General features: G+C 40.4%; 3 protein-coding genes and 2 long non-coding RNA genes across 7 annotated transcripts; 2 read left to right on the forward strand and 3 right to left on the reverse strand.

Annotated features, from left to right (window-relative positions):
- Positions 1-37,968: 37,968 nt before the first annotated feature.
- Positions 37,969-38,813, reverse strand: LOC311271893. Its single transcript, XR_014624492.1, has 3 exons — positions 38,742-38,813; positions 38,595-38,667; positions 37,969-38,510 (listed from the first exon to the last, which is right to left on the reverse strand). It is a non-coding gene; the product is annotated as an uncharacterized lncRNA (long non-coding RNA).
- An 11,590-nt stretch (positions 38,814-50,403) lies between these two features.
- LOC311271727 lies at positions 50,404-51,417 on the reverse strand. The gene is made up of 3 exons (XR_014624469.1): positions 51,369-51,417; positions 51,165-51,208; positions 50,404-50,913 (listed from the first exon to the last, which is right to left on the reverse strand). It is a non-coding gene; the product is annotated as an uncharacterized lncRNA (long non-coding RNA).
- Positions 51,418-91,792: 40,375 nt separating this feature from the next.
- Positions 91,793-225,040, forward strand: LOC311271724 (heparan sulfate glucosamine 3-O-sulfotransferase 5). Its single transcript, XM_084377516.1, has 4 exons — positions 91,793-92,132; positions 162,492-162,567; positions 222,277-222,418; positions 223,203-225,040. Exons 3-4 carry the CDS (start codon positions 222,312-222,314, stop codon positions 224,131-224,133), a joined length of 1,038 nt encoding a protein of 345 aa, XP_084233642.1. The 5' UTR covers positions 91,793-92,132; positions 162,492-162,567; positions 222,277-222,311; the 3' UTR covers positions 224,134-225,040.
- Positions 225,041-228,316: 3,276 nt separating this feature from the next.
- On the forward strand, positions 228,317-251,699 carry LOC311272011 (histone deacetylase 2). Of its 3 annotated transcripts, XM_084378077.1 has the most exons (14): positions 228,317-228,476; positions 229,730-229,842; positions 229,998-230,115; positions 231,473-231,547; positions 232,722-232,860; positions 233,490-233,631; positions 234,793-234,885; positions 237,077-237,185; positions 239,847-239,987; positions 241,245-241,353; positions 246,184-246,314; positions 247,721-247,876; positions 249,157-249,214; positions 251,312-251,699. In XM_084378077.1, the coding sequence occupies exons 1-14, from the start codon at positions 228,422-228,424 to the stop codon at positions 251,340-251,342; spliced, it is 1,470 nt and encodes a 489-aa protein (XP_084234203.1). In that variant the 5' UTR covers positions 228,317-228,421; the 3' UTR covers positions 251,343-251,699. The 3 variants fall into 3 exon arrangements, with proteins under 3 accessions (XP_084234203.1, XP_084234204.1, XP_084234205.1); XM_084378078.1 differs by lacking the exon at positions 229,730-229,842; XM_084378079.1 differs by lacking the exon at positions 228,317-228,476 and having other exon boundaries at positions 229,824-229,909.
- Positions 251,700-256,210: 4,511 nt separating this feature from the next.
- marcksa (myristoylated alanine-rich protein kinase C substrate a) lies at positions 256,211-259,548 on the reverse strand. Its single transcript, XM_084378305.1, has 2 exons — positions 259,146-259,548; positions 256,211-258,053 (listed from the first exon to the last, which is right to left on the reverse strand). Exons 1-2 carry the CDS (start codon positions 259,239-259,241, stop codon positions 257,364-257,366), a joined length of 786 nt encoding a protein of 261 aa, XP_084234431.1. The 5' UTR covers positions 259,242-259,548; the 3' UTR covers positions 256,211-257,363.
- Between the last annotated feature and the right edge of the window lie 28,810 nt (positions 259,549-288,358).

Raw genomic sequence — 288,358 nt, forward strand, 5'->3', positions numbered from 1 at the left:
ATCAATATATAAAATGACTTTACATGATCAAATGAAAATATTAGATCCTAATTTTACTTGGATCTCATGATTGGACATAATAATACAACTTTCATTCTGTATGTCACATGTGCTCAAGTCTTGTTGAGGTGGTGTTCAATCTTCAGTATTGGACAGGGTTTTCCCTGCCTATCTAACTCAAAGGCAGGTTGCCTTTTTTAATTTTTTTTTTTTAACGCCAAAACTATTGTGCCACGCACATGTTACACATGGCACTCAAGTGAGGAGCTGGAGGCAATGGGGGAATGACATGATATACCATATTGTGGTCTAGTTATAAAACGTTTTGGTCCAGCCGGCAGCTGCAAAACAGGCTGAATCCACCAAAAAGTACATAGTAGGGTACAGCAGAATGATGGTTTCTTGTTAAATAAAAAGGATCTTACTCTTCAACACAAAGGTCTATCTCTGTGGGGATCCTTCTGTAATGCTGTCAGACACTTAAAATAATAATCTGAGCCTGTCAGTGGCAAAAACAAGCACTGAGTGGACGTAACTTACTCTGACGGGTGCAGTTGCCCAAAAGGACGTTGCAGCCATTGCAGCCTGTTCTGCGGCGACTGTCTGTGGTGAGTAACTGAACCAATTCCAAAACTGTTTGTATGTCAGTTCAAAACCAAAATATGTAAACATAGGGCTAAGGTCTAAATATACCAAAGTTTTCCATTTAGTAGATAGATGGCTAGCTAACGTTAAGTGGTTTGCTGCTCAAAAAAAAGTCAGTTACTCAGTTACTAGTGAAGAGTGCTAGCATTATGTAGCTACTGTATGGTACCCATCATGGTGGTGACAACAACAGACATTGGCCGCGTTTCCCAGATTCGTTAAGAAGCTCTTAAGTGCTAAGATCTTCTTAGGAGCGCTCTTAAGAACGCTGTGAAAGAAGGATGTGTTTCCCAGAGTCGCTCTTAGCTTAAGAAGATCTTTCACTAAGAAGGAAATGTAAGATCGAGCTGACCCACTCTTAACAGCCTTCTTAGCGACCAAATGCTCAGTGATCAAGCGCGTCAGGGAAATTTATATCCTCCACTTTTCGAAATAATAAAACAATGCTCAGTGTTGAAATGCGCTCATAGCTGCGGACCACTGGCGCAAGAAAAGAAAATAAGAAAATGGTAGATGAAAAAAAACCTTTTTATTGAATTACACGTTTAAGTTTTCCGCAACATCTGCATATATGAGTTTATAGTACTACGCATAAAAAAAACAACAACCCTGTGGCATTTCACAGATATCAAGGGAACAGATGTATTAAACTCAGCTGAACCTCATCCAGAGAGGCTTCACCTGCTACTCTGCGTTGCCAAAGTCCGCGCGTGTGATAAACCATGGCTGCAATACAGCACATTCTCCCTGCGAACCAACAGCGTCGCCGTGCGCGAAGCCAGACGGTTTACATAAATGCATACGTGCGTCAGCACTTCTCCCCACTGGACGTGCTGTCAGACCGGGCTGTCCAGGCAAAGTACCGGCTGCCCCGTGCGGAGATCCAACGGCCGTTGGATCTCTTTGCCTGGACAGCCCGGTCTGACAGCGCGCACACACACACACACACACACACACACACACACACACACACACACACTTATGCGCTGATAAAGAGGTGGGTGATCGATTTGCCTGGCATCGATTGATTCAGCACAGCAGCAGCGGGGTGGACAGCTCCCACTAAGAGCTTCTTAAGAAGCTTCTTTGGCTTGATCTTAAGGTTCTCCTAAGAAGGCAGTTAAGAACGCGTCTGGGAAACACCCGCATCTTAGCGCTCCTTCTTAGCCGAACCCTTCTTAAGAGCCTTCTTAAGTCCTTAAGAACGATCAAATCTGGGAAACGCGGCCATTGTCAGAAGTCACGTGACTGCAAGGCATCTATAGGTTACAGTGTGTCAGTAATAAAGGCTGCAGCTTCTCAAGACCAAGTAAAGTCTCAGGCCCTGGAAGAAAACAAACAAACTGAAAAATGTCCACCTAGATGTGCGCTGCAGGGTGGCTGTAGATGGACTACCCCAAGACACACTTGACTAGAAGGACCTTGTTAGACGTTTCAATCAGAAAAATAGAGTGAAATGTGCACAGGAAGATTTCACAGTCTGCAACTGAGTTTTTTGCGTTTTATGTTGATTCCTGTGGCAAAACCAGTTTCAGTTTTATTTATTTTCAAAGACAATGTAATATACACAATATCACTGTAAATGTGCCAGTGTTAGCCAAAAGGCTTAATTAAAATAAACATTTGTCACAACCTTTATTTTTCAGCTTTTTGTTCCATCATGGTATAACATTTATATCCCTATGGACACTTTCCCATTGGTCAAAGTGTGATTTTTCACTTAAGCGCATGGCACTCCTAAAGGTGCATGCACAAACTGTATACCGCACATGCCACACATGTTCTCAAGCCTTTGCCACCTTTGTCTCAAAAAAATCCAGGGAAAAGCCTGTAGGAGTTACTGTTTACAACACAATCACCAGAATAAATGTTGACAATGTACATTCCTGCAAACCAGAGATATGTTGAAACTTTACATTTTTTTCTGATGCAAATTTGCATTTCCTTAGGATAAGTTTACAATTGTATGTTGTGTCAACACTGTGTATATGGTCTGGTTAGGTTCAGGCACAATAAACACTTAGTAAAATACTGTACCATGATTCAGCTTAAAATAACTGTTTTGGTCATCACAAAAATGGCAGGATATGTCCTGTGGTCAAGGCAGATGTCCTTGCTTCTCATCAAAAATATCCATTTTTTGTTGCCAAAAACATGGCTGGAATTGATCCAGTGGTTTCATACTTACAAATGTTGAAATGCAATCTTGTACTGAGGTCACTGGCTAGGCAGCCTTGTCACTAACTCCACTCCAATATTTATGCAGTGTGAAACATTAACTGACAACTTTTATTCTGCCATTTGCTATAAAGGCTGGACAGATACCGTCTTTCAGGGGCATTGTTCACAATATATGAGCCTGGTTGAGCTGAGCTCCGTTGCCCGCGGACACTCACCTCATGATCAGAAGTCGCGGTCTGTGGCCACTATTAGTGCTACTTCATAAATCTGTGATTTAGTTTATTATTTTTCTTATTCATCATTATTTGGTTACATTCTAAATCTATGGCCCACTTCACTCCACTGATAGCTGAGCTAAAATTGCTGTCAGCAGCAAGTCACTATAGCCAAAGATAGCTACAGCAAAGAGTATAGTGGCCAGTAGTTAGAGGTTATGCTGCCTCTTATTGTTTTGGAGCTACCTTTGAATTCTATGTTTGAGAAATTTCTCTTTTAACCATTTAGCATGTTTAATTAAATGCACCAAATTGTGTAAGTCAAATCCAAGGGTAGAGACAGAAAATATAATATATTTTACAAGTCAAACTAATTAACACCAAGCATTTACAGTAAACCATGTGAAAAAAAACTGCTCAGAAGGAGAAGTTATTTCAAAGTCAACAAAATCTCACCAGCAAAGCTAATTTTGCCAATAACAGCCTTCTTTGTGTGTTTCATCGTCATTAATAAACTATATGCTGCATGCAGAGATGACAGACTCTTGATCAGTCTCTCACATCACACACATCTGGAGCTTCTTTCTCCCTGCTTGTTTTTGCACAATCCAATGGTATGGAGAGCAGAGGGCTGATAAACAGGTAGCAGAGTCAAGTGTAGAAGTCTGGCCAGGAGCGAAGCAGACAGATGGCAAAACGTCAGGAGAGGATATGATGAGGGAAGGAAGAAGGGGTAGAGAAAAGGAAAGAGGAAATCTCGCCTTGATGGTATCATGTTGTGAGACAGAGAAAGTGGCTGCCATAGCTTTCTTCTCCTCAACATCTTTTCTCTGAATAGGTGGCTCAGCAGAGTGGAAATTCAAGTGGCTCTCATTCTACTTTTACAAAAGCTATTGTGAACAGAGAGCCGTCTACACCCACAGTGGAGATACAAACAATGGTTGTTTCACATAGGAAAGAAACCAGAGTTCACTCTGTTACAGTCACCTAGAATCTGTAACAACACAGGCAATCTTGACAATATTTAAGCTGATGGTAAAGTATACAGTACACACAACACCATTCACCACAGTGTATCTATAGACTGTAGATAGACTAGCAACCTGCAGTGACGATGGCAGCTTTAGGAGGCTGTGAAACGAAAAGGATAATTCCAGTTTATAACAATTTGGGTCCTATTTTCATAAATCAGGCCATCATTTATATCAGTTATATTATGATGTCAAGCATGTACTAGGAAATTGATCTAAGTGTGATGCATGTTAAAAGTGGACAGTCTAGGTTATAATTTTACCATTCACCTTTTTTTCCTCTTCCAAATACACTTGGTTAACCTGGGGTTTTGTTCACAGTCGTACAGTGTTCTCAGACCTCAGCAATTAACTTGGTGACTGCAATGTTATTGTTACTCATAACAATGATGGTAAAACTATATAAATAAAACCCATGGTTCTATACACTTTAAAAATGAATGAATTGAGTTAACAAGAGTAAAAATAAAGTTTTGTATCACGCCATATAAAATTGAGTAGATATAATTCAAGTCAAGTCAGTGAATGAATGAATGAATTTGAAAGCATGCATGTGTGCACTTAGATAATAAAATAAGCGGGTGTGTTCTGCTGTGTCCAGCAGTGGGAGCAGCCTCTCTGCTGCACTGTAGACTTTAGATCTGAGCGTGTGGACTTTAGATCTGAGCGAGCACAGGACATATTTGAATGCGAGGGAAATTTTTGTGTGCAAGAAGAAGAAATGTGAGCACAAGCATGTGATTTTTGAGTTCAAGCACACATTTTGAAAGAAAGCAGCAGACATCTCAGTGCGAGCACAAAATGTGAGCATGAGGAGAATAAATCTGAGCACGAGAAGGAGCTGTGTCACTGAAAAGGAATGAAATCATGCTCTCAAACTGAAAATCTATGCTCTTGAAAAAGATAGGATTAAAGATAAAAAATAAAGATAGGGGGAGGGGGGTCATGGGGGGACAACTGCCAAGCAAGGCCCACGTCAATTTCCAACAATTCACGGCAGTTTTCGGTGTTGCCTGCAAATTGCCGTGTGCAGTCGTAAACCTGAACTTCCACGACAATCTACAGTGCCGCTTACTGACATAAATCCCACTTTTCATGCAGTGTATATATGCACTGTACTGGCCTCGGTGAACGGTGTTGGGACAGAACACAAACTCTGCGTCCAGTTTGACAACAGAGAATCCAGTTCCAAGTTTGTTAACAGAGTTTAGCTGCTTTTAGACAGTTACAGATTGCTTGTTTAGCCATGCAGCTAACATACAGTATATGGTTGATTTGACCATGAGGGGTTCTATAGCTCAAACCACCTTGATACTGTTCCCTGTTGTCCAACTGGCATCCATCGGCCTTGGCTGCTGTGTATGGGCCGCTCGAGCTTTGTTTATTGAGTCCGTTTTTGCTTAATCACCTGTGCTCACGTTGAGCTACTGGTTAGGCAGAGTCAGCTACTTTGACTTCTGGCTGCATGGAGAGAATAAACCCATGTCGTTTTCCCAGTAAAACAAAGGCAGTTATTGCAGTCTACTATCACCTCCCACAGCGGGAGTAAAGAAGACGTGGTATGTCAGTCGAAGAGATGAAAATTAATGGCTGTTTCTAAAGAATGTGAGTGGAGTGAGAGAGGAGGACATCTGGGCTATGATCTGACCGTGGCACCTAGCACTGTGAGTGCATTCCCTTGTCCAACACCTTGGATTACAGAACTCTGGGTCATTAGCAGAGCTACTGTGGGAGTGTTTGAATTGGAAATCTATTCATCTGCTTTTCTCATATTGATCTGTAGTGGCTGTCTACTCATCTTCTCTTTCAGCAGAAGAATAGTTACTGATCAGTAACAGTACAGGATGTAACCTGGCATGCCTCAACAGTGCTTTGTAAGCCCCTTTAACTCTCATAAACTGCCTTTATTTCTCCACTTGTGTGGCGACAAAACTTCACACAGGGAGTGAACAAAGCAATGTCATTCGTCTGCGTCAACACATCTCGGTGCTGGCAGTCGGCTGCTCCACCACGCTTCAGTGCACAGTGAGTGTACAGAGACTGGGAGCCATTTTCAGCCATCTCTGGGAGCGTAACTGAGACTCACTCTCAGTAATGAGACTATAAATGGGGCTGCCTTGCCTCTCTTCCCCACTGCATTCACCTCCTCTTAAACACAGTTCTTCTGTAATATCTAGGGATGATGATAGTAGCACTCTGCTGTCTACCAGCTGTACAGTATTAAAGGCTCTATCAGGGGCCGATGCAGTGAAAACACTGCTGCTTTTTGACCTGATGTGTTTACTGATAGGTAAGGTACCATCACATGACATTGTCTTACCCAACAATATTGGTTATTATTTATATCGCTTATAAAACTTAGATAGATTAACCCCTTCATCATACGAAATCCTCAGTAACTCTGTAGACTACAGGTTGGAAGCTATGCAAAGTTAGACAGTACATTTTTTGCTGGCAGCTCAATCACATAAAGCAGAAAACAGATTTACGGGCTGCTGAAGAGGTTGATGTGGATAATGGGGGAACTACAGCTAACAATCTGCTGTTTCAGCTCCTCCACTGGCTGTTTGTTTTACAAACCAACTGCAAGAAAATCAGAGACACAATCCATTATTCAGAATCAGAATCAGAATCAAAAAGAGTTTTATTGCCAAGTAGGTTTTCACATACAAGGAATTTGTTTTGGTCTCGATGGTGCGTGTGCCATACAGTAAACAATGAACAATAAACAATAAATAGACAACAAATAGAGACAGGTGAGACGGACAGAACCATAAATGACAACAACGTGAGAGAGATATGTAGTTCCATGTCTCTCATTAGTGCAACGTGACTGTATGGTGTAAGAGGTAGGAGTCATCTTTTTCAGTGTCAGTGTTCAGTGGGGGACCCGGGCATTGTTTGTGAGGCCAACTGCAGTCGGGAAGAAACTGAGTTTGTGCCTTGAGGTTTTGGTTCTGCCGGAGGGGAGTGGTTCGAAGAGCTTATATCCAGGGTGGGAGGGGTCGGCTACAATCCTACCTGCCCGCCCCAGGGCCCTGGAAGCATGCAGGTCGTGGAGGGATGGCAGACAGCAGCCAATCACCCTCTCAGCGGAGCGAATGATACGCTGCAGCCTGCTCTTGTCCTTGGCAGCAGTGTACCAGATGGTGATGGAGGAGGTGGGGATGGACTCAATGATGGAGGTGTAGAAGAGCACCATCATTGTTTTTTGGCAGGTTGAACTTCTTCAGCTGTCGCAAGAAGTACATCCTCTGCTGTGCCTTTTTGAGGAGGGCGCTGGTGTTCAGCTCCCACTTGAGGTCCTGGGTTATGATGATGCCCAGGAAGCGGAAGGACTCCACAGAGTCCACAGGTGAGCCACATAGGGTGATGACACCAGATAACCACTAAGGAAATAACACACTACATCACATACTTGTATCATTTGTGGTGTGATTAAACAATACATTCATTGGAGCCCACTGACCTTCCTCCCTTCCTCTGGTTGTCCATCAGACTTCCAGAGCACCCAGGAGGTGTGGACACAGGAGGAAAGCCAAGAACAGGAACACAGACATGGGCACAGGCCCCACCAGCCTCCCACCCTCTTGTCCAGTAGACTACCAGGGCTACGAAAATCTCCGTCAATGTTTTTTTTTTATTATAAGAATGTGCCTATCAGTTGAACTTCAATACTTTATTCGCCTTCTTCCATCTTGATGGATGTATTTAGTACAGAGAGTAGGGAAGGTCTTGCAAGAAAAGCAGTGGGATCCATAATAAAGCATAGTTGGTGGTGTGTAACCTCGTGTCATAAATGTTACATAGTGACATGAAGCATTATGCACTTCCTGTGGGAGATCAAACCCCCTCACCTGAGTTACAACTTACAAATGAACTGTGTTTACTGGCAACAGTTTTATGAAGTATTCCTGAGCCCTTGGAGTAATATACTTCATACAATCATGTGTTTGACAAGGTGGTGAACCTTCTTGCTTGTGAATGACAGAGCCTTTCAAGGATGCCCCTTTCATACCCAATCACAATACTAGCACCAGTTACCAATAAACCTGTTCACCAGTGGAAGGTTCCAAACAGGTGTTTTTGGATCATTCCACAACTTTCCCAGTCTCTTGTCACCCCTATCCTGACTTGTTTGAAAAAGTGTTGCTGCCATCAAATTCACAATAAGCATATATTTACAAAAAATGATGAAGTTGAATAAATACATTGGCTTTGTACTGTTTTCAATTCAGTAGTACGTCCAAAAGGATAAGCAAGTTATCACATTCTGTCCTATTAATGTTTCATGGAGTGTCACACCTTTTTTGGAACAAGGGTTGGAAAGACAGTATACGAGATTCAGTTCTTAAAGTAATCACAGAAAAGAGGTTATGAGATGTTTACAGATAAGATCAGAGAAGTGCTGATCACTATGTTCAGTGGAGCTGCATAATTTCTTTCCTTTCAATAATTTGTTTGTAGTTGTTTATTCTTGATTTACATGTTTAATTTTTGTATTAGACATTTGTTGCCATTATGGCTCATAACAAATGCTGCTGTTGTCATTATAGTGCTTTTAACCTCCCCTATCCCTGCCCATTATGATCAAACTGTTAATGATACATTATCATTCAGAGAGAAACTAATAGCAATGTTATGCTGCTGTATTTTGTTCTAATTGCTGCTCTTTGCTCCCTATTCCACTGACAAATAAAATTGGCCAGATATGATAATGTTCATGGTATATTTATTTGTGCAGCTAAAGGAAGTTTTGGGAGAATCAGGGGGTGAAATAATTACCAGCTGCATGGCAGTTGCCCCGCTGCTTCTGGCAGATGAAACTCAATTCAGCCTGAGTGTGATTCTGTGCAGAAGTCCTGTCGTGATGCGTCCTGCTGCTGATGATAATGGGACGTTGGGTCCTTATTGGCCTGTCAGCTGTTACAGATGTGCTGCTCTCTCCTGTAGGTCACCCCTAGGCTGCAGCAGCTGCCTCCGTCTGCACCTCACCCACCTTCCCCTGTCAGCCCACGATGGTGGCACTGAACGCCAGCCAAACAAGCTAGGCCCTCCCGGTCAGTTGCTCCCACATCCACCCCTTGCCTCGGGCAGGAGACACATGCTCATTTACAACAGTCACACATCATGGGGAAGCATCACCACTGCAAAGCGTTTGCTAATCAAAATCCCATTACTGTTTTTTGCCTTTGATTTCCCCAAAGTCTCTCTCAGGCTGGATGTTTTCAGTAGCCAAGACTGATAGGGTGTGGCAGGAGGCTGCTGGCAGCAGGTGATGAATCAAGGGGATGTACAGACCAGTGTGAGCTGTAATTTTATTAACTGCAGCCTGTGATGGATCATCCTCCCTTCACTATGCCCCCCAAAATAAATGTCTGCTGCATAAACAAATCTTTAAAAAAACACAGGAGCAAGGTGATTTGGTTGTTAACATTGTACTGAATTCCCCTCAGTGTAATGAGCAAACAACAGTGATGTGGTCCATTTCCACAAGCCCCGGCCTTGATTTCCAGGGGAATTATGGGCCTTGGTAGGACCCTGGGGAGAGTGTGAACTGAAACTAAAGCTTCAGCTTCCTCTGTATTCCACTCTCACTCTCCTCTAATGTACCTCTTCATACATTCTACCTGTCAGTGTATGCAGACCTGTCCACTCCTCTCTCCAAAATATAAAGCATTATTCCATCATCTAGAAGTGCATTGCAATATTACAGCCACAAGTATTCCATCAAGGTACAGCACTGATACAGTGACAGCAGGAAGCTTTCATCTGCCCTTTCTTTCTATATTTTACAAGATTTAACTTATTTTTCATGCATTTAACATTGTGGCACTGACAAAAAAGGATAGTTAGCACAGAAACAAAATGGAGGAGGAATTTATTTTGTGTGTTTGACCTCACCAACTCTTCATCCTACTGGGACTATGGTAAAAAATGTAAAACTTGACAGGGCTATCAGGTTAGAAAATGAATTTATATTCTGAGCTAGTCCGTAGACCCCTCATTAGCTGCTTTTTAGGAATACTTTACGTAATGCTAGGAACACACAGAACACAAACTGTAAACACTTGCACATTTGCAGTAGGTACATTTTTCAGAAGAGGAATGACCCATTTGTTTCATTTACCTGCAACAAGTAAACTGACTCTTTTGGTTCTTTTGGTCCAGCCATCTTTTGGGGCTAGAGAGTGTAGCTTGCAGAAACCTTAGTCAGATAAAGGATCATCAATGAGTCAGACTAGACTAACATATTCAACTAAACAGCCCCCTCTGTCCCTGCACTTTTTCTGCTACTAGATAATAGAGAAGAGAGTCAGAAGGGTTTTTTTATGCTAACTGCATGTTTGTCATCAAACAGACATTGGCATGATTTTGGTTTTCCACAGTGACCTGTTTGTCTATACTGTTTTGGTTCAATCTCACTGCTCTCATCACTCATGTTTCCAGTTGCAGCAGGCAGCTGTTGTTGTTGCAAATGCCCTGATAAACACACTGTACACTACCTGCCCAGCAACCAGCAGACAGTTAGAGACTCGCTGATGAACAATGTGGAGCATTTAGCTGCTAAAGACACATATATTTTTGGAGTTGGTGGAGAACAAAAGAGAGCTAGAAGGAGCCGGAACACGGCCTTAAATGAAGGCTAATTTTGCTCTGTGTCTGCTGGATGTGAAAACAATTGTTTGCTGACATGTTCACCATATTAAAGGAACAATTCAACCAAAAATTTAAATGCAGTCATCTGCTCAACCCCCATGGAAAATCAGATGAAGAAACGTTCTGTAGACCACAAAATATTTCTGGAGCTTCACAGCAAAACAATGTTGCAGCATTTTCTTAAACAACTGAAGTAAATGGGGACGTAACAATGGCTCCATACAGCTTGCCGGGTGTAATCCAAGTCTCTGGAAGCCCCAACATCCCAAATCGACATGAAAAAACATTATTTACACTCTCTATGCACGGTTGAGCTCTTGCACCAACTTCAGATGTGGGGCAAAGCTCTTACTTTTAGCTTAGCACCTACAGTAAGTATTTTGGCTTTAAAAAAGGGTTTAAATAACAGGATTTAAATCGGCATGAGGGTGAGCAGATAATGTAGTAGCAGTAGTAGTTTTATTTTTGGGTGTACTTATGTTTTAAGGTTCAGGAAAGATTGTAGTCTTGGCTAGATACTGATAAAGCTGACTTGAAAGACAAAATCTTTCAATATATATATATATATATATATATATATATATACACATTTTTTTTTTTCAAAATCAGTAATTATTATAGTATCAGTAGGGAAATATGCTTTCCTAGATTAAAAGAGCAAAGTCAGTCTCATGTCTGTATAGAAACTAGTTAGCCTAGCTAAGTGAAAGATAAAACACAGTAATATATACACAGATCCATCTAGTGTATATAGTATTTCTACTTTATCTATTTATTTGAGTATATTTTTATCTTGCACTGCTACTTTTTGGTATTGTTTGCACACTGTTCCTCTTTGGCTCTGTGCCAAATTGAATTTCTCCTGCAGGGGATCAATAAAAAGTACTTCTTACCTTTATTATCTTATCATAAAAGATACAAAGACCAGCACCTGTACAGCTCAACAATTAACATGTTCCATCCTTTTTGTTAATCCATACAAAACAGAAATGTTACAATAAAAATTGTGGATTTACAGATAGTTGCATTCTGAACTATTTCTTGATGACCATCACTACAGCATTTTCTCTTGAGGTATCACACTTGCTGGAAAAAAAATCCTTATCAGTGAAGATAATTGCAGCAGCAATTATGTCTCCTCCAAAATGTCTCAGGGGCTTTCCCAGTCATATCAAACCTCATATACCAGTAGGTATCTTATATGGTTGTATATTTCTTACATATCATATGCTACATGACATCATATATATACTGTATCATATAGCAGACTACAGTAAGTCCGCTCTTAAGTCCAGTTGCAGAGTATGTATGATGTGTTGGTCTGATTACTGGACACCGCAGCAGAGGAACAGATGATAAATGGCTTACTGGCCTCCCTGTGTTGATCAACATTTACAGTAAAGTTAATTTCCAAAACTGCTTCTGAATTAATGACAAATATTGACAGATATACATGCAGTATTACTACATGCACAGTAAATCCTCCAGTGCAACAGATTTGAGGGTATAAACCTGTCACGCATCCTGTAGTCTGACAAATGATACTAAATCATCATCTGAGCATGGGTAATTTTTCTGTTCCTTTAGTGTATCACCACTGTAGGAATCCATTTCATCAGCAGAACTTTATCTTTTATTATCTTTGCTGCAGGTCTACAGTATCTACTGCAATCAATAGAAAAGCTCTGTGTCTATTGTTTCTCTCTTTTTCATTCCACGTTGCATCCTGCACACCTCTCCAGCCCTGTGACTGATGCAGTTGGGATGGGGTGCAGAGGCTGTAGGGGAGTTGTTAAAAGCTTTCACCAGAGGTCGTTGAATTACGACTGCAGCCGAGAATGTGGCAGAGAAGAAGGAGAGCCATCACTTTATCTCTCCTGGGCCTGGGTCACAGGAGTCACGGGGCTATCATGCATGCCAGGAGCTCCAGCCTTTAATCACAGAGGAGACACTCTCCTACTTTTTCTTCAGCCGCCTCATCGCTTACCCCCAGATCAACCAGCCAATCTGCCAGCTTCCTGTCCAAGCAGCAGCTGAGTCAGCTAACAAATGGGTGTCTGAAGATTTGCCTGCTGGACCCTCTGTGATTACACAAGTGCCACTGCCAGGCCTGCTGCTGCACACTTGTGAGGTATCGGCCCAAATTTACAGTAGAAATGGTTGACAGAGATCAGTGAGAGGTTCATGGGGCTGAATTAGTCATCTTTGTGGTTTCTATGTGTTTAAAGTCTTAATGTATGGATAGTTAATTAACACCAGTTTATATGATCATTCTTAATCTTTAAAATGGTAGTTTGGCAAAAACTCAGAAAACTCCATCCACTGATGAAGGTCCCGAGATGTGGCTCAAGAGCTTAGAACAGCTGGCGACCAAAGCAGATAAGCAGGTTCCCTAAGATCCCCTAAAATTTCCCCAAGACAATGGCAACATAAAGAAAAGCAGAAGAAAAGAAGTTTCAACAAATCCGTGGGTTGCGCAAACATACATTGCCAGCATGTGTTCTGGTGACTGGGCTGTGGTTGACACTATGTGAGGAAATTATGCTCTTGACCAGGAAGAAGAGAAGTCGTTGGAGAGATGGTTGTTCTGAGTACACTATAATTTGTTATATACCGTGCCTATAAAAAGGAATCACCCCCTCAGATGTTTTCCCCTTTTATTGCTTTTATAAATGGAAATATGGTCAATATACAAAGAATATACAAAACAAATTTACCCCAAAAGTACAGTCTACAAAGTAATGTCAATTAACTAAAAATATATATAAATAACTGACTGCATAAGTATTCACCCCCTTCAAGTCAGTATTTCTGTGTGGATAGGTCTCAGTCAGGCTTGCTCATCTGGGCACTGCAATTTCACACAATTCATTGCAAAACTGCTCAAACTCTGTCAGGTTGCACGGGGATTGGGTGTGAACAGCCCTGTAGCACCCTATAATGTAATAATTTCCTGATAATGTAATAACGCCTGAAAATGTAATACAATTTGCACTTAACTCGATTGAAGATGTAATAAAACCCAATAATGTAATAACTTCACCAATAATGTAATAAAATAATCTGACTGATATTGTAATAACATTTTTACCGATAATGTAATACCTTATTACATTATTGGGAATTTATTACATTTTCAGGAGTTTTTTTTTTCTTCAACACTGATAATGTAATACTTGACAGATAATGTAATATATATGTTCATTTTTAGTCCAGAGTTCTACATTTTGTGTTTTGAGAATCTAAGAATGTTATATACACTGGATTAGAAACAACAGAATGACTACTGCTTCCCTAGATGTACCTCTTCACTTCCCAGATTTCCAACAAATCACTACCTCATGAAAACAACCACAAACCGACAAAACAACTTTCAGTAACACTTCATTTGAAGAGGGTATACATAAGCATTCATACTGTAACACCTGCATACACATTACATGACACCTGACATAAACATAGCCATACTTATCCACTTGTAAATGGTTATTAAATCACTTTCGATGTCAAATGGACATCTTACTCTATGTCAAGTGGCATAGTGGTCAGCTGACATACCGTTATACTGATAGTATATTATGAGATTTACCTATATAAATAAAGGTTAATTAAAATGTCAGCATCAAAATGACAAAACTTGATGACAACTGGCATCCTTTTGGGGGTTTATACAGGGTTTCTGAAGTTGTATGATGTTTCTATTATAGTACAATTCAAATTTGGTGAAAGTAATTGTCTAAAGGTATTACGTCCATTTAAATCCTGTTTTATTGAAGTGACGTCATTTATTTCCAAGGAGAGCATTAGAATTGCTTTTGCCTCTTGTAGCTCACAGCTGTATTTTACTTCATTGAAAGGATCAAAAGCCTCTATCTTCTAGACTTGATGTCTTCTCAATACAAAATTAAGTACAGTATTAGTGGTTGCTCCGATAATTTTAACAGAACTTGGGATCTTATTCTCTCCTTCAAGTGTGTACTGACCTCTGGCCTTTTTTTCTTGATTTCTCTCACGAACCTTTTAACTATAATATGCTTTCTGCATTACTGTGAAGAAATCTCTCCACAACATTCAAACAGGGAAACTGGCATGGCATCCTCTCCTTGCACTCTCCTCTTTTTGTTTAAAGATGTATGCAGGCAGAAGTAGCAGCCTGGCTTCCTTCCAGTTTGCTGCCTTCTGTGATATATTAATCATGTTTCATAAGACCCAAAAGCAGTTAAATAAAAGGGAAAATTAATAAAAGAAAGAATGCTCCAGGGTGAACTGGGAGCTCCACCTTCCCACTGTACAGATATCCATATCACTACGCTCTGAGTCTTGGCTGTAATTGTTTTCAGGTGTTGCTCTGCACGGCTCATTTATTTCCTGAATAAATCACACACACATTCTTGAAGTATTTTAATTGTACACCACAGTCTGGGGCCTACAGATTTGATGGATTTCTCTCATGCCAGGCAATGTGAACAATGAGACAGTGGTGCCTCTGAGGGAGGAGATAATGCCATCTCACTCTTTAAGGATGCTCATTAGGAGCATTTAAATGTACAATGCAGGACATTTGAAAACCGGAGGCGGCATTTAACGATGAGCTTCTCCTTGACCAGGCCTGATCCGACCATGCTTGCCTGCTGTTAAGACTAATCTCTATCATCAACCCCATCCAACCCATTACACCTCCGGGTCTCATTCAGCACCAAAATGCCAATTTATGCATTAGTCAAAGATGAGCACTCAGGGTAAAGGTGTTTAATTTCACATTATTGCATTAATTGTGTAAGACTGGTTCTCACAGAGCTGAAAGAGTGAAGGCTGATGTGAAGGACAAATTAAGAGGGATTTCTCTGCACTCTGTTGTTTTTGGACCAAGCTATGTCTTGATTTATTCATTGGAACATAGTGTAACAATGTGTGTGAGTCACTTTCCCAATGACTGGAGTGCTATTTCACTTACATTCACTCACACACACTTTCCTTCTCTGTTTCAGTCATCCTCTCTCTTCTTCAGTCTGCACTCCAGTGAGGATTACAGGTGCATTAAATCAACTACAAGGCCAAACAGCAAAAGGTGGAGGCAAGATGAAATCATGGCAAGCAAAGTGGCCCCTCTTAACTCAAATGAATAGGAATTAATCACGCACACAGTGGTGGTATCTGTTTGATCTCTTTGCAATGACTGCTCTGTGGTCATCTCTCTGCAATGACTGCTCTGTGGTCATAGTCTTGATAACTGTACAGAATGTATATACCGTTAAAGTTCAAATAATGTATGAACACAAGTAACCTTCTAATAAATGAAACAGATAATGCAGTTGTAACCATTATTTAAAGCTGCACTGATCAACATTTTTATATTAACATTTAGATATCATTTGTAAGAAATGGCCAAAATTCGAAGGTAGGCCAAAAACTATAGGAGACAGCATAGCCTCTCACTGCTGCTCAATATACTGTTTGCTGTTGCTGCCGTGAGCAAGTAGCTCAGTTAGCTATGGATCTTTGTGGCTCTATTAGCTGAGTCTGCCCACACCGCAATTTATGATGACAAGGGCAAAACGCATAAACCCACTGTACACTACAAGAGTTTTGGTATGCTGCAACAATCTTTTTGTTTTGGGAACAGTGATATATTAATGCTTTAAAGCAATTCTAACTATCTTTAGCCACTATTTTTGCCAACCAACCTATCAAATACTTCAAAGCCAGAGAGGAGAAATTAATACAGCTACCAATACGTTTGTCAATTTACACATGGTATTTGAGTGTTGTATTTCAATCAACTTAAAAATGTGAAACCTGTCCGTTAAACCCTGATGAAGGCCATTTGATGACATGCTTTGGTGAATAAACATAAAAACATGCACCCAATCATCTTTTTGTCACAGAGGTACCTAGTTGACAGGTGAGGAATCAGCAGTACACTCTTCTTTCAAAGGTTGAAAAGTTCTTTTTTTCAGCCTGTAAAAAGTAAGGAATGTGAGCGACTATAGAATAGAACAGAACGATAATGACATGGTCTGTTAAAGCCTCTGGGACAAATTGAAAAGTGAAGTCACGGAATGAAAACAGCATGTAAATCTCATCAGAGTGACAGCAGCAGCCACGGCGATGTTTTATTCTCATATTATCTGACAGCAGACGCAGCATTGAGCTAACTTTAGAACAAAAACATTTTCGACGCCTCAATCAGTAGCACGCTTGTGGTCTGTTTGAGTGGTACACAAGTGAGATAAGTCAGTTGTCTTGCTCTTATCTGGATTTCTCGATTTCTTTTAATATCTTTGCCACACCAAGATGTCTTTTCATGCAGATGAATTGGGACATATTTACTCATGGCGCTTAATCTGTTTTGGCAAGATTAGTTTCACAGCGCTCACATTTTCTAAGGTGGTTCTTACAGCGTTTGTCTTTTTTTTTTAGCTGCGGTATGAGTTTTAATATGGGAAACACACCACAGGATTTGCTGTCATTACTGCAGCCTCATTCTAAGATGTGGATTAGTGCTACATTGTCACCTCAAAGAGGGTGCAGATGTTCCGGCGCACATGAGGAATATCTGCTGTAGCTTAAAGGAGATAGCGTGCACGCCATTTTAGCACTCTGACCTAAATTAATCATTCAGTGCCTGTGCTTCAAAATGCACCTCTTGCACTTAAGCTATTGCTAGTGTGCGGCAATGGGCCGTTTAGAGGAAAGTACCTGCGCTTCAGATTGCATTGTCTGCACTGTAAAGGTCTGGGAAGCAGAGGCTGTTGGATCTCATTTCGGTGCTTGTGATGAAATGGCCATGCATGGCTTGCTGGGTGGTGAGGAGGAGGACCATGGTTCACTTATACCACATTTGGAGCCGCTGAGCACTGCAAATATTTGAAATGTCAATCCATTTGATAATGTCAGTAGGCCTAAGAAAGCAGACTCTGCACTACAGGAAAGTCACACCACTGAACATTAGCAGCTCTCCTCCCTCTTTCCCATCTCCTCTCTTTTCCCTGTTTACTAATCCCTCTCTGTAGCTGCTTCAGTCCAGATTAGCCGCAGAGCTCAGGGAGCAGACCAGGCAGGCATCAGATGGCTGCTCAGCCCGCTGTAGCCTACAGTGAGGCAGGTAATGGAGGTTTTAATAAGCCACAGCAGGACATTTACCTTAAAATACAATGATGATGTATTAACAGGTCCACGCAGAGAAGGTAATTGTTAGATTAAAGGAATCTCATTAAGATGGGTGCAAAGGTGTCACATGAGAAAATTCAATAATGTGTCCCACTGGTGGCCTCAGATGTCTGGATGCATGTAATGGTTAGTGTGTGTTATCATGCAGATGTGGACTGGTTTGTGGACTGTGGCTTCATGTGTATGCTTGTTTCCTTCTTCTGTCTATTAGTAGAAAATATTCCATTGAATATGACAATTTTAGCAAGTAAAGCTATCTTATTCTAATCCACATACACTATATGTGGATTAGAGTCGGGGATGTTAAGCTGGGGATGGTTGTCATTCTTAGGATGGGGAGGGGTGGTTGTGTTATTTTTGTTCATCTGCTTCCTTGACAAAACGGTACTGTATCTAACCATAAAAAGCGCATCTGTTTTAAAGTTCCAATATTCACGTTCTATTGTGTTGCTGAGAACAGCTCCATTTACACCTGGTCCAACCCCCAGACCTCTTTGTCTTTGTGTAATGTGTTGTTGCCATAGGCTTGTAGTATAATAATTGTTTGACTATAAAGTCGTTGTTTGTGGTTTCTTTATATTTTAGTTTGGTCACTGAACACATTCCGATTTTGCTAATGCTTTACAGAAATTATATTTCATTATTCCCCCAATTAATGTGTGTTAATAGACCCACTCTTACCTGATCAGGAAGAGGTTTCACTGTTTGTTCTGTTTCAAATAAGATATGATAAAAGCATTATTATTATTATTTTTTAAGTAATTCTTAACTGTTTTTTATATTACCTTGTGGTCACTTTATGAGTAACCGGGACTAGTCACAGATATGACCTGTGAGCTGGAACAGAACGTTGTAATGTGAACAGTAAGCAGGAAGTAGGTGAGCATGGCTCTAAAAGCTGTCACTATTGCAATTAAACAATCCACAGCACATCTGCATACATCTTGACCCTTCGGTAGCATCATTGTTATTTCTTGACTGTTTTCACGGCTAGCTAAGATCATTATTTCAGAGCAATATTACATTCTGTGAAGTTTGACAATTGAAATCTCCTACTTAAGTTACTACTGTCTAAAGTTCATAGAAAGACATAAATGATGAACAGACATGTTAAAATACGAGGCCATGTATTACATTTAGTTAATAAAAACATAGATTACAAACAATAACAGTAAAATAAGGGAATTGTATTCACATTTGAGTCAATATATTTACATTGTGGATAGCTGTCCATGTTATAAGCAAGCATAGTGAAGTATGCCTTTTGTATGTTTCAGTTTCAAACCATCAATAAACCTGTGGACGAAGCAACAGCGTCTTCAGAGTCTCTGATGTTAGGAAGGAGTTTATCTGGCTGTCAAGTTATATACAGCACATATACCGAGGACAGCACAGTGAAACCACGGCTTTCTAGCAGGCGAGATAACAGTGCAAGCTGGCAGATAATAATAATGTCATCACACGCAGCCAGTGGATGATAGTCCACAGCATATAAAGAGAGATACACCACCAGACTTTGCCATGGCAACAGAAGCATCCTCATTAAAGACACGCTCCTACACTTCAAGCTCTTCAGGACCATCAAGTGCATCTTCAGCTGGGTCAGCTGCAGCCAAGGCAAGGGCTAGAGCAGAAGTGGCAAAAGCATGACTTTCCTATGCTCAAGGGGAAACTCAGCTAATGCTAGAAAAAGCTAAGTTGGAAGTTCTATAATGTTAAAGGAATATGGTATATATTAAATATGGTTCTAGACAAATAAGTTATTTATTTATACTTTATTGATAATGACAATGAAAATAATAATATGGATGATGCGGTAAGTGTTGGACCAAACTTGGCGGGAAAAATTCATGATCCACCGGTGACATCTGAAGAAATGAATGACAATTATATAGAAAGGAACCTGAGATCTCTGTTTGCAGTGGATGAGAAAGAAATGATAGATATTGTTAACAAATGTAAAAACAAGACGTCCACTGACTTGAATGAAATAGACATGACAGTAATGAAAAGGCTTATTGATGGGATTTCAAAACCACTAACATACATCTGCAGCTTGTCACTCCAAACCGGTACATTTCCAAACAAAATGAAAATAGCTAAAGTCATACCACTGTACAAAACTGGGGAGACACCACTTCACAAATTACAGACCTGTTTCTTTACTTCCACATTTATCCAAAATTCTGGAAAATAGTTTTTAATGACAGACTGGACAAATTTATTGATAAACGCAAATTACTTACCGACAGTCAAAACGGATTCAGACCAAACAATTCAATATCATTGGCATTAATGGAATCAATTGAGGATATCAAAAACTCCATAGATCATAAAAAACATCCTATTGGGGTATTTCTGGATCTCAATAAAGCATTTGACACAATCAATCATGAAAGAATCTACAACAGTTATTAGAGGTGATCACTGCAGAAATGGAAACATTAAAAAAGTGGTTTGATAGAAATAAATTAATCATTAAATTTGATAAAAACAAAAATCATCTTTTTCAGTAATCATAAAGCAAATACTCAAGTACAGATACAAGTAGATGGTGTCAACATTGAAAGAGTTAATGAGTACAAACTCCTTGGGGTGACAATAGATGACAGAATCAGTTGGAAAGATCACGTAAATCATGTACAGTCCAAACTGTCAAGAAGCATTTCAGTACTGAGTAAAGCCAAGCATGTTCTGGATCACAAATCTCTCCATATTCTCTTCTGTTCACTGGTTTTACCGTATTGGGTTAGTATTAACGTATTACATTATTGTGTGGAGGTTTGTGGCAACACATATAAAAGCTCACTGGAATCGATCTCTATACTCCAGAAAAGAGCCATAATGTTAGTTCATAATGTTGGATATCGGGATCACACTAACTCATCATTCTTAAAGTCAAAAACATTACAATTCACTGATCTTGTAGAATTTCAAACAGCACAAATACTGTACAGGGCAAAAAAACAATCGACATCCGGTCCTGATGGCTCCTATTGGATCGATTTTCCGATCCAACCCTCGCTCACTCTCCTGCTCCTGCTCACGTCTGGTCCCGACCCACTTCCGCATTTGAAACTACAAGCGGACAAGAGGTTTTTTTTGCCCTGAGCAGTTCAGCGGCCTCTGCTTGCCCCACTGACAGAGTCAAAGAAAGAAAGTCTGTCACTGAAAAGACACAAAGCGAGATGTGAAATAAAAAAGGTCTCAAACCCGAATAAACATCGTCATTTGAACAGTGGAGAAAGGTCCGTGAAGATATGGACCCGATGCTGATACAGCGGCGTTTCTGTTGAGCAGGTAACCTTTCGTCCTTATTTCGGATTTATTTACAGATTTTTATTTTATTTGTCCGGATTTATTTCTCCATAACAACCTCTCGCCCGGTCACTACTCAACTGTTTTGCTAACCCTCCTCCAGGTCTTGTCCGTTTGTTTTCAACGAAGCCTTTGCTAAATCAATATGATGGATTATCATATAGGCGTTACGATGTGTGTATTTGTGTGTCTTATCTGTCATGAACAAGAGATTACGGTTTACGGGCACGTTTGTGTCGCGGTCTGGTGCTACTCAGACAACAGCTGGGACACACACAGCTGGTCCGAGACTCACACAGGTTTATTTTTCAGCCACAATGTGGAAGCAATCGTTGTGATGAAAGCTGGCGGCAGCATCTGTTAGTCTCTTGGCCCTCAATAACTTTTAGAAGTGGCTAACTGTTGATAAATAGTAACTTATTACGTAGCTGTAAGGTAACGTAGCTGTAGCATGCTAATGACGTTACGCTAGCTTGGCTGTGGAGCTTAGCTGTGGACATTGTAATGACTTACAAGATTTACGTGAGTTTCAACGTGCATTGTAATAACTTTACCTGTGAATCCGACATCGTTACTCCGCATTCAAAGCTGGCCTGTATTTGGTTTCTGCCGGCTTGTTGCTCTTGGTGCTTGTTGCGGGAGGGGGTGTGTCGCGGGAGGCTCCGAGGGGAGAGCGATACGAGCTCGGAGGGGAGGGATTAAGGAGCACAGAGGGGTGTGTGTGTGGGGGGGGGGGGATGCTTTTTTAAAACCTTTCTCAGATCGTAGACCAGAGCTTTAACCGAGGTACGAGGCAGGGCTGCCCCCTCTCTCCCCTATTTTATACCTCATCCAATCAATTCCACTCTCTCCAGCTCCTTCCTTCTTTAAATTTCTTAACAAAACGTTTACAAACTTAATTTGGAATAACAAACGTCCTAGACTCAGACTATCCTTGTTGTATTTACCATATGACAGAGGTGGGCTGCATTTTCCGAATCTCTTATGGTACTTCTGGGCGGCACAAATTAGGGAAGGTATGTTTTATTTTAAGAGTGACCACCCCCCCACTTGGGTTACAATGGAATCCCAGAATATTGCAGTGCCATTAAATCTTTACATATATTCAGCGGATATGAAAAAGCTACTTAAACATACCAAAAATCCCTTCTTGAAAAATATGATAATGATTTGTCATAATGCCACTGCTTATATGGGTGAGGCGAAACAATTGTCTCAATTATCGCCAATTTCTGGTAATGAAGATTTCACCCGGGCAGAGCAGACCCGGGCTTTAGAATTTAGTCCTCCAAACGTCTAGCTAAGGTGTCTGATATATACAATGAGAAGATATTTATGTCATTTGAAGATGTAAAAACCAAATATGGTATTCCTGCAAAACACTTTTTTAAATATCTTCAGATCAGAAGTTATGTTATGTCCAAACAGGGTATCAGCCTGGTGCTTCCCCCCTTGTCAGTTTTAGAAGACATCACTTTACAGTATCTGGGAGCTAAGGGACAGGTGTCCATTCTTTATAATTTGTTTGTTAGTGGATCCAAAGAGTCTTCAAATAATATTTTACGGGCATTGAATGGATCTGGAGGAAAATGTATCTGAGGAAGAATGGTCGGAGGCCTGCTCTGTGGTAAAAACCCAATCTGTAAATACACATTCCAAATTGTTACAATATAAATGGCTGAGTAGACCGTACATTACTCCAGTCAGGCTGCACCACTTTAACCCCAATACTCCCGATACATGCATTAAATGTAATCATCAAAGGGGGTCACTGTTTCATTGTATGTGGGACTGTCCGCTGGTTGTTCACTTCTGGAGGGAGGTACTGAACCTTATTGGCTGTATTTTTGGCAAGGTGGTGCCTCTGGATCCTAAGTTGTGTATCCTAAATATTTACCCTGTCAATTTTGCGCTCTCAAATGATAAAACATCTCTACTTAGTGTTTGCCTTTTGGAGGCTAAAAGGTGTATTGCTAGGTCATGGAAAAAGCTGGCGGTCTGTGGCGTTTCTGAATGGCTGGACGGAATGACCCATCTGGCACTGGAAAAGATAAGTTATTTCACAAAAAACAAGCTTGACAAGTTTTGGGTTATTTGAATTGATATGATTTCCTGGAAAAGGAAAACATATGAAGTGATGGATGGACTGATCAACTGATCTGATGAGTTATGTGGCTGTTTTTGTGTTTTTTGTCTTTTTGTTTTGTCATTATTATTTATCTTTTATTTTTCTTCTTTTATTTATTGATTTTTATTTTTTCTCTTCCCATTATTAACTTGCTTTACTGATTTGTCTATGTACAGGAGATAGTTTCATTGTGCTATTTGTTTTGTTGTTGTTGTATATGTGTATGCATAAGAACAATCTCTAATAAAAATATTGTTTAAAATGCAATGGGGGTTGAATAATTTTGATTGCAACTGTATCACTCTCTCTCTCTCTCTCTCTCTCTTTTTGAGCTATAATTATAATCTTACATACCTCAGTCTGAAAAGGCTACTCTGCACGGTAGTTACTTCTTACTGCTGTAGGTGTGTGCTAACTTGGTTAGCTGAACAAATATGTTGCTGCCATGGCAGCTCTGCTCTTTGGCTTTGTGGAAGACTCCAGTCATGCAGAATGAGTGCACAGGCAGAATGTGTGCCGGCAGGCAGGATTGTAGGTAGACAGACAGACAGGTAGCCTGTCCAACCTTTTCACAGGCCAAATGAAATGATTGGATGGGCTTATTAGAGGCTTGCAACAGCCACCAATACTGAATTTTATTTCTTTTACTTAATTTATTGATTGTTGATGGCATTTTAAGAGCTTTTCTACAAATATAACAAAGATGCTTTGATAATAACTTACCAACCCTAGGTGATTGCAACACTGCTTTAACTAAGAGCATAAAGAACATACCTATTGTCAGTGTTGGCTTTGTTCACTAAGACAACAGTGGTAGCCACTATGCTCACTTTTGCAAACACACCACCAGATATTACAGCCTTTCCTCCAGACCGAGTGTGAAAGACACCAGAATGTGATGGCGTGTGAGACCAACAGACTGCTGACTCCAGCAGCCTGTGGTGTGATTGCCTTTATGGAAATAACACTGTATGTTTTTAGAAACAGTACAAATGTTAATGTGTGCCACCTTGCATTCAAACAGCAGAGCAATCCATCACTGTGTCTGCCTGGCCCAAGACAAACTGGATTCAGAAAGTTGATTTTATCCCCCTGCTCCAGTATAAGCAGGAAGGAGTCAGAGACTGCATTAATCGCCCTAACCACTTTCTCCTGTGGTGTACACAGAAATAGACACAGTACTACATAATGATCAGGTTTCTTCATATTTGCAGCATAACATAAATCTATATGACATTTGGGTTGAAAAATGGTTCAGTAAGAAGTGTTTATGTTCTGGGAAAAATGCTTAGTGTGTGTGTGTGTGTGTGTATGTGCTGATGAGCCCCATTGCCTTTTAGCTGAACATTTTTTTACATGCAGCTACAGAGACAAATGGTATTTATTGTCATCTTTGCAAACGTCACTATCACTGCTTCGAATTCCCTGCTGTTAGCACGTCAGACTTGCGCTATTTGTTTTATCATCGTCTTGAGAAAAGAAAAAAAAAGAAAACTCAACCTAATGTGCAGAAAAAGATGAACCAGGCCACAACCAGCAATCCCATTCCCTCTAACACAGTTAATGATAATGATGACAGACATATTAGTCTCTCAATTGTTGGATGCAAATGCACCCGAGGCATCCACAGATCAAAGAGAAATATTGGGCTCAGTCCTCATTTGGTGCATCTCATCTAGTCTCTGACAGAGATATGAACAACTGAGGCCCAATAAGTTTCCCTCAGGCCTGTTTTCCCTTTTCATTCATCTCCTTAATAGAGGCAATAACAGCACATTCACAGTGACAACAAATACAGCAAGATTAAAAAGCCCAGCAATTGCTTTGTACAAATGTTAAACATGCCATACACAGACCTGGAGATAACACGCAAATAAACACACAGCAGCAGAATAAATGAGCAGATATCACTGTATTGTTTAGGATTATTATCTTTACGACTGACAGAATTTAAACCTATCCCCAAGAAATCAAAGATAATGCTCAGGAAATGAATACTATGTACCTTCTACTGTTGTTGCTTTTCTGTGTCAAGCATGAAGCATTCGAAGCAACCTCCCACATGATGGTATAGAAATTTTGATACAATGTGAGACAAACCCAGTGGGTTTCCTCCGGGTACTCTGGTCTCCCTCACCATGCCCCCACCAAAACATGTACATTACAGTTGTTTCTCCGGCCACTGTTGTGTGTTCCCTTGACCGAAGGCACTGGCTAAGATCTGGAGTTGGTCCCTGGGAGCGTACACACATACTCCCCTCGAGATAGGTTAAATGCAGAGTACCAGTTTCAATGTGTTGTACATTCTATGATAAATGATCAAATTAAGATTCTTCCATTCTTCTTCCAAAAGAAAAGAACAAACCAAAGGGCAGAGTACAAACCAGGAATATGCTTGGAATCAGGAACCAAATGCCAGAAACACACAACGGGAAGATGAGACACAGACACAGACACAGGAACAGAAGAAAAAGCAGAACAGAAGTACTGACAAAGAGAGAAGGGAAGACAAGGACTTAAATACATAAGGGGTGATTAACTAACACAGGTGAGGAGTGAAAAAGGAGGAAATGAAAAGCAAATGAGGAAAGAACTTCAAAATAAAACAGGAAATAACCAAACCAAAAACTCAAACTATGACAGGAGGTACCAGAAAAAGTAGGCTAATTCAACAGTCCCTCCTTTCATAGGACAAGCAAGGATATACACATAGAAAGTAGTCCTAGAGCAGGTTCAAGTTGAACCAGGAAGTTTGTCTATAAACAGTGATGACATTTACGATGGACAGTTTAAGTAATTATTTCCTGTTGTCTTCTGTTTTTTTCAATAACTTAGACAAACTTTTTTTAGTTTTAGTAGAAAGAAGTCAGCTTACCAGACCCCTGTAGACTGTGATCATCTCAGCTTGAGGTTATAGGATAGAGGCTACATTAGCCACTACTAGCATAACATGCCTGAATCTCTGACCAAACTGTTGGAAGTTGAGTTGCATTGAAGATAATGTGGGCAATTTTGTTTTGACAAGGAATAAGGATGGAAATAAAAGATAATATCTCTGGTGCTGCATTTATGGAAAATTGGTTAGGCTGGGGGTAGGTTAGCTATTTTTTAAGGCCTCAAACAAGTAAGTTTTTCATTTTATTTATAATTTTGATCCTTTTACTTTAACTGTCTACCGTGAGTCCGACAATGTTGTAGGTCAACTGGCAGAGCACTCTTGAAGAGCACCCACTGCAACTTGTTTTCACATGTCACAAAGAGAACACATACTTGAACAACAGTGACTGAGCTCATTCTGCTGTAGAGGTAGATATTATAAAATACAATTTAATATTGCTTATAATAAAAGGAACAGAATTAAAATCCTTGTAATGCTCAGAACCACATGCACCAACACTATGAGGTTTACCATGATGAGTGCAGTGTGTCACTTTGTGTCAGCTTTGGGAGGAGGCTGGCAGCAGAAGGCTGGGATGGATCCGCATTACATTCATGTGGACAGAGAAGCCAGCAGCAGTCAGTCTCCTGGGCAGCTGGTGTTTGCATGGAGCACACACAGACGGCTGCCGTGATTGGATTCAGATCAGGTGTCTCAGAGAGGCTGAGCTCCATGGCAATGAGGGCTTCCTCAGAGACTGCAGCCGTGTGGATCCATCTCTTCTTGCAGCCACTGAAGTTTACACAGCAGCAGGGCAGACAGAGCGGCTGTCTCTGTGGTGAGCCACTGACCCCAGAGGTTTATATCATGCCATCAGAGTCACCTCTTTGTTTAACGCTGACATTTTAAGAAGCTGCACAATATTACATCTATACATCAGACTTAAATAATAGTGATAATACACTAGCTGTATCTGAAAAGAGCAGAAGTTGAAATCTTCATATTCTTCTTGTTCTGAAGCACCCACTGTGGTGTTTCTGCACTCAACCTCCCAAGATTAGCCAGCAGTCAAACAGGGTTCATTGCTGGAACATCTTACTCCTTTGACTTATCTGTTGATGAAGTTTAAGAGTGTGTACGGGGTTTTCCTTGTCTGTCTAGCTAGCCACAGTCATATTGGTATAGCCAGTGATCTTACATGGTCTTAATAAAGAACTATTGCTGTTGGAAACATAAAAGATTTGCTATTAAAATTATGTGTTTATGTCTGTATAATTGTGGGTATTGCTCATCCCTTCAATCTGCATCTTTAGAAATTTCAAGTGTCCGGATCATGCAATTAGAGATGATCAAGAGATGACAAAGTGATGGTTGATCCACTAACATTAACACAGTACTAATATCAATCCAAACCATAATCTTTTCCAAACGGTGTCCACACAGGAGGCATAGCATTAGCGGAAGCAGAGCAGAGCAGCAGCTTCAGTGCCCTGTCTGTATCTGCACAGGATGCATTGAGGCACAGTATTTTAGCGTAGGTCACAGATGTTTTGTCAGCACTCAGAGCCATACTTACCAACACTAGGCTGTGAAAAAAAAAGATTTTCTGGGTTATTGGCCTACCCTCAATGCCCCGCATTTGGAATTGTATTTATTCTACTTGGGACATTTTTCATCAATTTTAAGAGGCAAACCAAGCAGAGCAGGGGGCTTGAGCAAGTGCAGTGATGAGTAACACACGTCAGGCTGGGTTGTTTGCATGTGCTCACTTCCACTTCTCAGTTAGGTTGCCAGGTAATATGACACATATCCCACAGAAACTTAGAAACGTATCACTATGAAACCAGGAGATTAACAGGATAAATTGCCAACCTGGAGCCCAGCAGGAGAAAGGGTTAAATGGGTAGACTCCTGGGAAAATTGTGTGTTGGCAGATATGCTCAGAGCCCAATACGCAGTCACTGACGTGGGTAAAATTGAAGAAAAATGTGCAGTATGTTGTGTATCTTTACACTACTGCACTGGAGGGGCGCTGTTGTTACCGGGGTCACAACAGCACCAAACTTGACCAGGCTTCTTTATTTGATGCATTCGAGAATGAAAACTGACTGTGATTTCACCTGTGCCTGGCTCTAGAAAGCCAAACCGTACATGTAAGGTGTGCACATTCTCACTGCACCTTCTGTCTCTACAAAAAAGTTTATGTGATGGCAAAGGCATATTCTTATTTTTCATGCAGATACATCCGACCAGAAGAATTCTGCTTCCATGTGTTATTGCTCTTTGCACAAGCACTGATACTTGGTGGTGTCTCAAACCCTGAAGACATTTGGCTTATTTGTCCCCGTTTCACTCTCTGCACCAGCTGTTTACCTGCACGCCCATGTTGTGAGTCCCACACTCAGCCATGATTCATCTGCGCTATCTGCCATTCAAACATATAACAGCATGCTCCTAATGGTTGCCATGTTGCTTGCCTACAGATGCTTGTAATTTGTATTGGTTAATTACATAAAAGTTGTGCTACATCAGCTGATAATACAGAACAGCATAAAAATGCTATATTTTTAAGAATGCAAAACCATAAAAACAATATTCACTTATCTTGAAAGCAAACACAAAGTCTTGCTTTGAATTACAAACTGCCATATAATTTACAGTAGTCACTGTCCTTCATTCTGTGTAAAAGCAAAGCTACGCACGGAAGGAACTGTAGGCTTTTATGTATCTGCCTGAAAGAGATTCCACCTTTCAAACTGATTTCAATGGGCACACACTGTGGAAGTATGACTTCAACTTTTCCCTTATTCATGAGTTCCAGCTAACTAAAAACTATCTAAAATTCATGAAACCTTTCCAAAAGTGTCTGTGTACTATTCTTGTTTTAATGTATTTCTGTAAAGGGACACAAACATTAGACTCAATACTCTGATCATTACCAATGTTGTTGTCCAATTAGAACAATCTTTAGGACCTGAATCTGGAAGTCTTCTCCTCTGCCCTTTAATTAATCCAGCCTGTGGTAGATTGGACTCAATTAACCTCTTCTGTTCCATCGTTATCATTGATTCTCATTTTCTAGCTAATCCATTCTTTCATTCTCTTGCATCCATTCATTCGTTGATAACTGTAATGCACTAAGTAAGGAAAGATACGGAGAATTGGTTTGCAGGTGGATGTGTGTTTCAAAGATGAAGACTTCAAACTGTGCTTTGTCTATATTTCTCTGTATTGGAGAGTTTTTTTATTTTGGGTCTGAATTTTCTGGAAGATAAATATATACATATGTATATGTATATATATATATATATATTTATATAAACCCTAACACCCATCCTCAGGTTTACTACAAATGGAGACTGACCTCTCCATAAGAACAACAGCATCAGTCGTTTCCCCTAAACACATATATCATAATACTTTGTCCTATTTCACGTACCTTTTGTTGTTTGTTTGGTGCCTTAACCAAACAACACATTTAGTATCACACTAATTAGTTTCAACATATCGTTTATTGTGGACTTCACACAGAACTTACGCATAGCTGGTGCAACAGGCAGCTAGAGTGAAGTATCTCAATTCTGGAGATATTCTTTTCTATTTCTATGGTCAAATAGAATAAAATAGAATAGAATTTAATCTTCTATGACTGAAATACATCATCCTAGATTAGAACATTCCATTCCAAACTAGAACATTCAAATGCAGAAAAATCCATTCTAGAATCTTGTATTTTTGAGGTTTAATCTAGATATTCTATTTCTATGTTCAACAATAAAATCATTGATAATCACTATAATTGTAACATTCCTTTCTATAATAGAACATTCCATTGCAAAACATTCTATTCTTTAATATTCTAGAATGGAACCACTAGAAAACAACATGCCTCAAGATTTGTCGCCTGTAGTAGGCAAAAATTAATTTCCCCAAAAAGATAATGTCTTACAAATCAAGTGTATTTTTAATTAATTAATTAATTAATTGTTTCTTTGCAGACACAGTCTATAGTGGTCTTAATCAGAATACTATATTCCTTTGTAAAATAGATCATTCTGTTCTAGAATTTAATATTTTGGAATAGTACCTGTGGGAGAAAAATATGATTGTCCCAGGTCATTCTGTCCTCATAGGATAGGAGGTCCGATGTATCCTGTACAGACGTTAAAGTCTGGATAAGGATAGTGAAGACTGCTCTATGAGTTTATATCTCATGGTCTCTGCAACCTGGTCAGTCAAAGCTACTGTGGATATGTCTACAGAACAGATGTCTGATGAACCAAGCCAAGGCAAAGCTGACCGTTTGCGTAAAACTCGTAAGAAGGCCTTCGATCTATCTATGTTAGCAGACTTAGTGTCTGTGACCCATTTACCTCCTACTCCTCTGGCTACAGGTGAGAACTCTGCATTCACCTCCCTTGCTATGTTGTTAAACAGATAACCATGTATGGGAGGGATGCTTCCTGAAGCTGTTTAATTTGAGCATTTGGGAAGACTTGTTAGGATTATCATGGCATCACTCTGTGCAGACAGACGTGCTGTTATTTTGCTCCTCCATGGCCATGTTTTATAAATTATCTCAACATACAGTAAGTAAAGTATTTCTGATTCTGATTCTGATTTACAACACTTTACAAATAGATCCTTCAATTTGAGGATTTAATTTTTGTATTTTGGAATAGGATCTACAGAATAAAGATAAACAGAATAATTTATCAGAAAGTAACACTCATTCTAGCACATTCTGATTTGAATCTATACAGTATTTATGTTCTATTGTATTTCTTGTTCTTGAATAGAATCTATTTGAAAATAAACCATTCTAGATTAGTCCTTATTATTCCTTTCTGAATTAGAAAAATCTATTGTTGAACATTTTTAAAATAGTGCAGAGACACTCTTTTATATTTCAATAATCTATAATAGAATGCTCTCATAGAAAATTACAGTCATTCTAGAATATGTTACTGCCATTCGGAAGTAGACCATTCCACTGCAGGACATTCTATTCTAGAATGTTGTGTTTTCGACATTCTATTATATTTCGAACTACTAGAACATTCTAATTTGAAAAATGATCTATTTTTATACTCTAGAATATAAACTGCTCTTAGAAATTACCATTCATTCCAAATTAGAACACTCCATTCAGAATTAGAAAAATCGATGGTGGAACATTGTATTCTCAAATGTTGATTCTAGATAGGTTATGTTTTGACCTGCAGAGGTATACTTCTTCTGCTGTATCCTACAACTTTAATCTGTCCTGTTTCATGGCTCCTTTAACTAGTAGACTAACTTGCTGCCTGCCCATGGATGTCTTGTCTAGCTTTGTGTTTTATTACATTGTCCAGTTTCATGGCTTACATATCTTGACAATGGCTGTTTTTGGAGGCAGTCAGGTTCTGGGGTGGGTAAGGACTTGGGGTCTCTCTATGCAGCAGACGTGGGCCTCTCAGGGGCTGTCCGGTGTGTCATACTCCAACACCATCTCTACTGGACTGCTGTTGCTTTCTGTCTTTTCTTGCACTGGGTTCTTAATCACTTGACCAGCAGTAACCCCCAAACCCAACCACCCTGACTCAGGTGCTCAAACCCAGCCTGTTTCACCTTGGCTGTCTCACACATCCTTTTCCTATACTTTGTGGTCTTTCTCTCCTCTTCATATCTCCTTTCATCACCTTGCCTCTCTCTTCTGCCCCTCTTTTCTCTGTCTTTCTCTCCTCTCTTAAATGATGATGGTGGGTCCATTGGTTTGAAGATTTTGACTGACTCCTCACTGAAACTGCTATGCCAAAGGGCTCTCTGGCTGAAGTCTTCAAAAACCTTTGACCTTAACACTTAACCCTCATTGCAACCCAAAGAAACTTCACATCAAACTGTCAAGACAATCTGACTGTATTTCATATCAGACTGATAAACCTGACAATTTTATATCAAACTGGTAAAGATGATCTGACTGTGTATAATGTCTGACCGTATTTTAGCAGAATAACATTCCTCAGATTCACTAAGCTAGCACACTGTCATAAGGTCTCTACGAAACCCACCACAAAAGTTCAATATGTTAAACGTACTCAAAGCAAATTCTGGAACAAAATATTATGGAGGGGTGTCCTTTTGCAGGAACATTGGATATCATGGAGATTCCCGTAGGAATGAATGGACTTACAGTTGCCTCGCCTCCCTACACATACGTATGTGGAAATGAGGCATAACCGTTTTCAAGAAAATAAAAATTAAAGGTTCCCTGATCACAACATGACATTATCTGGTTGGTAAAAAAGTTGACAATCTGCACTTTGGTTGATTGCCGGCAGCTCACACATATCCTCAGAGTCATAATATTTAGACCCAAGTTGGAGAACTCATCAGCATGTTTCTGGAGAGAGCGGTGCTTGTTAGGATTTATGGGCCATTTCATGCTCCCATTTCCTTTAGTAGGTAATATGTGTCACTTTTATAACACTGTGAAGTTGAAGTGTTGAGGTGAAATGTTAAGTGATGTTTCAGCGATATGCAAAAGGAAGAGATTGGCTTAGCCTTAAGTGGATATTCCAGCTCTCATCTAGCCATCGGATCACAGCCATTTTCTGACTGCGACATAACAAGGCCGAAGAGAGCGTTTGTGTCCTTGACAGCCCTCACAGTGCTTTACAGCCTGTGGGAGAAGGACATTCCACGGTACTGCCATGCAGTGCAGTATCATGTGAAGAGTTTGGGTCAAGATGTGACAATCCAGTGATCACTTTTGTTTGGTTTCTTTTTGTGAATATGCAGGCTATCACACATAAATAGTCCTTTTCTTGTTGTTTCACTTTGGCCATCATGTTTCTTGACACTTGTAACTACACTGTATAATTTCAGTTACCTGAATCAATTTTTTGACACATAAACATAGGAGACTGTTCAATACAGTCAGCATTGGTTTCTTTTAACACCATTGCAATCATTCATCTGCACTGATGATCACTGATAACCTCTCTAAATATCTCTACAATCACACAGTAAAACTGTTGTCATTATCCTCATCCAAGCTTTAAAGGTTTTTTTAAAAAAACAATTTTATGCTCATATTGAAAATTTGGTGGATGCAAATTCACCAATATGTTCTTCTTAAGATTGTGTGTTCAATCTTCTGTTTTTAGAAATTTCATTGATTTTGCTGATTCTGTTGACTGTGATACATCTACATGAATACTAATCACTCAACAGAAAAAAATATAAAAATAAATTCAAACTTTTATGAATTTAATTTCATAATTTCATTTTTTCTGTGTACATAATGCAAAAACAAACAAAACGAGGATAATTTTTACCCTAATAACACACCTCTCTGCTCAGTCCTGGTAAAGGTTTCTCCGGATGACAGCAGCTCAATGTGAGACCATTCAGACCCACACTTATTTTCACGCACGTTTCTTTTTTGTTTCATTTTGTTTTGTTTCTTTGCCATGTTTGCTCATTGGCTGTCACACATTGTCATAAGCTCTTAACTGAACTGACCTTTCAGCCCCATTAGTATTAAAGCCTGACATATCTCAGTGTATTTGCTAATTAGCATGCATATAAACTTATGAATTATGGAAATGGGTTAACTGGAAAAAACTTGAAAGAAATGTTGAGCAGATGCAGTGCTACTTGGAAAGTGACTGTTATGCTAATGTCGAAATAGTGTCTGCAGCACTGTTGGGTGGGTTTGGCTGTATAACCAATTTCTGAAAAATTTGATGTGTGTTTTTTTGTGCATGTGTGTCACTGTATAAATGTAGTTCAGAGTATTTTATTTCTATCAAAATTTGGAATTATTGGAACCATTAAAGGAAATAGGGTATTGGTATTTTTACCCCTGCCCCTTGATTTGGGTGCCTCCTTGTTCCTCAGAACAGACTTACAAGGGTGTCCCACTATGAAATGGTACAACCGTTCAAGACCCTCATACATCAGCTGTGGTGAATTCATTGGTGTTATAGTGGCATCCTGGTGTTATCACAATGCCATTTACCATTTATCTGATGGAAAAGCATGGATGCTCCCAATTCATTTCCAACTTCCCACTACCAATTAAGTCATCAAATAAAAAAGAACATTGCTTAATTATTTGGCCACTAGCAGTGTTTTATAGGCTAACATTAACAACCATGCTCCACACCCTTATGGCCTGCATAGCATAGCACTGAGGACTGTTACCAAGTGCAGCAACCTCACTGCTGGACTGAATATCCGATGTCATATGCCATCAAACACGTCACAAAGCAGGACTATTTTGAACAAATAAGCATTAACAATGTGATGTCAGCTAGTTAGCTACTGAGACATCATCAAACTAGTACTAACTGCTTGTTATAAAGAAAAGGACCATAACACATTGAAATAAAAGAGAGTCCTCACAACCCTCAATTTGAAGTGTGCCATGTAGCCCATACACTTCACCCTACCCCTCTATCCCAACAAGAATCAGGACATCCTACCCCTCGACGTTAATGTGCAAAAGAGAGACATCAAGTTAAGTGGTAGGGGCAAGGGGTGTATTCTAACATTATTGTCTATTATGACTATTGGTCAAGACAACATTTTGCTAAGCATTTGGAAAGATTTAGGAAACATTGGCTCTGGCCATAGACATTGGAAGTGGAGGTGCAGGGGGTGTGGTAGTCAGAACTTTGGGAAGGCCATTCCAAAACCTATATTCCTAAAAACCTAAACACTTTTGATGTGTGTTTGGGATCATTTTCCTGTTGGAACACCCAACACCCAATCCTGTGGCTGATGAGTTTAGGTTTTCCTGAAAAGTTTGGAGAGTATCCTCCTTCTTCATTATTCTTTTTTTGTTTTTTAATAATGTTTATTGATTTTTCATAGTAAAAATGTCAGCACTATTATGCAATACATTACACTGCAAATGTTTACTTTAACAACACAAACACACACTTATTCTCTCTCTCAACATCTTTCCGTATCAATCATTTCAATGGTACCTCTGATAAAGTAATAATATACATAGACAAAAAGTTACACCATTGCAACAAATTCCCAGTACATGCCTCCATCCCCTTATGGTGTCTACCGATAATCTTTAACCAATCTTTAATTGCTCTGTCCTGGGTTTTCCTCCTGTAGAAGCTCTCCTATATCACTACGTTTTATAAAATCATTGAATGGTTTGCAGATGTCCTCGTATACACCCAGTTTGTTTTTCAGGGTATAAGTTATTCTCTCCATTGACATACATTGCCCCACATTCTTCATCTAGGCACTAGTTGTAGGCGCGACAGTTTTATTCCAGTAAAAACACAATATTCATTTTGCCTGCAGTATAGCAAATTTTCTATTCTCCGGTTCTCAAATTGAGATCTGTTGGATATACAGTAGATGTAGCAATATCATCTTGGAGTCTAGTGGAATATTCATGGACAAAATTATGATTTAATTGATCACCTCCCTCCAGAATTTCTTAATTTTGTCACACTCCCAAATAAAATGTATAAATGCTCCTTGAGCCTCATTTCATTTAAAACAAGTGTCAGGTATATTGCTGTTATACTTAAATTTGATACGGGTTACAAAAGTCCGCATAAACCCATTATATTGAAGTAGCTTTAAACTAGTGTTGGCTGTTTGTGTCTGAGCCTCCTCACAGGCTGAGGTACAACCATTATTTGAAATGTCCTATTCCAAGTCTGGACTCCATGCCTCAGCTTTGGATAATGAGGTTTCATTAGAACCAGATGTAAGCACGTTGTATATTAATGAAATCAAACCAGTACTATTGCAATTCTTGGTAATTAATTACTCTAAGGATGAAAGTGCAGGAATTACCAATGACTGAGGCATAGATGAAATAAAACTCCTTAGTTGCAAGCATTTGCCCACAGCTTTCCTGGTTTGAACAAAACATGACCCCAGATTGGACTAAATTGTTACAAGGAGTTAGATATATTCATGTACTTCTTTACCGCATACCATGCATTAACCATATTAAGCACTATAGGGTGGGCTCTATATCCATCCATGATGGAGGATCCCCAGTAGAAAAATAGAACAGTAAATTTCTCAACTGTGCTGCCAAATGTACCAGGGAAAGTTTGGACAATTCATCCCCCTGTATCAAATGGAAGATATAACAGACAGTCGTACTCTATGTAACTTCTCATTCCATATAAAATTTGTCTTCAGGTGCCAAAGGGATATTTTGAAATACAATAAGTATATACATTTAGGCAATATGTTCATCTTTAATATGTTTATTCTCCCTATCAGAGAAATAGATAAAGGCATCCATCTTTCTATAGATTTAAATACCATGGCCATTATGTTGATGAAGTTTCTCATTCATCCAGGTCATGGTAAATCTAAGTGCTGTATCGTAGGCAACTGGACTTGAAAGAACATCCAGGAAGCATGCTGATTACAGGAACCACCTGTGCTTCAACTTCAGATGAAGGCAACACAGGATAATTCCTAAGAGCTTACGCCTGGGTTCCAGGGTGAAAGGACACAGGGCCACAAGGATCCTTCAGAGGATCCTCAAAACAAGCTACTCAATGAAAGAGTACAGATTAATTTCACCATTGATGCACTCACTACCAAGACTGACCAGACATTTGAGGAACTAACATCACTACTACCACCAAGCAAAAATGGAAAATGTCTCAAAATTTGTTGAGAAGGCACAAGCATCACAACACACAAGAGTAAGGGACAGCAGACACGAAAATTCCAACTTTACAGGGATTTCAAAGCAACTCGCATAGAACAGAAGCTCTCACTTGGAGAAATAAGGACACCAACAACACAGCACATCCGGACATACAAGAGAAGTGGGTGAAAAACCTGTCCAACAGAGAGCTCACCCAACCAGAGAAGGATGTCCTTGCCAAAGGACTGAACTTTGCAGTAGCTCCAGAACAGATACTGAAGTAGATCTCATCCCAGCAACAGTCTGCCAGCTTGTTTCTGATGGCTGACACAGAGGCAGAACAGCTACAGTTGAAGGTATCAGCCACTCTTGCTAATGCAAAAGCATCCCCCACCAACCTCACTACTGAGGAAAGGAAGGCCCTGGCATCACTCAAGAGACAGGAACATCACCATCTTGCCATCAGACAAAGGGAGATGCACTGTAGCGCTAAACACAGCAGACTACCACACCAAAGTCACTGATCTGCTTAGTGATACTAACACCTTTGAGATACTAACACCTATGACATCCTACCAGTATCCTCAAAAAGAAGGTTATAGAATATCTGCAAAAACTGGAAAAGGACAAAGCCATTGACAGGCCATTATATTACAGACTGTACCCCGGGAAAGCCATCCCATGTATCAATGGACACCTCAAGATATACAAGGAAGGAGCACTACTCAGACCCATCATCAGCAGCATTAACTCAGTTACCTATAACATATCCAATGACTTAGCCAGTATCCTAGCTCCTTTGGTCAGTAACACTCAACACCACATCAAAAACTTATAGGATTACGCCAACAAGGTGAGAGAAATGACACTGGACCCAGACGAAACAATGGTTTCTTATGATGTCACATCACTCTTTACATGTGTGGCGTGATATAGAGGGGAGCTACGGGGTTGTGACAACGCCACCTGGGGTAATTTCAACCCCCAGGAAATTCTACAGCTAAATTTTAATGAAGGTCACGGGTTCGATGATATCACCGGGCAAGAGACGGTTTTCAAATGAAAGGTAACACTTTATTTAACACATAAGTGACTCAGCGAAATTCATCAAAAGTACACACACACAAAAATTAGCACCCTGCAGGAGCAGAGATTAAAGGGCTGGGCCAGTGTTTACAAGGCGGCAGGGACAAATCAAAAGTAGGAAAGTCGGTAACTTAAAACACCTGTGACACTGCACACTTGTGAAGGGGACCACCACCTCCATGGATTAAACTGCCGCCTCGGGCCCACAGCACCTAACCCAAAACACAGAAAAACAAGTTAAAAACATGCCATAGGGTGCTACACAGAACGGGTGTGACAAAACAATGAAAACGAAATACAAAACACTAAATAACAAAATAGAAACTAATAATCCCCCAAACTGAAAACGCGCTGCAACGCCAGGCAGCTCAAGCCAAAAGCTGCTCGATCGACAATACGCCCAGACAAGACACGTTCATGAGGGAGCCACAACGGCGGAGTGTAATTGAACAGCGTCGTCACGGAGAGCCAAAGACATCCAATATTTAACGTGGAGCCAAAACAGCAGCGTGGATCCCGGGAAAGACTGCTAATACCGGCTGACCAGTTATCCCGGTCTCTACAAGAAAGGCACACAAACTATAATTTAGTGTACAACCAAATATTAAAACCAACATTTTTGGAAGTAGTAACTCATACATACCACTCTGCCAAGCTACAGTGAAGGCCAAGAGAGGCGGCGGAACAACGGCCTGCGCCACTGGTCAATCACCCAGCTACAGACACAAAGAAATAATCAGCTGGGAACTGAGTGACAGAGCCGCGGGACGGCAGACAATTTCGGACTTACTGAAAGGGACAGGCAAGCACATCCAGGAAGCGCTTCTGGCGGTGCGCTGCGTCTCCCCACAGCTGATTGTTCTACAAAGAGCGGAGATTGCATCACCAAAGTGCCCATGTTACGCACCCATGAACAATGGAAGACTAGCAGAGAGCATTACCTGAATGAAGAGGATTGTACCCTCGCAACGGCCACGCCGAACTACCGCGCCAGACCAGCCACAGCCACCGGAGAGGAGCGGAGGAAAAGGAAGAGACAGGTGTGTCCGCACCTCTATATGTAAAGGCGCATTGTGCCGCCCCTCAATCGGGGTGCCCAAATAGTTGGCACAGTGCCATATAGTGGCAGGGAGGGAGACGACCTGTCACACATGCATTCCCACTCAAGAAGCGGTTAAGATGGTGAAGATGCCTTGATTACCTTCACAGGAACTGCTCCTAGCCACTAGTCCAGCTAAATGGACGACACCTGGGTCAAAATCAGAGCAAGGGAAGTGGAAGCCTTCACAGAACATAAATGCTGTGGACAATAACATCAAGTTCACATGGCAAGATGTCAGAGGAGACAGTCTGCACTTCTTGGACTGTGTAGTACACATTGAAGAGGACAGAAGCCTCAACACAAACCTACACACAGATCAATACCTGCTGTTCGACTCTCATCACCCACTGGAGCACAAGCTAGTGGTCATCAGAACTCTAAACCATCAGACAAACCGTGCCCACAAAGAAAGAGGGGAAGGAGAAAGAACAGAAGCACATCAGGGGAGCACTTAAAACCTGTGGCTACCCAAACTGGACCTTTGTCAAAACAGCTAAAAGATCCAGAGCAGACAGAGAGGAGAAGACAAGAAACGTGACATCGTCACCCCTATGTCGCGGGAACATCTGAGAAACTCAGGAGGATCTTCAATAAACATATCCCGGTTCACTTTAAACCTACCAACACACTGAGGCAAATGAGGCATGTGATTGCTCCAAAACGTAGTCCTTGAATTCTGGCCTGTAAAGCAATAGATGAGCAACATGATTAGATATTTTTAAGGAACAGAGCTTGACTGTCCTCAGCATATCGTGAACATATAAACTTTCAGTGGTGAATACTTTAGACATTCCTGGACAAAACTACACAGATGTCCCAGTTTATATTACATTCTTTCCATTTTATTCATGTTACAGTGGGTTTTTTTCTTAGGACCCAAATGCAGAATATCAGAGACAGGAGGTCAGTGATTAATGGACTTTATTTCACAAACTGTGACTTCCGGAGGGTAATGGGAAGGAGAAGACCAGGCTTGCAGGCAGGCAGGAAGGAAGGCAGGCTTGGCTGGAGCCGGCATGGAGGAACACAGGAGGGCAAACTGGAAGCGGTGTAGAATGGCCCTGGAGATTTCTGCAGCCAAAGAACAAGTGCATTAGCGCAACGGCAAAAACACAAAACACTCTGAGTGTATGGAGAACACTAAATCACAGCACTACAGTCACCGTATGGGGTGTAATAATCTAGTGCCGAAGTGGTGCAGAGACCAGGTAGATAAAGCCAGAGGGTGATGAGATGATCTGGGACAGGTGTGCCACTCTGCTGCTGCTGCTGCTGCCACGCCCACAGAGACACACAGGGAAAGGAGCAGGTGAGGGAGAAAAGGAGGGGGGAAAAGCAGGTAGGCAGAACCGAGCACAGAAAAACAGAAAAACAACAGGACTGCCACAGTAGCACCGTGACAATCTATTCATGCTTTGACTTGAAGCACCAGCCCTTTATCTTTCTTTACATTTTTCTACTTACTGTGTTAATAATGCACCAAAACACAAATTCAAATTGTGAATTGTTTCTGATTAGGGCTCTTGTGTGTCTGAATAGTTGTAAGTTGTGTTTATCAGGGAAAAAAAGCACAAGTAATGTTCTACTTTAGATGCTGACCTGCTCATGTGCAATCCTTTGAGCTTGAAGATCTTCTACTCGACGTGCGTCATCTTTTCTGAGAACATCTGCTCCTTGACCTGTCGCCCTCCCACGTCCATGGCACAGGGCAACCAGCAGTGTCTGAGGAAGTGGAGGCACATCCACTTCGTGCTGATTCACTCTGGCATGTCCTCATCATTAGAGTCAACAATGTTCTCTTTGTGGAAGCTCTAACATGCAAAACTGCAAAAAAATTCACTGAGGGTAACAGAAAAAAAAGATTTAGCAGGCCCACCACTAATTTTGTTGATTTAGCTTTGCCATATCTAATGCTACCATAGCCAGCTGCTGCTAGCTAACCAGCAATAAGTTACAACATCAAAATACATTTTCAAAACAATGTCTGAATGCTAACAAAGCTAGCTTGACAGCTATCAGTACTAGCAATGGCTATGTTGGTTGTTTACGTTCAATATGATAATATGAGGTGTTTACTTACAGGCAAATGAGACGTGAGGTAGCTGCTTGTAGTTAGAATACTGACCGCCGCAATCATTTTGGCAAGTGGAACAGTCAGTCTGATTACTGTATACATATAAATACTGCTTTGCCACTCGTGTGTTATGCTGCACGCAGTGTCACTGTCCTCGCACTGCTAGAGGACTACATGAATGAGTGACAATATGTGCTTTGTTACCTCCACCTCACCAACAAACACTTTTCCAGGCATTAACATTCATTAGGCACTCTGCATTAGCCAGCTGGTTTAATAAGAACATAATAAACTGGACATGGACAAGCACGTTCATGCACTGAGCAGCAACATACTTCTTTTCATTTCCTCTCCCCACATATCACAAACAACAACTCTGGCCCTACGGCAACTCTGAGAGCCTTTTAAATCACAATGTTACGATAGTCAGGGATTAGTAGCCTGTCAGGACTGACAGGACTGTCAGCCATCAGACATGGTATTGGCCCAACCCTATTAGACATGATCACAGCTTCAATAGATAAAGATCCAACTGACTGTGCTAATTACAGACCACTCAGGTTGTCTAACTCAGACCTTAAGATATATGCAAAGGTGCTTGCCAGACGTATTCATAATCACGTCATCTTTAGTTAACTGAACAGGCTTTATAAAATCTAGGCTAGCTGCTGATAATGTTAGTTGCCTTCTCCCTATAATAGATGCCGCAGCAGACAAAAAAAGCACTATCTCTCAATGCTATGAAAGCCTTTGATGGAATGGTCCTTCTTATGGGCTGTGGTAAAAAACTTGATACACATGACCCATTTGAATTTATGATACCCACCATGATCTGGCATTATATATATATTTTATTATACTATTTTCATCCCACAAGGGGAAATTCTTTTTGTTATTTTATCGCTCACATGCACAGTGTACAGAGGAGAATGAGTGAAAGGGCTGCCACATGCAACGGTGCCCAACGAATCGGTGCCTTGCTCAAGGGCACTGGCAATGCCCAGGACTGAACCAGTATTCTCCATTACTAGTCCACATCATACTTTTTTGGTCCGAGGGGGGACTTGAACCGGCCATCTTGGAGTCCCCAAGCCAAGTCCCTACGGACTGAGCTATTGCCGCCCCAAATGCTGATGCTGATGACCTTGGTGTTAATGGAAGAGCCGTTGCAGTCCATACCTAGCTTAGTGTCCATATGTGAGGAATTTGGCAGTCTTTCTGGTTTTAGGATAAACTGGTCAAAGTCTGCTCTTTTACCTCTAAATGAAGCCACTAAAAGTTTGCATTTTCCGGTCAATATCCCAGTTGCCCAACACCTTTAAGTACAGAAGAATAGAAATCTTCCCATCCCTAAATCGCACTGTAACGCATAACTATATGGCAGCGGTGTAACAATTCAACGATATGAATCAGAAATTGTTTTAGTTAAAGATACGACTATACCGATATGCAGACTTCTGGATTGATATAAATGTCCTGTGAAGTGGTTGATGGCCTGATTTTAAAGGTATGAATCGGTTGAGTGTAGCTGCTATGCTGCTACTTCCTCACAGCATTTTCAAACACTTGTAAATGATGCATCGCAGTAATGTTAGAGTTGCCTGCCAGGTAAAAACAAAAGCAACATTTCCGACAATGCCAGTAAAACTTAAAATGCACCATCAAATCTAAAATCAAAAGTTTGGAAGATATTTTAATTTTATAAGGAGGGCGGTAAGTTGGACAAAAAGCAGGCCGTTGGTAAGCTCTGTAGAACGGCATTTATGTACAGTGGTAGCACAACAAATTAGCGTTCACCTGGTGAGACAGTATGGTGAAACCTGTGCAGACAACAAGGATGCTAGTAAAGCTAGCACTAGCAAGGACACACAAGTCCAAAACACCTAGATGAAACACTTTTTCCAGCAACAACTCAGCCACAATTCAGCCAGGTCTAATGTTGTCTTGGCATCTATAGCTGGTTTTATTGCTAAGAACTTACTACCTTTCTGCTTTGAATGTATTTCTATCATTGCTGTACTCTGTGACAGCTGGTCGTACTGCACACTGTTAACTGTCATTGTCTACTAAAATGATGTACTGAATTGAACCATACTGCACACTTTTTACTGTTTACTGACAGTTGCTGCACAGTTGTAAGTTAATCCAACTTCTGAGATTGTTATCAGTAGTAAACATTTGTCTGATCGTTAATCATAGGTGTGATTTTATACACTGATTATTTCTAGGAAGCAGAGGATACAAACAGTCAGGGACATCCACTCCACAGGCTCCAGTGCAGACAGATCCAGCTCAGAGAGACCCTGCTCATGGAGATCCAGACAACAGGATAGTTGTTCCTCAGATCCAGTATGAGACAACAGGTGTGTTTTTTATACACGGAGGTATAAGCAGTTTAAGATAAAGATATACATAATAGTAAGAAAAATACATAGGATTCCCTGGTTTTCCCTGGTCTTTTATGAAATATCTATTTGAAGGTAAGCAATGCCACTTATTCTAATAGAAAATGAGTGTCTACATGAAACAAAGAATTGTATCCGATTGTATCGTGTCGTATTGAAACCGGATCGAATCATACCGCATCAAAATCGAATCGTATGGAATCGTTCCATAAAATGCATCTTCCCCGAATCGTATCGTAGCCCGTGTATCTAGATACATATCGGATTGTCTTATAAGGGAGAGATGCACACCCTTACTATATGGGTATGTGGAACAAGATCAAGGCAGAACTGGACCAGTGGAGTGGTGTTCCTAATTCTCTTCAAGCCTGTATTTCTATAAATCAAAATAAATGTACTACCATGGATTAATTTCATAAGCTCCATGATCCCCCTCTCACTTCCTGTTGACTATTGGAACAAGACCCATTCAAATATCTCACAACTCAATTGGACAAGAAGCTCCATGTTAAAAGATGTCAACTATACAGAGGGAGAGAGGGGATGGTGGCCTTTGGGTCATTTGTGCTCCGCCCCCTGCTTGTGATGTGCGATCCCCATGCTTCTGTTTCCTGGTGTAATCTAGAAGAAAATATTGTAAGACCTTGGTAACTGCAAGATGTTCCTTTTTCTAATATATTCAATAAGCAATTAAAGCTTCGCTTTGGCCCGATTATATCTCACCTCATTCAGATGTGGCGTAAAGCTGAATTTTAAATTTAAGATCTCCTGTGTGTGGCACACACGTATACCAATACAGATGTGTTTCCTTTCATTTGACCTGTTTGCTGCTGCATTACCGCAGTGGATGCTTGGATCCTGATGATGACAGAAAAAATCCTGATGGTAGGCTTTTACTTGTGTAATGTGCTCAGCAATGGCAGAGTGGTGCTGTCCATAATTCAGCTGGTTGAGTCCACAGGAAGCGGATGTATGTAGTCTAACACAATGTTAATCGACTTCGGCTGATATTTAACTTTAACAGCTCTTCTGTGAAGGAAGTTAAATAAACTAAAGATGTGTAATGCTAGGTTCTCAGTCATCCACGTCATGGTAATTCTAAATGATATAACATAGGCAACTGGACTTGTTTCAGAAACTGAAACTAAAGTATCTGATATTAATTATACTTAAGTATCAAAAGTAAGTAATTTCCTGGTAATAAATATAATTAACAATAAAAAGCACAAGCAAAGTAAAGGATTTACATGTATGTATACACTGTATACTACAGTTCGACCAATTACCCTCCTGGCCAGTTATTGTTCTTTTTAATCTGACAGCTGATAAAAAAAAAATTAACAAAAAGAAATGCTCTGCTTTAGCTTTGATGCAGTATGTAATCTGCAAAGCAATTAGTAATTAAAGTAGATGTGGGTGGTGGGAGTTCACTCACTTTTGATGGTGATATGGTTTGTAGTTGCACATTTTTATTAGTGTGATGTTTTATTTGAAGTATGTTTTGGTTTATGTTATATTTTTCACAAGTAGATTACTCCCAGCACTCCATCAATGGCTGGTTAGCTATCCAGCTGTGGTATGACTGTCTTCTGACCTTTTTTTTCTTATTTTAGCTAATTGTTTAATAAACAGCCAGTTATGACAATGACCCACACTGACTGTTGAAGCCCCTGTGTCTTAAAGTGAAACTCTCGCCAAAATGCAACCTAGGCTGTTTTTGTGAAGGAACCCGAGTCAAACCTTCCTGTAAAAGCATAATTACGATGAAACAGCCACTTTTAAGATCGATTTTAAGCTCGTCGCCATCCTGCCAGTCGAGAAGTCGCACTCGGGGATCGACTCTTTGATTTAATAATCATTCCTATTGATAAAGAAATTCTAAATTTCACAATCAACCATTGCTTCGAGATGTTTGCATTATAATTTCACAGTGTGAATGGTTCCTATTTTTGAATACTTTAAATGAAAACCACTGTTTTTCTTAATTTCATTGGTGATTTTTTTTTTATATTGTAACTTTTACAGTTACAGTTTACAGTTACCTTCAGTATAACGGCCATTTGTGTATCCCTCAACTCTTAACTTTGTGCCTACGAGCAATATCGCCCATGTTGTCAGTTGTTGGCATGTAAACTAATTTCAAAGGTCAGACAGCCTATGAGTCATCCGTTATGAATCAGTGTGATGCTTCTTTGGACTGCTTCTCTGAATGGATGAGTATACATCACTTTGAGTGTTGGAGAGGCAGAGGGATGGACCACACAAGGCTCCTGTTGTCATTTTTCACAAGGTCATGACTGGGCCCAGGCGTTGGTGTGGCTGCTTGGTATACAAGGCCAGAGTAAAGGGAAATGGATCTTGATTGTCATGCTCTGTTGACCCACTACCAATTTCCTGAGTCGTATTTCTCTCTAATATTGTTAAACACCAATAACTCTTGAGTGGCGAGTGACAGCGCCTGCTGGTGTGGAACATGATGTACCAAACATGACAGCACACGATACTGAAGCAACTCATGCCTGTAATTAATTTCTACCCTTAATTTCTCTGTAGATAATTATCAGATTAATTACATACTTAGTATTGCAGTGAACAGTGACCAACAAATGGAGCAGCCTGCATTCAGTTATGCAGACTGTGTCCTGGGTTATCCTGTATTCATTGTGTTCTGTGTTCCCAAATTAATAGAAATGTGCAGATTTATACATTAATGCACATGCGCTTTTTCAGGAATGGGCAGTTTTGATTGTCCTGTAGACTTGAAGACCCAGACTTTTGATTTTCATGGCTTACTTTACAATATTGCTGACCATCTTCCAAAACCTGCCAAAAGTTTTAGATTCATTTCACACATTATCAGTTACAATAGCACACTAACAGATGCCAAAATGTACAATCTGGTGAACAAAACAACTTGGGCTCAATCCCATTTCCAAGTTTCCCCCTCCTCCCTCGTTTTCAAATGCCTCCTACCCCTCAGAATAAAGTTTAAAGGGGTAGTGTTTAAAATCTCCCACTATGAAATGGGACCAGCCTTCAAGACCCTTGTACATCAGAAGTCGTTGACGCAACAGGACATTTCCAATATGCTGTCTTCAGCTGTGGTGATTTCTCTTGCTTTACTGTGGCAATCCTGGTATTATCACAATGCCATTTGCCATTTATCTGATTGAGATTGAGAGGCATGGACGATTGCAATTTATTCACATCATCAAATCAAAGGAAAACTGCTTTATTTGCTGGCCACTAGCGGTGCTTAATAGGCTAATATTAGCAACCCATGCTCCTACCCTGCCGGTCTGCACTGATATTAAAGGAGCGATACCAACTTCACTACTGGACTAGTTTAACTTTGGGCGTCAATGGTGCACTTCTACCACTTCTACGAACTATGTGCACAGTGTTGTCAGAACATGAAATTCAAAACTGAACATCAATAAATGTAATGTTCCAACATATCTGTGGCCAAACATTTATTCTGACAACTGGGTTGTGTTTAACCACCTGTCTTATGTATGTTGACTTAGTATGTAATAATCCTAAATTTTGCTTTGTGTTAAGTCTGAACACAACTTAAAAGTGCCAGAAAACCAATGCATGCAACATCGATTCTACATTATTTCTACTTGTGTAAGACACACTGATCAGCTCAGAGCCATCTCTTTGCCCTCAGAGAAAAACTCATGCAGAAGAGTAGAAAAGGTATTAAAACATTTCAGTGATGTAATTTTAAATTGGCGGTCCCATCTGTATGCACTCTGTACGAGCTTTGATCTTTACAGAAGAACACTTAAACTCTATCAGAGGAATCCTCCTGTAGTCTCAGAATCTATCAAGTTAATTGTCCATCATGCTTACACACCACAGAAAGACGATGAGCTGGTATTAAGTCAGCCCACTTGAGAGATGACTTGTGACTTGCGCTTGCACATCATTTGGCCCTTTGAACGCTGATCCAGAGTAATGAAATCAAATGAAACCCCATCAATCCCTATGAATGTGTTTTAGCTCTATCAATCCATGTTATGACACCTTCGTCGAACACTAACACTGTCCAATATGCTATTAAATGAACATGACAGATATGTTTCTTTTAATCTAATTGATTTATTAAGGCCTTTCACGACATTCCAGTAAAAATGATACAAGTCAGCAAGTTGAAATGGCTTGCTGCTCCTCAAAGCTGCACTGTTTTCACTGCGTCTGTGTCAAGGTTCAAGTGTGCTCTGCCAGGTTAGCAGCTCACTATCCAGCAGCAAGTGAGCAGCACTGCACCATCAGACATGATGACCCATTGAACACTGTCCCTCTGCTCCTATTGGTCATACTGAGGTTATTGTGTGGTGACAGTCACAGGGGAAAATGTCAGCCCATTCATTAGAATTGTTATGGTTAGGTAGAAGGATGTCAGAGCACTTAAAGGAATAGTTCATCCAAACATGAAAATTCAGTCATTATCTACTCACCCCATGCTGATAGAGAGTTGGGTGAAATTTTGTAGTCCACAAAACATTTCTGGAGTTTCACAGCAAAACAGTGTTGCACCATTCTCCTAAACAACTGGAGTAGATAGGGAAAAAAAAACAATAAAAAAATATATATAAAGTCCCAAGATCCCAAATTGATTTAAATATATGTAGCCTAGGAATTCTGTTTTAAAATGTCAAACACCTAGACCTTTATATTTTGTTGAAATGTGTATTTACGTTATCCATAATGTTTCCAACAATGTTCAAACTCAGAAATCCACGAGTTTATTCAGGGTAATGGTGCATTTCATTTGGTTGCCTGTTGCTATTTATGGGACAGAGTTGTCGGTGAATGGGACCAAACTTAACACAAATAAAACTTTAAAACATTACCTTATCTGTGAACATTTGTGCCTGAGGCTGTGTCCCAATTCAGGAGCTACATCCTTCGAAGGACGCATTTGAAGGCCAATTACATCACAACGCCTCCCATACCCCAAGATCCTTTGCACGCCCAAAAAAGAAGAAAGATAAAGAAAATAGGCTTGTTCGAGATGAACTGCGCCTCGCCTGGAAGGTGGACGAGACCAGGCGGCAGCAGCAGGGGGCAGTGACAAAAAGCTGCAGTCAAGTCGGACAGTTTCCAGCCGCCGTCAAAGAATATACAGGAAGTCACAGAAATATTTACATCCTGTTAGAGCCGTCTGTAGGCTACCTGTAGTTTGCAGGACACGTTCGGACAGCTATGGCTGAAGAAATTGCGCATGCGTTCTTGATCACTGGTGAAATTGAAGCAGAAGAGATCCCCCTACTTTTCCACTTTGCACATGAATTACACTGTGTTAATCCTCTTAATGGGCAAATGGGATGTGGTGTGATTTTTACTATTTAATCTCACAAATGTAACAAATAGAAATACAAACGTACCAATGAATTGATCATACTTCTTAGGTTCACGGTTTTGAGGTCATACAAAGTGGATTTTTCTAAAATGATAACTACTTTTCACTGTGGTCTAAATTTGTCAATCATATCTTTTGTTTAACGATGACACTGTTATGATTGAAGTGAGAGTCAGAACGACTGGGCAGATTTCAGCCCTTGGAAGTCATTTATTGAATAAGAATTGCCTACAAAGTAGATTTATGTAAAGGCACTGTCATTTATGAATCATACAATCCCTAAATCCCCAGAAATTGAACTAGGCTACTGAATTAACAGTCCAAACGTTCTCACAGCTACATATATAGGCTACACATAGGGAGGACAAGCAGCAAAGGTTTCTTATGATCTTTATTTAATGATGTATTTATATTTGGAATTATATACAGTATATCAACCACACAAAATGTTTGTTAACAGATTAAACCTTCATTGCACATGAGATTCATATAATCTAGCATTAAATATAACCATTACACAGAAAATAAGGATTGTCGACAAAACGTAGTGTTTGTAGTCCTAACTAAGAGCCAATCAGCTCTTTGATCAGACGACAGCCAGGCGTTTCCCATCATGCCCTGAGGTCTTGCAGTCGGTGGAGAGCAACTGCGGCACCTGGCTCTAAAGACTGCGGCCGCCTTGATCTCGTGAGGTTATCGTTGCAGGCGCGTCCATGACGTCAGAGGAAGTCGGGATCAAGTCGAACACAAATCTAACCGGCATGCATTGTGCGGTGGTCGCCGCTGATCGATTCTGCGCAGGCCTGGCTCATCTCGAACAAGCCTAATGGCAACATCAAGTGGTGTAGATTGTCACTTTCGCGGGCCTGGGCAGCAGAAATTGTGATGCAAGGGTAAGGGGTGGGAACATCTGCCAACCAGGAAATGCGCCGAAGGCTAGACCGTCCCATTTAACAACGGTTGATGCGGCCTTCGAAGATCTCTCTGAAGGACTCGCCTTCAAAGGCCGCAAAAGCCGGGTCCTTCGAAGGATGCAGCCCCCGAATTGGGACACAATCAGTCACATCAGATTGATTTTTGTTAGCAATAATGGATGTTTAATGGTGTGTTCACAATCAGCGATGCAAATTTGACCGTGGGAATATTTGCGTTAATTCAGATTACTCACGCAGTGTTTATCTGCCCCATACAGCCACCTTGCTTTAATGTGCATTAGCTTTAAAGTGATGCCATTGAACAATGGTTCTATTCAGTTTCAATTTTCAGTGAATTCAGCACTTTTTTCCCCCCCTCTTCTTGCTGTAACATTACATACATCAAGTAAAGCACATTCCCTCTCCAGCTCAGGTCAACTTTACAGTACATAAACGCTCAACAATGGAGGTCCTCTTTGCAGATTGCTGCTACAGCAGGTTGATAAACAGGATGGATAATGTAATTTTTAATCCCAAAAATTCAAAAGTAATCTGAACTCTCCTCCCATTGATAAACGGCTCCAGATCAGATCAGTGCCTTTTAATGTAAAGAAAATTGCATTAAATGTAAATGTGGTCAAAGCTGTGAACACTCTTGAGTACGTGGGGTTAAAAATATTTTTGTCCCAACAAATGTCATTTACTATGGCAGGGCTATACAGACCCCCTTCTGCAAATGCCACATTTTATTATCAGCTCACTAAAATCCTGAAAGACTGCAATCACAAAAAAAGGGTTATATATAGAATTATCATGGATGACTTCAATTTTACTTGGGGAGAAAAGTTGAAGAGGAAAAAGACAAAAGTATAACAGACGCATATCATTTCGATCAGTTGATATAGGGCGCAACAAGGATTTCAAAAACCTCAAGTACACAATTGGACCCAATATTCACAAATAAAGTTAAGGTGGGGATTTGTTTGGACCCAAATGCAGAGATCGGAAACAGGCAAGCAGGGTTGGCTGGAGCCAGCATGGAGGAACACAGGAGAACAGGCAAGCAGGAAGCTGAGCAGAACGGCGCTGGAGATTTCTACAGGAGCCAAAGACAAGGGCATCAGCGCAAAGGCAAAAATACTGAAAATATGAAACTCTCTGTATAGAAAACACTAAATAGCAGCACTCTGAAGTCACCATATAGGATGAAATAAGCTAGCACCAAAGTGGTGGAGAGACCAGGTGTCACACCTCTGCCTCAGGTATGGTAGTGTACGGTCTCTGCCCCAGGTTGACATGAAATAGATGGCAAGACAGTGAAGCTGAAGTTTCACAAAGTTTATTCACCCAAGTGGTTTAAAGTGAAAAATGACAAAAGAGACCAACACATTCTGTAAAAAGAGAGAAAACTAAGTAATCACAATTAAACACATTGAATGTATTAATTGAAATAAGGAGTTAGAATTAACAAACTCAAATCAATTAACTCCGGCAAAAATAAGCGAATTAACTTTACAGTCATGACTTAATAAACAAACAAACAAACTTTACCTCCTCAGAGACAGTTGTAGGCCTACTCCTGAGCACCTCAACAGACCAGCAGCATAGAGAGGACCGAGCCTCAGCTCACCCCCTTTTAAACACTTGGCCCCTCCCACTAAATGGGCCAGATCACTGACAGGGGGGAAAAGGGAATTGCAAACAATCCCTGTCTTTAAATAATTGTTGTGCAAACACCATAACAACAGCATGACTTTAAATACACATAATATAACATATAAACTTCTCTTAATGTCTTGTGTAGTGTTTTCTTGACGTCTTTTGTACTTCCTTAACAAAAGTAAAAGTAGAGATGGTGGCATCCATTCAATCAGTCACAACCAGTCTCAGGTGTGTCTCCTTACCCCTGTGTGGTGACTGGGAAGCAGGTGGATTGATTTTAAGGACATCTTTGCGACCTTGATGTTGCTCATGTACTCCTCACAAATGTGCACCCTCGTCAGGAGTTATAGGTCAGAAAAAGCTGTCCTTTTAGTGACAGTAGGCTCGTTCGAGATGAGCCAGGCCTGCGCAGAATCGATCGACGACGACCACCGCACAATGCATGCCGGTTAGATTTGTGTCCGACTTGATCCCGACTTGCTCTGACGTCATTGACGCGCCTGCAACGATAACCTCGCGAGATCAAGGCGGCCGCAGTCTTTAGAGCCAGGCACCGCAGTTGCTCTCCACCGACTGCAAGACCTCAGGGCATGATGGGAAACGCCTGGCTGTCGCCTGATCAAAGAGCTGATTGGCTCAAGGTTAGGACGACAAATACTAGATTATATGAATCTCATGTGCAATGAAGGTTTAATCTGTTAACAGACATATTTTGTGTGGTTGATATACTGTATATAATTACAAATATAAATACATCAGTGAATAAAGATTATAAGAAACCTTTGCTGCTTGTCCTCCCCATGTGTAGCCTATATATGTACAGTAGCTGTGAGAACGTTTGGACTGTTAATTCAGCAGTTCAATTTCTTTAATTTAGGGATTGTATGATTTATAAATGACAGTGTCTTTATATAAATCTACTTTGTAGGCAATTCTTGTTCAATAAATTACTTCAAAGGGCTGAAATCTGCCCAGTCGTTCTGACTCTCACCTCAGTCATAACAGTGGCATCGTTAAACAAATAAAAAGTTTTGATTGACAAATTTAGACCACAGTGAAAAGTAGTTATCATTTTAGAAAAATCCACTTTGTATGACCTCAAAGTTTGTATTTCTATTTGTTACATTTGTGAGATTAAATATTAAAAATCACACCACATCCCATCTGCCCATTAAGAGGATTAACACAGTGTAATTTATGTGCAAAGTGGAAAAGTAGGGGGATCTCTTCTGCTTCAATTTCATCAGCGATCAAGAACGCATGCGCAGTTTCTTCAGCCATAGCTGTCCGAACGTGTCCTGCAAACTACAGGTAGCCTACAGATGGATCTGACAGGATGTAAATATTTCTGTGACTTCCTGTATATTCTTTGACGGCGGCTGGAAACTGTCTGACTTGACTGCAGCTTTTTGCCACTGCCCCCTGCTGCTGCCGCCTGGTCTCGTCAACCTTCCAGGCGAGGCGCAGTTCATCTCGAACGAGCCTAGTGGCTGTGGCTGTGTCTCAATTCAGGGGCTGCAGCCTTCAAGGACGCGGCCTTTGCGGCCCGCGAAGGCCGGGTCCTTCGGAGAGACCTTGAAGGCCTCGACCACCGTTGTTAAATGGGACGGTCTAGCCGTCGGAACATTTCCTGGTTGGCCACCAGATGTTCCTGCCCTTCCCCTTACGTCACGATTATGAATGAAGAGATGCATTAAACTCTATTTTGGTTCAAATCTATCAAACATGTACATCTATTTGTGTGTGTACAAAAATTACCGACAAAATCTAAACTGAATTATCAACATTACAAAATAAACATTAACCCATTGGTGAATAACAACTATATTTACCATAGCATTACCAGCATCACGTATTTTAACTGAAAGTTAAAACTTGGAGGTTTTATAGTCCCTTGAAGTTTAACATATCTGGCGTCGGATGTTCAAATGACTAAAAACCGAGTATAAACCCATTACTTAAATTTGAATGTCATGTCTGCGCCACTTGATGTCGCCATTTTCTCTTGCTTCCTCTTCTGTTTCGGGACTGAGCAGCGGTGCGCAAAGAATCTTGGGATATGGGAGGCCGCGAAGGATAGTTGCGGTGCGTTTTCCGAAAAGAGGGAAGGACAGGCTGCATTTGTGGGCTGCGTTTGAAGGAGACTTCGAATTGGGACAGCCTCCACGCGGCGTTGTGACGTAATTGGCCTTCAAATGCGCCCTTCGAAGGCTGCAGCCCCTGAATTGAGACACAGCCAGTGTCTCAATTCAAGGGCTGCAACCTACAAGGACATGGCCTTTGCGGCCCACGAAGGCCGGGTCCGTCGGACAAACCTTGAAGGCCGCCTCAACCGTCGTCAAATGGGACCGTCTAGCCGTAGGAGCATCTCCTGGTTGGCCACCAGATGCTCCTGCCCTTATATTACCCTTACGTCACAATTATGAATGAAGAGATGCATTAAAGTCTATTTTGGTTCAAATCTATCAAACATGTACATTTATTTGTGTGTGTACAAAAATAAACGACAAAATCTAAATTGAATTATCAACATTACAAAATAAACATTAAGCCATTGGTGAATAACAACTATATTTACCATAGCATTACCAGCTACAAGTTAAAATTTGGAGGTTTTATCATCCCTTGAAGTTTAACATATCTGGTGTTGGATATTTAAATGACTAAAAACCGAGTAGAACCACAAATGAAGACTGCATTTGTGGGCTGCATTTGAAGGAGCCTTCGCGCGGTATTGTGACGTTATTGGCCTTCAAATGCGCCCTTCGAAGGCTGCAGACCCTGAATTGGGACACAGCCAGTGGCAGTGTCTCAATTCAGGGGCTGCAGCCCACCGCGCGAAGGCTCCTTCAAATGCAGCCCACAAATGCAGTCTTCATTTCCCCTTTTTGGAGGACGCACCACTACTATCCTTCGCGGCCTCCCATACCCCAAGATCCTCTGCGCGCTGCTCAGTCCCGAAACAGAAGAGGGAAAGAAAGCGAAAATGGCGACATCAAGTGGCGCAAACATGACATTCAAATGTGAGTCTTGGGTTTATACTCGGTTTTTACTCATTTGAACATCCAACTCCAGATATGTTAAACTTCAAGGGACTATAAAACCTCCAAATTTTAGCTTTCAGTTAAAATATGTGACGCTGGTAATGCTGTGGTAAATATAGTTGTTATTCACCAAAGGGTTAATGTTTATTTTGTAATGTTGATAATTCAATTTAGATTTGACACATTGTACACACACAAATAAATGTACACGTTTGATAGATTTGAACCAAGCTTTAATGCATGACCACCTGGTGACGCAACCATGAAATACTCCGAAGGCTAGACCGTCCCATTTAACAACGGTGGACGAGGCCTTCAAGGTCTCCTCGAAGGACCTGGCCTCCGTGGGCCGCAAAGGCCGCGTCCTTGAAGGCTGCAGCCCCTGAATTGGGACACAGCCACTGTCATACCAGGGTAATAAAGCCAGAGGGTGATGAGTTGATCTGACACAGGTGCGCCACGCTGCTGCTGCTGCCGCCGCCACGCCCAGACACACACACACAGGGAAAGGAGCAGGTGAGGGAGAAAGGAGGGGGGGGGAGCAGATGGGGAGAACTGAACACAGAAAAACAACCAGACTGCCACAGTACACCACCACGAAGGCTGGGACCTTCTGGAGGCCGGCAATGAAGGCTGGGACCCTCTGGAGGCCGACAGCGAAGACGAAGTCCTGGGCAGCGGCGAGGAACAGCAGAACAGGGAGCCAGACCTCAGGGAGCCAGGACGTGGCCGGGAACTTTGCTTTCTTGGAGGGGTACCTTGTACGCCAGCTGGGTTCCCAAGAAAGGAGATACCTGGGGACTGGCAGCCCCTGTAGCTGACAGGAGGCTAGTAGGGGGTGGCTAGCAGGCATGTGATGAGCCACACAAGTGGGATTCGCCAACATGTCCTGAAACCAGTATATCATCTCCAGGCTGTTAACTGCTGGGTCCATATTTATGGCTAGATTATTCTGTTAAGGTGAGGTTTTTTGTTTGGACCCAAATGCAGAGATCGGAGACAGGAAGATAGTGAGTAAAGGATTTATTTGTACAACCTAGTTCTCCTTAAGGGAAACATAGACGAGAAGACCAGGCTTGCAGGAAGGCAGGCAGGCAAGCAGGGTTGGCTGGAGCGGGCATGGAGGAACAGAGCAAGCAAGCTGGAAGCCAAGCAGAACGGCACTGGAGATTTCTGCAGGAGCCAAAGACAAGGGCATCAGCGCAAAGGCAAAAATACTGAAAACACGAAACACTCTGAGTGTATAGAAAATACTAAATAGCAGCACTCTGAAGTCACTGTATGGGATACAATAATCTAGCACCGAAGTGGTGGAGAGACCAGGATAATAAAGCCAGAGGGTGATGAGTTGATCTGAGACAGGTGTGCCACTCTGCTGCTGCTGACACACACACACACACACACACACACACACACACACACACACACACACACAGGGGAAGGAGCAGGTGAGGGAGAAAGGAGAGGGGGAAGCAGGTAGGGAGAATAGAACACAGAAAAACAACCAGACTGCCACAGTAGCACCGTGACACCCTGGTTGCAAGGAAGATAACTAAAAATAGGTTCTATAATTCCAAAGAAACTAGTAAAAATGTTCTTTTATTGTATACATAAATACATGGTTAGTGCACAGCCCAGGACAGGGAGGCTCTACGGTGGGAGGTTAAAATCAAGGCATCAGGGATATCTGTGAGGTGAGGTATGTGCACAAAGCCCAATGAATAGTAAAAGACGACACCCACCCCAGCCTCAGTCTGTTCACCCTGCTGCCATCTGGCAAAAGATACAGAAGTATCTGCTGGCATACCACCAGACTACAGAGCAGCTTCTTTCCTCAGGCTGTGAGTCTCCTGAACTCCTCCTTAAGACTAGACTGTGAATAGTTTGAATATTTTTTCTGAAATGATTGTTAATTATTAATGACTTTGTATACTTTTTGTTTTGTTATGTGTGTGAGTTGCATTATGACAATTAAATAAAATCTTGGATCTGTCCTGGATCCTATTTCATCATCTTGCCTCACCTCTGCTTTTTCATTTATTCTGGTTACAGCTATATTTTTCTTTCTGTATTATCAGCCTATGTTACAGAATTCATCAAGGGGTTTGAGGTCAAAATCAAAAAACAAACTTTGTAAGAAAAGAACAATTTAATTAGCTGACAGCAACATAGAAGAATTCAGAAAATAGAGGGGCTGCTCTCAAGTGTTTTTAAATTCTGTAGAAAGTAGCTCAGCTCACTGAGGAGTGATGAGTTTCAGAGGCTGTGTTCCATATGTAATCACAGCCTCAGTTGCTTCGAGGTGTCTGAGGGCCTGGGAGGAAGACCCATCATCACTCTCAGTGCGAGCAGCTTCTGGTTCCCTCCTCAGCTCTGCCAACTCTCATACTATTGATCCAACGGACCAAATGTTAGAGGAAAGCTCCCATCATACATCAATGCTCCACCTCAGTACAGCTGATGAAAAACACTGGAGGTCCATCTCATCCTTCCTCCTCATCTCTGAAAACACAGAGCTCGAATTGCCCCATTGGCCAAGGACTTCAGCCTGTCCACCCTCTGGCCTCCATCCACTTGAGGTATGGCACAGAGTGTCCCCCAAATCAGCCAGCATTGGTGCTCATCTGTCTTCATTGGACTTGCCATAGAGATCCTCAGCACGCCAACATAAGAAAACGATTTCAGCCATCCATCGTGATCTCTCTCTCGAGATGACTTTGAGTGTCCTGCTGTAACAGCTGGTAACCAAGGACAGAGCTTCCTCTGTGGCCTTCATGCCTCTCAGAGCAAGGGTGAGGGATGACACCACTGGGTTCAGTTCAATCTCTTAGACCAGCCTTGATGTCCAGTCTCCGGACTCCAACTCGGCATTGAGGTTTACTACTTTAATATGTCTTGTGGCTCCTTTATGGAAGCTACGCCTTCTCAAACCACTATGAATATTTGATCTGCGAGTTGCTGTGCTGCTAAGAATGCAGGAAAAAAAATGTTATGACATGAGGGTGCACAAACTATATGACTGATCTGTACCTTGATATACTGATTACAAGATTCCACTTGGAGAAATCTTGAAAACTTGGAAAGACTGGATTGATTGAGCTCAATATTTCAAGAAAATATACATACAATGGTAGCTGTAGCCTGCAAATGTATTTATATTTTCCTTATTTGTAATAAGCAAGAAAGCTGCCCAGCCACTGACCACAGTTAAGTAAGACCCTAAAGAAGTGGGGTTTTTTGTGCCTAAACCTTGCCAGAGCATATGCACAACATTGCCACAACATCAGACTGAAAATTGAGCCTAAAGTAATGTAAAGCTGCAACATAAAGACATCTAAAGTTTCAACATATCTGTGAAGTACATTGCCATTTTTCTGGCGTTTGATTTGTATTGCAAACATTGCATATTGCAATTTGATACTTGTAGTGGTGTAATGCTGTGGTGTCTTTTGGCTATGTGTAGGCCTACCACTTTCTGGTAAAACCTGGTGATTGTGCTTAACTCACATGGCACCAGTAGCAGATGAAATGGTGAAAGGAATGAAACTTCAATTTGTTTGCCGCCAACAAATGCAGAGAATTAACAATGTACCACCAAACAGAAATAGCACTCAATAGTTGTTTTTTTTCTTTAAGAAGAAAATAGATTTTCCAGTTGCCAGCACCACAAGTGATGTGTGTGATATTGAAATAATGGCCAATAGATAGAGAGAATTTCATTTCCAAGTTCCTTTCATCCCAATGAAAGCCAAAGAGGGTCACAATTTTGGCACAAAAGCACCTTGCCAAATGATGCTCTCTTCCTATTAGAGGAGAAGACAGAGAGGGTAATTTCAAACTTGTTTATGCCCCACATTCCACGTCTCTTCCACATCAGACTAAATTGATTTCACTCCTCATATTGCAGCAATCCTCCAGTTTCCTCCACTCCATGCTGAAATTAATCATGGTAATGTCCCCTCTAAGTGAAGAGAAAATTAATTTTCTCTGCCATACTGATCTAACTAATAACTGGGTACAAGTAAGGAGAAAATGGGAAATCATTACTCAGCGAACATTATCTCTATTATTTGTACCCACTTCTGAGCAGAAATGAAGGGGCAGACGTGGAGGAAGTTAAGGCGGATACCTTGAAGTGTGTCTGACTTTCACCAAGATCCTGGAGAAAGCATTAAAAAGGCAATTGGCCATTGATTGCTTGCTAATAGCAGAAAAAGGAGAGGAAGAAAAAAATTGCTGCAACAATCTGGTATCTTTAAAGAAAAAAAGGCTATCTATTCATGCATGTTATTAAAGCCATTGAGCTGAATTCCCTCCCTCGAAAGACAAGGGATATGAAAGATGGGATCTTGGCAACCCGAACCCACCAAAGCTGTAACTTATTAACGTGTATTTGACATCCATAAATCAAAATGATACCCTGCTAAAATCCTTATTTGTGATCTAGAGCAAATATCCCTCTAGTCACAAGCTGTGCTTTTCCATTTCACTGAGGTTTCATTATGGCCAAAAGACCTTGTTTTCTTTTCTTGGTGATTGCCTTACAATCATTTTAGTCATTTCAGTGCTACACAGTTTTTGTTATTTCCATTTTATCCACATTAACAAATTCACAAGATAACAATAATAATCTTTTATAAGGACAGTGGGCTTTGCAGCACAACATTGTAGCAGAGCAACATAACTACAAAAGGCTGTTCAGACCTGCTATCAAAATCGCCAAAATATATTTATTGTCAATTTCTTAGGCTCTACATGTTTTGTAAATGCAATTTTATGAGTTATGGGATGATGTTATCCATCAATATGTGACCGTTTGAATGTTCGTAGATGGATCCAAAAGCAGACAACCATACTGGAGAAGGTTTAAAGGGGATTTATTTAACAAAGATGAGTCAAAGTGCAGTTCAGGGGTAGCTAGTTGAAGCAGGATGAAGAAGGCTCTGTGAGGAGAGGGGTTACTCGAGGTCAGGAAACTCCAGAGAATGCAGAGAAGCATAGTGGCAGGTTGGGTGGTGGTGGTGCAGGGTTACCAGTAGGTAGAGGTCCTGGAGTAGTTTCATCTCAGGGGGGTCATGGAAGGAGTGTGGCTGGTGGCAGAGGTGTGTAGGCAGGAGGCTGGTAGGTGGAGATGCTGGAGAGCGTGGAGATGCCAACACTGGGAAGGACAAGGATGATTAATTCAGGTCGAGAGACAAAATATCAGCTAGGCTGTTTTTGTCTGTATTTTCACGTCTCTACTGTACCTGCTATTCAAGTCCACCACAGAGGAATCGTATTTTTAAAAAAAAGAATAGCAAAACACCAGATTTGTAGTGTTACAAAAGCTCTTGCCCTTAGTGTGACAATGCACCTTGTGGGGGCTGGGAGATCTGTTGGACAAAAGTCCATTAAGTGAACAAAAAGGTCCACTGTAATGCTAATTAGGTATGTAATCACAGTAGCCCTGCTGGCCCAGCCCTGCTGCTGCTGTCTACTCCACACACACAGAATGTGAAGAAATAAAACATGTCATTTTATTTGACTGTGTCCCTGTCCTAGGAAATGGATCGAGGGGAAAACTTTCTCCCTACTTACTACATTTCACAAGCTCAAGGAATTCTTAGTTTTAGTCTTACTTGTGTATCATATCTTTGATTCTTATTCTATTTTTACATGTTGTGAATTATAAATTACCTTGAAATCTCGAAACAGTTCACATTGTAAGAAATGCTCTATTTAACTGGAGCAGAAGGAGCACTGCAGTGCGTCTGTGTGTGCATAATGTGGTGCGCAGATCTCAGTCCTCTGATTGGACAGGTCATAAGAACTGGAGTAGGGTATGGGTGGGTGAAATAATTTATGTTTGATGAGGAACATATCAAACCATATAGTATAACCATATAACCGTAGACTTGTTCTCAAATCTACAACCTGTCTCAGCCATCACTGCTCTACAACGTGTCTGCCTTTAAGTCCTTTCCCCTGCAGGGATGAACCTGCCCGATGGCCTTAACTTTGTGTCAGCTGACAAATTGATTTCAGATGGTTTGCTTGTACAGGCGCTTCTTCAGCAGGTGATGTTGCCAGGTGTATTGTCCTTGGGACAGACTCAGTATACATGCTGACTAAACACACAGGAAGAGTAACTGTCTACAGTGTAAAGGACAAGCAGTGTCCTTATCTGTTTGCTCAGTTTATGGAGATTGATACATACAGTCATCGCTGTAGCAAGCTGTGAGGTTACCAAGGTCCACACCTCGGTAATTATCTCCTAAAAATATAGGCCTATATTTATTTTCATACATAACATTAGAATTTAAAAAATCAGCGCTATACAACTGTATAATCAAGAGTTAAAGCGTCTCGTCAGTCCCTTGACTGTGTGGCAGCACTTTCATTAATCTATTATTTTATAAAATTTGCGCACATTAACTTAAGCGGCTGTTGCTCAGCTGATACCAGGTCTGCTGACACTCGACTACAGCCATATCTCCACATGACTGTTCAAAGCAGCATAATGGCCGAAGCTGCAGTAAGAGTTTGGCTTTCAAATTGCACTTACCGCTTATTTAAACAGTCAAATTACTAATGCACAGTGCAGTAGGCTGCAGCTGTGAAGTCACCAGAGCACAGGGCTGACAATGAGGAGTAAGTGTGTCTGTTGTGTTAAAACTTACAAGTTTAATATATACACACCATATATGCTTCAAAACAACTATTAATCCCTCATTCAGCCGTAATGTAGCTAAATATTCAAGCTAATGTGTGCATTTTAATTAGTCATGGTCATTGGTGTAGCCTGATGAAGAGAAAAGCACAGACCAAATTATGCACATGAATAAAGACAAACTACTGTAATTACCGTAATGATTCAACCACGGAAGATCTTCAGGTAAAAGTGAAGACATGAAGTGAAATGAGTCAACTGATATGAAACATTTTCAGAAAGATAATGATTTGGCCAAATCTCTAAACTTAATCTTAATGTGATATTGGAAAGAGCTGGATGTGGGGGAATCACACTGGGACTTGGGACATCTAAACTGGATTTATCAGATTTAAGGACACTGTAACATGCAACACTCTTTATATTTGTTTTTTTACACACAGTCTGAACTGTGAAATTTGAACTAGATTTTGGAATATCGCTGAAAATAAGCTCTGTGGCAAACACAGGCTTATGATACTTGTACATTTTGTTCAGCATGATCATTTTCATAGATGAACACCACTTTTGTGATTTTCGAAGTGTCAGTTAAGTTGCTGTAAGTAAATTGCTCTTGTTAGGCTATAAACATGACTACATTGCAGTCACGTAACTATATGTCACCATCACTAAGCGTCTCGCTACACAATTACTATATGCATTATCTGTAAATTGATCAATCCACAAGTTGTACAGTTTAAAGAGTTAGAAGAATTTGCAACTGAAGTCTGTGTACTTGACATAACGTTAGGAAATAGCACGCTAGTTAATTTGTGTCTCTTTAGTGGTATGATTAAACAGTAATTTATCAAGACCCAGGATTATGTCCCTCCCTCTGTTTGTACAGCCGAACTATAAGCACCCAGGGTACAAGGGAGGAAAGCCTAGATCAGGCACTCAGCTGATAGATGAAATCCAGCTGTAGTTTTTTGTCATAATGTTAAACTGAGATCGACATAAAGGCTAAAAATTACAGCAGTCTGTTTTTCTGCTGATTAGGCTGAAAATATTGCTTCTGTTTACAAATACCATGAAAACCAACTCACACTTTCACTCTCTTTTTTAGTCAATTTTTCTCAAAATGCACAGAATAGCATATGCTGACAGAGATTTTCATGGCCCTAGTCTACTGGTCAAGAGAGAGGGACGGTGGTGTGCTGGCCATCTGGCACACCGGGACAAATCCCAGTGGGCTGCTGCATTGTTGGGCCAGTCAGAGGCTTTCGCTTAGACTGGCCCTACTTTCCTCTCCACTAACCCTACCTTTCTTTTGATCATTATCTTCAATCAACTGGGTGAAAAGTTACAAATGTATCAACCTCTAGCAGATATGTCAAGCTAGCCACTATATATACCACTTTCCCTTATTGTACTGAATATATAATATTATATTATATAAATAATATTTTGCCTTAGGCCATGGGAATGTCTGAAAACTGTTTTTACTACAAATAAAAAAAATGATGGAGGCCTAGGCAATCCATCATTTATTTAATTTGGTTGTTTTCTTCGCAAAAGTAGAGAGGAAGGCTTGCTGGGAAATGTGTTTGACCAATGACCTTGCTTGCCCCCTGTTGCTTTAACAATCATCAACAACAGCGAGATCAGATAAAAATGTCAAAAAGTAAAGGAGAAGCTGAAGAGCTTGGAGATAGAAGGAAGCAGGCATTAGAGCCTTAGGTTTCCAAATACCAAAAAATCGACCAACAGTTTGGCCATCATGATCCTCAAGTGGCAGCGGTAAGACTGGCGTTTAATTAATTATAGGCTATGGCGGCTATGTGTTCGGTTAAAATTTGCCTCAGCTTACAAAATGACCCCACTGACAGACAAGTTGGTATTAACCTGGTATTTAAAGGTATAGTTGGTAATGTTGGAGAGCTAGCAAGATTTGAAAGTGGCACCTCGTCTAAGCTCCACCCCCTTCTCCCCCTCCCGTCAGTGCTCCGTCCAAAGCCCCGCCCCCACAAACTTGAACGCGCATCAGACAGTCCGTCAGTTACCTGTCCAACAGAAAGACAGCAACCTCTGCATCACTTCTGGAAGTGCTACTTTTGGCTGCATTTCCTCTGACATCGTTCTCTCCTGCTAACTGTGCTAACTCTTCTTCTTCTGCTGTTTTATGGCTGTTGGCAAACAACTGTTAGGTGTGCATTACCGCCACCTTCTGACCTGGAGTGGATCGCCTGCTAACTCCATATGCAGTGTGCTGAATATATCCGGCAACACGTGACACGTGATGAGTGCGCGCAGGGAGGAGGGGGGGACAGAGGGGGGTGCAGGCAGGACGAGACATGAAGGCATCTGATTGGTTCTTTCAACTCGGACCGAGAGGGAGGGATTGGTCAGAGTTTTTACAGGCCTGCAGCTGCCACAGAGGTCTGATTTATTTCCTTCCTTTTCCTGAACACATTATGTATGGACTACTCTCAGGGTGGAAAGACCATTTCACCCAGTATAACAACAAGTGTTTCTGAACAGGATTACCAACTATACCTTTAATGCATATTGATGCGTTTTACAAGTTTCCTTTTCAGTGCCTAATGAAATGTGTCCTGGAATACAGGTAGACTCTCCAAACTTTCCATTCCAAAACCCTGACTTGACATTCAGAATCACCTGTCATTATAAGACTAGCATCAGAGCCGGCCCAAGGCATAAGCGAACTAAGCGGCTGCCTTGGGCCCCCTGGCCACCAGGGGTTCGCTAATCACCGAAAGTGCGATCAACTGCTTAGTGTCATGGCAGTAATAAGCAAAAAGTTACATCACAGGAACAGAAGCAGGAGTGACTGCATTCAAGTTCTGAGCTCAATAATTACTCATCTGTATTAATTTAAAAAGTGACGTGTCCAAATTTTTCAGTCAGATGGGAGTATCTGTATCTAACAGTGTGTTAGGAGTTTCTGCTCTGACATTTTCAGTTACAAAATTATTCATGGTTGAAAATACATTATAACAAGAGTTACACTGCACACCAGCAGCTTTGAATGAACAAGTACCCTACTGCAGTCACGTTGTCTGTTATCGCCTACTCCAGAAGTGGCCCGAGCCAGGCTTCAGGCAAGGTTCATGGAAGATCACATCAGGGCAATAAATATGTTTGCATGTACATGTATATGTGACACAAGTTAGTCTATTCTGGGTCATTGTGCTGCTTAAGATTTTGTAATGACAAGATTTTCTAATTCCTTTTGCTCTCTGTGCTGCTCCTTCATGTACCAGAATCTCTGCAGACAGGAAATGAGGCACAGGCAGAGAGGTGTGTGTCCAGTGATTATTACCAAAATGTTACAGTGACCTCATTTTAACAATTCCATTGAATACTAATGAAAAATACATCTTCTTTATATTGTATTGCAAATAAAAATTACATTTATAGTATCTTCTCATTTTAAAGGGCATTTAATTTTTATCTACTTAATTTAAAGACATGTGTATTAGGCCTGTGTATCTTTTCAATTATTTTATACAACTTGGAATTTACAGAACAGAACAAGTAATTGTTTTTCAAAGAAATACCTCAAAATCAAACTAATGATAATTTTCTAAGCTGAAAAAAAAAATTCCAGCTCCTCTTTCTTCCCTGGACAACCACTAAATTTAACATGAATTAGGCTGTCAAAATTGTCCATCACTTGTCACTTATCTCCTGTTGAATTCTAGTTAAATGTGCTGGCAGTGACATTATTTCTTAAGTGCTTTTAACTCTCAAAACTCACAATAAATGCATCGATTTAATGCCCTAGCAGGGCTGGGACGCATGACATCAATATTTCTAAAATCCTGGCTACAGCCTTGCGTGTATTGCAAGCTGCATTTATTGTGAGTTTTGTGGACCACTGTGTCCTATTTATGTGCTACTTCTGAATACTGTAAAGTATTTATAATTGCTGTTTGCCTTTGTGCTCGTCACAACCTGATTTGAGGTTTGTCACTATGTGGATCCACAGTGTTAGTTTTGGCGCTTTGTAAGCGCACAATAAGCTATTTCTATGTAAAATAAAAGCTCTTTCCAATTGAAATGTCCGCAGAATGAAGTTATGATTGCAATATATTACCGTAAATTAGTCACGTCAAAATTAAATACATTAATGAGTAATAGATTTATATTAAAAGTTCATTTGCATTTATTTCCCATGCATTGAAACTTTATTTTAACATGAAATATATTTCATTAATGAGTAACAGTTTTTATATTAAAAGTTAAATTGTGTTTAATTCCTATCAAATTACATTTTAATTAAAAAGTAAATGTATTTAATTGATCACTATTGGTTTTCAATTATTATTTATGACATCCACCCCTCATAAAAACACAACGTCAACCCATTAAAGACACAGTCCCTGAACATTCAGTTTTGAAATAGCATGTTTGATAACTAATTCTTCTCTCTTTTGTTGTGTAATTAAACAGTAAAGTCAGAGAGAGGAGCAGCACAAGACCGGAGGAGAGGCTGAAGAGACCCGTGTGTTTACCCGCAAAACTACAGCTTAACCCGCTGAAAACAGACCTACTACTGATTACCAGATCTACTGTGTGTGAGTTAACAGTTAGAGTCAAGCATAGACAATGCAACCAACAAGGCTTACCAATCAAAGGCAGAGTTAGGCGGGTCTTGTAAGAAGATCAGTAGGATCCATAATAATGCATCAGTCTACATGTAAATCTCACAAGAATTCGGTGTGGGGTAACAGTGAAAAAATGGTATGGAGCTTCATTAATTTGGCCATTCTCTCAATACTCTCAATAGTATTTATTGCTAATAACCAAACCTGTCCTACCAGTGTACCTACAACTTGAATTCAAACACACAGACACACACACTCTTGGAGTGTACCGTTGCTCACTAGTTAACAGCTGTACTGTACAGCAACAATAGTATTCTGGCTGTTTAGGGATGCATAAACAATTGTATGAGTAACTGTTGTAATTTGAACCTTTTTGCTGTGTTTTTCTGTGTGGTTGGTGTTTCAGAGGTGCCGTGAGCGGCTGGGCGGGGCTACCTCTCCTCTGATGTGGCTGATGTCTAATCTCACCTGCAGCAAACTGACAATCAGCGTCTGCTGAAAAGCCCTGTTCACCTTGTGCTTGCTGCCAGATGATTTCGCCAGTTCTTGTGGCGCTTGGAGAAACTGTAGTTTAGAATTATTTTGTGTTACTTGTTGTTTTGCCTTATATTAATCCTGCCTTCTCCGCTCGTGTCCAGAGATCAAGATTAACGCTGATCGACCAACTCCGCCAGTCAACCTGCCTCCAACACCTCAGACACCTCCTCACACTCCATCTTGTACATATTTCAGTATTTATATTTTCATAATTTTTTTCTGATTATTGGAATCAGTGTTTTTTAATTTGAATATGCAATACTTTGGCTCTGATGCAGCATGCAATTTGAAAAATTGCTAGTAGGCCAACTGAAGTTATCAAATGAGGTGTTGTAAAAAGTACAATATTTACCTACAAAAATATTGAAATATTATATAAATATTCAAGTAAAGTACAGGTGCCTCAAAATTTAATTAAGCACACAACTTGAGAAAATTAATGTACTTGGTAACATTCCATGACTGGTTACATCTAAATAATTTTAACAATTTTGAATCTTAACCTTTAAGTCTTAATTCAACCTATTCAACAAGTTAAAAAGAAACAATAAATTGTCTCAGATAACTCCACTCCACTCCATCAAATATGTCACACAAAAATTCTAATTCAGATGTTTAAGGTATGACTAGCAATGTAGGTAACCATCTTGACATCATGCCAACACTCAGTCAGACCACAAGAATCTTTCTCAGTTTCTCCCATTCTGCCAGCATTGCATGAATGCAGCATTATATGCTGAATGACATACAGTATGTCTGTAATGAAAAAGACATGCCTGTTTAATATCATATTTTGACAATTAGACAATAGACTGTAGTGTAGACAACAACTGGATATTGCAAAGATAGATAAATAATAGAATTGTTGCTCAGTGTAACACCTTCTGCTTGGAAATAACAACACCTAGTGGGAAATCATGCTTTAACATTTGTTCCATAAAGAAAAAACAATTCTATCTAAGTGTCATGAAAGCTGATTGACCATGACAGCCATTTGAGTGATGTTTCTTCTCAGTGTCTCTGTTTGGAGGAATTCTCAGGGCAATTAACAGTCGGGTCCCAGGCAGCGTGAGAGGAATGGTTTGCAGAGGATAATGACAGATTTTTTCATCCTCTCAGCAAACAAGCCATGGCCCCTGGCTGCCTGGCCCTCCATCTCTGAGATCCACCTGTACATCAGCCAGGGTTCATGAAGCATGACCAGAACAAGGGCCAGAGGGGACAGAAGAGGAGCATCAACACGAACAAAGTGTCTCAGGCTCTACTGCATGCTGAATGCAAAAAGAAAACTACAGAAATGTGTGTCAGTAAACACAGGTTGTCTTCTATCAATGTATTGATTGTTCTGCTGAAAACACAATGAAACAGAGCATATAAAGGTCTTATGAAAGCAATTACATTGGCCTGGTGCCTTTCAGTTTGGATGGGTAATTATTACCTAAGAAAAGCAGCAGTGTGCACAGGAAATCAATAATCATAAGCACTGAAATGTAATCACATACAGTATAGACATAACAGTATAAGCTGTGTCTTATTAAAGTATATATCACTAAGATCTATATGCAAATGTGACTCATAGCAAACACTGAGGATCTGCTCCCCTAGCTATCAGGAGTGGAAATGTTCAGCAGTACCTTGAGGCTCTGTAAAAACAGACATGAAACAGCGACATCCATGTTGATCAGATTCCACGTTTTTCCCCCCAGGAACAGCATGTTGTCTTTCTATTCGCAGTACACGATTGAACAGATAATATAAACAGTGCATAACAAACTGGAATTAGAAATCAGAAGAGCTGGTTTCATTGCCTCAGGTTACCCTACATTGATATCAAGGATTATATAAAGGCAGGGCTCTGTAAAATGTGAGAAGCAGTCCAAATCGACCAATAAAACCACAGAAGGGAACTTTAATGTATTTAAAGGAAAACTATGGTTTATTATAGAACTTGGGTTTTGTTTTTTTCAGTTAATATTGTAGGGGAGACTGAGGATGGTTGTAACAGCCCTACTTTCACCAAGAAGGGATGACCTGAGAGTCATGTAATTAATTACATGCATGACCATGTGTGATTGAATGTTGAATGTTAGTGAATTGTAACATGACGTGAGAAATGAGACCTTCACCATCTGTCTCAGTTGCCTATACAAGCCTGTGGACAATTTGTTTAAGTTGTTTAATACTGCTTGACTGGATTTCTTTTGAAGATTTGTAAAGGACTTGCGTCAGATATTCCGCGACAGTGCCTCGTTTCAGTGCCTCTCTCCACTAACAGAGAGCAAGAGTAGCTAATGTTAGTTTAGAAATGAAGTCCACTCACATAAACTGAAGAGTAGCTTCCAGGACAATACATAAGTTTAACAGACCCTTTACATAGTTAGAATGATGTAATTTATATTAGCTTAGAGACTGGTCTCTTAAGTATCATGTGAGACATTTTATTGGTGCTAATTTCCAAACCACCATGCTGCTACACCTAGCTTAAAAATGGCTGACAAGGGTGGTTTCACATTATCTCTATCATATTCCTTTATTCAGTGGGTGAGAAAAACTGATAAAAGTGTGCATACACATACTAAAATCTGTATCTGATGAGGCAAGGCAAGGAAAGACAGTGGTCTCGTCACCAAAGAATACTCCGCTATGTGACACAGCAGGTCTGCAAGAAATTGCAAAACCTCAGAGAAGGATTAAGACAGCTGCTCTCTGTGGGCTATCACAGCCGTCAGATAGGCTAGTCTTCAATGTGCAGCAAGGGGATGTCTTGACTGGTTACTTGACTGTTGTAGCAGGCTTGCATTTTGGAGTCACTCAACATGATGTTCTATGCAGCATGCTGACTCGAAACTCAGAATTCCGGCTGAAAAAATTCAGAACTGTGACTTCCCTAGAGACTTTGAATCATGGGGGAGTTACTCCAGGCAACAGGGCTCAGCTCATCTGGGTTAAGCAGCCAGAGAGTGAACATGGCTGGACACCACAATGGGACTGAACACAGCCTCCAAGACCGCAGAGGATCAGTTTGAAGACAGGAGATAGGAGGCAGTTAAGGTCATCTTAGTTTGGTAAAAGGGAGAAACTTGAATTCAGACTGTGTGCGGTGGAATTGTTATTTTTAGTACGTGTAAAGGTTTTTCCTTTCTTGACTTTTTTTTGAGTTCATTTGTTCATTTACTACACCAAAATCTCAGAAAGCATGTGTCTTGCAGTACAAAGTGGTACTATTGCCGTTTTCCGTTACATCTGCCATCCCAGCTGTACTCTGTTTAACTCAGCACGGCAGGGATTTGCATTTCCACCACAACTGGGCAACCTGCTTCAAGATGTGACTTACAACAATGATGCACTTGTACTGTCCCCCACAGTACTATTGAAGAATCACCGCTAAGAAAGTGGCTCTGGGGGGCGCTAGTGAGCAGAAAATGGGGTAGGTTGTGTGTTGGGTGAGCTCTGCAAGAAACTTGATGTAACTTCTTATTTGCCGCCCTTCACCAACATTAATATACAGGAAAACCACCTACAATACCACTAGTCTTCAACCGCTTTCCGCTTTTTTTTCTCATGTAAATGGCGAGTAACCTACGTAAATTCTTACAAATACTTATAAATAAATACTAACCCTAACCCTTGCTCGCTCTTCGCGACCTCTGCACCACAAATTAAGCACACGGCTTTACCTTTGACTTCTGTAAATAAATATTTAGCAGTCCATGTCTTGTTAAAAATACGACATTCGGTATCAATCTTTCTTTTTTTGGCGTGAGCTGACACTTTGAGGGCTAGTTGCTAGCATCATCTATAGCTGTCCACGCTTGTGCGTACATGCGCATCCGCACATAAATAAAAAAACAAAGGCACCATTTTCAAAATAAAAGCAACACAGCTGTATTGCATGTAGGGGTGTGTAGAGCAGCCGATATTTGTATCTGTATTTGTATTTGTTGAGAGGGGGAAAGTATTTGTATTTGTATTCGAGTTAAATTCAAAATAGGCGTACATTTTTTTTTTTTTGAGTTACACTTCTAATTTTCGTTATAGTGTAAGTATTCTTTAATTATCCATTATAATAATTATGGATATGCAATATTGGTTGATGTTTTTCCATAAATCCAGCAATGAACATGTAACAAGGAATGTCATTGAAAAGAAAATAACATAACAGCCATTACCTCATCCATGGTTAAACCAACAACTAATAAAATATCATTGTGAACATTATGAACCCCACCACCACCCGTCCTTGTTGGAGGACGTTGAACAGACAGAATAAAAACAAATAATACTTAAAAGAACTGTTCTTTCTAATGCACAGAGCTCCAAGAACTAAACTTGATCTGTAAATAATATGACAGCCTATAGCTAACGGTCATTATGCTTCTGGCCTCTACCTGGTCTTTTTACTAAACTTAACCAACTCCTCTCTTCATTGCCTAAAACCCAACCAAAGCACAGAGCAAAGAATTTTTTTTCTCCCCCGGTCTGCTGTCAGCAGGGTCGCCGGCTGCAGCAGCCTCGCGCCCGTGAAGTGGGCTCAAGCCGCGTTCAGCCGCGCTCGAGCGGAGCGGGGGAGAGAAACAATGTGTATTTCTTTTACTCTGTGGAAGATCTCCCAACGGAGTGAGGGACAAAGCAAGTGGGACAGATCTGCCCAGTCCCTGAGCAGCGCGCGTTTCACAGACAAGCCACAACGCAGAGTGCAAACAACGTCACCTGGTTCAGCAGCACCATGGACAGCTGCGGGGGCGGGGGGGTCGGAACAGCGGTGTTTTGACGCCCCCACCCCCGACTCCTGAACGTCACTCACTCACTCATCTGGGCATGTACTGCGGTCTCATGAGGAAACGTAGCTTTTTGATGTGATGTTTTTCTTGTTCCCGAATACAAATATTTTTTTAAGTATTTGTTCGAAATAAGTATTCGTAAAAAACACGTTATTTGTGCCTTTCCGGATACCGTATTCGGGTTCGGCTCCACCCCTAATTACATGCATGGCGTAAATACTTCATTTATGTTCTGATTTACGATTGACCTCAAGGGACGGCCAAAAGTCATTTTTCTTTTTTTTTTCTCGATTGGACAAAAAAACTAAGTGGCTGCTCAGCGGCTGCTAAGCGAACTGCTGCTAAGCAAACTAAGCAGCCGCTAAGTTCGCTTATGCCTCGAGCCGGCTCTAATGGACATGAAGGCCAAGCTGCTGTCCTCACTCAAAACAGAAATAGCTGGTCTTTTCCAAAAAGACCTGAAGGATGCGTTGGCTGTGGAATTTGGTGTGATTAAGTCGGAACTGCAAGCGGTTAAAATGGAAATTGCAAGTAACACCGCTGTGCTAAGGTCCGACAAGGAAACAATTAAAACGACCATGTCTGACATGGAGCGCAGACTAACCGCCGGTTCAGACGATATAACATCTCTACAGAGCACCGTGCACAAGCTCAAGAAGAGTGTGGAGAACCTGCAGGAGAAGTGGCTGGACCTGGAAGGGGAGGGATCAAACATCCGTATACTGAATGTGGCAGAGGAGCCCGGCTCAAGCTCTCCAGTGTCTGTCTCAAAGCTGATCAGAGAGACTCTGAAGATGGATAAAGAAGTGCTGATTGACAGATCTCACCGAGGTCTCCAACCAAAGAGACCAGATGGGAAACCCCGAGCCATAATAGCAAAGCTGCACTACTACCAAGACTGCGTGGAGGTCCTCCGCCAGACCAGGGAGGCTGGTCCACTGCAGCACAACGGGTCCACCATCTCCATCTTCCCCGACTATCCACCAAGATTGGCGTTTAACGATGTCAGGAAACTGCTTCGAGGACGGGACGGCATCCGGTACGGGATACTTCATCCAGCCCGGCTCAGGATCACACACAACGGGACCGAGAGACAGTTTCACGACGCGGCTGAGGCTATGGCTTATGTGAAGGCAAACATCCTCTAAAGATTATATATCTGTCTCACTGTGTTATGGACCTCACACTCACAGCATGCATAGTGAACTGTTCTCCCCACCTTTTCCATTCATTTTCTCCATGACCTTCATTTGGTGAGTAACACATGAACACTGTTCAAGTGGAATAAAGTAAGGTATGGACTGTTCTGGGGAGGCTGGAATAACAGGATCACTGGTTATTGCTGATAACCACTAGGGCTGTCACTTTTTATACGAAATTTGAAAAAATGTGTTCGAAAGTGGAGGGAAAAGTTCTTATTCGAATGTAATGACCTGTTCGAAATCAAAATGTACAGTCTAGAAGCGCAACAGACCGTTTGAAGTTTGAAGCTCGCCTTGTGATCCAGCAGAGGGCGCTCTAAAACTTCACTATCAGCTTGACCTATTGCATGCCCTATTGACCATTGACCTATCAATTCAGCTAGTAATATTATGTTGTTTGCTACGAAAATGGAGGACACTAGCGAGCAAAGCCGTCCTGAGCGGACAGTCACGACACCAAAGCATCTGAGAAGTAGTGTATGGAAGTATTTTGGGGTCTACAACGTAGATGGAAAAGTAACTAACAAAGATAAAGCTGTCTGTCAACTTTGTACAAAGCAGCTGTCTTACTCTACAACGACAACAACAAATCTGCGGACTCACCTGCTAGCTTGAATTCATTCGAATAAATTGCATGTCATTTCAAATTCGTTCAAACTTGATTTTTTTTAAAAAGTGACAGCCCTAACAACCACAGTTTAGACTATAATCTGTTGTATTAGTCATTTACACAATCAGTCATCTCTGTTTTACAGTATATTTAAGAGCATTGAATGGCCAATAAATGTCTAGAGGTGTTGGCTTACTGTTTTAAGGGCGCCACCTTTTTATTTTCATTTTTCTATTTTCTTTACTCATTTAAATTACATTTAGATAAGAGCAGAGCAACCTGCGAGACTAGCGTTTCCTCTCACAAGCACGTAATGTGTGGATTTTTTTTAGGAGGGGTTTAGTAGTCACCACGTTCCCATTGGTGACTGGAGATGGGAGAACACTGCACCAAACTTTTTTTTGTTTTTTCCCTTTTTTGTCTTGTCTGTTAATGTCTTAGTAGAGGGGTTTATCTTTGTATATGTATAACTAATTAGATCCATCATATATTACTGTACATTTAAATGTATGTCCCCTATAACAGAATATGGTTAGACCACACGTGAATGTGAAGAAACCAGGTGGCTGTCAGGTCACCTTCGTGAGCTGGAATGTTAAATCTTTAAACCATCCAGTGAAGCGTAAAAAAGTGTTTTCACATTTAAATCAACTTAATGTAGCGATTGCTTTCCTTCAAGAAACCCACCTTAACACCTTTGACCATTTTAGACTAAGAGCAGGATGGGTGGGTCAATCCTATCATTCCAATTTCCACTCAAAATCTAGGGGAGCCGCAATTCTTATTAATAAAAATGTTCCATTCATCATGTCAAGGGTTGAGGCAGATCCCAGTGGTTGCTACATAATAGCTGTGGGTAGGTTAAACAACACCCCTGTCATCCTGGCAAATGTGTATGCACCAAATTGGGATGACAGTAAATTTTTTACTACGTTTTTCTCACGTCTACCCAATATGGACACACATCACCTCATACTAGGGGGAGATATGAATTGACACCCTCACTGGATCGTAGCTCACCCAAAACCACAGCCCCATCTAAAGCAGCACTGGCGATTCAACTGTTTCTTAATTCATATGGGATGGCTGATACTTGGCGCTTCCAGAACCCTAAAAGTAAAAGTTTTTCTTTCTACTCACCAGTCCATAAAACATATTTGCGTATAGATGATTTTTTAGACAGTCAATTACTTCCATTAATCAGAGAATGTGAATATCAGGCAATAGTACTATCGGATCATGCTCCATTATTGATATTACTCTCATAGTGGATTTGTCAAATTCATCTCAATTGAGATAACTGAGTATCTAGCATGTAATCAAACTCCAGGGATGTCCTCTTCAGTAATCTGGGAATCAATGAAAGCATATCTTAGAGGGCAAATTATATCGTATAATGCCCAAACAAAAAAAAACCCAAAATGAACACCTTAAAAAATTAACCAGAGATATACTACAACTTGATGTTACAAACTGGAATTAGACATTGGCCCATTCTCCATCACCTGATCTATTTAAGCAAAGATTAATTCTTCAAACTGAATTCAATCTCTTATCAACAAAACATGCTGAAAACCTTATACACAAATCAAGACATAAGACATACGAATATGGTGAAAAGACCGGGAAGATTTTGGCCCACCAGCTACGTCAAAGGAATGCAGACAAATCCATAGCTGCAATAAACAATGAGATGGGTATTAAACTTACAGACCCGTTAGAGATCAATCAGTGTTTCCATATGTTCTATTCAAAGCTTTATGCCTCAGAATGCAGTTATGATGAATCTTTATTTAATTATTTTTTTAGCACCCTTAAAATCCCTATAATCAATGAGGAAACAGCCACTGAATTAGATAGTCCCTTCTCGAAAGAAGAATTTAATGCAGCAACCAGGTCTATGCAAAACGGGAAATCCCCTGGACCGGATGGGTATCCGAGTGTATTCTTTAAAAAATTTGCCACTGAACTTGCTCCCATATTGCTTTCGGTCTGCGAAGAATCACTCATCTCCGGTTCACTACCCAAAACAATGAGACAAGCAGTCATCTCATTAACTCCTAAAAAAGATAAAAACCTGTTAGAATGCAGCTCATTTTGACCCACTTCCTTATTGAATGTTGATAGTAAATTACTAGCGAAAATATTAGCCCGTCGTTTAGAAACTGTTTTGCCCTCTATCATTGCTGATGATCTAACAGGATTTATCAAAAGTCATCATTCCTTTTCTAATATACGCAGACTAATGAATATCCTTTACAATCCCACGCCATCCGATATGCCTTAAATACTTTCATCACTCGATGCTGAGAAAGCATTTGATCAGGTGGAGTGGGATTATCTCTTCCAGACAAGGTTGCCCTTTGTCACCACTTTTATTTGCCTTGGCGAACGAACCACTAGCGATTGCACTACGTGGCGACATTGCAATTATTCTGAAGTAAAGTATCCCTTTATGCGGATGATATGGTCATGTACCTATTCGACCTGCTAAGCAGCGTGCCACGAACAGTTACCTTACTAGATACATTCGGGAGAATATCGGGTTATAAAAGTAAATACACAAAAAAGTGAAATGATGCCCATCAACCCTGCAGCCTTACATATTGTGTTTAGTTCACTGCCCTTTAAAGTAAGTAAAAATAAATAAATTTTGAATACCTTTATAAAACCAACTTCCTCCCACTTAAAGAGTCTCTGAAACAAGACTTTGAACATTGGAACTTATTATCACTATCATTAGGAGGTAGAATTAACACCATTAAAATGAATGTGCTACCTAGATTTTTATATCTATTCCAATGTCCCCCCCCCCCCCCTTTTTTTTATGGTGTGTTTGTTTCTTATGTTTTGTTTGTTGTTAATAATCTAAAAATTAATAAACATACCTTGAACAAAAAAAAGAAAGTGGCTCTGCAAAGTCAGTTACAAACACATTCAATTTCCTTTAACTTCTTCACAATAAAAGCACCCCATTATTTAGTCATTTGATAGCTTTTATTATGAAGCAGCATTACAGGAAGTTATATGTTTGAAAGTATAAACAAGATGAGAGAAACTAAAGAGATTCAGTAAGAAGCTATAAAAGTACTGAGAGCTAAACACACTGACTTTGTCTCTGCAAAAAACTTGAGAGAAAGACATTTTTAGAGTTCAGTGTCAATTTGCAACACACAATTGTTTGAGGGGTAGACGAGTGCTTGTTACAGGTTGGCCGCAGTTGCAAGACATAGCAGCAGCCCTACTCCAGAACAGGTCCATCACTGGTCCTGGTACACTTTGTCTAAGTGAAAGAAGCTGTGAAACTGCTGCTGGTAAGTCAGAAAGTAACTGTAGATCCAGTGTTTTGGCATTCTGTGAGGAGGGTTAGTTGACATATTTAATCTTGTCTAGATACCTTTTGTGTAAAATTCTTGTGAAACTGTTGATGCTGAGTGGTTATTAGCCAGTTTTGGCCAACTCAGCTGTGGTAGATAGATTTGATTGCTGGGCGGAGCTAACCCTGCATGAGGTAAATCTAGCGTCAGCTGCTGCGCCAGGACAGCCGAATGAAGACTGTCGAACAAAGACTTAAGGAGTCTCTCTTCTATGGGAGTCCATCAAGGGAGTCCAAGTCACTCACTGTCCACCACCCATCGCAACCATGAGTCCTACCGAATCCAAGTCAGGACATCAGACCAGAGAAGATTTCACCGGAGACCAATTACTCAAGGCTGTAACCCAGCTGATCTCTGTCATCCAACATTCTCCACTGGTACTGAACTTGAAGTACTAGCGGGGCTATGGAACTGCCAGTCTGCAGTCAAGAAGGCAGACACCATTTTTTGCCTATGACTCCCTGCAGACTCTCCACTTCCTGGCCCTTACGGAGACCTGGATCACCCCAGAAAACACTGCCACTCCAGCTGCCCTCTCAACTGCCTACTCATTCTCACACTCCCCAAGACTAACAGGTCGAGGAGGAGGAACTGGACTCCTCATCACACCCATGTGGTCCTACCAGGTCCTTTCCCTGGAGCACCTACCCAGATCTGCATTTGAATTTGACGCTGTCTCGGCCACCCTTCCTTTCAAGCTCAACATTGCGGTGATTTATTGCCCTCCCGGTCCTCTCCGGGACTTCTTTGATGAGATGGACGCCCTCCTAAGCTGCTCCGCTGATGATGGCACACCACTCATTGTCCTGGGTGACTTCAACATCCACCCAGAGAAGCTGCACTCCAGGCCGGGAACCAACTTGACCTGGTCTTCACAAGGTCCTGTAGTACCTCGGCACTCTGTGTTACCCCGCTCACTGTGTCCGACCACCACTTTGTGTCTTTCTCTCTCCCCTTGAAGTCCACCACCTCCCTCGCCCCTACACCTCACACAGTCACCACCCACCGCAACCTGAAATCCCTCTGTCCCTCCACTCCCTCCTCAACTGTTCTTTCCACACTACCATCCACAGAACAATTCTCTCTAATGTCCACTGAGGAAGCCTCCTCCACGCTGTTATCCTCCCTCTCCTCCTCTTTAGACGCTCTCTGTCTCCTCACCTCCCGACCAGCACGACCACCCCCCCTTCCTGGCTGTCTGAAACTCTGCGAACCAATAGATCAGTGCTACGAGCAGCAGAGAGAAAATGGAAAAAATCACGTCATGCTGATGACCTTGCTCACTACCACCGCCTCCTCTCTGACTTCACCTCAGCTGTATCAGCAGCCAAATCTGCCTTCTACCTGTCAAAGATCAAGTCCTCTGCCTCCAACCTCCATGTTCTCTTCCCTCCCCCTCCGTCTTCCCTCACTGCTGATGACTTTCCAACTTACTTTACTAAGAAAGTAAGACATCAGCTCCTCATTCACTCCTATGCCCATCCAGAAAACACCTCCCCCAACCCTCACCGCTGATGTTCACACACTAGTTACGTCTAACCATGCTACCACCTATCCCTTGACCCGATTCCCTCCTCCCTTCTCCAAGACATCTCACACAACATCTTGCCATTCCTCACCACCCTGATCAACTCCTCCCTCACTTCAGGCCTTATTCCAGCTCCTTTCAAGATAGCTACAGTAAAGCCACTCCTAAAGAAACCCACCCTAGGCTTAGCTGACATCCGAAACTACAGACCTGTGTCTCTTCTTTCATTCCTGTCTAAAACCCTGGAACGCGCCTCATATCTTTCACACAATGACCTCCTTGACCCCAGTCAGTCAGGCTTCCGGACTGCTCACTCCACTGAGATGGCCCTCCTCACAGTGACTGAGTCCCTCCATGCTGCCAGAGACTCGTCCTGCTCATCCGTCCTCATTCTCCTCAATCTATTTTCTGCGTTTGACACAGTCAACCACCAAATCCTCCTCTCCACTCTGGCTGAACTTGGCATTGCTGACTCTGCTCTAACCTGGTTCACATCATACCTGACAAATCGCACCTTTCAGGTCATATGGACTGGCTCCTTGTCCAAACCCTGCATTCTGGAAACTGGTGTCCCTCAAGGCTCAGTACTAGGAACACTTCTGTTTTCACTATACACTAGATCACTAGGCTCTGCAATCACATCACATGGATTCTCTTACCACTCTTATGCAGACGACACCCAACTGTTCCTCTCTTTTCCCCCATCCTCCGACACCCACATTGCAATGCGCATCTCAGAATGTCTGGCAGACATCTCTGCCTGGACAACTGCACACCACCTCAAGCTCAACCTTCATAAAACTGAACTCCTCTTCATCCCGGGAAAAGACTGCCCTTGCATGGACCTGTCAGTCACTGTCGAGATGCAGATTTGCCCTCTACAACATCCGCAGGATCCGGTCTTTCCTCACAAAGGATGCAATCTCCTCCTCCTTGGACTCCTGGTCCAAGCACTGATCACCATCACTGAGAGCAAACAAAGGTCGCTTACAACTCTTCTCTGTTCTGGCACCTCAGTGGTGGAATGAACTCCCGACCAATGTTAGGACAGCAGAGTCACTTGCCATCTTCCGCAAAAGACTCAAGACTCACTTGTTCAGACTTCACCCTCAACCCTGCATAGCATGACTGTAAAACTGGTGATGGAAAACAAATTGGCACGGCTTGGGTTCACTTGGTGCTGGTGGATAAGGCCATATGTGACAGGACGAGCAGGGGCTAGCTGGTTAGCATGCTAACTTCCGAAGATATCTCTGCAACACAGTACATAGATGTCTTTGACATAACATCAACAGTGTTGTTTCTTCAAATTCTGTTGATTACATTCACTTGTTTATGTTTTAAACAGAAATTCTGGCCATATCTGGGCAGGAAGGCTCTTTAGAAGGTTTTTGCATCATCAAATGTGCATATGAAGGGGGTGTAAGAGGCCAGGATGTAGGGGATGAGCAGCACGCTCCTGTCTCCTAGAGGAACGGACATCAAGCAGGTGGGAGATAGTGCACCTCTTCCCACATGATTGAGGTGAGGCAGGGCAGTCATTCGACGTGAATGTCATGTATGAAAGATCAATGGAGTGACAGGAGCCAGCAGAGAGGCATGGCACACTGACAGCTCCACCATGAATATTTACAGCCTCGTCTTTCTCTGGGTCTGCGGGAGCTCAGCCTACCCTCTCCTCTTCGAGTTTGACACATACAGCCTCCTATGTATGCAGGTGTCAGAACTCTGCTATCACAATTGATGTTGTCAGTCCACTTTGACAACATAATTAGATATGTTTACTTCACTGTGACATCACAATTGGATGTTTTTGTTCCAGTGTGACATCACAATTTGGTTATTGTACGTTCCAATGTGACATCACAATTGAATGTGTATATTAATATCTGACAACACAAAGATGTGCTTGTTTCACTGTGACATCACAATTGCATCTGTAGAACCCAGTGAGAAATTACAATTGGCTGTGTTTTGTTCCATTATGACACCACTGTTGGATGTTTTTGTTCTACTATATCACAATTTAATGTGTCCACACTGCAAAGGGTATTTAGTCATGTTAAAGTGTAACTCTCGCCAAAATGCAACCTAGGCTTTTTTTGTTTGAATTTTTTCAGCTTGCACTTTGGTGAGAGTTACACTTTAAGACAACCTTGTTAGGCACTTTTTGTGTTTTCTCCTCATCTTTTCTCCTCCCCCTCTCTCAGGTAGTCCTTATCAGGCAATTAGTCCATTTCCATATTTAAGAGAGGTTGGAGGAGAAGGAGCTCTCTTCCTCCACAGACCAAGCAGTCCTGATCATTGTTTCTGTCTCCTTCCTCGATTGGTGTTTTGTTTTCTCATGAGGATGGAAATCTGGTAATCCTTTTTTTGATGGCTTTGTTTGGTTTGGTTATGTTGTCTATTTAGTTTAGGGAGGTAAGAAGTTTGCGTTAATTTTGATATTGTTTGGTGAATAAAAATTATTGACATGTCTCCACCACAACATCTGGGATCAAGCTGTCTTAACCAATAGGCGGACCATGTTCAACAATGACAGAGCGCAGGAGTACAGCTGGACGAGGAGAGGTGGGGTCTGTTGGTACTCCCACACAGTCAAAGTGAATGGACAGTGTTTCCCTGATATCGAGCATTTAATGTGAAGATGCCGACCATATTATCAAATAATATTACCATGTACCTTGTATGTCTGTATGGTTTCAATGATTGCAGGGTGTTCTGAATGGAATAATTTTGTTGAGGGAAGTTCCCTTAAAGCTAGGTTCGGTAAGTTATTCTAGAAGAATTATTTGTTATATTTCCAAAAAATTGTTAGATTTATATGGTTAGCGATAACAATCTGCTGGGTTTACAGTACACAGTCGCTGAACTTTGTTGTTTAGCAGCTTTCTAACTAAGTAGCACAAAACACACAGCCCATGAACACAATAAAAGAGTCACTGTGGCAGCAACAATGCACTCTTTAAGCAGTTAATGTTAGCATAGAGCACACAACCCCTAGTGAAGAACAGAGCCACAGTGGCAGCAACACACTCCTTTAGTGGCTTATGTTGGCACAAAGCAAACACCTACAGCAGTAAGGAGCAGTAAGTTACTGTCAGAGTTGTTAATTTATATATTTGGAAAAAAAGCCAATAGAGCTTGTTTGAACACAGTTAGCTGCTAACACAACTCCCAGCTGGCCAGCCAGAGTTGCAGGGCAGTCTGTGTGGTAAGGTGGTGCGCGTTCATGTGTCTTAGAGGTATGGCTCTGGGGTGAGGCCTGAAGGGAAGCGTGGGATTTTTTTGGTTGGATACTTTTCTACAATTTCACCAACCCCAGCTTCAACTGACACTCTGTGAACAGGGATTAGGGAATGAAATTTACTATTTATCAATAGTCTATAGCAGCTATACGACAACAGCAATAGCCTGATTTCATGGGGGAAAAAAAGTAACCGAACAATCAAGCCGCACTAATAGTAACAATTTTTTATAACAATGGATCGAATGACCGTGTAATGTACATTCATAGTGTTGAACCCACAGATAATGTAATGTTTTGTTTTAATAAAGGTGGGGCTTTATGGAATGCACCAGAGCAGGGACATGGTTGGGGTAGATGGAGGCCGTAGAAAGCACAGAATATTGACACCAGAGACTATGTAATAACTGTCTCACACCTGTATGAAGACTTTGATGTCTAAAATTCCCCTGCTGTTCCCCTTTAAAGTGATAATATCTCAATGTTGTGTTTACAGCTTTTCCAAGTGTCTAGAAAATAAACTCATGATGTTTCAACATAAAATGTTTTTAACTTAATAAGTAAGCAAAATCTAAAGATTCATTGTAATGTTAATAAAACTTAGAAGGAGAAAATGTGGTATGTTTTATGGTATGATTTATTGTTTAAAATCAACTCATACTGTATGTGCACATATACATTTAGTCAGATGCACTTGCACAGACAGTTGTAGAAAAAACCTTATGCAATTACAGTGTTTTCAAATATTTCCAGATTTTTCACACAGGTTGTAGAGTACATAACTACCTTGCTCCCCTCTTGTGAAGAGGCCCTCAGCCCAAATTGGAGCACTCATTCGAAATGAGCCTCACGTCTAAGCAGGACAGGCCTCTCGACTAAAGACGCACTATTAACCCATTTCACATAAGAAGTGTCCTTTCTAATTTTGAGTGATTCTTAGTGGAGGAGGTGAGCTCAAGAGCTTCTCTGTAGAGCCACTCAGGCAGAGATCAAAGCGCCAACTCCCAACTGGATTAATGGGCCGCTCTCAGGGTGATTACAGCACACACACTCAAGTATACAAGCAGCACCCTCCATGTGAAGTGGATTTCCTCATCTTGTTTTGAAGGGATTAGCCCCCCCACCCACCCACAGTTTGACAGCAAACAAAAATAGGCACAAGACCACATCCATGTTGTTCAGTTCAGATTGTCTCAACCTTGAGACACTGGTTTGAGTCGGAAGGCAAATGAGGTAGGTATGAGGGGACAGTGAAATATGGAACATGTATCATCCCTAATGTGGTGATATATTATTCAGCAGTTTTTGGTAATGGCATGTATTCATAGTGTCAATGGCTCTGGGAAAGTGACAGGAGTTATCCTGCTAAATTATGGCTCTAATCATGATCCCTGCCATCGGTAAAGCTTCACTCTAATATCACTAATGGCTAGTATGGTAATTGTAGCACATTAAATGTCTAAGGACCCACATGATGTCTTTCAGAAAATTTATGACAATGTTTTGGTTTACAGCTTTTAACACGTTCTTGTCCAACTTTAGTCATTTCCATAATTGTGTTTGACACTCTCTGACTTAATGTGATGCATTAGAGAACGGCACAAACAGATACTGTGTCTATTAAAAAGCTTAACTGCTTGTTTCTAGATGTGCCAGCACCACTGTAAGCTCAGTATTCACACATAAAAGCTGAATCAAGTGAATAATTTATGATTCTTATCGCTCTCTCTGAAAGCATAACACACTCTGAGTATGATCTGAAAAAGGAAAAAAAAAGTCAAGCAGTAAATTGTGAGCCAGGCCTAAATTGTGCATTAGTGAAATTTGAATGTGGAGTTGCATAACCTGGTAGCGTCTCTGCAGTAGCAGCTCATCCACTGGTGTTCCCCAGCACAGGACAAGGCCAGCCAAGTTGTCTTATGCATGACAGCTTCAATCTGCTGTGGGATGGCTGAATAATTCAAAGTTCTTACGCAGGACCATCTGGCAGCCAAAAGCAGGCGCGCAAGACACCAGCCTTCCTCAAATAGCTTTTGTAAAGTGAGTGTGGGATGAAGCAGCAGGACCCCTGAACAGGCAGATTGAGCTGCTTACCAGCAAACTGAAATGTGCTGTGTCAGACTGATGGCTTATTTAGGAGGATATAGGCAATCAGAGAGGGAGCTAAAATATTGTGGATATGACATAAAGTCCATTTCACTCCACACTCAGGCTATATATCAGCTGGGATGCCAAATTTCACACACACACACACACACACACACACACACACACACACACACACACACACACACACACACACACACACACACAGGCAAACATCTGTTTGGTCAGGAGTTTGCAGACTTATTGTAACAAAAATGTCATATTAAGTCTTTGACTGTTAACATGATGTTCATGTACCGCCCAGTACGGAAAGGCTCTATAGCAGGTGATCAAAACCACCCAGTAGATGGGTGCAATCATTGGCACCCATCTACCAAACATCAGTGATATCGGTGAAGTCAAATGTTTGCACAGAGCCCAAAGGATACTTAAAGACAACATCCACCCCAGCCACAGTCTGTTCACCCTGTTGCCATCTGACAAAAGATGGAGGCCATACCAGCAGACTACAGAGCAGCTTCTTTCCTCAGGCTGTGAGACTCCTGAACTCCTCCTCCACACTCCAACTTTTTCTGATGTTGTTATTATTTCTTAATTGGACTGTATAGTTTTGGTGTGTATTTAGCGTAGGGAATTATGAAAACAAATGTCATTTTATAGTCTTGTAATGTAATGTATTGGTAATGACCAATAAATGTTGAATCTCAAAACAGTTCAGTCTTTCTTTATAGGTTAATTCTTAATTATTTTTTCCATCAAAGAGTATGGATATGGATATTAAATGGCAACAAAAAACATAAAAAAAATTAACATAAAAATAAGGGGAACCTGGTGAACACAGTAGAAAAGTTAGCATTTAACAAGAGCCAGACATATTTCTCAGGACTTGGTGAGGACCAAAACAGAGCTACACTGTAGTAAAAAAACAAATCGTAAAGAAGCGGTAATATTCCGGCAGCTAGGGTGCGAAAAAAAATTCAGTAAAATATATATACCACCCATAAAACATTTGCTTTACATTTTTAGAAATGTCAAAATACTGTTGTAAAACTGGTAATCGGGTTATAATTACAACAATATACTGTTAATTTAAGATCATATCCTGTGTAATATGAGTTTTTACATGTAAGATTACATAAAAATCTTGTATATTTAATACATATGTAATGTTAAAAACTTATTTAATTAACTTAACTTATAAACTTTAAAAAATGTCATAATACTGCTGTAATACAGATTACCACATTTATATTTACAATATTCTGCTGTTAATTTGAGACCATGTGTATAGTGTGTGGGGTTTGTGTGTAATTTTACTTAAAATCTTGCAAATTTAACAGATATGTAATCTCAAAAAGGATATACTGACCTATAACATTGAATATACCTAGTTTTATATACTTTCATACCAGGTAATTAATTTTAAAAAATCTACTGTTAATGTAAGACCTCACACACACACACACCATTTGAAAATGTCACTTATTTAAATCTAGAGAAAATATTTGGCCTCCGATCCGACGTTGTGGTTTTTTGACAAATTATACAATGATGAGATTTAGCTTACAATAACAGCTCTTAAACAATCAGGACACACTTACTTCACGTTCTCAACATTTACTCAATTCTGTTGACCAACAGACCAGAACAGAAAAACGTTGCGCCACGTTACTTTGCGCCAAATCGCTTTTAAGCAGTCATACAAACAAAACAAAAGAAACAAAAAAACATCTAGAAATTAAACCAAGGGTACCCTAAACCACACCGAACATGGCAAGGCCACCTGGTGCTGCAGACCTCCAACGATTGGCAGCTTGTGAAGAGATAAATTGTGTTTCAAACCAGGTACAGTTTACAGCAGGTGCCACTACGGTTCACAGTGAAATAGAAACAGATGCCCATCTTGAAAAACAAAAAACACCGCAGGTGTCAGTGGAGAATAAACTATTTGAATATACTATTCATTTCTGTCTGGCAAGCTGCTAGCTCACTGCGATCACTATGACCACAGGATCTGTAACCTGAGCTAGTGTCCATACATCCATAATACTACCAGTGAGAAGTGAAGTTCAAATATACCTAAAAAACTCAAATCACAGGTAACTGTAGCCAATTATTTTACTGCTGAAAAAGCTTTATTTAGAGTAACTCACGGTTCTCATGTCACTGTGAATCCTAACTGCAGCAACAATGGAAGCAAGCATTTATTAACTGCTCCTTGATTGACACATAATTTATCTGACCATAAGTGGTCAGTTTTTTGAGTTGTCTGCAGCACCAGGTTGACTTTTTAGTTATACTGCTTGATTTTTGATTTAGTTTTTTCAAGATGGGCAACTGTTTCTATTTCACTGTCAAAAATCATGCAATAAAACTAAAAAGTCCAATTAGTTCTGCAGACAACTCAAAAAACTGAATTATGTGTCAATCCAGGAGCAGTTATATCTCTGTCCACAGGATCTGTAGCCTGAGCTACTGTCCATACATTCATAACACTATCAGTCAATACCAGGAGCATTAACTTAACTTACTGAAGTAACTTTAGGTTCTAACTTTGTCCTGTAGTGTGAACCTACTATATACTTAAAGTAAAATGTGAAAATAGTATATAGTATGTGTATATAGTATGCATCTGGGTCACAGTGGTACTATCTGACAACATTTAACACACACTCAAACTCAAGAATACAGTGGGCAAGAGTACTGTTTAGGATAAGTCTATGTGAGACTGACATGAATTACTGTGCATCTGAAAGGAGGGAAATTGGACTCCAATGTTTTCTCTTCTGATAACTGTTCTTTTTACTCCCTCCATTTGTAGTCTGCAATTTTTGTTATTAGGGAAAGAACCTTTGGACTGACCGCCAGCTGCTTTCTGGAAGCATTCTTCTCCACTTTCGATCCCTTGTCTGGATTTATCTTGTAGAGGCATCTGTCGAATGAAATACAACAAACAACTTTATTAATAAAACGTGTACTCTACTTTAATATACTCTTTTCATTTATTAGCAATAAAAGTAGCAGAATAGTGGGAACTTGAATTTGAGAATGAGCAGGTTTGGGGCGGGAATGGGTTTTTAAAACTGGACCTGTGCAGGACTCCAACTCGAGCACCTGGAGGAAGCCTTTATGAACACAGCAAGAACATGTAACTTCCATGTAAAGCCCCAGTCTTTCAGTCATATTAAAATGTAGGTGGACAACATTAGAAATACCCTTGAATATAATGCAATCCAATTAAACACCAATACAAACTGCAGCCTTCAAATTTGCATACAACAGCTCTCTGACATAGTCTGATAGGTAGGTAGGGTTTATTGCAAGGCTGTTGTATTGGATTACATTAGATTATAGATGGGTTATTATTTTTCTGGTCATTCTATATCTGTTTTGATGTGTAAAATTGACTAATGCTTTCTTACCTTTGCAAGAACTCCAATGTTGCTCCTTGGGCTGCTGGGTAAGAGATGTTCAGGCAGTAGTAGGAGGCAAACAGCAACACAACAGCATCACTGAAGCCAGTGATGTGGCTGTTCACAATGGTCTAGTCCATAGATAACATGAAGTGCTCTGCTGCCAAAGGAGAACTTCCTGTTGTACATATACACAAGAGAGGGGGAGGGGAGTCCAAAGACCATAAACTACAGCAATTATTAAATATCATTTTACTTTACAAACTGAAACTGAACTGTATATTAAAAAAAAACTCATCGTCCATCACCCAACTGGTTATGTAAGCATTATAGTCCAATTAACCCTTCTAAGGAGTAGTTTGGATTTTCTGACATATGGTGGTATGAGATATTGTTAGTAATATCGATGTACAAACGAAGGGAGACAGTAGCTAGTCAGACAGACAGAAATGAGCAGCATATTAATCACATTGATCAAATTAACATTATAATTCTCTTACCAGCTTACATTTATTCAAACACATTTGCAATTAATAAATAGTCTGAATTCCATAATATTAAACTGAGAAAAGCTACAACCACCAATGACATCAAACCAGAAGTTCAACCAATCAATCAGACAACAGTCCAGCCCAGAAGTTCACTTTTTTAACTGGCCATACTGTGAAGAGGTGTTATTGTTCACCACAGAGCAGCAGCAAATGACCCTAGGCAAATTTAACCCACAACACTCTACTCAAAAGACAATTTTAATCAAATACCATTTCCAATGTTTGATTCTACCCTGACCTCTCTTTGCCATGAACTATTTTAATTGTTGAATAGCTTTATGATTCAGAGAGACTGAGAGTAAATTCAAGCATTGGTAATACACTAAAAAGATACTGCATTTTGTTTTACATAATTAAAACTGTTTTATGAGTTCTGTGTTGTGTTTTTAAATATTTGCCGCTGTCTGACAAGCTGCTGGCTCACTAAGATATCTGTATGACTGTAGCCTGAGCTAATGTCCATACATTCATTTTGCCACCAGTCAATAACCCATGCCATCATGTCAGTGCATAAGAACTACTCCTTTAAAGGCCAATAGTATACTATAATAATAGTATAATAACAGTAAAAAATACAGTCCAAATATTTATACAAATGTACCACACACAACAATGCATGGCGTACTTGGAAGTTCAGCACAGTCCACTTCAGAGGGCAGGGTTGTTTGATCCACAGTATGGAACATCAGGTCCTGTTCCTCGTTGAAAAAAATTGGTAGTAGTTGAAGAAACCTGGCAGCGTTGACATCTACAACATTCTTGCTTGATGTTTCGATTTCTCTGAAGATGGTCTCCATCTTCCCTGTCTTGTCATTAGCCTTGAGGTATGAAATTTGCTATGGCTGACTATGGCTGACTTTTGTTAGCTTTAGACAGCTAACTGGCGCTGTCTAAAGCTAACAAAAGTTCACAAATAGTTAGCTAACTAACTACATTAGGAATAACTGGCCCCTGGCGGTAACTAGCTACATATTGATCTCGGAGACTAAATTTAGATTGTATTTATTTTCAAATTGTGAAAATGTAAATAATCTCTGCTTTGTCTATTCAGTGTTTACTGTTTAAGTAAACTGCTCTATACTTTTATGATAAATATTGATTTAATAAGGCAAAGTGGAATTTACCTTACTTATCATTCACTGTGACACAGAGCAGTCAGGTGAGTAAAAGTAACAAGTTAATGCAGGTTTAAGTTTTAATGGTCTACAGTATGTGTGTTTGGGAAATCTTTAAAGGCTTACAGTTTAATATAATCATTATAACATCATATGTGCTTTTTTTCCGTCTTTTTTTTTTCCACAGCTCTACAGTGAATTCCATCCGATCACCAATCAAAATTTGCCAATGTCCTCCTTTGTTTCACCTGGCAAAAATACAACCCAGCCACTAAATATCTACAAAGAGAAGGAGGCTGGAAGTTTTGATGGCAGTTGAGGAACAGGTAAGGATGCTTTAATGCATCACATTGGTGTTTTATTTTCTCTCCATTTGTGACAAAAGTCAAAAACTACATCAGATTACAGAGGTACTGGAATATCACTAATCACTTGTAGTTTTTAGGTGTGGTAAGTCCCATCGAGTTGAAAGCGTTAATGCTATCCACTCTTGAAAAGGCAGTGTTTCTTGAGGATTTCTCATGTCTTCAGTGTCTATTTATTAATGGCAGTTATATTGTAGATCAAGTGCTCTCAGCCTTTTTGGATCTAGGGACCGGTAAGCAAGTGAAGAACATTTCACTTGCATGATGTAGTGGTGGTGAGGTGGAGTGGGAGTGGATACGTGATGTCTGTTCTTGTCAGATAACATCTTTGCAGCCAGTATAGACCGGTACCCAGTTGTTGAGGATCATGGTTGTGGATGGTAGACTGCACTCAACTGGTCACAGTCCAATCTGCACTGCACATTTGAAGAGTTTATGTCACTGTTATATACAATACCGCTCAAAAGTTTGGGGTCGGCTGCCACAAAAGCTTGATTCTGTCCAATCAGATGGCTGAGAGGATTACTCTGTCAAGAGGGCCTGGACTAACTTATCTCCAGCATTTGGTCACCATACCATTATTTAGGGAAACCTACTGACCACAGGATTGACTTTGGTTGACGTCACAATTTGTACCTTTTTGGAAGCAAAAGTGTGTGCGTGTGTGTGTGAGTGTGTGTGTGTGTGTGTGTGTGATTTTTTTCATCATTAGCTTCTAATAGCTTGATGTTTTGTACAATTACACTAACACACTGAATATGTATTACCTTCTCAGGATGATTTGGAGGCATGCCAGGAAGGTCCAGCAGCTTTGGTAGCAGTGGTCATTGAGAAGCAAGTAACTGCAGGAATGCCCTTTGAAACTCACCACTTGTCAATCATACTCACCCATCAAGTTTTAATGTCTCACAGATCTTGAACAGATGTACTGCTGATTTTGTTTAGCCTTATTTATGCTCACCATTTGAGCTACCCTAAGAAGCTAAGTGGTTTCTTTGAGTTCATCCAAATCTTTGAGGTTTTGTTGTGCAAAGTATTATTAGACAGGCTACCTGATAATGAACAGTAAACTTATGTAAAATAATAGAAAGCGTATTTTTTTAAATTTGTATGATGATTTAATTTAACAACTTTTAATCAGTTATGTACAGTATAAATCTGTATTTTAAGTGTTGCATAACTTTCTAAAAAAAGTATCTGTAAAATGACGTTAAATATTTGTATTTTCATATAACTAACACTTCTTTCACTAATTCTATCAAAGTTTAGAAATGTTTTTACAGTATTAAACTTGAATTTAACAGTTTCATCTATTAAATAAAAAATAAATATTTATAAAAATATGATAAGTTTGCCAATGTATTTTAACAGTTTTTTTTATGTGGAATTTTTATTTTCTGTTATTTTACATTATACATGTAAAATCACACGTGTATTTTTTTTTAACTTTACCAACATTTCAGTGTATTTTTAATTAAATACAGGGAAATTCTGTTAAATTACCGTTTTTTACAGTGTACAAGGAGAGAGTACTGGGTTTACTGAATGTTTGAACTGACAACTGTTGGCCATCATATTATATGTTGATGTTGTTTTTACAGGTCGATGTGCTGCCCTCATGTGGTCCAAAAAAGTATACAGCTTTAACAGCAACTGTTTATGCTGCTCTCCAGTTGTTTAATTTGTCAGATTGCAGTTGTTTAGACTTGCACTCCTGGGTGTGTCAGTTCCCTGTGACACTGTTCACTGTAGGGCATGGTTACAGTTGCAAAAGAGCAAAGTGAAACACAGCTTTGACATCTGAGAACTGGATACAGTGTATCCAGAAGCTGAGCCCTGTTTATTCCTATGAGAGCTGTTTATTTGTGCATGAAGCCATAAAAGTGTGACTTTCTGCTTATTAAATAAACCTGATCGTCCACACTGTGCGGCCCATAGACCATGTGCACTAGGTGCTACCGCCAGCCAAGCTGGCTAACTACTGGTTTAGCCCTCTGCTATGTGTGATTAAATTGTGCAGCTCTTCTAGACTTTCCAAATGTATGGAAGGGGCATTTTGTAGGGGTTTCGGTACTCTGAAAAATTTGTTCACAACATAAACTAATGGGGAAAAGTCTTCTCGGGTTCCTGAGAGAGTGGGAATCTCCTGCGCAAACCTGGGAGAGCTGACGAAGCCGAGCAGACTGGGCTTTTCGGGAGGGGGGCCTGAAAGAGACAGGAACTAAAATGAAGCAGGGTGAAAAGAGGTGCGGCAGCAATGGACATTATGAGAAAAATAATGTGTGTTTTGAAAATTAAAGCATCTACACATTTTCTAGTAGACACACAAAATGCACCCGAAAATGAGCATAATATGGCACCCTCAAATGTGTTTTTATGAATTCCAAACACAAGCTACAAAAGCAGCTTGTTATCCTCAAATATTTCTTTTCACAATTTAAAATCCAAAATGTTTATTTTTGACAAGCTTTCCTCTAATCATTGCCTTTTTATTCACTTCTGAATCACTGGATCATTTTAGCTCATCATGCTTTTAAAAATATTTCACAACAATACTAGAGTACAATTTTGACTTGTCTTACTTCTTTAATATAGCTAAGACCAGTCCCATGTCATACCAGCAAAGAAAGCCTGTCATTTCCTGCTGAATTATTCTTTTCAAGTTCATGTGTGAGTCCTCTTTAAACCAGGCTTTAAACTAAGACTCTCAGTTTGGAATTGACTTTAAGGAGTTCACCCAGAAATGAAAATTCAATCATCATCTCACCACCATGCAGATGGAAAGTCAGGTGAAGTTTCTGGAAACACCAAATTTTTCATTCGCATGCATATTTAAATTTTTGGGTGAACTAATACTTAAAGATGAAATTAATCAGCCCAAAGTGGTTGTATTTATGGGCTATCGATAATTAACTTGACTTGTCTTGAATGGAGGTATGCAGTCTGTTCCGTATGCAGCTCAACTCACTTTAAAATATGTCCCCATATATCGCAGGAAATCTGGAGACTGCTCTGTTATCCCTGACTCCTGAAACTTTTGAGCGCTCTCACGCAGAGCGCATCTTTGCGCATCCGCCCTTCCTCCCCCTCCTCCCCCTCCTCCTTCAGGAACACGCCCCAGCTCTCCCCGTGCTCCCTTCTCCTCCAGTCAGCAGTACAACAACGAGCTCCACGAGAGCCCACCGCCACACTGATCCGCGGGGTGCTGGACGGGGGCGGTCCGGTATAGGTGGACTTGAGAAAGGCTTCCTGAGAGAAAATGTAACGATGTCGTCGCGACAGGACGCCTATTGACTGATTCTTTCTGCATGTTCTTTGCGCACCTGGCTACCCAGGCGCGCACGCGGAGCGGATCATCCGAATCGGAGCCCTCTCCACCTCCACACCTGCCGCTACTAGTCCTGTTCATCCTGATCCCACACGGCTCCGAGGGAGAGGTGAAGCGGCTTTCTGACCTCGGCTGCATCCCGCCTCCTCCTGGAAAGGTAGCGCCGTGTCCCGAGGAGGATGCCGAACAGGTAAACAGAACACCCGCCAGCTCCCTATCACTTTTGCTTAGCCCAAGCCTCTGGGAAATTGTCTCTGCATGCAGAGGTCAGATGATTAGACATAAAGATAATCATATTCACATTCTGTCCCGGTTGTATAGTGACCTCACGGCACTTTATGGTCTGCTCTTTCACTGGAGAATATTCCTGCAGAGACTCGAAATTCTGCTGTGGTATCTCTTAGGCTTATCGTGGTGAATGTATAAAACTCTTACTCTTTCACATGAATGATCAAGTTGCAGCTACAATGAAACAAACTTGAGTTTCTACTTGCAGGATTGCTCGGGTGCATTGTATGTATTTTTCAATGACACAAGAATGTGCATTCCCAGAGCAGAGCGAACTGATAGACTGTTGACCTTGTCTCTTTACAATCAGTTTAATTTTGATTTCAGTCTTTTCCTGCTTGAACACTTTTCTGTGGCACAGTTCCTCTCAGATGGAGGACAGAATTAGCTCAGTCCACATATTCAGAGCCTCAGCATTCAACATTTCTGACTTTTTCCTTGCGTTTGTGTCAGTGCACCATCAGTCTTTTCTCAGGAGATTTATTATTGTCTTAGGCGACAGGTGCTATTTTCAGTGCCGCTGCATGTCATCATTACTCTGCATTAGCTCTCTAATAGGGCTTTTGTTATTAGTTAAGTGCCTGAAGCTCTGTGCAGCCTGTGAGAATGAGGTAGAAAAGACAGAGTACAGAAGTGCAGAGTAATGAGCAAAATTAGGTGTGTTGCATTTAACAGTGCTGTGGTTTGATACTAACAGCATGAGACTTATACTTATGTAAGCTCCACAAGATACGTTGGTTATCTCAGTTCTGCACCACATGTCCGCTTTGAACATGCCCTGTCTGCACCGCTGGACTCTACACTGCCAACAGCTGTGAGAGGGCTGTGAAGAAAAGGGGTCAACAACGAATAAAGGCTTAAGTAACAGCAGTTTTTGTGGTCACATGGAATCTTTTTCCTCACAGAAGTAGCAGATCAGAAAATTCCACGTTAATTAATTTATTTTTGTCAAGTCAATTTTATTCATATAGCCATCACAAATCACTTTGCCTCAGTAAGCTTTACGATCTGTACAGCACATGTTATCCTCTGTCCTTAGACCGTCGATTTGAGCAAGGAAAAACTCCTCAAATATAATCTTTTTAACAGGGAAAAACTGGAAGAAACCCCAGGAAGAGCCACAGAGGAGGGATCCTGTTACCAGGACAGATGTAGACTTTGTATACTTTTTTCAAACTGAAAAGAACCATTTAATCTGTCGAATTGTTAGGAAATTATGGCTCTGAAAAAATGTTACAGTTTGAAATCCTTTTATTTACAGACTGTTAACTATGTAGTCATTTGAAGAAATTGCTCAGAAATAAATCTATAACTATTTGAAATATAATGACAGGTTGTGGTAGTAGAATTACTAATTACTGTAGTACTGGGTAATTACAGAGTAAAATAAATGCAGAATAAAGAGTTTGGTCAGTAATTATGATAGGGATGAAGCTGACATAACACTTTGGTTGTTACTGAGTATTTAGCATTTGTATCCATTATTGTAGTGTTAAGAAAGTGTCATATTTTAACCATCACCAAAGCTAACTAGGGATGCACTGATATGGACATTCTGGCTAATAGTGTAGTGTAAAACAACAATTTTGTCAATAACGGATACCATTTTTAAAATGTTGTTGTGATTTATTCTCCCTTTATAAAGGAATGACTGAACTGTTTTTAAAGCCATTCAGCCCTTCATGACACTCAGCCCAACAAAAATATTTTGTTTTTGTGACAAATATAAATGTCATTAAAATGTAAATTTAAAATAAACATAATAAAATAAAAAAGAGACCATCAAGTTGCTGTGATGCCCTCATACTTGCCTCCAGAATATCCTCAAACAGGCAGGGTGGACTGTGCCCTGTCCCTTTATGCTTTGTGAGTGATTAGCTCTCTCTCTAGTGTGCGTTTCATCTCAGTCTCATCTCCAGCTCTGGCAGCAGGCCTGTCCCATCAGTTACGCATAAAGTGCTGCTGGTCTGCGTTGTTTTACATCCTCATCAAAGGAGCGGTCCCTATATCTGGGATTCAATGAGTTCAACAGGGCGGATGCAAATGCCATCTTATTTGCTGATAGGCCAATGTCAGTCAATGAGGCACATATTGGTCAAAACCGATGTTACACATGCCTGTAAAGTGTGGTGTGCATTGTTTCATTGAAACATATGAGTAGTTTAAACATAAATAAGAGCATGGTTATACCAACTTCAGCTGTAATTACTTTCTCATGGCCTGTAAAATGTAGCCTGTCTGGCAACCCATTTGGATGAAATATGTAAATATTTTCCAAAAACTAAACTGGACTAAACTGGAAGTTTAACTAACTGGAGAGGAGTTTGCAGGCTAAATGAAGACAAGCTGGTACTAAAAACTGTCACCGTGGTTACCTTTCCACTGCCTGTAAACTTTGATGGGAACATACAGGTCACTGCCATTTGATAGAGAACAACACAGTGACCTTTACATTAGATATACAGTATTACCTCGTCGTGGAAAAAGGTCTGCTGCATTTATTTTGTGCATGAAGAATGATGACATACTGACCCTTAAAATATGAGACCACACAGCTTGGTATATCATGGAAAGGTAACGCACACCAAGGGCTTTAATAAGGTGCTGATCACTGACTAGCCTAGAAAGTGAGAAATATGCAATTTTCAGAAAACTGCATATGGAGCCAGACTGAGCAACACTTTTTTCCCCTTTTTTTTAATACTTACTTTACTTTCTACCACACAGCTTGGTAAAAGCCTGTCTTTAAAATGAGATAAGACACAAATGCTAAACCTCAGTAACTACCAAAGTAAATCAAAGGGTCACCTTACCTTTTATTTCTATCAATGTGTGAAGACGTTTATTGAGGAGGCTGCATCCTCACAGACCAGTGCATCAACGCTCACTGTGCATGTTAATGCCCATCTACTGTGGTTCAATTTTCAGGGTGGACAACAGTAAATGCAACAAACAAACATGCTTATGGCATTCTCTTTTGATGAGGGAGCCACTTAATAGGAGTAAATATAATAGACCATATGGGGAGTAATGGTGCAGAAAAAACAGCATATTTATTAACTTTAAATAGTCCAAAAAACAACTGAAATATCCATGGAAGAAGGGACACAATGTGAGCAGGACTTGATCCACTACTGGCATCTGACAGGATGATGTATTTATGATAGTTAATAGTAACATAAATGTTACATCTGTCCGTGTGTTTGTGTGTTCTTGATATAGATAATAATGATTACATAAGAAGATGATTACAGCAGCAATTATTATTGAGTTTGAGACTAGTGGTGTAACCCAAAGCAAACTAAGTTTATCTGTGTCACCTTATATCCTAAAAATATTAGTATTTGTATCGGGATTCAGATTAGTGTTGTCAAAATATCAATTTATCAATACATATTGATTGTGAAAATGTGAAACTGTTTCAGTACTCATTTTCTGCAGTATTGATACAGCAGTATCAGCTGCACTTTCTCAGTCTCTCTTCTCTCGGACAGCGAGTTGACAGAAACATATATTATTTTTAATTGAATAGAAAAAAACTCAACTATTCATTTTCTCTGACCTAGAAGTAGTCAGATTTGAATATACTAAACCTACAGATGCATGGGTCAGTCTGATTATAGACTTCCTCTAGGTTGCTAAAACAGCTCAGTCATCAGAATCAAATGTCAGTGGTTAACATTACTGCAAACCACTTTTTATGACTATGTTCAACATTTTTAAGTGTGGCACAACTGGATATTTTTAGCGAGACGTCTCCAGCCGTGTTTGTGACAAAAAAAAACTAAGAAAACAGAGCCAAACCATGATCTTTTCCTACACCTTTAGTAAGGGCTGGACAAACCTTTTTCTTTGGAGGGTGAAACGGAACTTAATGGTGCACCTTTTTTGGTATTGTACTGCTAAGATGCAAAATTGTTCTAGATTCCCGTGTTTACCTTATTGTCTGACTTCCTGCAAAGTGTCACTCCATGATCAGATTATGCAAAATAGTTAATAAATAGGGATCTGACATATTAAAAAGAGCATAATTACCTATTTATTTATTTTAAGAGAAACACCTGGTGGGAAACACCTGGTGGGTGTTTAAATTGAAAATTGACCTTAAAGAAACGCAAAATTTCAGGACACATTTAAAAACTTTGAGTTGTTTGTTCCGAGCTTTTCCTTTTTTGCTAAAATAAACAACAAAGAACATTTATGTGGGTCAATTTGTTGCCAAAAGGAAGATATGTTCTGCCTGACCTGACTGCTGGGAGATCCACAAATAAAACTTAAAAATGACTGAAAAAAGTGGGAAGAACCTGTGAAGCAACCGGGACAAAAACGTGGAGCTAAACGGAATTAAGAAAATGCTGTGAAAATGAGTGCATTGCTGGAATGAATCATAACCTGGAGAAGATACTTGATTAAAAGATCAGAAGACTGTTTGTATCTTTGGACAAAAACTTTTGAGAGTAAATTTGAGAGCCTGCATGATTCACAAAAAAGAAAGTTAACAGCACTTTACCAGCCAACTTCTTATTTTCTATCTTAAAACAATCATCTTTACAAACAGTCTGCTTTAGGAAACAGGAAAATTTCGATCATTGCTACAGTATGTTTTGTTAATTGATGAAGTTGACGGTAAGCTGGAAACGACCACTATACAAGAAGAAATTATTTAATAACAAACCTTATTGGAATAAACAGCCAAAAGATTTATGGCAGTCTATGCACAAAGCTGAAAATACGTTCCTTAACTGTTCAAGTAATCATATGGAAAAGAAGACTCTCTTTGAGGCTTATAAGACCAGCCAGGGGGACAGGTGTTAAACTTGATAAAAATCCAAACACCAAATCCTGAAGATTTTAGTATGAAATTAATAAAGGTCCAAGATGAGTGTGTGAAGTACCAGTGGAGGTGTTGGGGACTGATGATGACCCTGTGACTGTGTTGTCTGACGTAGTTAATAGGTTGAAGAGAGAGGTCTGTTCTCTACTGACATCCCTGATTTTGAGTAAGGTATCATGAAGAAATATGTTTGAGAAAACCTGTAATAGAAAGCCAAATATTAAAAGGGGAATAATGTGTAAATGATGACCTAAATAAGGATCTAATTTATAGTGAAGTTCAAATGGCCATCAATAAAGTAAAACAATGGAAAGCAACTGGAATTGAAAGTATGACAATGAGATATTAGTTAGCCAAATAATTTCACATTTTGTTTGAATTATTTAAAACATGTTTTGAATCTGGTAAAATACCATATATGTGGTCTAAGTCTATTATAAACCCAATACTAAAAAAACACAATGAGGACCCAAGGATACCACTAAATTGTGGAGACATCAGCCTAATAAGCACAGTCTACAAAGTGCTCATATTGTATCTGGAGAAGGAAAGCCTCTTGGTTGAAGAGTAAAACGGGTCTCGTAAATCAGGAACATGTCTCGAGTATATCTTTGTACTGTTCAAACCAACGTACGCATGTTTTGTTGACTTTCAGAAAGCCTTTGATACGATCAATGGTGACCTTTTAGCCTACAGACTTCAATATGGGGTGAATGGAAGATTATCCATGGCTATACAGGCCCTCTACAATGATATCACAGCATATGTAAGAATAAATGAATATTACACACATTGTTTTTCAACATCATCATGGGTAGATTCATACAGATAGTTAGGTTTTTATTTTGATGAGCATATGAATTTGCGCTGGTGAGTGTGTTTCTGTCCTGGCTCTTGATAGCATTCGAAAAAAACTTTCACTCTTCTGGTTGCCGCTAGCCTGCAGAGGCATCTGATTTAATAGCTTCACAACCATTTTCTTGTATTTCTGATGATGACTGAAAACTTCGCCAGCCATATCAATTACACTTTTTTTTCATCTCAAGACCAGGGAATGGCTTGTTAGCTTTAGCAAGGATCCATTAAATTTGCAGTAATGCAGCTGTTGTGCTCCCTTGTGCCGATGTTCAGTAGGCGATATGAGGGGGGATGCCGTCCCCCTTGTTAGCAAAATTACCAAAAAGCATCCCCCTTGGTAACCTGCCATCACTCTCCATTACCTAGTAGCAGAAAGTGTGTTACAAATCACAAGCGGCCGCGATCGACGGCGCACAGTGGAGTCAAGCCGTGCACGGCTGCTTTGCGTTCCGGCTGCCTGGTCGATTTTTGACGGAAGCCGCAACAAGCTGCACAGAGCAGATCGCGCCGGCAGGAAGTCACAGGAACGGCATAGAGCATCCGGTCAATTTTCAAAATAAAACACCGTGTGCAGACTCCTGAGTGTATAAAAACGAAAAATGACCAGATCAACAAAATCTGAGCAAGTCAACAATATCGGGCAGGCCATAGGCTCCGCTTCTGAAACGTTCCCACTGGGTTCTCTTTATACATTCATGGTATGATGCCGTGCGGAGGGCGGAACAAAACCTGAAGCAAGCGCGACGTCATAGAGTAGCTTCCGGTGGATTCCCAGCACGTCTCTCATGTAGAGGAGGAGCACAACAAGTTTGCTTGTTCTAAAACTAAAATGTTACTTTTTGTAAGTGTTTTTAGTGTGCCTGTTCAGAACATGGTGGCTTATGTTATGTTGGTAATTGTCATTTTTGTGCTGGTTTATAGTTTAACCATTAGTAAGGTAGCTGTTACATTTCCTGACACCAGCTGTTTTATCCCCCGTTGAAGCGCACTCTGCTGGACAAACTATGTCATTACACCAATTTTAAATTAGCCCGAGGATGTTTTTTTGCATTACAGTTTTTAAATATAAGGTTTTCATATCAGTGCATATCGGACAACATATACACCGATACTGATATATCTGTGATAGGCTAATACCGGCCGATAAAATCGGCCTACCGATAAATCGGTAGGGCTCTACTATTTTGCACAATGTTCAATGTGTGTCTTGTAGTGTATTGTGAGAAACATGAGAAAACCCTGCCTGAATAAACTCAGTCCAATTTACAATTTAAAGGTGTATTTACTCATTACTTTAATACAGTTATAAAAAGACATTTGTAGGAGGGAGAGAAGGAAGACAACTGGATAAAATGGAATTGTAGAATTAGAAATGTCACAGTTATGGTTAAGGCATCAACAATGTCCTTTGGGAGGTGTACATAGGTGTGTCAGGGCAGGGTGGTGCTCCCATTGAGCCATCCCCCCTGTTAAAAATTAACAAATCACCTACTGCCGATGTTGATATTTTCATAGTAGAAATGAACTGCCTGTATGATGTTAGCATGCTTGTTATTTAGTGTTTATGCTGATCTGATTTTGTAGGGTAGCTGGCAGAAAACTGGCAGCTTACATAGTGTTGAACTGTCGCTTTAACTTTTCGGCTTTGCTGATAGCTACAGTCTGCATTCATATTAAGCTTGTCGGTTTAGCATTGGCATGGTCCAATAAAATAAAATGAAACTCATTAGTCCAGTCAGATTTGAACTGAACCTTGTGCGTCTTTGTGAAGGCCATGTTGTTCTTGATTTATTGATAATCTGTGACTTACTGATCATTCGCTCTGATGACAGGCGGCCGGCTAGCTGGTGAGAAGCATGTGTATTTGAGGCAGACTTAAGTCATGGACGTAGAGAGCGCCCAGCATACGCCGTGAGATGAGGTTAAAATAAAGCAAAGTCGCACACACTTTATTTCACGTTATGATAGTTGCATAGTTTCACCTGTTTGGTTCAGGAGGAGCTTTGGTAGGAATCATTTGTAAAAATAAATGTCTGAAGAATATGAGTTTTCCAACTACTCTGAACTTTTTCAAGCTTGTGTGTCTGGTGCTCGATTACTCTGCTGGGGTTCGAGGCCTTCGAAATATCCCTTTGTGTGAATGTAAGATACTTTTTGGATGAGCATAAATATGCACCAAAGTTAGCTGGAGTGGGGGACATGAGTTGGGAACCATGCAAGGCTCACTGAGAGATAGGGCTGCCACAAATGATTATTTTGATAGTCGACTAATCACCGACTATTTTTTCGATTAGTCGACTTATCGGATCATACGTAAATTGAATGTATAACATACAGTTTATTGCACCAGCATGCAGCTGCTCTTATATAACAATCATTAGCTTTCAGCTTGAAGTGTTACTTACTAAAAATGAAGACAATTAAGATGATAGTTCATTAAACCTTTAATAAAATATGCTTGTAGCAACAAACAATTGTAGCATAAAGTGGGGGGCTGGTGCTCACCATTAACAAATAATTACATTATAGTATCACGGAAAAGTCAATTTCCAGTAGTTCAACCCCAACCAAGTATTGAGTGCATATAGATGGACATAGTTTTCAGAAGGCCAACATTTCTATATTAACAATGCTTTAAAAAAAAAAGAAAAAAAAAAAAGTTCCTTTGTAATATTTACATTTTTGGGGATACTGAATTTTAGGTCTTCATTGAATGTTAGCCATAATTATTACTATTAAAATAAACTGAATAAAGACATGGGATGTTTCATTCTGTGTGTAATGGACATATATATATATATATATATATATATAATGTATTAGTTTCACTTTTTGAATTGACTTAGTGACATAGGCCTTAATAAACTCTCCCATGACATTCTAATGCACCTGTACATCAGAAACAATAGGAGTGATAGGTACAGTAGGATATGCAATAATTAACTACTGCATACATCTTGACAGCTCTACTTTACACTGTTGATTTGTATAATCCCAACAGACATGTCCAGTGATCTTCAGCTACATGTGTCTGTTTTGATGATACAAGTCAGCAGTCCTGAAATGTGTGTTTCTCTTCTATAAACCACATTCTACATCGCGGAGGCGGATGTGACATGCACGGGGGGAAAAACGGCGCCGCTTTGGGTTGTGAGCGCGCATGTCGCGCGTCTACATTGGAAGCTAATAGGAAGGCTATTATCAGTATAATCAGAGGCAAGCATGAATGAGTTCGCCTCAGTTTCACGTGATTGTTACTGTCAGCCTGTTAATTTTACTGACCCGAGCTGAGACGCACCCCCAAAACAAAAAGTCTTCGGATCTGAACGATTCACACAAGTCACCTAATTGGCCACGAAAAAAGCGAGTTGCGCTTTTCGCATCCCTGAATATAACAACAGTGCATTTTGTGCTCAGTGCTCACAACTGTATTCAACTTTCCTACACTCTGACTCTATATAATCCCAAACTGCACAAGGCTCTTGTTCCTAAGGCTAATGAATCAAATCGTCATGGCTAATGTTAACGTTTACAGCTATCAATATGAGTAAGTAGTAAGTTAGCTCTCTGTTTACGCTAATGTTAGCAGCTAACTAGCCAGTTAGCTTAACGAGACGACAGCCCCTCTTCATCGTCGTTGTCAGCCACAACGTGCTTCCTTTTCAGGAGCTCGTGCATCACACTTGTGCTGCCGTGAAAGGCAAGTTAAAATGCTCCCACACTTTTGAGCTCCGTTGCCGCTGGGTAGCCATGATACCAGAGAGCCCGTCTGGTATAACTTCAGGTGACACCACGGCTGGCCCAGATTACCACTACTGCGCATGTGTGTCAAGGACAGAAAGGCAGACGCGGCAGTGGAAGGTGCCGCAGCAGTTTTGAGAGAGAAAACAAAGTTTAAAAAAAAACAAACGACGCGTCGACTATTAAATTAGTTGTCAACTATCTTAATAGTCGACATAATCGTGACTAGTCGACTAATCGTGGCAGCCCTAGAGATATGTATGATCCAGTTGTAGAACAGGTTCCGTGATATGGACGAAAATAGGCTGACATGAAAGGTTTTCTCATGGGATAAACAATGACTGGACCTTGGTGTACGTATAAGGTAAAGTATTTCTTAATAATGAAAAGGTCAACATTTTTATGTTTGGTGAATCTGTGCTTACTCAGTGAAAAGAGCAATGGGCTGGTGTTATATAGACTAAACCAAAACTGCATACATATAGTGGTATTTTACACTCATGGTTTAAATTGGACAGTATGTCAATCTGGAAGAAGAAAGGCGGCTTTGTTCTATGTGCTGTTTGGCAGATACAGAAAACGAGTTTGAGCTGTGCAGAATTTTGTTTTATTTAGTAACATTAAAACAGATATTGCCTTTGTACATATGGATGATATGGAAGAAAAGAAAAAAGCTCTATCAACAAAAAATGTCACGTGTCAAATTTGGATGAGCCAGATATTGGCATGACACAGAAATAAAAAGACAACTAGCTAACTAAAAAAGTACAAAATTCACAGAGGGAAATTCAGAGGTTGTGTTCCCAGTGTAGTTGTACCTGGTTTTGTCATTTAGCTTTGAGGAACTGCACAATCCATATTTAGTCCCATTTCCTAACCCCTAAATTTCACCAGATCCGTGTTCGGTCTGTCTCCGCTCCGTCACAGCAGCGGAGCTGAAAGGTTTCACTCTAGTCTATGTTTACTTCCACTGGCTCCGCTGCCATGCGTATCTACTGCGTTGCAGCTCCAGCAGTCCGGATCCTTCCGTAGCAGATACGCAGGGCTTCTGTTTCTGCTGGATGCCAGAGCATGGCACATCAATTCAGCACAGAGCAGACAGGAAGTCACACACCGAAACAACAACATAGCATCCAGTTAATTTCCATAATAAAAGACTCCGTGTTGATGCCAACAACACTTGTTGTTGGGAACACTTGTTGTTGTGTTTATAACACAAACATAAAACTGTAGTCGCACATGATTTTGTAATTATCGCCGGAACGCTTCAGTCACACAACTCCAGCTGTCCAGCAGTGCTGTGCCGTGCTGCACTCAAAACAGAGTCATTGGGGGTTGACGAACGATGGTTTGACATTTCCTGTTTTATTTTGAAGTTCTGCCCTCATGTGTCATGTTTTGCTTTTCATTTCCTCTCTTTGTCCATGTTTCCTGCTTTTGTGACTGTCTGCCCCTCCCTGATGCATTTCACCTGTGTCCAAGTATCCCTACCGCCCATGTGCAGTGGTGGACAGTAACGAAGTAAATTTACTTGAGTACTGTACTTAAGTACAGTTTTTGAGTATCTGTACTTTACTTAAGTATTATTTTTTGGGGATACTTTTACTTTCACTCCACTACATTTGAAGGACAAATATTGTACTTTTTACTCCACTACATTTCTATTGATGCTCTCGTTACTCGCTACTTTTGAGCTTACGTCAGCTGATGATTTTTTTTTTTTTTTTGTGTGCAAAATTCAGAGAAAATAAACTGTTTCTGCTGATTTGCGTATGGTTTGTCTTAGTCGTATTTCCGTACCTGTACTACGTCATGCCATACGAAGAAATGGAGGAAGAAACTGGAGAAACACGGGGGAAACTCCCACCGAGCACCCGTGGCCTTATCTCAAACCCATGTTTGATTCGTTTCAGTTTAAATGTTTGTTGTGCTTATCGCGAACAAATTATATCACGGCCTACAAAAACTCATCTTCCAACCTGAAAAAGCACGTCGCGGTATGTAAAGTTGTTACTAACGTTAGCTAGCTTAATGTTGAACGTAATTGTATGTGTTTGTAGTATCATAGTTGCCATTTTTAAACGGTTTAAAAATATGGCAACTGTTGCAGTGCAGTTGAATGATTGAGTTGACTTTCTGTTCATGTTTTTTATACAATTCATATCAAAGAGTCCAAGGTAGGGGTTAGGTGTGTGTGTGTGTGTGTGTGAGAGAGAGAGAGAGAGAGAGAGTGCGTGTGTGTGTGTATGTGTGTGAGAGAGAGAGTGTGTGTGGGTGTGAGAGAGAGAGAGTGTGTGTGGGTGTGAGAGATAGAGAGAGTGTGTGTGTGTGTGTGTGTGTGTGTGAGAGAGAGAGAGAGAGTGTGTGTGGGTGTGAGAGAGAGAGAGTGAGTGTGAGAGAGAGAGAGAGAGAGTAGCATAGAGTGAGTATAGTATATATTTCACTTGTTGATGAATGCAGCTGAGTCTGTGTTCTGAGGCTTCTTGCCTTTATTTGCTTATTTTTGAGCTATAAACACGTCTGTAGCAGAATCGCATCAGTGTATTGTATAATGACATTAAGCTACTTTCCTTTCCTGTATTTCCTGAGATATTTTTTAAATACTTTTACTTAAGTAATTTTTAAGCAAATACTTTAGTACTTTTACTTAAGTAATATTTTGACTAAGCTACTTTTACTTGTATTGGAGTAATATTTGACAAGGAGTATCTGTACTTTTACTCAAGTAGTGAAGTTGTGTACTCTGTCCACCTCTGCCCATGTGTATATAGTCTCCTGCTCTCTTTGTCAGTTTGTCTGTTCATTTTCCCTGAGCATGTTCCTGTGTGTTGGTTTCCCATCTCCCTATGGTTTGTTTCTGGCTTATATTCCTCATGTTTTCCTGGTTTTACTTGAACTTTACTTTGGTTTGTACATTGTCCTGCTTTATTTCCTGGATTTCTCTGGTTTTGCTATTTGCCTTTGCCTGCCTTGTGTTGTTGCCTCTTTTTGGGTTTTGGGATTTCACAGACTTTGGAATTTTCAGCTTTATGTAATAAAGCTTGCTTTTAGTTCTTTACCCGCCTGCATGTGTGTCTTGTGTTTAGGTCCTTTTTTGTTTAACCCTGTGACACATTCATACAATATTATTACAGTATCAATATTGAGGTATTCAGTCAAAATAAAAACTATAACAGTTGTGAATGTTTTTAAGGACATTTCAAAATATCAAGATATAAATTGCGCTGTATTTCTAACAGCCTAAAAATTATTTTAAGGCCATATCGCCCAGCCCTACTGTCACTTCAAAGTAAAGGCAACTTCCACATTACCCCACAATGCATGACAGTATGGCGTATGTGTTGCTGAAGTTCTAATCTGAGGTGGTCATGATGGCATACAGATAGCAGTAGAGCCCGACCGATAAAGGATTTTTAAGGCCGCTCACTCTCGGCTTACACGTAACAGCAGCAAAACTGGACATGGTAGTCACAAATTTTGTCATGCTTGTTTGAGTTAAGAGAACTGATGGGGATGTTCTTTTAATTGTTATTCAAGCAATGTATTTCTCATGACAGTTGCCAACTTACCATGAACACACTTCACCGATGATCTCAGTCGTGGATAACTGGTTCGCTCTGCCCGACTCTGGCTGGATCAGCTGGTTGTAGGGTTTGTGGCGTTCTAAACACGAGTGTTGCCAACAGGGACATTGTAGAGTGTCCTCTGGTGGACAAACTGCAACGCCAACACTCATAACATGGTTGAAGGGTGTTTCATCCGTTTTTATTTTATTTTTTAAATATTCATTTATCGGCCATTATAAATGCCGATACCGATAGTTTGGAAAATGCCTAATATCGGCCAGCCGATATATCGGTTGGGCTCTAGTTAGCAGCAGCCAGTACAGCATTTGTTCTATTAGTCTTAGTGACTCCTGTGGGCAGACTGGCAGTGGACATTAAGGGCCTGAAAACGTTCTCTGATCACCAACTTTGAGTGACAAATGGAGTGCAGAAGAAACCACCAGGGGCAGCCCGGGAGGCTGTCAACTCCAGTAAAACTGTGAAAAGAAAAGAGAGCAGGAGAGTCTCAGTCTGATTTTGCTGCTGCCTTTATGATGTGTCAATCTGGCCGCTCCCTCACGCCTCAGCCGGTTATTACATTTCACTCACATTTACTTTTGCAGAAGCACTAATTGAATGCATCCAATATTCAGGCAAAGACCTACCTACTGTACCAACATAACCTTGGTTACCAGTTCCTGATAACTTTAGTGAGCAGTGAAAGTGAAGTTCTGTGGCATGCTGTGTCATCCCTCCAGATTTATGATGGTCAACCTGCTATGTCCAATTTACAAAGATGCGTTTGGGTAACTGCAACATGGATTAATTTCTGGCTTAGCAAGCAATTATAGAGGCAGACACAGAGAGGTGGAGGGTGGCTCTGTGGGACTGAAATCTGAGGGTGGTGCAAAAATTTGTCAGCCCTCCATGCTGACCCTTATCCAAGTCATCTTCTCTCAGGATGATGATATATGACTAAGGTGACCGTCGTCATTATTCACAGACTTGTCTTCTCTCTGCTGCCATGCCTCCCTCCTGGGTCTGATCAAGTGTGTTCTAATATCCCGCAGTAATGATTTGTGGAGGTCTGTGATGCTGTAACATCTGAAGGACGGTGTGTTGCGGAGCCTTCCAAAACAATATCATAATCCACATCCATTAGCCATATGGGTTCCATTCCCCAGATTTGCTTGATGCAATTTCCGTGTCCTCCCACAGCGGAGTCACAGTGCAAGCCTGGGATTCATTTAATTAGATGATTTTTGCTACTTCTGCTTTCCACACAAGAAGGCTTGTTTCAATTTAATGTTTATACTGTGGTTAAAATAACCACCTTTTTTTTTTTTAATCAATCATTTAGTCAATTAGATAAAATAGTTTTCTGATCAACAGTCCAAAAGTGGTACAGTTGTACAATAACATGGAACAGAGAAATATAACACACCTCCATATATCTTTATACTGTATAATCTCCAGTAAACCAATTTCTCTTGAACCTTTAAAAACTAGAGCAAAGTAAGCATCAAATTGTTGTTTGTAAATGTGTTACGGCCACCAGTATTGGTGATGTATGTAATTTTTGAGCCATTTTAAAGTCACAGGGGACAACACTGGGATGGAACATTGATTGCGTGTTGTGTTGTCTTATTTTTGCCTTCGTGCCAACAATGAAATGCAACAGCTCTCCCTCTGCATTGCTTACATTTTAGCGCCTTTGATTGAAGTTGTGCTGGTGTTTTGCATGGATCCATATTTATTACCCCTGCTGTGTTTGCTGTGTAATTGACTTCTAAACACATAAATGATGTCAGCTGCTAGCTGGATCTCTCATTGCCTGTCAATCCTCTCCTCCATGTCGCCTCCATCTCCTCTTGCAGCAGCCACAGCCCGACAAAGAACATTACATTTTTCCAGAGCTTTCAGTCACATCTCATGCTCTTCTCAACTGATGGGATTTGTTTCTTTTTATAGCTGAAAAATGTACTGGTTAAAACTTAAAACTGCACTGTGGGCAGTGGCGGGCCGTGTATTTTACACCTAGGCCTTCAGTGCTATCAATTAAGCAATTAAACCGACTTTGAATAACCTCACTATGACACTAAGGGCCGGATCTACTAAGATCCCAAATTGCTTGTACTAATCTGCGTGGGCAATCTAGAAATTTGCATGTGGGGTTGAACTGCGGTTTGCGGGCGATTTACTAAGAGTGATTGCGTTAATGACAACAGGTGCAAACGTGTTGGAGACACACCTATTTGAATGAGGGTTTAGCGTGTTTCATGGTTTTCAGCATGGCGAGTTTGAGAGCGAAAGCGCAAAGTGAAATTCGACCCTTTGGAATTAGAAGTGTTGGTAGATGAAGCGAATAAACATTTCAGTGAGCTGCAGCAAAGGAATCTGAGGGTCGCACAAAGGAACGCCGTGTGGGAGAAAATCTGTGAAAAAGTTAATGCTGTTGGAAAAAACAGCCGAACAGTGGATGAAGTGAAAAGGAGATACCAAGACATCAGAAGAAGAACAAAAGAAAAATTGGCGTATAATAATATAAATATAATAATAATAGTAAACTTGCAAGGAGTTTTGTTATTGCAGGTACTGCGTGACTCCTTCTCGTAGCTGGCTCCAAATCCGCTCTGAGTTCCTCCAACAGCTCCAAAATGGCAAGGCTGGATAGGCGATATGTTCTAATGATAGTTTCCTCATTCATCCCAAAAATGTTCACACAAGGGTGAAAAATGCGTTCTCGGCGTCTCCTTCCATTGTTTCGGCGTCTCCTTCTTGCAACAATAACGGCAGCCATGTGTGCGCAATTACGCATACAAAACGTTTGCACCTCCCTTTGAGACGTGGTAAATATAGAAGCAGTTTCTATGAGCAAAATTGCTTTCCGGTTTGATAAATCACTTTGCTTGTGCTAAATTAATATATTTACATTTTCTCCACCCACAACACGCACAATTGCGTGTAAACGCCCCATGTTGCATATTCATTGCTGCAAACGTACTAACTGAATGCAGACACGCTATTTTGCACCTTTGACAGACGCAACCCTTTTTGCGCACTGTTAGTAAATCAGTTTGTACATTTTTTTGTGTGTGCAAGGAGTTTTCACATGTTTTAATACACGCAAACCTTTAGTAGATCCGGCCCTAAGGCTTTTAGGCTTTTGTCATTTGATATAACCGCCCCATACTCACAGTGACAGCAAAGTATTGAATAGAATAAAGTGATTTATCACAAGGCTCAACACCTTACCACAGATTAAAACATATTCAATGACAGCACACCAAACAGATTAAAACATAATAATCACATAATCAAAGCAGTGTATTGACAACATTATTCATGTCTCTTACAAAGGAAATCCACCTAATTCGTCTTCAATCCAACTCACTGACTCCAACTCATGTACAAAAGCTTCTTGTCATGTCACTTGGAAAAATCAGAGCAGTTATTCACCCAACTCAAAAATGTTTCAAACATTTTTCTAATTATCTTCATATACTGAAAAGACCCAATTATTTAATAAAAAGTGCTCAAATAGTGGTCGAAAGACTATATGAAGTGATCGAGGCTTTAGCTGCATTTAATGAGGAACACACCCAAGCACCTGCCATATGCACTGTCGTCTGCCATTAAAATAAATGGGTTAATTTAGCTTTTTATGTGAATAACAAACAAGTATTTTGATAATATGGATTTGTGTAGCCTATTATAACCTATGGGTTGTATTGTGTGAATGATTCACAACAGCAGCAATGAAGAGCAAGCAATAATGATAACAAAATTAGTAAAGATATATAAATAGCTGTCAAATGACCAAAGCTGCTCCTCATTTGAAGACAAAGTCCATCCTCCTTTCTTTTTTTATAGAGTTCAAGAGACACAGCTGTGCAGTACATCGGTGCGAATAACAGACATTCCCAACAATATAATTTGCAATGTTCCTCTGATGCTGTAAGCCAGGTTTACCTTTTGTAGTTGCTCGATTGTAAGTGCTGCACAAATCCTTTCCCTGGCTGGGACAGGGGTCGGTGGAGCCGTCCTCACTTGCTCCTGCTTTTCTTGAAAGGTCCTTTTCCTAAAAGGCTTTGCCAGTATATCCACCATCAAAGCCATTTCTGCTCCTCCTTCAGCCATTGTGCATTAAAAAAACCAGGACTAGATAAAAATCTAAATAAAATTTTGAAATCTGCTACTTTACTGACTTTATGGTCCTCTGATAGCAGTGTTATAGCCCGATTTCAAATTTCACGCTAAAAAAATCCTGCTGAGGTAGGAGGCTAGGCCAGAAATCCTGAAGGCCTCTGGGTAGATTTTTTTTACCCAGAGACAGCACAGGTGGAAAATCGGATTGGATAAAAGCTCAAATGTATATGAGCTGCACTGGAAGCGGTGCAGCTGAGGGAGAGAGCAATGCAATGATGTAAATAGACTGATGTGAAGGAATTTTGGAAAATACATATAACATTAATGAAAATATAGGCTGTGTTAAATTATAAAAAAAAATATTATTTTCTGCTTTTGACAATCTGGGCCAGCAGAGAAGGCTTTGCTGGCCCTCATGGCCCACCTCTGTGCAACTTACACATGATCTGATACCGCTGTGACTGTGTTGTTCCTGGGACATCATTGCAATTGACCTATCATATTTTTGTAATGACATAGCTTTGCAACCCGGTCACAAGACCAGACAAATACGCACATGGGAGAAGTTATCCTCAAATCTGTGTTTAATGTCCTGTGCTGAACCGATTTCAGTCGCAACAGCTTGCTCTGAAGTGGAATTTGTGGCTTTTTCATAAGTTGCAATGATGGTCCCGTAATAACATTTATGTTGTTCTAGCAATAACACCGACACAGCGATATCAGACAAACAAGACTTTTGCATAGTAATGAACATGATCTGTTACGTTTAAGCCCTTGCCAGACAATTTGACACAATGCTGACTAAGCCTCTCTTTATTTCTTAGTAAACCAGAGTTTTTAACTCTGGATTTTGAGGCAATTTACCAGCACTGGTGCACCGGTAGTGATGCACTTAATGTCAACTGGACTGGTTTGCCAGAGCTGAAGGTGGGAGCAACGGCAGTGATCAAGCAGTAAGGTTGAGCGCCAGGCTTTAAAGCCAATTTGACATTAAAAAAAACAAAAAACAAAAAAAACATAAAGAATTAACAGAATAGCTCCATACAGCTCGTCATCAAAGTACCAATAGTCTTCTCTTCAATATTATCTCAATATTGATATTGAGGTTTTTGGTTAAAAATACTGTGATATTTGATTTGTTGCCCATGCCTAGCAGTCATGGCATGCGTTTGAGGAGATCGCAAAATATCACCATGTATATTGTGTATTGCAATATAGCCTTAACATATCATAACATTGTTTTAAGGCGTTAGTGCCCAACCCTACTCTTACTCTATCTCTACTGAGGCACTTGAAGCAGTACAGCATATGAACTTCATTGATGAAGTTGAGATATTTACATGATTCTTCACATTTTTTATGGAGAGCCTGATATTTTCTGATATTTTCTGCTGATATTTGCCTATCACAGATGTTTAGTTTTTGGCTTATATTGTCTAAAATGCGCTGATATGAAAACACTTTTTAATGCAGAAAAAGATGCTTGGTTAGATTAATGATTACTAAATTACCAGTGGTGTTTATGTACACTCATCTGGGGCTGAAGTATCTGATAACTACATTTTAGGGATCATTGCAAAAAATGTATCTATGTATATATAATGTATATATACAGCAAATAAAGAGAATCAGGTAACACATCAATAACATAATTTTTTACTCCCTCATATCAGTAATGCCATCGGGCCCAAAAATCGAGTGTTGGTCGTCCTCTGCACATGGTTTAATTCACATATTGTGAGTCACTTTGGATAAAAGTTTAAATGTAGCGTCATACAGCGTTATAATCAGTATGTAGTGACAGGTTTCATTCTGGATTTCTCCTCACTCTGTGCTCAGTGTTGCAACAAGTCCGGTGTATTCAAGTTGACATGTGTTAGCTTCATTGTATTCCGAAGTATTTCATCACTATAGGTCAGACTCACATTTCAACTCATTCAGTTCTGTTGGTGTTTCTGTCATGTCAGCTATAAGCCCAAAATAGATGTCTAATTTAAAAACAAGCACACAGAGAGGAAGCACAGACAAAAACTCAAACCGTGCACTCCTCTGTGTCTGTATGAGCTTTTAATCCCGCTCACTGTGTCGACAGAAAAGCTGATGTCGGTCTGCTCCAGCTGTCTACAGACAGTTCATTTTTTCCTCCCAACTTTGGCTTCTGTCGAATCATGGCTCAATACCTTCCCTCTCAGCAGGAGCCCTGCTGCTGCTGCTGCTGAAACCCAGCCATGAAAAGACTTAACACTCAAGCTTTATAGACATGCATAGACATAACCCTGTCAAACGCAATGCAAAAATCATTCATAATTATATTTTTAGAAGCGAGCTGATTTACTCATTAGTCTTTTCAACAGAGTAGTGGTCTCTGTAACTAAATGAGAGGCAGGTTGATGAAATTTTGCAGGTAGTGCATTCTTTTTGAGAATTTCAGAATTGGTGGAAAATGGGAAATTTATTTTTTCTGCCTGAAATGTTTTTTTTCTCTCCTTAAAAATACAAGAAAATGATGAAATAATTAGACATGATGTTTTCTGACATAAATGAAAAAAGTAATTTCAGCTCAGGAAATAATTTTTTTTTAGGAATGAACATGACTTCAAATGTGGTTACACCCTTACATCTGAAGCCTGGCCACACCTGGGCCTGTACATGTGTTTTGTCTGGCTGTCGGTGCCTTTGTCTGCATGAAGCACCAGTGATTTGGGCATGATGCTTAATTCTATGTAACTATCTGCTGTTATCAATTAGAGCTACTATAGGGAGGGGCTGTCAGAGTTACCATGGCAACAAATGTCTTTGGCAGTGCGTTGCATCCCCCGCAGGGCTGTGGATGGAGCGCTTGCAAGTACTACTACACAGTACATTTAAAAGATTCAAAATCTTGAGCGCCCAGGGACACAAACAATAAGCATGAAATACTTAGCAGTGTTGGCAGACTGGTGCTGTTTATGGACACAGCTTCTCCTCAGCTTCTTGGCTTTGTATGAGTTGCTGAGGCTGTTTTGAATGTTCACAGAGAGCTTCGACAATTTGAGGAAGTTGCAAAAGTGTCTAGCAGGCACAAGTAGTATTTTACTGGAGGCAAGCCCAGAGTTATACAGCATATACTTTGGAATTACCTGCTCACACACTTTTACAAGCTGCTTTGGGATTCTGTCAAATGAAAATGTCAGAGTTAACAACTTACTATTTTTCTATAACACACTTTATGACCTGTCATGAACGGATTTCTTAAATATTTGGATTTAGTGGTGAGTTTTACATGAGTGTTAAATTGAAATGTCAAGAGCCAGAACTGCCATTGAAATGCAGAGGTCATGTCCCCTGTGTTTGCTTTCAGAATTTAGAGTTTTACAATTAAAGCTTATACATGGTGGGTATTTGACATGATGGTTCCTTTATCTATGGACTCAATAAATCAGAATTTACCTAATTTACCTAGCAACAAATAAATCAAGGGTTCGGTATTTCCCACAAGAATTTTACTCCTCACAGTGAGAACAAGGCTTTGAAACATGTTGTTCTGTCAGAGTTTGTGACTCGCTGAAAATAATTGGAAAAATATGCATGTGGGAGAAGTTATCCTTTCAAACACATGTTTAATGTCGTCAAAGGGTCTATTTTAACCCATACCATAAAGTAAAAGACAAAAAATGGATTTAGTATCTCAGTGGGGAGGAGCTTTGGAACAGAATTTAGATTTTCATTTAGAGAGATGATAATAACAACAACAAAACAATATAAATATAAAATGTGCCCTTTTATGGTGGCTGGCTGCAGCTCTGTCAGGGATCAGCAAATAAAGAGTAGCCAACCTCAACCATCCTGTGAGAAAAAGGAAGCATTTAGTGTGTGGCTGCTGTCTGCGGAGAGTGACGCTGATGAGCAGTAATCTGAACCTTTCTTGGAGTGAGAAAAACACCAGCAGCCTCCTTCTGTCCCAACTGTGAGTTATGGCTCTCCTTTATCTGATGGAGCACTTAGTCTCCAGCCCATCCTTGTTTTCAAGTATTCTTTTCACTTACGCCCGATCGATCGCTGTTGCCGAGTGTTAATGATGAGTCATACTATTAAATGTGATGACCTGCAGCCGTATTCTATTACCTTGCTTTCTTGAACAGGCAGACCCCTGTAATTAAGGTTCAAGTAGATGCAGTAGGAGAAGCAGGTTGGATCAAAACTCAATTAAAAATAGCCTCGCACACACGCCATCGACGAAGAAATGTTGAGGAGCCTGAGCAGAGTAATGTTTTCTTTAAACTGATGCTGAGATAAAATACTGCAGTATAATCATTTACTGAAATTAACATCCAGCACCAGCATTTTACATTCATTCTGGTTTCCTTTTTCCTATGGAGTCTGTTGGGAATGTGTAGTGCAAGACGTAATGCAGAGGTCTCTGGTCAGACCGAGGGCTTTTTATGCTCATTAATAATGTAATGTGACAAAGCAGGATGTGACAGTGTTGTGTAATAAAAATGCTGCTCGCTGTGCTATTAGCAGCCTGTTGTTAAGCCGACAGACGTGTTAAAAAATGCGTAGAGTAGATGAGTGATCTTTTTCGACTTTTATCAGCTCGATGTCAGAGGTCAGTGAATCCCTTTAGATTGGCTGCCACGGGGGATAATGAAACCACAGGATGGAGCTGTTTCTGCTGCTCACATGTGGCTTGTCTCAGATGGTACCTGAGTGACTTTCATTTAATGCCAAGCTGAATAATTCACATGATAAAAAGGGATCAAACCCTTTCATTAGAATTAATAATGTCTGGTTGTTATCAGTATGTGTTCTCTTTTGATGTAAACAGTTAATAATCCCCCTGGAAAAACCCACATGTGTTTTAAGGATTGCTTTGATATGGTTTTTTTGTGTTACAGTGGGGACAGAGAGATTAGCAAGAGATCTGAAAGATTGAATAGTTTTAAGGTTACAGGTAGAATACAATACACTGTAATTATTTCAATGGAGCAGGTTTGGTTTCAAAAGTCTTAGGGTTCTTTAACCAGACAGACAACGACACAACTATGAGTGCTGTTTATTTTCATTCATTTGTATGTGTTTATATATGTCTTGCATATATATATATATATATATATGCAAGACATATATAAACACATGTCCTCCTTAAATATATATACATAAATGTTTATATATGTCTTATATGTAAATTCATAATATGCAAGAATTTTGCATTAAAATGTCAAAAAGTGACTAGACCTTTGTTATAATTTTTGTTGAGTTGTGTCCTTACATTAACCCAAATGTTTCCAACAATGATCAAACCCAGAGAAATCCACAAGAAAATCCACTTTTTAATCCCGGGTTAAAAAATCAATCTCTGAGATCTCCTCCCATCGGTAAAAGGCTTGAGATGAGAGCCGTATCTGATGTAAATTTGGGTGTTTATTCCTCCAGATGGTCTGGCTCTCTCCTTAAGAGCTTGCTGACTCTGAGCAGCTGAGCAGCAACCCTCCTCACTAAACACTCGGCAAACGTCTTTTGTTTGTTTTGATAGAGAAACTATGTCCGTATTGTCAATGCAATACATCTGTTTAGTTTCCTTGATTGAAACATGCTATGCTCACATCTTTAACTACAAACCACAATAGTATTTTGAAGTCCATCTGTGGTGGAAATGCAAGAACAAGAACCCTAGAGGAGAGGAAATCAATTCTAGAAGTAATAGACTTTGTTCAAGTTCTGTATTATTTACTAACACTATGTGCACTATGCATAAAAGTTCCTAGTGTGCTGTTTTTAAAAATAAACAATACAGGATGCCCACCTGCAGACACAGTGCAGTCAATTTGGAACACTAGTACCAATTTCAATTTTCAATTTCTTTTTACTAGTTACATTTTTTATGAGGTTTAATATCACTAAGCCTTAGCAGCGCCATCCACACCTCTTCTCCAACTGTTAGCAACTCCATTTGCATTGGACATTGCATCATGGGTCTGCCATATCCATTGAAAGCTTGGTCAAAAATGTGGTTATTTTTGTGGCTACATGCTGGCATTTTTAAGGTAACTTACTATATAGTAACTTTTCACCCTTGCAGTGTGAACATGCTTCAAAAAGTACGGCAACATGGTTAGATACAGTAAATTAAGTAGAATTGAACTGGGACACAGCGATCAGTGAACTATTCCTTCAAGTCTTTCTTGCATTGAGGTTTGAGGCTGTTGGTGTAGACAGGAGATCATCGTTTTCTTTCCTGTGAAAGTTTTTCATTTGAATCCTGCAGATGTTCAGCCATCTTTAGTATCAACTCAATCAACTATATTTTAGATGCCCTTGCTGCACAATTAGTGAAGAAAGGAGATATTTCATGTATTTCCTTGTGGATTCATTTCCAACCTTGGAGTCTTTTAAAAGGAGGCAGCAGTCCTCACAGGTTCATTGCAGTCTCAGGTTAGTACTCCATTTCTACATTCAGGTCAGCGCTTAAATGCTCAAAGGGATTTAATAAAGGATGTGTCAAAGGCCATAGAGGCTGGAAAACTGGAAATATTCTGCAGTGGAAATAGAAAAAATCATATTAATATTTAATGTGTTCCACTGTGACAAAGCTGGGTGGAGACAATTTTCTTTTTTGTCACTTAGCTGTGTCATCTGTAATGAGGATCCAGACCTACGGGTATCTGCTCTAGCAGGGAGACGTAGAGGCCACAAAACAAAGATTGGTCTTGGTTTTCAGAGATGTTAACTTCTGTTATCCAAATAAAGGACAGTGTTGCATCAGTGAGTTAATTGAATTTTGCTACATGTACAGTAATACAGCAAACTGCTGCCTTGCTGGATGAGGAAGTATAACCCTGATGTAGAACTCAGCAATAGCTTACATCTTGAGGACACTTCAAGGACTTGAAGTAATAGGTAAAATTAATTAAAATTAAAATGTCACTGACAACTGTAGCCAAACAATGTTAATTTGTTGGTCAAATAATGACATGACTTGAGACTGTCTTGTAGAAATAGACCGATTATTTGCGTGGCCAACTGTCAAGGCCGATATTCAGCATTTTTCTGATTAGTACAAGTATCTGTGTTTTTTGCGTCCAATTGCCGATAAAATAAATTAATTTAAAAATGTACATCTTGCTTTGTTGCACTATTCTCTGTCTTTCTATAGTCACTAGTCTGTTGTCTCACTTAATGTCTGATTATTAATGTCTGATTCGTTACTGAATAATCTGAATCTGCAAAGGATTCAGTATCAGCCCTGAAAAAAAATGTAAAAAATTGGTCAATCCATATTATCTTGTGTTGGGATCACACCAGCCAGTCAGCCACCCATGACTACACAGTAGTCATTAGTACACTACTACAAGAGACCACACCCATATTCAAACTCGACCTTCACTTTTTGATCAAACTAGGGATTGACCATTTATTATCAGGACCAATGCCAGTTATTTGTCATCAAGGAGTAAAGTACAATTGACTCAATTACTGCTTCTTTATGCTTCCATTACACTACATTTATTATTAGTTCTAGTTACTAGTTCATACTGATCATTGGATAACCAATAATTGGAAAAAGGCTGAACACTGACCCTGCTAATCAACCAGGCCGATAATTGGTCTATCCCTCCCTGCTCACTTGTTAAGTTTCTTTACTGCGACTTGCACGGTTGTAATGCTATTGGGTTTACCACAGACTGACTGATGGAGGGACATCAGACAGACAGACAGAAATAGAACCACCTGACAAAATACTTAAAACTACTTCTGAGGTAGTTCCACAGAGAAGATTCCTCTTTACTCCGACAGTAAGTCGGAGTCTTTACAGAAGTCTGAAGTATGATTCACGCAACTTTGATAAATATGAGCCCTGGCAGTGCATTTTAAAATTCAGTATTTCTTCTCTTCCTGAGTGTCCTTTGGAAAAAACACTCCTGAAATAATCCTCTCAAAACACAGCCAACTCTAGCTGTATTCCAGTTAACTGAAAAATCCAAAGCCAAATAAACACAGTAAAGTCTTCAGCTGTCAGTTTCCGCCACAAGCCATAAAACCATCAGAAGTGAAAAAAGATTCAACATTATGCAATCTGTTACAATTCACAGTAGAGAAACAGGTGGGAAATGTTCCTGTGTGCCCTCAGGACAAGACTTTCTCCTCCGAATCACATCCAGTACATCAAGAGTTTTTGTCACAGGAAAGAATGAGGTGAAAATGTGTTTCAAATCAGGGTACAGAACATCTACTGGGATGTAACCTAGATGTTTTATCTGCAGAGATTCTCTGCCATGCCTGCCATATCTCTGACTCAATATTGTTGCTCTGTTGACCTTGGGGGGAACAGAGGAAGATGGGATATATATCAGCCAGTAAAAAGAAATCTAGTAAGCTTGGAGCAGATTGTTCCAGGTTGTATTTGTTCACATGTGGGGGGAACATTTTCTACAACACCTGGAGATTGTCTGCCTGGACTATGCTCCTCTTGGGGAAGCTGTAGTTGTATGCTAGATATAATAAAAACTCTGAGGCTGCAGTTATAAGTGCTGAAGGAAACACAACAGGGCCAGAGTTCTCATTCTTCAATGCTGTTCTGCCGAGTCTCCGTTTTTACTTTCCTGTCACCTGCATAAAGTACAGCAATGAGTCTTGCCTTTGGGTTTGCTTCTTCAGCACACGTCACTTTGTTTAAATTTACCGATAAATATATCTGATATATACAGTTGCAATCAAAAATATTCAACCCCCACCACAAATTAGGTTTATTGGCAACAATAAACAAATCAAAAAAGAACAATTTAAATAGCTCAACACAACTAATATTACAAGTGGTTTCTCCAAATTCAACACAAAATGCCACTTTCAATGACTACTGCAGTCTCAAAATTATTCAACCCCTTCATGACAAGCATCTTTAGTACTTAGTAGAGCACCCTGTTGCTGTTATGACCTGCTGCAAACGTGATGCATAGCCAGACACCAGCTTCTGGCAGTGTTCCTGAGGAATCTTAGCCCATTCCTCATGGGCAAAGGCCTTCAGTCACTAATATTCTTGGGTTTGCGTGCTGCAACCGCCTTTTTCAAATCCCACTAGAGATTTTCAATGGGGTTCAAGTCAGGTGACTGTGATAGCCACTCTAGTATCTTCCAGGACTTCTTCTGAAACCAAACCTTGGTGGACCTTGAGGTATGCTTGGGATCATTATCCTGTTGGAAGGTCCAATGACGCCGAAGCTTCAGCTTCCTCACAGACGGCATGACATTTTCTCCCAGGATTTCCTGATACTTGATTGAATCCATCTTGCCCTCCACACGCTGCAGGTTTCCAGTGCCAGAGGAAGCGAAGCAGCCCCAGAGCATCACTGAGCCACCGCCATGCTTCACTGTAGGCAGGGTGTCCTCGCCTACAGAAGCGTATGCTTCATTCTTCCTCCTCCAGACATACTGCTGATCCATAGGCCCGAAAAGTTCCAGTTTTGTTTCATCGCTCCACAGAACAGAATCCCAAAACCTCTTTGGCTTATTTATATAGTTTTGAGCAAATTGGAGCTGACTTTTCTTGTGCTTTTGGGTCAGTAGTGGTGTACGTCTTGGAGTTCGGGCATGGAGCCCTTCAGCATTTAGTATGTGCCTTACTGTGGAAACTGAAACCTCAGTGCATGCTGCCACCAAGTCTTGCTGCAGGTCTTTTGCAGTCAGTCGAGGGTTTTTGACCATCTGCCTCCTCAGGACTCTGGTGGCAGCCGTTGATAGCTTCCTCTTTCTGCCACGTCCAGGTAGTGTAGCCACTGTTCCTTTAACTTTAAACTTGGAACTGTGCTTCCAACTGTATCTCTAGGAACATTCAGTGCCTTTGCTATCTTTTTGTATCCTTTTCCTTGTTTGTGCATGGCAGTGATATCTTCTCTGAATGATTTGGACAATTCTCTTGACTTAGCCATATTTCTAACATGCAATGAAACGTCACCGTCAACAGTCCAGGTATTTGAGGTGTTCTATCTCAAGCACACCTGATGCAACTAATGAAGCCCTTGATTGGTTGCATCAGGTGTGCTTTAGACCTTACCTGATTTGCAAATGTGTGCTCTTATGAGGAATTCTATTCAGGGGGATGAATATTTTTGAGACTGCAGTAGTCATTGAAAGTAGGATTTAGTGTTGAATTTGGATAAAATCCTTGTAATATTACTTTTATTTAACTATTTAAACTGTTCTTGTGTAATTTGTTTATTGCAAACACCTGAAAATTTTTAAATTGTGCCAATAAACCTAAAATGCAATGGGGTTGAATGCTTTTGATTGCAACTGTATATTGATATCCATGTACTAAATATGTATGATGTATGGCAGGAACAGATGGTCCCGAAGTGGATATGAGATGAGACAGAAGTTTAAGTCAATTTTTCATGGAACTGAGCTGTTTTCAACACAGCTGTTGATTTACTGTAGAAATTTGGTAGAATAATGACAACGTATGACAGAGTTTTCTGTGGTTAAGTACAAAATCCAAAATTTAACCAGTGGATCTACCGTGTGTAATGGGGGTTTAACAGTGACATCATCACTCCAGCCACAGACTGCAGATGGATCAGATGTTTATTTTTGTGTCAAGATTTTTTTATATAGGTTATGTCATGTAAATAAAGTAACTTTTGTTAATTATGTAACTTAAGTAATGAAAGTGACTGACTCGTGTAAAGTTGTTTTATCCCAGTTTTTTTGTGCGTAAGCATAACCAAGTAGATTTTATGCCTACATGTAACCAAACAGTTTCTGTGTGTAATTACAACCAAATTAATAACGTACATACAAAAGTAAAAATATATTATCACTAGGGCTGTCAAAGTTAATAACGCATTAAGCAAATTCCTCTTAACCTCTTTATTTTTTCGACGCACAATTAATGCACCTGCGTTATAATCCTCGGCCCACCCCATAGTTTGGAAAATCAGGAAGGGATGCAGCAGTAACGTCGTGGATGGCAGCAGAAACAAACCTCCTTGAGCAGAAATGGATAAAGAAAAGGGTCTTTTGAATGGCAAGTTCAGCTTCAAAGCCCTGCCAGATGGTTTTCTCCACAAGAACACAGTTATTCACATTCACTGTCGCTGTGGACTGAGTTACCACCGGAGTACGTCGAGTGTCAAATACCACTTGCTGGCCAAGCACACAGCTGATGCAGAGAGTCCTCCTCCCCCTCGTCAAAGGCAGACCACGGTAGATTGTTTGCAACGGAGACGCTTGAAAGTCTCACTGGACGTTGCATTATTGCTAACTTGAATGCGGAGCCTTTCAAGTGCAAAACTGATGCTAGAGGGGTAGGTAGAGTGTTGTAGTTTGAAGCTTAAGACAACTGAACAAGCAGCTGTGTTCGACAAGTTGGTAGGGAGAACACGTTGCTGTCAGCCTGGCTAGATAAATGAAGGACAAACCAAAAAAGAAGCATTTGGTGAATAAAGGAGAGTTAAAATATGTGGCCAAATTGGAAATTAGGAATGATTGGGTAGTCTATGGTGGGTGGATTTGGAGGTGAAAGCAGGCACAGACAAGGGCCAGCTCTTTTAAACAGTGTGTTTGAAGTGAACAAAGATATTCACAGGTCATGCATGTACCCTATTTCCACTGTTGCCTCCATCGAGCTGAGGACACAACAGCATTTTCAATGATTAGGCACAGCTTCTTCCTCACAAGCACGGTGGAGATGAGGGAGGTGGTGGGTGATGAAAGTGGGGAGGAGGATGTCGAGCAGGGATTGGATTGGAGATGAGTGCAGCAGGGCCATCATATATGAAATGCCAGCGAATGCCTGCATCAGTTCATCTAATATGTGGATGAAAGTTTTGACCTTCAGGGGTTATCTTTAATGGAGACCACTGATCCACACATTGCTCTCTTTGACTTGATATGCTTAAAGCTGTACTAGGCAAGATTTTTAAGTAAAAATCGAGCTGTTCTTCCAAGCTCAATCACAAAGTATGGCAGCAGTAGCGATGAATATCTAATTCCCGCAAGTAGGGCATTAAAACTTTTCCACCAACAAGAAGCGAGTTTGTCCAGAGAAAGCTGCATTCATAACCATTATCTGATATAAAACATTACTGATAGTGTGTTACATGATTTTGGGATAGTGAAGAGATTTTGATTTTATTTTCACTGTAATGAAACAGCATGCCTGACATGTATTCATGTGTCAACCTGTGTCAAGCATCTAGAGGAGCAGTACCACTTACATCAAACAATACAAAACTGTGGGACAGGATAAACATAGTGAAAATATTGCAATTTTAAGGTCAGTAAATGTAATAACGTACTGGTAGATTTTGAAAATTATTTTGTTCAAATGTTCTTGTTCTGGAGGCAGGGGATAAGACGGGTTTATCACCTGAGGACCATGAGTATCCATATAGGTTTTTATACACCTTGGTATGGATCAAGGTGCTCGCAGAAACAACATTTTGAGATTACAACTGAAGAAGGTAGGGACTTATGCCATACAGGTCGTCTGGCATAATCCAAGTCTCTGGAATTGATTCGAGAAAACAATTATTTTGTGTGGTCAGGTGCAGGTCTCAGCAATTAACTTAGTGAGCAAGAGTGTAGGTTCCAAGAGCAGGACAAAAAATGAAGTCAAAGGCTGTTCAGAAAAATTAAGAGAACAATAGAGATATTATTTTCAGCATTTATATGAATACATTTAACAAATAATGTATGGTGAGTTTGGTTATGGATGTAATGTACAAATAGAGATGGTTCATAAATCTCTTTACTGCCCTAATTTTAAATAGGTCATATTATGCTAATTTCAGGCTCATACTTTTATTTGGGGGTCCTAGTAGAATAGGTTTACATACTTTAATTTTCAAAAAAAACACAATTTTTCTCATATGGTGCATTGCTGCAGCATCCCTTTTCACACTGTGTCTTTAACACTCCGTTTTAGCGACAGAGTGAGACATCTTGCCTCTGTTCAATCTGGTGAGAGTTGCACATGTAACGGGCAGGATGTAGCCAATCAGAGGCAGAGTAGGGCTGGTCATGCCGAGCGAGGTAGTGTGATCTAAAATAATGCTGCCAAAGGAGTTGCAACTGTCTGCTGACTGACTGGAGTGCATATATTTTATAATAGATATATAAAAATCTATATTTATATAAAACCTGTTATATAGTGATGCACATAAGTTACGGCAGTAAAGGCTAGACTCCAAACCAGGCGTTTCAGGCAATGACTGAATTTCGTTCTAGAGTGAACTATTCCTTTAAATAAAAATGGAATTACTTTTTTTCATCCAAAAACATGCTGAAAAGGGCCACTTTTTTTTTTAGCCCTAAGTACTGCCTTTAGTCTTCCTCTCAGGATGCCCACAGTCCTAACAACCTTCAACAATAAAGTATTTAAAGTATGTAGTCTGATAGGCAGTTACTCTTTAACCTTTCTGCTGTGAGTGAACAATATTTTTTAAAATTGATTGAGCTATTTCATTTTGAATATGTAAAGCAAAAATAAAAGTAAAATAAAATCTTAAAAAATAAGTTCAGAAAATGAAAAATAAAAAACAGAAAATAAAATCAATAAAAAAATTCTCAAAAAGCAACATGGTTTAGATGTTCAAAAAGAGTAGGAAGAAGTATACACCTATTATCCTACCCTCTCTCCACTACCTTATTAATTACAAAATTATTTACCTCTCATTTATCTCATGATCTTATTTAGAGATATATGTACAAACATACATACATACATACATACATACACCTACACATACATATCCCAAGTACTCAGAATCTCTTATATACATATTTAAAGTAATTGAATGTGACTCAAATGAACATTATATTTTCATCATCTTCCTTGAATTAAACATCTCTCCTCTGATGGCTGTTGTAAAAGTAAGTATATTCTCAAATGCATACCGACCATGGTGCAATCAATGAAAAATGATGCAACACAGCGGCACATATTTCCCACCTACATATAAAGACTGAGACTGCATAAGTTAGCAAAGTCACAGGTGGGTTCATTATGTGGAGCGTTAAGGTGTCAGCCTCATTAAGCAGAAGTCAGAGCAGTGGAAAATGATCATACCACTGGGACTGTAGGCGTTCACTGTGAAATATATTTATCATAGTGCCAAAAGAAGAGAGATCTGGTTCAGCTTTAGAGAAAACTAAAATCTGAAATATGTGGAGGCTAGAGCTAGGAATATAAACAAGAATCAGTAGATGATCTATAAAGAGTGGTGAGCTGCCCTCCACAAGTTCCAGATTTACATACAACATTGTAATACAAGTAGAAACTCTCTTGTTATTGACTGTGATTGTTGTCTCAGTAAGACACATTATTAGACATGTGCAGTTTTGGAGAGTAACTAGTTACATGTAACAGTGTTACATAATTAATTAGTGCAAAACCAAATTGCTGCTCAGAAGAGCACATACGTACCTTGCCAGGCCCAACAGTTCAATCAAGCCTAATCCAATATCAAACTCAATAGCCCTGTGTCACTCCAAATGTTAAACCACCATAACCACTGTAACCTTAACCATAATTTACACTCACCAGATCCAGGATCTGCGTCAAACTGTACTCATTCAAAGATACCAGCCACCTCTTTACCCATTTAGTCATTAAATCCACATTAATGATTATTTACCAAAAATCTTATTGTGTTAATTTTTTATTAAAGTACCAATAGTCATACCTACAATATGGTCGCAATATTCATATTGAGGTATTTAGTAAATATATTGTGATATTTGATGTTGTCACTCAATTATAGTATTTATAAAGTGCTTTTCAAATTTCAAAATATCAAGATATATATTGTGTATCACAATATTATTTTAATACCATGTTGCCCAGCTACCTCCATTAATTGGGCAGTATTCCCTCAAATTTTCAGCGTTGTTTTTGATTAGCTCTCTTGTTAATATTTGCACCTCCTCCAGTGTGCCTATCAAAACAATGTACAACATCTGCCTGCGACCGGCGGACCATGGACAGGCGGTTGGCCATGCTGTTGGACACAAATACCCTTCAGAGCTAAAAGTCTTTCCAGAAAAGAGCTCCAACATCACTCTATACCCCCCAGGCTTTCTCTTAGCCAACATGTTCCCAAATCTTACCAAACAAATCTAGAGATGTTACACGATTGCTTAACAGCTGTGCTTGTGTTGAGCTACTGCTACCAACTTATCTCTCACACTCACACACACACACACACACGCCTTCATTTTCTCCTTTTTCAAACTCTTAACTCCATTTAGTGGCTAATGTTACTCTACATTCTCCCTCTCGAGTTACACTGAATGTCTCAATTTGTGCAAAATTATTCATACTCTATGAATCTTGATCTTGATGAGGCCAGCAGTCTTCTTTGCAGAGGAAGTTCCGGTCAAGCCAACAGCATTAAATACTCCTCTTCTTTGTTGGTTTTACCGGTGGACTGAAAACCACACCACCATCCGCTGTATCAGAGTATATTACATCATGCTATTCACTGACGGGTATGCTGTCTTTAGTGAGTGAGAAGGGATACACAGCTCCAAAAGTAGAAAATATGTTGCGGCCAATGTTGATATTGTGGCGGACTGCCACAAATAAATTATTGTATGGCTGAAGTTGGTTCTAAACTGTTTCTAAGTCCTGAAGGGGATGCAGAGCTGCAGAGGAAAATGGAGAAAAGTAGAAGAAGAATCTCGTTAAGCCATAGCTGCTGTCCATGGTGCTGAATCAGCCTCTTCCCCAGGATTATACACTGCCTACTTACACAACAATGAGAGGATAAGAGATGAGGGCAGCGTGCTCATCTGCTTTTTGTCACAATAATGGGTTTTACTGTTTAAGAAATTATTGTAATGATTCTTGGCTAATCTCTGTTTACAGAAAGGTATTTGTACATTGAGAGAAAAGTATTCTTAACAGTGTAGCTTAGCAACATGGCTTGCTGTCTGGGCCAGTAGTGGTTAGTGTGTTGAAAATGTTGTAGGCTGCAGCTTCATTGTTTTATTTGTTAAAGGCAGGTAATACACATGTTACTGATGTATGTTCTCTATGTAGTTGGTACAGATATGGGATTTGTAATGGGTGGGCCGGCTACAAACCCATTTACTGCACCCTTTCAGTTCTTGGCACTGAGCAACAGGAAGTTGTGAATAAATGTGTTGAGATGTGACATGGGCTGCACATGCAGCATGCGGCTATAATATTAATGTTTGTGTGGCACAAAGCAAATAGTGACGATCAAGGTCTGGGTTATGAGGCAGAGCTTATATGAGCTCTGTGATCACTGGAATGTATTTTTACACTCCTGTAAATAAAGTGGTGGCCATGGGCAGATGAGCGTATGTCAAATAGCAGAATACCACACATGTTTTTTTTGACAAAAGTGGACAAGTTTTATTAAGCCAACTTGAGTCATTATTGTGTTCACGGCCCTAGCTTAGCATTGGTATGGGTGCAACAGGGTTCCAATGCAATGTGTGTGGCACAGGCCTGTACAATAAAACAGAACATTATTTATTCACTTTTGATATTAATGAAAGGTTCACCGAAAAATAAAAACTCGGTCATTATCTTCTCATCCTCATGCCAATTAAAAGTCAAAGTCTCTGTTGAAGCTTCAGACATCTTTTGTGGACTACAAAACTTCCTCCCACTTTCCATTGGCTTGGGGGTGATTAAATAATGTCTGAATTTTCATTTTTGGGTGAAGTTTTTCTTAAAGATGAAAGGATATCAAACTAATGTCTGTGTTTTAAGGATGGAACTGTGTGTGGCTAGCTTGGCTTAGCATAAACACTGGAAGCAGAGGGAAACAGCTAGACTGGCTCCATCCAAAGTGTAAAGCACCTCTTAAAGCTCACCTATCCTGCTTGTTTTGTCTGTACACAAACAGAAATGTCAATTCCGGCGGAGCCACATGATGGAACTCTCTCTGGGTGTAGTAATGTGCACTGCTTCCCAGATTATTTTCGTCACATTGGATGTCAATGGAAAATTTATTTTACCTGGCAACCTACGCCACTGAGGTTCTGCAGTAATCAGTGCTGAAGCAACGTATGGGTTCCTCAAACAACAGTGGCCAAATCACTGTTTACTTGTTTCCAACCTTCGGCCACTCAGGTCACAGGTGTTTTCATACCTAAAAATAGTACATGTAACCTCAGCTCAATTTTGGCAACAGCTACTGTATATGCAATGAGGTGAACAATCCCCCTACAATACATTGCCAGCTACTGCCTTTGCCAGCTCTCATTCATATCGATAATAGTTTTAGTTTTGCCCGCACAATGAGCCCCATCTATTTCATAATGAGGTTAAAACCGGTAGAGCTAGTTGGATAGGGTTAGCAGTCACAGTGATGCCCTGCATTCACAGAGCCGCAACAGACTTGTTTAGCAGTTAACGTTAGCACAAAGCATACACCTGCAGCAGTTAGCAGGTAGTCTTTTCAGACTGAGGTACATTTGTAACGGCTATTTTGCTGGTGTTTATATGATTTGTGACATTTAACAGAGTTGTTTAATGTATGTATTTATTACAATCAAAAAGCTAAGAGATTTTGTTGAACATAGTGAACTCGGAGGTGGGGGCAGTTGGATATTTTAAAAATGTAGCTTGCTCTTGCTTGTTTATTCAATCATATCAACCCCAGCTTTAAGGCATTATATTTACATTCTGTGGAGTAAAGCTGTCTGCACTCCAACCAGCAGGAGGGTCGTGTGTTTTTCTCTGCTCATGATGCATGGCTGTACACAGCACACAGGCTGAGCTCTCTTCACTGAATTAACTCCCGATTCGACTTCACTGCCTTTATGTGCGGCTGCTCGTGTTGACGTGATTTACTCCAGGCCCCCAGCTGATGCTCTCCACATTATTTGTCAACACAGCAGAGCATTACTTATTAATGACTTCTTCATGCTTTATTAAACATACTGTCATAAAACCTCAGCGGGGACCATGGAGGGAGTTCACTCGTCCTCCTCCACAGGAGAAAAATAATCTAATCTTTTAAGCTGAAACCTAAAGTTGTTTATTTCTCATATTTACTCAATTTTGCTCTCAGGATGTGACACACCAGCATTCATAGAGCCTGGAGGAAGTTAGATCAAACTTTAAGGGATGGAGCTTCTTGCCAATAGCCTGCCTGATGTGAGCTGGCCATCTCAGAGGAGTTGTGTTACTTAAGAGGTGTGTTTGAATCCATCAGGCAGGCAGGACATTGGCTTTGGCCCGCTTACTTATAACCATTTATCTTTCCTGTTGATGTCCATTTACAGAGCTTCATGCCTGTTGATTTCAGCAATCTAAAGTTATCACCACCTCACCACCAAGTGCAGTTATGCCAAGTGGGCCTGGTTCCTGCCAACAGGAACACAGCTCCCCCTGCCACTTCTTATGCATAGGCACTGCCATCAACCCTGATCAGTTTGGTTATTTTGGGGCAGTCCTCTACTCCTGTGCCCTCTGCAGCAGCTCCTGCAGGGCTGCTGTCATCTTTATGGATGTCACTCACTGCAGGAGGACACAGCCATGCTCGACTCGGCCTGGAAGCCCTCTGGAGAGGGCATAGTGCCAGGGCCAAATTATCTGAACCCCCCTCCTAAAGATCCTGTTGTGGCTTCAAGCCAGCTCTGCAGTCATTGTGTCTCGTGAGACTTTTGTCATATACTCACTGTACTATTTAATCCACTTCAAAGCACAGTGGGTTGATAAAGATATCCTCGAAAAGCATGTTTGTTATTTTTACTGCTGGAATCTTCATCTGGCTCCATGTATCAGCTGGACTAACAATGACAGAACAGATGTGATCTGTTCTCTGTATCTGCTTCCACACGCAGACAAAGGAGATAATCTCATCATCACCTGAGTATGGCATGATGTTGCACCATCTCAGCTCGGATGATCAAAGACAAGAAAAACAAGCTAATTGGCACTCCCTGGAGACTCTGAGCTGGAGGAGAGATCCACACTGTCTCAAAACAGTAATAATATTCTCTTTGAAATTATGCAATGCTAAAGATTGCAGTGCTGTGCAGTGTGTCATTTAAACAGGCAATTTAAAAATGGAACGAGACAGAAGATTCCAAAATACTCCCTTAACTCCCTCTAAGTTTTCACTGAACTGGCAAAATATGCCAGCGTTACAGAATTAAAGTTGCACTCAGCAAGATTTCTCAACATACAACTACAGCTGTCTTGTTAGCTGGACACAAAGTGAGGCTGGGATAGAGAAGAATGTCCTGCCTCCCATTGCTTCTTCCTGTGTGCCCAAATAAAACTTCTGTGTCTGGTATAGACACTCATCAGCTTACAGGAACTGCTGGCTCAGAATTAGTTGGACCAGAGTGGTGCTAACTACATTCTTAACTTTACAGTCGTGCTGACTGTTTTTCAAACTTCCGTTGCACTTGTTTTCAGTCATTGCATCTATGACCCCACATATCAAAGTTGGTCTGTCCCAGTATCGGGCTAGACCAACAATCCACATTGCCTCAGAGAGACACACATCACACAAGACTCAGCCACACATTTTTAAGGTCAGACTCTAATGTTGTATTAGAGCATGATCTCCACAGGATATCCTGCTGTTTATATGATGTGCCACTATGAACTATCTCTATACTATTGGATAAAGGTCCTCAGTGTCAGTCATTGTAGTGTCAATGTAAAGTGGATGAGAAAAATAAACACTACAGTGTTTTTTATTTTAAAGTGAAAACAATGTAACTTTTAAAAAAGGTAATAAAAGCAATTCCATTTGAAATTTGATTGGATTGTTGTGGCTTTCAAATCATTCTAAAATAGTATGATGAACTTAGGAAAATGTTAAGCAATAACTCTCCTCATAACTGCCCCTTGCAGTTCATGCCATGGATTTTATCTAAAGAAAAAAAAATAATTTAATGACTAAAATAATTCATGGGACTTTGATAAATAAAAAATAACAGACACAATAGGTATCACACAAAAATCTTGATGTCACCACAGTACAAATACTGTACCACCTATGAAGTAAAACCACTGATATTACAGTCAGTGAAAAGTATAGAAAAAATTGCTATTTTCAAAACATTATAAAATGTAATATAACATCTCATGGTGGTGATCCTCAGACTGGAGTGTGTGTGTCTGCGCACGTGTGTTTGAGTGAGAGAGAGAGCCAGTGTACGCAGACAGAAGGGGTCGGGGCCATAGGCTGAATGGGAGTGAAAGACACTTTACGTCATTAAACGTTAGAGATATATCTCTATATAAAGAGATATATCTCTAAAGACATATATCTTAATATATATATATATATATAAGAGATATATCTAAAGAGATATATCTCTAACGTTTTATGACGTAAAGTGTCTTTCACTCCCATTCAGCCTATGGCCCCGACCCCTTCTGTCTGTGTACATGGGCTCTCTCACTCAAATAAAGATATATCTCTTTATATAGAGATATATCTCTTTATACAGAGGTGTATATATAGAGGGATATATAGATCTATCTCTCTCTATCTATCGATCTATCTATCTATCTATCCCTCTCTCTCTTATTCTATTTATAGCTTTATATTTCTCTATTTTAATCTTATTTTTATCTTATTTTTATTTTATTTTATTTTTTTATATTTTTTATATTTTTATTTTTTATTTTTTAAACTAGCTGACTGCTCTGTGTTGTGTTCTATAACTGCTTCACATGCCTTGCCTTGAATTGCCACCGGGGACAAATAAAGGTTTTTGAATTGAATTGAATACGATGGGGAGGCAGTGTAATTTGTGTCCCTCGGACTGGAGTGTGTGTGTGTGTGTGTGTGTGTGTGTGTGTGTGTGTGTGTGTGTGTTTGAGTGAGAGAGAGAGCCCATGTACGCAGACAGAAGGGGGCGGGGCCGTAGACTGAATGGGAGTGAAAGACACTTTACGTCATAAAACGTTAGAGATATATCTCTATATAAAGATATCTCTTTATATAGAGATATATCTCTATATAAAGCTATCTCTTTATATAGAGATATATATCTCTTCATATACAGATATCTCTTTATATAGAGATATATCTCTATATAGAGATATATATAGAGAGAGATACATAGATCTATGTCTCTCTATCTATCTATCTATCTATCTATCCATCCCTCCCTCCCTCCCTCTCTCACTCTCTTTCTCTCTATCTATCTATCTATCTATCTATCTATCTATCTATCTATCTATCTAAGTTTTTTTAATTGAATTGAATACGATGGGGAGGCAGCTTAATTTGTGATCCTCAGACTGGAGTGTGTGTATGTGTGTGTGCGAGAGAGCCCATGTACACAGACAGAAGGGGCGGGGCCGTAGACTGAATGGGAGTGAAAGACACTTTACGTTATAAAACATTAGAGATATATCTCTCTGTATACTCCGATCAGGCATAACATTATGACCACCTGCCTAATATTGTGAAGGTTCTCCTTGTGCAGCCAAAACAGCTCTGACCTGTCAAGACATGGACTTAAGACCTCTGAGGGTGTCCTGGTGGTACCAGGGTGTTTTATAGTGGATCCTCTGGGTCCTGTATGTTGAGGGGTGGGGCCTCCATGGATCAGACCTGCTCCAGCATGTCTTACAGATGCTCGATCAGATTGGGATCTGGGGAATTTGGAGGCCCGGTCAACACCTTGGGCTCTTTATTGTGTTCCTCGAGCTGTTCCTGAGCAGTGTTTGTGGTGTGTCAGGGCACATTGTCCTGCTGGGGGGCCACTGCCATCGGGTAGTGTTGTTGTGATGAGGGGGTGTGCTTGGTCCACAACAGTGTTTGGATGGGTGGTGCGTGTCAAGTGGCATTCACATGAATGCCAGCACCCAAGGTTTCCCAGCAGAACAAAGCATTGTGATGAGATGATCAATGTTATTCACGTCACCTGTCAGTGGTTTCAATGTTGTGGCTGATCGGTCTATATCTCTCTATATAGATAGATATCTCTAGAGATATCTATCTATATAGAGAGATATAGACCTATCTATCTATCTATCTATCTATCTATCTATCTATGGCTCCCTCTCTCTCTCTCTCTCTATCTATATATCTCCCTCTATATAGAGAGATATACAGTATATATATAGAGAGATACATGTATATATATACAGATATATACATGTAGATCTATCTCTCTCTATATATAAATGCATCTCTATCTATCTATCTATCTATCTATCTATCTATCTATCTATCTATCTATCTATCTATCTATCCATCTCAAAGTCTGAGTTTTTTTTAATTGTTTTTTGGTTGAATGCCTGAAAAAAGGTCTGTGGTTACTACAGGCCTCACATATTTACAAATGTTTTTCTACAACATAAAATACATCATTAAATTTCCTACAATTTCATCATAAAGCACATACGTACATGTATTAAAAAATGACGATTGCAAACAAGTGGCTAAATGAGACTATAGAAGTTGCCACGCACATTAAACATCATCACACCGAACACAGAGACTCGTCTACCTACTAGTCCATGTTTACAGGTGGACTTCAGTCACAAACTATTCCAAGTTGCAGATTTATCAGAAAACGTCTTTAGTAATTGTGTAGTAAGATGCTTAGTGGTGGTGACGTTTAAATCATGTGACCGCAATGTAGCGCGTTAATAGCCTAAGAATAGTTTTTTACTTATAGTAATTTAATTAACGCTGTGAAAATCTCAAAAGTGGTGTTCATCTGTGAAGATTATCTTACTGAACAAAATGTGCAAGTATCATAAACTTTGACAATATTGCAAAATCTGATTCAGAAATCTCATAGGCTTTTTGTCGATGCTAACTTCTGGGTCAGCCTAAAAAAATACATCATTGCAACACCACTCTATTGCAGGTAACAGGAGGAACCTGCTCTCTGCACGTTTCACAAGCAGACAGGACCGCCTCTTTATGGACTTCACTGTCCTGATTGGAGAAAGCTGACAGGGATACCAGAAAATGTCTGTGTTAGTGAATTTAAAGTCATTTGACACTTACTGTATAAGAAAATAATTAAATCTTAATAAGAAAACTAGAAAAATTGTATTTCCTGCGAAAATACAGTGTGAATGCTGATTGCTGAAGTGATTTCGCAAAATCTGCTGAATGTGCTGGAAAACACTTGCCTAATCCACAAAACATGCATAAAACTATGAGAATGAATAGTCAAGAATTTGCAGGAAAAGCTGATTTTTTTCAGAAGCTGAAAAGGCAGAAAGGCTGAAAAGTACAAGGTTGAAAAAGCTTAAAAAGCTGAACATTTTGATAGTTGAACGGTTTCTATAGCTGAACATGAAGCTGAATATTTGAGAGCTGAAAAAGTTGAAAAGCTGAAAAGTAATAGACTGAAAGAGCTTAAAAAGCTGAACATTTTGATAGTTGAACGGTTTCTCTAGCTGAACATGAAGCTGAACATTTTGATAGTTGAACGGTTTCTATAGCTGAACATGAAGCTGAATATTTGAGAGCTTAAAAAGTTGAAAAGCTGAAAAGTACAAGGTTGAAAGAGCTTAAAAAGCTTAAGATTTTGATAGTTGAATGGCTTCTATAGCTGAACATAAAGCTGAATATTTGAAAAAGCTGAAAAGGTTGAAAAGCTGAAAGTAATAGGCTGAAAGAGCTTAAAAAGCTGAACAGTCTGACAGCCAAACAGTTTCTGTAGCTGCACAGATGCTGGAGCAGTAGCAGAACCAAAGTTGAAAATGTCCCCATAAGAATGAATGGGAAAACACCTCCCAAACACCTGCAGGTTTAGAAAAAAGTGTAATGGTTATGGCCAAAATATGTATACAGTGAGTAACAGGAGACATTGCTGAACCATGTGATGTGTTTTTTATTTCTGTAGAGTGAAAAATGAGGGCACAAGAGCGAGAGACAAAACCGGTACCGTCTGCTCCACTCCAGAGATTTAGGCTCAAAGTTAACACTGCGGCTTATGGGGGAGTTGCTGGAGTGCTTGTCACTCTAGGGCTTCTACAGCCAAAAGTTTAAGTCGCACATCTGAAATAAGATGATCATATGAAAGCCAACAAGATTTCCTACATTTCTATGTATATATTGTCTATGTGAAGTAAAAGCTGTGGGACCCAAATCAAGCGGAAGAGAGTTTTTTCTAAAGTTTTTGCAGCTGCTCTCCACTCTAGCGATGATGTCACCCACTCTAGCTCACGCAATACACACCCATTATAAACCCAGAAGAGGAGCTAAAAATCCTTCAAACTAAAACTGTGATAATTTCAAAACCGTAAAAGATTTTCAAAAACTGAAAAACAAGTTCAATAGTTCAAGGTTTTGTGGATAGTTTAAAGTTGGAATGGTGTCTCTAGCTCAAAGTATGAGGGAGCAGAAGAGGTTGAAAGTGGATGAGTTTTGAGGAGGATTTGAAGATTTTCCCATTTGCTTCCATATTAAATTTTTTTTTGAAAAAGCTGAATATTTGAAAAAGTTGAAAAGCTAAAAAGCTGAAAATAAGAAGGCTGAAAGAGCATAAAAAGCTGAACATTTTGATAGTTGAACGGTTTCTATAGCTGAACGTATGCTGAAGTAGTAGCAGAATGAAATTTGAAAAAATCCCCATAAGGATAAATGGGAAAAAATTTTGGTTTTAGTTTTGAAAAAGCTGAATATTTGAAAAAGTTGAAAAGCTAAAAAGCTGAAAAGCACAAGGCTGAAAGAGCATAAATAGCTGAACATTTTGATAGTTGAACGGTTTCTATAGCTGAACGTATGCTGAAGATGTAGCAGAATGAAATTTGAGAAATTCCCCATAAGGATGAATGGGAAAAATTTGGCAGAAAAAGCTGAATATTTCCAAAAGTATGAAAGATAGAAAAATGAAAAATAGAGGCAGTAATGTCCTTAACGAGCTGAACATTTTGATGGTTGAATGGTTTCTGTAGCTCAAAATTTGAAAGAGTAGAAGAGAGCTGAAAAACGTACGGAAGCTGGAATAATAATAATAACTAGAAAAATTGTATTTCCTGCGAAAATACAGTGTGAATGCTGATTGCTGAAGTGATTTTGCAAAATCTGCTGAATGTGCTAGAAAACACTTGCCTAACGCAAGCTATAGCTGAACATGAAGCTGAATATTTTGATAGTTGAATGGTTTCTATAGCTGACATGAAGCTGAATGTTTTGATAGTTGAACAGTTTCTCTAGCTGAACATAAAGCTGAATGTTTTGATAGTTGAACGGTTTCTATAGCTGAACATAAAGCTGAATGTTTTGATAGTTGAATGGTTTCTATAGCTGAACATAAAGCTGAATGTTTTGATAGTTGAACGGTTTCTATAGCTGAACATAAAGCTGAATGTTTTGATAGTTGAACGGTTTCTATAGCTGAACATAAAGCTGAATGTTTTGATAGTTGAACAGTTTCTCTAGCTGAACATAAAGCTGAATGTTTTGATAGTTGAACGGTTTCTCTAGCTGAACATAAAGCTGAATGTTTTGATAGTTGAACGGTTTCTATAGCTGAACATAAAGCTGAATGTTTTGATAGTTGAACGGTTTCTATAGCTGAACATAAAGCTGAATGTTTTGATAGTTGAACGGTTTCTATAGCTGAACATAAAGCTGAATGTTTTGATAGTTGAACGGTTTCTATAGCTGAACATAAAGCTGAATGTTTTGATAGTTGAATGGTTTCTATAGCTGAACATAAATCTGAATATTTTGATAGTTGAATGGTTTCTATAGCTGAACATAAAGCTGAATATTTGAAAAAGCTGAAAAGGTTGAAAAGGCTGAAAAGGTTGAAAAGCTGAAAAGGGTGAAAAGCTGAAAGTAATAGTCTGAAAGAGCTTAAAAAGCTGAACAGTCTGACAGCCAAACAGTTTCTGTAGCTGCACATATGCTGGAGCAGTAGCAGAACCAAAGTTGAAAATGTCCCCATAAGAATGAATGGGAAAACACCTCCCGAACAGCTACAGGTTTAGGAAAAAGTGTAATGGTTATGGCCAAAATATGTATACAGTGAGTAACAGGAGACATTTCTGAACCATGTGATGTATTTTTTATTTCTGAAGAGTGAAAAATGAGGGCACAAGAGCGAGAGACAAAACCGGTACCGTCTGCTCCACTCCAGAAATTTAGGCTCAAAGTTAACATTGCGGCTTATGGGGGAGTTGCTGGAGTGCTTGTCGCTCGAGGGCTTCTACAGCCAAAAGTTTAAGTCGCACATCTGAAATAAGATGATCATATGAAAGCCAACAAGATTTCCTACATTTCTATGTATATATTGTCTATGTGAAGTAAAAGCTGTGGGACCCAAATCAAGCTGAAGAGAGTTTTTTCTAAAGTTTTTGCAGCTGCTCTCCACTCTAGCGATGATGTTCCGCACTCTAGCTCACGCAATACACACCCATTATAAACCCAGAAGATGAGCTAAAAATCCTTAAAACTAAAACTGTGATAATTTCAAAACCGTAAAAGATTTTCAAAAACTGAAAATCAAGTTCAATAGTTCAAGGTCTTGTGGATAGTTTAAAGTTGGAATGGTGTCTCTAGCTCAAAGTATGAGGGAGAAGAAGAGGTTGAAAGTGGATGAGTTTTGAGGAGGATTTGAGGATTTTCCCATTTGTTTCCATGTTAAATTTTTTTTTGAAAAAGCTGAATATTTGAAAAAGTTGAAAAGCTAAAAATCTGAAAAGAACAAGGCTGAAAGAGCTTAAAAAGCTGAACATTTTGATAGTTGAACGGTTTCTATAGCTGAACGTATGCTGAAGTAGTAGCAGAATGAAATTTGAAAAAATCCCCATAAGGATGAATGGGAAAAAATTTTGGTTTTAGTTTTGAAAAAGCTGAATATTTGAAAAAGTTGAAAAGCTGAAAAGCTTAAAAGCACAAGGCTGAAAGAGCATAAAGAGCTGAACATTTTGATAGTTGAACGGTTTCTATAGCTGAACGTATGCTGAAGTAGTAGCATAGCGAAATTTGAAAAAATCCCCATAAGGATGAATGGGGAAAATTTTGCAGAAAAAGCTGAATATTTCCAAAAGTATGAAAGATAGAAAAAAGAAAAATGGAAGCAAGAGTGTCCTTAAAAAGCTGAACATTTTGATAGTTGAATGGTTTCTATAGCTCAAAATTTGTAGGAGAAGATAGGTGCTGAAAAACGTACGGAAGAAGAATAATAATAATAACTTTAATAAATTCCGGAAGAACAATAGTGTGAATGCTTTGGAGCATTCACACTAATAATAACTTTAATAAATTCCGGAAGAACAATAGTGTGAATGCTTTGGAGCATTCACACTAATAATGCTTACAGCAGCTTTAACATTAGTAAAGTGATGATTCAATCAATTGCAGTTTGGGGGGAATCATCTAAACTTTTACGTGTTGAGAATGAATACCAAGCACTGCAGTAATATTAAAGGAAACAAGAATTAATTTCCACAGCACACATTTGTAGTCTGTAGCCCATAGGGCTAGGGAATCAACATAATTCCATGTTGGGTATTTCTGGGGCTAATCTGCTGTTATTGTTTTACAGCTGCTGTTTGTTTACATATGGAGCTCATTTTAGTCACACTGCAGATTTCTGACTGAAAATATTCAATACATTGTGTAAATGAGGAAAAATTGATGCGAACAAATAAAGGGTGAAAAGCATCACGTACGATAATTTTGCCTTCTGTACGATGTACAATCAATAATCCCAAAAAAGGCAAAATATACGATAATTTGACCATTCCGTGAATGTGTGGTTGTAATCAGCCTGCAGCAACCGTCTGCCAGAGTTTTTTTGTGAACCCTGAAGGCATCTGTTGCCATTGTGACAATTTTCCAGCCAGACGTCCATGCGTTTGCCTCAGAACAACGAGCATGATTGGTTGAATGGTCCGCTGCGCTCGCCCCACGAGATGCTCCAGTCGGGTCCGGTGCTGATGTGGTGCCGTGAATCCATTCCGTACTGACGCCACAAAGCCGTGAATGCCTGTTAGACGCTATTAAACACTAGAGTGACTATAGCGCATCACAGTGGCGAGCGGTGACCTTTTACTGTGGTCATGCTGAAGTGTCAATACCATGCGCGCCCGTAAGGGGGGTATTTATTTATTAATAAAAAATATAATATGTTTTTTAACTACTACAGTGGAAACCGCTTATAGTGATCACGTTGGTCCAGAGTACATTTGATCACTATAAGCGGTTGATTACTAAAACCGAATTGTTATTTAGGGTCCGGGCAGCTAAGCTGCCAGGACACTATTGTATTCCTAGGAATTCTTTCTTTCTTTCTTTCTTCTTCTTCTTTCTTCCGAGGAAGTCATACTTCCCATGGGCGAAAACTCACCAAACTTTACAGAAATGTCCGGCCCCATGCCAGATTTACTTAATTCCAAGGACATGTCAATATTCCTCCTGGGGGGGGCACAATAAGCGTTTAAATTTGAAAACTTTAAAAATACCTACAAAATCAACAGTACATGCTACAGTTTTGAAACTTTCACCAAACTGTAGCCCCAATACTGCCGAAACTTTAGTCTACTTAAACTCATTACAAATTATGAAGTCCATCACTCAGTTTTTTTCAAAACTTGTAAAACTTATAAAACCTATCTCCTCCCACAATTTTTACCCAATTGTCACCAAACTTGCTAGAGAGCATCTTCAGACCGTCCTCCACAAAACTTGTTTCTCGGATTTTTGATTTATCAAAAATTAAGCCTACAGTGCATCAAAATGTTTGACTGTAAACAGTACTGTAAACATATACTATCAAATTCTTGCTAAATACATTTTCAATCTTCCTGAAAAAAATTGAGAATATTTTGCAGTCATGGTTGATGGAGTTTGGCAAATATCAGAATTTTATCTCAAAAACTGAATTTTTGAGAACATTTTGAATTCTGCTCTCATGGGAACAGCTGGGGTCAATGGAAGAGTGGCATTTTTAAACATCAGATTTTCTCTTATGAAGCAAAACACTTTAAGTTAAAAACAAATCACCAACATTTCCATGCTGTCAAGATGCAATTTATGTATTATCAGATTTTTGTTCAGGTAACAGAATTTACAACTGCCCAGACAGTGACTCCCTGAGTCGACAAATGAAGCCACACAGCAGGTTTCACTTTCAGCCAATTAGCTCAGTGAGTTAGGAGCTGGTGCTTGGTGTCAGGGGTTGTGGGTTCAAGACCCAGCAAGGATGATGATGACAAATCAAAATATCAGATGTCCTCAACATGAAACACAAGACAATTGTCCTGATGGTGGCATCACAGCAAGCCTCTAAATTAAATAAAAACAAATAGCTTGGACTGGACCATGGATGAAAGCTAACCAAATTTTGCACAAAGGTCCAGTCTCATGCCAGATTACCTCAGCTGTAAACCCAAGCCAATAGTCCTGATTGTGGTGCTACAGCAAGCGTCTAAAGTTCAAAACTTTGAAAAATCATAACAAATCAACCATACTTGCTGCAGCTTCAGAACTTTCATCAAACTGTAGCCTCAATATTGAAGAAACTTTTGTACATTTAAACCTATTAAAAATTATGAAGTACATCACTCAGTTTTTTTTCAAAAACTGTAAAACTTCTTAAACCTATTTCCTCTCTCCTCCTTTGATTTATGAAAAATTGAGCCTCAAAAACTGAATTTTTCACAGCATTTTAAATTTTTCTTTCATGTGAACAATTGGAGCCAATGCAGTAATGACATAGCTAAACACCAGTTATTCACTTATGGAGCAAATCAATCATTTTTAAAAACAAATTACCAACATCTCCATGCTGTCTAGATGCAATAAGTGTATTTTCAGATTTTTTTCCCACTAACTGAATTTTTTATTACTTTGTGTTTGTTTTGTGGTGATGTAATTCCAGTCCAAACATAGGTGGCGGTAATGTGCTTTAATGCTGATTGACACCCTCCATTTAAACTGAAGAAGGAGAATCACTTAAAGTTGATCCAGCTGAGAGTAGGAGACAGGATCAGTGATCTAGTTCAGTGAGTGGGAAACATATATATAAAAAAATCACAGCAAAACAAAGATTAAATCAAGAGAGCAGTATTTCAAACCAATCTTTTTGGGGGCATTTTTGCCTATATGGATAATACAGTGAGAGACAGGAAATGTGGAGGCAGAGATTTATTTTTATTTTTACAGTGGTTACAAATATGCCTGCATGACAGTGTAAAGTTTACTCACTTTGTGAAGCCTCACATGATCTGTCACTAGCCAGTTAACTAAGTGAGATAGAAAATGGACTTAGGTGTCAAAGGTTGTAAGTTCAAGCCTCAACTAATGCAAAATGAACATTATGATGTCAACTGTCTGTCTTCCTGTTCTACACTTTGTTGCTCAGCCTCAGAGTTGCCTAAATTTGCCAAAAATAGCCCGGACCCGACCCATCGCTGCGCAGCAGCTATAATATTTCACTTGTTTTTTTATGCAGAACATCATCTAAATGCCAGTTGTATAGTTTTTCAATGAGAAAAATGTAAAGAAACGGTCGTCAGCGCGATCCTCTCGTCAGCTCCAAACTCACCCATCTGCACCTCAATCACAGACCACAGCTGGTTTTCCACACAGCATTTACAGTAACTCACGTGACACGTCTCAGATCAGTAGGCGCTGCCGCCGGTGTGTTTTTAAAATGAGCGAACTAGGCTAGTACCACTGCAGATTTCTCATTCCCCACCTTGTTTGACTGAGAGTGTTTCGAGATGGTTTTCATGAATGAACAGGCAATATGTCACTGTCAGACGGGATCGTTTGACGGGAGGGGGGGTCGGGCTGTATGAGTTTCACTCATTTTGACCAGGCTACACGATGAAATGAACCACTGACAGTTTCCCACTGAACAATTCAAACAAGCATGCGCGTTGGCAGATAAGCTGCTTCACTGACAGCTTTTTTGCCATTCAAAGTGCTCATCTACAGTAAACACAGCCTCTATCAGTAACTGTACTACTCGGTGTCACAGTGCGCATGCGCGAAACAAGCTGTCAGCTTTCCAGCTTTTCGCAAGCAAAACGGGACAGATTAGGCACGGATTTAAGACCAAAACAGTAGAACTAAGGTATTGTATAATTGAACACACTGCCAGATTAATATTTTCAATTATTTTTATTGAAGGGCTTGGGCATGCACTGCATTTATAGCTTATTATGACCGCTCGCCCATGGCGCATCAGCATATTTGACTATAGCGCATCAATAGACTTGTTATTTTGGTTATGACGGGTGTACGATAATTTCCCTCAAAATACAATAATTTTATGTCTCCGGTACGATAATCCTATATTTCCCACCTGGCAACACTGAAAAGCATAGTATGCTCAGTAGGCATGGGCCGGTATGAGATTCTGACAGTATGATAACCTTAGGCAAAAATATCAAAGTTTCACGGTATTATGATTACAGCTCTAAAATGTGTATTTTGAATGTCTGTATTTAAAAACAAAAAAAGGAAAAAACATTACACATGTGCTTCTCTTCTTCACTAATGTTAGAGAAAATACCTGGTGTTATCCATCTTAGCAATAAAGATTGATGAAAGAAAAAAAGTTATGGATAACTTTTTTTTTTTTACTGAGGCAGATATGGTAACTAGCATGCTGAGATGGATCTATCTTAGCATGCTAGTTAGCATATCTGCCTCAGTAAAAAAAAAAAAAAGTTGCTATCAGATATATAGAAAAGATAAGATATGGTAACTACCATCTGCCTCAGTAACAAGCTCATTTCACTAATGTCAGACGCTAATACGCTCGTTCATTTCAAGACAACATTAACTTTACCTTGAATTTAGCATACAGCGACAGGTGGTGCTCCCGTAGATGCGCTATCATATTCAATGTATTGCCTCCTCAGGCTGCCACTGTCCGCAAGCACGTTTTGCACGGGTGACCTTCTTCCTCCGAGCCGTGGCTGTCTGGCTTTTTACGGTAGCCGAAGTATTCCCATACAGCCGACTTGGTCCTTTTAGATGGGGGAAAAGTTCGGGGGGCTCGCCTCCTTCAGCCATCATGCTGTTTGTCACTCACAGCAACCGCAGGTGCTCGGGGGGGAGGGCATTTTACACTGCAGCTGCACGCGGCGTGAGGGACCTCTACTTTCTCTCTGATGAGACGTCACATTAAAAAAAAAAAAAAAAAAAAAAACGCTCATACCGCAGGAATGGTATGACGGAAAATTTTAGTGGTTTTGAAACCTTGACTTTTTCATACCGTGGTATACCTTGAAACCGGTAACCGGCGCATGCCTAATGCTCAGTATACTCATATGCTCAGTATCTCCAAAACACGTGTTTTCACTCTTTATGTTGCTAGGTGAGGCACCTTTACAAAATCTTTTTGTGGCTGTGTTTTTTGGCCAGGACTCATTAGGTTACCTGAGATGAGAAAGACTTTTTCACCATTTTGGCAGCAGACCCTCACCCCACAGAGTTATATAGAATTTAGTTCTTATATTGTTTTTTTATTGTTAATGTCATGTCTCTGAAAATATTGGTGTTGGTTAAGTCAAAACTTTGAATGACTTGATTACCAATGTTTAGCATCAATAAGGCCAGGAGAAAGAGACAAAAACAACAAAGTCCGTACACTGTCTGAATGACAGAAAGCAGACATCACATCTTGGCTGTAGCACTGCAGCCTATGAATTCAAAGTCTACATTTTTACAGGACAAAACTGTAGCTTAAACTATAGACGCCAAGTCATAAGTGACGCTATCTTTTACAGAACTAGAGCATCAACACACAGAAGCAAAGCTTCATCCAACAAAGAGGCAAAATACGGAAGCTTCAGTGCAGGCATTAAAATAAAGAAGTTGTCTAAAATATACAACAAAGACAATTCCATTTCTTGTGCTCAATATGCAGAATATCAGTATCGATCATGTAGGCCACACTGTAAGAAACCTACTGTGGAATTCACAGTAAGTAACTGGCAGCCATTGACAAGTAACTTACTGTAAAAAGTGTAGTGCTTCATGCAACATTAATAGGGAGTTTTGCGTTAAATTTGGCTGTCAATAATAATGAATAATTATCAGGGATAATCATTCATTATGATAAATAATAAGATCCAATTTATATTAGATCACCTCGGGACACCACCCTTGAAGAAGGGAAAAGATAGACAATTCACCAAATCAGTCTCAGAAAAAGGTACTAAACTGTCGATTTGTAACTCTTTTAAGTCTTATTATATATTTTTTATGATTTTTTTTTATTTTTTTAAATCCATGACATGAACTGGGAAAAGTTCTGAATTCTGGGTAAGTTTGCATGGAATTATCCTGATGTAAGTGTATGCAATGTGAAGTTAATGGGCTAAAGAAAGCAGATCCACAGATGTAGACAACATGCAAGAGAAAGATTGACTCACTAACTTCATACATAACTTCATTATGCTTTGATAATAATGTGACTCAATGAGCTTTGCATTGATAAAACCAAAGACAACAGTATGTGCGGAAGATCTTTGTCATTGTAGAGAGTAGTTCTACTTTCAGACTGGGATCTGGTGTCAATTATTTTACAGCGCCAGATTTTATTCATTCATGTCAGTGTCTGACACACTTTTTATGATAGAATGCGCTCTAAAAATTAAGCTGCCTTGTTTTGCATACATTAATTAAGTTACCTCTTACTGTCTGGTCAATTTGCCCATATGATAGTAAAATGTATTTATACATGCATATTCACTTATAGGCCAGGCACCTCTTAAGACTTGTTAAACCACATCTAAGCACAAGTTTAAAAAGGCACTTATAGTTGCCACTCATGTATCTTCTGTGTGAGCAAAACAGGTAAACACAAAAGGCCCTGCTGGCTTCTTAGTTCTAATGAGACTAAATGGGTCTAAATGTCAGGGAACAGGAGCACCTACTGTAGTCTGGCTGGCTGGTGTCATGCTGGTAATAGTTGGCTGGCACACACAATCTGCGACAGGTGCTGGACTATTGCGTGGGCAGACAAACTCCCTTATCTCTAATGAACACTTGCAGTCGCTTTAAAAGCTTTCACATCTGTCCTGGCGGGGGTGGGGTGGTGCTAGTCGTCTCTTACCATCATCAGAGAGTGTGGGCAAATAGTTGATTGTCACGATGAAAGGTGAAAAACAATGTTTGGTCGCCTAGCTGTTCTGTGAATCATGAGCTTTAAGTTGAAAACACTTGGGTTGTTTAACCCCACCCAACCATTCTCATCACAGCATCAAAAGTCCAATCTTTATTAGATCAACCTGTTTGAAAGATTAGCAGTTACCGATTTGGACAACAAAGCTGCTAACAGTAGCAGTAGCTAGCCAGCAAAAAGAGAGCTGCTGAAAGGCTTTTGCTGGTTCATCCCAGACCTTTAAATCCTGGTTTTAATATCTCATTGGTAGCTGTTTTTACCCACTTTGTGAAATTGACTTACCAGAGCTTTGAAGGTAGGAACATGATTTTCACACGTAGCTAGCACAAAAATGGAAACAAGTTTGGATGAGACAGTGAGACGACTGCTTCAGTGTTGTCTAAAAATAGCAGGATGGCGCTGATTCACTCTGGGTATCGGACTACACATTACAAAAATTAGAAAATATATTCTGTAACAGTAGACCTGTATTACAGAGCAACAAGTTTTCAACATACATATATTTTCAGACACTAATCACTAAGTTGTGATTGATGATAATTATAATAATAATAATAATAAAAATGCTAAAGGTAGAGTAGAGGGTTGTAGGTGATAATTATCTGTGAGTTTATTTCTAAGAGCATCAAGAGCATCACAGATACCGCTTGCTCCTCAGAAAAGGTAAAAGGGCTAGTGGTTGAAATCACCCCACAACCCTTAGAAACACTCACACCACAACACAACTCACACTTTGCCCAGCTGCTCCGTACCGTGCCGAAGCACAACTGTCCCTCCTCCCCAGTCCCCCGCTCGCCTGCACACATATTGCACAATACGGAGCGCTCACACTACTCAAACAAACTGGACTTTGGGGTTCAAACGTGCTTAGGCAGGCTATGGATTGCCTAGTGTGAGTGGCCCCTTAAAGACCCTCATCAATAGTCCTTGATGGTGTTTATGTAAACAGGCATGACCAGACAGTTCCAATGTGGCGTCTTCAGCTGTGGTGATTTCTCTAGTGTTACCATGGCAGTCGTGGTATTATCACAATGCTATTTGCCATGAACATATCTGATGGAGATAGAAAAATGCGGATGCTCGCAGCTCATTCACAACTTCATGCTATCAATCGAGTCATCAAATAAAAAAGAACACTGTTTCATTACTTGGCCACAAGCGGTGCTTTATAGGCTAACATTAGCAACCTGAGCTCCTACCCTGCCAGTCTGCACTGATATTAGAGGAGCTGTACTAAGTGCAGCAACTTCACTGCTGGACTTAAGTTAATTTCAGGTGTCATATGCCATCAAAGAGGGAAATGCAACATTGAAATATGTCAAAATGCAGGACTCAGCAATAATAATGTAACTTTAGCTAGCTAGCCTGTGAGTTATTTTAGTTAGACTTAAACAAACTGGTATCAGTTGTTTTATGCTTGTTATAAAGAGAAGGACCATAATACATTGAAACAACAGAGTAGTGTGGCTCTTGGAGGGCCATGTAGCCCTAACACTTCACCCTACACTTCTATCCCAACAAGATTCAGGACATCCTACCCCTTGGCATGAACATGCAAAATGAAGGGGTGGGGCTAAGTGGTAAGGGCAAGGGGTGTATCCGGATTGGGCCATAGTAATTTGACCCGTTGTTATAATGAAAATATCAATTGGTGCAGCTTTAAAATCTGTGCAAATAAAAATGAAACTATCTCTAAGACCAAACAACACAAGAAATAAGTGAGCAAATATGGACCTTTGTAATTTAGATGAACTGAAACTTGAAGAACAAGAACAAACCCGTAATTAAGACATTCACTGTATATTGAGGCTGCCAATCTTATCTGTTGCATGGTAGATGAGGTATTGATTTCTAACAAACCGTGTCTTTGCTCATTAATTCCTCCACTATATCCTGATTATGCTTGTCCTTGCATACACAGGCACTAACAATACCTCTCGCCCTTTTCACCTAGAAGCCTATCAGCGAACAAGACACTTGAGAATAGAGACTCAACAAACAAACAGAGGGAAAGTAGAAAACACATTTGCATAACTCAGGTTTGCTGGTCGCATCTATGTGCCTTACAAATTGCATCAGCTAAGATCATTAGCATGAATCAGTGTGGAAGCCTGACACAGCATTATGAAAGGATACAGAAAGGCTGAGGGAGGGTGATTATATGGAATCTCAGAGCAAGCCTATCTCTCGCAAACACACACCGCTGCTGCACACCGTGCTGTCACAAGACAAGCTGTTGCCAGTCAGCACAGGACCGTGTAGACCAGGATGAGACAGAGAACGGGTGGTGTTTATTCTCCATGAAGGCGGTGCAGTCCAACTGAAGGCTCGGGCTGCTTCTGGTGACAGGGCAGCGCAGCATGATTGACTGCACAGCCTGTGGAAATTATCACTGGGGGCTGAGGAATAAAGCAGAACAAGCCTGCTGATATCACATGTCAGCATCCCTGTGCGGAGGACTATGCATGTCACCCAAGTCTGACGGACTGTCTGGGCCAATGTAACAGTGCCGTCTGAGATAGCGAGGGATTACATTTTTCATTAAAGCTGCACAAGGCAGCCTGGACTGTTAGCAGCTCTGCACATCAGCAAGAGGTCACATCATGTAGTGTGATGTCAGTAAACTACACACAGCATGCTCACATTTACACAGCCAGCTGAACACCAAAGACACTGAAAGGACAAGGGAGTTTAAAGGTTTGTTTTTACAATGTTTAAGTTGTACACTTGCAGTGGAAGTGCAGTCTTACATGTCCTTAATATGTTACATATTTCTTTCCATTCATTCAAGAATTTATCAATTTATTTATAAAACTTTTTGTCTGAGGACTGTACATGAAGGCAGACTTCATGTTAGGACATCAGGCCTAACAGAATCTTCAGAACCTGACTAATATACACAATATTGAGTAAACATGCTGAATGACCAATGCCTTTTGACCCTCATTAAGAGTTCCCTTTGATATGAATGTTATGTGAATACATATATAAGATATTGCACCATTATATGGTACAGTGGCATTGTTCTTTAGCTCCAGCACATGGAAGTCCTGCCAAAGCAAGAGCCAGCTTGGTTAACAACTGCTCATATTTTCTGCTCCATGAATTAGATTGAAGGATACAAATTGGGTAATCCCTTGATGACACTGATCACTGGGGTCATATACCTGATAGGAACAGCTTGTAAAAAAGATGGCAACCCTTAGCCTCAGTTACAGGACACTTACAAACCTACAGATGATATTTGCTGATTGGACTTGCAGCTCTTTTACAGCATCAATGCCTCTCAGCTAATGGTGATATTAAGGGTTTATCATTCCAGGAGCCACCACCAGTGTCTGCGAATGTTGTTAAAAAATCCATTCAAATCAAAATCCAGGTAAAACAGAATAATCTTTGCCAGATCCAGATCATACAGATCTAGATAATACAGTGCGGTATGAGCTCAAAGTCCATGACTGTGAGCTAATAAGGGATCTGTAAAGCCAACAAAACCTTTCAGCAGGCACCACATAAAACAAATCAATCCTAAAGTTCAACCTTTTAAGTCTTTATGGAAGCTGCCGAGTAATTGGCTGCCCTCAGTTATGAGTCTTCTACAAGTCTACATGGAGACTGACCATCTTTTATTGGCCCAACTTTAAAGGGCCTTCACATGTGTCTGGGTCATGCTCCCATCTGAGAGGGCCAGTGGTGGGACAGACAGTGGGACATGCTGATAAAGTTGGAGATGGTTTCTTGATGAAGCCTTGGCTGATGATGGTGAGCTGAACTGAGCTCTGCTTGAAGGCTGTCACTTTTACAGCTGACCTTGAGTAGAGATCCTCTTCGAAATTTATGGCAAATAATGTTCTCAGTAGTCCCATTTCCAAGATTGACTGTCAGTTTGCACTCAGCCATCACTCTGTTTCAGAAGACAATCTGCACTCCTGACAGGACAGTCCCATTAAAAAAAAAATGTTCCCAGTCACCGTGGAGTTCCATCCAATTATGTGAAGAGGGAATTAATACTTTAAAAAGCTGCTAATTTATAACAGTTATAGCAATGTATGCTATCTGTTTCACATACACAGACTGACTTGAAGCAATACATTGCTTCTGTGTGGTACCATGTAATAGCTACTGTATATTCAAATGGTATCAGTCTGATTTAAGAAACTCCATTTTAATCCTCATCAGCTGAGCTTGGCTGTTAATTACTGTAGCTGATGTTTGGTAAAATACACCTTTCTGATCAGTTTCTGATCTTTTTTTTTCATCAATGAAGTAGGTGTTGTACCAGACTGCTGTGCTGAGATGAGCTCCTGATGAGCTTGGTGAGTGACCAAAAGAGTGAAATTGCGCACACAAACAACTAGAATTACTTTCATGTAGGTGTTGAACCAGACTATAGTGCTGAAGAGGGAACTGAGTCTGAAGTCAAAGCTCTTAATGTGATCTACGTTCTAATCTATGTCCTAATCTATGGGTGAAGCACCCATAGTCATAAACTTTGGGGAGTGACCAAAAGAATGATGCATCAGATACAAGCAATTGAAATTAGTTCCTTTGCAGGGGCGGGGCTCAAATTTATGTGCAACTCACATTGGCCAGAACATTTGATGATGGAAGAACATGCTGAATGCCATCATACAGCCCGGAGGTCAGGTAGAGTAGCCAGGATGTCCCGAGGAGGGTGTTTGATAAGGCTGCTGCCCTTCTGCAGAGTTTACAGGTTCTGATGACTCGAAATAGTACAGGGTACCCTAACAAGTCAAGACAACATGGGTGTGTAGGCATGCATAGAAATAATGGGTACAGGTGTTTATACATGCATTATATGTAGTTGGTATGCAGTCGGTGTGTTGCTCTTTAGAGGCTTTGGAGTATAACACCTGGACTTGCATTGAAGGAGTCACTTAAGGTTGTTTGGGCATGTCATAAGGGTGCTCCATGAACATCTCCTTTCAGATGTTTTGGCATTCAATGTTTTGGCAAGTTTACAGTGGGATAATGGCAACAGCAATGTGAAGAAAGTTTCATTAAAAGTTGCCCCAGCCACATTTAAGTCCACAGTCTGGACCCACTTCGGCTTTTACAACATCGATGGGACAAACAAAATCAATAAAGACTATGTGATATGCAAGAACTGTCTGGTGAGAGTAAAGTACATGGGCAACACCACGAACATGCAAAGTGGCAAATGGTAATGTTTTAAGTCAACCTGCAGTGGTGAATGCAATGTTTAAAGCAATTATTTGTTTATAATGCCTCTATATGTTCTATGCTGTTCCAGTAATTGCCTCTCAGAGGACATTAAAGTTTTCTAAATCTAAGCCTTCATTTTTTTAGGTTAGAATTTTAAAGCTCTCCTCATATCATAGCAATTAATGTCATAGTCACAGAACTCCATTGCTCTGTTCTCACCCAATCTTTTCTGTCCCTACACACTCACATTAAGGCTAAATGAGTTGTGATATAAACTAGCTTGCACTGACATGTATAGTCCTCCTGTCTGTCACAAAGAGATCAAGCCAGCACATAGTGCCACAAAGTTCAGGCTCTGATGAAACCAGCAAGTCTCACTCATTAATTATTACAATCCAGCACACAAGGACATCTGTTTCCTGGGGCTGTATCAGCTCATACACAGTAACCTGATGCAAGAGGGCTAAAAGTGGACTTGTGGTGACACTGCAGTTTTTCTCCCAAACAACATCTCTCTCTCTCTCTCTCTCTCTCTCTCTCTCTCTCTCTGAGCGGCTGTCTCGGCCTGATGTCAGGTCATGTTATAAATTAACGCATTAGGAGTTTTGGTTAGGCTCCCGTGGCCTGATAAAAAGAGATCCCCACAGCTGTAGAGGTGGGATAAGAGCTAGTGGACATGAAACCTATTTCTCATTGTTAATTATTTGACTGCCATAGCCCCACAAGAGACATCCAAACCAATTAACAAATGCAACTAGGAAAGCAGCAGGGGACATTGTGGACACTAGAGGTGTGGAAATTTCTCGATCATCAAATGCATCGCAACGCTACGGAGCCCCTAAAGGGACATGGGGAAAAAAAACAAAAACTCACAAGACACTCACAAGATACTTTTCTCGTGAGCACGAGAAAGTCACTATTTATTCATTGAAGTGTGGTTACGTTGAACTCAGACTGCATCATGATCAGGACTCACAATGAGGATATGGAGTGTAACGATTCTGTGAGAGCTGTCACTGACTTTATTTACAGGCTTTCATAAATCATACAATCCATTTCTGCAGGTGGTGAGGATGATCCAGGTGAGCTGACTGGAGAAGGCAGAGTGTGTGTGCGGAGACTGCACTGTCTCCAGTGCACGGTGTGCGCCTGACAGTACAGTCGTGTCCACTGCAGCGATTTCACACACAAACTACATGAAAACTAAAATCGTATTTGGTGAAACATGAACAGTAGGCTATTCATTCTTTAATGCTTTTTGATTTCATCTTGGATTTCTACCGTCGATTATGATTACTGGATCAGTTAGTTACCAAACAGTCCGGCCCTCTCCGCTGCGCTCCAGGACAGGGAATGTGATGATGGCGCAGTGCTCAATGGGGAAATATTGATTTAAGGTTTGTGTTGGCTGATATTTTTTACAACTGAAAGGTGTTTATGGAATAATTATTACACTTCACTATAAGCGCAAACGAGGCTATTACAAATACGAGGTTTATGAAAACCCTCACGAGAAAAGTTTCATGAACATTCAAATCAGCAGTGTTACTCGCGTCGTTGCACTTCCGTATTTGAGTTCAGGGTTAGGGTTAAATAGAAGAAGTTAAGTTAAATAGAGCTAAATGTTTTTAGTATTAAGTTTAATTATCCCAATGTGCACATTAGTCACATGTGACATGGCAAAGTATGGCACATTTATTCAGCTCTTTCACATTTTAAATGTGCTTTTTCTGTTTTTTGCAACATTCAAGATGAGCCAGGGTTAGTCTATCTATTCTACACACGCTCTAATCATTTTTAGATACTCATAAAATATTTGTTGGTTTTGTGGATTGCCAAAAGACACTTCTACTTAAAATTACCTGTGCTTTGATAAAGTACCCATTTGACAATTTGGCTCTACTTGAGCGCTTTTTTGTACCACAGAATATGCACAGGTTCCAGTGATACAAATAGTAGGAAATGCTGTGGGGATGCACTTTCAACAAGGAAATGACTGACTGTAACCTGTGAATGAATCCAATGAAGAAAAGGCAGAAATATGCACACACTTCTTTTGTGTTCCATTTAACTATCTAAAATTCTAAATGGTGGTAGTTAATCCAGAAGGTTTTTAGTGTGAAAAAAAGGAGTTTAGTAAACTGCATTCTCAGGATTGATGCTTGAATACTTAATATGATTACAGGTAATAAAACCTCTGTATTTTCACCAGACGGAGCCTCTTTTTATGACACAAGATCATAGATAGATTTAATGAAAGGACTCTCCTAAATGAAGTGCAATTGTCCAGCTGGGAAATATGTCTATAAAATTAATCTAGCTAATGCTACTTATAGCAATATAATTTTTTATATTTTTAATTATTAATCTTGTTTCACAAGCATTAGGGCGAAAGGAGGGGTCTTCTCTCTTCCTCTCTCTCTGTTTCTCACTTCCTCTTTCATCCAAGGTGCTTGTGTCAGTGATAATAAAATCCAACCATGGGAGAAAGATTCTAAGTCACACACATGATATCACTGCAGACTCAGATTATAAAACAAAAAGGGCACTTAAAGATAATTCCAGTTTACTCCAACATAAGTCATATTTTTGTAGTTTGGGCTGTCATTTTTATTAGCTATGATAACAGAACATATACAAAGTAATTCCGGGATAACAAATCCTCCAAACCAAACGATAAAATATATAATATATATAACAACATAGTAAAACATTTTTCATGAGCATCTGGCACCCATTTCACTGCAGACATTTTAGCTTGTCATTGAAGGAGAATCACAGGTGTTACTAATAACATTATCAGTGGCTTTGTTCCATTTAAGTGTCTCACTCAGAGATATTCCTTCTTTCTTATAGAACTTGGTATATGCACTGTAGCGATATTCTCTGTTGTCAGGCTTCTGCATAGTCTTCAGAACTGGAATCCTGAAATAAAAACAGTGATAGTGTATAACATGTTTTATTGTGATACATTCCCTATTTGATGGTGATTGACAGTAACAGAAACACTAAGTATATTTATAGGTTACAACAAAGGAAAGTACTATTACTAAAGAAATGATGGATACATAGACTCTGTTACAGCATGTTTTTCAGAACCTCTAACCCTGTCATAACCTGCACAGGTTGTAAAGCCACCTGAGACAAATTGTTTTGTGAATTCGGGCTCTATGAATAACATCTGATTAACTGACTGTTATAACTGACACCAGTTCAGGATTGTCTTTGTCTCAACAAACTTCGAGACCAATTCAGTACAGTTAGTTGAAAAGTGGTCTGTTGTATTACGCTGAAACATTAGCGCATCTATTCAGCTGAACGTGAGTTGTAATTGAAACTTGCGTCAATCAAAAGTGTGGCAACTCTATAATTAGGCTATAAAATGCCGCCTAACTAGTTCACTAAACGTTAGCGTTAGGATGCAGCAAATTCAGCTGTGCTGACACTGCTGAGGCTCACACTGCAAGCTAGATGAAACAGCCATTGATAAAGCTGACTAAGTTACTAAGTTAGCAAGCCAACGCCGACGTCTCATATGAATGTACAGTATCATGCAAGAAGTGATTAGTTCAGCATAATTAACCCTATGTTATATTGTGCTAGCCAACAAGCTAATAATAATAATGTTTGTCAATGGTAAAAAGTGTAACTTTACTTACCTCTTCTATCAACATGATACCGGTCAATCTTGTGTGGTGACGTTGCTGTTTTGGTCAGTGCTCGCTCATGCCCAAGGAGTGCAAGCACGACCGCAAGAGCGAGCAGCAGAATGCTGACTGCACGTCACTTAACTGCCGTTAGGATCGCTAAAGGGAACCATTTTTTGAATCCTATCTAATGTCCCTTTAACATTAATAAACAACTCATAGGATTTAACTGACCACAGGGATGTGACTCTTCCTGGACCAACTTCAGTTTAACCTTTTGTGTTTGTTTTCTTATATAGACTTTCAGTATACTGTCTTCATTAATATGTGTTTATGTGTCTGTGTATGCGCTATGTATGGGTATATGTGCATGTGGGTGTGTGTGCACATATGTGTACGTGTAGGAAGGTCTGCAAACCCCGACTAAACTGTGTTCTGGTGTGCAATCAGACGCTGGACATGGGCACGTTGTGTAGAACTCAGGTTTATTCCTGTTCGAATCTGTTTAAATCCAGAAAAAGCTAAATGTTTTCACATGGCTTCCATCTTCGCAGCAACACGCCTCTCGCAGTCAAGCTCAATGCAGACTGACATAATCTTGAGAATAACTCATAACATGTCAAAAAAAAGGAAAATAAAATTTCACCGAATTTCAAATATTGCTCTGTCTCTAATTACATGACATTCAATTACACTGAATATACATATACATATATACACAACCTGAAATTCAAAATGGCCCATTACAGTTTTTTTTGTCAATGACCGACAAGTCTACAAGCACCTGTGGTGGTCATGAGATCAGTAGAGGGCGCCATAAGACAACTAACATATAGCACCTCCCTGTGGGAATTACAGACCAATCTCCTTGCTAAACGTGGACTATAAAATATATACAACAATTATTTCAAAAAGATTGAACACTTTCATAACAGAAATTATAGAGGAAGACCAAACAGGATTTATAAGTGGACGGCAAACGCAGGATAGTATAAGAAGAACTTTGCATATCGTAGACGAAGCACAACAGAAAAAACAAAGCATTGTATTAGTAAGTATCGATGCGGAGAAAGCTTTTGACTGTGTAAATTGGAGATTTTTATATCAAGTGCTAGAACGATTTGGATTTAACACTAAATCAGTACAATGCATAAAGACTCTATACCAACAGCCCACCGCCAGAATTAAAATAAATGGAAGTCTGACTGATAAAATTAAATTGCAGAGGTCTACTAGACAGGGTTGTTGCCTATCACCCACTTTGTTCGCCCTTTTTGTAGAACCGCTAGCGCAAGCAGTTCGTCAGAATGAAGAACTGGAGGGAGTAATGGTGAACGGAACAGAACATAAAATAGGACTTTTCGCGGATGATGTCATAGCCTTCTTAAAACAACCAAACAAATCACTTCCAGTACTGATGGAACTTTTAGAAACGTACAGACACCTCTCAGGATATAAAATTAATATTTCGAAAACACAGATGCTACCACTCAGCTACACCCCATCAAAAGAGATTCAGGATTCATATCCTCTTAATTGGAACCTAAAGAAAATAAAATATCTGGGGGTCTCCATCACTAAAGAATTATCTGAATTATATAAAGAAAATTATGACAAAATAAGCCAAGAGATACAAAAAGACATTGGAAGATGGGCCACTCTGCCACTAGATTTTAACTCGAGAATAGAAATAATTAAAATGAATGTGCTACCTAGGCTCCTCTATTTATTTCATTCTCTACCAGTAGAGGTCCCTCAAACCCAGTTTGCGACTTGGAACAGAACAATATCAAGGTTTATTTGGGCAGGTAAAAAACCCAGAATTAGGTTTGAAACTCTCCAGCTGCCAAAAGACAGAGGGGGAATGGGTCTGCCAAAACTGAAACAATACTACTTTGCAGCCCAGCTGAGATACTTACTCTGCTGGTGTAAACCAGATTACACAGCAAAGTGGAAAGAAATGGAGAAAGAGTTCGGAGGATGCCCAATACAGAATGTGATTGGAGACAAAGAAACATATAATAAAATTAAAAATAAAATTGACTCAATTACACTGTTCACCCTGGAATTATGGTATAGAATCATTAAAAACTATGGGATAAAAAAGGACATTCATTTGTTAAAGTGGGTTGCATCTGACAGTAATTTCAAGCCTGCCAGGTATGACAAGGGATTCAAACACTGGGAAATTAAGGGAATCACAGCATGGTGTACTCTAGAGAAAGATGGGGGGCTGGAGAGTTTTCAGAACTTGAGAGACAAATATGATCTGGGTGAACACGAATTCTACAGGTACCTACAACTAAGAGATTATTACAGGAAAGAAATCAGGATGGATCCCTCCATAGAAGTGAATGGTGTGATACAAACAATAATTAGTATTTACAAAGACACCAAATTTAGCATAATATCAGCACTATACCAAAAATTGACAATAGATAAGAATACAACTAATTATATAAAAGAAAAGTGGGAGTCAGAGTTCAATATAAAAATTTCAGATAATGATTGGCTAAATATGTGGAAAATACATCATACATCCACCAACTCGCGGATATGGAGGGAGTTCTCTTGGAAAAATTTGATCAGATTCTTTATCACGCCCAAGGTCAAGAGTAAATATCTGAATGTGAATATATCATGTTGGAGAGAATGTGGAGCATTAAGCCCAGACCATGCACATGTATTTTGGAAATGTGATAAGGTGCAACCGTTTTGGAAGATGGTACATAAAACTCTGCAAGAGGTGTTGAGATATGAGATCCCTATGTGCTGTACTTGTGTAATCTCACAGAGTAAATTGTACATGCAGGGGATAGGTACCTGGTAAAAATATTGTTAATAGCTGGGAAAAAGGCTATCACAAGGAAATGGGGTAGAGTGGAACCTCCGACCGGGGAACAATGGATGGAGATAATAGAGGAAATCTATGCAATGGAAAAATTGACACATCGCTTAAGATTACAAGAAACACAGCTGGAGGACAAATGGCTAAAATGGACTTTTTTTAGGACCTTGAACAGCGACAAAGATCATTGAAAGAACATTAGATACAGAGGACGAACTGAGAAAATTAACGAATGAACAAGAAGGAATGCAACTCCCAACAGGACTACATTTTACTTTGTTTTTTTTTTTTTTTCTCTAATGTGGTTTTGTTTGGTTTTTGTATTGTATGTGGTGTCTATGTATGTCAGTGGATAAGATGTGAAAAATCAATAAAAACTAAGTGGAAAAAAAACATATAGCACTACAATATAGCACTTAGAATTCCAAACCCTGATCACGTCTGATCTGTTCGTAAGTTTATACACGTACTATATTAGTACCTTAAAAATGTGTCTTACTGGTACTAGTAACATCTTACCTGTATACATATTTAAGTTGAGTTGTCCTTATAGTTACGTGTTATGTTTTGTTTGTCTTTGGGTTTTTTTTGTTGTTTTCCTTTATTCTTAAGTATGTGTATTTTTACTTTTCCTCTTAAAATATTTTCTAATGCACAAATATAAACGCGATATTTTTAGTATCACAATTGCACAGTAATGTGAGCATCTCTTAATAAAAACAAATCTTTGCAACAAAAAAAATGTGAACAAAGGGCTGATGCTATTGCTTTGATTTCTCTGTGGATGCATCAACATTGCAGCTCTTTAATCACATAAAAGAACAGCTGTATTAGGTTATAGACAATCAGGCAGGCTGCAAACAAGCCAACAGTTTAGTCCAAGTATCTTTACCACATCATTTTGAGAAAAAATCAGAAGTGAGCTCAGTAAAAGTTGGGTCTTTAAACTGAAGTTTACATTGGACTATTTGGGTAATATTTTTAGTACTTTTCTTTTCAAAATTACTTTTACTAACCTCTGGGTTTTTTTACTTACTGCAATGTCTTGGCTATGCCACTGCGTTCCCCAGTCTCAGCATTGAATTTGGTGTCTACAGTGATATCACAACCAATTGAAATAAGTTATGACAACTTCCAGCTTGCCTGTGCACCAAGAGGAGTTGAATATGGAGAGAGACTGGCATTGTAAGCAAAAAAAAGAACCAGACAGGCAGAGAGAAAGAACGAGAGACCCAGAAATCAACACTGTATCAGAAAGTGTAAAAAAAAAGTGTTATCTCTTTGTGACTCACATTGTGTGCCAGCCACAGGGAATACTGCTCTCTCATTCTTCTCATGTGTTTCATCCAAGTACAATGTTGCTGTTAATAATTAGAGAAGAGGTGTAAGACGCTACTGATTCACCAGCATAACAATCTGTTGCACACAGAGCTCTCATTTTAATAATTAAAATGAATCTACTCTTGTGCATATTTGCATAAATTAAATGAATATTTGTTCTGCAAGGCTTGGCAAACACATTCCTATCACAGTAATGTGTAAGCATGGTCATGATTGGCAGAGTCTGTTGTCCTACAGGCACGGTAATCTCCACACTGGCAGTGATACCAGGGAACAGCACAGGTCCATTGCCTTATGTATGACCCCATCATGTGTGATATACTGGATTCCCCCACTGCAGTCAGTCTTTTACCTGATTAAAGTGCCCCACAGTCCTCCTGGGCACTACAGCTTGTGGGATTTGACCTTGTAGCCCCTGACCTCCTGGGTCAGCCTTGAGGACTGTAATCACAACACATCCCGGCTGCCATCTCCAGCTCTATCTGAACCAAGTGAACTGAACCACAATATAATTCTTTTAAATTGCTATGTGCTACAACTTTTGATATAATATTCTCATTATTTCGCATTACTGAACTAAATATCTGAAAGCCCGATTTATAGAGAAAATCCGAAAAAGTGGGCTGCAGATTATTGATTAGACCTTAAATTCTTTACTTCTTAATGCAAATGTGGTATAAAAGTCCCTCATCTACATAGATGGAGAACTAATAGCATTGTGACTGACTGATGCAAAGACAGGGGGACCTATCATGAAACAAAAAATATCAAACATAAATATGGTGTCTGATATTTCCTTAAAGGACAACACAATACATAAAGCATTTTCATTTCAGTAATACTCCTCTCGTGCTGCATGTTGCATTTCTTTCTTAAATATTGATGGTGTGCATGTATCGCCATGGTATGTGTTTGACAAGAGCTCTGTCCTTATTTTATATTTTATCAAGTTTTAAATCATAATTTTAAGTCTAAAAATAAGCTATGGCTGTGTGTGTGGACTGCAAACTTGCGTACTCACAGTTACAGTATGATATCAAAGTAGATGAGCTCAGGACAGTTACTGATAGATCCGATAGTCTCTGACTCTGCGACCACCCTGCCCTGGCAGGCCTTGATGCACGCAGTGACTCTACCGTTCCGCCTGGAGGAGCCAGCAGCTGAGGAGGAGAGTCACCTTCCTCATGAGCTCCCCCAATCTTCACAGAGCTCATCTGTTGTTAAAGCCTGACTCATAAGAGTGACTCTGGGACTCTCCCACACTCTTCCAGGCAGGCAATTTGTTTTTAGCCAAATTTTGTCCCAGTTTACATTACCAAGAGGCAACATGTTCTGCAAGTCCCCCTAATGATCAGTTAAACTGTTCCACTTGTGGTATTACCGCAAGTAATTAAGGCTTTTGTCATCAACAAACTCATATTTAAATTTAAACCTGACTGCCTGTCTAACCTGGTTAGATAGCGGTGGACCTGCTGAGACGTCCCGTCCACCTAACAGTTTTGAGCATTCAACAAGGCTTGGTAAAAGAGGTGGTGGGGCTGTCTCTATTGCTGTCAAGTCCTCCTCTTGTTCAATTTCCAAAGGACACAAGGACAACTCACACAAGGACAACTTAAACTGAGTTGTCCTTGTCCTTGACTCAATCACTTATTTTTCTTTTGGCTTTGTCAGTTGATTGGTCTGTTCAGTAAATCAGGTTTGAAACCTTTAAAGACAGAGAAACAAAAGTTAACATTTTAATTAAAAAATGTAATTAAACATTTTTAATGAATTTTAAATGAATTTAAACAATTAAACATTTTAAATGAATTTAAACATTTAATTAAACATTTTAAATGAATTAACCACTTAAGCCTTTTAAATGGAATAAAGAAAAATCTAATTTCATGAATTTTCCAAATTTTTAGTGAAGTTTTAACATTTAACAGAATTTTAACATTTTTAACTTTGTATTGTCCTTTTGTGTCATACTTTTAATTTTTCAAACTCAGAATGAAATATTATTTTAGCACAAACTCATTTAACACAATCAATGAAGCCAATGCTGCAATGTGTTCCTTAACCAATCTACACAGCAGTTAAACATAAACTTGAACATATTAAGCAGCATTCCAACCACCATGAAAGTAAATAAAACATTTCACCGACCATTGGTGTCTTTGGACTGAAACTATGAGTGAACTTGGAGCTTCTTCTCTCTGAAGTTTGTTTGTCTGAATGACTGAGATCCTCCATGTCTTCACAGGTGCTCCAAATTAGTGACAATGACTGATCAGGTAACAAGCAGCCAGTTTGCTGCTGCTGGTGCACTCTGGGAAGTGTAGTTATTTGAGACCCATTCCTGAGATTCAGCTCAACAATTGCTGACACCCTAAGCTGTAGAACCATTGCACCTAAATTCCAGATGTATATTTGAGAATTTTTAATCTGGCGTTCGCGCTCAACACAGCACTGAGACAGCTAGTAAAGGTTGCAAATGACCTGAGAATGAAGATGGATTATTATGATTAATGGATGTTTATTGCAGGACCCAAAAGCGGACAACCAGAATGGAATAGGTTTAAAGGCATTTATTGAACAATAGTAGTGCAGTGTAGAGGTGGCAGTTGCCATCTCAGGCTGTGGATCACAGATGGAGAGGAGAGGCTCACAGCTGAGATGGCAGCAGCTTGGTGGGAACATTTGAGGGGGAGACACAGGTTTAGATGTAGGCTGGGGGTCAGCTGGTGTGGTAGGAGGACTCACCACATCATCGGCTGTGGTAGGAGAGGAGACACTGGTGGAGTGAGACACTGAAGGTCCTTAGTGTAGTCGAGGCTGGTGACAGAGGTGCAGGAGGCTGGATGGCAGCGTGCCTTGTGGAGATGATGCTCAAAGGCAATCATGACTAGAGAGGTTGAGGAGAAACACGGTTAGGTCAGCCGGAGAAAAATGACAGAAGAAAGGACACGAGAGATTCAGCCATCTACCACTTTGTGGAGTCGAAAACAATCTGGCAATGAGAGTAGACCAGTGTATTTAGGCTGGAGCAGCTGATAAGAGAGAAACCCTCCAGAGAAACCATGCCCAGCCTCTGAAACACACCTCTGAAACACACAGGCAGAAGGAACCCCCACCAAGCACAGAAAAAACCCATACAGCAAATCCAAATCATGACATGGACTAAAATAAACTCTCAGTATTAGTACTTGTAGACTTAATATCAGCTTTTGATTCAATTAATCTCAACATCCTAATTGACAGATTTTATAAATGTGTTTGTCTCTTGCTTAGTTCTACAGTGGTTTAGAACGTATCTGTCTGGCAGAGACTTCTTTGTCTCCCTTGGTGACCACTCCTCGGCCAACAATAGCATAACATGCAAGTTCCCCAAGGCTCCATTCTGGGGCCTTTGTTGTTCAGTCTGTATATGCTGTCACAGGGAAATATCATCAGACAACATGGTGTTAATTTTCACAGCTATGCTGATGATACCCAACTGTACACCTCGTCACCTAACAGCATCAGTCCTATTGGTAAACTGGTTCAGTGTATTGATCACCCAGACAGATACTGAGAGACTTATGCATGCTTTTATCATGAGCAGCCATGATTACTGCAATGCCCTTCTCTTTGGGCCACCTAAGAAAGCACTACATAAGCTACAGATCATTCAAAATGCATCAGCACATATACTGACCTATACCAGGCTGAGAGCCCACATTCCACCTGTCCTAAAGTCCATTCATTGGTTACCAGTCCATTTTACAATAGATGTTGGGGTCCTTTTATTGGTGTTTAAATCACTGTGGACTAGTTTCTGAGTACTTATCAGACATGCTTTTCATTTATACTCCATCTAGATTTCTCACGTTCTATGACATCTGTGTCTGTCATAGAACTTACAATAAGCCTGTCCAATCATCTTATTCGGCCTGTATAAATAGATTGGACAGGCTTCCTTTCTGTGCACCCAAGTAGGTGTCTGCCTGCACACTCTCCCTGTGCACTCATCGTGCATGACTGGGGTCCTCCTCATGGCTAAATGGATGTATTGCCAAAGCTGTTAGCGAGCTAGTCGGACAGGATTGGAAGTGCAGCCAAAATTTCCCAATACTAATATGCTAGCTTAACAGCGGTGAGTACTAACTATAGCCATGTTTGTTGTTTACATTCATTGTAATGTTAGGGCATTCTTTTTTACATGCGAGATATGAGGTAGCGCTTGTTGGATAAGGTTAGCAATAACAACAACACACTGCTCACCCTCTGACTAAAAAAGCTAAGAGAGCTTTTGAACATAGAGAACTAGCCGTTAACACATCTCCCAGCTGGCCAGAGAGAGCTATGGGGCAGTCCGTGTTGGTGTAGTCATGCAGTGTGTCTTCTTGTGTTTTGGAGGAGTGGTTCTGGAGGGAAGCCTTAAAGGATAACTACCGTTTTTTACAACCTGGACCTTATTTCTAGCAAAATATATGATCATTTACTCACCCAGATAACTTTGGTGTCATTTGAAGTCGTTCGGACGAAATTAGATCCAGTGTAGCGCCGGTATATCCATATAATGCGAGTGACGGGGCACCGAAGCGCAGCCTCTATATAACGCATTATCTGCCACGAAACTAGTTCATTTCACCAATATTTTGTCATGATACGCTAGTGCTATTCCCCTCTGAGTCCGGGCTCGTCTGTTATCAACATCCGGGGTCAAACTAGCAGTAGCAGCTACAGGTAAACAAGCCGGGCTGTCGCGGGTGCGCGCGCAGCTCAGAGACGACATCTTCCAGGTCAGAGGTAGTAGGTCAGCCTACAGACCCCGGATGTTGACAACAGACGAGCCCGGACTCAGAGGGGAATAGCACTAGCCTATCGTAACAAAATATTGGTGAAATGAACTAGTTTCGTGGCAGATAATGCTCATAGAGGCTGCGCTTCGGTGCCCCGATCACTTGCATTATATGTATATACGCAGCGCTCCACTGGATCTAATTTCGTCCGAACGACGCCAAATGACACCAAAGTTATCTGGGTGAGTAGATGATAATATATTTTGCTAGAAATAAGGTCCAGGTTGTAAAAAACGGTAGTTATCCTTTAAGGGAGGTGGTGGGATTTCTTTCAAAAATATAGCTTGTTTAGCTGGTTCCTCTATTTTTACCGACCCCGGGTTAATGTGTGACACTTTACAAGGCAAAGATACATTTTAGTCTCTGGTGGACACATTATGTAATGGATTTCTACATAACCTCAAACATGTCTGTGTTTCTCTGCTGCAGTTTCTTGTTACTTACTGTCTGACTTGCATGTTGATTTAGTATTTCTATGATATTTCTATATAATCAGCCAAAAATATCGGCCGACGTATTCATTAGCAGGGATGCTGTTTCTGCCTCTATAGCATGTGTCTTTTGGTGTATTTTGCTTTGCTCCAAAGTACACAGTGTTTGCAGTATCATCAGGATGTACAATTTTAGCATCACTGACCCCAATGGGAACTGACCTCCTGATCTTTACACTGCTAGTGCTTTGCTTCTCCTATTGCAGCAAAATTAAGGCACACTCAGCTCTCAGAACACGAGAGTATCCAAACCCGGAAAGAAACGTTGTTCTGTCAGACAGTTACCTGAGAACAATGTTTTTCATGTGCAGTTTTTGCACAGCGATGGTCACTGTTTACATTACCAGTTTCTGGCTTTTAGAGTCCTAGAGTGTCCATGCACTCAGTGGGCTGGTTTTGATTAACTGGGCAGAGGTGAAATTTACACTGGTGAGTTGTGTTCTATATTCATCTGTGGGTATATTTTAACTTCAGTCTCCCAACTGGATGCCAGGCATGCAAACTAGAAACTAGATTAACCTTTCCTCAGGCTAGGAGCAGAGAATCACTCAGTGGGTCTGTTCAGACATTTCCATGATGTGATGGTTTGTAATTCAAAATGGGTGGAGGCAGGACATTTTTCATTTAACTTTACGTTCTTTGTACTCTTCACGGAAGCTCTTTAGTTCTTTGAAGATAAAATTTTAAAAATGCGATTGTCCATTTGCTTTAGTTTGACATTTAGTTTCTGTATTCTAGATACTGGACCCGTGTGTGTGCATGAAGAAGTATCCAGGTGCAAATCACCACTTCTGGCAGTCATGAGGAATAGAGGGTATGTACTGACATCTCTTATTTACACAATACCACACCCTTCACTCCTGATAAGCAGCTTAACAAACTAAATTTCTCTGATATTAAAGGTGCAATACAGAGAGTTACATAAACAAATATCTTGAAATAGTAGTAAATGCAGTCAAATATGCACACGTAAGTGGCACACATGACCACACATGTACACACACACACATACACAACCAAAAATGCATGCGTAAGTGCGCACTCACACACAAACACACACACACACACCAACATTTTACCTATATTTTACTATTATCTTTTCATTCAAGCCAGAAAATCCATTTAAATATGTATAATAATATAATAATAACTGCAACATCTCTTCATACTCCATCAGCTGCTTTTTGACACAAATTCAAGGACGCATTGCAGTTAGGCTCACAGCTTATATTTTATTTTAAATCCTTCATTCTCACCCAACTATTGGGAAGCTTCATTCTCTTCAGACGAGACTTCAGATAAATTAAAGCCACCAATTCAGTTTGGCCTTAGCTTTTCAACAAACCCTAAAAAAAAAAAACGTAAAATATTCAACATATCTCATATATTCTTGACATTATTCAAAGTTTTCACAGACAGCAATGTGCATTTGGCGTCAGCTTCTGAACAGGCAGCATTCACAACCGCAAGTTCTTCAGAACTTGCCTCCTCTAGTTCCATTAACTTTCTATAGAGCAGCAGATCCACTGGCAGCAAAACAGCCCCACAGCATAATACTACCACCACCATGCTTGACAGTTGGTATGGTGTTCTTGGGGTTAAAGGCCTCAACTTCTCTCCTCCAAACATATTGCTACTCATTTTGGTCAAACAACTCAATTTTTATTTCATCTGAGGTTTTCCATGTGATCAGCAGCAAACTTAAGTCATGCTTTAAGGTGCCATGTCTGGAGACACTTTCTTCCTGGTCGTGGCAGTGACACAGCTGTGCCATGCACTTCATACTTTAAACCAACTGTTTGTACAGTCGATCTTGGGACCTGTAACTGCTTTGAAATGGCTCCAAGTGACTTTCCTGTCTTGTTCAAATCAATAATGTGCTCTTTAGACTTTCCCATTGTAGTGTTTGTGGCTGAGTCTAATGACTGTATCAAACAAGCCCTGTTAAAATGGGCCCAGAAAAATCATCAGCTGTTATCAATTGTAATCACTCAGAAGAAGTTAAGGGGCCATGCTGCAAAGCACATTTGATTCATACAACTTCACCGAAATTGGTCATCGATTTGTTGTATGTATATTTTTGACCCAGCAGATTTGGTCACATTTTCACAAGACCTATAATAAATTCATTATTGAACCAAACTTCATCAATGTTTTTGTGACAAAGTTTGTGGTTTGTGTTCCACTCATTCCATCACAGAAAAATGAGAGTTGTAGAAATCATTGGAACTCAAGACTGCCATGGTACACATTTTCTTTAAAAGTGTATGTAAACTTTTGACTGCGACTGTAAATACCTGGTCCTATTTTAATGCAGAATTTGTCCGTCTGATCGAAGTAAGCAAAGACAGTATAACTTCTCTTTATGTTATTCTTCAGCAATTATAAAACAACTCACCTCACTAATACCACTGATGATCTGTAAATGGGTACCAATGATGTTCTGGGCAGTTTTAATCACCCGCTACAGAGCCTTCCTGTCCTGGGCCATGCATATCCTGTGCCAATTTCTAATTGTCAACAATCAGCTCCTTGAATGTACAGTGTAAACTGGAGGGGGCTGAGCACACAGCCCTGATGGGCTATGGTGTTGAGCACAACTGTAAAGGAGGTGTGACTGCCAATTAGAATTATGTGGTTTCTGCTTGTGAGGAAGTCAAAAATCTAGTACTTGAGTGTTAATTTTGCCAATGACTTTCTTTGGCGAGATTGTCTTGAATGCTGAGCTGAAATCAACTGACAGCATTCTTGATGTAGCTGTTTTTATTTGTGTGGTGTGTGAAGGTGTGTGAAGACTGAGTGGGAAAAGCAATGGACAAAACAATCGCTTTTCAAGGTCCATTATATGCTTTTTCTGGTGCTTTTAGCCATATCATGCCATATTCATCAGGTGATGGAAGTGGATATGTCCAAACTTTAGATTATTCTGAGCACTCTTCAGGATTTTTTGTCAATGTTGGCAAAAAGGGTCTTTGTCAACTGCTGTTTCCAAGGTCATGAATTAACTGTCAAGATTGCCTTTAGCTTTGTTTTCTTGCAGGATTCTCTGTGCATAAATTGGGAACAAATACAAATCTGTATAGAAGTTAAATATTTATACCTTGTGGACTATTGAAGAACAGTCCCACAAGCTCCATCATATTGAAGGTGGACAAATTAGAGTAATTTATGGGTCTAGTTTACTGGTACACAGTAGGTGACTGTACTTCACTAGCTGACCTTGGCTTTTTACTTTGCCCTGTTTACCTGTCCCGCTTAGATAGCTGATGAGACCTACTGCTGCCTCACCTGGCATGTGCTGTTAGTTTAGTACCAACCTCAGCTGGATGGGGGTTGAGTTGAGCATAGGTAGGCAGAGCAGTAAATCTGCACTATACATCCATCAATGTGCCCATTTGACTGCCCCCCCCCCCCCCCGCTCTCTCTCTGCCTCTTTGCCTCCAGCTAAGCTGAGCTACGTCCCTCCTTATACACGTTCTGTGGCCCATGATTAATCCTACCTCTCATATCTCTTCTCATGTGTCAGCACCTTCACTTCTTTATAGGCTTATACTGAAATGAAGTGACAATTCCGCTCTGAAATATCACCAAATTAAGACTGCTGGCATGTGTAAACAATGCAAATATCCCCCCAAAACCATAAATCAAATGGAGGGCGATGCCTAACTCTCCAATTAAAACTTTGTTGACCCTGTATTATTGAAAGGTTGTTTTGTGTGGTTGAACCTTTCAAGTTGATTCTACATTAGTCTTCTCTCAGCTTCTCTCAGATGACATTGTTGATGATATTTGTGATGTTCTTGAAAAATTGAATTCATAAATCACACATGGATTTATCAAATAAATGAAAATATACGAAATAAAAGATATTTACTTACTTGCCTGAAGTCAACTGAAATTTTAATTCTCTTCACTTTGTGTGTAAGAAAATATACAATGACTTGGATAAGCTTTAATGAGGATATTCTGTATACCCACCCAAGCCCAAATAAAAGAGAAAAAAAGAAGAAAGCCATATTTTGACATTGTTGTGAAAAACAGTGGTTTCAGTGGCTGACTGACATCTGAGAGGCTGCATATCAGGAGTGGCGGTTCACTTCTGGTGTGTTCTACTGACTACAAACATCATAGCACTATGTATGAGTATGGCCCACAAATGTTGCAAAACGGGGTTTTTACACCATTTCAACAAGTCAAGGTGTGCTTGGTTGACATTTGGAAGAAAACTTTTGCTTCAAATTTCCCCTGAAGTAGAAATCTGTTTAAGTGTTGAAACTCTGCACCATTATCTGCTCAGCTGCAGAAAGTTGCTGACACGTGGCTTTCAATCTATTATGTTACTGACTGACTTGACTTTGCATTAAGTAACTGTAGACGCTAGATGGCAACAGGGTGCTTAAATCCTGTTGATGACAGTAAAATCCTGATAACAGTATTTTTGCTTTATACCCCCTTTGACCACAATGTGATCAGCAATGGCAGTGCCGCTGTCTGTATTTCGGCTGATTGACTCCACAGGAAGCGGATGTATGTAGTCTAACGCTATGTTAATATGACTGCTTCGGCTGATATTTAATTGACTCTAAATGCGCATCTTTGTTAAATTGTTTGAGGGAACTATAGGTAACTGCATGCTTGTAGATGCACCCGTCACTAATGCTAATTCATCTCCTCGCGGATTTAAGCTGTTATTTTTCTAATTTTGACAATCGAACCCTCGACAACACATTAGTTAAAGTTGTAAGGACTATGGCTGTTGGTCGCTATTGTTGATTTTGTTCAAATTCGCCAAATTGTAATTTTATGGGTTCAGACGATGGGGCTACCTAACAAATATGTGCTAATGGCAGTTAATGGCCAAAGCAACAGTAACTTTCACATAATCTGAATACTGTAGAGTGCAGATTCAGGCTCCATGTCAATACAGATAAGATCCATTGTATTCAGCACAGTATGCAAGGCTCTTGCTCTCAGTGTGACAATGCACCTTGTGGGGGCTGGGAGACCTGTTGGACGATAGCCCATTAAGTGAACAAAAAGGCCCACTGTAATGCTAATTAGGTGTGTAGTCACAAGCCCTTTTCACACAGAGAGTCCACATTGTCGCCGCAACGAAGCCTCGCCTTTCTGCCGCCTCACCTTTCCGCCGCCTTTGTTTGTTCACACTGAACCAAGCAGCGCTGGATTAAAGCGGCTCCAGTGTGTTATTTCATACAGCACACTGGTGCTGCGGAACCAAAAGAGGTGTGATGGTACATGTCATGATGTTGACATACCTGTGTTGTTTTTAACATGTTTCCCCTGGTTTCCACCTGTTAATCTAAACATGTGTCCACGGACCGTTTCTAATCATATGGATGCTGTTATAATGTGTTGTGATTGAGATCCTGACCCACCGGGCATTGTGCAAAGTGACAAAGTTACGTTTTTTGCTCTAAATTACATAATTACATAATCGCCATTAGTAAACAGTGAACCCTGTCTGGCTCTCACTCACGGGGAGGGATGCTGTTTCCTGGAGGGAAGTTCACTGGAGTCTCGGTCAGGAGGGCTCATAGCGGTGATTTTGTGACAATAGTGGAAGGCGAAGTTTTTTTGCTCTAAATCATGTCACATAATAACCACCATTCAACTGCGGGAGCTGCCTGGCTCTGCCGCTGGGGGCAGACGCTGATTTTCGGGCAGAAATGTGACAAAGAGTCAGTAGGACAGACAAGATGACAGAAATCACAAGACAGAGTTTAACTTAATTGATTATTGAAATCTCCCAACTCCTGAGCTCCATCACTACTGGTTCCTGTCTAGAGTATCCTCTGTATGGTCCTGTGCATAACTACAGATTTAGTTTTGCTGCTTAAATGAGCCATGATGTTTGCTACAGTGACATTACTACCTGTATGGAAAGGAAACCTTTAAATGACTAAAGGCAGCCTCTCTAATCATTAAAGCACAGTGTACATGCCTTGTGAATCTGCCTATGAAGGTGCATCTTACAATATGAATGCTGAGCCCTCTGTTACGATGCGTTGGTTTAGTAGGACCCAGAAGCAGACAACAAGGCAGGGAGTCGAGTTGCAAGGAGATATATTGAGGCTTCACAGGGGTTATGCAGATGAGAGTAGTGAGAGGCTCTGGCTAGAGACTCCGTCGGAGAGGAGGGGGAGGAGGAGAAGAGGTAGCTCACGGTGGCACTGGTGGATAGCGTGGCGTGTGGAGCTCAGGAGAGCTCAGGACAAGGCTGGTGGCTGCAGAGGTGCTGTGGAGCTGGGTCACTGGAAACAGAGCCATTGGTAGTTGGAAACAAGGTGGACCACTGAAGGCAAAACAAAGCAAAGTTAGATCTCTTGGAGATATGCACAAAGAACAATGAGAGAAAACTCTTGAAGTGATCAGCACTAGCAGGAGCCATGTACCACGTAGTACTGATGAAATCATCTGGCATCAGGTAGTGTGAAGACCAGGGGTCCGTTTCACAAAGCAGGTTCAACAAACTCTGAGTCTAACCTTGAACTCTGAGTTGATCTACTCTGAGATAGGAAACTCTGAGTTTTCGGTTCCAGAACAGCTGATTTGAGTTAGTTTGATCAACTCGGAGTAATTTCACCTTGAGTTAAGCGTGTGCGCCACAAGTATAAAAAGACAGCGTCAATGGAGCCCCGATTCGACGAGTCACCATGGCAACGGGGAAGAGGAGGGCTACGTTTTTTTTTATTAATGCGCTCATACGGTGAGTTTGAGCACGTTTTTAGAAGGAAGTGTAAGCAGCTTAAGATGAAACATAAAAACATTGTTCAAACAGGTAAGACCTCAGCATAATCTCATGGGGGTACCTCATTTTGATCATGTTTTACATTGTAAAGTAAATATTAAGTGGCTGTTTGACTGTACAGTTGTTTTATCCCCAACATAATGCTGTTTTCACACACATAAATGTCTTCTCATCTATATCATGTTCTGTTAAATAATTAAGCCTATTTAAACTAACACAGACTTCTACTCAGCCAACAGAAAGAAAGCAGATGCCCGTAAAACGGGTGGTGGCCCAGCACCGCCACCTCTAACAGAGGCAGAGGAGCTGGCCCTAAGCCAGAATTTAGGAAGGCCAGTGGCTGAGCTCATCCTCTTAGCTCACCCCCCAAGACACAAGCGCTTTTATAAAATGTAATATGCCTAGACCTATCTATATATTTTAAGCCTATTCATAAAAATATTTATTTCCCTTTCATGACTTTTTTTTTTTACTTTTGTAAAGTGCTCTGCATCTCCGACGTTGTATAAAAAACTCCCATTTGCAAAAAAACGCAGCGCAACACACAATATCTGCTGGGATGTGAGAGCATGACTTCGGTTGTGTATGTAAATGATGGACTGTGACGTGAAACGGTACCGCTCAAAAAGAAAATTGTCTGGAAATGCAAGAACATCTATGCTCGGTCTGATAATCATCTCCCGACGAATATTTAATTCTCTGCGCAGTAATGCGGCACCTTCATCCACGGGATCGTTATCAAAAGGACATGCCATGGTAGTGAAAATAGTCGCCACCTAATATAACTTCTATTGTAGGCCTACTGACTGATTTTTGCAATGATTTTCTCAAAAAACAGACGGCAGAACTATATTACGCCAAAACTCGTCTGCTGACTGAATGAATGAGGAAATCAAATACCGTGTGTGGTTGAAAGAGGGCGGAGACAGAGAGAAACTCGAGGTTTGTTGAGAAAAACCTGGTCCCGACCAGGTTAGGTTCATAGAGTATGTTACCATGGTAACTGACCGAGAGCTTAAGTTACCTCTCTCTGTGAAACAGGCTAGAGTTACCCCGCTTTCTCTGGTTTGAGTTACCTCCCTTTGTGAAACGGAAAACTCAGAGTTTCCCTCATTTCAGGGTTAACAGACTCAGAGTTTTCACTAAACCTGCTTTGTGAAACGGACCCCAGGGCTTTTCAGCAGGCGCTAATTGCCGGTGTGCGTGTGTCAGCAGCTCCTGGTGAAGAGACCACCTCTGCAAGCACAACAACAAGCACAGAAAAGAAAACACCAAAAAACACAAATCCAACACAGAAACATTACTGACTGTGACATCCTCTATATAGCAGATAAACACTGTGCTGCTCCTCCTCCTGTTCAATAGAGCATTTAGCTCATATATAGTCAAAGGGAGTTGTTGTCATCATCTTTATTGTTTATTGATCAATATCTCAATATCACTATCGCTGTACTGATCAATGAGGAGAGGACAAAATCCATGTGCACAGATTGTGAATCCGAGAGCACGGATTTACTATACCATTCGCAGGAATTTCCACATTTTCCAGTTTTTTTTCTACCATGTGACCCTAGAGGGGCTCCATACATACGGACTAAATCAACGAGTCTGGTTCCAGAGGGAGGAGAGACAAAATTCATGGCCCTGATGTGTTCACTGTAGTCTGGACTGCTCACATGTGCCACTTGGTTGTTGTTGGTGTGCACTGCAGCTAATGCAAAATCAGCTGAATAAAATAAAGGTGCCCCCTCCTTTTCTGCCATGGCATGGCATCTTTAATGCCACTGCAATAGCGCCATCTGAAAGGAGAAACATCTGTAGCTACCTTGCTGACATTGGCAAGCAGATGTTGACACAAGTGACATGACGTTGTCAGAGACAGGGTTAACGTTATATTAAAAAGAGAAAATGATGGGGTCATTGTTTATGAATTTTCTAGTATCTCTTTCACTCACAAGCCAGTTAGCAACTCACCCTGAAGACACTGGCACTCTGCAACATGGGCTTCTGGCCTTGCTGAGTCTGAGAGTGTTAATAATGGAGTCGGAGTACACTCTACTTGAAAAAAGTACGTAATGACACTATTTCAAATAACTACAAGCATTGTTTTCTGCAATATATGGTCTGTAAAATAACGTTTTCATGTCAGCGCATATTGGAAAACAATTACGCCAATACTGATACAGTATGTCTGTGATAGGCCCATTTTAAGGGCCAATATAGGTCGGCTCTAAGCCATAACAAGCCTGTTTTTACAGCAAACACCTAACTGTGCTGAAGCAAATAACACTCCACTAGCCATTTAATGGGAACTTCAAGTTTGTACTACACTTGTGAAATTAAAGCTAGCAAGCCAGGCTAACTACTTTCCAGCTGAAAAGCTGGTGAGCTATATTAAGTAGCTCCCACTTTCCAAGTTGAAATTAGCACATATTCCCTCTTGGCATTCCTTTTTGTTCATGTTATTTCAGCGGATCCCATATTATACAAAGGAGTGCGGTCTAGCTAGCATTAACTGTCCCTCCTTTATGGATCCAACTTAGTCCATGGCAACTGCCCAAACTCACAGCAATGAATAGACCTGTACCCAGTAATAGAGAGGTGAAGTCATGCCCATTCCAATAGACCACCATTGGACATTATTTCAGAAAGAATATGGATGGTAGTAAATGGCAAGAGTCAAATATTTTTTTATCTTGTTTGAAATGTGCTTAATTACACATGATTTTTCTCAAATGTATTTTTCACATTGACAAAGTTAGTCAATTAATCAAGCTGAGACTGTGTACATACTGAGTACATACTGTTCTGAGTACATACATCCAAGTGACTTTCCTGTTGTTCCTCCTTGTTCAATAATGCACACTTTCAGATCAATGCTGAGCTCCTTAGACTTTCCCATTGTAGTGTTTGTGGCTGAGTGTAATGGCTGTATCAAACGAGCCCTGTAAAAATGGACCCAGAAAAATCATCAGCTGTTATCAATCATCATCACTCAGAAGAAGTTAATAGAACATGCTACAAAGCAAATTTGACTGACACAACTTTGAATAGTCACCAGAATTGATCATTCACGTTGCTGTATGTATATTTTTGATCCAGCAGATTTGGTCACATTTTCAGAAGACCTATAATAAATTCATTATTGAAACTTCATGAAAGTTTTTTGTGACAAAGTAGGGTGTGTTCCACTCATTCCATCGCAGAAAATCATGTAGAAAATCACTGGAACTCAAGATGTTATATAATGATGATATAAAAATGTATGTGTCTCTAGCCATTGAATATTGCATGTTTGTTTTGACTTAAATAAGGTCCAGTCAGGCACATCATAACACAATATAACTAACATACATAGTAATGCAAGGAGAGCTCTAACCACAGATATGCTAACAGCATCAAGCGCCAAGCTGTTTACTGTAAGTGTATGTTAAGCTGAAATGAAATGATAATTATTCTGCCGATCCAATTGCATTATTAACAGTCCATGTTAGTTCGGACCATTTGACCAAATAAATAGGGAAGTCAAAACAAATACGCAGGATATGCATACAGCCTACTTATTTCTTAGTAGAAATTAATTTAAATTTCAGTACACATCAATGCTCAACATCATTCATTTTATGTCAATGAAAAGTACTGCAACAACAACCTCTTAGTTTGAAGTGACAGAAAGTTTAGCATTTTTATAGAGGAAGTGAGACACGTGTGTGTGTGTGTGTGTGTGTGTGTGTGTGTGTGTGTGCGTGTGTGTGTGCGTGCGTGCGTGTGTGTGTGTGTGTGTGTGTGTGTGTGTTGGCTGCTGGGGAGCAGACAGCTGTAGAGCTCTCTGAAAACCCTTAACTGGCTCCTGGCTTCTGAGGCTGACTCGCCTGCATATGCATGAAATCAAACATTGTGAGTGGATGGAACTGATTGAAAGGAAAGGAGCTTCATCATTCAAGCATGAACATACATGCTCAAGAAAATGCATATGTACACACACATACACTCATATCTACTCAAATGTAAGGTGCAGCTCTGAAACCAGATGTTCCACTGTGTTTAAATTATCACCTGTCAGCACAAGTTTAGCCTGCTTCTAAAGGGGCTGGAATTTAAATTTTCAGATCTGCCATAGAAATCACCCACCACCCCTCTTTCTGCCATCCATCATAAAGTACAGGCAATGGAGGCCTAGCCATCAAGTTTCCTTACTTCCTTTTAAGATCACAGGGATTTAGTTAAGTATTACACAGGCAGCTCTGCACAGTGACTGAAGATGGAATTGGGAAAATTAAAACATTTTCTAGAAACATAAAGGTTCTACTAGCGAGCTGAATTCACATATTAAAAAATATGCTACCATCACACAGTACACCGCATTCTAAATTATTATGCAAATTATATTTTTCTCTGATTTCCCTAAATAGTCGATGCAAATGACAGTCAGCATAATTTTCATCAATTTTCATCTTTTCATCAACCGTTAGGGTATAATTTGAATTTTATTGAACAAACCTCCCAATGATTACAGTATTTTTTTCAAAAATAAAAAACTCAAAATGCACTGTTCCAAATTATTATGCACAACAGAGTTTCAAAACATTTTATAGGTTGTAAAGAACTGAAAATGGTCATTTGTTGAATTTGCAGCATTAGGAGGTCATATTTACTGAAATCAAAAGCTATTTCAATCAAAAACATCTTAACAGGCCAAGTTACATGTTAACATAGGACCCCTTCTTTGAAATCACCTTCACAATTCTTGCATCCATTGAACTTGTGAGTTTCTGCTTGAATTTCTTTGCAGGATGTCAGAATGTCCCAGAGCTGCTGTTTTGATGCAAAATGCCTCCCACCTTCATAGATCTTTTGCTTGAGGATGCTCCAAAGGTTCACAATAGGGTTGAGGTCAGGGGAGGATGGGGGCCACACCATGAGTTTCTCTCCTTTTATGCCCATAGCAGCCAATGACACAGAGGATTCTTTGCAGCATGAGATGGCGCATTGTCATGCATGAAGATGATTTTGCTACGGAAGGCACAGTTCTTTTTGTACCATGGAAGAAAGTGGTCTGTCAGAAACTCTATATACTTTGCAGAGGTCATTTTCACACCTTCAGGGACCCTAAAAGGGCCTACCAGCTCTCTCCCCATGATTCCGGCCCAAAACATGACTCCGCCACCTCCTTGCTGACGTTGCAGCCTTGTTGGGACATGGTGGCCATCCACCAACCATCCACTACTCCATCCATCTGGACCATCCAGGGTTGCACGGCACTCATCAGTAAACAAGACTGTTTGAAAATTAGTCTTCATGTATTTCTGGGCCCACTGCAACCGTTTCTGCTTGTTAGCATTGGTTAGGGGTGGGCGAATAGTAGGTTTATGCACAACTGCAAGCCTCTGGAGGATCCTACACCTTGAGGTTCGCGGGACTCCAGAGGTACCAGCAGCTTCAAATACCTGTTTGCTGCTTTGTAGTGGCATTTTAGCAGCTGCTTTCAAAATCCGATGAATTTGTCTGGCAGAAACCTTCCTCATTATGCCTTTATCTGCACAAACCTGTCTGTGCTCTGAATCAGCCACAAATCTCTTCACAGTATGATGACCACGCTTAAGTTTTCGTGAAATATCTAATGTTTTCATACCTTGTCCAAGGCATTGCACTATTTTATGCTTTTCGGCAGCAGAGAGATCCTTTTTCTTTCCCATATTGCTTGAAACCTGTGGCCTGCTTAATAATGTAGAACGTCCTTCTTAAGTAGTTTTCCTTTAATTGGGCTCACCTGGCAAACTAATTATCAGGTGTCTGAGATTGATTTCAGTGATCCAAAGAGTCCTGACACACAATACCACCCATGAGTTTAATTGAAAAACAAAAAAATTATATGTTTATGACACTTAAATCCAATCTGCATAATAATTTGGAACGTGATGTATATATCTTTTACATATATTTTACAGATAAATAATAACAATATTATCTCTTAATAAATCAAGATATTCTCTACTTTCGCAACATTTTCTAATGTTTTTCTAAACCAACCATAATGGTTTAGATTTTAGTACACCAAGCAAGTTTTGACTATTCATGTTTGACAGCCGTCAACTGTTTTTGACATGAAAAAAAAGGCCATAGTGGAAACTGACTGCTGAAGTAGCAGTACATACCGATTTGGCCAAAATATAGTATGTAGAATACAAATCTACAAATCAGGGTTGTGCAATAAAATGCAAGTGTACTCCCATGGTTTAGATTTTAGTACACCAAGCAAGTTTTGACTATTCATATTTGACAGCCGTCAACTGTTTTTGACATGAAAAAAAAGGCCATAGTGGAAACTGACTGCTGAAGTAGCAGTACATACCGATTTGGCCAAAATATAGTATGTAGAATACAAATCTACAAATCAGGGTTGTGCAATAAAATGCAAGTGTACTCCCTTTATGCTATAGAAGAAAAACTTTATTTTTTATGGCATGGAGTATTGAGGATGAGTTCAAGAGTCTCAGCCTGAGGGAAGAGGATGCTTTGTAGTCTGGTGGAACGGCAGTGGATACTTCTGTATCTTTTTGCCAGATGTCAGCAGGGTGAACAGACTGTGGCCAGAGTGGGTGTTGTCTCTCAGTAGCCCCATTCACACTGCCGTTTGCATGCGGGGATCCTGCGCCAATTCTCCGCATCCTGCTCTGTGTGAAAGTCTCAGATGCGGCGAGGGGTGAAATTTTGCTGCGCCTTTGATGCGCCTCGGGAGGTAGTATCAGAGGCGCAGTATTGGCGAACCGAAGCAGTGTGAATGGATAGAACAGCGGCACAGACCGAGGGCAAAATGCCGGAAAAATGGCGTCCGTCCCCGGCAAAAAACTTTAACTCACCAACTGTTTGTCGCGGTGTAAAAAATCACTGCGATGGTCAGCCCTCCCGACCGAGACTTCAGTGAACTTTCCCCCAGAAAACAGCCTCCCTCCCCACGATTGAAAGAGTCAGACAGCCTCCTGTTTACTGATGGTGATTAAGTAATTATGTAATTTAGAGTGAAAAATGTAACTTTGTCAGTGCTACCGTACCAGGTACAGGAGGTGTGTTACCCATGTGTCCACCTAAAACCAACTCTAATACCATGACACAATTTGATCCAATCAATGACAAAAACCTGCAAGAGATAATACAACATTTGAAATCTTCCTCCTGTTGCCTTGATATTTTACCAGCAGGGTTCTTCAAAAAAGTGTCAGACTGCATGACTCCAGATCTGCTACAGATTGTCAACATGTCTCTTCTCTCAGTTGTCTTCCCCCAAGCCATGAAAACTCCAGTTATTAAACCACTCCTAAAGAAGAACAATCTAGACACATCAGTAATGAATAATTATAGGCCCATATCAAATCTTCCAATTTAAAGTAAAACCATTGAAAAAGCTGTTTTTCATAAGCTGAACAATTACTTAATAATAAATGGCTGTTTAGATGTCTTCCAATCAGGATTTCAACCACATCACAGCACTGAGACCGCTCTTGTCCTCATTGACACTCATTTAAACACAGACAGTGGCAAAATTTCAGTCTTAGTATTACTGGATCTCAGTGCTGCATTTGACATGGTTGATCACAATATACTACTGGACCAACTGGAAAACTGGGTGGAACTACTACGACTACTTTGTGTCTATTGGTAATTACACATCTGAACAGATGAAAATGACAAGCGGAGTACCCCAGGGCTCCATTCTAGGGCCTCTACTGTTCAACATTTACATGCTTCCTCTAGCTCAGATAATGGAAAACAACAAAATATGTTACCATAGTAATGCAGATGTCACACAAATTTACATAACCATATCACCAGGGGACTATTTTATTTATTTATTTATTTATTTCGGCATGTTATTAGACAGTCATCATCACACATCATCTTAGTTAAAATCAGGTAGTACACATGGCCGAAAGGGAAAGCGGGAGAAGCAGATGCTTATCTAGTCCCGCCCCCGTTGCCCACAGAATACATTATTTCCACAAGTTATATTTCTTTTGTATTTTGACGTACATGTTACAGCAGCATGCAGTGAACAGAGCTGCAGTCCAGCTCTAGACAGTCAACAGACTACGTGTGTGTCTGCACAGTGTCTATATTGGTCCATCATGAGTGAACAACAGTCTCTACTTGTTGCCTGGAGTGTAACACAGTCATAAGGTGGTCCAATCGATATAGGTTAGTTTCAGTTATTTGGTTGTTAACTGGGATGGTGTGAGAGCCAGTATTGCCGTCTTTATTCATCCATCTCTTCTGTAGCTTTCGCCGCGCTTAGCTTCACCAAGACCTCTTGGTTAGAAGCCACGTCTGCTCGCATCTTTCCCATGTACTCGCACATTGTGGAGATGCCAGATCGCATCTCCACCACAGCACTCCGAGTTTTGGCGTTGTCAGCCCTCACACTGGTCTGCTCGGCAGCGATCTTTCTCAGCTTCCGAAGTAGCATGAACATTCCATATCCCAGGGAGAGCATTCCGATTGTCATGAACGTGAATATGTATACTATAATCCCATACTAATGCTGAGTAGATGTGTTGAACAAATCAATGATTGGATTTGTCAGAGTTTTCTTCAGTTAAACAAAGATAAGACTGAAATAATTGTTTTCGGAGCCAAGGAAGAATGACTAATAGTCTCTGCTCAGCTTCAATCTGTAATGTTGAAAATTACAAACCAAGGCAGAAACCTTGGTGTAATCATGGACTCAGACCTGAATTTCAGCAGCCACACTAAGACAATTACAAAGTCGGCCTACTATCACCTTAAGAATATATCCGTATAAAAGGTTTTATGTCTCGGTAGGATTTGGAAAAACTTATCCATGCATTTATCTTCAGCAGACTCGACTACTGTAACGGTGTCTTTACAGGACTCTCTAAAAAATTCATCAGGCAGCTGCAGCTGATTCAGAACGCTGCTGCTCGAGTCCTAACAAGAACCAAAAAAGTAGATCACATCACTCCAGTTCTCAGATCTTTACACTGGCTTCCTGTCAGTCAAAGAATAGATTTAAAAATCCTGCTGTTGGTTTATAAAGCACTGAATAGTTTCAGGCCAAAATACATTTCTGATCTGCTGCCACATTATGAACTATCCAGACCTCTGAGGTCATCAGGTACAGGTCTGCTTTCAGTCCCTAGACTCAAAACTAAACATGGAGAAGCAGCGTTCAGTTGTTATGCTCCACATATCTGGAACATACTCCCAGAAAACTGCAGGTCTGCTCCAACTCTCACCTCTTTTAAATCAAAGCTGAAGACCTTTCTGTTTGCCTCTGCTTTTCACTGAAGCAATTTTAAGGCTTTGAACTGCACTGTGACTTTTACTTTCTATTCTTGTCTCTTTTAAACCTATTCTATTTTAGCCTACTTTCCTATCTCTTAACTTGTTTTAATGTTTTGTTTCTTGATGTCTTCCTACTTGTTTTTAATATATTTTAAATGCAATTTTTTATTTCTTTTAATGTAATTTTTATGCCCCTAGAAAGCACTTTGAGTTGCTTTGTGTCTGAATTGTGCTATACAAATAAACTTGCCTTGCCTTGCCTTGGCTGCTCCAATATTGTGATACTCTGAATAACCATGTATTCCAATAGCTTTCGAATTTACAAACTGCTCACCTAGAGTGCAGCATAGCAGTAACAGTAGTGACTGTTCATGAACGCACCCAAAAATAACCATGGACAACATTACTCATTTAAAAAAAAAAGTTAAAATCCATATTTATAACTCTTTTTTGGAGGAGATGCTATACATCAGAGGTTTGCCGTTTGGCCTGATATTGTTTTCTTCTGCATATAGGAGCATTCGTTTGGTTTCCATCTGTCTTCCAGCAGCCCCAGAGTTGAAAGGAGATCAATAGCATCTCGGAGGAATCATCATTTTAATCCTGGTTGTGACTCTGACTCCTGCCTGTCCTCACTCAAGCCTCTGCCTCCTGTAGGCCAATGGCAATGAGCAAGTGGTAATGTCTATAATGACACAATTACCTCTAATTCAATGCAAATATTGCGCTGTGGCGAACCTTAGACCCACAGCACACTCCATCAGCCCCAGGACAACAAAGATGGCCATCCTGTTGTGGCTTAACTGTGCCAGAGTAACTGTATAAGGCTGAACACTTAGCTCTCACACACCTCCAGGTGTCCACCTATTTCACTCCAACACAATAAAAGATATTGTGTAGTCGGCTTATTTATGGATTGATGCTGTTTCCTTTTAGCTTGCAGGGCAGAGCTCTGCCATGGTCTAACGAGGCAGAAGACAGCCTGAAATCAATAGCTGCTTCCAGCGCAATGCAATGTGAACAGCCCTACCAGAGGACTCCAGTAATTAAACGTATTTCACCATGTATAACGGCTGGCTGGTTAAAGGTTGGAGAGAAGGACAGTCATTTTGCAGAGTTTGTCCGAATGTAGGTTAGGTCTATTTTTTTTTCTTCCCCCTACTTTTGCCAGCTCTGAGGTTATTTGTGTCTGCAGGGTTATGTGTGTTCTGGCCTTGTCAGTCTTAATGCATAGAGGCTTAGTGCATTCCCTGTAGCTGACTACTTTGGCCCACATCTAAATGCTTGATGTAGCCCAAATGACTGCAGCAGTGCCACTCACCAATATGAGGATAATGGTGCTGCAGAAAGGGAGATGTTCTGCTCTGTAAATTGACATTCAACAGATTTCTCCTGACAACCTCAATGGTGGTCAACTATGTGTTTCTAAATCTGAAATAGAGTCTCCCCTCAGAGTTGCCATAAGGCAGGGTTGCTTCCCACTGTCACTCTGATGGCAACCAATAACCTCCAGAAAAAAACCACGTCCTCTCTCATCACCAGCCAAGAAAGTCAGATCTGCCACCAATGTAACTGAGTGTCTTAGGTTCATCTAACTGGTCAGGTTTAAAAAGAAAATAATAAACGGGACATGGAGACATCATATTAGTGCATTGAGCAACAAAAAATGTCTTTTCATTTTCTCTCTTATGTCACAAACACTGGACGATGGCATCATCTGCCGGCCAAATCCTGCTGTCTGCTGCTGGAAATGTGTTTGATAAGAGTGGTGCTAGTGAAAAAAAGCAGTAAAGTTGTGGATGGTAAAACCAAAAGAATCGATTGAAAGAAGCTAAAATACTCTGTAGAGCACTGGCAAACAGCATAGCTGTTGTCTTTTCTCTGTTTGTTACCTTGAGCAACACTTTACATTGCACATCATATGATGCATTGTTGATATGTGATAGTGGTTACTGCAGCTTTAAATTCTTATACATAGACCTGCTGTTGAGTATATAACAAGAATCAGATATTTTCTCTTACAGTGAGTTGACACAAACACACATCAGGGTTTCCACCAGAGCATCTTGGAACTTTTTACAAAATGTATAATGTTTTTTAAACTAAAATACATAAAACATGTTAAAAATGTAGCAAACTAATTTCAGGAATGTCGTGTGAGTAATATTAGCGAGTGTGCAGTTGAGAGAGAGGGAGAAAGTACGAATGTAGCGGTGCAGTGTACAGTGTAGGATGTTTGATGTTGAATAAATGCTACACTTCTGAAGACTTAAGCTAAGCTGTGTCTAGCTGCTACTGATTAAAGTGAATGGGTTAGCCACAGAGTTAGTGACAACTTTGACCCAGGCTCACTAAAGGCAACTAACGCCCCACCCTACTTGGCTGGGCCTAACTGTTTTGGCAGAAAAACAACTGTTTAAAAAATATAAATATAAGTAAATAACTATAATATATATAATGGTACTACTGTGCTTTTGCTGTGTCAAATTTATCTGTGGTATCGAAAATGTATCGAGTATTGATTGATTTCTTTTAAGATATTGTATTGAAGTTAAAAATTACAGTATCATGACAACGCTACAGTATAAAGGTCCACCCCCATCAGCTAGTCCACTGAATTTCAGAGAGACAATCGCTTATACCCTTTTTATTTCATCTATTTTATAAACTTATAACTGATTATATATCAGATATCAGACCTAACACTGTCACCTGGTAAACTAATCTAATATTTACAAGCTGTTATTGGAGAGATGATTCACCTGCTGAAATAAATAGCAGAAATATGGTGATGGAAGCCACACAAAAGCAATATCCAGGGCTGTTACCTTAGGCTTTGTGGCTTTTTATTGTTGAATATCACCGCCAGGGAACTCAGACAAGCTGCTGGTATTGGACCATAATTGAAGTTGATATTAAAAGACAGGAGCAATGCGTAAGTCATGAGGGGAATGCAGCAGGGTCATCTCAGCCAAATGACACACCAGTGTAACTGCAGTCACCTTCCCTGTACACTTGATAAACTGCTGCCACCAGGCTACACAGGGAACAAAACAGATACATAAACCACTGCCCTTCACGCAAGCCCTTGACTCCAGCGCTGTGGCATAATGGCATTGTCACCATTTAAGATGTACTCATAGGACAATAACTTGAAGGAGAGAGTAAAATGTGAAATTACATCAGCCTCACCTCAAGCTGTTTGGACGCTATGTGAAGGGTAACTGCTGTATTACTTGAAGCACATGCCGGGCATGGGACACAATGTAGTGCCAGCCCATTATTTTTCAGCAAAAGTAACTTTTGTCCATGCTGATTTCAGCCTGTATAGTGCTGATGACAAGAGTCCTGCATAAAATAGAAAACAGTATAGTTAAGAAAAAGCTGGTGCTAAACAACAGGTGTGCAATTATACTAAGACATTCTAATGTCTTTGTACATAAAGTGCTGAGTCTAATCCCAATACTGAAGCTTTACAACAGTATGTCATTTTGCAGCACTTACTGTATCGCTGACTTTAAGTTCAGTGTGTCGTTGGTTTGACATAATTGTAAAACATGCTGATGCTGTGAGGGCCTTTTTATTCACTTCATCTGCAGTGAGAACCAGGCCTTTGACAAGAGTCCTGCTTGTTTTCACCATTTTAACTTGCTGTTGATCCTGTTTGCTTGAAAATTTCTCCCTCCTCCTCTTTATGAATTCAGTATAATCTGTATAATACAATAACGGAGCCATGTCATACTCAGTACTAATACCAATTGCTTCTGCACTGCTTCTACTTTTCCATTTTTTTTATCACTATTAGGCTACTGTCAGTGAAACTCAACACTTCCTGCACTGAGGTTTCACATTAAAAGCCTAACATTGACTTAAGGGGCATCATCCTTGCTGATCCTGGAATGATTTTATTTTGAAAAAGGCAAGAAAAATACTTGACTGTCTAAGATGCAGACATGAGTACAATTAAAAAAAACAGTAAATGTTTGTTTTTGGTAAAGTATGTGTGGTATTCTTTGTATTTTCATTCTGATTGCTTTGATATGCATGTAGGCAATATGTAGGTGTGTGAATGAATGGTTAACCTTTGTGCACAGTGTCATGGAAATTATTGGTAATAATAATAATAATTGGAAACATCTGCAAGTGTTGAGTTTCATTGATGGAAACTTTACAGTGCTAGAAAAAAAAGGTTCAAGCGTTTTGAATCAGTTAGTCCATTAAGACGGCAATTACATTAAAAGAGAAACTGACAGCAGCAGAGTTGTGAGGAATGACATAACTCAGTTATATCGTATTGATCAAATTAGTTCTGTAAAGGAGAATACCCTATGAGGTGTCCATTATCAGTAATTAATGGAGAACACAGAGTCCATTCATTTCTGATTATAGACACCTCGAAGGGGCACTATCCTACTAACTTAAAATCAAAAGGATTTTTTTTTCTTAAGAATAACTTTGTTTCCCTGGTAACACCTGCGAGTTTGACTGATGGCTGTAACCATCATTACAATGTGGAAGTAAAGGTGAGAAGGCTGCCAAGCCAGGGACCACAGTTCAAGACTGTGTTTCAACATTTACTGTATATCTTTCACAAGACCTGTGGACAATATGTAGTTGTGTCCGTGGAGACAGAAAGAAACCGATATTTTTGACAAGACGTTAGAACATTTTTCGGCTGTATTTGTGGCGACAAACCAGGTTTTTCAGCCAAAACATGATCTTTCCCTAATCCAAACCTAACCAGACCATAAGCAGAGCATTGTCACAACATAAAATTAAAAAAATGAACATAAAGAACCAAAAGTTTGCAACATATACCAAATGCAAACTTTCAACAACCATAATATGCAGAATGTAGCCATTTCAAAACAAAACATTTATTCTGGCAACTGGGTTGGATTTTCCTTTAGGGGTCAAGGAGGAGGTTTCATTCTATGAAGTAATTGAACTTTTTTGTGGTAAACCATATAAAACACATTTTATTTTTCCAACTAGTATTACCTGTGGACCTCTTGGAATTAGTAATAATCTCATGCGAATCCACCATGTCCATAATTAGTAAAGTAAAAATTCCAGCGCAAAATGTCCTACCATATTTGACCAAACACAGAGGTCCTGTGATAATATTAGTCCCGTGTGAATCGGCATGTCGGGGTTATAGTGTATTTCTTTTTAAACTGCTATTTTCTGCTGTCAGACGGCTTTACAATAATGAAATTTGATCGCAGCTCATATTATGTTAAACAGCATTCACTGCTGTCTGGTGTGATATGCTTTATTGATGTCTTAATAATGACAGAGAAGGTTAGGAGCATCCAAAGCTAAACCAAAGTTCTGCCAGCTGTCAGGCGAGTGTGCACGGGCCGTCTATAAAGTGCACTACCAAAAAGCAAAAGTGACACCAAATTCACTCTACGCATGGAAAATTCAATAAAATTTTAATCTGTAGTAAACAGTAACCAACGGGAGTCCACAGATGTGTGAAGTGATTTTGGCGACACTACACTGCATAAAAGTGAAGTCATTGAATATTTTCACTTGCACTTTGTAGATGGTTTCTGCACACTGGCCAGACAGCCAGCTGCATATAGAGAACAATGTAATTTGTCGAACTCGTTTGGATGAAAATTAGATTGTAGCTTGTTGTCTATTCTGAATGAATGAGACATTGTTTGTGTTTTGACAATGTTTCTCTGATGATTTACTGATTGTGTAAGTTAAAATCTGTGAATACCATTCCAACTTTACGGAAGTTGAAGGCATATCCAGGAGAAAATGTCAGTGAATATGAGTAAAATACAGACTTTGCATATCCCAAAGCGAATGTGCCACATGAAACACAAACACTAGGTGGTAATTTCTAAAACACATGAGGTCCCCCTATGATACTAATCCCATAGAAATAGGGCTAAAGTGTCTCATACATGTCTGGAGGGGGTTGCTATGTATCAGTTTTAAAATGAGAATTCATGGTCATAAATTTTAAAAAAGCAAACAAGTGGATCTTAACCATCTTCTCTTGACCAGGTGTAGCTAAGAGCAGCAAGTTCTTCTTTCAAATGTGCTTCATATAAACAGGAATTAATCAGATTTACTTAAATAGGTCTAAGCTATCTTACTGTTTAGTTTGCTTTGTGAACTACTACTTTGTATGTGCTATCATCTGTGTTTTTTGCAGTGTGATGTATCTGTCACTGTCTGCAACTTGTGTATTTGAAGTGATACTTCAAAAAAACAACCTGTATGTAGCTTAACCATGTTCTGTGAGTGCTGTATTCAGACACAAAATGATACAGCACATCATCATTCAACATCAACGTATCCCATCTATTATTCATGGTTCATGTGCTTACTGCAGTCTTCATAGGCTTTAACAAGGCTTTTCAATTCTGTCTCCCCCTGCTCTGACGGTGGTGCGCCCGCACACACGCACACACTCCACTCCTGCCATGTGAAATTGTGGATTTTGCCTAGTTAATGCAGTCAGATGAATTATTAATTGTAATAAGTGGAGCTTCCAGGCTCTGTGTTTTATTGCATCCTCCTTCACTGCTCTGTGACATTACAGAAATGGCACATGTGTCCGAGACAGACTGAGCCCATTAATAACTGAGCTGAGCTTTGTTTCCTCTGAACCTGAATAAGGTTCCCAGTGTCTGGCTGTGTGAGATCTGAAATATTTTAATGTATTCACCTCCAACCTCTGCATTATATTTTAATAAAGTTTTTATTTAAGGAAACTTAAGGGGAGACTACAAAGTTTATTTGCATCAAATAAAGTGGCAGTGTGTGCAGCTTCAGCCATGGCACATTTGTGAACCTCTTATGATCTTTAGATGTGACTGCATGTTGCCTCCACCACAGCTTTAAAGAAGAGTTCACCCAAAAATGAAAATTCATCTTCTCACCCCCATGCCGATGGAAAATCTGGTGAAGTTTCGTAGTTCACAAAAGATTTCTGCAAAACAGTGTTGTAGCATTCTCCTAACAAATAAAGGTAGCTGGGGACTTGTTTTCAAATGTCAAATAACAACGGAAAAAAACGTCTAGCATCACTTCTTAAAGCACCCTCTATAAAGAGTAAGAAAAGTCCACCCAAGGGCATGGTTGGGGTGATTAGATGTTTCATACACAGGACAAAGGTTTGTGTCCCAAGTGTGAACAAGATTTCAAATTGATTTATTTTGAAGTCATGTAAGTAAGTTCACATGTGTAAGTGATTTAACTTACATTGCGTAGGTGAGGTACTTATGTCACCTACTTAATGTTAATAACAGTCCAAAAGTCATAGTATGTCATTATGTGTGAACTGTTATCAAGCTATATTTTGAAAGTCTAACTGGACCTAGCATATTATTATTAGGTATTAGAATTGCTAACTTGACTGGTGAACCATGCATGTATAAAACTGGAACTACAGGGGTAGGTAAAGTGTCATAATTTGAAGCTAAGAGCAACAGGCCAAGCAGCTGTATTTTAAGAGTTGGGATTGGGAACATGTTGAAATGGCTCCATAGCTCATCCAGTGTAATCCAAGTCTCCAGAAGACCTGAGATCCCAAACTGATTTGGAAAGACATTATTTACACCCTTTTGAATCAGAAATCTTCACTGTAGCTGCTAAGCTAAAAGCATTAGTGTGCGAACCATCTAAAGGGGGTGAACAAGCTTGACTGTTCATCAAGGGTTTAAGTAAAGTCCTGGAGACTTGGATTACACCAGGTGAGCGTTATTTTGGTTGTTTTTTTTTTCATTTTAAAACAAGTGCCGTAATGCTCCAGAAATGTTTCGTGGACAATGAAACTTCACCAACTTTCCATCAGCATGAGAGTGATTTCATCATGCATGAACTTTTCCTTTTGTTTGCCCTTTAAATAAGTGTATTTTCATCTATGGGGTCTATCACTGATGATTAAGTGAGATTCTTTTTTAGATGGATTCTTCCCTTATTGTCAATTAGATACATGCTTTCTCATAAGAAATTATAATTAATAGAGGGATCTCCACCTCATGTCCCAGCTAATTAGGGATCAGGGCAGAACAAACTGTGATTTATTACCTTCTTCTACTAAATGAGCTTTCATATGTTCAGGTCTAATAAAGCTATTATAATCATTAGATAAAGAAAGTATAACCTATTTACAGAAACACAAAACACCACTCACATACTGTACATATGGATTCATACTAAATACAGCTAATTTCACAAAAACAACCAGGATAAATAAATATTTCATTGCATCATGAGTGGCATTCCAAGAACAACAAAGCATAGGTGTACCTATATTTGAGTGCATTATTAATACAGAATCCGTATTTGAAGCATTTGGAAAACTTTATGCTCCAGGATCGAGGCTTTTGTTGAATACAGAATGTAATTTTTAATTTGCTGTTCAAGAATTATGTAAGACTTGGTTTCCATCTCATGACACAGAACATTTTTTATAGTTTGGAAAAGGTTACGCAGGAGTAAACACCAATACTCCTTTAATGACATCACATACAAGACACACTGTTTCACTGTCAGGTGATCAGATCAATAAGATTTGTCATTTTGATTCTTACATAACCAGGGCAACTCCACATAGAGCTTAAAGCACAGACATGTCTGAGATATTACCACTGTATGGTTGTTTACAGACACCCCCCTAGCTAAGTTCTGCATTTCTCCTTAGACCCTGTTTGCACGGTGGGAAAACGCATATATTTTCATATGGTTTGGCCTTTCATTTACATGAAAACGGAGGTTTTATCACGGAAAACGATCATTTCTAAAAAACTCTGTGGAGATTTCTGAAAATGCAGTTTTTGTGTTTGCGTGTGTACTGGCTCAAAGCTATGTGTCAATGTGGTCTTAGTGTTGCTTTGCCTGTTCTCACACAGCATGCATGTGGTTTACATTGAGAATAGTGGCTGATTTAGCACTTAAAATGTGTTATAATTGTTTGTTGTATCAGCCCAGTCACTAGAATAAAATGTTGGTAGTTAACCTTTCTGCAAACCACTGATACGTTCACATTTATACGTGCCATACTTACCATATTGAAATTTCTACAATACAAGTCATGTTCACATAACATCATAATGACCTGACTTTTATATCAGGAGGTGGGGGGGATGTTGGTGGAGTTATGGGACAACTTCTAACTGTATTTGTGGTGAACAAAGTGTTTTTTGTGGCTAAACCTAACCAGACCATAAACACAGTGTTGTAACAACATGAAATTGACTAGAGGTCCACCTATTAATCGGTTTGGCTGATTAATCAGTGCTGAAAGGACATTTTACAAACTATTGTTATCAGCTGAACTTGACTCTGATAGTTGCCGATGGCTGCTCAGCCTCCACCGACTGCGGGGGAGTACGTCACCATTGTGCATGGAGGATACACTGAGTCAATCCTCATTATTTGAAGGCCACTTCTGCTGAAAAAATCTAAATCCTCTTAGTCTCCCTCTCCCTCTCAGTCTAAAGTAGACACGTTGATACAGACAGGTAACTAGTACGTTAATGTTAGATATGCAGCAGTCATACATGAGACTAAGAGAAACGTTACATCAGAGATATTTTTTTCATAAAGTAATTCTCCACTCCATGACATACCTTCCACGCATTACTCTGGCGACAGGGTTAGAAAATATGGGCTGATGTTAATCTTTGTGGTCCCGAGGTAACATTAAAAGCTGAAACAGCTGATTTTATTCAAGTCATATCTAGTCTCGCATAGCCAGACCTCTCTCATCTGACCCGTTTTACTTTATCTAGTCTTGAATATATAACGCAACACCATCACCTTTCCCCGATAGGGACAGGACACTGAAGGCAGCCAGCCAGGCAGGAACAGAAACCATTCTGTTAACGTTACGTTACTTAATTCTGTACTTAACAATGTGGCGTTCTCTCTTCCAAATAATCCAGCAACGTTACTATCCATCCATTCATGAAATGACATCACACACTTTAGGATCCTCCTTACCCCGGGAATATGCACAAGTAATCCTGGCCAGTTCAGCCACAGAACAGCTCCTCGTCCATTGTAAAGAGAGCAGATTCTAACAATGTAATCCACTAAATCACATGTTTCCAGATCTTGTGTCTGGATATCAAACAGACAGCTCCTGCTAGCTTTACTACTCAAATTAAAGACTCTAAAGTTACTCTAACTATTTTACTAATGTTTCACTGTAACTTTTCACTGAGAGGGTGGGAGGGACTAGGGGGACAGAGAGAGAGGGCCCTAATGTTCAGTTCAACACTTCTGATAAAGTTAATACCAAAGACTGTTCAATTTCGACAGTGTTACATTTAAAAAAAGAAATAAAAAAACATTTAAAATATGAATATAAATGACTATATTTTACCTGTCCAGCTTTCACCACCAAAAAATGACGCCATTATAATTATAGTGGTAGCAATCTTCTCTCTCTCTCTCTCTCTCTCTCTCCATATATATATATAATATTGTTATATCATCCTATAAAAATTGACCCATCCTAAATTAACATAAAGTTGCAACATGAAGCAATTAAGAGTTTAAACGTATCAGTGGTTTGCCGTGTACATTGGCAACATTTATTCCAGTGATTGAATTGATGATCAACTGCTTTCTCTGCTGACTGACTGAGAGGAACTGCAGTTTTAATACTTATTGTTTTCTGCACTGTGAGTAACACCTGCCACAGGACACAACCATCTATCATTCTTAAAAGAAATATTGTCGAGTACAACTTTAAACCTAACAAATATAACATTTTCTTCATTATTTAAAGCAACATAATGCAGAAATTGGCATTTCGTGTGATTTGGCGCACCCAACAATTTCTGAGTGCAACACCACTGACGTAAATACAAATCCCAGGCCTGTAAAAAAATTGTTAGACGTAATATAGGTGCTAACTACAGCAAAACTCATTACGTCATCACTGACTAACCCTCAGACTGTTATGTCTTAAACTCGTATGTTGAAGTAAACATGTATATAACGCTGTGATCCTACCCTCTCACTGAAGTTACACAGTGCAGAAACAAGTGATAAGGGGGTGGAGTTACTGTGACAGAGACACCATTCATTCAGACACCCTATTACAAGACACTGTACCATCAAAATGATTTTGAAGCTGTTATTTTAAGGTAAAAAAGTTGCTTAATGTTATTTTTAATCATTCTTCTTTTGACATATCTCTCACAAACTCTCATGCGCTGGTTTTTGGTGTTGCCTCTTCTCTCAACTGACATCTCTTCGGACATGTCAGTTCATACTTCAGTGATGCCAGGCTGTGGCTTTGGAAGGAGACACGGTGAAATGAACATGTGAAGAGGAATGTGCCTAACCAAGCAAAGCTCCCTGCCCTGACTGGCAACAGCTGACTGGCTCCCTGAGCAGATGATGGGCAGCTCATTGATGCTTTCTCCACTCTTACAGCACTGAAGTGAGATCCTGCAGAGTCTTTGAAAAAGCACTCTGGTTTTTTGACGACCTTTACATTTCACCTCCTACTTAAAGACTTTTCAGACATAAAGTGCACCAGAGTTACCTCAGGAAGGTCTTTAGCAGCTTTATACACAGATAAACTGCTTCTTCTGGGCAACGCAAAGCTGTTTTTGTCCCTTGGTGTTTTTGCTCATACTGTATTTCCTAACACCCTAGTGATGTATTTATGATCATCATATGATATTCATGTGCCACTCTCTGCATCAGTGAGTAGAAAATGTATCAGAGTGGGAACTAGCAGAGTGCGCACTCACACACACACACACACACACACACACACACACACACACACACACACACACACACACACACACACTAACTTTGAGTGTCTGTCCTTCGCCTGAAAAAGTCTGCATCCAGATGTGCTCCGCCCTGTGTGGGAAACTCACTGCCAGTTTTCCCAGGGGATGAAGAGGGGGATATAAGTGAAAAAGATGTTGATTCCTAAAGCAGCAGTGTCCACTCACATCCAGACAGGATCCTGAACACACAGCACTACAGCAGAACCTACTCACCTTTGAGCAACTGATCACTAACTCCCTTTATTATGGAGCATTTGAAAAGAACACTCTTAGGAAGCTAAGACTTCCTTCAAATTCTCATAATATTCTGAAAATCCAGTATGTATATATACTGTAAGCTGCCAAGCTGCTTTTTCCTGTGGTTTTGTGAGTCATTTAGTTATTATACACCATTTTTTATGCAGAGATGAATATGAGATTGACATACATTTAACAATTATTTTCTGGCTGGGTCAGCAGCAACTTTAAAAACTTTCGTGTATCAAAGGTTGGCATGGAATTCCTGGCAATCTCCTTAGTATTGCTAGTCTTAGTCTCTGATATTTTACATCTAAATTGGGAAATCAGGAAACGTTTTCTTACCCTATATCTTACTGAGAATCAGAAGAGAAGATCACAACCACTACTACCACTGTTACATCTTTGCATTAAATATTGTGGCTCAAGCATCAAGACAGGAAGCAGGGCGACCAGCTGGCCTTGTTCCTACCAACAAATCTAAATCTCAGGAATTAAACATGCTTGTATGTAACATGTAACACTAATTGATGAATGAGCATACAAAGAAAAGTAAACTAGTAGGAGTCAGGTTAAGGAGCTTGGCCACACATTCACCCTTCATGGATCAGATCGATGAAATGTTCTGATTTCGGTGGCATTTTTGCTAGCCCGAAGCATGGTATTATGTAGCATTTACACAACACAGCAACCCAGCAACCCAGCACTCAAAAATATAAATTTTGCAAGTTATTTTCACACAGGTGGTGCAGTCGGACCCATCACTGCACTGCAGAACACTCCTAGCAGTCAGGTACTATGTGACCTCATATTAATACTAGGGCTGTCAGGATATCAAAAACTCATCAATCATCACGCTATATAGTCCATGATATGATATTTAATGTGCTGTGTATAGCATGTATTAGTTGTATACAATTTGTTTTACTTTTTACTTGAGGTCCGTCTGCTTTGCTTCTGTAGTATAATAAAAGTAGTCGGCCATGACCTACACGTGTAAAAAAGTAGCCCTTGGACTATGTACAATTACAAAATAATACAGCAGCCAGTAGCAGTCCCTCTCTGCCTCTGGTTGTACAGCGGGACTACCCGATCATCAAGGTGGAGGGGACACGGGTGGACAGCCGAAAACAGGCACTTGGCCGTCGGCACAACCCATCACCTTCTCTTGTTGTCCAGTGGAGTATCACAGCCTCAAAAATCTCTGTCAGCGTAACTGACACGTTATTATTTCCTAACTGTATGTTCAGGGGTTGTCTGGTGTTTCTGGGTTGAGGTTGTGTTTCTCTCGCGATTGGCTTGTAAAAACAAACAGCCAGAGGCTGAGCTGATACAGCAGATTGTGAGCCGTGGTTTTCCCGTCTGTAAACACACCGTCTGGCTGTCGCAGCAGCAGTGCCTTTGGGCTCGTTAGGTGAAGCAGACAGGCCGGATGGGCCAGAGTAGCAGCATGGCAGCCCAGCGGTCGCGGACAGTCGGTCTGCCTGCTTCATCTAACAAGCCTAGAGTCACTCTTGCAGCGAAAAGTGGCCCACAGAATGAGTGAAGAGGTCGGAGTGTTACTACCACCGAAAACAGACATTACCAAAGCTTCTGTGAGTAAACAGTTTGAGTGAGGCATAGAGGATGAAATCAATGAAGCCAACCAATCAGAGGTGGAGTAGGGCTGTTCTTATGAGAACAAGTCTGCTGTTCAAACAGAGCAATATAATGACAAGGAGACAGGAAAATGCATTTGTACAGATTTTCCCTTTTTAGATCCATGAACTTTACGAGAAAAATAGCCACATGATAGCTTGGTAGACATTGTCACAGTCCCAGAACGGTCGTGCATCATTTTTCAGAGCAATATTGCGAAATTTGGTATGTATCGTTACATCCCTAATTAACAAGGATACAGGCAAACAACAGGAAGGTCACCGATTTGATTCCTGCAACAAACAAACAACACATTTATCTACAGCTGTGTGTGCTGTCACAGTGTCCTTGAGCAGGATGCTACGCTGCTTCCTGTTCACTTCCCTGTCTGTCTGGGAATCAGTCTCGGCTGATTGTAAATGTAATTCAAAGGAACGGTGATCAGCCCAGGCAATCTGTAAATGGTAATGGACTTGCATTTCTATAGCACTTTTCCAGTCTACTGACCACTCAAAGCACTTTAGAACACTTGTCACATTAACCCATTCACACACACATTCACACACTGATGGCAGCAGGGGTTCAATTTCGGGTTCAGTATCTTGCTCAAGGATACTTAGACGTGCTGCTGGGGAATCGAACCAGTGATCGATTACTAGACGACCCAATGGATGTAAAGTTAGTTGGTCAACATAGGGCGAGACTTCGTGTATATTCCTACTTCACCTAACCCTTTTTGCTATATTTGGAGAACATCTCGACACCAATCAATAAATCACTTCATTGGGATAGAAATTGTTTGCAGGTCTTGTTGCTGCATTCCTAAATCCCTGCAAATAACTTTGTAAGGGTAATGTTATTTAGGTTAGGTTGATGGACAAATCTCCAAAAGACTGGAATAAAATTATTTATTAAATTTTCACTATGGCACAGACCAAAAAGATGAACTGGTGTCATCACACAAGGTATGCAGACTATCTTTATAATCAATTAATCAGTCAATTATTTTTTTTTTTATGTATAGTCTATAATGGGAATGTCAACGATAAACCATTAACAGAATATTTTTGACTGGTTTTGCATGTTGGTCTATCAGAGGTGGGAATTGTGGAGTCATCAAGTCATTTCCATGCCATGTATTTGTTCTGCCGAGTCACTGAACCAGGTGCATTCACTAATTAGCTCACCTTCCTGGCTGAAGAGCTGTGCTGATTGGACTCAGCTGGTTTAGTGCATGAACAGAACAAATACATGGCATGGAGATGACAGACACACTGTCTGCTAACAGCTTCACTAGAAAAGTCTTAAGTAAAACGTGAAGGGTGCTAATGGAAGGTCAGTGTGGAAACATTTCTTCCAGAAAGGAAACAAAGTCAAATGTAAGTTAACATGTGTGATGCTACTCTTCAGTTTACCTTAGTGGTACTATAGCACTAAGTTGTACCACATTAAGAACAAACACCCTACTGCCATGTATGAGAATTCTCACAGCCAAAGATCATGTTGCTGCTAGCCAGGGGTGCGATGTGCTGGTCTGAGGAGATCTGCTGCAAATCAGAGAGGTAGAGGGCCAGGCATTCAAAGAGCTATTTTGGTACCTCGAGTCTGAGTTTGTTATGACATCAAGAGCTGCTGTGATTGAACACATGGAGAAGCACTTTGAGTAGAAGAAAGATGAGCTCAAAGTCAAGTTTACCAGGGCAGACAAGCTAACTTAGCTCTGACAGTCCCCTAAAATATTTAAAATATTTAAATTTAAAAATATTTAGAAAAAATGCTGTGTTTTTTGGTTTCTAAAATCCAAAGATATTCAACTCACTGTAATGGAAATTTAAGGACTTGGAACTATTGAGCATTTGTCATCTGTGCTTGAAAACATTATTTAGTCATTTTTGGTCAACTTGTTTTAGTCGAACATTACACCACAACAACCATTTGGCAATTACTGTATGTTGGATTGTTGAATACTTTTCATCTTCAGCTCTTCACTGTCAGATAATTCATCTCTGTCTGAGAACAAAACAGCATGCCAAGCCGCCAACTGAGGAAGTCTAACACACTCCCTGTGGTCAGTATATAAGATTGTTCCTAATGCATAATGATTCAGATGTGAGAAGAGATGGGACCCTAATTTTCATTTTCATGTGAAGCCAAGTCTTGATATTGATTTGTCTCCCAAGAAAGGATATCGAACCATCTGAACTATGTAACAAAAGCTTAATGAAACACAGATGACAGGTATGTCCTGCTATGCTACATTCCAACAGCCTAATGAAGAAATGATGGTGGGCAGTGATGGGCCTCTGCTTAGCGAGGTGGATAAAATTTTAAACACCTACACTAGCGTCTTAATGGAAAGCAGAGCAGAGGGCCTGTCAGAGGGAATCACAAGGTGTTGATTGGCTGGAAACAGTTAAAAGGTTTATAAGCACTGCGTGGCTAATTAGCTCCATGCATATGTTGACTCCTGCTGCAGGGCTGTCAGTACACTTATAGCCACCTCTGGCTCCGCTTCCTTCATCTTCAAAATCCCCAGGATGTTCACACAGACTGTCAAAACCCTGCTAACATCCTATCTGTGTCAGCGTCACTTACAGATGAGGTTGGCAGATAGACGTACCTCGGCTCTGATATGGTTTTCGAAGGGCGTACACATAAAATATCCATGGCTGAGTCTTTGATTGAAGCTACGCAGCAAGGATGGCCCAAGGTTGCTGCATTTCAAGTCAACAAAGAGGAGCAGATCAGAGGCTTGGCTGATGAACGAGGAGGTGAATGGCGTGAGCTGGTTGTTCAGCAGGGAGATATCTCAGCAATCCCTGCAGTGTTTTCATGACTCAGAGTCTCATCACTTACACATTACTCAGCTTTAACCTCTGCCTGCCACCTTCCTCCCTCTGCTCCCCTCATAGCCTAGTCAAGCTATGAAATGAGATGACAAGGTTTTACCTGTGTGGACGGGCTGTGCCTGCTTCAGCCTTAAATTGTAACTGCAACCTAGGCTTTTTTTGTGAATGTAACCTTCGTGTAAAAGCATAATTACGACGAAAAAGCCACTTTCAAGATTTACTGTAGTTTCATTTTTGGGTCAAAATCATTTTCAATTGCGTGCTAGGGGCAACTGTATGGTAACATACATTTGGTCCCGTCTGAAGTCTTGCCTCCCACAGAGTTGGGGGATGTCTTGTCTATTCCCAGGTCAGCCAACACCCCTTCTGGTCCTGGATTGGTCAATGCCTCTTCAGTCCCTGGGTTGGTCAGTGCCTCTCCAGACCCTGGTTCGGTCGACGCTTCTCCAGTCCTCCGTCCCCCCTTGGCTGTCCGGCCAACACCTGTACCTGGTTCCCAGTTGGTGGCCCGGCCAACACCTGTACCTTTTACCCCCTTGGCTGTCTGACTGACACCTGTCTCCCTGTTGGTGGTCAGGGAGAGCTCCTGGTTCTCTCGACCGCCCAGCTGACCTCCTGCCTCTGGTCCTCCAACAGCAGCCCAGCCAACTCCAGCCTCTGGTTCTCTGTCGGCAGTTCCCCAGACACCTACCTTTGGTACCCCATCAGCTGCCTGGCTCACTCCAGCCTCTGGTTCCCCATCGGCTGCTCAGCCAACACCTGGTTTCCCTGATCCCCCTGATCTCTAGCCGCTGTGACATCTGCTCAAAGCCCCTAGTTCCCCCTCCTCTGACGCTTTGTCCACCTTGCCTGCTTATGTTGGGCTTGACAGCAGAGTTGCTGCTGCAGTGTGGCTCCTGCATGCCGTATCATTTTACATGGAGTTTGCCTTTGATAATTATGAATAAATATGATGACATGATTTTTCTTACCCCTGTTGAAAGTGAGAGAACACGGGAGGGGAAAAGAGAGGGATGGAGGTAAAGAAAGAAAAAGAGAGTGCACCGGAAAAAAAAAACTGCTCTTCAACTATTGTGTGTATTATTTTCATGTCTGTGACATATTCTACAGATACAGACATTTAAACTGTAGTGAACCACAGGTATGATGTCTATCACTGTCTACAGGTCATTTTTCAGTTTTATTTTTTCAGAGACCCCTGCACATTTCGCAGTAAAAAAAATAAGTGCGACCTCCAAATATCTATGACGCGCCGCTTCAGCCTAGCTTGACACTCACATTAGGCGTGTCGCGCCGGCAGTGTGGCTGTTCTAATCTATTAACATAGATGCCAAAATGAAAAGCAAGATGTTCTGCCATGCACACATGCTGCTCACACAGCCAGTGTGTCCAGCCTGTGACTCTTGTGGTTCTGTTTTGTTTCCTCATTCCTGCAGAGCCCCTCCAGCCACCCAGCTTCTTTTAGACTTTCTCCCTGGTCTTTTTTTTGGTTTACTTATTTCCTGTTTAGTCTTGTAGTTTGTGTCCTCGTGTGTCATGTTTCACTTCCCACCTGCTCCCTTGTACACATGTTGTATTTACAAACTCACTCCCTTTGTATTTAAGCCTGTGTTTTCCCCTCACTCTTTGTTGGTTCATCTGTTCTGTTCTCCCACAATCCTCTGTGTCACTCTTACCACCTGGGCCAAGTCTTTCCGGTTCTCTGCAGTTCAGCTGGAATACCACAACGTGGCACAGTGGCCGAGAATACTCTCTATGGTGCTTCTGTAGAAGTTAACTATGAGCTGAGGGGAAAGTTTGGTCAGTTTCCTTAGGAAGAAAGGCCTTTGTTGAGCTTTCTTCACCAGGTGGGTGGTGCTAAGGGACCTTGAGAGATTTTTGGTTTATGCATTCCCAGGAATTTGATTTTGTTGACACTCTCCACCACCTCACCATTTATGTGTGGAGGGGGATGTCTGGTCCTCCTGAATCTCCTATAGTCCACAATGATCTCCTTTGTTTTTGTGGTGTTCAGGACCAGATTGTTGTCGGAACGCTACTCGACCAGATGTTGGACCTCCTCTCTGTAGTACGTCACCTCATTGTCAGATATAAGTCCCACTATAGTGGTGTCATCAGCAAACTTCACTATAGTGTTAGAGGAGTGGATGGGGGTGCAGTCATGGGTGAAGAGAGTGAAGAGGGCTGGACTAAGCACACAGCCCTGAGGTGCCCCTGTCTTCAGGGTGATGGTCAAGGATGTGCAATTGCCCATTCTGACATTTTGTGGTCTGTTAGTGAGGAAGTGTCATGATTTGGAGTTTTCGGGTGGATTTTCTGTGCTTGGTGTGTTTTTCATTTTGCCTGTGTGTTTCAGAGGTGCAGCAGAGGCTGGGCGTGTCTTTCCTGGAGGGCTGGAGCTTTCCATACACCTGCAGCGAGTCTCTCATCACTCCTGGTTAAATACCCTGGTCTACTCTTCATTCACTACCAGATTGTTTCCAACGCCACACCATGGTAGTTGATGTGAGATAGTAAAAGCTTCTCAAAACACTTCATAACAACTGGTGTTAGGACAACTGGGCGATAGTCGTTTAGGCTTTTAACCTGCTGCAGTCAGGTTGTTAAATGGGAGAGAAGATAAATCCACCTTTTATCCCAAAAGTTAAAAAGTAATCCACCTGTAAATGGCTCCAGATCAGAGCAGAATCTGATGTGACTCCAGGTGTTTATTCCTCCAGAAGGTATGACTCTGCACCCGACTTTCTCATCCAGAGCTGGCAGACTCTGAACAACTACGTAGCAGCTCTGCCCCCCTGCTTTATTCTAGCTAAGCATAAAGACTGGAGGCATTTGAAAATGGTTAATGCTAATGGCCGCGTTTCCCAGATTCGATCGTTCTTAAGGACTTAAGAAGGCTCTTAAGAAGGGTTCGGCTAAGAAGGAGCGCTAAGATACGGGTGTTTCCCGGATGCGTTCTTAACTGCCTTCTTAGGAGAACCTTAAGATCAAGCCAAAGAAGCTTCTTAAGAAGCTCTTAGTGGGAGCTGTCCACCGCGCTGCTGCTGTGCTGAATCAATCGATGCCAGGCAAATCGATCACCCACCTCTTTATCAGCGCATAAGTGTGTGTGTGTGTGTGTGTGTGCGCGCTGTCAGACCGGGCTGTCCAGGCAAAGAGATCCAACGGCCGTTGGATCTCCGCACGGGGCAGCCGGTACTTTGCCTGGACAGCCCGGTCTGACAGCACGTCCAGTGGGGAGAAGTGCTGACGCACGTATGCATTTATGTAAACCGTCTGGCTTCGCGCACGGCGACGCTGTTGGTTCGCAGGGAGAATGTGCTGTATTGCAGCCGTGGTTTATCACACGCACAGGTTGCGGAAAACTTAAACGTGTAATTCAATAAAAAGGTTTTTTTTCATCTACCATTTTCTTATTTTTTTTTCTTGCGCCAGTGGTCCGCAGCTATGAGCGCATTTCAACATTGAGCATTGTTTTATTATTTCGCAAAGTGGAGGATGTAAATTTCCCTGACGCGCTTGATCACTGAGCATTCGGTCGCTAAGAAGGCTGTTAAGAGTGGGTCAGCTCGATCTTACATTTCCTTCTTAGTGAAAGATCTTCTTAAGCTAAGAGCGACTCTGGGAAACGCATCCTTCTTTCACAGCGTTCTTAAGAGCGCTCCTAAGAAGATCTTAGCACTTAAGAGCTTCTTAACGAATCTGGGAAACGCGGCCAATGACTGTAGATTTGCAAAGCTTTCTCAAGGTTTGCACGTATCGTTTCTTTACTGTGCATGTTGTACAAACTAATTAGATTTTACAACGTGACCATACTGAGGTTAAGATCTGGGCCCTTTTTCAAAGAGCAGGTTTAGTAGACACTAAGACAGAACTATCGTTAAGACTTGTTGCTGGACACAAACTTTGTTAAATGTTAAACCATCCTCATACAATTGCTCATTGTCTCTTGATTTCTGGGTTTCTCTGCTGTTTCAGAGTCATGTCATTGATGCTTTGTCATGTTGCTCATCCAGAAGCTATCTTCTCCCATGTGTCGACAATAAGTACCAAGTTGAATTTGAGGTCAGTACCAGTCCAAACTGGGTTTTTCTTCTGGTTCCAACAGTTGAATGTTTGGATTTTACTGTGTCGCAATGATGGATGTGCAGAGTTTGACTCCATAAGCTGTTCTCATATTGACTGATTTTAAGAGATGGCCATACGAACATGATTTGTGAAATCACAAATAGATTGGCTGCCAATCCTGGTCCAGTATTCAGGATATACAGGTGTGATGTGGAAACTTGAAGCCTCCAGTGCACAAACACTTGATATAGACTTTACAGTGAAGTAGGGCACATCTTGAATTTAATGTGGTAATTCAGTTTTTTTTCCTGCAAAGACCATGTCAGGAAGTGGTCCAGGGGGTGACAGTTTGAGACCCCTGCTTAAATACATATAGAGGGGATCTTAGGAATCTCTTCAAAAACAATATCAGTGGCCAACAGTCATCTGATCTTGACAATGACTGATCAACTTGACATTTGGTTAAAAACAGGCAAATATAACTGACTGGAATGAAAGACAATCAGGACAAAGTTGATGATAAATTGTTGAAAATGTATAAATACATTTTACAGTATCCATAATAGAGCCTCTTTAAAATGAAGAGCTACTTTTGCAGGGAAGTCAAGCCTCCGTTAAATCACTTTGCTGTGAGTAGAAGACACAGTTATCTGTGTGGGTGGCAACATTTCCAGTTTGAGAACAATAGGTTTTTATTTTTATCAGCTGCATCCAAATCAAGCTGTCTCCCCCAGCTTTCCTCTTATACATTTACAAATACAAAATACTATTTATACTATGGCTTTGCTATTGTCCAGTATGCCCAGCATAACATCTTAAAGTAATTATTTAATCAGTAGTCAGTGTCAATTCATCGCCTTCCATCACTTATTTGTCCAGATATATAACTTCACAAGGTTTAGAGCATAGTGTCTAGATCAAGTTTAGGAAGTGTGATGACTGTTTCTGAACTTGTCATCTCAGTAAATCAGACCTCCTCCAGATATCTAGATATAGATATCTTCAGCTGACAAGCAGGTGTTTGGAAGGATGCCCGTCCTTGTAGCTTCTGCTGCCAGATATGGTGAGGAGAGGCAGCAGTGTCCAGTGTAGGGAACAGCACGTCAGGGTAATAGAAGAAAATCAGATGAAGTGAAGCTACAGAGGTAAGCAGGGAGCGATGGGAATTAAGTGCAGACATGACACGCTGTGCTTTGAGACCTGGCAACACCACTCAGTCAACCTGTAGGGCCAGAACCAAGCACCAACAGCTCCCTGCTTCACCCAGAGCTGCAGGAAACCGAAGAACAGGGAGCTGGTTGTTTTTAGGACAGGAGCGTCTCCACTGGGGGATGTGGGCTGTTGGCTCAGCAACTGCTCTTCAGACCTCTCGGCTAGAAGGTTTTTGTAGGTTCAGGATTCTCCCAGAGGTGGAGAGAGCTCAGAGCAAGGGCTGGGCGATATGGCCAAAACTGTTATCACGATATGTTTTTTTATATTGATCGATGTCGGTAATTATCATGATATACAACAATAATAATGTTGAATTGACAGTTTTTCAGTATTTTCCTTAGGACAGAACCCAAAACAAACCAGAAGGCTAATTATGGTTTATAAAACACAAATATTTATTGTCAGAAAGAATAGACAACAAACATTCAACAGAACCAACCAACCAAATGGCTTTATGTTAAACACTGAATAAATAAAATGATGAATATGTACAACAAATTGCTTGTTTCAAACGTGTCTCAAACATTTTAGAGGTAGTATACTGAACTGAACATTGATTAAAGACATTAAAATGAAAAGGTAAATGTTGAGGATGATTATGCTACTGTATTCTTTGACTATTGCACATTCTTGAGCTTGCAGGTAGTTGTTCAGTTCAGCTTTAATGCCTCCTGTTCTGTAAGACCTGATGTGGTTCAGACATGCTACCAGACCACACTGTGCTTATAGGCATCATATGTTTAGCGATACAGTACGTAACTGCGCTGGTTCTGTCTTTGTGTCACTTCGGTTTCTTCTCATGTGGGGTAATGGCTGAAAAAGCAGCTGCACCTGTTGGTTGAACTTAAGTTTGACTAGTAGAAGCAGTAGTGCTGGTCTATTGGCTACTTGAGGGTAGGCTGACGCTAACATGATAGTGCTAACTCATACTTTGGGAGTACTGTTTGGGACGGTACCTTTTGAGATGATGGAAGAGGTTGGTGGTGTTTCCAGTTCTGCTGAGGACTGGTCACCAACACATTTTGCACCTCATGCTGTCCTAGTCCTTTGTCAGACTTCAGGTAGCTGAACTATTTCCAAATAACCAAAGTGGTATGACCTTTCTTCGGTACAATTTCTTCATCTTTGTCAGTTTCCTCACACTCGGTTTCGCTAGTTGGACGCTAGTCGGACCGCACACAGGTGGTCACCGTCATTCTGAGTTGTTGTGAGTGGGAGGGGCCGGAAACATGTATCAACCACATGTATTTGTTTCTCTGCTGTGTGATTGGCTGTTGATGTAGTGTTTTCTAGGTAAAGGAAAACAGACTAAAAAATAACTATATCGAAAATAAATGTCATAAATTTATCATCGCTATAGTGGAAAATTTTATAATGAAAATTATCGAGATCGTTTTATTGCCCAGCCCAACTCAGAGCCCCTCCCACCACACACACACACACACACACACCTCCAGCGCCTCCCTTTTCACTGTAACAGATGCCGTCCACTTACAAATTCCATTAGTGCACTTAACTCAAAAGCCAAAAACAGGCCCTCTTACTTAATATTGTTAGTTTTCACCATGTTAGGCATAGACATGACATGAAGCGTTTCAGCCTCAAATAGACCATTACAAGCCTGCTGGAAATCACTATGAAGGGGTCAAATCTGACATCTAGTTTGGCTTGTGTGAAGTCCATAGGTTTATATTTCTATCAGCCACATCGGGCCAAACCAAACCAGTTTTCCTCTTATACATTTATAAATATAGAATACAGTTTATTCATCAAAGCTTACTCGTGTAAAGACAAGCCTGCTCCACACATGGCTCACCTGCTGTTGTGAAAACTGAATCGTGGGTGAAAAAAAAAAAGTTTTTTGGGCAACTTTAGAAAACATACTGCTGATGAAGAAAGTCAACAGAGCAGACACACAGAGAGAGGAGAGAAAAACAGAAAGGCCAAGCAAGCCAGTGAGTGGACAGTGAGGTGGACAATTAAAGCAAGGCTTTAACTCTAATTTATAACATTGAGAGACTGAATTTTTTTGTTTCATTCTAAGGTTTTCAAATATCGACACTTTGGTGGCTCAGGTCTGATAAAAGCACCACGCCATTGTAACTAATAATAATGATAATACTGCATACAACCATAATAACACTAGTCTTCATAGAGGTTGCTACTGGAATGCCCAAGTTTTGTTTGTGCAAACACATATAGCACACGTTCACAGACGACAGTTTTCTTTTTAGAGCTATATGAACACTGTTTCCCGCTGGTGCAGACGTAATAAATAGTTGTATTTCACTCTCACTTTTATTAGGCACAAAGTCACAGAATACAGCCATGGAAGCAGCTTAAAGTAAGTGGCAACAGACCAGGAGATGCACTGCAAGCTAGCACATCAACTGAACGTGATTTTTATTTGCAGACATCACTCTCGGAGAGGAGAGAATTTGGATATTGGTTGCACTAGTGTGCCTACCCTTTTTATTTAGGTGCACCAGCACATGATTTAGATGCACCTATTAATACATTTTCATCCAATTTAAACACCAGACCGGGTGTCATGTGGATGATGTGATTACATGATTTTTGTCTTATCCAGATTAAGATTTCCAGGCTTATGCTTATACCAGGTGTAAATGGGCTGAAAAGGTTCCTTTGCTTAATATACACTGGTTTTTATTTTGTTTTCTATGTCAAATGTTTCATGTACACCCATGATTAGGATGTATATTTTTTTTTAAATCAGAATATAAATGAAAAAGATTCTTAGTTTAATTTCAACACATGATGCTGTCAAGTGCGCTTTTGGTTTCTACTCAACTCTGGCCTATTTTGGGAATATTTTTTATGCCCTCATGGCATCTACTCAAAAACCGAAAGTAGAGAGAAGGTCATGATGACAGAATAATGTTTGAAGTGATATGTGCTAAGCTGTATGTTCTCACAGCGCTTAAAAGGACATATCTTGTCATTCATCTGAACCTCTCAAAGAGTTTCTTTCTGTTGTTCTTTGTGTATTGTGTGTGTGTGTGTGTGTGTGTGTGTGTGTGTGTGTGTGTGCGTATTTGTGTATAGGACTTGCTTGTTAAAATGGGAGTAAGTGGACATTACACACAGGGCCTTGAGATAACAAAAAAAAGCAAGAACCTTGTGGGGATATCTCCTCTTCTTTGTCTGCTGTCTCAAAGTGTATGATTGCTGTGTGATTTGGTGTTTGAAGGTCACGCAGCAGTCAGGGGCTGAGCAGATATTGTCCACAACATTGCTGTCTTGTGTTGTATTCCTCTGCTGTCATGTCAGAGCTGTGTGAGACAACTCAGAGGCTCATTCTTAGAGTTAGTAATCAGCCTCCTGTGTCCAGGGATGAAAACAAGGTTCATTCTGAGCCAGGGAGCTAATCATGTTGATATCTTTCTGTTGTGTCAGTCCTCAACATGCTGTGAGAGTTTATAAATCACACCAGGGACATGGACATGCAGTTTGATACACTTCAAACTGCCCGAAGCGTTGTGGCATGTAGTACTGGCAGGGTGCATTATGTTTTTTTTCCCCAAGAGTTTACCACCCTACTGTGCTTTCATTAGCCAGGAAAGCATTTCTACCAAAGAGGCTTTGGAAAGTCAAGCTCAAATATGAACTTAAATTGACTATAAACTTATTTTTTCTGAGAATTACATTGTATCAAATAACAATGTAGAATGGGTTACTAGCATTATCAGCTAAATCTGCAGCCTCTCGGCTTCATGGAGCTTTATAGTTTCAGCCTATTATTTGTGTCATTTTTCACACCTGGTATAAACATCAGAGAGTGAGCCAATCAGAAGTACAGATGTGAATGTGCCCACCAATGTGACCACATTCTTTTAGCAGTTCGTACGTATGTGCCCTTGCAACAAAAATACATGGTTAGGTTTAGGCAACAAAAATACCAGATCAGGTTTAGAAATAAAATGTTTACAATTTTCATAATCTGGTTGAATGTTAAAATGTTAAAGTAAGGAATTACTAAAACAATTTAGTTTCATGGCATGCTTTGAACAAAGGTTGGCATCTTCTCGTCAGCAAAGCCAAACAGCTTGCAATTAGGGATGCACCGATGCATCGGCTGAACATCGGTATCGGCCGATGTTTGCCTCATTAACTGCCATCGGCCATCAGCAAATAAAAATGACATTCGCCGATGGCCGTGGCCGATGTTTATATTTTGATTTAAAGCTCTGGTCTACGATCTGAGAAAGGTTTGAAAAAAGCATCCCCCCCACACACACACCCCTCCCCTCTGTGCTCCTTAACCCCTCCCCTCCGAGCTCGTATCGCTCTCCCCTCGGAGTCCCGCGACACACCCCCTCCCGCAACAAGCACCAAGAGCAACAAGCCGGCAGAAACCAAATACAGCCCAGCTTTGAATGCGGAGTAACGATGTCGGATTCACAGGTAAAGTTATTACAATGCACGTTGAAACTCAAGTAAATCTTGTAAGTCATTACAATGTCCACAGCTAAGCTCCACAGCCAAGCTAGCGTAGCATCATTAGCATGTTACAGCTACGTTACCTTACAGCTACGTAATAAGTTAGTATTTATCAACAGCTAAGTTAGCCACTTCTAAAAGTTATTGAGGGCCAAGAGACTAACAGATGCTGCCGTCAGCTTTCATCACAACGATCGCTTCCACATTGTGGCTGAAAAATAAACCTGTGTGAGTCTCGGACCAGCTGTGTCCCAGCTGTTGTCTGAGTAGCACCAGGCCGCGACACAAACGTGCCCGTAAACCGTAATCTCTTGTTCATGACAGATAAGACACATAAATACACACATCGTAACTCCGCTCATAATAACGCTTCGCGTTGGGGTGTCATTCATCCCTTCATTCATCTTACTTGCTGCTTCATTTAGCTGCCACGAGCAAATAAATAGGCTGATTTGGTGTAAACATGATGACAATGTCAGCTTGTTGTTAGCTTACAATGCTAGCATAGAGGCTAACATCTCCGTCAAACAAGTAAACAAGTGTTGACAACACTGCAGAGACAGACACGGTCTAATAACACAGAAACAAACTAACGGCAGCTTTCACAGTCATAAACCAGCATCGGCATGAAAGTTATCTGTGTCACAACATCCACAATAAAGACAAAGGTTACCTGCTCAACAGAAACGCCGCTGTATCAGCATCGCTGGACAGTGGTCTGGCTAGTTCTGGCTGCATGGCACACACGCTTCATATAGCAATCCATGACGGTGTTTTTTTTTGTTTCATAAATGGGTCTGATTGGATTTGTACTCATTCAAGGATAGTGTGATGAAGAGCTGAAAGACTTGTATGTTTCCGTGGCACAAAAAAAGGAATAAATAACAAAAAGAAAAAACATCGGCATCGGCCAAGTTGTTATGTTAAACATCGGTATCGGTATCGGCCCAGAATTTCACAATCGGTGCATCCCTACTTGCAATGCGCAACTTGTTACATCATGCAACATATAAGTCACAAGCTGGGCACATACAGTATTCTCCTGTCATTCACTCTGTGTGTGAGGGCCAAGGGGCTGAATTTCACCTGACCTACACATGCAAAACTAGTAGCCTAAGAGTTACAGCACAGGAACAAAAGCAGTAATTGCGTTTAGGACCTTAGCCAACAAACTATTAACCTACATTACTTTAAAATGTGACATGTCCAGGCTTTTGCACAGAGTCAGTTAGGAATTAGGTGACTTTTTACCTCATAATTATGTCTTACCATGGGAATATGTATATACGATATCAAATATATATCATAATATATTATTAAATCAAAATTATTGTAATGGTTGTAGTGTAGAAGAGGTGGGCCCAAAAGTTGACGCCAAACCGGTAGTGACTTTGAGAGGTGAATTTATTGATCACAAGAAGGTTTTGCTGGTAGGAAGAGATGGTGAGTCAGGGTTGTGAGGGGTGGCAGAGGTGCGGGAGGCTGGGTGGCAGGTGGTAGAAGAGCTTGTCCACAGGAATGGTCCGGTCACAATGGAAGAGGAGGAAGGCAGGATTGAAACACTGGCGAGTGAACAAAAGAAAACTTTTTTAACTCTAGAGTTACAGGGAGCGATCTTGTACCACTGGGGCTGGTGACAATAATCTGGCACCGTGCAGAGGTAAGGTCTGGTATAAGATCAGGTGCTGATTACAATCAATGCGCTGCAGGTGTGTGGACCGGCACAGCTCCGACCAGCAGCAAAGCCACGCCCAGCCTCACCAAGCACCTCTGAAACAAAAAACACAGAAAACAGACCACAAACATGCCACCACAAAGTCCAATCATAACAATTATAACTTTTTGTGATAAAAAAACGAAAGGCTAACATTAACTAGTAAGGATGAAGGCAGCAATATCCCTTTCATTTTTTGGAATCGCTAAAAAGGTAAAAGTTCACGGTGTTGTTGTTAAAAATGACGTTACGGTGTGCATGCTTGCCAGTGCACGTGCACATACAGGTACACTTTGAAGTAGGGATTAAGTTACTTAGATTCAGATATGGGCAGTTGGGTAGTGACAGGGCATAGAGGAGATACATGTTTAAATGCATACATGTGCCTGAGTGTATGTCTTGTAAATATACAGGTGCCATGGATAACAGAATGCCACAGTAGAGCTGGAGACAAAGGGATCTGCTGAGACGGGTAATAAATAATGGAGGTGTAATATCACAAAATGGGCGCCTGGTTTGGTGGAGTGGAGTGGAGGTCAGCAGAGGGCGGAGCTCTAAGCTGAACAGCAGAATCATTCCCTTGTGCATAAGCAAAGATCAATAACAATAATAAAGCACACAGTGGTGAATTATTCATCAGTGCTCTGCCCTCTCTCTGTCTCCTCTTCTCTCTTCACATGCCACAATGTCCCCAGCTGACTCAAATCCAACAGTAGGAGCTACAGTACACTGCTGCTGCTGTCTGTCTCCATCCAACTTTGGAGAATGTTTTTTTTACTTACAAAGAGCCAAATGCATATTATTAACTTTGTTCTTTTTTCCATGTAAATGATTTTGATGAGACTTTGGAGTGTGCACCAGTTCTGTCAGAGGATAAAATGTGTAAGACTGTGTGAAGCAGACTGTGGTGACTGCCATTTAAAGTCGCTGTCAGGCTCTCTCCACAAATAAAAGATGAGCCAGCTGAATGCACTGTCCCCAAACTATCAGGAATTCAAATACATAAAGGACAATTATCATATTTTTCCAACTTTGGACTTCTCTCATGGACTTCTTCTCATAAGTGTATCCCTTGTATCTATTGGTCCAGATTACACTTAAGTCACCACCTTTGTTGTAAAGATTTGGGAAAAGCAAACTCCAGTTCAAATGTGCAGTGAGAGCCTACTGTAGTTTTCAGTACAGAACAGAACACAACAGAAATTAACTCAAACATTTGTCTCCGAGTGTGACTGAAAGAAATCACATGAAGCAGTGGATTAACTACTGTAGCTCACTGTACATGTATCTATTAGAACAACATGTTCTCACTCCCATTTACCAAATACAGCAGCTTGGTCAGTGGCCTTAAAGCTGAGGTTAGTAAAATGGAAAAAACAGAACGCTCCGGCTAGATTTGAAAGTATCCAGCCAGTAAACCCGCTCCCGTGCTCAGGCCTCTCTCCAAAGCCACTCCCCCCAAACCATGAACACGCCCTGTCTGATTACTGCAGAATACCACCGACAGAGTCCCGAGTCCTCACGAGTGGTGGGAAGAAGAGTGTGCATCGTTTTCATCACAACATCTAACTACAAGCAGCTACCTCATGTCTCATCCACCTGTAAGTAAACGCCTCATATTATCATATTGAATGTAAACAACCAACAGAGCCATTGCTAGTACTGATAGCTGTCAAGCTAGCTTTGTTAGCATTCAGACATTGCTTTGAAAGTGTATTTTGATGTAACTTATTGCTGGTTAGCTAGCAGCAGCTGGCTATGGTAACGTTAGATATGGCAAAGCTAAAACATCAAGATTAGCGGTGGGCCTGCTACACTTTTCTTCTTACCCTCAGTGATTCACAGACGAACGTGAATATTGTATTGGACTCATGATGATACGATGTTTTTCATGTTAGAGCTTCTATGATGAGAGACACGCCAGAGCGAAGCACATCATCCCGTCAGAGGACGAGTCCGAGTGTGTCCGAGGAAGTGGAGGCAGAGGCTGTGGACGTGGGAGGGCGACAGGTCAAGGAGCAGATGTTCATAGGTTGAGTAGAAGATCTTCAAGCTCAAAGGATTGCACATGAGCAGGTCAGCATCTAAAGTAGAACATTACTGGTGCTTTTATCCTGATCAACACCACCTACATTTGGAGCAATCACATCAAGTGCTGCAACTCTGTCGTTCTGTATTTACTCCTTGTTTTGCATTATCTCAAGCTTGTTTGAATAAAGTCTTGAAAATGATAAATGCCTTTTCTTTACACTTCCAGCATAAACAACCGTCCCAATACAGTTCTTGCACTTTACATGATGCACTAATAATAACAACTGAATTAGGCAAGATTCTTGTTTATTGAATTTTTTGGAAAACATGTAAAAAACACTACAAAAATAGCATACCTTTAATAGTTTAGACAATATACAGAACATAAACAACTATATACAGGAAGGACATCCAGAGGTTTCTTGACTGATTATAAACACAGGACAGTTTTGGCCAACAGGTTAGGCTGCTGATGTTGCAACCCTCTACTGTTTTGGCAGTGATTGTCCTGTAGAAAGAATAACACAATAACTTATCTGACAGTAAATACAGCTTTTCAAGGACCTTGAAATATCACATTACTTGTCAAACTCCTCAACTCCTGTGACTGAAAAGACATCATCTCTGCAAAAATTATAGTAATTACAGAAAACTGGATAAGGATGGAGAACTAACTATATTTACAGGACAAAAAGTAACACCTGAATGTGTTTATGGGGCATAAAAGAAATATTGATTCTCTCAAAGACAACACAGGACTGCATGCTATGTAAAAAAAAAAAAAGTAATAAAAGAAGTATGGGGTTAGGTGGCTGATGGGAAGCTTATGTGATAGGTTGCAAGGAATTTTTTAAAGGGAGTGGTAGGTGCATTGTGTGTTTCCCACACTCTACTGTGGTCGGCTTAAAGTCACATCATGAATTGAAATGCAATGTTTATTTTGTTTAAAAATGTCTTACTAATATGCAATAGTCTCAAGCAGTAGGCTAACAAGTGACTGTTAAGACCAGTACTTGAAGAGTTTTCCTGGTGCAGCTAATGAGATGATGCCATTTCTTTTTGTATTGTATCCCTGCTAAGGAGCACATTCATGCACATAAAGCAAACCAACATGATATGAAAGAAGGACCCATGTACATATGAAATGTCTCTATCAAAGTCACATTACATGAATATCAGTGGTCTGATCCATGTTGCTATCAGCATCAAGTTACACTCACCTGTCAGAGAGAGACTCTGACTACTATTATTGTAATGCATTACTACATACTATCCTTACCGTTAACCACTACTACTGTTATCACTAGTAATCACATTTCCATGTGCATTTCATCATTATTGCTGTAATACATCTTTATGTACTTTCACTCCTGTCAACCATCCATTATAATTGTATACATTGTGATCTCGTTGATCTGCTCTGTACATGCGACATCTATTGCACGTCTGTCCGTCCTGGGAGAGGGATCCCTCCTCTGTGGCTCTTCCTGAGGTTTCTTCCGCATTTTTTTCCCTGTTAAAAGGGCTTTTTTTGGGGCAAGTTTTTCCTCACTCGAATCGAGGGTCGAAGGACAGAGGGTGTCGTCTCTGTACAGATTGTAAAGCCCTCTGAGGCAAACTGTGATTTGTGAATTTGGGCTATACAAATAAAATTTGATATGATTTGATTTGATTTGAAGAGATACTGGAAACAGCAGGGCATGGTTCTGCTGTGAACTGACATCCTTCTCATAACTATAGGACACAGAAATAGGCAACATCAGCACATTTGTAAAACATCCAGTTCAAAGTCTATATGAATGAACGTCATATAAATACCATCTAACAACAGCGGCTCACAAATGCAATGCAAACTATATTCACAGATATATGTAATCTTCCCAGGACCTCTGAACAGTGGACTTGGCCTTTCACACATGTAGCACACAAGAATTAGTCCTCCTCTCACATATAGCTCGTCTGGCTAATGTCCAAACAGCCCAGGGTAGCAGTGCATGTGTGAACACTGCTGTATGGATCAGATCCACAGTACATGTAAACGTTGGCCTGTGTGAAAACGGTAACATTACATGTAAATATGTTTCATACGGCAGTAGTCTATCATAGCTAGCTAGCTAACGTTAGCTACAAGCTGAAGATGCTAATGACTTCTTTTTGTTTGAAGCCTTCTTGAGCTCGAGTCTTTCTTTTCTTGTTCTGTTTGGCAGTGCTAGCTCTGTAGGTACAGCTGGTAATGAAAAGTGTGACTGTACTTTCTCTACCATTCTTGTCCTGACTCCAGCAGTGCGCTGCCTAGACTCAGGTCACGTGCAGTGAGTGATGGGCGGAGTCAGAGCAGGGTGGGCAGGTAAGGACAGGTTGATAGACAGGAAGGCTGTCCATACAATATCTTTGGGCCGCTAGAATTTAAAGTTTATTGAAAGAAGTTATTAAAGCCCTGTCGCAGCAACACTTTTTTTTCCAAAGCATTTTATATTTTGATTGCTGTCTGAGATTTTATACAAATATAATAAAAAATGTTTCTGAACACAATTACCAACCCCAGCTTTAAGCTTTAAACTATGAGGCTTTACTCTTCTCTCTATTATCAGTTTTGCACGTGAAGGGCTCAGCTTAGCAATAATACATACAGTATGCAATGTCTGGTTACACTTTCCAAATAAAGCTTTCTGACCTATTATGACTTTTGGACTGTAAACATTGTAAAAAGATCATAGTTTAGGTTTTGGTTTGGACAAAAAACAAAACTATATGGTTAGGTTTGGGAAAAAGATAATTAACTTAAAAGTTGGATGGTTGTTGTGAAGCCATGTGTATGATTAATAATAATAATAATAATAAGAAGAAGAAGAAGAGGAATTAATTTTAAGATTTGCCAGCATGGTAAGCAAAAGAGATAAAGTAGTGACTCTGTTCCTTTGAAGCAGTCATTAAGTCCTAATTTGTGTCCATTACTCGTAAATGTTTATTTCTTTTGTCCCTAAGGGTCTGCTGATCAAAACAATCAGTCCAAGTTGTGAATATTGCTCTGTGAAGTCCATCTCTCACTGTCTGCCAGCTTAATTCATTCATTATCTGTAACTGCTTCCTTTATCCTTTATTGTCCGAGCGGCGGGGCATATGTTGGACAAGTTGCCAGTTCATCACAGGGCTGAAATATAGAGACAAACAACCATTCATACTCACATTCACACCTATGGGCAATTTAGAGTGACTTACTAAACTAACTTGCATGTCTTTGGACTGTGAGAGGAAGCTGGGGTACCCGGAGAGAACCCAAGCAGGCACAGGGAGAACAGAAAGGTCTTGCCCCAGCAGGGTATCAAATGTTGCCCCAACTGGGCTGAAAAAATACAGAACAAACAAACAAACCAAAAAAAAAACATATCAGCTTTTCCTGCCAGGTGTTGTTTGGTATATTTGTTTTCACGTTACTGCCTACAACATGTAAGTGTTCCCACATTTTCTGTTCTCCAGTTGTTTTATAAATACAGCTGAAAGCAAAACATAAGGAAATGCTGATAAACAATACTGAATGATAGTAAAAGATTTTAAAGTCAACAGAGTTGATCTAAGGCTATAGTAGAGAAACAATATTATCCTCCTCCATTTAATAGTTTCCAGTTGTCCTGCAGTTATTTTGGTGAAAGTAGTGAAAAGTAGTTTAACACAATACTCTGTGCAGACAGTAATATTGTAAAGAGACTTTTTTACTTTCAAATGAAAGTAACAAGTACATGTTGGAAGTAACTTGCCCAACACTGACACTGGAATGGTCCTTTGATAGTTGTATCTGGTAAAGATGACAACAGGAATGAAATGGATCAATATTAGAAATGTATTCATATGGTTGGATATTAAAATATTCACACAGAAACTCCTCTATATTCACACTCCTGCTTAAAAAAGCAGCAGCCACTTGATGGAGAGAAAGTAACAGAAAATGACTTGACCTGGGTGCAATATGGCGTGAGTCCCTATGAAGGTTTCCAGGCACCACACTTAATAGTGTATGTGTGTGTGAGTGTGTGTGTGTGTGTGTGTTTGATACTAGAGACCTTTTATTTTGACGGAACTGCTTTGCTATTCCAACAATAGTGTTTTCAGTATTACAAAATTAGAATCTCATTAGGGTTCATCTGCAGTTGTCTATTTTTACCAATGCCCTTGTGCAATCTTTTAAAAATGAGAACAGAGTAGTACAGAGTATTAGCACAGCACTGCCAGTGCCTTAATAACTAAACCATGTTTTGTGCTGTGTCACCACAAATAGCCACTTTTTTATCACGTTGATATATTCCACGTTCCACTATTTGGAAACTAATTATAGTTCTTATCAGGCCTGTAAACCGCATTGCTTTCCAGTGTTTTAATTACATACAAGAAAGCCAGTCAGCATTTCTCTAATCACTTCTCAGTCTGTTAGCCCACAAAGCTGTGAGCTTATGTATGATTGATCACTCATGACACATGTCGGTCAGAAGTGTGTGGGGGGAGCAAGTTACCTGCAGAGGTGGGTAGAGTAGCCTAAAATTGTACTCTTTACATAATAACAAATCATCATCTCCTGATTAGATTGTCTGCCACATTTACTACCATATTCACAATCTGTATCTCTCAAATATGATCACAAAATATTACATTATTATACAATACTATGAATAAAGTTCTGTCTTCTACAGTATTTTATGTGTTTTTTTGGTCTCTACTTTGCTGTCTCTTTTTATCATGACTAGATCAATGCATTACACTCGGTGCTCACACACCATTAGATTGAATATTTACATCAGGGCAGAGAGCAGGAACAGTAGCAATAGTTTTGAAGCATGATATACTGTGTTTATATATTATTACAAAAAAAGTTACTCAGGTACAGGTAACAGAGTAAATGTATCTCTTTACTTGCCACCTCTGGTTACCTACTTTTTATTTCATCTCTGTTTTACGTGTAGTAAACATAGAGGAAAGCAGGGTGATCTGAGACGGCTAGAGGTCAGGAGCTGAGATGAGAGAAAATGAAAAAATGACAGAGGAGGGTGATCCCTGTTGTGGAAAGAATATGGAAGTGTTAGGACAGAATGTTTTGGCATTCTGCCCAAAATTGCACGTAAAGTTACTGAGACACTTCTTAACACAAATTTCCTCATGGCAAACTGGATAATAATACAATCTATCATGCTAAATTATTCTATCGAGGTCTCTCAATTTACCATTGTGCCTGGGTTTTTTTTTTTCAGCCCTTTAGTGGCAGGGATAAAAATGATGTGCGCCTTCCAAATTGTGTTGACAACTACAGACCAGATTACAATGAAATGTCATGATCCCCAGAAGATGATTCTTTATCATTTTGTGACCTCCTTGTCTAGTGCAAAATAAGATTGAACAACATTTTTGTCCAAGGTATTTTGAAAAAGGCAAACATATTACAACTAAATAAACTGTGATTATTTATGATGACAAATCCTTGTCTTGAGGATCTCCTGTCTGTCCTCGATAGGTAAAATATTCTCACTGTAACTCACGAAATATGAAACTCTTAACTCACTTTTCAACTGGAGCAGGTCTAGAGCACTGTTTGATTAATTTATTCACAGAGACCCAACATTTTCCCCCATGAGCAATCACTTGGCGACACTGGTGAGAAAAAAATTAAAATGTACATAGGCTATAACAGTAGAGCATAGAGAGCAGTGTCAAGGTATTGGGTAATACATGTATACTGATGCCTCATGTGACCAATCAGGGAACTAGAATAAGGAGCCAGGTGGAGCAAGTTGAGCTGACAAGTCTGACTATGTCGCTCATGATGTTATTGTTGACATAAAATAAAAGCAGATGTTGAGCACAAATAAGTGTGTCAGCCGACGCTTATTTGACATAGTGTCAGAAACGGTTCGGAAGAGAGATACCAAACGCAATGGCAAAGTTGCGCCGGAAAACTTCAACTTCGAGCGGCCCAGAGACCGGCCTGCATGGAGACAGCGTTTCACTCGGTACAGGTCGGCTGCTAAATTGAACAAAGAAGATGGCGAGGTCCAGGTTAGCACCCTCATATATGCCATGGGCTATGAAGCCGAAAATATTTTCAAGTCATTCACCTTCAAAGACGAGGAGAGTGACAACGAATATGAAACGGTGCTAGCCAAATTTGATGCATACTTCATACCAAAGAAAAACATTATTCATGAGAGAGCATGCTTTTACCAACAAGTGCAAAAGCCAGGAGAAATGGCCGAATCATTCATCAGAGCTCTCTATGAACTGAGTGAGAACTGTGACTTTCGAGAGAAGAAAAGTGAACACATTAGGGACAGACTGGTCGTTGGCATCAGCGACAAGGAGCTATCGAGGAGACTACAGCTCATGTCCGACCTCACTTTGGGAACTGCAGTGCAGATGGTACGGCAAGCTGAGAACGTAGCACAGCAGATAAGTCAACAGGAGCAACAGACTACTCTTAACGTACAGGAGGTGACACAACGGCGACAAGCTTAAAGAGGCGGGCCCGCTCAGAGGACTCCAGGTGCCGCCAATGTGGAAAGGAGAGGCACAAAGCCCCAGCAAAGTGCCCAGCATTTGACTCTGAGTGCAGAAAGTGTGGGAAAAAGGGCCATTGGGGAGGAAATGCTTCTCTAAGTCAGTAAGGCAAGTTAGCTACAGTGAAGACACAGAGGAAAGCTTTTACCTGGGGGCAGTCAGTAAAGCAAATCAGGGCAGTGCAGAGCATTGGACAGAACAAATAAATGTAGGAAACACCCCTGTAAGATTCAGGATTGATACAGGAGCTGATGTTACTGTAATTAACCTCAAGACATTCAGAGCACTTAAGCCAGAACGAAAATTAGTTCGAAGTAGTGGACCCCGAGATAGCCCAGGGGGCGCACTAAACATTGTGGGACAGTTCACAGCCAGTACTTTACATGAACAGAAAAAGTACATCTTTACCATATATGTAGCGAGAGGGCCCACAGTCAGTAACCGGCTAGGCAGAGAGACAGCGGTAGAGAAGGGGCTGGTGAAAAGAGTAGAGCAGGTCAAGGTAGCAGAAGGACATCATGGGATTCTTAAAACAGAGCCAGTTGAGATCCACCTGAAAGAGGGAGTGGTACCATAGTGCTAGGAGAGTTCCCCTACCACTTCTTCCTAAAGTCAAAACTGAGCTACATTGAATGGAGGAGCAGGGTGTGATAGAGAGAGTCACACAACCTACGGACTGGTGTGCACCTATGGTACCTGTTATGAAGCCAACAGGTGCAGTGAGAATCTGTGTAGGACTCCAAAAGCTAAGTGAGAACATCAAAAGAGAGCGATACCAACTGTCCACAACAGAAGAGACTCTGGCTAAGCTTCTCATCTCTGGATGCTGCCTCAGGCTACAGGAGAGCAGCAGCCTCTGTACCACCTTCATCACACCCTTTGGGAGGTATTGTTTCAAGCGCCTGCCCTTTGGGATAAATATTGCTCCAGAGATATTCCAATGCAAAATGAATGAACTGCTGGAAGGACTAGAGGGAGTGGCTGTTTACATGGATGATGTCATCGTCCATGGGAAGGACATGAGTACACATGACATTCACCTGCAGCGCACATTGGAGAGGATGGAGCAGGCAGGTCTAAAACTCAACAAAGAGAAATGCGTGTTCAAGCAACCAGAGCTGCAGTTCCTGGGCCACATAGTGGATGCCAGCAAAGTCAGGGCAGACCCAGATAAAATAAATGCCATCAGCAAGCTACAAGAGCCCACAAATGTTCATGAGCTAAAGCGAGCTCTGGGCATGATTACATGAGTAAATACATACCAGACTTGGCAACAGCAGCAAGTCCTCTGTATGATCTGCTGAAGGGAGAAACTGCATGGACATGGGATCAACCACAGAAGCGAGCATTCCAGCAACTCAAGGAAGCCCTCATCACCTCACCTGTCGTGGCTCACTATGACCCACAAAGACAGACAACTGTTTCAGCAGATGCGAGCAGTTATGGGATAGGGGGCGTCCTCTTACAGCTGCACGACGAAAGCTGGAAGCCAGTTGCATATTGTTCCAGGAGACTGACAAACACAGAAACCAGGTACGCGCAAATTGAGAAGAAATGTTTAAAAGGAGTATGGGCCTGTGAGAGGTTCCAAAAGTACCTGGTAGGCATGGACATATTCAGGCTCATTACAGACCACAAGCCACTGGTACCACTGATAAACAGTAAGGACATAGATGCAGTGCCAGTGCGATGTCAGAGACTCCTGATGTGGCTAATGCGGTTTAATGCCAAGGCAGAATATGCACCAGGTAAAACACTGGTCATAGCGGATGCTTTGTCGCGCAGCCCAATTGACAGTGACAACACCACAGAGACAATCATTGCCTGCCATGTTAATGCTGTCACTCACAGTTGGCCAATATCACAGCACAAACTGAATATGATCAGGTCTGCTACACAGAAGGATGAGCAATTGCAGAGTGTGCATCAAAGATGGATGGCCAGAACGAGTGAATAGCACCCCCTACAGTGCAAAAGACTATTATACCATGAAAGACTAGTGTGTGAGGGCCTCATCACACTAGGATGTCGCATTGTAATTCCACAGTCAATGAGACAAGAAATATTGGAGCGCATACATGATGTACACCAAGGCCTGTCAAAATGCAGAGAACGTGCACAAGAAACTGTGTGGTGGCCTAAGATATCTGTCGATATTAAGCGTAGGGTGGAGACGTGCCACTTTTGCCAGGAAAACAAGCGCACGCAGCGCAAGGAGCCACTACAACCTACACGTCTTCCTGAGCGACCATGGCAAAAGATAGCCATGGACATATGTGAGTATAAAGGCAAACATTACATTGTGATATTGGACTATTATTCACGTTACCTGGAAATCTTGCACTAAACAACCACCACAACAGAACAGGTTGTTAAGATGTTAAAAGCTACATTCACAAGATTTGGTATCCTATGGAAGAATTATCCTATTTTTATTCAAGAGCATTTTGTTATTGTTAGCTACATTAGCCTATTTAGCAAACCAGCTCGAAAACAAAACTTGACATTGTATTGCAGGCACAGCAAGACCGTGCAATGCATAAATTGGTGACCGAATTAAAGCAGCAATGTAATCAAGTGTGTAAGAGCATTTAAAGTCTACATTAAAACGACCAACGTGGTACAAATACAAAGAAAATACATCAATTATGGGCGCAGCCATCTTTGTTTGTCAAGTCGTTTGTCTATCCTCGCTCAACTCGGTGTACTCTCAGGAGGACCGAGTCGGACAGTGGATATTCCGACCAAAAGGGGGCGTGCCTCGGTGAAATGTTGCGAGACAGCTGCGAGATTTCCCACTTTCCAACTCGGGCGAGTGGTCTCCCATGTAACTAGAATTAGGCCTGGGCGATAAACCGTAAATTTACCGATACCGAAATTTACGACGATAACCGACGTCATTTTGCCCATGTTGGTACATTCGGTGTTTAAAAAAAAAAAAAGAAAAGTTGTTTTTGTCTTGTTTGGCTGTGTGTAGGTAGGCCACCGATATGTTCATGTCCCTTTAAGGCGCTCGGCTGTACTACGTATACAGCGTGTGTAGTCACGTGACTCCACGCCATCCAGTCTGTTACAAGAAGGGAAAGAGACAGTGAGACGGAGAAAATGGAGCACGCAAGATGAAGCGGTTGCTCCTTCGGCGGTAGTCGAAGTAGATCTGGTTAGAGTTTAGATTCTCTGCCCAAGCCCGAGGCCGGTTTGGGTCGATATTTCCCACCACTATCTTGGGCCGGGCCGGGCCCTTGATCAAGCATTTGTGTATGTTTGGGTTTTTTTAATCATTACTTTATTCATTTGCGATCCATTCCGTTCTGAATAAACAAACAACACAGTGTACATGCTTCGTCCTTGTTGCATTATTCATTAAGATAATTGTAAACAGACTTCTGTAGTTCCAACAACTCGGAGTTGTAGTTGAGAGCGTCAGTTATAACAGCCCACTGTAACGTGGGCTGGTGAAGAGGAAGGTGATGGTCCACTTTAGTGCGGGTGCCTCCGGTTACTCAAGAGACGGCAGGCAACCTGTGGGGGTTTCCGCACGGCACTTTTATTCATAATAGGCCTACTGACCATACCATGCCAGGTCTCTACGGCACTAGATGTTACAGGCATACATGCAAACGAACACAGGCCGAGGTTCTTGCACCAACACTTTACAAGATAAAGACAAAATAAAATCGGGAGTCTTCGCTCTGTCGGCAGTATCCTTTCTCATGGGGAGCGGAAGTACACCTGCTCTTCTTCATCGTGCAGGTTACATTACCCACTCAACAAAAGGAGGCGCCACCTAGTGGCGCTACATTGAACTCTGACTGTTACACCACGTATTAAAAAATTGTTGGGTTTAAATCGGGCTCGGGCTCATAATTACATTTAATGTGTCGGGCTGGGCTGGGCTGGGCCGGGCCCGACACATATATCCATATTTAGAATTTGATTATAAGAGACTGTATTTTTAATACTTTGTGTTTGAAGGAAATTTAAGTTATTTTATACTTTTAAACTTGTTCAGTTGCTGTCATTTCAAGTAATCTGTGCTTTTCAGCTGTTCACTCGTGTGCTTATCAGTTGTTCTACTACTACTAAATAAATAATATAAATCTTAACTACAGTGTAGTTTTACAGGCATTTCTGTAAATACACAGGATTTTTTTTTCTTTCTTTTTAGGCGTGCATGCAGGGGGTGGGGGGGTGGTGGTGGTGGTTACTTATAGTTCATTTATCGTTAGCGAGGTGAGTTGCTCAATATATTGTGATATTGATTTGAGGCCATATCGCCCAGCCCTAACTGGAATGCAGCATTGATCCCAATTTGAATGAATATAGTTGTCATGTTTCAGTTTGTGTTTTCTTTGTGTGCTTTTCATTTCCTCCTTTTCTGTGATTTCCGGCCCTTTTTGTCCACATGTGTCTTGTTTGTTAATAAGCCCTTGTGTGTATAAAGTCTTGTGCTCCCTGATGTCTTTATTATTATCCAAAAGAAAAAATAGATGGTCCCATATATCCCTAAATTACGTGCGTTTGTCTGCTGGGTCATTCTTATAGGTTTGGCAAAAATATTGAGGACCCAAATGCAGAAATACCCAGGAGGCAGGCAGGATTAAGAACAAAAAAATAGCTTTTAATGATAAACTGAAAAAATCCAACAACCAAAGAATCCAAAGAAATCAAGAAGTGCAAATACAAAAAAACAAAGTAGCAAGTACAAGCCAGTCAAACGAACGAACATACCACACAGAGACACAGGGAGACTCTGGAAGACATGGGAATGGGCTCAGGTGAAACAAACAGGACGAACAAGCAAGACGTGACACATGAGGGTAAAACTTCCAAGAACAAACCAAGATAAAACAGGAAATCACAGAAACACCAACTGAAATATTATACATATTGTCAATGTCTTTTCCATTTATGGCATAAATAGGCTTTCCATTATGGGATACTGGTATATTCCCAAAAGCAGTGTAAGAGTAAGTAGAGAAGTCTGCAAACTTTTGTTTCAGCCATTCAGCCAACATTAGCCACCATAAGCAGTCACACCAGAACAATTAAGGCTGTAGCAGCAAGGAAAAAAAAGAACATTGACACTAATTCTAATCTAATTTTTGTCTCATGTTTTATAATGTGACAGTTCCTTTTTTTAAGATTTTCTTGAAACAAATGACTCACTCTGAAAGAAGTGAGAGATACAGGCTGTAATGAAAAACATTTCTTTTCTAAATGGGGCTCCACAAACTCAGGGCTGGCCTCTGGCTAACTGGCATTATTCTTCCGCTTTATCAGACTGATGAAATTGCAATTGCTCTGCTGGTCTCCCTTCAGAAGTCACCACGAGGCAATATGAGTGAAATGTTTTCCAGTCACACTGGGGTCAAAAGCTTTCTTTACTTGTTTATGAGATGCTCTAGTGGATCTGCTCTGTTGGCAATGGTACAATGGTAATTTAAAGGCTGGATTAGAGTGCAGTTGGTCCTTTTGTTATAGTGCTACGACTTCTGTATGGATTCCTTATTCCATAATGTGATTCCCCCAGTCACACTGTAGTAAGATTGCAGATGCAGGAAAGGCCTGGCTATCGATCTCCAGAAAACTGAAACATTTCTTTAATTACAGTGAGACAAACATTTCTGTGCTCCATCTGTATGAGAGGATGTAGTGCCCTCTCTTGGATAAAGACATACATCCTTTCATTTTCTTTGAAGGTCAAAGAAGGTTATTGTGGTTACCAGCAGAAGCAAGCAGCTACAGTATTTCAAATGAAAATCGCTGTAAACCTGTACACTCACCATACAATAGCTGCCCAGCACTTGATGGCAGAGGAATAAAGTAAGTGACTGGCTGGAAAATATATGAGAGCATTCAGCAGCTAAAGTGCCTGTTAGCGAAGACCAAAAAGTGGTTAAAAGGAGGTTAAATATTGTGCTTGGTATACTTATATTAATTGTACTTCTTCTGTTGCTCTGTATCTGCTTAGTGTGTAATTGAGAAAGGGTTATGTCAGTTTTGTGTTAAAAGCATGTTGTAGTGCACCCAACTGAGCAAAAAACCTAATACTAACTAATGCAGGCTCTGGAATGGTCAATATTGTCTATAATTTTATATTATACTGGTATCCTATTATACTGATATCCTATTATACTTCATGGGTGTAATGGGTGCAACGGAGGAGAAATGCCAAGACACTGTTCTCATCTTATCCACAACTCTCTCTCCGTTGCTGCTGTAGCTGACCAGCCAGATTGCTTCCAGACAACTGATTTAAAGGATCCTTGTTGTGGTAACCTTGGTACGTGTTACCCATACTGTAATGGTTTGACACGATTAAACAAACCATATCAGCCGTTTTTTCTGTTTTGTTTCCTCTCCCTGCACACTGAAGTCAGGGATGTAACAATACCCTAAACTCACGGTACAATATCATCACGATAAACAGTCCCACTATGCGATATTCATCACGATTTATATAAAAATAAAAAAAAAAACAACGGAAAGATGAACTAAACAATGTCCTTTAATAATAAATCTGATGTGTACAGCATTTATTATTCGTATATAATTTGTTTTCACTTTTTACTTGAGGTACATCTTCTTTCCTTCCATAGTAAAGTAAAAGTAGCAGGCCATGATCTAAGCATGTGCAAAAAGTAGCCATGAATTGTCTTTGGCAATAAATGATTGATCAATGTACAATTGCATAACAATACCATAGCCAGTAGCAATCCCTCCCTCTCTCTAGTTGTATAGCAGGGCACCCAGGGCCGCGGGTCCCACCGATCTCCCTCTTCTTGTTGTCCAGCAGATTATGAGGGCACAAAAATGTCCGTCAGCCTAACTGTCACGTTATTATTTCCTAACTGTATCTTCAGTGGTTATCTGGTGTTCATGGCTCGACATTGTGTTTTTGGTTGGTTTGTAAAAACTGCTGATGCAGAGGATTTGTGAGCCATAGTTTCCCCACAGGTAAACACACCAACGTCTGGCTGTTGCAGCTGCAGTGTCTCTGGGTTCTCAGGTGAGGTAGACACACCTGGTGACGGTGCAAGAGCAAGAGCAAGAGCTATATTTTGCAATGAAGAGCGGCTCCGGGCGATGAGTAGGGTAAGGGGAGAGATAGAAGAATGCATTTATACTGATTCCCTTGTTAAATCCATGAGTGTAGATGTCATCACAGTCCCATGACTGTATCGCAACATGTTTTTATCGCAATATCACGAAATTTGGTATATTGTTTCATCCCTACTACATAACATAAGCATTAATTTGGGGTTGTGTTTCTAGCCACCAGACAAACATATATTTAATATTCACTCTCCTTTTATTCAGTTTTGTCCACACCAACTCTCTTTAATACTCTGCTATGTTCACTGGAAAGTTGCCAGCTTTGCTTGCTACTTAGTACGGGGCAGGTAGTGTGAAGTCGGTTCAACAGCTGCCTGCATCTACTTAAATCAAGGCTGATGAAAGTGCGAATACTTAACTCAACAAAAAAGCTCCATGAGAACTAGAAGTCGACCAATGGTGGATTTGTAAAGGTTGATACGTAGTTTGCAACAAAATGCCAATTAATTGTCTGATATAATAACATAATATTATGTTATATCAAATGACAATTTCAATTTTATTTCATACCAAAATTATTTTGTATGATCATTATTCATATTGTTCCTGTCTGAAAGCTGGGCCGTCACAGCACGCCTGTACATTAGAATAAATCTAATCCTTGATTTGGCAGAAATAAATAAATAAATAAAATACATGATGGTTGTTGGGTGAGCATTTTCTCTAATGGCACTGCAGCACTTTTCAGGCATGTGTGAGTGTGGCTTAATCACTTGTAAGACTTGATTTAGTGTGTGTTAATAGAAATTAGGCTGTCTCTCTTCCCCTGGTGATTAGTGGTTTATGTGCTCTGCAGGCTGAAGACACAGTCCTGAAGATTGATGGAGGGCCATGCTATTCAAACAGCAGGCATTGCTGAGACAGAAGCTCTTCGTTCTGGGCAGCCTTGCTATCGGAAGTGTCCTCTATCTTGTGGCCAGGGTTGGGACCTTGGATAGGTAAGTCATCTCTGTCATAATACACACTTTTATTTACACTAACTTGGTTAATAATCTGGCAATGTTCTTCTTATTATTGTTTTTTTTAAATTTCTTAAATGCTAAATAATACAGTTGCTGCTGCTCCTCTAATATCAGTGCAGACTGGCAGCGAAGAGCACAGGTTGCTAATTTTAGCCTATAAAGCACTGCAAGTGTCCAGGTAATGAGTCAGTGTTCTTATTTGTCTGATGACCTGATTGATTGTATGAAGTTGTGGAGGAGTTGTGAGCATCCATACTTTTCTATCTCTATCAGATAAATGGTAAATGGCATTGTACCAGGATAGCCACAGCAACACAAGAGAAAACCCAGTTGTGTCTGTTTACATAAACACCATCATCGACTCTTGTTGAAATATTAGGGTCCTGAAGGGTTTTTCCATTTCATAGGGAGATACTTCAATCCATTCCTCTTGCCCCTCACTCACTTGAGGGGCAAGGGGGTACTAAAAAAAAGCAACTGAATTCTATGCAATCAGTCTGCATTTTTGACTTGGTACAACATGGCATCCACTACAACAGTAAAACCTTTCGACATTGAATAGACAAGGCACAACAAGCAGAATCAACATCATTTACAAGGCAAACGTGTGTTTAGTTCTTTCTAAATATTTTGCTGTAAGAAGTTGCTAAATTCCAAAGGAACCTATGTATCAGTAGTGTAACCTGCCAGAGTTCATTCAAATGATTACTGAGTAAGTTATAATAGTGTTTAGTTTTTTTTGTTTTTTTTTCTCTTTCAGGCTACAGCCAATTTGCCCCATTGAGAGCAGACTGCCCCAAGCTGAGCCAGAGCAGATCCCTCTCCGTACCCTGCAGTTTAAGCGTGGCCTGCTCCATGAACTACGTAAGGGCAATGCTACTAAAGAGCAAATCCGCCTGCACAACCTTGTCCAACAACTGCCTCAGGCCATCATCATTGGGGTGCGCAAAGGTGGCACCCGCGCCCTGCTGGAGATGCTCAACCTGCATCCAGCAGTGGTCAAGGCCTCGCAGGAGATCCACTTCTTTGACAATGACCAAAACTATGCCCGGGGCATCGACTGGTACAGAGAGAAAATGCCCTTCTCCTTCCCTCATCAGATTACCATCGAGAAGAGCCCTGCCTACTTCATCACAGAGGAGGTCCCTGAACGCATCTTCAAGATGAACTCCTCCATCAAGCTGCTGATCATTGTCCGCGAGCCCACCACCAGAGCTGTGTCAGACTACACACAAGTGCTGGAGGGCAAGGAGCGCAAAAACAAGACCTACCACAAGTTTGAGAAGTTGGCCATTGACTCCAACACCTGTGAGGTGAACACAAAGTACAAAGCAGTGCGGACCAGCATCTACACCAAACATTTGGAGCGCTGGCTGAAGTATTTTCCCGTGGAGCAGTTCCACATCGTGGATGGGGACCGCCTTATCACGGACCCACTGCCGGAGCTGCAGCTAGTCGAGCGCTTCCTCAACCTCCCCTCAAGGATCACCCAGTATAACCTGTACTTCAATGCCACCAGGGGATTTTACTGTCTGCGATTTAACATTGTCTTCAATAAGTGCCTGGCAGGCAGCAAGGGCCGCATCCATCCAGAGGTGGACCCATCAGTGGTGACTAAACTGCAGAAGTTCTTTCACCCCTTCAATCAGAAGTTTTATCAGATCACTGGTAGGACATTCAGCTGGCCATGATGAGCTTTGGACTCCTTCAATGAGATTCCTTGGCTTGGTTTTTCTTTTTTCAAATGCCAAGCTACAAGATCTCAAAAGATAATAATAGCACTTTGACTGAATTTAATACAAGAATGACAGTGTTACCAAATATAAAAGGAACTCGATGTAAGTTTGTTTTTACGTGGTTGAATAATAAAATAAAACAGTGTGATGGTTTGACTAAAAGATTCCGTTCAAAGCACTTGATCTTGAAAAAAATTAATTTACCCGCTGTTATTGTTCCCCATAAAGAGAAAAAACCCAGTACTGAACTGTGTGATTAACACTGGCATTCATGCTGTTAAGATTAGCTTCAAGTGTGATGCTTTTTTCATTAAAACATTTTTTAGAAGATGATAAAATGACATTTGATCAACAACAAAATCGTTCAATTGTCCCATCATGTTGTTTATTTGACCAAAACATGTGCAATCAAGATTTATACTTGTATTAGTTGTCTTCTGTTGTCAGTTCATATCGTTTTTCATCACAATTAATTTTTAATTCATGCTGTGAGTAATCCATTTGTAGTTGACTTCTTTTAATTCTCAACACAGTACCCAGTCTAAAGATAAGAACAGGCTCAGCAGAGTAGGATCGATTGTTTCAGGCTTGACTCAAAACATTTTCAAACCTTCAAAGCATTTATAACTCAAGCTTGTGTTTTTAATGTAAGTACAGTATGTTGTTTCCTCCCCTTTCATTGGTTTGCAAAACAGCTGGCAGAAAAGCCATAGTGAAAAAAATGTTGTTCTCTGATGATTCTTGTCAAACCAACTGTTCATTCTATGATGATTAGCAAAATGTGTCTGTTTCTGTGCAAATATTCATTCTGTATCATAAGTGTGTTGTTAAAAAGTTGAAATTAAAAGAACATGTAAACCTTTGTCTCATGATTTTTTGTTTACTTTTATTGCCATTAAAAGGAATTGTTCAACATCTTGGGAAATACATAAGAAGACTGATACCAATTTGGAATGTGGCATTGATTACCCTAGCTTAGTATAACTGGAAAAAAAACAATAGGAAACAACTACCCCTGACTCTGTCCAAATTTCAGAAATACACCTACCCACACCTCTTAAGCGCAGTATTTAAAATGTTGCATGTTCTTTGTTTATTCCAACAAAAACAGAAATGTAAAAATGACAATTTGTGGTTTCAGAGTCAAAGTGTCAAACACAAGGCCCGATTCACACAATATGCCATGTAACGGAATATGCCAAGGAAGGAAAGAAAACCAGTACCGCAGCACTTTGACACCAAACACAGAACGACCTATGTTAACTTAGCTACTACGAAAAGCAACATAAAGGTCAAAGGATTAAAAGGCAGACTGTGTTCTCAACACAATAACTTCACAAATGATACAAAAAAGGGTGCAGGGTGTTTATGTTTTTATCAATGTATAATCACCTGAAGATCACTAAGAACCATTGTGTTTTCATTACCTAAGAATTACTGTTTAATATCTACAAAAGGAGGGCCTCTTCCATGGGGTCTGCCATGTTTCTACAGTAGCCCAGCATGGGCAAACTAAACACTGGCTCTAGAGAGAAACTTTCACATTTTTTTCACATTTTTAGAGGCCACCATAGGGGAGGGTGAGACAAGGGCTATTTTGTTGGTTTCAATCTGCAACCTTGCCACTAGATGCCACTGAATCCTACACTCTGGATATTTAGACAGGAGAGTGGTATCGTCTTTCTCATCTAACCTGAATATAGAAAGTAAAGAAGTCTATTTTCACCTGGGCCAAATGTTCTGTCATCTCTAATCTGCAGCCACACAGTAACTGATGGGTATTTCAGGCAACAAGACAAATAATAAATATTGCCCAGAGACTGGGAGGAACTGGGTGTCAGAAGGGAGCATTCCTTTACCCTAATGCAGGGCTGCCCAACGTAAGTCCCACAGGCCAAAGTTGGTCCACCATAAGGTTTTATTTGGCCAACTAGATGTTTCTAGTAAAATAATAAAAAAAAGAAGATCATATCCATTATCTAAGACCGCTTATCCTTTTCCGGGTCATGGAGGGGCTGGAGCCGATCCCAGCTGACATTGGGCGACGGCGGGGTTCACCCTGGATAAATTGCCAGTTTATCACAGGGCTGACATATAGGGCAAACAACCATTCATGCTCACATTCACACTTACGGACGACTTAGAGAAACAGATTAACCAAATTTTTTTGCGTGTCTTTGGATTGTGGGAGGAAGCCGGATAACCCAGCAATTATATAAATTGTTGTGAATGCTGTTTTACTTTTTGTTAGGTAGAAATGTCCTCTAAATATGTAGGATCCCTCATTATTTAATTTTTTTTATAATATGAGCTGAAAAAAGGGACTTGGGATGTTATCAAAGCCCTAAGAGGCAAGTGAAAAGAAATTTAAGAAATATTAAAATATTAACCTGGCAAAACATTTATTCTGACATGTTTCTTAAGTCGTAAACACAGGAGTGAAAACAATTGAGATCAGATTTAGAAAGAGGATCACCAGGATTTTTTTTTCTCACTTGCCTCCCAATTACCATTTTACATCTTAACACAGTATGTGTTTGCTTTTGGCCTGTGGTCCTTTATAAGTTTAAGTTTGGGCACCCCTGCCCTAATGCTTCCTAGATGCTGAATCTGGCCCTGCCCCTGACCCATGAGCTTAACTGCTCCTGCTTTCGAAGCTTTGCATTGAAGTGGACCCTGACCTCTGTCTTCCCAGAATTCCTCTTAAGGAATCAAGTGGCAATGAAAAAAACAAAAACAAACTTGCACTTAAAGTAAGTCATATTACCAATCGTTGCCTACTCTAGTGATAGGCCCTATCACTAGAGGACACATCATCACGTTAACTGACCCACTGATGGACCCTCTCCAGTTTGCGTACCATGCAGGCAGAGGGGTTGATGATGCCAAACCACTCATCATGGACACGGTACACAAACACCTGGAACACCCCAACACCACAGCCAGACTCCTGTTTGCAGACTTCTCCTCTGCATTCAACACCCTACAGCCACACATCCTAGCAGAGAAACTCTCACCCGCTTCCACTCGGGCGACCAGCTGATCCTGTGGATTACAGTCTTCCTGACCAACAGATCACAGAGGGTGCTGGTCAATAACACCTTCTCTGACGTCTCGAACACCTCTACAGGCTCCCCTCAGAGCTGCGTCCTCTCACCTCTGCTCTTCATCCTTTACACCGATGACTGCAGGTCCACCCATCCAGGCTGTCATCTGGTAAAGTACCCGGATGACACAGTTCTCCTGTCCCTGCTCTCACATCACCACAGCTCAGTGCTGCATGAGTTTGTGGAGTGGTGTGATGAATCGGCCCTGGAGTTAAACACGGAGAAGACCAAAGAGATGGTGGTGACCTTTTCCAGCAAGCAGAGGGAGCTGGCTGCAACGGCCGTCAGCACAATCCACGGGAGGAATCCAGAGCTTGTGGAGGAGTACAAATACCTGGGCACAATTTTTGACAGTACTTTTAAATTTGTCTCCAACACTGAGGAGATCCTCGGGAGATGCCAGCAGTGGCAGTATCTGCTGAGGAAGCTCAACACTTTTGGGACCCCTCCCACGCTCTGTTCCCAACCTTTAAATGGCTCCCCTCAGGACGCTGGCTCCGCTGCCCGGGCTGCAGGACACAGTTTGTGTCTGTGTAACTAACGTGCTGACTTGTTTGTGTACAACTACTCCACGTGCCTTTAATCCCCCCGGGAACAAATAAAGTTTTTTGAATTGAATTGAATTGAATATGATTTAAGCATACTTGCCATAGTGTTTGACAGTATCACTTGTGGATTATGGGTAGATGGGTAGACCAAAATGTAACAATGATGATGCTGACATCTAGTGTTGTGTCAAAGCAGTATTTAAAGTACTTTGGATTCCTGCCTTCCCTTTACTGGATCCCTCTGGAAAGTACTATTAATCACTTTCTACATAAACCATGAGTAAGCATATATTTATGCTTTGTTTCTACTTATTCTAGCCCGGTTATCTATCAGGCTCGGCTCCCTTCTTCGTACATTTTAATATCCACAGCACAGTAAAAACTTAATTGCCTTAATTTTGTTGCAGCAGTATAATGTCTGTCATTTTCTCTGCTGTCTGGTTACTTTGTGACTGGTCAGCCCTCCCCTGTGCACTTGCGCCTCCCACTGCTCCGCTCCATCGTGTGTTCTTCTATGTTGATGCCGTCCATCCTAATCGCCTTCTGCAAAAGCGATTCAACTCAACTTGTTGAAGAAGTGCTCCAATCATGGCTTATACGACTGCGGCTGGGACAAAGAAGAAAGTCTGCTACTACTATGACGGTATGGGACATCCTGAGTGTCTGAATGAGCAGCCCAAATTAGGGCATCTGGCAGGCTAACGCTAGCCGTTAGCTGTCTGGTTAGCTGGTGCTGCCGGTGATACTGTGTTTTAATACAAACTAGCTAACCAGCAAGCTTGCTGCTAACGTTAATGCCTTCGAGGTGCTAACTAGTGTCACCCTGCGTGTTAGCTAATTAAAAAACACGTAGTCCATCTTATATGCACCATAGCAAGCAAGCGAGACAATACACTTTTCTTCTTTAGAGTATGAATAATTAATGTGGGAGATGTTTTAATTAGCAAGACGTGAATGTGCTTAACACTGTAGTCTGAGCACATTGTTTGAGCCATAATTGCAGTATGTTGTACTTATCAACGCAGGAGAATAGGTCAGAATGCTGACAAACTTTAGGCTCAGCGTCAAAGTTACAAGTCTGAAGCCACAAAGCGAAATATTCAACTCTTTGGGGCTCAGTGCGCTCAGGCCTAATTGATGCGTAATGATACTTAGTGGACTGAGTGTGTATCCGCCTCCTTGGGTCCAGGTGAGCACCCATGCCCTCCCGCACGGAGTCACTTATATTAAACTCAGCAGTTCAGGTCAGTGAGGACGTAATTAATCAGTCTCTGGTGAGCTGATTTCCTATTAAGACTATGAAGCAGTGCCATGATATGAAAATGTTATCTGTCGATTGTCCTGCCAAAATAATTTAGATTAATTATCAGAATAAGCTTTAAAATTTTAAAATGGCACTTTAAAATACAACATTCACTTACATGACCTTACATTTTGTTGAGTTATCTTTATTGCAACACAGATAGGACATTTTTTTGAGGGCATCCTTCTCAGTGAAAAACAATCAAAACATTTTAAATATCCTGAATCGTAAGGCTCCCCTGCATAAGTAAAGGATAAATGAATGGCGGGCACATCGTCTCCCTGTACTTCTGAAAGTCCCCATGAAATGAAGTGTTTTTTCCCCCACATATAGCTTGCTCCATATCTCACCTGTACACCAGTATCAGGCCCAGCAGTTGCAAAAAAGCTTTTTTTGTAGGCATTTTTAATGGTATTTTAGAGTTTGTAACTTCCTGGAATCACATTTAAGATGTTGATGACTCATCCTGCACTGTCTGTGGTATTAGATTTTTATCTGTATCAGTCAGCCCTCCTCATTAGACAGAATATGACATCATACACAATAAATTGCTGGTCAGTATGGTCTTAAACTGCTTATGTTTTCCTTTGTAGGTGACATAGGAAATTATTACTATGGACAAGGGCACCCCATGAAACCACATCGTATCCGGATGACTCACAACCTGCTTCTCAATTATGGGCTGTACAGGAAAATGGAGATCTACGTATGTCTCGAACCACTGAAGTGTTAGATAACATCCTTTACCATATGCTGAGCTATTATAACACAATGTGAGACATTTATAAAACATATAGAGTTCTGTAGTTTTCCTCTTTCCTTCCCTAGTTTTTATCCAGCAGCTTTTGTTCTGTCTTTAAGAGACCACACAAAGCCACAGCAGAGGAGATGACCAGATATCACAGTGATGACTACATCAAGTTCCTCCGGTCCATACGACCAGACAACATGTCAGAGTTCAGCAAGCAGATGCAGCGCTGTAAGTAGTGTGCAGGCTCCTTGTACAGTGTTCTCCTGAGGCTGTGAATAACAGTCATTTACAGCATCAATTCATTTGTTGATTATTTGTTAGTCAATTAATTGTGCTTGAATTGCCTAAATGTACTCAGTTTATATGGAGAAAGTTAACAAAGATAAACAGAGAAATGCAGCAAATCCTTACATTGTAGAAGCTTGAGGTAGTGAACCTTGTCATTTTTGCCTGAAAAGGGATTTAAATTTTTATTGGATTATCAAAGTCACATCACATGTTTGCTTTTTGGTGGATAGATAGATAGATAGATAGATAGATAGATAGATAGATAGATAGATAGATAGATAGATAGATAACTTTATTAATCCAGGAGGGGATTAATAAATAATAGTCAGAATGAGTCAGACCAGTCTGACCAGCACAGTGCAATGTCACAAACAGTCATATTGTTGACAGGATATGTGAGTGCAATCTTGCATGCAGGGGAAAGAAAGAAGTGCTGCTGGTCAGTCATCAGACTGAAGATGTCGATCACTAGCTGGATATATGTGTTACCCAGTATAGTGACCACAGCCTGCCTCTCATCTCCTCCTCAAACACATCCGGAGGCTAAATCCACCATGTCACCAGCTGAACAAATCACAAATGAGGACACTTGAAGTAAGGATAACAATTGCTAACCATTAATCGGTTAACCATGGAAAGTATATTTGTTAATCTATAGGTTGATTTGTATATAGACACACTAACAGGTTTTGCTAGCTGGCAGTCTGAGGATAAAAATGGAGTGCGGTCCTCAAAGCTCTTCATGTTTTGCCAGTCAGTGTGGTAGAAGGGCGGTTGATTCAAAGAACTAGTTTGATTCCTCGAGCTGGAGTATATTACGCCATTGAGAGCTACTGTGATTAAACACATGGAAAAGCACTTTGAGAAGAAGGATGAGCTGAAACTCAAGTTAGCCAAGGCAGACCAGCTAGCCCTGAACACCAACTACTTCATCAATGCTGACTGGAATATGTAGTCCAGTGTGCTCCTCACCCAGAGCCTGTCCGTCCAGCACACATCAGACAACCTCCCCAAGAGACTAACTAGTGTATTGGAGGCCTCTTTATCTTTTTCCACTGCATTTTGCATTTTTTCTTAAAAATTAACTTATTAGTTACTGGTAAACAGGTGTTGGGCTATTAAGGCCAAAATCAACCAAAACTGACCCTAACTTGAAGGTTGTGGAAACCCAGTTTCAGTTTGAAAAGTCACACAAAGAGAACCTTGTTTGTAAGTCAACAGTCACAAGAAACTACTGTTTCAAATCTGCTGATGGTGCTCGCTTCCATAATCCGTAATCATTGTTTTAATCTTTTAGTCAACGTTGGAGAGGACTGTCCGGTGTTCGATGGATTGTTTGAGTTCTGCCAACTGTCTGCTGGTGGCTCTGCTGGTAAGTTAGAAGAAAACAGATGTATAGAAAATTGATAGACTTCCTTATCTGGGAATGATATAACTCAATGTTAAGTACACACACAGATAACATTTCTACACCGAAGCTTAAAGAGACTGATGTATGTCTAAAAGAGATATGACAATTTCAATCTGGCACAGCTGATCGATGAGCCACCCAGACCTAATCTGAAGGATCCTTCAAAGTCAACATTGATAGATCTGATGATTTTTATCTATAGACATGCCTCTGTCTCCACTCTTACTCCACTAGACTCGGTTTATCTCTCCGCCCTCAGATTCATTACTGGTGACTGTTATTCCACTCATCATTGTATTCTGTTTATTTTTAAAGCATTGAAGGGCAACATGCCACCATGTATCAGCTCTGTATTAAACTGGTCACAGAGTCACTATTCAACACGCTCTAGTGATTGTATGATGCTCCAAGTTCCCCAGGTAAACGCGAAATTTGGGAAAACTGCTTTCAGTTTCAGTGCTCCATACACACAATTTACAACGTACATTGAAACTTGATACAGTTATACCTATAGGTCAGTTTAAGACTTTGATATCAAACTACTCATTTGAATGTAACTGTTTCAACTATGTGCTGTCCTGTATGGTTGTCTGCCATGTATCTTTTATGCATCTCAGTTTTATTTGTGTTTTGTCATGTTCGTTTGCTGCAGTTTTTTATCCTTTTCAAGCACTTGTATTGGTATTCTGTCAGATTGCTGTTGTTATCATTTTTATGTACCCATTCTGTTTATTCGCTCCGTGATTTTGTTCGTTGTTTCTGTTTGTTATCACATTTTTGCACATATTCTGTTTTTTATTTGAAAATAAGGGCTTGAAAATAAGGGCTTCCCCTCAAGGATTTTTCGAGATTTAAATAAAGGTTGAATGAATCAATGAAGCCAACAACTTTTGTATAGTCCCACAATTGTGCAACATTAACCTTAAACACCAATATATTAGAACCAGTTGAGAATCTATCAGGCCACTTTGTGTGTCAATTAATGTGAGCCATAAAATATTACTAACCAGATTGAAATCCTCTTGTATAATAGTAAAAGTAAATGAGTGTAGGCCCTGTTAGATTTGTCATATTAGTGATCAAGTAACAAATGAACCGTTAGATTTCACTAAACCAAACTTTGTGTTGTGCACAGCTGGTTCAGTGAAGTTAAACCGGCAGCAGACTGACATTGCAGTGAACTGGGCTGGAGGACTTCATCATGCAAAAAAGTCTGAAGCCTCTGGATTCTGCTATGTTAATGACATCGTGCTGGCCATCTTGGAGCTACTTAAGTGAGTTTCACCAACAGATTAAAACATTATGTCTACCAGCATGTATGGAAATGCAGTAAATGAAAGCAGACACAAGAACATTCTACATCAGAGCAGAGGTAGTCTCAGTACCCTGATGCAGGTTGTCTCTATTGTCTCTAAAATACAGTATTAAGAAGTGTTTCTCATTAATTAAGGAGACTCTGGTGGCCCTCTATAGTCTAGTTTGCTGCACCATAGTGTCATATTTATCCAAAAATGTTTTTAACCTGTCATGATAGCGCTGAAGAATGTTTCGTGCTGTTGCTTCAGCAAAGCGTCTTTCACTCCCAGTCAATCAACCCATCCGCCCCCTGCGTACGTGCACACATGCTCTCTCACTCTCACTCCTTCACTCATTCATTCACTCACTCACTCACTCACTCACTCACTCATGAGCACACTTCCATACTCACGCATATTAAAGTGCACCAGATTGATGCATTTAACTTAAAAATGTGCACATTTTTGTAATTGGGGAGCATGCCCCAGGACCGCCCTAGACGGTCTAAGGTCCATCCACCATGGTCTCACAAAATCCTGTGGGAAACACTGGTTAAGCAAATAATGTACCATTTGTACTTAGCTCTGCCTGTGTGCCTCTCTCTCAGGTACCACCAGAGGGTGCTGTACATTGATATAGACATCCATCATGGGGACGGAGTGGAGGAGGCCTTCTACACCACAGACAGAGTCATGACTGTGTCCTTCCATAAATACGGAGAGTACTTCCCTGGAACTGGAGACCTAAGGGTGAGCCTCCACCTTTGTCCTTACTTACACATGTAAAACAAGCTCCACTCCTTGCACAGCAAAGACAGCAAAACATTGAATTGCTTGTTCTATACCAGAGGTCTCTCATAGCTGAATAGTCCAGAACCAGACGCCATCCTATCAGGACCTGGACCTATAATTGATAAAAGAGGGATTCCACTGAGTAAAAAAGAGACGCATACAATGTTGGAGGAATATGTGAGTCAGAATAGAGGTTTTTCACTTGCTGTGCACTAAAAACCAGAAACGGAGACAATGAAAACAAAGCTTTTAATCAAAAATGGATCCTTCATGTTCATTTTTCCGATGGGCAGTTTGTCTCTAATGTTCTGAGATGGTGGCTCTTTACATTGCTGCTTATAATAATTGCTACAAAGAGACGAAGCTACACATGTGTATGAGGTTGGCCAGGTAAAGACAGAGCTCACTGAACAAGAGAAAGTGGGGGAGTGGGACATAATTGGGAAAGAAAGACTGTACAGCTGTTAAGATGTGTTAAGATAATTCATTTAAAGCTGGATGAGACCGTTAAGATGTGTAGTTCAAAATGAAGAAAAAAAGGAAAATCAAAGTACATTATTTTTATTTAGTTATTTTTTTAGTTATTTTTTGTAAAAAAAAAAAAAAAAAAAAGTTTTGTTTTTTTTAAGGGGCAAATTTTTCAGAAGCTCTCTATGTATTTTATTTTTAAAAACAGCGTTTATTTTATTTGAAATGAGTAAAGAATATTTATTTATGATTAACAACTTTTTTTTAAATTGAAAATATTGTTGAAACATAGATTTATACTTTAATTTAATTTAATTACATTTAATTTGACAGTCAGTTATTGACTACATAGAGACTATATACGGTATATGGCACTGAATCGTAATTCGAGAAAGACATTATGATGGTCAGGACCTTCGCTTGAAGAACTTTTTTCTCACTGGACCTCTTTAAGTTGTAATTGAATTCCTCCATTATACATATTTAAGTGGACGGGAGTAAAATGGGAGAAAGGATTAGAAACAATTGAATAAGAACACAATGGTTTTTACATGTTGTAATTTTTCAATGTATGTATGTCTTTTTGTCACACTGATTGTATATGAAAAATTTAAAGAATCTCTAATGCCTTTCCTTCTTCTCTGCATTTAGGATATTGGAGCTGGAAAAGGCAAATATTATGCTGTTAACTTCCCCCTACGTGATGGCATCGATGATGAGTCATATGAACAAATCTTCAAGCCTGTGAGTGAAACACAATGGGCTTGTTTGAGATCATGCACACGTGGGCAACGGTAATCTCACAGGATTGAGGCGGCAGTTTTTGGGGCCAGGCGCTGCAGTTGCTCCTCGACAGTTGCAAATGCCTGGCTGCCTCCTGATCTAACAGCTGATCGGTTTAGATGTTGCCTGTACTGTTTTATAGAAACTTTGAATTTTTGCTGAACTTAAGGGATTTTGAAGGTTTAGGCTATTCTGTTAACAGAAGAAATGTTGCGCCTGGTGTGGAGAAATAGCCCACATTCATAATATAAAAAGCACACAATAACTGTTGCATTCTGCCAGCCAGGAATGGCTGGAGCAAGGCACGTCAGTGTCATGGAGTGTGGAGACCCTTCCCCTATAAAAAGGGCTGGACACTGCACTGCCAGTCATTCAGAAACTTTCACCTCTTCCTCACTACGAATGGGCAAGGAGGGTGGTCTGGTGAGACACTCAGTCATGCTACTCAGAGAACTGGTGTTACACAAGTAACCTAAAGTTCTCTTGCATACCATTTTTTTGTGTCTCACATTGGGTAAAAACTGACACCCAAATCGCTGGACGGATGTTACCTGATGACCAACTGTCCTGAGAGTTAGACATACTAAGCACCGAATGGGCTAATGGATGGGTTGTAGAGCCTAGCAAAGGTGTGTGGGGAGGCCCAACTTGCTAAACCCAACTTGATAAACCAAGTGTGCACAAAATTCTCTTCTGGGAATGCAAGAGTTTACAACCTAACCCTGCCTGTATGCCTAAGGTGTCGGGGTCATGTTCCTCAATTGACCTGATGTCCTTTTATCCACCGCCCTTCTCCTCGGAGGATCATCAGTGGTTACAGTTTCATCCAGTGCAGGCGTTACCCATCTACATGTCCATGTAGATGGCCTCAATCAAGTCAGGAGGGAGACCCGCTGTCTTGAGATTGAACCACTCATGGGCCAGGCCCACAGAGCTAGTCTCTCTGGATGGGGATGAAATATTTCTCAGTGTGCCTGAGACAGAAGGTCCCTGCGGATTGGCAGAGGCCTTGGCTCTCGGCCAAGGAGCTGGGGCATCTCTGCCAGTCAGTATTTTGACGGCCAGTTAAGAGCTATTAGAAACATCGACAGCCCCTCCCCCCACACCCTGAATAGGGTCAGGAAAAACAGAGCTATTGGAGGGAATGCATACAAAAGAAAACAAGGCCATTGATGAGCCAGTGCATCGACCCCCAGTACGTGAAGGTGGAAAAACAGGGTCCCCACCCTCCACCCTCCACTCAAGATTAATCGATTTGTCCCGTGGGAGATTTCTTTTGGACAAAAGGCTGCCACACAAAAATACATATAATACAGTACATACATAGACAGGCACAAGACATAAGTGCAAACAACACAGTGAGTGCCAAATATATTCCACCCCTTCCCCTCGTCATACCCTACCTTATGGCCCGAGTCTAGGAGATTCACTGATATGGGGATTAATGAGTTTTTAAATAGAACATCTGAGGGGTCAGCAGTAATCTTCCTTGCCTGTCTGACTACTGTCTTCTCAAAGAGATAAAGCAACATAGTTAGTGGTATGTGGCTCAGTGCTGTAAAGTTTTACTAATTTCTCATTGGAGATCATACCAGCTTAACAAAACGGGTATTTGCAGCACACAGTGGGAAAAACAGGGACACCACTTTCCCCTTTACAAGTTAGTGTAGCATCAGAATGATTTGAGGCTGTCCTTTTAAAAGGTTAAATAGGTACATGACGTTGCTTTGAGTTACTAGGGATGGGTGACTGGGTCAGAAGTGGACAATATTCCAAAGTCCAATATTTAATTAACCTGATCATTTACAATTGACAATCAGTCGACCGTAAGAGGGGGCATGTACTCATAAGAACCAAAACAAGACATTTATTTGAAATCTATTTAAAGGCAAAACAGAAGGCAGCAAGACTCTGACATTTCCTAGTTCCTAGTTTCCTAGTTTGCGAGTGGTTCTGAATATATTTTGAATCCACCACAACATGATAATTGTGCATCAGTTCTTTTTTGTCATGATGAAAAAAACCAAAACCTTTTGCACATTTAACAGCAGACAATTATCTTGATGTCAGAGGTAAGTACAGTAGGATGTACCGTTGACAGGGCACACTATCTTTTCACACTTTTTGAACAATTTGACTTTTTGCCCTCCAGGTGATGGCAAAGGTGATGGAGATGTACCAGCCCAGTGCAGTGGTTCTTCAGTGCGGTGCAGACTCTCTCTCAGGAGATCGCCTTGGCTGCTTTAATCTCACCATCCATGGTACATATACAGTCGTGGTCAAAAGTTTACATAAACTTGTAAGGAACATGTCTTCAGTTCCAATGATTTCTACAACTCGCATTTTTCTGTGATGGAATGAGTGGAACACATACTACTTTGTCACAAAAAACATTCATGAAGTTTGGTTCAATAATGAATTTAATATAGGTATCTGAAAATGTGACCAAATTTGAAGTATACCAGGGGTAGACAATAAGGGAAATTTGCCACTGGCCCTCAGTGGCTTTTGAAGGTCACTGGCCCCACCATTGTAACCACTGGCCCAGGAATCGATCCCCATAATAACGAAAAAGAACAGTTTGATTTAATAACATGTATTTTAATACTACAGTACTGAGTACTCTCTGACTTCTTCCTCTTCAGGCAGACCTGATGTGAAGCGCTTTTTTCATGAGGGTCAAAGCCACTAGCCCTTCCTGCCACATGGCCCTTGTAGAGTGGAGAATTCCTCAAATAAACAAGCAAAAAAAACCTCACAACTCCTGCCTGCATTCATCATAAATATAAAGAACTAGCTACTATAATTTCTATAAAGCAAGTGTTTATCATTAGATTATTAAAATAATTGTATCATAAGAATTCCAAGTTATTATTAATAATATAATAACAGTAATAATTCAAACTGTGTCACAAATGGGACACGTGTGCTTGCAGATCTGCATTTTCAAGCGAGACCGTTATTTTCTCCGTAGTTACACAGCAATGCGTTATCATACACTTCTGTTCATACACTTCAACTTTTCTCTAACTTCTGCAAACATGGGCATTGACCTGCACAGTTCACAATAGACCTCGTTTTTTCCCTCGTCATACCCCAGCCAATTCCAGCGGTCTCGCCACTGAGGCTGGAACTTTCTTGTGCTTTTCTTTTCATAATTCCTCTCACCCTCTCTCATCTCCTCCAGTGCCTTTCTTTTCTTTTCTTTTTGTTTTTTGCCCGGCGTTTGGCCGGGTACTGGGGGTTTTAGAAACATTACTGATGTTAGGAACAGTGCCGGTGAGAAACTCCGTGTCAACAGTAAGCAGCAGTGAGCGAGCGGCACGCATTACACTGGAAAGAGCGAGCTGTGCAGGTGGTGTGTTTACGTCCCAGGGAGAGCACAGCGCTGGCTGTCTTTGATCGTCATCACATAACACTATGTGTTAGTGGTAATAACCGAGACGATTTAACAGAAATCATTGCAAAACACAGTACCACAGGGAGTTAATATGAAATTAGATTGTTTTTACCAAACATTTTTTTTCAAGGCATATTTTTGTGCTTGGAGCGTTCTGGTGGTTTTAAAAGTACGTCCGGGCCACCGGGCCATTTATATTGTCGACCCCTGTATACATACAGTAGTTTTGGTTAAATGTCCTTTTTGCCCTGTTGGAACACCCAATCCTATGGCTTATGATTTTAGGTTTTCCCACAGCATAATACTACCACCACCATGCTTGACAGTTGGTATGGTGGTCTTGGGGTTAAAGGCCTCACCTTCTCTCATCCAAATATATTGCTGGTCATTGTGGCTAAACAACTCAATTTTTGTTTCATCTGACCACAGAGTTTTCTCCAAGAAGGTTTTTTCTTTGTCCATGTGATCAGCAGCAAACTTCCATCGAGCTTTAAGGTGCAGTATCAGAGCAAGGGCTTCTGTCTTGCCTGTGGCGATGCAAAACACGCTTATATTTACATTTAGCAGATGCTTTTGTCCAAAGCGACTTACAGTAATTCATACATTCATACACTGAGTAGCTGCAATGCAAGGTGCCAACCAGCACATCGGGAGCAGTTTGGGTTCAGTATCTTGCCCAAGGACACTTCAACATGCATATCAGGGGAATCGAACCAGCGACCTTCCGATAACCCTTGGCTCTACCCCTGAGCCACAGTCACCCGCTGAAAACCCCCTATTCCAGCAGCTTCTAAATCATAGCGGACTTGCTTTTTGGTGATTTTTGGTTAGGCCTAGACCATCCTGACCAGTTTTCTCTCTACAGCAGGTGATAGTTGACGTTTTATTCTTGATCGTAGCAGTGACTCAACTGTGCCATGCACTTTAAACTTACAAATACTTGTTTGTACAGTTGATCCTGGGACCTGTCACTGCTTTGAAATGGCTCCAAGTGACTTTTCCTGTCTTTTTCAAATCAACAATTTGCTCTGTCAGATCAATGCTGAGCTCCGTAGACTTTCTCATTGTAGTGTTTGTGGCTGAGTCTAATGTGTGTATCAAACAACTGTTTCTGACTGATTATGATTGATAATGCCTGATGACTTTTCTGGTTAAGAGGCCATGCTCCAAAGCAAATTTGATTCATACAACTTTTTACAATCACCAAAAATGATCGTTCCAAGTATGTATATTTTTGACCCAGCAGAGTTGGTCACATTTTCAGATACCTATAATAAATTCATTACTGAACCAAACATCATGAATGTTTTTTGTGACAAAGTTGTATGTGTTCATTCATTCCATCACAGAAAAAATGCTTATAGAAATCATTGGAACTCAAGACTGCTACAATATACAGTACATGTTCTTTACATGAGTATGTAAACTTTTGACCATGACGTGCACAGTACTTAATGCAAAGTGATGAATGGGAGTCATAAACCATGCAGAAAGTTATATATCATGCTTCTTGTTTTACCAGGCCATGCCAAGTGTGTGGAGTACATGAAGTCCTTCAATCTCCCGCTGCTCATGCTGGGCGGAGGTGGATACACCATCCGTAACGTGGCCCGCTGCTGGACCTATGAGACAGCCGTCGCTCTGGACACAGACATCCCCGATGGTCTGTCACAGATTCCGTCTAAATTACAACAAATGTGTTCTGATAAGCAATGGAAAATTGATAGACCAGAGCAACAGAGCTCAACCTTTGTGACTTAAGGAGCCTCCCCAACCCCACCACCACTTCGACCAATGTTTCATTTCATTGTAACAGACGTCAAAAGGCAAAAAAATTAAGACAATCACATCAGTCGTTAGAAAAACTTGAGGCAGAATTATGCTTGAAAATAAGGCTTGAATAATCTTTCCTATTCACATGGTTCAGTTTGTGACAAAAATACCTTGCTACCCCTTGTCTATTTTGACAGTTGATCAAAACATTAATTGGTTTGAGTCCTTTTATTCCTTTTCCTATTTTTCTGTTTTACTCCATTACTCCTCTATGACAGTAAACTGCACGTCTTTGAAGTGTGGACAAAACAAGACATTTAAGGGGCTTTGGAAACACAGATAAACTTTTTCTGACATTTTACAGACCAAACTAATAATTTAATAATATAGAGAGAAAACAATTACAATGTATGTATGCCAATGTATGGTAGAACAGCAAATGCTGTTGTAAAGAGCCACTGAGACCAAACTCATTTTTGTCATTGAGAGATTCTAAAAATGATTTTTATTGTTTCACATTTCATATTCAGTCAACCATGTCCTCATTCCATTCAGAGAAGCACTATGTAAATCTTACACAAGAGATAATTAACTCTTTTGCAATAAAATCGCTTCTCATTGATCAATGAGAGGCATCAAAACGAGCATCAGCTCAGAGTTGAATCTAGAAACTGTTAAAAGTTTAAATGTCTGTGAAGCTTGCTTAACTTCCCTCCTTGGTCTGTTGGGGGATGGAGGGTGGAGGTGATGCTATGTCCCGGGGTTGGTTGTAAGGGAATATTATATCCCTGCAAAGGGAAGCCTGATTGCCACCTTTGCTTGCAGGGAGCTGACTCAGTAGACTGTCTGTTCTACTCAGTGTGTGTGTACTATAAAGAGAAGGGATGTAATCACAGGCTGTCAAATGGACCAGCAGTTCCCTTAATGGGATTTCAGGACATTAACTGACCTGCCCACTCATTCCAATCCATTGTGAGGATCAGTGCAGGTTATAGAGCCTCACTAAATCAGTCTACCACCTGTGTTATCACTACTTTTTCATTCCAAACTACTCATAATTTGTTTTATCTGCGGTGTATAAATCTCTTCCAGCTGTGTTCACCTGTACCTGGTTTGCATACTTTTGTCAATGATGTTTCTATTGCAGAGCTGCCATACAATGACTACTTTGAGTACTTTGGGCCTGATTTCAAGCTACATATCAGCCCCTCCAACATGACCAACCAGAACACGCAGGAGTACATGGACAAGATCAAGTACGTACAGGCATGTATTAGGAATTATTATTATTATTATTTCCGAGGATTATACAAACATGCTTATATTATAATCTTAAAGGAAAGATTGACCCAAAAATAAAAAATACATTAATAATTTACCCACCCCATGTCGATGGAAAGTTGGGTGTTTCTTGAGCTGACCACTACTGGATTTTTGGGGCTGATACTGTTATTAGGAAGTTGTGATATGGATATATTGGCTGATATTCTTATAAACACAGAATATATACATAAACACAAACTTTATGCAATGATCACTTATATGTGGTTATCAAACACTTGTAACAAAGGTATTTATGTAACAAAGGCAGGATATTTTGGCGATTAACAACAAACTTTATTGTCCAAAATTACATTAGTTTAGTCTGACTACAGGATTTCATGAAACTGGTGGGTGGACCTTGGGCCCTCTAGGGAGGTCCAGAGCCATGCTTCTCTTGGTAAAAGATGTAGCACATTTTAAAGTAATTGCATCAATCTGGTGCACTTTGATAGAAAAATTAAGAGGCTATCTCACAAATAACATGACCATAAATGAGAAATTATGGAAACTATAAAATGTAGAAAATAATCAAATATAACATTAAGCTTTGGCTCTGCTGCCTGCTGATTAGTCCAGTCCTCACAATTTACTTTAATAAGCAGCTCTGGCTATAGAATGGGAAATGGACTTGCATTTTTATAGCTTTTCCAGTCTACTGACTGCTCAAAGCGCTTTACAACACCCGTCACAGTCACCCATTCACACACACTGCCATCAGTGGCTGCCATGCAAGGTGCCAACTGCTCTTCAGGAACAGTTTGGGGTTCAGTATCTTGCTCAAGGACACTTCAACATGCAGCTGGGGGAGCCAGGGATTCGAACCAGTGACCTTCCAATTACTATACGACCCACTCTACCTCCTAAGCTACAGCCGCCTTTTAATCTTGTAACCTATTAGTCCCGACTAATAGAGACCAGATAATCATTGTCTTGTTTCAAAATGATGAGCCCCTGTATGTGCCATCTTAACTATATATTATCTGGTCTATATGGTTGAGGTTGCTACTGGGAAACGCGAGTGTCATTTCGTTCGCGCACATGTGAACGCGCGTACACATGCAACGCGGTTATCTTCATTGTGTTAAGTAACACTGCTGCCTGCTGGTATTTATCAAATGTAATAAATAATGTGAGTTATTTATTATTTATTTTCAGTATCATGTTTTTCAGACATAGAGTCACAGAACAGCGTTGGAAGTGGCTGACGAATAGAACACAGAGATATAGGCTATGTACTGCCCAGCTGGGTTCCTCTTAGTCTTTCTTATAATCTTTTTGTCTTGCCATGACCAAAAGATATAGCTAGTGCCACCTCACTGAAGTTGTAAACGCCCGGGTCGACTTCCTTGGGAATGAAAGACGCTTTGCTGAACCAACGGCGCAAAAGGTTAGAGATCTTCAGCGCTATTATGAGATGTGAAAAACATTTTTGGATCAATATGAGACTATGGTGCAGCAACTAGGACTATTGCCATTTTTCCATTACATTTGCCGGCCTGGCTCTACTCTGTTTGACTCCACGTGGCAGCCCAGCACCGCCGGGATTCGCCGGGGTCTTTCTCAGGTTTCCAGCACAGATATGAGTTGAGTATCAATTTTAGGGGGAGACGGGTGCTTATTACTGGTTGGTCATAGTCGTGAGATGTCACCGCGGCCCTCTGAGGTTGGGCGGCCGCGGCTTGGCCCTTGGCTCAACTCGCCGCAGTAGAACTGGTGATGGAAAAGCACATCAGCTCGGCTTGGTTTGACTCTGCGTGGCCAAAAGTGCTAGGGGGAAAATGGCATATGGCGGGCTGCCAGAGTGTCGTTAATTAATGTGAAGCACTGCAGTTTACAGAAACAATAAACTTCACACCTAATTTAATTATTATAAATTACCCCAAGCATATTTTACATTGTGTTCTCTTAAAGAAAAAAAAAAGGGGGGAGAAAGAGTTTTCATATTTGATAATGTATATCTAAAACAGATATATCTGTGATAGGCCAGTATTGGCCGATATATGGGTCAGGTTCCAGGAGTTTCATACTTCAACAAAACATTTCTGGAGCTTCACAGCAAAACAGCGTTGCAGCATTCTTTTGAGTATAGGCCTTTTTTCATCAATTTTGTAATGAAGTGGTCTGATGTTACAGTATATTTTCTGGCCACCATCATTAAAAGTCATATGCTCAAACATATACACATATTTTTGGCGGGAAAATGAACTCTCGACCTTGAAAATGGTTTGACCAAAAATCTTAAATTCAGCTGTATTTGTTAAATATCAAAGAGCTTTCAACTATATCTCAAGGTCTTTAGCAGATGGCATTTGCTCAGCATTAGAAATTACACCAATCAGCCATGACATTAAAACCACTGACAGGATAAGTTAATTAAAGTGATCAACTTGTTACAAGCAAATGTTCTTAAGGAGGAAACCTTGAGTCCTGGCATTATTGTGGATGCCATTTGACATGCAGCACCCGGCCAAACACCATTGCAGACCAAGTACCCCACCCTAATGGTACTAGTTCTCAATGATGACATTGGCCCCCCCAGCAGGACAATGCTCCCTGCCACGACACAAAAACTGCTCACGAATGGCCAGAGGAACATGACAAAGAGCTCAATTTGTCGACCTGACCTTCAAACTGCCAGGTCCCAATTCGATCAAGCATTCGTGAGACTGCCCTGAACAAGTCCAATCCATGGAGGCCCCATATCAGACTCTGACCTGTCAAGGTATGGATACAAGACCTCTGGGGTTGTCCTGTCGTGTCTGGCATAAGGCCATTAGTGGCAGATGCTTTGAGTTCTGTTGGCTGCAAGGTGGGGCCTTCATGGATGAAACTCATTCCAGCATGTACCACCGATGTTTAATTAGATTGGGAGCTGGGCAATTTGGAGCCCAGTTCAATGCCTTGAAATCTTTGAAATCATGTACACATGAATGCCAGGACCCAAGGTATTTTGTAAAGAGCTGATCAATGTTATTCACTTGACTTGTCAGTGGTTTTAATGTTCTGGCTGATCAGTGTATGTACTTCAATATTTTTCCTCAAAAATGTTACATCTTCACCCCTCTCAATGGGGTTTTACCAGTGCATTTTGTTTGTTTGTGAATGTGTTCCAGTGACCATACCTCAACTGAGGCCATGTAAGGTGTGACTATAACCAGCTGAGTTAAAGCCTGTAAAAAGACCTGTCTGTAAAATAAAAGTGACTACTTTCTACCATTTAACCCAGAGCTCCAATCTGTACATTTCTACAAGTTTATGGTAAACTGTAGCAAGGACTGGGTGATGTAATGACTATTTAAGATATATGGATATATTTTCAAGTGAGTTATAGTTTTGGACAATACAGTTTATATTGATATTGGGTGATGTACTATATAGCGCTTTTTTCTGTAAAGCCAGTCCTGTGTGCATCTCTCCTTTCACTCTCTCTGCACATCTTTGCCTTCCTCACAAGTTCCCCGGCAACACTGAGCGAGAGACAGTGCGACTATTCTACTTTAATTAGTCTGTTTGAATTGGTCTACAGTGAGGTGTTGGTCTATATGTTACACATGCTGCTATGCAAAAACAGCCTGTTAGATGAATAAAATTACATATTAGGAGACATGCAATACAGCGCTGCGCTGCATGTGTGTGAGACAGAGCCACTTAATTGTGTCAGGTGAGGGTTTGTGTGCGTGTTAGTGTGTGAAGTGAATCATGACGCATTGCTATTATACTTGGTACTGTAGTTGTCTGTTCTTTGAAAGTGAGACAGCGCCTGGATGAAGGCTACAGATATGTTTAGACAATAGTGTCTATGTGCAAAAAAGGCTAACGCAAGGCAAGTTTATTTATACAGCACAATTCAGACACAGGAGCATAAAAAATACATTAAAAGAAATTAAAATTTCCATTTAAAATACATAAACAAGTAGGAAGAAATCAAGAAAAAAAACATTAAAACAAGTTAAGAGATAGGAAAGTAGGCTAAAATAGAATAGGTTAAAAAGAGACAAGAATAGAAAGTAAAAGTCACAGTGCAGTTCAAAGCCTTGAAATTGCTTCAGTGAAAAGCAGTGGCAAACAGAAAGGTCTTCAGCCTTGATTTAAAAGAGGTGAGAGTTGGAGCAGACCTGCAGTTTTCTGGGAGTTTGTTCCAGATATGTGGAGCATAATAACTGAACGCTGCTTCTCCATGTTTAGTTCTGACTCTAGGGACTGAAAGCAGACCTGTACCTGACGACCTCAGGTACAGGTGACCCTTCTTCTAAGTGCTATATGGTAGGCAACTGGACATGTTTCAGTTTCTTGAAGACATTTCACCTCTCATCCAAGAGGCTTCCTCAGTTCTAACTAACTGGAGGGGAGTTGCAGGAAGTTGCGCACACACACACACACATACACACACACACACACACACACACACACACACACACACTGTGTGCACTCTGCACTCACTTTTCTGTTCACACAAAGTATGCAACACAGGTTTATGTTTGAACACACTGTATTATAATAGTTTAACACAACAGTTTTCATTGGGTGAAGTTAGGCACTGTCGGCAGTTGCAGCCTGATAAACCAGATCAATTGTTTCACATCACAAATTTCAAACTGAAGCTGACATGAGTGAAACAGAAAAGTAACAGATGTTTCTACATTGCAGGTTGCTGTCCTAGCACTTCAATAGTACATGTAACAAATTTTCCCATGTCTGTGGAAAAGTGTTGATGGTAGTTGCTGTAACCTGAAAGCATTGTGTTTTTGTATGTGATTGTTTAGGCAGCGACTGTTTGAGAACCTCCGGATGCTGCCTCATGCTCCCGGAGTGCAGATGCAGGCCATCCCAGAGGACGCAGTCCCAGACGACACTGTCGATGAGGACACGGAGGATCCTGACAAACGCTTGTCCAGTAAGACTGCCGGTCATTTGTTCATTTACCATGTTTATTTCCTGTCATGCTCAATTTTGTCACAATAACATGTTTGTGACCAATGTTACAAATACTGTGTTCTTACTTTCTTACTGTTTACTTACTGAAATGGCAGACTTTCTTGATTTTATAATGTAACATTTGCTGTTGGCATAATAACTCGGTCAGATTTGGCCATGTTGGTGTTGTTCCTGGAACATCATATTTAATGTTGCTCCAGGTTCATCAACTGACAATCAAGTTTATTTAATCTCATGGCTTTGTGATTTAGGAAAGAATATGCACACGGAAGAAGTTATCTTTTCAAACACATTTAACATTGTGAAAGAGTCTATTTTAACCCAGACCAAGTTTGCCTTAAATAACCAAGTACTTTAATTCCCCAAATCTGACCAAACAGTGACAGAAAACTGCAAAGAAATGGAAAATAAGTGAACTTTATATTGCAAATGGGATACGAACCCAAGCCTCTCAAGTGAAAGTCCTGTACTTAACCCATTCAGCCATGACAACTTGCTCCCGATGTGGTCTTCGTCAGCTTCAGTTCCCCACTGGTGTGATATTATATCCATCTGTGCTGTCTTCAAATCCAGCCGGCTACTTTAATAAAAACATTTTGCCTCATAGAACATGGAAGTTCCACTGCCTCGATCAGTAGTGTGAACACTGTAAACTAGCACTAAAAACAAAATTGCCTAATTTCATGGTAATCCCTCAAACAGTTGTCACTACTAACGGACAATGTTGGGTAACCCAAGACACTTTGTCACAGTGTCTTTTATGATTTTGGTGTCATGTAATAGGGTGATAACAATCCAAAAATCAACAGGTCGCCATTTTCAGTTGTGACCTGATGATTGTATCACGACTGGTCAATGCCTTCATTCACTGTGCAAAAGCTCAGAAAATTGGACTTTGTTCCACTTCTTTGCTGTGTAATAATCGCTTTCTGTTTACCATAAAAAAAAAATGACATGAATTAATCCCTAGACAAAAAATGCTGCCAGTGTGTAAAGGCGTTTAGTCTTTTCTCCACACAAACTGTCCTAGAACAAGTGAACCGTAGTAGCACTGAAATGAATTTCCAACAAAAAATAACAACACACATCACGCCAAGACGACATGAGACAAATCCCCAAACTGATGAGGAATTTCTGTTGTTTCACCAAGCAGCTGAATTTATTTATAGCAACACAACCACACCTGTCAAACAACAATTACCTAGTGTGAGATAAATACAGTAAATTGTATCAGCAGTTGAAGTGGTCAGGCTCTCTTGGTGCATAAAACTTTCTGAATGTTTCCTCAAGCATGACACAAGTAGCATCTGTCCCTAGGTTTTCTACCTGTAACATATTTAACTAGAGTGTATTATGTGATTTCAGTCCGTGCCACAGATAAGAGGATAGCCTGTGATGAAGAGTTCTCCGACTCTGAGGATGAGGGGGAGGGAGGCAGGAAAAACTTTCACATTCACAAGAAGGGAGCAAAAAGGCCCAGGGTAGACGAAGACCATAAGGAAGGAGAGGAGAAGAAAACTGGTGAGTTAATGATCCCACAGTGGTAAGAAAAGAAAGCTGTTAATTATTAGGGGTGTCATGGTTCTCCAAATCCTACATTTGATTTGTTTTCCGATTTTAAGGTCACAATTCGATTCGATTCTCGATCTTTTCTGTTCTTTTATTCTTAAAATATTTTATTCTTTTATTCTGCCAATGCCATTTTTAGACTGGTCTGGGATCATTGGTTTTATGCCATGATAACTCTTTTCATTTTTTAAATTCTAATTTCAGTAGATGGTCTATATGGTGTCATGAGTGATATAATCTCCATTATTCCTTTGCAGTTTACCACACTAAGGCCTTATTGTTAAACTGAAATAATTTAGTATCAATATAAATGTAACAATAACTAATTTCACCAGTCAATTGGAAACTAACTGTAAACAAAAGAAGAGAAGTCACAGAGGGTAGTGAAAGTGAAACGCTACACAGAGAAATGCCTGTAGTGTTCCCCTCTGTAGTATTTATCCATGCTAAAAAACATGCCCTGATACTGACCTGTTCTACTCTGCTTATGATCTCCGGTCATGTCACTGTCAAAGTAGGTTAAACCTGCCAGTTCTACAGTGATCGCAGGCATCCACAGATGTGTTTTAAACTGGTGCACAAAGCCAAACTGACACAACACTTTACCCAATACTCCACTGTGACTTCAGTCGTAGTCTGATCGCCAGCTTATTTGATTGGCCACGGCAACGTGACGTCGTGCTGCGTTTCTCTCTGATCTTCATGTTGGTTACCCTTTTTAACTATAAATGCAGTCTGCAAAGGCAAAACCCAAAGCTGAAACTTAGAGAAGACATTCAGGGATATTTATTGTTTGAATGATCAATGTAATAGGACACACCTGGGCAGCAAAAAACATCTGTCAGTCACATGTTCCAGTAATTTTGCACACTTGAAAAATGGGTGGGTTCAAACAAAAGGTGCTATCTTCTAAGTTTTTTAACAGATCTAGATGTAAAGACCTGGAAATGGATGCTGACATACTGATCTCTTGTCTCGTATTCATCTTTTGTTGTCAAACCCAAATGTTTTCAGTGTGTGTGTGTATGTATATACATATATATATATATATATATATATATGTGTGTGTATGTATATACATATATATATATATATGTATATATGTGTGTGTGTGTGTGTGTGTGTATATATATATATATATATATATATATACACACACACACGTGTATATGTGTGTATATGTATATATGTATTTTTTATTACTCTTTTTTTTTTTGTTCTCCATCCTGCAGACATAAAAGAGGAAGAAAAAACAAAGGACAGCAGTGCAGAGAAGATAGACTCTAAAAGGTGACCAGACTAACAAATGGTTTTCACACACATTTTTCTTCTGTATTTGTGTATTTCCTCATAGTTACTCATTAAAAGATAGTGTTTTAACATGTACCCAACTAACCCAGTTAGTGTCTGCTATCTGTAGTGATGGTTTATGTAGACGTTTGTTCCTTAACCATTGAAAGGGGATAAGAGAAACTTGACTGCTGGAGCTAGATGTCTCCTGGAGAACACAAATTTCTTTGCCATTTGAAATTTTGTTATCTGGTTTCAGTTTCTTACATGTGTGCATGACAAAGACAGGGAAAGTATGGCTGTGACATAAGTGCAGCAGGTGTCAACATGCAGCATGCATCCTTATATTCCTAAAGTAGTGATATGCAGTGGATTGTGAGCTGTAGTTTCGCTGCTGGTAAACGCACTGCCTGGCTGTCTGCAGTGTCTTTGGGCTCGTGAGCTGAAGCAGACAGGACAGGTGGCGGAGCAGCAGCACGGCAGCCCGCCCTGCGGACAGCTGGCTTGCTTGCACCAACTGATGAGCCTAGAGTTACTCTTGCTGCGAATAGCAGCTCCTGAGAATAAGTGAAGAGGTCAGAGTGTTACTACAGCTCAAACACCACAGAACACGGACATCACTGGACCGTCTCTGTAAGCTACCATTGAGAACTAAACCAACAAAGCCAACCAATTAGAGGCGGAGTAAGGCGGGTCTATGGGAAGGAGTCTGTCTCCTTGAGCAATATGACTGCGCCCTCTGCTGTTCAAACAGAACAATACAATGACAAAGAGACACAGGAGAATGCATTCATACTGTATGTATACTTGCTTTGTTAGATCCATGAACTTTACAAGCTAAATAACCACATGATTGGTTGGTAGATATCGTCACAGACCCATGATATCCTGGCATTTTTATCGTGAAATTCGGTGTTTCGTGACATCCCTACTATGAGTTATCTGCTTTAATAAGTTTACAGTAAGTAAATGCACTGAAGTACTTCAGCTATGTACAGTTTGGAGATAAAAGTACTTTGCAGACTAAATGGTAATGGAAAGGAAAAACATTGATTTTGGACTGGTTTACATCCACTTTGGGATGGTAAAAAATAAATGAAATTCCTGACAGTGGTGATTGGGGTTAGAATGGAGCCCTGATGTGTATGTAGTAAGTTGAGAAATGTATAAAAATCAGACACATTCATGCTGTAAGGAGAAACTGTGGCCTTTTCCATATATAGAGCCTGTCCTCTTTGCACTGTCAGTCAAAATGCACCAACACACACGAAGAAAGGAAGCAGTATCTTGTATCATAAATACAGTAAAAAGAGTAAGCCATAGGTCCAAAATAAGGTTTGGTGTTCAGCAAAAATGTAAACGTTGATGTTACAATAGAATACACACTGGTGTAAAGGAACCTGTGGGTGTACTTTTACTAGAGATGGGTGATGGTACCAAAGCTCTGAAGGGTGTTTCACTCCTGTGAAGAACACTGTTTCAATACATTGTGCTGGAGCTTTTATCAAATGAAGAATATCATGTGACTGATAATGTCAGAAGCTTCAAAGAATAGTGGAGAAATGCAGCAACGTACATTAGTAAGATATAATCATAAGTAACATTTCCTCATGATATCAAGTAGTAATTTAATAAAAGCAAGGTCAATTTACTTAATATTATTCTTACTTAAATGAATATCACTCTCCAATCACATGTGACTAACCTTGAAGTTTAAAAACATGAGCCCACATTGGAACTCATACTAAACTTCTCGGAAAGGTACGTTAATGTTTTGTGTCAGCAAAAATATTTTATATCTCGGCTTTTTGGACAACAGAGAATTATTTCACTATAACCTATTGCAGAATAACATCTGTATTTAATCTGGTAATTCTCAAGTATACAGATTCAATAACAACGTTTTCTTGGACTTGCTTACATATGAGACTGAAACCATAAATCATGAGGTGTGGCTGTGCTACTGTGATGTGCTTCCAGGCGTCACTGTTAGCTGAGATTGTCTTTATCGGCACAAATGGAATGTTCCAAAAGTTTCAACTGCCCATAATTCATGTTTACTGTTGTTTATGACCAACTTTCACTTTTGTTTGGCAGTACGAAGACTGAGCAGACCAGCAGTGCCTGAATTGACCACACATGAATTGACAGTGATGTCTCTTCTCAAGGATCCAACTCTTCACTGAATCCCAACCAGTAGCATTATATTTATTGACTCTCCATTTTCTACTTGTGAAAAACTCTCTTGTGAATTCTGTCTTTGTCACTGGAACAGTGGATTTCTTGAAATTCCACCACTTGAATTTGCCATATTATGTCCTTTGATACCCTATGAACTGTTTTATTCCAATGTGCTTGATCTTCTGAAGGGAACCGCGACTCTCATGTTTTTAGGAAACTGTGGGTAAACCTGTAGATTAACTAATAGTGGTTTCATGTTTAAAGTATAATATTTTGTATTTGTCAATAAAACTTTTTTATGCTATTTCATTGTGAAAAAATGAAATATACTGTTTGCTCTCGAGGTCTGTGTAATGAAACTGTACATCCACACCTGGGCGTGCTAACCCAGGAGACTGCATGTCAAGCTGGGGTGTTGATTTGGTGATTAATCCACTCGCGTGGATTAATAGATGAAATCCATCCAAAGGATGAAAACCTTATGATGATATCCATGTTTTTATAAGCTAGCTTATTAATGGTAAAGACCAGTATGAGACATGTCTGGCATGAAAGCATTTTCTTGGTGAATTCGGCTCATACAAAGCTAAATGAGGATGACTAAAATGTATTGAAACACCATTTATCGATTGGAATGATCCTCTCTCCCACCGTCCATCGTGGCTGGGTTGATGGTGGATGGTATAGTATACGAGTAGCCTAAAGTTGAAAGTAATTTCAAAGTTGTGTCCTCTTCGTCTGTTTAGGGTATGCCAAATGATAAAGTATCTCCTAATTATTTGCTTTGTAGATACATTAGGCCCTAGAAAAGAAAAGTATCTCCGTAGCTTTTAAATAAACTCAACTGTCTACTTTTTTTAAAGCATTTTGTCTTGTGAAGCATGAAAGGCTCAGAGGAAAAGGCTCCAGGCTAGAGACATGCATTAACTTGAGGTAAACTAACTAGTGTAAAAAGTGCCTCAGATGGGCAAATCTGAAACATTCAGTGAAGACTATGACCCCCTTTCCTTTTTCTGGTCAGCATCACCACTTTCAGGTTTGGTCATCAATTTAACCTTCTCTACTCGGATTACCTTTGTTGTAATGTAACGCGTTAGTTCTGCAATTCAAGTAATCCGTTATTTAGTTAGTTTTTCATAAAAGTAATCCATTACTGGATAAATTGCTGCTATCCAGTGCACCCTTGGAGAGGCTTTTTAGCCTTGGAAGTCTTGTCCTTACCCCGTAGAGGGACCGACTGTCAGACACGTTTTGAAAAACTTCTCCTTATAATCACTACTCTGGAGTAAAGTAAAGTAGAGAGAACAGAACATTAACTCGGTGAGTCTGTGTTGAAAGGCCTAAATGTAGTAGTTTCTGTGTTTTGAAAAGAACAAAAAAAAACAGCCCATGCACCTTCATCGTATTTGTGCTTTTACCATTTCTATGCAAGCACTCATAGTTTACGGGCTCATTATTTGCATTTCTAAACATATAATAAGAGCCTGGGCAAATCTAAAATACACTAACGTGTTACTTTTCTCAGTAGATAGTGCAGTAACGTAACGCGTTACTTTTTAATGTCAGTAATCTTGTAACGTAATCAAATACTTTTAAAAGTAACGTTAGCCAACACTGATCGTAGCAAGAGGCTGGCAGTGATTGCAACAAGGTATAGTCAATTTGAAGGCGATAAAATGTAGTTACAGTAGTGTGTTCCTATAAATGATTTATTTACCTACAGTAAGTCCTGTAGGTGGGCAGATTCAAATGTGCATTTCCTGTATTAAGGTTTTGTCCACTTAACTCTGGTGGACATCACCTCTGACTGCACATGTGCTCATTCGGCTCATAGAAACGCGATGCGCCTTATTTTTTGTAGTTTTACCAGCAGACTAAGAAGTGCAACATGTCTTCCACCGATTACAGTTTGTCATTGCTCTGTTCAGTAAAGCCACAACCAAGATTCATTTTATTGTCAATCGATTAGATGTTTGATCAATAAAATGTTGTTCAGTGTTTCCCCATTCCCAAAATGACATCCTCAAATGACTTTATCTTTTTGTTGTGAAAAAAAAACAATCAGTTTACTGTCTTATTGGAGGAAAGAAACCAGAAAATATTAAAAGGAATTTTGAATAAAATAAATGTTTCAAAACATTTACTCAAACAGATTAAATATCAAAATAGTTGCCGATTAATGTAATAGTTGCAGTGCTACTGTCCAGTATGTCTTTACAACACACATTAGAACAAGATATTATTTCGGTAAAAGTGAAAACCAAGCAAATAGTACTCAAGTAAAAGTGTTGAGGTATATGATATTAAATTATCTTAAGTATTAAGAGTTCAAATACAAGTAAATTATACATGAATGTATACATTAAATACTATGGGCCTGATTATCAAATTCAATCAAAATCAAATCTTTTTTTTCTTCTGATTATTTGAGTCTTTGTGTACATGTAAACCAACTTGAATGAAATTCCTTAAAGCAAGCTATTGTCGTGTTGACACCACACATAGCTCAGGCTGGTGTTTGGAATAGGGCCCGCTCTAGCCAGGAGATAGTGAGTGACACAACAATGATTTTACTCACCGTTAGTTACTTAGCACTAAATCACTACAGAGTTTATTGGGCTCCGTCTCCATCTGTGAGACCATAATTCTATATGAACAAGCTTGCAATGATCTAGGTCATCTTCACTATATGACCAAAAGTGTGTACAATGTATGTTCAACGTGAAAAGGCCTAAGCCACCAATACTTTTCCCAGTCTGGTGTGGAAGAATGTTACTGGCCTGCACAGACCCCCTGACATTAACCCCATCCAACTTCCTTGAGATAAGCTAGAATTGGCAGCCAGGTTCCAAAGGCCTTCCCAGCAGACTGGAGGCTGTTATAACAGCAGATTAATGCCCACTGGTTTTTTTTTGTTTTTCAAAAAGACTTACAGAAATCACATATTGATGTAATTCTTGCATGCCCACAAAACTTTGGCCATATAGTGTAAGAGCGCATTCACACTAGGCAATCCATACCATGCCCAATCATGTTTGACCCCCAAAGTCTAGTTTGTTTGACTAGTGTGAGTGCTCCATACCGTGCTCAAGCACGGTACACTTTCTTGTCCCTGGCATGGTTGGAAGAGGTGTGCTTCTGCACAGTATGGTCGCTCAAGCACAAGCACGGGTACACTACGCAACGTGGACATGAAGTATAATCATGTGTATTACACTGCCTTGAATAATCAAGTAATCCAGGAATGTGAGAGGGCCGTCTATGACCAAAACAACACAAAATAAGGCACAAAAAAGTAATGTTCTCTGTGTTGTTCTCCAGTGTGCTACAACTTGATGACATATGTACATTACCGTGGTTCGGCCCTGATGTGGCCAGAGCAATGTGAGGGCAGACCAGTGGGAGACTGGGGAGGAGGGAAAATCGTGCACCCTAAATTAGAATTAAGCCTTTGTCCAGCAACTTTTATTTTCTGTATTGTCACATTTGAAAATAAATGTTTATATCCTGGATTTTTCCTTCTACAGCTGCTGCAGTAGAAATAAAGTGCCTAGGATGGCATTAATCTACTTAAAGGAAAAATTAATCTACATGTGAAAATTCTGTCTATCAACTCACAAATGGAAAGTCTGGTGAAGTTTCATAGTCCACAGAACATTTCTGGAGCTTTACAGCAAAATAACATTCTCCTAAACAACTGAATTAGATGGGGACTTTTGTTTAAATGTGAAAAAACAACCCCAAAACACACACACAAAATATTTAAAAAACTAAAATGGCTCCATACAGCTCATCCAGTGTAATCCAAGTCTCCTGACGCCCTGAGATCACAAATCATCACTGGGATGCTTTCAGCCAGGAGCTACAGTGAAGATCTCGGTTTTAAAGGGGAACTACTGTTTTTTTACAACCTGGACCTTATTTCTAGCATAAAATATTATCATTTACTCACCCAGATAACTTTGGTGTCATTTGAAGTCGTTCGGACGAAATTAGATCCAGTGTAGCGCCGGTATATCCATATAATGCGAGTGACGGGGCACTGAAACACAGCCTCTATATAACGCATTATCTGCCACGACACTAGTTCATTTCACCAATATTTTGTCATGATACGCTAGTGCTATTCCCCTCTGAGTCCGGGCTCGTCTGTTATCAACATCCGGGGTCAAACTAGGTAAGTAAACAAGCCGGCTGTCGTGGGTGCGCGCGCAGCTCAGAGATGACATCTTCCAGGTCAGAGGTAGTAGCTCAACCTACAGACCCCGGATGTTGATAACAGACGAGCCCGGACTCAGAGGGGAATAGCACTAGCGTATCATGACAAAATATTGGTGAAATGAACTAGTTTCGTGGCAGATAATGCTCAGAGGCTGCGCTTCGGTGCCCCGTCACTCGCATTATATGGATATACGCGGCGCTCCACTGGATCTAATTTCGTCCGAACGACTTCAAATGACACCAAAGTTATCTGGGTGAGTAAATGATCGTATTTTATGCTAGAAATAAGGTCCAGGTTGTAAAAAACGGTAGTTATCCTTTAAAATCAAATCAATTTGAGATCTCAGGGCTTCTGGGGACTTAGTTACATTTTAAGCTAGTCCCCATCTACTTTAGTTGTTTAGGAGAATGCTGCAACACTGTTTTGGTGTGAAGCCCCAGAAAAATTTTGTGGACTTTGAAACTTTAACTGACTTTCCATCAACATGAGGGGGGCAGATAATTTAGAAAGTTTGAACTGTTTCTTTAAAGCCTCGTTAATCAAATTGACATATGTATCTTAGATCTATAACACAAATAAAAGACAGATACAGCTCAAACTTTATTCACATTTATTTTTGCTTTTAGTGTGCTCACAGAAAATTAGAACACCTTAAGCAAGGGAGTGTAATAGCATTTTTTGTAAGCAAAGTTACATTCCATCTCTAAGTCAAACTGGTCAAGGCTTCTCCAGTATTTACAAAAGGAAAAGAAAAGAGGAAGAGAGAGCGAGATGCTACACAAACATTTGCATCTGATAGATTCCTCAAATTTTGTCAAAGACCACTGAAAAAGCATTGCCTGCTGTAATCAAAAAACATACCACAGTATATAAACAATTAACCATTCCACTTATCACAGCTTGGTTTTTGAGTTCAAAATTGCTTAAGAAGGTCTTCCGGGATTACTTTTTTTTTTTTCTTGTGTGTTGTTATCTTACAAAAATGAGCAGGTGGAAAAAGAGCTGCAAACGTCATATGCTTCTTGAAATCAAGATTTAATTTTGTACAATAATCACAGTTAAAAACACCCCGCCTATACATACTTACATTTTTATTAAGGTCATAAAACCAACAATAAACAATAAAGCCTATACAACTTGTATTCCTACTGAATCACTGACTGGTACAGCTAATGAGAAGTGAAGAGCTCCTATGAGTTTATATGTCTTCCTAAAAGCCTAACTCTGGGATGTCTTGTATTTCAAAAGGACTTAGTGTTGTAAACCATACGGTGTGTATAGATGTTGGTCTCATAGTTTTTTAGACTACTTTTGTCATAATAGTCTGTGGCACATTTCCCAGCCCCCCCCCCCCCCCTTAAGAACTTGACCCGAGTCTTCTTCATACCATGGGCATGTCCATACCATTTTGTTTACATTTTGTATAAAAATTCAAAAGGAAAAAAAAACCAAAACTTAATACTGATGAAAAAGTATATGGCAGTGTGGATGCATTAAATCTGTTGTACATATTGAAGCCACCCACCTCCCTAGCCCGTTGGAGTGGAAGTAACAATGGACTGGGAAGGGTTTTGTGTAAGGGGGAATGAAAACCAAAAATCAAAAATAGAGGAAAGCTTTAAAATATCCCTGGTTGTAGACAAGTTCTTCAAAGCCAGGACCTGGCGTCACTCCAACATACAAACAGGGAAATGTTCTTTGATTATCTTTTTTCTCCTTTTTTCTAATTTCTTCCTCTTTGTGAACTTATTCAGCAGCAGCCTCTGTAGCTGCAGCTGGGGCATCCACTGATGCTGCTTCCTGTGAGGCCGGGGTGGCCTCCTCTGTTTTGGGCGCCTCCTCGGCCGGTTTCTCCTCTGCCTTTGGCTCCTCTGTGGGCACAGCCTCCTTGGCCTCCTCAGCAGGTTTCTCTGCTGGTACTGGTGCTGCTGCCTCTGGTTTGGCCTCTACCTCCTCCTTAGCAGGCTCTGCAGCAGGTGCTGCCTCCCCCTCAGCAGACTTGGCCTCCTCACTAGCAGCCACTGCCTCCTCTGTGCCCTCAGCCTTGGCCTCCTCTGTGGAGACGGCTACAGCTGCCTCCTCATTCTCTGCTCCCTCTCCTGTCTCCTTCTTGGTTTTCTTGAAAGAAAACCCACTGAGCTTGAACGATTTCTTGAAGGAGAACCTTTTCTTCTTCTTCTTGGGGGTTTCGTTGCTGGTGGAAGGTGTAGTGCCGTCCTCTGCCTTTGCTGCTGCCTCTCCTTCAGCAGGAGCAGGAGATGCTGCTTCTACCGTCTCCTCATCTGCAGCTTCTTTGTCAGCAGGAGCTGGCTCTGCCTTCTCGGCCTCCTCCTTGGGGCTCTCCTCTGCAGCGGCGCTGCCGTTGGCCTGCACCTCCCCTTTCCCGTTCTCTGCTGCAGGAGAGGCATCTCCATTCGCTTTAACATGGCCGTTTTCCTAAAGACGGAAACAGTGGCTGTTAATGCCCTGTAAAGAGCTGGCATGGTTTCAACACTCAAACGCACAATGCCACTGATAGACACCAGGGGCAGCAGACACTGTCAAATGAGCCCTGACAAAAGCTGCCTAGTGCTTGCTTCTAATTTCAAGCGTCCGCTGATTTTATGTGGAAATAATCAAACACAAAGTCCAGCCATGCTTCAGACGAAAAGTGCAACATGTTTTATGATGTGTTCTCCCTGGATTTTATTCATATCCTGAGCTACACTGAGCGCATTGCCTCCACTGGATCGCAAGGGGTCGGTGTCTGGTCGCTCCAGCAGCGAAGCGCCAAAGCAAAGCAGCTGCTCATTAAAACAGCAGATGCTCATAAGACCAGCAGATCACGGAGACCACAGTTCAGATACATTTCCAAAAAATTACGAAATATGAATTATATTCTTTTCCCCTTCCCCAAATTTTAACTCCAAAAAGGAGCGAGTACGAACAGCAACCCTCCGCCTCCCTCTCCGGGGCGCACCACTGGCTCTGTCTTCCCTCTTGTGTGAAAGCCGGCTGCCATCTCCACTTTCTACTCGAGCATCTGTAACAAAAGGAGTGGTGCTCGTACACAGCCCTTTTTGGCGTCGTGCATCTTGTCTTATTCAGCAATTTTCCCAATGACGGGCAAGAGGCGGCTCAAATCAAAGCCAAAGCAGTTAATCATTTGTTTTAGTAAATTTAACAATCAACCATTCAACACATGACGCAATTCAAATCCTACGATTCAACGTGATTTAATAACAAAATGTCCAACCAAAGTGGCTTCCTTCTCAAAAAGATTAGTTTATTTTGTTAAATTTCCTGTAAATATCCGCTCAGTCCACGAAAAACACACCAGAAATCTCTAATGATCAACTGTTGCTCATAAACTAGAATCTATTCAGAATAGAAAACAAGTCTTTCCATTTGGTTGAAACTCCCACAGCGGATGCCTATTCAATCTCTCCACGTTTACGCACGGATTGCGCCCTCAGAGCGCAGCCCCCTCCAAAACGAGCAGATTTCCCCTGATGTGTGTGAGGAGCTGGGCGTTAAAATATCATTTACCTGTCCATTGGTCTTAGTGGGTGAAGCAGCAGCCTCTCCGGGTTTTTCAGCCGCGGTTTCAGCCTTTCCAGCTGTCTTGGACAATTGCGCTCCCATGCTTTTCGCTCCAACAAAGAAACTCAACCGATCCAAAAAACGAACAAAGACCCACAAGCCTCTTTGTTGAAACTCAAAGCTCTTCGCTAATGTCTCCCTCTCTCTGCACGGAGAAAAAGTTGACAGGGAAAATGAAAAGCAAAGTCCAGTTAGAGCGAGGAGGAATTTTCTATATAGCAGGAAAAAGCTGGCAGGTAAGGAGAAGTAATAAAATCCCAGATTGGTGGCCGTGTCGCTGTAGACAGGCTGCAAAATGGAGAAATTTCCCTTGTTGCTAATAAGATGCGGAGTCCAACGCCCAAGTGAAGAGATGAATGGGCGCTCTGAGCGATGACGGCACCACACTCAGATTCAGCCAATCACAGCTTCCGCTCACAGTGTAGGCGGGGTTTGGAAAAGGCACTGAACAATAGATTGTAGCGCTGTGTTTAAGGTACGAAGGAATAATGGACTTTTAAGAATGGCAACATTTAACAATATCACTAAAATAACATCTTACAAACCAAGAGATCATTTGTTTTGCATTTAAATAGAAAATCTTATTTCCCAACCAAAATGGTCAAATATGAAGTTTTTAAAACATACAATTGTTTCAATTTTTTATTTTTTTTTGCACTATGAATTTACTCTATATAATAGTTCAGTAATGATCCACTGTCTAGTTTTTGACCTATATATAAAAAATGATGAATAGTGGATCTTATGCGCTACAAGCTAATGATCAACATTTTAACAGCTATTCTCAGAGTGTGGTACATGTACTGCTGGTGGTATGCAAGCTCCCTTTAGTGGTACTTAGAGGAATCCCTGAAATATTTTCTGAAAATAAAATAAATTAATTTAAAAATCATAGAATACTATTAAAGTACTACAGAATTTCGAATGGAAACACTTAAACTGAAATGTAATCTAAAATAAGTTTCAGCCTTCCTGTATTGTTTTTGTTTCACGATAGCAAAACACCACAAATAGTTAAGATTATAGTTGAGTCTTTTTGCTAGTAATGTCATGATAACTCATCTTTCCAGACAAATGTGAACACCTGAGTTGATTTTAAAAGTTTGACATTTTACTGTGGACAATGGCTACATTTAATTTTATGACATAAGAAATACTATCATTTCATACATTTTGGATTAGGTCAGAAAATTTGGAACCCAATTGAAAAATCTATCCTTTGGAAATCTACCCTACCCGAACTTTAACATGCATTATTTTTAAGAAAAAAGAGACCCAATCCAAAAGGACCTGAGAACAGTCAGATCAGATACGATAAGATAAAACATGTAGTCTTGGGCTGGGATTGGTAAAAATAAATGTGACCCATAAAGACTTCTAGACTAATACAACAGTTGATATTTTACAGGCAATCAACCAGTGCAGTGTCGAATTTGGAAATTGTTGTTTCACATCACATTTTTTTAAAGGAATTGTTACCCAAAAAGGAGAATTCAGTCACCAGACTACTCACCCCCATGCTGATGGAAAGTGTTGCAGCATTCTTATAATCAACTGAAGTAGCTGGGGACGTTTGAAACATAGAATAAATAAATGCATTATCAAAAAAATATTATATACATATATGTGTACATATACACATTATGTTGTGTAAACCAGGTCCCCAGCTACTTCAGTTGATTAGGATAATGCTATGCTGCAACAATGTTTTGCTATGAAGCTCCAGAAAAAAAATTGGGGCCTATGAATCTCCAGCTGATTCAGGATGAGTAGATAATGACTGAATTTTAATTTTTGGGTGAACTGGTTCTAAACAAAATCACAAATGGTCTTTGTGATGAAATTTTGAGGGTTGATATCACAAACAGCACCCCACTGAATCATTTTGGAGTCTTCAGCTTCTGAAAGTTCTCATGATCATTACTCACATTTGGATACCTGTATCTCCCAATCTTTTAGTGTACCTTGAATGCAGCACTAGAGATTGTAGAGTCAAACTTTAGAGGCAACAGATGTTCTCCTTGATAAACCATGTATTTATTGTTAATCATATAGCTGTGCTTTTTCAGGATGATTAAATATATTTTAATGCTTTCTTGAGGTCGAATAAATATACTTACCTAGGTGCAGGATCACCTGGATCAGCTGATGTTGTAATTGTAATTAAACAGTTTGAACCATTCAACTTGGTACAGTATGTTTTCTATAATGTGCCATTGGTGTAGTTAGTTTAAATAGCCACAAGTTAACATCCACTTGTACTTTGTTCATGCATGTATGTACTTATGTATGTATGTATGTATGTATGTATGTATTCATGCATTAAGATGTGATCATTATAGACAGAAACATGTGTTAACATACAGTTTTGGGAAGAGTTCCAGTTTGTTTTAAGTAATGAGTGTATTTGTGTGTGTGGAGGTAGTAGAGGGGTTGAGGGGTGGCATCACACCCAACTCACTAGCCCTTTTCACACAGAGACTCTGCATTATCGCCGCAGCGAAGGCTCGCCATTTCTCTGCCTTTGTTTGTTCACACTGAACCAAGCAGCTCCGGCGTAAAGCCGCACCAGCGTGTCAATTCATACAGCACACTGGTGCTGCGGATCCAAAAGAGGTGTGACGGTACACATCATGACGTTGACATCTGTGTGGTCTTTTTCAAGACCACACAGATGTCTACCTGGTGGCTGACTGTTTAATATCATATGGACGCTGTTATAATGTGTTGTGATTGAGATCCTGACCCACCATGAATCCTGGAAGTTAAAATTTTCACTCTAAATTACATAATAACTTAATCTCCATCAGTAAACAGGACGCTGTCTGACTCTCAGTCGCGGGGAGGGATGCTGTTTTCTGGGGGAAAGTTCACAGAAGTCTTGGTCAGGAGGGCTGACTGTCGTGGTAATTTTTTCCAAGACAGTAACTACAACAACACAATAGTGGAAGGAGACAAACACTTGGTGAGTTAAAGTTTTTTGTCAGGGACAGACGTGTTTTTTGGGCAGAAATGTGACGAAGAGTCAGTAGGACAGACGGGATGACAGCGGCTTCTCCACGTATAACTGCTGTATTTCTTTCCTCATGTAAGTTGCCAAAGACACTACCAGTTACCACATTACTGTTGTTTGGTCCTGTAACGTTGCTTTGTGGGACATTTCTCTTTTATTTGATGAATGAAGGATCTGTTTAGCTGTCAGACTGTGAACACCATCACATCAACACAACCCTGTTCTGCGCCTCTAGCTTTTCCATTCACACAGACACCGGCTCGTCTCTGCTGCAGCCCTGATACTACTTCCAAAAGGTTTATCAGAGCCACAGCGAAACTGTCCCCCCTCTCTGCATCTGTAACTTTCACACAGACAACGATGCGGAGAATCGTTGCATGATTCCCACACTGGAAGGGCAGTGCAAATGGGGCTACTCTTGTTGATGACCATGTGCATGTTCAAACAGGCCCCTCAGCCTATATTTGCAATGCAAATGGTCCCACAGACAGAGTCAACTGTCCTATACAGCAGTGAAACACAGAGCTAACACACCCACCACATCACACACTGAGATGGACTTCCTGGTGTAGTTTCACTCTGCTGCTTTAAAATGTTATCAGGTGCAATGCAAAACAGCAATGCTGGGTCGCTCCCACCTGGGATACAAACTACAACACTTGGTCCAGTTTCTGTTAACGACCTGCTTTCTATGTGTGCATTTACAATCGTGCATAGCACAGGGTCCATAGCAGAACACCAAAATCCTACTTACCTTCATGTTCCCTGGGTGGAAAAATAACTAAAACTCTCGATAATATAATTCAATCAAATATAACACCACAAACAATGGCTCCAAAACTTAGTTTGACATATAAATAAACAAACTAGAATGACACTCAATAGAGCGCAAACTTCTCCTAAGGCAGCAACAGTCACATTTAATTCAATCAAGCCTTTTACATAAAACATTTAAATCCACTAGTTCCAGATTTGTATTAAAAAAAATCCACATCAAATTGTTTTTTAAAATTCTTTAAGAGCCATGCATTATTCCCCGAGAAATTAACAAAACTGTTGAAAAATGCCCTATCTCACAATGTGAAATAAAGTGAAAAAAAAAAATCCTGGACCGGCCCCTTTTTTGGGAAAAAATGACACAGGTTAAGTAACTCAGGATCGGCTGATTTGTTAACTGAGTTTGTTCATACAGTTTTCAGAATAGTGAACTCCATTCACTGAAGAAGAGCATATGTTATTGGGTGTTATTGAAAACTTTGACGAAAGCTAGCAAGCTGACCTTGACTTGTTTTTTTAATTGTCTTTGACCACATGAACTTTAATGTGTAATAACATAGATGTGACTTAACACCATCTTTTACAATCTTCATGTATCATCTCATTTGTGGTATAAAAAAATAATATTTTTGGTAAATAATTTTTAACAAAAAGGCCAAAAACAGTGTTGGTCAGACAAAATAAACAATCTGAAGACAACATTTGGGCTCTGGGATATTGTGATATTTTCTGCCATTTTACATACAATCAATCAAATCTGAAAAATGTGCGATTTGTGTTGTGGAAAAACCCACAAAAAACAGCTTTAAGTCAGAGGTTCAAAGAACTATTGAGCTGTCTTTCTATGGAAGATGAAACATTTACGACAGGGGAAACCCAAGTACTTTAAAAGATGTGAGGTTAATTCATGGCTCCATGAAAAATAAAACTATGGATGATTCCACAAAACAAGAATTGTACTTTTACAAAGTACTAAATTAAGCAATGTATGGATATGTTATGCACCCTCTATTGTTCTATTATATTTCTCTTCAGTAGAGTGCCACAGGAATGTGTCATAAAGTCCAGAGATATATTCCTACTCAGCGTCCAGAGCTTATTTCCTCCATTAATCCAAAATCCAGTTGAAAAATCCCATGGGCTTTTTGTGGAGGGAACCAGGTTGATCCTAACTTAAGGGTTGCCCTACAAAAATATGGCATCCCTGTGGCTGTTTATTGGTCTCTCTCTAGCTTTTTCAGCAAGGTTTCAGCGCCCTACTCCAGTCTTCTTCAGTGGAGGAAACCTGCTCAAGTGAGTTTGGGCTTGCTGTTCGTTGACTTTCACTGGGGCACTTTTGCGCTCATTGATCTTCATCAGTCAAACAGGACTGTTGCGACTGAGTTTTGGAGCAGCTTGAATCTTCTTCCAAGCTGAACAACACAAGCAAGTGGGTGCCGTTTGAAAGAGAACGTGGATAATGATTTATTGTTGTATTAATTACAGGATATACAGTTTCAGATGGAAGGGAACTTCTCTGCCATTGAGCTGCTGAGCAGGCTGCACTGAGGAAGACAGATATTACCATGACAGACATTTCACTGAGACTCTTTCACAGACTGATATCATGATTACATGTACTTTAAATGACTATTTTCCTTTAATGCTACTTTACACATTCCACTAAACTACTTCAACACATTTTAGAGACTGGTAGGGATGGGCAGTGTGACAGCACATACTGTGAGACAATGTGTGTCCACAACCCAATTACCAGAATAGATGTGTATGTTGAAACTTTAAATTTATAGGTTGAAATTTAAATTTTATGTTGTGACAATGCTGTGCGTTTGTTCTGGTTAGGTTTAGACACAAAAACCACTTGGTAAGTCAGCAGCTTGCCCACGGGCCATCAGGCTAGGTTGCCAAATTTTACAAACACAGCTAAGCAGATAGGCAAAAGCATCAATTTAATGTATAGTCATGTAATATATTGTTAGAAAGCTTAGATTCTCGTGAATCTATTCATGCAAACCATTTCAAGATAAAATCACATCAGCAATATACAATCAACACACAAACAAACAAGCATATACAAAGTTTTGACAACTCACCAATAAAGTGTCTGGGTGTTTTAGTAATGCATCAAACTCCAACAAAACTGTCTTCTTTTATTTCAAAATGTCTAGTAGATCCATTCCAGCCACATATTTAGTCCAAAACACAGTAAAAACAGTGATGAAATGGCAAAATACTTCAATCGCAGAAGCTTTTTCATGCTTTTATCTATAAAAAACAAACTCAGTTCACAGCAGACACCATTATACCTCTACACTGGAGATCCTGCAGCCGTTTGAGTGACTGCTCATTTGAGCAGATAGGAGCTTCTAAGCTGACCCTAGAGCTTTAAACAGCCATTGAGTGATCATGTAGACAAGTGACCCACTCTCTGATCTCCTCTCTCCTGAGCCACTTACAATTGTGGTAAAAGGTTACATACACTTGTAAAGAACATGTATATCATGCTGTCTTGAGTTCCAATGATTTCTACAGCTCTCATTCTTCTGTGATGGAATGCACATACTACTTTGTCACAAAAACATTCATGATGTTTGGTTCAGTAATGAATTTATTATAGGTCTTCTAAAAATGTGACCAAATCTGCTGGGTCAAAAATATACATACAGTAATTCCAATATTTGGTTAAATGTCTCTTGGCCATTTTCACCTTAATTAGGTGCCTTTGATAGCCATCCACAAGCTTCTGGTAGTCCTCTGGCTGATTTTTTAGCCACTCCTCTTGACAGAATTGGAGAAGTTCAACTAAATTTGTTAGCTCCCTGGCACAGACTTGTTTCTTTAGCACAGTCCACATGTTCTCAATGGGGTTTAACTCAGGACTTTGGGATGGCCATTCTGAAACCTCAATTCTAGCCTGAATTACCATTACCTTACCACTTTTAATGTGTTTGGGATCATTGTCCTGACCCAACTGCACCCAAGAGCCAATCTTCTGGCTGATAAATGTAGGTTTTCCTGAAGAATTTGGAGATAATCCTCCTCCTTCATTTTTCCATTTACTTCTTTAGAGCAGCAGATCCACTGGCAGCAAAACAACCCCACAGCATAATACTACCACCACCATGCTTGTCAGTAGGTTTGGTGTGCTTGGCCAAACAACTCTATTTTTGTTTATCTAACCACAGAGTTTTCCTCCAGAAGGGTTTTTTCTTTGTCCATGTGATCAGCAGCAAACTTTGGTCAACTTTAAGGTGCTGCGTCTGGAGTAAGGACTTCTTTCTTGCACAGCAGCCTCTCAGCTCATGGTGATGTAAAACACACTTGACTATGCACACTGACACCTGTCTTCCAGCAGCTTCTAATTCATTGCAGACTTGCTTTTTGGTGGTTTTTGGTTGGCTCTTGACCATCCTGACCAAATTTCTCTTAGCAGCAGGTGATAGTGTGCGTTTTCTTGCTGGTCATGGCAGTGACCCAACTGTGCCATGTACTTTATACTTACAATTATTAGTGCAGCTGATCTTGGGACCTGTAACTGCTTTGAAATGGCTCCAAGTGACTTTCCCGACTTGTTCAAATCAATAATGTGCTCTCTCAGATCAATGCTGAGCTCTTTAGACTAACTCATTGTAGTGTTTGTGGCTGAGTCTAATGGGTATATCAAACAAGCCCCTATTAAAATGGGCCCAGAAAAGTCATCAGCTGTTATCAATCATAATATTTCAGAAGAAGTTTAGAGGCCATGCTGCAAAGCACATTTGAATCACACAACTTCCTATAATCACCAAAATTGAAAGTTGCTGTATGTATATTTTTGAAGACCTATAATAAATTCATTATTGAACCAAACTTCATGAATGTTTTTTTGACAAAGTAGTATGTGTTCCATTCATCACAGAAACATTGTTGTAGAAGTTGTAGAAATCATTGAAATTCAATAATGCCATGATATATGTTCTTTACAAGTGTATGTAAACTTCTGATTGTGTTCACCAAAGCATTGACTGTGGTTTGGGAATATGAGGACATAACAGAAACAAAAGTCCAATAGTGCAAGAAACACAAGCAGTCGGACAGTAAGACATTCCATTTACCTTGAAATAAAGGAGTTGGAAGGAATTGTCCATTTATAGCAAATAGTTTCACAGTTAGATTTGGCGGAACAGGCTCTTGCTGTTTGAAGGAGCATTCAAGTTTCCAAACAGCAATGAGGTTTCTGACCAACCTAATCACCAGAATGAATGATGGCAATGTACTGTATGTCCACAGATATGTTGGAACTTTACATTTGTTTATGTTGTTGCTGCTGAAGTTTAGGCTCAAAAGACATTTAATTAGGGTTCGGAAAATATCATGTTTTGGCTTAAAACACCTGGTTTTGTCGTCACAAACACAGCTTGAAAATTTAACCTATTTGAGAGCTGTCATTGTTGAAAGTCACTTCTCTCGTGGTTGTCACACACACCCTTTTTAAGCTAAAATCATCACTGTAGCTGCTAAACTAAGACCATCTGAAAGTGCCTGCATGAGGTCTACCATGGGTCCAAGGTCTTTCAAATCAATTTGGGAACTCGGGGCTTCCGGAGAGTGCCCGTCTACTTCAGTTGTTTAGTAGAATGCTACAACATTGTTTTGCTGTTAAGCTCCAGAAATGTTTTGTGGACTATGAAGCTTTCACCCAACAGATTAAATGTAATATTGTTTTTCCAACTCAAAATGTTTACTCCTATTTCCTTCTGTTGCTTCCTGGTCTTTTTTTTTTTACATTATTTTCTTCTCTTACAGCCCCACAGTCTTGCTCTGAACACTCCATTCTTTGCAGTTCATTTGTCCAGGTTCAGAGTTGTTCAGTTGAGTGAGCAGAGGACAGGGGAGAGAGTTGGAGGCACTGAGTGATGGAGCACTGTGAATGGTGTTGCACAAAACACGAGGGAGGAGCCCAGTGACCTGTCTGAATTAGACAAGGCAGGAGGAGAAAATAGGCTCTTTAAACTCAATCTGGCCAACTATAACTGTTTGTCCACGGCTTTTCTGCTGCCGTTACAGGAATGCTATTAGCCAGCCCTATTGTGTCTTGTGGGAATAGCCTGACTCAACCTGGCTGCTAAGATTGGAGATTTGTCTTCATGCTTCCTATACAAAAGGTATAGGAACCAAACACTCAGGCCCACACAAAAGCTGTGGAAACGCGATCTTCTTTTTCAGAAGGCTGAGTTTTGTGTGCAAGGGAGAGGTTGCTGCTTCCGCTGGCTTGGATAATTGCAGGTCTCTACTCCCCACTGTGGAACTGGCCCCAGTTCCTGCTCCTGTCGCTTTGTTTCTTCCTCAGCTCAAGTCCCCCACCCTGGTTGGGAGCGTTCAGGGAATATCTCCTTCTGTTTTGGGTGTGCCTCTATACCCACACAGATGGCGATTCAGGCACCCTACATGTCAAACACCATGCTGGGCTTATCGCTAGCGGTAACTTCACTATCAGTGACTTCATGCTCTACACGGCAGGCCTTTATTTGCATAAAGCATGTGTTTGCAAAAATCATGGGCTTTTTTGCCATGGGGGGAGAATCTGATAAGGAGCTGGAGCGTCTGACTCCCTGCTCTAGCGCTCCACTGTGGCTCCTCACTCATGATTAACCAGTTAAAAAGCAACATCTGAACACTATTGTAACCAAGCCTGCTCTACCAACATCTGTCAGTGCAAGGAACCACATCTGTAAAGTGTAAAAACAAAGTTTAATTTAATCAACTCATCTGTCAACATTCACTAATTAAATAAATGTGTCAGTTTCAAGTCAGCTGAGCTCAAATTGTCTATTTCACACAATCAGAACCAAATAGGTTTTTCGTGCAGCCTCACTGCCCAGTGTTCCTTGAATTTGGATTATTTTCCAGAATTAATTTATGATGGATATAGTTTTCCAGAAATTCAGAATTTCTTTTAAATTCAAAGAAAGTCAAGGCAGACATACTATACCCATCCTCACTGCCAGCTGTTCATGTCACGCAATCCACAACACACGTGGACATGTCAAAAGGTTGCATCGTTACAATGTGCTTGCACACTGTGATTGAGATAAGGACTGCCACTGCCCCATAGTGCTCTTCAGAGGCTTCTGAAGCACTTGAATCACATATTTCATATGTATCAATAAGCACTGATCCTGGGTTCAACGTGGCTGCCATCAGTGCAGCAAATGCTGTAATAACTGGTCAGTCAGGTACTGGATCCCACTGAGCAAAAACATATCCAGAAGACGTCCGTCAATTGAACATCTTTGACGTTGTTAAAAAGCTGTTGAGTGGAGAGCCAGTATGAATGTTTTTTTGACATCTTTTTAAAACATTTTTTTTTGCATGGAAGGTGGCAACCCTATGGCTAGCTAACGTTAGACAGTGATTGATATACCGTATAATAGTATAAACCAGGTGAGTTTGCAAGTTTACCTAGCATGGTGGCTAATTAGCGATTAGCTTTACTAGCGATCAGCATGCTAATAATAAAACACACATTCATGAATATGAGTGCTATTTTTTGTCCATGACAATCTGACAAACACATCAGTAATGGCAAACTAGCTTACATTTAGGATAGCCTATTTAAAGGGGAACTACCATTTTTTACAACCTGGACCTTATTTCTAGCATAAAATACGATGCTTTACTCACCCAGATAACTTTGGTGTCATTTGGTGTCATTCGGACGAAATTGAGCGCCGCGTATATCCATATAATGCGAGTGACGGGGCACCGAAGCGCAGCCTCTATGAGCATTATCTGCCACGAAACTAGTTCATTTCACCAATATTTTGTTACGATATGCTAGTGCTATTCCCCTCTGAGTCCGGGCTCGTCTATTGTCAACATCCGGGGTCTGTAGGTTGACCTACTACCTCTGACCTGGAAGATGTCATCTCTGAGCTGCGCGCGCACCCGCGACAGCCGGCTTGTTTACCTGTAGCTGCTACTGCTAGTTTGACCCCGGATGTTGATAACAGACGAGCCCGGACTCAGAGGGGAATAGCACTAGCGTATCATGACAAAATATTGGTGAAATGAACTAGTTTCGTGGCAGATAATGCGTTATATAGAGGCTGTGTTTCAGTGCCCCGTCACTCGCATTATATGGATATAGCGGCGCTACACTGGATCTAATTTCGTCCGAATGACTTCAAATGACACCAAAGTTATCTGGGTGAGTAAATGATCATATTTTATGCTAGAAATAAGGTCCAGGTTTTAAAAAACGGTAGTTCCCCTTTAATATTAAATCTTCAGTGATGTTAGCTGAGCTGAACTCCACATTACTAACCAGTTAAACATCCTTTAATACCTCTGATCTGTTACTCTCTAACCTGTTAGGGCTAGACAGTCATTCCTATGATGGGAATGATTTTGATTACCAACTTGCTCAGCTAGCTACCTATCGAGTTGTGTGTGTCATCATCTTACCCAAACATTGGAGTCTCCGCGCTCAACTAAGGCAGTGCATCTATGCCGGTGAATCGACAGTGGTGTAATGATTCAGTTCGACTCCCAAGACGATTCTCACCCGACTGGCCAATAGGAACGTGGCACCGCCCATGACATTATTTTCACAGCGAGAGCAAAATCCTGACACGAGAGCAAGAAATTCCATCGAGAGCAAAGACTTAGGTTTTGAGAGAGAGAAGAAAAACGTCTTGAGAGAAACACTTTTTTTTTGAGAGAGAGAAAATGTTTTCACACTGATAGCAAAAAATATATATTTGAGAGTTAAAAAAAGTATTTTGAGAGAGATTTTTTTTTCTCAGAAATAATTTTAAAAAATTCAAATTTATATTCTTTATGTTCTATGAGAAAATACTTTCTCGCAAAACTTTTTTTAGTCTCTAATATTATTATTTTTTGCTATTGGTATGAAAACTTTTTCTCTCAAATATTTTTTTTCCCCTCATAAAATGCTTTTTTGCCATCAGTGTGATAACTTTTTCTCTCAAACATTTTTTTTTTCTCTCAGATCATTTATTTTCTTGCATGTAATTAAGACACAAATCTAACTCCATAACCCCCACAGTGATGAAAAGTCGAGTAGTGTGTTGCAGTCTACAAAACTTTTCTGGAGCTTCAAAGCAAAACAGCATGATAGCATTTTCCTAAATAACTGAAGTACATGGGGACCTATAATGGCTCCATACAGCTCTTCCGGCCTAATCCAAGTCTCCAGAGGTCTCCCGATCCAAAATTGATTTGAAAAGGCGTGATTTACACCATTTTAAGCCAGAATCTTTACTGTAGCTTCTTAGCTTGAAGTGAGTTAGCACACCGTTTCCAGTCTTTATGTTGTGTTTAGCTTTTTGCAGTACCATACATACATGAAAGTAATATCAACCCTCTTATCTAACTCTTCACCAGAGAATCCTTTAAAGGATAATTCCAGTGTATTATAATTTCTGTTTCAGTCATAATAACATCGCAATTACCAAGTGATTTGCTGAGATATGAAAACACAACGACATCATATGGTGAACTTGGCCAGGGAAGAAACACAAGTAGTAAGACAGTCAGACAGATTGTAAAAGAAACTACAAAACTAAAACCTAAATTGTGATAAACCAGAAAACTCAGAAAACAAACAAACCCCATGTTAATCGAGCTTAATTGTTCCAGAAACACATTGCAGCACCTCTATTCACCCTTTGCCTGAAACAATCCATTTTAGTTCCTGTCTCTTTAAGGCCCCCCTCCCAAAAAGCACAGTTTGATCTGATTGGTCAGCTCTCCCAGGCATGAGCAGGGACCACCCACTTTGTTTCCACATCAGCTCTGCCAACTGCAGCCATAATGACATACTCTGTCATCACAGTCTGACAGAGGCCCTGGCAGCTTGTTTCATGGCCAAGTTTCTGAACACATGGATTGAGTGTTTAGATACTTTCAGAGAATCTAAATAGTACCCAGAGTCTCCCTTGCAATATAGGACCTTTAACAAGTGATCTCATCATAAATAGGCATATACCCACATATGTGACTATGAGCAGCATCATCTGTACAAGATGCTACATCCATTTACCACAGATGTACTTCTTAAATCTATCCTGCGAATGTGTATGTGTGTGTGAGCTATCACCCACTGTCACCTGGAAGTAATAGCAGCCTTGCAGTCCAACACTGATGTGTTTCTCATCAAGGAAAAGTCCCTTACGTTCACAGAGTGGGCGCGGCTGCAGCCCATCTTCAATTTTAACACCTCCTCTACTGTCATCTACAGTGCTTGGCCTCCTCAACCTTTGCTTAACAGTGTTATCATGTGTGAAAGTGATCTATGAAAATCTGCGTGTTGTCGTTTAGTGACTGAAAGTGTTTTAGTTGTGGAAATCTGATTAAAAGCAGGCCTACAGTTAGAGGGAGTGAGCCCAAGGCTGATCTAAAAGATGCAAATCTCATGCTCTGTTTTGATAAATTTGCATGATTCATTGTTCCCCTTTTAAGGATATGATATACAGCAGGCCTACAGGCAGAGCCAAAGAATGAATGGTGCCATGTGTCTGTTGTGTTAGGTTGAAGGGGGGTCAGACTGTTGTTTGTGTGTGTTGATAAGACTTTTGTCTGTGCAGATTGCTGCATCAGCACAGGCTGCAGCCACAGGGATGCCACTGGCTGACAGATGCAGCAGGAGCAGCATGTGTCTCACACAGTGGATGTATAGTCTGCCAGTGCACCACATACTGAGCAACACACTGCAAAAATAAACCCACAAGTCTGTCAGGGCTGTGTTTTTTCACATTCTTGTTTTTTAATCAAAGCCAATGACAATCTGTCTGTTCTACTCTGGCTTATTATTTCATTATAAAAAATAAAATTCTCATGTCGACCTTTAAGTGGACACAGATCGATCCTCTTTAATACTGCTTTCAGTGTGGTAGGGCAGTTTAGTTACATGAATAAATCATTTGGACTGCAAGTTTTAACCCAAGACCCAGACAGCCATCGCACGTTAAGAATAGCTAAAATGTTTAATAACTTTTAAACCGCTGATCCTATCTATATGCTTTGAAAACTTATCTAATCCATCTAATAACCTTTCTATTTACTTTCTGAACTTTCTACATGGTCAGTAAACAAAATATAGGATTAAACCTGTTTTTCACTAGAAAACGCAGGGGATAATATTATAATAAATGACTGTTTCTTGCTTATGAAAGGTCAGATGTGGAAGGAAATTCATATGGAGGGCTAAAACATTCATGGGGTAAGAAAAACAAAATAATACAGGAGAGCCAGCTACCTCAAAATTTGTTCCAGGTCTTTGAGTTTTAAGCCTGACTCATCACGGCTTCAGCAGATTAATTTTGTTGGGGAATATTATTATCGCTGTGATATGACTTGTATTGGTAACATTAACTGTCCAGTAGCTCTGTTTCTGACCTTTTTCTATGAATATGTCCTGTTAATCCAAATGTAAAATTAACTGCATGTTAAGACAAATGTTGACAAATGTGCTAAAAAAAAATTGCCTTTTGGAATTGTCAAGGTCTATTTACTAGCTTCTCAGGCGCTTTCAAACACCTCTTGTGGTCTGCTATAGAAGATGGAGATGTTATGGAGCGTTGTCATGGGGATAACATTTAAAGAAGAAGATCTTGACCACACATGCCAAAGATTTGCAGGTTCCAGCCCCTCAAAAGTGAGGATTTGCTGCTTTACTTTGTCCTTTATTACAGTCCACAAAGTAACTTGTCTCTCTGGTAAGATGGATCATCGAAGAGGGGTCATGCCTATGTTCCCACAGCCCAATGGTCCCACAGCCCTATGTTCCCACACTTTTTGGGTTAGGGAAGGGGAAGAGGTTAGGATTAGGGTTAGAGAAAGGGAAGGGTTGGGTTTAGGGAAGGGGAAGGGTTAGGGTTAGGGAAGAGGAAGTGGTTAGGGTAGGAACATAGGGCTGAGGGAACATAGGGCTGAGGGAACATACTGTAGGCATGCTCCCATTGAAGAAGCACAAACCCTCAGTTTTAGAGAGAGTGAAATCCTGATATAAAATCTTAGATATGATGATTGACCAATTAATGACAAACACGTGGTGAGAATCTCTGACCCCTGGCTTCAGTAAACAGGACTGCCGCTGTGAATGCTGGGTCACATCAGCAGCATTTAAAGTAGGAATTTAAGGGGCAACAGGATCTGGTCTGAAATCACAGCTGTGAAGCCCTCAAGCTTTTGTCCTTTCAACTACAAGGCATTCCTATAGCACCAGACCATCACTTAGAGCTGTTATTAAATCTGTAAAGGTCTGCTCCACTTTAATGGCTCATTGATTGATATCTAAATATGCCTCATCTCTCACTGTTAATGATCACATTAGTTATACTGATGTGATTTGTCCAGGGGCAATTTGCACCGGACTAGCCTGTGTAGGGATATCATTCAGTTATAATGCAACATGCTGCATACACTAAATAAATAAAAAAAAAATTTTTTTAAATCAGAAAGCTTTAAAGGAAAGAGGCATAGATTTTGTTCTGCCGCTTTGTTTTGTCGGTCGATCACTGGGATTGCACCAAAGTCAATCACATCAAGAGGATTGTTAAATTAGAAATATTTAACATAAAGAGAAGCAGCGAGGAAAACAGCATGTTGAGCCAGTATATTTTTACATCTCACTCTGTAGATTAAAGCTGGGGTTTGTAAAATGGAAAAACCGTCAAGTCCAGACTAGATTTGAAAGTATCCAGCCAGTAACCCCCGCCCCCTGCACTCAGGCCTCTCTCCAAAGCCACTCCCCCCCAAACCATGAACACACACTGTCTGATGACTGCCAAATAGTGTGTGTATCGGTGCATCGTTTTCATCACAACATCTAACTACAAGCAGCTACCTCATGTCTCATCCACCTGTAAGTAAACGCCTCATATTATCATATTGAACGTAAACAACAAACAGAGCCATTGCTAGCACTGATAGCTGTCAAGCTAGCTTTGTTAGCATTCAGACATTGCTTTGAAAGTGTATTTTGATGTAACTTATTGCTGGTTAGCTAGCAGCAGCTGGCTATGGTAACGTTAGATATGGCAAAGCTAAAACATCAAGATTAGCGGTGGGCCTGCTACACTTTTCTTCTTACCCTCAGTGATTCACAGACGAACGTGAATATCGTATTGGACTCATGATAATACAATGTTTTGCATGTTAGAGCTTCCATGATGAGAATATCATTGACTGATGATGAAGATACACCAGAGCGAAGCACATCATCACGTCAGAGAGGACGACAGGAGGGCAACCAGCAGTGTCCGAGGAAGTGGAGGCAGAGGCCGTGGACGTGGGAGGTCACAGGTCAAGGAGCAGATGTTCTCAGAAAAGATGACGTACAGTAGAAGATCTTCAAGCTCAAAGGATTGCACATGAGCAGGTCAGCATCTAAAGTAGAACATTGCTGGTGCTTTTATCCTGATAAACACCACCTACAACTATTTGTGTTTGTACAGTATATTGACCAGGCATGTAACTTGGACCCAAACCAGAATCACATTGTTTGCCAAGTTGTTTTTCACCATTTGAATTTGTGTTTTGGTGCATAACAATAAACACAGTGAGGAGAGAAATGTAAAGAAAGATAAACGGCTGGTACTTCAAGTCAAAAGCATGAATAGATTAAATGAAAAAAATGTAATGTAAGCAGGGACATCTGTACAGTTCTGTCCAGGAATGTCTAAAGTATTGACCATTGAAAGTGTACATGTTCACAGTATGCTGAGGACAGTCGAGCTCTGTTCCATAAAAATATCTAATCACGTTGCTCATCTGTTGCTTTACAGGCCTCAAACTACATTTGGAGCAATCACATCAAGTGCTGGAACTCTGTCGTTCTGTATTTACTCCTTGTTTTGCATTATCTCAAACTTGTTTGAATAAAGTCTTGAAAATGATAAATGCCTTTTCTTTACACTTCCAGCATAAACAACCGTCCCAATACAGTTCTTGCACTTTACGTGATGCACTAATAATAACAACTGAATTAGATAAGACTCTTGTTTATTATATTTCTTGGAACACGTGTAAATAAATAACACTACAAAAATAGTTTACCTTTTATTGTTTAGACAATATACAGTACAATTAGCATAAACAACTATATACAGGAAGGACGTCCAGAGGTTTCTTGACTGAGCAAAATGTCAGGGTAATTTACATAGTTTAACTTTCTCATTATTTTTACTATGCATTTCAACAGTAGTGTGTACAAGCTCTACTTGCTGGACTTTTTGTACACCTTGGAGTACCTGGGCCACGAGAAAGGAGTTCCATCACCTCTGCAAAAAAAATGAATTAATAATTACAGAAACTGGATAAGGATGGAGAACTAAATGTGTTTAAAGTTACATCATATTAGACGGTGGGCCGAGGGCCCGTATCAGCTTTAGTTTTTGAAAATAATGATCCCCATGGAGGGAGAACCTGGATCTTTTACGTTTTAAAGTTTATTTTTTTCTCAATCAGATTTTCTTTGTTGGCACTCGTAATTCTTGCACATTTTTTCATAATCATAGTTTAAAGTTCGTTAAATTTGCAGGCAAACGTTGCAGCCTACTATGTCAGTTACACCAATGGCACGCAACGCTACAAATCTCGTGATGTTATTCAGCCAATCAGACATAGATATGCGAAGAACAGCTGCTGCTCTCAATATTTACCTTGTGGACACGGGGTGGAGAGGTGAAGACAGCGATACATCCATGGAAAACCACCACGAAATATGATGATACAATACCACGTGTGTAGGTAAGTATTAATGTTGTTGGAAAATGCTAGCTTTGCTATGTATTTGATTTATAAAAGTTGCCGCTTTTATCCCCCCTTTCGGGGGGTTGCGGGGCTACTGGGGCCAAATCCAGCTCTCACCGGGCGAAGGCCAGGGTACACCCCTGAATGAGTCGCCAGTTCATCCAGGGCCCTCTGATGGCAGAGGCTTGCAAGGTGCCAACTGCGCATCAGGAGCAGTTTAGGGGTTCAGCATCTTGCTCAAGGATGCTTCGGCACGTAGCTCAGTTCCGCCCAGGGGAGCCGGGGTTTGAACCAGCAACCTTCTGGCTGCTGGTCACCTGCTCTACCCACTGAGCTACAGCCGCCCCTTTATTTTATTGGTGTTACTGTAATATCCAGAGAGAGGGATAACAGAAGGAATTTAAATGATCTAAAAGCATGGTTCTCTGTGGTATACCCCAGTCAGCAAATTTCAAACAGTGAAGTAAACTACCCTGAAATGTTGTTGGGCATAATTGTATATTTTAGTAGTTAGGCTAATAATGTTAATTTTGTATGTTAATAATTATAATTAGTGGACATTTTTGTCCCATTGACTTCTGTGTGTGTGCATGTGTGTGTGTGTGTGTGTGTGTGTGTGTGTGTGTGTGTGTGGCACCAGGCATTGTAACTTAAACTGAAGGAATCTCATTCATATTGTCATGGGGCTAGTGCATTTCTGTGCTGCAGGGGGCTCAGGGGGAAACACCAGGAACATCATGCGAGAAAGTTGTTATATCTGATTTTGTTTCCCCCCCACATAATTCTAAGAAGCAGTGTAATCAACTTATGTCATACGAGTTAAAGACAAAGTTTGGTTCTCAAATGTAATGTGCATAATGTCATTGTGTTTTCATGCTAATTTCTATTCTTTTTCTTCACAGATTCACAGCTGAAGTTCAAGATTCACATTGACAAGAGCATTCTTTTCTTATTTAACACCTACCCTCTTTTTCAGCCTCTTTCTGAAATAAAGGTGCCTTTTCAAATCTTCTCTGGGCTCGTTTTATGTTTGTGACATTGGTGAAGTGGCTGTAGCAGTCTCTGTGGTAGCCACAGTTAGCTGGAATAGGGTTACATGCTGTTATTCCGACATGCCGCTATTTAGACAGTGACCTGTAATTGTCGGAATAGCGGCATTAAAGTTATTTTTCAAGCATCCCACTATTAGGACATTGTTTTTTGTCATTGTCGGAGACATGTCGGAATAGCGGCATGTCTAAATAGAGACATGTCGGAATAGCGGGCGGACCCCCTGGAATAGCAGCAGGTTCCTGAAGTTTGAGGTTCACAGTTAACTTATTTAAAAGGACAATTAATGAACGCACGCACACACATCCATTCTTTTGAAAACTTCAGTCTTCTGTTACATTAATGATGTCCTCAAAATGTCATTGTGAATTTTGCACATAATATTACCAATTTCCAACATCTGAGGTCCAGTGAGTTGTTTTCTTTCCACCTGTCAAAAAAATGGAAATTAGCTTTGATATATATATATATATCAAAGCTAATTTCCATTTTTAGTCTCTTGGCAAGCTAAAGCCATACACATAACACAACCACTATATAGTATGACAACAAACCTGGGTTGTAAGGTTAAATCTCAGCACTGCCTCTTCTGCCACAGTACTCACTGTGGTACTAAGGACTTTCCACAGAAACACAGCAGTAATACATTTTTTCCATTCTGTGTCTGTAAACGGGGTTACAGGAACACCTTTTTCAAAAACATCTCCATTGTTGTGTTTGCTTGCAAACGTAGTTAGAGAGGTGTAGTGTGTGTGGCTATTTTTATTTTTTACGTTATGCTCATCATTTTTGTCAAAATTGACAGGTGGAAAGAAAACTCACTGGACCTCAGATGTCGGAAATTGGTAATATTATGTGCAAAATTCACAATGACGTTTTGAGGACATCATTAATGTTACAGAAGACTGAAGTTTTCAAAAGAAGGGATGACAGGACATTATACATTTTCCTCCTTTCATCAAGCTCAATAACGAACTTTATAGACCTTTAATTTGATTAATTTTACCTCCTTAAAGTGATTGATGCGCAAAATTTGTGTTATATTAGCAATGTTTGTGCAAAGTGTTGATGTACTGTACTCCGATGCCGGTAGCTTAACTGCAGTGGCGAGTTAAACAACAGATCCATGGTAACCATGGTAACTGGCAAACAAAGGGAAAAAAAAGTTAAACTCCGGGAAATTTCGAGGCGTGTCATTGGACAATACCTACAATGACGTCATACACACACACACACACATATATATCAAATCAAATCAAATCAAATTTTATTTGTATAGCCCAAATTCACAAATCACAGTTTGCCTCAGAGGGCTTTACAATCTGTACAGAGACGACACCCTCTGTCCTTCGACCCTCGATTCGAGTGAGGAAAAACTTGCCCCCCCCAAAAAAAGGCCCTTTTAACAGGGAAAAAAAAAAATGCGGAAGAAACCTCAGGAAGAGCCACAGAGGAGGGATCCCTCTCCCAGGACGGACAGACGTGCAATAGATGTCGCATGTACAGAGCAGATCAACGAGATCACAATGTATACAATTATAATGGATGGTTGACAGGAGTGAAAGTACATAAAGAGGTATTACAGCAATAATAATGAAATGCACATAATGGAAATGTGACCACCAGTAACAACAGCAGCAGTGGCCAACGGCAAGGATAGTATGTAGTAATGCATTACAATAATAGTAGTGGAACGTATGTAACAGAGATATGACTAATATTAGCAACAGTAGTGGTGGGTGTCAGGCAGGGCCACGGCAGTAGGTGCATCCACGATCAGGCAGGGCCATGGCAGTAGGTGCATCCACGATGGCAGGGCCATAGCAGTAGGTGCATCCACGATCCACGACCCGGGCGCGGCCAGGATCCATGGGAGCCTGTAGGACTAGAAAGCACAAGGACTCCGGGGAAGAAGTGAAGTCAGTGTGTTAAAAAGGCCAAGCTACCTCATATAATCCCTTATTTCTGGTTAGCAGTTATCTGTTGGTTCATTCAGCTGTCAGTCAATTATCACAGTCAACCAATTACGTTGCACTCCTAGCTGTCTGTCCCCACCCACCACAGCTGCCGTCTCTCATCCTAATCACGGAGACACAGACGACCATTACTGACAGCAGGAGTGCTGAAAGTTTCTCAAAGTGTTGTGCGTGCATGAAAACTGTGAGTAGTCAACTGTGGACCTTTGAATGCAATGTGATTGCAGCTTTATGTTATGTAAAATGCAGGATTTTCTGTTCTTAGTGATAGTCACGTTTTTGCTAGCTTAATTGTGATGTTAGCTCTGTTGTAATGGTGATTGCATGCTAATAGCTGCTACTGCTAACATTAGGTGTGAATGGGACTAGTAATAGTTGTGGTCCTATTAAGTTTGTTAGTTCATGTGTGAAGTTTTGGAGCCTGTCACTCATTTCTTGATATTGTGTGGGAGTTTTATACCTTTTTTCTCAATACATCCACATGCACCGTTTATGTTTAATATTATGGAGATATCATTGGATTAATGTCGCTCTAATTTAAATATGCATATGGGTGAATTTGTAGTTATTGTGCATATTGCTAAATATTCAATAATGTTTATTATTTTAATTTCAGAACCACATTAATGCACTTTGGAGACTGCTGTGGGTGATTGTGTGTGGATATGATATAAATGGTGACGAAGCCTCTACAGTAAAAATTCTTTAACTGACCTCAACTGCATCTGTCTTTTACTGGACATCCCGCAGCGTGTTTGAATCCTATACTAACCAGCATTAGTTACAACGGGTGAGGGCTACATCAGCCAACTGTTCAGACGGGTGAGAGCTTCCAAAGGCTAACCGTATTTTTCACAGTGACATGCAGAGATGGGGCATGTATACAGGCATAATGTATACAGATGGAGAGGAGAGGAGGAGAGAGAAGCTCAGTGTGTCATTTGTCCCCCGGACTGGGCCTATAGCAGCATAACTAAGAGCTGGTCCAAGACGGGCCCGGGCCAGCCCTAACTATAAGCTATATCAAAAAGGAAGGTCTTAAGTCTTAAGTTGACCAAAACAGGAAGATGGTTCCACAGAAGAGGAGCTTGATAACTGAAGGCTCTGGCTCCCATTCTGCTTTTGGAGACTTTAGGAACTACAAGTAATCCTGCGCTCTGGGAGCGTAATGCTCTAGTTGGGTAATAAGGTAGTATGAGCTCCTGGAGATATGATGGTGCCTGACCATTAACAGCTTTGTAGGTGAGGGGAAGGTAAACTCTATTCTTGATTTTACAGGGAGCCAGTGCAGAGAGGCCAATACAGGAGTAATATGATCTCTTTTCTTAGTTCCTGTCAGTACACGTGCTGCAGCATTCTGGACCAGCTGGAGACTCTTTAGAGACTTGTTAGGGCAGCCTGATAATAGAGAATTACAATAGTCCAGCCTGGAAGTAACAAATGCATGGACTAGCTTTTCTGCGTCTTTTTTAGACAGGATGGGCCTGATTTTTGCAATGTTACGTAGATGAAAAAATGCAGACCTTGAATATATATATATATATATATATATATATATATGTACATACATATATATATATATATACAGACTTTGGTTTCACAAAATACACAGTACACACAAGAACGCAAAAAATGTGGTGGTAGTGACTTAAAAACATAAAAAGTTTTGCTAATTATTAATTTATTTTCAGTTATTTGACAAGCAAAAGGGGGTTCATTTGTGTGTACTGACAACGAGGTGGAGCAAATTGAGGTATGACTTCCCCAAATGCTGCGTTTTACAGCTACACACGGATACACTGGAGTTTTTAATAAAAACTCACTTCTCAATAAACACTCAACATATACACACTAAAACACAATTCAAAATGCTTTATGTTATGTATGTTGGCGTCTTGTTCACTTGCAAGGCTAAGGTTAAATGCAAATTGTTGATGCAGGTGTTGTAATGGACTTTCATTGTAAAGATGAAAGTGAAGCCTCAAATATACCAGTCCTCATGTTTTTGTGCAAAACCTTGAGGAGTGACAAAAATGGAATAGCAGTTATATGAGCTACTTATCCATAGTCAGTACATTACCTACAGTAGATGTCAGTTGGCATGGTCCCTGTTTGGAGACACAATGGGAGTGCCGGTCAGGCATGTTTCTTGATTCCTTTTTTTGCACTCTGGCAACTTAATTACATTGAAAGTACATGCCTTAATCATTGAAAAAATGCTATGTGTACCTCAAAAACTGCTGTTTACTTTCCAAAGTAATCATGAATTATTATGTAAAAATATAGTAGTTCTGAGTAATAAGTATTAAATGAAAACGGAGTACTTCACAACTGCTATCATTGAAAATTTACTAGAAAGTATAGTGCTGTGCAGTTCACCACTCTATAATCTGTTCCTGACTGTCTGTCTTTTCTCTCTCTCTCTCTCTCTCTCGCTCTCTCTCTCTCTCTCCATTGTCCTCTGCTGTTTTCTATCTCTCTTTCTCCATCATCTGCTGCCAGAAAAAAAAATGTAATGGTTAATTAATTGATTACAATTTTTAGGCACAGTCCATGCAGTATAGTGATGTATAGCTCACCTCTCTTTACTCTGATGCTGTCTGTCTTCACTCTCTCTCCATCAACAGTTAAAATATATACGGTATATGGTGACATTAGTTTTATATTTATTTTATTTGACACATTCACACTGTTTTCAGATACAGATCATGCAGTGTAGTGCTGTAGAGGTTCACCTCTCAATGCTCTGCTGCTGTCTGTCTCTTCTCTCTTCTCTCTAATTCTGTCTGGCTCATCTGTATTAAATTGATCAGTAAACACATAAAATAACGACAAGTTTTCCAGCTCTATGACAAGTAAATGAACATCAGTATACATGAATGTGTCTCTATTAAAAGAAGTGTACATCACATCAGATACCTATTATAATTATGACTATATGAAAGCCACAACGCGTAACACATTTACTATTGTGTTCTGTGTTTTGTCTCCCTAAAAATGTAAACATAGTAGCATCAAGGTCACATCTCTGTCTCTCCACAATGGATGTGGCCTATAAAGAGCTGCAGCAGCTGTGTGTGTCTGTTTGAGTCAAAATGACCAAACACGTCCCAGTTAGTCAATCTACCCAGTCTTCAAACTCTATCCAACTCTAGTTTGGTGAATATATACTTAAATCTGGGGTTGTTAATTCTGTTCACAGGCATTTTTTTATTATATTTGTATAAAATCTGTTAATATCCAGACAGTGATCAAAATATAAAATGCTTTGGGAAAAAAAAGGAAAATAATCCATGGTCTGTGTGCAGCCACATGGCTGTAATAACTTCATCCAATCAATTTTAGGGCCCAAAGATATTTTATGGACAGCCTACCCATCTATCAATCTGTCCTTACCTGCCCACCCTGCGCTGACTCCGCCCAACACTCACTGCGCATGACCGAGTCTACACACTGCGCTGCTGGAGCTGTGGCGGAGTGAGCTCATTGTTTACCGACAAGAATGGCAGAGAAAGTACAGCCACACTTTTCATTACCAGCTGTACCTACAGCAGCTAGCACTGCCAAACAGAGCAAGAAAAGAAAGACTCGAGCTCAAGAAGGCTTCAAACAAAAAGAAGTTGGATAGCTAACGAAGTAAACGCGAGTCAACATTGGAGTGGCTGTTCAACAATGGCGACAACTGATGGAGTTGAAGGCCTGAAAACAGACGCTATGGTAGCTGTGTCTCTGTTTGACAGGTAATGAGCTGGTTTGTTTTGTTGGGGAAATGTATTATTACTCTGCATTATGTAGTCAACATAGCTAACGTTAGCTCCTTGTGTTGCTTTTGTATGTATTAGCCCAACATTAACATCGTTAGCATCGTCAGCTTGTAGCTAACATTAGCTATGTAGCTATGATAGACTACTGCCGTATGAAACATATTTATATGTAACGTTACCATTTACACGCAGGCCACGTTTACAAGTACTGTGGATCTGATCCATATAGCAGTGTTCACACTAGGGGTGGTTAATCAGCCCAATTACCCAATTTGATTCGATTCCGATTACTGAAGTCTCAATTTGATTACAAATCAATTTTCGATTATTAACGTTTATCGATTCGGTTTTCGATTATTAACGATTATCGATTCGATTTTCGATTATTAACGATTATTGATCTTCCATTTAACATCAGTCAGAAAAATAAATATAGCACATTACGAGTAACCTACATGAAATTAGATTTTTAAGTAGCCTATTGATGAATTAGAAGTTAATAAAAAGCTTGATTTGTATGCTACTATGCTACAGTTTAAATAGATTTACTTCGATTACAAAAGCAAACATTTTAATATGTTATTATTATTATTATATTATTTATTAATTTCAAGCCTTTGACTTACCGAGTAGGGCCTGCTTTTGTTCCAACACATAACTGGCTGTGGTGCTGCGATGAAAGAAGGCAGTGATCCGTCTGACTCTACCCAAGAGTCGGGCTACAGTGGGCAGCTTCAGGGCTCGTTGGCAAGCGATGTTGAGGGTGTGAGCGTAACACCGGACATGTAGAAAGTTGCCAAGCTCAGCAGCCAGGCTCATGTTAGAAGCATTGTCGGTGACAAGAACCAGGTCGTGTTTCTCTATTCCCCACTCGTCTGCCATTGCTTTGAGAAACTCACACATATTTGCGCCTGTGTGGCTATCATCCATAGCTCTCGTCTGAAGTACGTAGGACATTAGCTTCCATTCACTGCTGACATAATGAGCTGTAACGGTCATGTATGAGACTGTAGCTCTGGATGTCCAGGCACTGCACGTTATTGCTACCCTGTGAGCAGAGTTGAGGGACTCTTGCACGGAAAGCTTTGTCTCCTTGTAAAAATTTGGAATCGATTCAAGCATGAAAACGCTCCGGGATGGAATAACATATCTTGGCTCCAGACTGTGGACCATGTAGCGGAAGCCTGTGTTTTCCACCACGCTGTATGGTCTCATGTCCTTCGCAATGAATATGATATATATATATATATAAAATGATATACACTTGGTGATTTTCTTAGCTCGCTCTGAGCTGGGCGCAAGCTTAGCAACCTCGTGGAGAGTGCGCTGGTTTGGTGGGATGACAGGCTTCAGGCGCTCGTCCTTTGCCCAGGCTGCCTCCCCTGGATGGAAGCGCGACATGTGAGCCCTCATGTTGCTAGTATTGCCGCAGAGTGGCCAGATGGAGCTGGGTGGATTAGCTGGTTGCCGGTTGTTGCTATTTCTTGCTCCATTTTATCGCCTCGCACCCGCACCTCGCTCACCTCGCTCACCTCGGCTCAGTTAGCACACTTGCTCGCTCGCCGGCTCTGTTACACGCTGTCTTGTTATGACAGACAGGTAACAGCTCCTCCTTGCGGTTAAATCAAGTATGACAGCCAGTAAGAGGAGGACTTCGGTTTATAATACAATTAAAAACATTTAAATAATCGATCTTTGGAAATTTAATAATCGACTCATAATCGTCATTATTATAATCGCGATTAATCAATAATCGATTTTTTTCACCACCCCTAGTTCACACATGCACTGCTACCCTGGGCTGTTTGGACATTAGCCAGACGAGCTGTATGTGAGAGGTGGACGAATTCTTGTGTGCTACACGTGTGAAAGGCCAAGTCCACTGTTCAGAGGTCCTGGGAAGATTACATATATCTGTGAATATAGTTTGCATTGTAGTTGTAAGCAGATGTCATTAGATGGTTCATTCATATAGACTTTGAACTGGACGTTTTACAGATGTGCTGATGAACTTCCAGCCTTGAAGTGTCAGTTCACAGCTGAACCATGCCCTGCTGTTTCCACCATTTCTGCAGTCTCTCTCTGGCAGGTGAGTGTAACTAAAACACAATATAAACACATATAGGCGGTGGGCCAAGGGGAGATTACGTGTATTTAGACGATCCCCACCGATGGAGAACCTAATTTTTTGTGGACAACATCTTAATTTTTCAACAAATTAAACAAAAAATGTTGGCACTCTTACCTCTTGCACATTTTTTGTTTATCGGTAACTTTGTCTGAGTTACCGGTTCCGGCAAACCGAGCGGGCAGCTATGCTCGGGGACCAACATGTATATGTATGTATGTGTATATTTTCCCTTTTTTTTAGCATGTCTTGTATGGTTTGTTGTGCCTTGTCATGTCTTGTTGTCTGATGTATTTTACTGTGGTTGTTTGTGGTTTGTATTGTGTCTATTTTGTGTTAATAAAGAAAAAAATAAATAAATAATAATAAAAATGTTAAAAAAAAAGAAAAGAAAAGAAAAATATCCATATTGGCGTGGACAAGGCATAGGTGAATAGTGCACACTGAAAAACTATGGAGCTAAATCGGGGTCAAATGTTTTGTACTTAACTGAAAAAAGATCTGAAACTGAAAAAGCAAGATCTGAAACTGAAAAAGAGAATTCGGCCGATAGTCGAACCTCGGATTCAGGAAGAACAATGCGGTTTTCGTCCTGGCAGCAGAACACTGGACCAGCTCTATACCCTCCGCAGGGTGCTCGAGGGTTCATGGGAGTTTGCCCAACCAGTCCACATGTGTTTTGTGGACTTGGAGAAGACTTGTGGGAGGTGCTTCGGGAGTACGGGGTCGGGGGCCCTCTGCTAAGGGCCGTATGGTCCCTGTACGACCGGAGCAGGAGTCTGGTTCGCATTGCCGGCAGTAAGTCAGACCTGTTTCCAGTGCATGTTGGACTCCGGCAGGGCTGCCCTTTGTCACCGGTTCTGTTCATTATTCCTCTCCCCTTTACTTTTTATTCTTTACATAAACATGTGCAAGAGTGTGTATGAAAACAGGCACATTTTAAAATTTGCAGACGACACAGTCATTGGCCGCGTTTCCCAGATTCGTTAAGAAGCTCTTAAGTGCTAAGATCTTCTTAGGAGCGCTCTTAAGAACGCTGTGAAAGAAGGATGTGTTTCCCAGAGTCGCTCTTACCTTAAGAAGATCTTTCACTAAGAAGGAAATGTAAGATCGAGCTGACCCACTCTTAACAGCCTTCTTAGCGACCAAATGCTCAGTGATCAAGCGCGCCAGGGAAATTTATATCATCCACTTTGCGAAATAATAAAACAATGCTCAGTGTTGAAATGCGCTCATAGCTGCGGACCACTGGCGCAAGAAAAGAAAATAAGAAAATGGTAGATGAAAAAAAAACCTTTTTATTGAATTACACGTTTAAGTTTTCCGCAACATCTGCATATATGAGTTTATAGTACTACACATAAAAAAAACAACAACCCTGTGGCATTTCACAGATATCAAGGGAACAGATGTATTAAACTCAGCTGAACCTCATCCAGAGAGGCTTCACCTGCTACTCTGCGTTGCCAAAGTCCGCGCGTGTGAGAAACCATGGCTGCAATACAGCACTTTCTCGCTGCGAACCAACAGCGTCGCCGTGCGCGAAGCCAGACTGTTTACATAAATGCATACGTGCGTCAGCACTTCTCCCCACTGGACGTGCTGTCAGACCGGGCTGTCCAGGCAAAGTACCGGCTGCCCCGTGCGGAGATCCAACGGCCGTTGGATCTCTTTGCCTGTACAAGCCGGTCTGACAGCGCGCACACACACACACACACACACACACACACACTTATGCGCTGATAAAGAGGTGGGTGATCGATTTGCCTGGCATCGATTGATTCAGCACAGCAGCAGCGCGGTGGACAGCTCCCACTAAGAGCTTCTTAGCAAGCTTCTTTGGCTTGATCTTAAGGTTCTCCTAAGAAGGCAGTTAAGAACGCATCTGGGAAACACCCGTATCTTAGCGCTCCTTCTTAGCCGAACCCTTCTTAAGAGCCTTCTTAAGTCCTTAAGAACGATCGAATCTGGGAAACGCGGCCATTGTGAGTTTGTTGCACAACAATGAATCCAGCCATGGTCCAGTCTTGCAGGATTTTATTAGTTGGTGTGATTCTTCTTTTTTGGTGCTCAACACATCCAAGACAAAGGACGTGACTATTGATTTTAGGACACAGACTCCAAATTGTGATCCCACAGTCATTAAGGGCCAATCTGTGGAATGTGTGGAAAGCTACAAATATCTGGGGACTGTCATTGACTCTAAACTGTCTTTTAACAAGAACTGTGAAGCAGTGTGTAAGAGGGGACATCAGTGTTTGTTTTATCTTCGGAAATTGTCCAGTTTTAACATTGACAAAACTATGCTCAGGCTATTTTATCGAGCTTTTATTGAGTCTGTGTTATCTTTTGCCCTGGTGTCCTGGTTTGGTAATCTGTCACTACAGGACAAAAATTCCCTGAACCAGATTATCAAATGGGCTGGTAGGATAATTGGTGAGCCTCAACTCACCATGGCAGCCCTCTATGATACACATCTGCAGCGTAAAGCCACCGCTATTCATAATGACTGCTCACATCCCTTGCATGGCGAGTTCCAGCTCCTTCGCTCTGGCTGTCGTTTTGTGGCCCCTAAGGGTAGGACAAAACCGTACAGAAGTAGCTTCATACCCACAGCAATTTTAATGCTGAATAGTACAGCCACAAGGTGAACTTGTTCATATTGAACTTACTTGGCCCCAGGGTCATGTAGA

This window comes from Pagrus pagrus (genome assembly GCF_965226575.1).
Source record: "Pagrus pagrus genome assembly, chromosome: 16".
Lineage (NCBI taxonomy): Eukaryota > Metazoa > Chordata > Actinopteri > Spariformes > Sparidae > Pagrus > Pagrus pagrus.

Bases quoted from the DNA above. Each gene is read 5' to 3' on its own strand.
- LOC311271724 (XM_084377516.1), top strand. From the start codon at position 222,312: ATGCTATTCAAACAGCAGGCATTGCTGAGACAGAAGCTCTTCGTTCTG. The intron at 222,419-223,202 runs GTAAGTCATCTC...TTTCTCTTTCAG, and splicing joins AGGGTTGGGACCTTGGATAG to GCTACAGCCAATTTGCCCCA.
- LOC311272011 (XM_084378077.1), top strand. From the start codon at position 228,422: ATGGCTTATACGACTGCGGCTGGGACAAAGAAGAAAGTCTGCTACTAC. The intron at 228,477-229,729 runs GTATGGGACATC...TTTCCTTTGTAG, and splicing joins AGTCTGCTACTACTATGACG to GTGACATAGGAAATTATTAC. The intron at 230,116-231,472 runs GTAAGTAGTGTG...TTAATCTTTTAG, and splicing joins CAGCAAGCAGATGCAGCGCT to TCAACGTTGGAGAGGACTGT.
- marcksa (XM_084378305.1), bottom strand. From the start codon at position 259,241: ATGGGAGCGCAATTGTCCAAGACAGCTGGAAAGGCTGAAACCGCGGCT. The intron at 258,054-259,145 runs GTAAATGATATT...TTCCGTCTTTAG, and splicing joins CCACTAAGACCAATGGACAG to GAAAACGGCCATGTTAAAGC.